At 34.0% G+C, this 218876-nt stretch overlaps 3 protein-coding genes across 12 annotated transcripts; 1 reads left to right on the top strand and 2 right to left on the bottom strand.

Moving 5' to 3' along the window:
* Window positions 1-20275: 20275 nt before the first annotated feature.
* LOC128998980 (uncharacterized) lies at window positions 20276-21428 on the bottom strand. The gene is made up of 2 exons (XM_054425337.1): window positions 21343-21428; window positions 20276-20795 (listed from the first exon to the last, which is right to left on the bottom strand). Exons 1-2 carry the CDS (start codon window positions 21426-21428, stop codon window positions 20276-20278), a joined length of 606 nt encoding a protein of 201 aa, XP_054281312.1.
* A 5704-nt stretch (window positions 21429-27132) lies between these two features.
* Window positions 27133-99546, bottom strand: LOC128998979 (uncharacterized). Its single transcript, XM_054425336.1, has 6 exons — window positions 99452-99546; window positions 65095-65224; window positions 43620-43827; window positions 33720-33886; window positions 33029-33120; window positions 27133-27222 (listed from the first exon to the last, which is right to left on the bottom strand). The coding sequence occupies exons 1-6, from the start codon at window positions 99544-99546 to the stop codon at window positions 27210-27212; spliced, it is 705 nt and encodes a 234-aa protein (XP_054281311.1). The 3' UTR covers window positions 27133-27209.
* Window positions 52900-218057, top strand: LOC128997807 (poly(rC)-binding protein 3-like). Of its 10 annotated transcripts, XM_054423529.1 has the most exons (13): window positions 52900-53030; window positions 53987-54068; window positions 75729-75782; window positions 141872-141931; window positions 186877-186983; window positions 198312-198368; window positions 199291-199407; window positions 200077-200340; window positions 201310-201555; window positions 208289-208379; window positions 210148-210301; window positions 213209-213337; window positions 214196-218057. In XM_054423529.1, exons 5-13 carry the CDS (start codon window positions 186909-186911, stop codon window positions 214278-214280), a joined length of 1218 nt encoding a protein of 405 aa, XP_054279504.1. In that variant the 5' UTR covers window positions 52900-53030; window positions 53987-54068; window positions 75729-75782; window positions 141872-141931; window positions 186877-186908; the 3' UTR covers window positions 214281-218057. The 10 variants fall into 10 exon arrangements, with proteins under 10 accessions (XP_054279504.1, XP_054279509.1, XP_054279506.1 ...); XM_054423534.1 differs by lacking the exons at window positions 52900-53030; window positions 53987-54068; window positions 75729-75782 and adding an exon at window positions 134469-134588 and having other exon boundaries at window positions 201310-201432; XM_054423531.1 differs by lacking the exons at window positions 52900-53030; window positions 53987-54068; window positions 75729-75782 and adding an exon at window positions 134469-134588 and having other exon boundaries at window positions 210151-210301.
* The last annotated feature ends 819 nt before the right edge of the window (window positions 218058-218876 follow it).

Genomic DNA, 218876 nt, shown 5'->3' with positions numbered 1-218876 from the left:
TAAATCTATTTAAATAGCATGAGATTTAATAAGTACCTACAAGTACCTACTTGTAAGTATCCTACTACAGGGAGGGTAATAAAGTGTGTTTTAGCAAAATATTTATAGCTTAATATAAAATAAGTAAGTTTGCCAAGTTTGATCAAAATGTATCCATAAACGAGCAAACTACAATAGTTATCTTAAGCCTGGTTTACATGGGTCGAGTATGACAGACGAGTTATTCGGCCCAGTTACTAGGTCCAGTTGTTGATTTGTTCAACTCGCCCGGTACTTGACTGGACTGTCTACACGCATTCATATTTCAAACAGGGACAGTGTAGGCACAGAGAAGTTATTTTTATTATTTCTCTATGGTGTAGGGTATTCTGTATACCGTAGCATTCGTGTTAATTGTTGTTTGAGTTTAAAATGGCCCTTCAAGAGTTTAATACTGAATCCATACAGTAACTTAATTAAATCACTAAATTAGATTAAGTTATAAGATATAAAACTGAATCACCACTTAAATTCAGAGGTTGCTTAAAAGCTTTTTTGCAAATAACTTTTAAACGGTAAGGAAATAGACCAAAGTGAGAGGTGATATTCTGAAAGAGAATAAGATTTGTTACAAATTACCGGGTGAGGTTCATAATGTCCAAATTTCACAAACTCCAACGTCTAAAATATTAAATAAACAGTGCGTTTCATAACCTCCAAATTTCATAAACTCCAAAACTATAACTTTCAAATAATCACCGATTCACAATGTCCAAATTTCACAAACTCCAACGTTTAAATATCAAATAAACAGAGCGGTTCATAACCTCCAAGTTTCATAAGCTCCAACGGTACAGTCTCTGCCAGAAGTCGCTGCAGTGGTTGCCGTGGTTCGGTATGTAGGCGCTACACGTTCTACTGTTGTAGCGGTGTAACACGAAGTATCATTGTTGCTCCGTAATTGCTTTCTTAAGAGTATAAGTATATTTTAAGAGTTCCCATAGTCCGATCATGCTGGTTCGCGAACTCGTTCGAATAAACGTAGGTTTACACGTTTGTACCAAATTTAATCAAAATCGGATGATTTTTGCTCGAGTTATCGGGCTAACGGACACACATATAAATATATATATATAACTGATGGTGTTTTTGGTCTCTAGGGACCTCAAAACGAAAAAGTAAATCGGTCCCGGGACCAGGTCTTACCATGAGTACTACGGTAATAGCTTATTCCCTATAGGGGAAATTCGCTAAAATGTAAATTTGATTTGCACATTGTGTGCTAACACATATTTGAGTCACACATCTGAGTGTTCTTCAATCATTAAAATGTACGTATAATCAGTAGTTGAGCGATGGCGAACGGTGCCTGCTATCTGACTGTGGCAACCACTAGAGAGACTTCTGGCCCAGACTGTACCGTTGGAGGTTATGAAATTTGGACATTATGAACCGCTCTGTTTATTTAATATTTAAACGTTGGAGTTTGTGAAACTTGGACATTGTGAAACAGTGATTATTTGAATGTTATAGATTTGGAGCTTATGAAATTTGGAGGTTATGAACCGCTCTGTTTATTTAATATTTTAAGCGTTGGAGTTTGTGAAATTTGGAGTTTATGAAACGCTCCCAAATTACCTACTAACTTATACTGCATTTCTTTAAAATAATATGTAAAGGCAGCCAAAAGTTGCCTCCAAATAAAAAATTTGAAAACACTGTTTCCAATGTATTTCTGATAGAACACATTTTTAGGGAGTGAGCTTTCTAACGACCCATTGATAAATAAAATCGGTCCAGTATAACTGTAGATATTAATTAAGTTGTACAACAATTTTGAAAACTGAATTCTATAAGAGTAGATTTACTAGACAATGCAACACAATACTGTTCAACTTGTAAGTTACTTGTACAAAATCACTTGTACTGTTCAAATAAACCATTGAGCATTGAGGGTGAGTAGGCCTACACTACTCACTGAACTACCCTCAATACTGATCGTTGTGTGTGAACGACTCACTCAGCGACCACAAAAAATTAAAAAAAAAATTCTGTGGTCGCTGGACTCACTTGATATCAGTAAACATATGTTTCGCAGGCAAATCATGGTGGTGGGGGTAGCTACTGGGCTGAGCAACTCGGTTTTCAACTAAATCACTTCACTCGCTCTCAACTGACCTATTTTTATCAACTCGCTTGTTGCTCGACTCGCCTGCATGTCTACACCATGTGAGTTAAAGGGCGAGTGGCAACTCGCACACTGACTCGCCCGCTGTACTCGACCCGTGTAAATCAGGCTTTATTCTCCATAAGAATCAAATGGAATTTCACAAAATTTTTAATAGTCTCTGTAGCCAATCAAATTACCCGTACTAAAGTTAGGCGTGCCTAACACTGGGCGCGAACTAACTGGGCTCGAGCTCCCAAACCGCCTCTATGCCCTTTTCGAAAAACAGCCGTAGTGTAAGCATCATATTTATAAATATCCACACGCAATCTTCCACACTGAACAATTATTAACTTTTGGTTGTCATTAGTTTCGTAAGTGGAAATACAGAGGCAATGTTTGATTTTTAAAATCAATGCTAGTCGTGAGTAATTTTTTTGTTTAGGTTTGTTTTTTGTTTTTTACTAATTCTTTCAAATGATTACAGGTACTTGCAATTGTGATCATGCTATATAGTGCACACAACCTATTAGTAATCGCTCTTGTTTTAATTTTTTTTGCATCTTTATGGGTAATGGAAATAATTGACGCTTAGTTATTTTCATTGAAACTTCAGAGGCAAATACCCGGTTGACAGCATAATTTGAAAAGTAGATTTGTGAAGGAAAATTTCAAAACTAATTTAGAATATACATCAAAAGTGAACAAAATATTCAAAGTGAAATTTAAAGTGTTTTTTTTCTCAAGTTTGGTTTTGAATTTTTTAGTTTTAGTTTTGTAAGAAAAGACTTATATTGTATAAAAAACTCTTAGTTGTTATACTTGAAGATTTTTAGTCTAAGTAATTTTTCTTTATTGGTAAGTGTTGGACCACACTATACTTTTTCAAGCAGGCTTGTTAAAATACCAATTCCTTGTTGTTCTTAATATCAGGGGCTTTCAAAAATTATCATCATTTACTTAAGTTCCTTGCTCTTTATTAATCTTGAAACTTGGATTCAGTTATAAAATGTTGTACCTAGTTGGCTAAAGAGTAGGCCTACAATATTTGTCATAAAACTGAAATTTACTGACTACCAGATATTTTAAAAGAACAACATTTAAAATAATAATTGAAAATGCAAACATAAAGTTATTTTTTAAAAGTTAAGTATGCAATTCTAAGGGTAGTGTTCTCGTGTGAGATTTGTAATTTTAGTTGTACTATTTCTAGTCTGTGTTAACAATAAAGACTAAAAACAAGACTGATTTTGCATAATGTAACACTTACTTGTTGACTTTATGGATGGAACAAAAAGCTTTGTCAAGCAAGCATATTAATCCTGATATTGTTGTTCTCAATACTAGGTTTTTGTTAAAATTGTCAACATCATTTACTTTTAGTTCTTTGCTCAAAAAATTAACTAAGTTACTTACATAAAACTGTGTAATACGGTTCAAAGATTCAGATAAAAATAGTAATTTTATAATTTTAAACTTGATAACTTGCTGAGTGTTGTATGGTAGGTTAAAATGTATACATTTTTGTAATTAGGTTAAAATTAAATAATAAAATACACATACTGTAATGAAGCTTAATGTAATCTTTTGAATTTAATTGTTTAATATATATATTAATTTGAATTTTAATGATTTTAAAGGCAATCTGCCTCTTAATTCTGCATTTACGATGTGAACCTTTGCATTTTTGTAGAATATGCAAATCATGTAAATTTAATTGTTTTTTATATTTAATTAATTATGGTGTAGCCTACTTGTTTTTATCACTCTGTATTGTTAGTTATGGAACTGAATGTTGAACAGATCTACGGCAAAATCATCAGTGATAAGTCTCAGCTGTATATTGTTGTTTTTTTTATTAAATTCTTTAAAAATGAATTATTGTTTTGTTATTTGTCTAGACTTGATTTTCAAAATGTTTGAATAATGGGCGTGTTCTTGGAACATGTACCGGTGCACCAGTGCAGATGAACCGGTGACTTAGACATATACATAGACGTAGACATATTTTATTCATGAATTGGGTACAAATTATACAATGCAGATCTAAATCGTCAAATACATTATATGGTCAAGTAGCATTTAAATCAAAAAAAAAAATAATTAGTTAAATCTATTTTATTCTAAAGAAAGATTTAAACAAATAAGTTAAATAAAAATGCCATGTTGAATGATATCAGGCAGGCAGGAATTCTTCGGTACTATAAAACTTGCCTTCCACCAAATAATTTTTCAGCTGTTTCCCAAAACCTTTAGAACCCAGCCTTGAACTGCACTGCTTTACTTCTTCAGGAAGCCTATTAAAGAAAAATGGGCCCGAAAAATTTGCATTCGTTTCAGAAAGGGTCAGACGATGACTTGGAGTACGAAGATCTTCTCCATGCCTAGTGGGGTATCTATGACATTGACCAAACGATGGAATATCCTTCAGATGATTTACTGCAGACATTATTGCTCTGTAGATGAATATAGAAGGCAAAGTTAAAATGTTGTTCTCCCGGAAGACTCCTCTGCATGAATGGAGTGGTGGTAAGCAATTGAGGATACGCACTGCCTTTTTTTGTACGGTAAAGACCTTATCAGCATGGGAAGAACCACCCCAGACTTCAATACCGTAAGTCATGACCGAGAAAAAACAACCATAGTAGACTGCAACTAACATTTCCCCGTCAAGAAGAGGGTGCAGCGCCCTAAGTGCATGGCAGATGCGGCTTGCAACAAAGCTGTGATACATGATTGGACCATGACAGCATTTTATCCACAGTTATACCTAAAAATTTCACAACAGGGCACTCTTCTATCTCGAACTTATTCAACGAGACGGATTCATGGATCTTATTGAGAGTTAGAAATTGCATGAAAACGGACTTATCGGAGTTCAGTCTAAGATTGTTCAGCGATAACCAACTTAAAAGCGAACTAACTGACTCTTCAACTCGGGATTGCAAATTGGAACATGGACCTCCAAACAGTAAGTCAAAGTCAAATCATCTTTATTCACAATATGCACACCATAGTACATGAGAATAGTGTCAAATCAAAACTTCCTAATGAAAATTCCTACACAAACTTCACCTTTATCAACTGATTCAATAATAGATTCAATAAAATATCCACAGCAGCAGTAGTAACTGAAAGCCATGTTGAACACTATCTAGGAGATCGTAGTTTTCCAAATATTCCACAAGCTGATTATAGACAACTTTTTCAAAAATTTTGGAGACTACCGGCAGTAAAGCTATGGGACGAAAATTTGAAGGATCTTTTGTATCATTTTTTTTTTAATAGGTATGACTTTGGAGATTTTTAGCTGATTAGGAAAAATTCCAGAAACAAAAGAAGAGTTTATCAGATGTGCTAATACTTTGCTAAGTTCGAATTTTGCTGCTTTTATTGGATCTCGTAATTGGAATCTCGTCATACCCACTTGATAATCTGTTTGAAAAAGAACTAATTACCTTTTCCACCTCTTCTTGACAAGTGTGTCTAAATCTAAAGCATGGGTTTACATCAAATATTGGGGGTTCTATTTTTACATTATTCCCTATATGCAAATCATCATGACCATTAATACTAACTTCTTGAGCAACATTAATAAAATAATCATTTAAAATATTACAGACCTCTTTTGGGTTAGTACATTTCCGACCTTCAATATCCAATGAGATGTTTTCTCTAATATTGGACGTTTTATTACCTATTTCAGAGTTTATTATTTCCCATACAGTTTTTTGAATGGATTTTGATATTTTTCCATTATAATAAGAAATTTTTGATTTTTTCAACTCATTTTTATACCAATACATTTGTCCTTTTATTAATTTTGATAGATGAGGATCTTTTGTTCTCCTGACAAATTTATTAAGATTAATAAGCTCTTGTCTTTTTTCTCTAAGCTCATTAGTAATCCAGCAGTTTTTTTCTTTTTTTGATTGTAATAGTTTTTTTTTTTTTTTAAAGCTTGATCAAAATGGTATTTAAAGGACATAAAAAAACAGTTGTACTTCTCATCTGATGAGGCCAAAAATACATCCAACCATGTTTCTTTCTGTAATAGGTTTTTAAACAATGTTATATTGTCCTTTGTAAAACTTCTACGTTTACATGTGGAACTAGGGTTATTATATTCTATATTTTTACATAATAACTGCAAAATTTGACCATCATGGTCTGAAAGCATTGTAATTATTCCTTGCACATACACACTATGTCTTAAACAGTTTTTGACAAAAAAACTATCTATTGCAGTTTGACTTCTGACTGTAACTCTTGTTGGAAATGTGACCATGTAACTCATATTTTGACTTTTCAACAAGTTTTTTAAAAGCTTATGATCTTTATTATCTACCATAACATTAATGTTTACATCTCCAGCTACTATAACAGAATCACACTTAGATGAAAGGTAGTCCAAAAGTAGTGACAGTCTGTCCAAAAACTCTTTTGTGTTAGAGGAGGGTGATCTATATAATGCTACTAAAATAAATTTTACTTTGTAATAATTATACATACTGGCACAAAACTCAAACTGTTTGTCATCTAAAATTTGATTTTGAAAGGATTGAGGGATGTTACACTTCAGAGGTTTAATTTCAGTTTTACTAAGAACCATTACTCCTCCTTTGTTAAATACCTTTCTTGAGTAATGGTTATCTACTTTATAGTTTTTTATGTTTAGTCTGCTAACCTCATCATCTTTTACATTATGTTCAGTCAGGATAAAAAAATCAGGATTTATTTCATTTAAAGTGATTTCCAACATATCGATTTTTGAACTCAAATGTTCAATATTCTAGTGAAAAAAACTAATTTTAGCTTCTTTACATAGGTTTGATTTACAAATATTTAAGTTACCGGTATCGGTTTTTTTCCTGAATCATCACTAAAAAATTACAATCTAAACGGGTATTAATGCTATGGTTACAATAGTATTATTTACATTATAACATTACTAAAAAAAGAGTCATTTGTAGTAGTTGAGTTGCTACCTGGTGTAACAGGGGGTGCTTGTAGAGGGGGGAAGTCCACCATTGAGCCAATTGTGACATCATGACCAGAACCAACAGCAGCAAGGGGTGATTGGCAATTAGCAGTCTCTTGAGATTGCAGAGTTGTAGGATTCTATTGTCGCTGGCTGCTCCATCCTACCATCCACTGGAGTTGGCTCTATTGAGCCCAGATTGCAGGTTGAAGTTGTATGATGGGTGTGAATAGTGTTCGGGGAATGTGATAGAGTAGAGGTTGTTGCCATTATACAAGGACCAGGGAAAGAAACAGATTGAAAAGCTCTTCTCGTATACGATTATTAAATTCCTGGTAGCTCAATCCATTTTGCAAAGTTCTACTTGATTCTTCATCATGTATTATTACTGTAACTGGCTTCCCAGTGGTACGATGCAATTCTACTAAGTTTTTCACAAAATTTTGAACACTAATATTATCCCTGACACACCCCATGAGTGAACACACAAGTCTCTTGTATTTCCTTAGCTTGACATCCTCTATTAATTTACTGAAGGCTGTGTTGTAATCAGTTGTCTTTGGCTTCCCATTGTATGTTGCCTTGGTTACAACACCATACCATACAACACCATAGTAAGGTTGTGTCATCCGCATAGAAAATTGATTTAGCTCAATGAAGATGTGCTGATAGATCATTAATATACACGATAATAAGCAATGGTCCGAGAATACTACCCTTAGGAACCCCGAACTTGCATTCAGCGAGATCCGACCAAAATCCTGAAATCTCAACAAATTGCATTCTATTTGAAAGATACGATCGGAACCAAGCTAGGGGATCTCCTCGAACACCATATTTTTCCAGTTTCTCACAAACAATATCTTGATTAACTGTATCAAAAGCTTTCGAAAGATCACAGAATACACTCAGGGCTGGTTTGCGCTGTTCAAGGTTGGATAATACATCCTGAACAAACTCCACAATTGCTTGAGTGGTTGAGCGACCCGCTCTGAAGCCATATTGGTTTTGTATGAGAATGTTATTCATGTCTAGATGATTCATTAACCTGGAATACATAACCTTCTCCATTACCTTTGATAAAGTGCAAAGAAGAGCAACCGGCCAAAATCACATTTGTCACCTTTCTTGAAGACCGGGACAACTTTTGCTGTTTTGTAAATATCGGGGAAAATACCTGATGACATGGAAGCAAATAGATAATCTAAAGGGTCTAAAATGGATGTCCTGCTCTAACCTTCCCAGGTAATTAGCAAACTCTTTTCCTTGGCTGTCAGCTAGTATTGTAATTCTCTTCCTTCTAATTACAGAACTTACAGGTGGATGAGCCTCAAATGTTACTGGCACCGATTCAGGTGTTGCCGGTTTGTGGACCTGAGCTTGGACTTGAACCAGGTGACCACAAGATTCAGATGGCGAGGATTCAGTTGCAAGAGCCGCAAACCTGTTGTTTACAATAGTCGAGTTTAATTGATCCGATAGTTGAGTTTAATTAAAATTTCCACACCCTCGGCGCGTCAAAGGTCCAGTCATTTTCTTAGCTCCTTCGAACTGCTATCGGGCTGTTTGCAGTACAGTTGTGTGTTGCGGGACTGCCTATCTGCATTTGCAGGTGCAACAGTGACCATACACTGAGTTCCAGCGATTGCTGAGAGATGTTGTGAGCGTGTACTTTTGGCGTGTTACAAGCTCCCACAATATTTACCGCAGATTCCCTTGAGCTGTGAACCTGACTCTCTAATGCGCATGCGCGGATTTCAAATTTGAACTCAACGGCAATCTTGCTACAATAATCTTGAAATCTTGTCTAACCTATCATAACAGTCAGAATTATTGCTGATTGATATTATTAATGTCTATTGAGAAAATAAAATTTGGCTAATGTATATCAAGATCTAAAAATAAGTAGCTAATACAGATCGTTGTTTACTCACTAAACTCGTCGTTTAGTAGTAAAATAACTAAAAATTCCTTCAGCACATTAACTAGCAGACTAACATCGGTAGGTCAGGCCTACCACCCCTCCACAATCTTACTTACTCACCGGTATAACCCCGGGGCAGGAGTCTTGGTATCCCAAAATTAGTGATGTGACGAGTCGAGTATTTTCTTGACTCGAGTCAAACTCGACTCACGACTATGTCAACTCGAGTCAGACTCAACTAGGTATATCGTGAAACTTCGGCTTCCATCGGTCGAGTTCGGATCGACTCGCAGCGTAGCCAATAGGGTTATAGTTTGGTGAGTCGGCTCAACTCGCATTCAGCCAATAGCGTTTACGTTTCGCGAGCCAACTCGTTAATTCCCGAGTTCGTAAAGGTTCGGCTTTCTCCGTATGAGTACGGTTTCTTGACTCGCTTTGAGGTTGTGAGCCAATAGCGTTTAAGTTTTGCGAGTTGGACTCGCCACGTTTCGAGTTCGTGTAGCTTCGGCAATCTCCGTACGAGTTCGTACCAACTCGAGTTGTGAATGTGATGACTCGAGTTGATTCGAGTCGGGTCTTGACTCGAGTCAACTCGACTAGCCAAATCAACTCGTCACGTCACTACCCAAAATGGTTGGTCATTGGTTTGCGGTATACAACAACTTGCAATTTACACATCAATTTACTGTTTACTTTATAATATTAAAATCAAACAATCTTACCCTCAATGAAAAAAATTATTCGAAAAATATTCACATATTACGTAATATAACCTCCTCAAAGAATAGATTTTCCACTTATTACGTAATAACCTATCAAACTGATAAACAATTGAATATTATTCGATGGACCCGCCCGCCATCTTGCCATAGCTGCATACTGGTCCAAGAAACTGACCAATCATAGGCCGCCGTACAATTTCTCCAGTGCATGAATTGCACCGGTGGAGGAAAAAAAGGAAAATAGCTGTCTACTAGGTAAACTCACTGGTCTCCCAGAACGACGCTTTTTGTGCACCGATTAGTGTTCCGGTTAGGGCTCATTATTTCAATAAAAAGTTTCTTATTTTTAAACTTTGTTTAGTTACTGTGTTTTCTAGTATATTTTGTAGTATAGTATAGTAGTATAGTATATGCGTCTTAACTTTGTTCAGGGGTTTTTAACAAATATATTCTGCTCCAAGTGTCACAAGATCTAGATACAATCAATTGGACCTTGATAGTTGGGTGGGTCCAATAGTTGTGGGCTTTATCAGAAGGGGGGGGGGGTGTTGTAGGGAAATAATTTGGGTCTAAAATGTTATTTTTGAATAAATAGGCAAACACAATTTCCAGTGAAAACTAAAGAAACTAGATGTTTTGAAATTTGTTGGTTAGTGTAGGTGCTCAAGCACTTCTTGATTTACCAGTCCACCCTGGTCCACATACCAATACATATTCCAAAGGTAGTTAAGCGATTCTAGATGGATCAGCTTGAATAAGCTCACCTTAGTTCACATACAAATATATTGCTCCCAAGGTACTTAAGCACTTTTAGAAGGATTAGCTTGGATCAGCCCACCTTGGTCCACACACCACCAATGCATTGATCCCGATGTACTCAAGCAATTCTAGATGGATGAGCTTGAATCACACCACCCTAGTCCACATACCAATACATTGCTCCCAAGGTAGGCCTACTTGATCACTTTTAGAAGGATTAGCTTGAATCAGCCCACCTTGGTCCACATCCCAATACATGTTGCTCCCAAGATAATTCATCACTTTTGGTCCACACACCAGCAATGCATTTCTCCCAAGGTACTTAAGCAATTCTAGACGGATTAGCTTGAATCAGTCCACCTTGGTCCACATACAATGCATTCGCATTGTTCCTAAGGTACTTATACAGTACAGGGTGCGGCAAAAAAACCGATCTATTTTCTGCAGAGCACTGTTCAGCGACAGGTTGTCCGAGAATGGTGGGAGTAGGCTTGTTGGAAAGCCCACACGATTCTATTTTTGTAGTCATAGAGCAGTGGTCTCCTGAGCTAGTGTGGTTGTTATGGAGTCGTTTTTATAAAATTGTGAATTCATTCATTGCTACTCAGCGGCAGTTTCATGCATTCTTTCAATTAAGGCGACATGGAGAAGTTCCGTTGAGTAGCACAATAATGCGGTGGGTTACTTACTTTAGGACAACGGCTTGTAAAAATTGCATTGTATAGGCTTTCCAACGAGGCTACTCCCACCACCCTCAGATGACCTGTCGCTGAACAGTGCACTGCAGAAAATGGATCTTTTTTTTTGGCCGCACCCTGTATAAGCACTTCTAGATGGATCAGCTTGGATCAGCCCACCCTTGTCCACATATACCGTTGCATTGCTCCCAAGTTACTTATTTATATAAGCACTTCTAGATGTAATAGCTTGAATCAGCCAACCCTGGTCCACCTACCAATGCATTGCTCCCAAGGTACTTATATAAGCACTCTAGAGGGATCAGCTTGAATCAGACCAACCTGGTCTACATACCAATACATAGCTCCCAAGGTACTGAAACAATTCTAGATGGATCAATTTGAATCAGCCCACCTTGGACCATATACCAACATTGCTTCCAAGGTACATAAGCACATTTAGATGTATTAGCTTGAATCAGCCAACCCTGGTCCACACACAAATGCATTGCTCCCAAGTTACTTTAGCACTTCTAAATGGATCAGCTTGAATCAGACCACCCTGGTCCACATACCAATGCATTTCTCCCAAGTTACTTTAGCACTTCTAAATGGATCAGCTTGAATCAGCCTACCCTGGTCCACATACCAATGCATTGCTCCCAAGGTACTTAAGCTCTTTTAAATTCATCAGCTTGAAATAGACCACCTTGGTCCACATGAATGAATGAATGAATATTTATTTATTTCCACATAATATATACAGAAAACAATGACACACTTTTTAATACAAAATAAAATACTTACAAAATAAAACTAAGACGAAGAATAAAAAAGAACATTTCTGTATAAAGTAAATTAAATTGATTGTATGAAATACAGCAGACATAGGCAAGTGCTGCCTGTGCGTCTGCTGGGTTGCTATTTAAATATTTATAGTAACCAAGTTATATGGAATTATGCCTATAAAAGGATGAATAATAGAATTTAGACTGTTGCTTAAAGGTTATTAGTTTAGAAAGGAGATTTATGAATTGTAAAATTGAATATATCTACAATGAATACAGTTTTGAACAGGTGGGGACTAGACTACTAGGATTAATGCTGGATCAGGATAGAGGGGGCAAGGTTCGGGTCAAACGCGCCGGTAATCAGCTGTGATGATAACGTTGACCTCATCTATACCAAGCCTGAAGAGAAATTGTTTGATTCTTAATTTGAAAACATTAATTGATGGTAATTCAAAAAGATTACCATTGGTAAAATATTTACAGATATTTCGATAGAGAACATTAGAAATATAAAAAGAGTTTGTTTTAGAAAAAGTATAGTTTATCTGAAGTGATGAGATACCTACTCGTGAGGAGTAACGGGTACTGTGGGAGTGAGTTATTCCTTGAAAAATATTAGTGTGATTTTTAAAGATGTTTATTAATAGGCTCTTGATGAATAACTGTCGAATAGTGAGAATGGACAATTCCTCAAACAGAGCGTCAGTCGGGTATCGTTTGCATTTACCAAACCCCACTTTCAATATGGTTTTTTGAGCCACATTTAAAGGTTCAAGAATACTTTTATAACATCCACCCCACGCAACAATACCAAATGAAAGCAGCGACTGGACATAAGCAAAGTATGCCATTTTTAATTCTTTTATTGATAATATTTCATTCATCTGTTTGAAAGCAAAAATATATTTCCGAATTTTGTTTCTGAGATAAGTAGTATGAATATTCCATTTCAAACGCTCGTCAAAAAATACACCCAAGTATTTGTACGAGTCTACCTTATCGATGCTTTCGCATAAACAAGTAGTACTTCGATAGTCATTACAGTTATGAATAATTAAATTAGTTAAATTAAATTCAGTACTTTTACTAATAGAAATTGGCATAAATTTGGTCTTAGATACATTTAGCGAAAGTATGTTTTTTTTTGTAACCATCGTTTTACAATCATAAGATCATGCATAGCCTTATCTCGGACCTCGGGCCAAGTCTTTCCCTGAAGGAAAATTAAGGTATCGTCAGCAAATAAAAACATTTTACCAAAAATAGTTAATTTTGAGATGTTATTTATATATAATAAGAATAAAATTGGCCCGAGAGTTGAACCTTGGACCACCCCGTAGTCTACAGGCATTCTACACTGCTATTCACACCACATATAGAAACATACTGTGTTCTGTTAGAAAGATAACTTTTAAACCAGTTAAGAGTGGTGCCTCTTATTCCCAATAATTCCATTTTAATTAATAATTTTGCACGATCAACAGAATCAAAAGCTTTTTTAAGGTTAAGGAATATTAACATTGGGTGATTTTTATCAGAGATAGCGCGATTAAGTTCTTTATTTATATCAAACAAAGCATCTGAAATATTTTTATCTCTACGAAACCCGTACTGACGCTCGCTGAGGATGCCATTTGTTTGAAGATAGGAAACCATTTGATCCTTTACTATTTTTTTCGATTATTTTTGCGAAGACACTAAGCAGAGATAATGGGCGATAATTGTTTTTATTGATGAAATCGTTAGATTTGTGTAAAGGAAATACTTTTGATAGCTTATAGCAATCAGGGAAAACTCCAGAAATGATGCTGTGGTTGACAATATGAAGTAGGGGGTCACATAGTACATTGAAATTGCTTTTCAAGACTTCGGCCGAGACACCATCACAGCCCGGCGCTGACCCTCCCCGTAAACCGTGAACGTAACGTCGCAAGTCAAGTTCATTGATCGGTTGTAAGTCAAATGTGGAGTTCAGTCGAAAGTCATTGTCATTCAAAATTGGGACACCCGAAGCGTCAATTGAATCAGCCAGCTCCTTTCCAACGTTTGCAAAAAATTATTAAAATCCCCAGCCACCTCTTCACATATAGTTGTAGTAAAAACAGAACTGCCAGGAACATCTTTTTCAATTGGAAAGGAATCCTTTTTATTTATTCTACCTGACAACTCATTATATTATTCCCCAGAATCTTTTGGGGTTATTATTATATTCATTTAGTTTGGATCTGTAATAATTGCGTTTTGTACGCTTTAAGTTACTATTAAGAGTTTGTTTAAAATTGATGTAATGATTTACTAACACATTATTAAAAGGCTGTTTTTTTACTCGTTTGCTGAGTTTGTCTCTTATCCTAATCTGTCTAATCAAGTCTGTAGTAATCCACGGTTTGATTTTATTAAGTCTGGACGGGGTATTTCTCGAGGTTTTGGTAGCTGATTTAACACAATTTACAATTATTGTATTGAAGTGGCCGGAGCAGAAATTAACATCTTGATTACAATCAACAACAGGAGCCCAGTTGGAATGTGTGAGAAGGTGTGAGAGTAATTGATGGTCAAGATAAGTATGTGTGGGTGTGGAGCATTGTGACGTATTGGGTTGTGTAGGGGCAACAGTGATCTTAAGTCCAGTGCTGTAGTGATCCGTCACAGCCGTCTGAATCACAGCAGATTTAATTTCACAAACATTGCTGTATTTAACGAAAATGTGATCCAGACAACTTGACGAAACACCAGAAACTCTAGTAGGTTTGTCAATGCACTGAGTGAAACCACACCCAACTAAACAATCTAAGTATTTTTCCCTCATTAAGTCTCTTTTCAGTAAGTCTATGTTAATGTCTCCCAAAAGGATGCATGTAAAGTTTTTATTAATCCCAGTAAAGTACCGTTCAATGTTATCAGTGAAAATGTCTGGATTGCTGTCAAAAGTTCGGTAAATAGCAAGAATGTGAAATGGTTTGTCATTTAAAGTCAAGTTCAATCCAAGTCCGTAAACATCACCAAGTGTAACTTGTGTGGCAGTAGCAGAAAGTCGTTTGTTTATGTAAACAATAACACCGTCATTTTTGTTGCTTTGTGTGTCAGTCTGAAACAGGTCAAAGCCATCCAAACCGGTTCCCACCCCACCCTCCCCGAGCCAGCATTCAGTCAACACAATTACATCTATATCGTGAATAAAAGAGTTTAAGTAGATTAGCAATTTATCAAAATTTTTATTGTAACTACAAATATTTGTTTGAAAAATTGAAAAATGGTTTCCCCCACCAAGATTATTGCTGTAAAAATCTGTGAATTGAGTTAAAGTATGTAGCCTAATTTTAAACAGTTAATATTTGATAAATAATAAGACTCAGCGTCATCACACCGCATCAGCACCTTGCCTGCTGTCTGCCAGTTGCAATATTTACAAAATAAAACATGTGCCAGTAACAATAATAAAACATAATAATATAATTAATAGGAACCTAATTTAATTGGAGCGAAATAAGTTATATTCTCATCTTAAATATAGAAGCAGAACAATTTATGATTATGATTTTGACTTTAAACACATTTAAACAAACAAAATAATACAAAATTACTGATTGATTGCCTCTTGGAAGTTCAGTAATGAATTGGAGCTATTTACTGTGACAAAAATACTTAAAAAACAAATTACAATGTAAGGCATTAAATATGTGTTAAACATGTTGTTACATTTGTTACAATTAAATGAATCAATTCTTAGAATAGTAAAATGCAACAAGAGTATTAATATCAAGATAACATTATTTAAAAAAAAAGTAAAACATTTTTATGTTTATAAATAGATCTGACTGAAACCATCCTATGTATAACTGAATATTTAATAGTTTCAGGAAAGTAGTCTATGTAATTGTACTTAAAACAATTAATGGAGTTACAGATCCTATAAATAAATATACAAATTTACAACGAAAATACTGTAAAATAACTCGTATATACATATACCAACATAAAGTTATTCAGATTATTAAATGTTATAGAAAAACCAAAAAAGTTGAAATATTTAAAAGTGTTAAGTTTAAAATGAAATGAAATGAAATGAAATGAAATGTGCTTTATTGTACAATTTGGAACATTACACAATGATACATACTTATGTGCACACAAAAACAATGGTTAATAAACCGTCTGTTTGGTTGACACATTAATTGTTGTTTTAAATAAATAACCGAAAGTAACTCATTGACAAAAGACTGAAAATAAAATAATAAACTTAACATAAAATACATTTTTTTTTTTTTTAAGATCTATCTATAAACAGAGCTGATAGTAAAAGTCACAAACAAGGAAAAAATCATTTTTGAGATTACTTGCTTTTCCAGTTGTCTAAAAGTTAAACTCCTGTATTAGATCCCATCTTACACTCCAAGCATCTCTTAAAAACCCACCCAAAGCCCGCCAATCCCTTCCATTTAAATAATCAAAGAATTCGTCTTCACTCAAAGAATGTGCTTTTAGCCAAAAATATCTGATATTCTTTAGAATTGGGCATACTGCTACGTAATGAAACACTGATTCAATTTGCCTATTATTGCATAGAGAGCAAATGTAATTTTTATTCTCTATCCAAGGTTGATAATTTAATGACAGTAGCCCTGCTCTGGCCTTAATAATCCAGGATATAAGGGAAATGTCCAAGTTATCAGTGAGCAAGGGTCTGTCGCCGAGCTCAAGGTCAAGAGAGAGATATTGTTGGTGGTACACAGACGTTATCGCTCTCCCCTCGCACTCCCCCTTCCATGCGCGCCGCTCTACCTCTACCAGACCAAACAGCTGTGTCTGGAGTGAGTCTAAATCATCAATATTAAAATCTATCGTCATTCCTCTTTTGCACCCAATCGATTTTAATTGCTTGCACCAGTAAATATTTTTTGAAATAATTTGTTTGGCAAGAATATGTGGGAGTCTATTTTCTGGGAGTAATAAAACTTTTAATATTGTCTTGATATGTAGCGCCAATGTATAAATATGCAATTTCTCGAAACCTGTTTCTAAATATAACACATAATTGGGAGTGTTTCTAGGTAGACGGAATAATTTTTTAAGAAAAAAGTTTTGTGCGTTCTCTATTGTTTTGGATTCCAAAAAGCCCCACACTTGTGCTCCATAACATAAAATCGATCTTAAAACTGCGTTATAACAAACTATTTTTGAGCTTAGCGGAATCTTACTGCCCCTTATGAAACTAGCCCATATTGAATTAATTGCTAGTTTTGTCATAATATTCTTTTGATGGAAATATAAGTTCCACGACAAAGATGGAGTAAAATCGACCCCTAGATATTTATAGCTGTTTACTACCTCTATTGTTTTGCCTTTGTACCACCATTGACAATTTGTTCCAAGCCTCCCTCCTTTCCTAAATACCATGACTTTTGATTTATTTAAATTGAGGTTGAGGTTCCATATTTCACAGTAATTTTCTAGCCTATTTATCATGTGCTGCAGACCTGTAGCTGTCGGAGATATAATCACTATATCGTCTGCATACATCAGCATATTGACCCTCTGACCACCAAAGTTGCACCCACCTTCTAACACTTCTGGCAGATCATTAATGAATAATGAGAAATTAATAGGGCTGATTAGACATCCCTGTCTTAAGCCCATGGAGGTGTTAAAGCTGTTGGTTATTCCTCCAGGAACCCATATTGACGCCGTGGTTCCCGAGTAATAGTTCTTCAATATAGTTAGTAATTTTGTTGATAAGCCTAAACACGATAATTTGAACATAAGGGCATCTCTGTCTATTGTATCAAAAGCTGATGAAAAATCAATAAAAAAACAAAATAGTTTCCCCTTGTTTTCCTCTAATCTTAAGTGTCCCATACAGGTTAGGTTAAAAATATTATCTATTGTTGAATACCCCCTCCTAAACCCAGCCTGAAACTCCGTTAATATATTTTTTTCATGGACCCAATTAGTAAGTCTATTGTTTACTAAACCAATAAAAAGTTTTGCTATACAATCAATAAAAGATAAACCTCGGTAATTTTCAACGCAGTTAATATCCCCCTTCTTATGCAATGGAAACACAATTGAACTTTTAAAGGATTCTGGTATTATTCCCGTTTTATAACAATTATTGTAGATTTTAAGTAGTTTAATTAGTAAAACCTGAGGCGCATTTTTGTAAAATTCATACGGAATTCTATCGCGACCCGGTGCTTTGTTTTGTTTAGCACTGGACAAGACGGTTGTTAACTCAGCGAGAGTGAAATCACTATCAAGGTATGCATCTACGATAAAAGGTTCTGCGTAACTTATCTTATCTACTAGTAAAGGTGGGTTGAGTAGGGTGTGAAAATGTTTAACCCACTCTGACGATGCAATTTTCCCAATCTTCTTCCCTTCCTTTTTTTTAATTACACTGACTGCTTGCCAAAAACTCCTTGAATCTGATGTTTGACTTAAATTTATAACTAAATTATTTTGATACAATTGTTTCTTTTCTCTACAAAGGGATCTAAAAAATTTTTGCTCATGGGAGTACTGTAATTTGATTATTTGGCAGTTTGATTTCCTGTAACGATTTAACATCTTAAAAACCCGTTTTCTTTGAGCCAAACATTCGTTATCGAACCAAGGCTGTTTCTTAATAAAAGTATAAGATTTTTGTTGTGGCTTTAGTTTAAAGGCCGCTGCTTTAACAATTGTCTCTGTTAACTCTGCTATAACTTTCTCGTTGTCCTCTGTATTCGAAAACTGGAGCATGGCTCTTTGAATTTTGTTACTGTAAAATAAATCGTCATTTTTAGTCCATTTTAATTTAGGTAACAGAGGAAGGATAACATTGTCATCCTCACCCTCAATCCCATTCTCGACTAGGACCCTTAAGCTCACTTCAACTGGCATGTGATCAGAACCTGGGCAACTGATAACCTTAAAATCGCTGACTACGCTTAAACAATCTATAGATACTGCAGCTAAATCAATTACTGAGCTTCCCATGCCACCTAGGAAAGTAAACTCTCCATCCTTATCACCTTTTGTCCTACCGTTTAAAACTACTAACCCTAAATTTGTAAATAGATCTAATATTTTCTTACCTCTAGAATTCACTATGGTATCTTTAGACCTTCTGCAACTAACTAACGAGTTATTAAAATTATCTATTGTTCCCTCAGTAAAATTCTGTTCAGCTCCTATTCGTCCATTAAGATCCCCAATCAAAACTAAATTATCTAAAGAACGCAGTTCAGTAAAATATACCAAATTTTGAAACTGTTCCTCCCATTCGCCGTAGTTTAAGTATAGAGGCAAAATTGTAATTTTTTTACCTGAATCTGAACAGAGATTTTTATGACAAAGTTCTATTATAGGAAAATCTTGATAATCTACATAACTTATATTTTTTGCAAACGGTAACTGTAAATTGATTAGAATAACCAAACCTCCCTTGTGTCTACCATAGTGAGCTACTCTACTTGCACTTATAATGTACACAGAATAATTTTTAAACTTAGTGCATAAATACTCTTTATCTTTTTCTGTAGCAAAGGTTTCTAAAAGTAAAATTAAATCATAGTTATTTAACATTTCCAGAAAATATGAATCATCTAGCTTGTTTTTTAATCCACATATATTGTAACTCAAAATTCTCAAAAAATAGTCTTTTACCGGTGTTTTCGAGTTGCTGGTCCGTTGCCCCTCGCCCTCAAAGGTCCTGGGATTAGCGCAGCCTCCTCAGCCTGATGACAGCTCCCCCTCCTCCAAATCCTGATCTCTCGGACTGGTGGTTGTCATGGTGGTTGTATGCTTGGTCGTGTTGCTCTCGGTCTCGTTGTAGGCCACTTTACCACCTGCTGCCTCAGCATACGTCTGCCGGCGATCGCGCTGTTTGCTGTCATGGTTCTTAATCTTCTCCAGGGCCTCCCTAAGGTCGTGTTTGAACATCGCCCGTAGTTTTTCTGCACCGTCGTCCTTGCCTGCCATCAGTTTGTCGTCTTCCCAGCTGAACCTTATGTTGTTTATGTACACATGGTCGTATACCAACGGCATTCGTCGCCACCCTGCGACGCGCTTAACCTCACTTCGCACTGCAGCTAGCCTCGCCCTCTTCACACGTATTTCTTGTTAAGTTTTAAAGTTTCACACCTTGAAAAACATTTTGTAAAAGTTAATAATCAAAATAATCTCGTTTGCTGAGCTATTTTAAATTTTAATTCAGATCTCTATGAAAATAAATGTGGTAGACTAACTATATTTAAGTAGCCTACAATTTACGATGATCAAAATACCTGCAAGTTCACTTTTTGTACTTATCCAGGTCTTCTTTGCACTTTTTGTACTTGTCCAGGTCTTCTTTGCACCAGATTCTGACAGCTTCATCCTTCTCCCCCAACTTGATTAGGATCTTTCCGTTAAAGTATCCGGCAAAGTGAATGGCCCCGTCTCGCTGCATCGCACGTGCCTGGCCCAGGAGTCTTTTGTTGTGCGCAGTCAGGTGTTCGTTAACGTAAACGTTGTTAGGTGTTAGATTCGGAGAGATGTCAGTTGTGTTCAGATTCCTTCTTCTTCTAGCCGCTGAGAGCCACTTTTCCTTAATTGATCTGGAGACGAATTGTACGATTATCGGTGGGAACGTGTGTTTCTCCGAGAAGAGTCGTAGACGATGCGCGATTGACACATCTTCCCTATTAAAGTCGATGTCAATTGCAGCTGCGAGCTTCTTTAGAACATAGTAGACATTTTCACCAGATGTTTCCGGAATGCGGAACTTCGATGTTAGCACAACAAGAGTGTTGGTCCGCGTCGTTGAGGCGATCCTGCAGTGACCGGACTTCCTTGATCAGCGTGGCGTTGTCTTGTTCCAGCGCGTCGCACCGAGACTCTGTAGCCTGCTGTTTAGCTTCCAGGGAATTAAATTTAGCATTTAATGCGTGCATTTCTTCTTTTAAGTTGTCTAACTTTTCCACTAAACACCCCGTTGCTGCATCTGAGTTTTTTATTAGATCGGCCTAGAAGTTACTAAGGGCATCGAGTAGAGTCTTTTTATCCACAATAGCACTATTGGGTTGAGTTCTGCAGACCGAGTGGCGTGCACGTGGAGTGGAACTCATGACTACAGTCCGTGCATTTAGCAACTAAATTCTCTTGCTTAAAGTCCACTTTACACTTAAAACATTTTGCTGGCAACTTACAGTCACCGAACAAAATATATATATATATATATAATTATATTGATTTAAAAGAAACACGACACAAAGTGGTAAAGGCACTGGCAGACAGGTATCAGCACGGAACTAGATAACCGGCGAGCTAACTGATAAGCGGTCCGCTCTCAACGAGGTCTAGATATCAACTGATACATACCAATGCATTGCTCCCAAGGTACTTATATAAGCACTTCTAGATGGATCAGCTTGAATCAGACCACCCTGGTCCACATACCAATGCATTTATCCCAAGGCACTTATCCCTAGGCACTTATGTAAACATTTCTAGATGGATCAGCTTGAATCAGACCACCTGGTCTACATAACAATGCAATTCTCCCAAGGTACTTATGTAAAATCTTCTAGATGGATCAGCTCAAATCAGTCCACCTTGGTCCACATACCAATGCATTTCTCCCAAGGTACTTATGTAAAAACTTCTAGATGGATCAGCTTGAATCAGCCAACCCTGGTCCACATACCAATGCATTTCTCCCAAGGTACTTATGTAAATACTTCTAGATGGATCAGCTTGAATCAGCCAACCCTGGTCCCCATACCAATGCATTTCCCCCAAGGTACTTATGTAAAAACTTCTAGATGGATCAGCTTGAATCAGACCACCCTGGTCCACATACCAATGCATTTCTCCCAAGGTACTTATGTAAAAACTTCTAGATGGATCGGCTTGAATCAAACCACCCTGGTCCACATACCAATGCATTTCTCCCAAGGTACTTATGTAAAAAATTCTAGATGGATCAGCTTGAATCAGACCACCCTGGTCCACATACCAATGCATTTCCCCCAAGGTACTTATGTAAAAACTTCTAGATGGATCAGCTTGAATCAGACCACCTGGTCTACATACCAATGCATTTCTCCCAAGGTACTTATGTAAAAACTTCTAGATGGATCAGCTTGAATCAGTCCACATACCAATGCATTTCTCCCAAGGTACTTATGTAAACACTTCTAGATGGATCAGCTTGAATCAGACCACCTGGTCTACATACCAATGCATTTCTCCCAAGATACTTTATCCAAACGGATTAGCTTGAAACAGCCTATACCTTGGTACATATACCAATACAATACTTGATAACTGTGTACGGCACCATGCTTTATTTCACGGCCATCTTATGTAGGCTACGCCTTAGTAATGTGGGAGGACTCATCAGCAGCAAAGGATATCTTAATTCTCGAGATTATAAGGGTTTTTGTACGGTTATTGGTTACAGAGAAACTGTAAAAAATGAAAATTTAAAATCCCCATGGTAAGGAGAATGTAATCTTTTGTGGTTTTCCTGTAATGGATATTTTGATCAAACTCTGCAAATTAATTCATTTTGTACAAAGGTATTATCGTTTGACTAAAATTGCACTTTAATACACTTTTTGTAGAAGCAAACCTAAGTAACACGGGAGACGGATGGTCTTCATCTGCGTAGTACTGAGAGTGCGGTGGTGCGAGGTGGTCATGATGGGCATAGTTCTGCTCTACCAAGGCCACACTAAAAAAAGGCCGTAATGCTCGTCAAGCATGACGTCACGATAGAAGACGCCATTTCATTAAAACAGTCAGTATGGAATAGTGGGACTTGCAATGTCGATTGTTTGGCTATGGCAGTTTCATGGGAAGTGGTGAGTCTATTACAGCTACACAACGATTGTTTCGTGCACGGTAATATCGGTCGACAATTAGCTGTATCGAGCCGTAACACAAACATCAGATGGATGAAAAACTTCAAATTGACTGGAAACATACTGGATTCAAAATTTGTCTTACAGATTTATGATTAACTCGTAGCTCACTAGCATGATGTCTAGCTGACTGTCCTGGGCTTCTGACTACCTCTTCCTTTACCCTTTCAACATTTTCTGGTGTCGTTACAAAGCGTATTGGGCCAGGATGCTTCTTATCCAGTATGTTTCCAGTCAATTTGAAATTTTTCATCCATCTGAGGATAGTGTTACGGCTCGGAACATCTCATTGTCGACCGACATTAAAAAATGCACACAAAAAATCGCTGTGTAGCTGTAATAGACTTGTCATTTCCCCTGAATCTTCCATAGCCAAGTCCCATTGTTTCATAAGGATTGTTTTAATGAAATGTCGTCTTGTGTAGAGCAGAACTATGCCCGTTTACGACCACCTTCCACCACTGCACTCTCAGTCAGGCCCGTTTTTGACCATGTCAGCGCCCTAGGCACAACTAACAGTGGCGCCCCTTTGCAATATATAACAGGGTGACCACCAACCGGGAAATCCGGGAACTAAGCGTGAATTTTTTTGAACCAGGAATTATGTGTTAATTTTCTATTTCTACCTGGAATTGTCAATTTACAACAGTGACGTTTCCGTGACCACGGGAGACGGGAGGCGATAATATGTCTCCACAAGCCCTCGAGGGATGATCAGAACTTTGCCGCGATCGCATGAGATGATAATAATATTTAAACGACCGCGGGATATGATCATGATTTTACCACGATCGCGCAATACGATAATGAGATCCACAGAGCCGTGAAGGATAATCAGAATATTGCCGCGATCGCATGATACGATGATAATGTCTAAACGACCATGGGATATGATCATGATTTTACCGCGATCGCGCGAGACTATGATAATGACTAAATGACCGCGGGATATGATCATGGTCCACACAACCACGGAAAACAGTCAGAAATTTGCCACGATCGTGGAAGATGATAATGATATCCACATAACTGCGGGATATTATTAACATTTTGCCGTAATCGTGGGAGACAATTACGATCTCTTCACGATCGCGGGAGACGATTACGATGTCTTCACGACCGAGGGAGACGATTATATGATGTCTTCACGACAGCGGGGGACGATTGCGATGTCTACAGGATCGCGGGAGTTACAATAATGATGTCTACTCTACACGGCTGCGAGGGATGATCAGAATTTTACCGCAATCGCGTAAGACGATGATAATGTCCACTCAACCACGGGAAAGATCAGAAATTTGCCTCATTCGTGAAAGACGATGATGATCTCCAAACAACCGCGGGAGATGATTACCATTTGCCGCAATGGCGGGAGAGGATGACAATGCCTCACGACCACCGGAGGCGATGATGTCTTCACGGCTGTGAGGGATTATCAGAATTTTATCGTGATCACGCAAGAAGATGATAATGTCCACACGACCCCGGGAAAAGATTACAATTTTGCCTCATTCGTGGTAGACGGTGATAATCTCATCACGACCGCGGGATGTGTTCATATATCGCCGCGATCAAGGAAGACGATAATAATTATGTCCACACATCCGCTGGAAATAGTCAGAACTTTGACGCGATCGCGGGAGACGGACGATGATGACGTATATACAACCGCGGTAAATAATTAACATCTTGCCGCAATTGTGGGAGACTGTTAAGGTGTCTACACGGCCGCAAGGGATGATTATCAGTTTACCGCGATCGCATGCAAAAACGGCCACAATTTTTTTTATTTTTTCCAATTTTTTGGCGCCCCCCAAAAAAGCCAATTGCCTCGCGCCCTAGGCACGTGCCTACCTTGCCTATTCCGTAAATCGGCCCTGCTCTCAGTACTACTATAGACTAACCAACACAAGTAGACTTCTCATCCCATTGTAAATTTTGAAACACGTTTTTCGTGTCTAGTTCATGTACGTGACACAAAGGCGCTAGTGTCGACAAAACTTTGTTTCTATTATTTTAGGGTTAATTTCTTGATTTGTGCTTTACTGTTTGGTTATATAACTAGGGGACAAGTTATTGTTTATGATTAGATCGTATTATTTGGTTAAACGAGGTTTTAAATGGCTGTAATAATGGGAAACAAATTGTAAACAAAAGACGACCTCTACATAAACCGTACAGAACTAACAATAAAACTGTCTTCAGCTGTTCCATTAGGATGAGAAATCTACTAAGGGAGTATGTTTTATCTATGGTACTACGCAGATGAAAACCGTCCGTCTCCCGTGTGTCACCCTACTAGTTAAACCTAGTGTTATTTAAATAGGGAATAAATAATCTGACATGTCTAAGGAAACATTTAAACAAAACCAAATCAAGCAAATACAAATTTGCTTAGTCTGCAGGTTTACTGTGGGGGGGGGGGGCATAAGACCTTGGCATTCTTACAGTTGTTAGCCTGTATTTACTGAGCATCCTTACGGTTCTGAAAGAGAAGTTCCACCTGTTTGACAGATAAGTACACAACCGCTATGGCACTTGGCAAGCTACACCTTGATATTCCGCTATGTTGTTTCACCCCCACCCGCACTATCTCCCCTATGCCAAACGGCTCTTTAACATCTTGCCGGAGACGGTGCGGCAGATGAATATCAAAGGTGCACCTCTTTCAAAACAGCAGCAATTCAAAACACCCTGTTAAGATGGTCATTGATTTGCTGGAGGAGCTGAGCGAGTCCCTAGAATTCATGCAAGAGCCCAAACCCCTCAAAAGTGTTATTTCCCACTGCAGCCTGGTTAGTAAATGTACTTTGAAACAATCCATTCGACAAGCCAAGTAAGCAAGTAAAGACAAGTAAACAAAACAACAATACATTTCTATATAATTTATTTAAAAAAAAAAACAATATACAGCTGAGACTAATCATTGATGATTTTGTCAAAGATCTGTATAACAACATTCGGTTACTTTACAAACAGTACAGATTGATCAAAACATTAAGGGGAAACAAAAAGTAATTAACTATGAAAAACTATTACATTTTCGGGATTCGCATATTTAACAAATGCAAAGGTTATCTTAAAAGCATTCAAATCAAAATTAATAGGCTATATATAAAAAATTACATTTCAAAAGATTGCATTGACGTTCATTACAGTTTTTAACCTAATTTTAACCTAATTGAAATATTCAGACTGCATAGTTTTCATCATACTCCAGCTTTTTTTATAATAAAAAAAAATCTAAAGTTGTACATTTTATTTTCATGACGAATAATAGGCTATATGAATTTTAGCCTGGATACCATACAACATTTAAGCTGGTATAAAGTTTAAAATCAAATCAAAGATTAGTATTTCTATCCAAATCTTCAACCTTACAGTGAATTACTTTTAGGACAAATTATGTATTATTTATCCAGTTATTACATTTTAAGACAGTATCAAGTTTCAGTTGAATCGAGAGCAAAGACCTAAAGTGAATGATACCTAACAATTTTGACATAAACCTAGTATTGAGGATAGAAATAGCAGGACCAAGCCTGCATGACAAAAGTATGTATAGTTTGTTTCATCCACCCATCAATTAAATACAATTATTTAGACTATAAACCCTAGGTGCAACAATTAAGTGTTCCTTACATTATACAACACATCAGTCTTGTTTTAAGTCTTTACTGTTATCACAGACTAGATATACCAGATCTATAATTATAATTCAAAATCACACATGAGAAAACTACACTAATTCACAAACTACACTTAATTCACTTTATTTTTGTGGGCTATTTTAAATTATTTTTGAAATTTTGTTCTTTAAGAATCACTGGTAATCAGTAAATTACAGTTTTATGACAAATATTGTAGGCATACTCTTTAGCCAACTACAACATTTTAAAACAGAATCAAGTTTCAAGTTAAATAAAAAACAAGGAACTATAGTGAATGATGATAATTTTACCAAATTCCTTATTTTAAGAACAACAATAGAAACAAAGAATTTGTATTTTAACAAGCCTGCTTAGTATAGTATGTTCCAAACACTTAACAACAAAATAAAATTACTTAGACTAAAAGTCTTCAAGTACAAAAATTTAGCATTTCATTAACAATGTCAGTCTTGTCTCACACGGGTCATACAATACTACAACTAAAATTTAAAACTAAACAAGAGTAAAAACACTTTAAATTGCAATTTTAATGTTTTGTGAAGTATGCAAGAAAATGACTAATTCCCTACGTTCATTACCCATAACAATCCAAAAAAAGCTAAAACGACAGCCATTGCTAATCTGTTTGGCGTGCTATACAACATCATCACTATTCCAAGTACCTGTAATCATTTGAAAGAATTAGTAAAAAAAATCATTTAGACTAGTTTTGATTACAAAATCGAACATTGCCTCTGTATTTCCACTTTTATTTTGTAATCCATGAAATTGGTGACAACCAAATGCTAAAAAATTTTCAGTGTAGCAGATTGTTTGTGGATATTTAATTTGTAAATAGGCTGTCTTTTGCAAACCTGAATAGTTATAGCACTACGGCTGTTTCGGAGATCACTCCATCGTTGGGTGAGTAGTCGCACACTAAACTAAAATCACTATTTTTAGCGCACCCGACAATGGAGTGATCTCCAAAAAGGCTGTAGTGTTTTTTTTAGAGTTTGAAAACTGTAAGTAGCCTAAATATATTTACAAAAGTAAATGCAATTCAACGTCAATCAAAGTAGAGGCAGGTATTTGATCTACTACTGTACTGGTGTATACAATGCCTCAGCATAAAGGTTGGGGAAGCTCTACATTTGTAAATTCAACTAAATCGAATAGGAAATTTTAAGTTTCTATTAAAATATTAGTTGTTGAATATCGTTTCTGTGTGGATTGTAAACTGCTTGCATAAAAATCACACTAATAACTTTATTATTATTTTGTGGATGTGTCCAGAGCTACAGACATATATGGTCCGATTTTTATGAAATTAGGTAAGTGGGTACTAATGTAAACGATGGATGTTGCTTTTAAAGAGTCATCAGATTTGCCTTTTGTGTAGAGTAGGATTTCTTAACATTTATTTTAAATTACAAGAGGAAACACTTAACACAAATTTGTATATACAAGGCATTTTACTTAGTGATGTATGCTTAGTTGAATAACCAAAAACATTGACTACTTAGACTACTCAAAAATATAAGTAGTCGTCAGAATGGTTTGAATTTTCATCATGGCAAAGGATGTAATGTAACTTCTTTTAGTTCTGGTATCCTCCCCTCCCACCCCCAGGACCTCCTCTCCCTCTGTCCGGGCCTCCACCTCTCCATCGGTCTCCTCTGCTACCTCCTCATAGCTGTCATAGGTCATAGCTGTCTGGAAACCATCATTGGACTTTCCGTTCCAGTCGCCGGACTGCTGAAGCCTAATGTAAAATCTAGTGTCGTACAACTATTAGGTACAAGAGTAGGCAAGAAATAATAGAGTTGCCATCAACACTCTTTACAAGTTGGAGATTACCAATTTGAAACGACTACAGAGTTTAAGTACTTAAGAATAACCATAGGCCAAGAAAACAAAGAAGAAGTTGATATAAGTGCTGATATTCATGGGGAATAAATGTATTTGGGTATATCACTACTAAAACGTAAACTTTTGCCAAGGAAAACCAAATAATAATTATAACACCGCAAATATTACCCTACTTATAACTACTAAATAACAAATCTAAATCTATAAAGAGTAAACTAAATTGGTACAACAAATCATAGCAGCTTCTCAATTTATAAACAATTATTAAAGAATAACTGTGAAAACTCTCAAAATGTTTATAACATCTACCTGAAATGTAAGAAGGAGTACAATTCTGAACTCAAATTATCCAAAAGAAAAGCTTTTGAAAAACATATTGAACTTGCTTCTAATAGATGTAAAGCTGCACGGGAGGTTATCAATCATGAAAACTCACCAATGTGTACCAAGTCTGTGGACTTAGATGCTGACAAATTAAATGATTATTTTGTTGATTCAGTTAGGGAGCTGGAAAACAGCATTGATGTCGTTAATAAATGTCCATCGGATTTATTAGGTAGCCCTCATGACATTTTGAATTTTAATTGGAGGGAAGTATCATCAGATGATATAGTTAAAATAGTTTCCAAGCTTTCAAACTCAAAAACCATGGATTTTTATTGGCTGTCAAATTATGTTCTAAAACGGGCTATACATTTAATAAGTGAACCACTGGCCTTTTGTGTAAACAAATCCTTAAAGATTGGCAGTTTTCTTGAGTTTCTAAAAATTTCAAAGGTGATACCAGTGTTCAAGAAAGGGAATAAACTTGCCTCAAAATTATAGACCAATATCTATTGTCCCAATCTTCTCAAAAATCATTGAATCGGTGGTTTATGAACAATTAAATGGGCACTTGGTAAACAATAATATATTGACAGATTCGCAATTTGGATTCCGGGAAGGAAAGCCAACTGCTTCTGCAGTTCTAAAAGTCATTAATAAAACAATAAATGCTTTTGAAGACAAAGAAATTGTTTCTCTCACATTGTTTGACCTCACAAACCTTTTGATTGTGTTCCTCATAACATTTTGCTTAGTAAACTCAAATTTTATGGCATTGAGGATGCACAGTTAGGTTTCGTTCATTCGTACTTAAGTAATAGAAAGCAGTATGTTTCAGTTGGTGGGATGCAATCTGGCTTAAGAGATGTGGTCTCTGGTGTTCCACAGGGCTCGGTCCTTGGAATATTTCTATTTATAATATGTATCAATGATTTACCTCGAAATGTTGGGATTTACTCTGTAATATATGCAGACGATACTACCCTAATCGCCACTCATAAAGACATTCATACTCTAAATACAATGACCAATGAAGCCATAAACCTAGCTTCTGTTTGGTTTTCAGCGGGAAGCTTAAATGTAATCAGGATAAAACGCAAAATATTTTAATTGGCTTCTCCAATGAAATTGAAAAACACTCAGTCAAATTGCTGGGTTTTTGTATAGATTCTAAATTGAATTGGAAAGAACAAATAGAAAGCATCTGTAAAAAGATTTCCCGCGTTAAATGCCTAATCTGGAAACTCAAAGATTTTGTTACTTTTGATTATTTAAGAACGGCATACTTTGCTTTTTTCAGTCACATATATACTATGGGCTAATGCTGTGGGAGCATTCGTCTTATTCAGATGAAATTCTTATTTTACAGAAAAAAGTCATTCGGACCATTTGTAGAGCAGGTCCTGTGGATCACTGCAGACCTCTTTTCATCAGGTTTAGAATTATGAAAATAATTAATTTATACATTTATCAAATTATGCAGCATACAAAAATTAACCTACATGAATTTAATATAAGACAAGATTTTCATTCTCATAATACAAGGAATAAACTACAGCTAGACATAACAGCTCATAGACTAAAAAAAAGTAGCAATAGTCATAGACTAAACTGCATTAATTTTTTTAATAAATTGCCTGATTCGGCCAGAACTGTATCCTTCAAGATATTCAAATCTAAATTATGTGAATGGTTGATAAGTAATCCTTTCTATGGCATCCATGAATTTCTAAAAACAAAAGTTGATATTGAATTTTTATGTGTATCTACATGATCCATATTCTCTAGGTGTATTGTATTTTAATGTAAGTATTTTGTAAAACTTTGTATTTTATTTGTTAATTTGGAATGTTTTGTATGTGTTTTGACTATGTCTATTCCTTTGTACAAAGAAAGGTCAATGGCAATAAAACTCTTGATTCTTGATTCTCACTGGTCGGGAACCTGGACATTGATAAAGAACCAATAAAATAAAATAATTCATTTGGAAAATAAAATACTAAGAACTATCTATAGTTTCATCAATGAAAAGAGTGTGTGAAGAATTAGTACAAACAAAATACCAAGGGGAATCTATATACAGACCCAGACCTAATAGCCCAAATAAAAAGTAGGGGACTGAGATGGGATAGTCATGTGAAGAGAAAAGACGAAGATTCAGTGCTAAGAATGGTGTCTGGAAATCTTCCTAGAGGAAGACGACCACTAGGACAACCTTGGCTAAGATGGCAGGATCGGGTGCAAAGAGACGTAGCAAAGCTAAGAGCAGAGGCGGAATGGATTGAAGACAGAGAAAGGTGGCGACTTGTTGGTGAGGCCAAAAACCAACTGAAGTTTGAGTGGCCGGATAGGTGGGTAAGACATTCTGACAGCTGATGACGTGCTCCATTCGCAGCACGAAACAGTATTAGTAGATTTTAAACACCGCAGATCATTTTGACGCCCCCAGAGGGGAGGTAATTGCCCGGTGTTGGAACTGGCACTTCAGGTAGGCCACAGTTATGGACGACTGGACAAGCCAGCCTCTTTGGGTTGTACCCAAAGTGAGAGTACCCAGTGACATTCCTCCATCCAGGATGGTGGGTGTTCAGCTCTGCGAGACTTCGGTCTCCCACCTGCCTGTGGCTGTGGTTCTTTGGGGATTGCCCTGCCTGTAGTGTACGACTGACCCCAGGTCATGACTGGTCATGGCTGAGGTTATGTGAGGCGTAACCTCGGCTCTGGAAGTAGCCTCTTCCTGGGAGGTGAAAAACGGGCAAGCAAAGCCCCCGAAGGGGAGGTAACTGCTCGGTGTTGGAATCGGCAATGCAAGTAGGCCATAGCTATGGACAACTGGACAAACCAGCCCCATAGGGGAGAGTACCCAGTGACATTCCTCCATCCAGGTTGGTGGGATGTTCAGCTCTGCGAGAGGTGGAAGTGCGCCATCAATCTCTCACCTGCCTGTGGCTATGGTTCTATGGGTTTCGGTTGCTGTGTGCGATCAACATTTTGTGTAGCAAATCCTCGACTTTGGAAGTAGCCTTTCCTGGAAGTGAAATCGGGCAAGTACCCGTAAGCTCATGGGGACACTCTAGGGGAACGTAACTTTCCGCAGTGTGAGGGCAACGGCTGGGCGCACTCCATCAGCCAATCCCTGTCTCTGAGCCCGGAAGGTATGGTTATCTAGAGTGTGAGGGGTTCTACCTGGAACCTCAATTGAGTTAAGTTATCATCGGGTAGTGGTGTAAATGGGTGGTTGGGGTTCCCGCTGACGGTCCCTTTCCTCCTGGCTTTGATGGCGGGTTTCGGCCTGTCAGGGATTAGATAGGTCCCGAGTGTTGCTTGCACTGTGTTGCGTTCAGGGCATTTCATTATGGTCCTTCAGGGTTTCGGCCTTGGTGGAACCCATTTGGAGTGTACGTGCGACCAAGTAACCGGTATCCCTGGTTAGGATTGAGGGGTAACCCTCTTTCTGAAGGGTTGCTTCGGCAGCCAGTGAGCTTGATGGCCTTAAGTATACCAACCCTGGTGTGTTCAAGGTTTGTGCGCAAGCTCTAGCCGACACTATGGGACCCGGGTTATGTTTAATCATGGGTACCGGGTAGCCGTTGGGGTACCTTGGCTCCTTCGACAAATAATAATAATAGATCATTTTGACAGTAACCAGGTAATTTAAACCACTTTCAGACAACTTGTTTCCCCAGACATCTCACAACATTAATAACAGGAAGCAAGATAATCGATTAGTTAGGTGACTAATTGAAATGGCCTATTGGGTCTGATGATGATTGAAGTGTCTAATCAAAATCGATCACCACTTACCATCTTTCATATGTATTTACCGTCTTGTGAGTCAACAGTATAAATTTAAATATATTTTTACTAGTGTTATTAGATGTATATATCTTTTTGTTTTTTCAGACTAATTGTAGGCCTACTATACATTTAGTAGCCTACTATAAATTAGTGGTTCAATAGTCTACTTATATTTTTTAGTCTAATTAGTCAATAGTTTTGGTTAGTTAACTGAGTACATCACTAAGTAAAATGGTATAGATGTACAATTTTTCTTTAATGTTTCCTCTCATAATTTAAAATAAACTGTTAAGAAATCCTACTCTACACAATATGCAAATCTGATGATCCTTTAAAAATAACGTATAAAGTGAAGATAATGTTTCATCACAAGGACTAACCATTAGAATCTGTTTGATTACCGGCATTCTGTGGTATGCCGGAGGTATTGCGACTCTTACTACGGTGAAACTAAAAACAGCCAACCAAAAAATGATATGCTTAATCAATCCATACTCTATTATAAATTCAGAAAGGTCGTCCCATAGAAGTTTGTGCCAATAGAGGAAGATGGGGTGAAACTTCAGGAATGCATTCCCCATATCATCCTGAAACAAGTAACAACAGTTGAACATCATAAAAACAAAAACAAAAGAACATGATGACCTTAATATGTAACAAATATTTTTGAACATAAAAAACTTAGAAAGTACCTATGTGTTTGGTTAAAGGTTACATGATGAATATGCTAATGGGTAGTAAATGCTACATTAAATAATTAAAAAGCAAACAATACCGTAGTTAAACTATGATGAAAAAGTGTTTAATATCTTTTGGTTTCCAGCTGACGTTTTCTAATCACCAAATCTAACAGTATCTTTAGAAGTACAAAGAGAGTACCGTGTACACACAGCTGTAAGATCATTTATATTCCAGCAGATCGGAGGAAACCCTACCTTAAAACTTGAGAATTAGCAGAGAGATATGCAGATGTGAGGAGTACTGTACAGTCTTAAGCCTGATTCAGATAACCAAGATCAAGGCTGTTTATGAGAATCCTACAAAAGTTTTAATATAATATGGTGCTTATGATTTACGTTTTAGGTTCATAATTCAATGATAATAAATTGTATATATTGTAAAACAAATTTAAACTAAACAAATAATGTATAATTTTGTAACTGTTGTAGTTTTCTAAGATAAGTACCTGATGAGGATCCGGCGTCAATGAGAGTGACACGTAGAGCATGAGAGGGATAAAAATAAGCCAGGCCCCAAAAAAGATATACTCAATGTCTAACATGAAGTAATCTCGACCATATACAAACAGACACAATCCAAGAAAATAAACCAGTGAGTAATCAGGCATCCCAACTGCAACACAAGAAAAGCACATAATGAATCCCATGTACATGGACAAGTCAGTGTAATTATTGGTGGTCTTAACCCTTCCCGGACGGGCGAAATCATGACATAGGACGGGAAAAAATTAGAGGAAAAAATAAAAATTAATTTTTCATATTTATGTTTTGTTATACATGTATACATAAAATAAACACAGTGGAACACATTATACTGTCAAAATAATTTTTTTACTCGTTTTTAATTATGCGGATATATCCGCTACCCGTCCGCAGATGAGTAGAAATGCAGCGGATATATCCGCCACCCGTCTTTGAAGATATGACCATGACAACGTTAGGCAATGAATAAAGAACAATATGTAAGCAATAAATAAAGACAACGTAATGTTGAGCGCGAAACGTCGAGGGGGGGAGCGTAGGAGTGGTGGTAGGTGCGCGGGAGGGGGTGAGGCGCAGGAGAGGGGTTGGCGCGGGAGAGAGGGGGAGTGCGGGGGAGAGCGCAGTCATGGAAAGAGCAGGAAAGTGGTGCCTTGGTACCGCGAAACTTCTGGTTACTGCTCAAGCACCTGCCAGTCTGTCTGAAGAGAAGGCGGATATAACCGCTTCCCGTCCGGAACATCAAAAACCATATGCGGATATATCCGTCACCCGTCCTTTATCGCCAAAGACTTAGGCGGATATATCCGTCACCCGTCCGCGAAGGGTTAAGATTTACCAACTTTATGAGTAAATAATGCTAATTTATAAATTAATGTTGTACTATTTGTGGAATTTTAACAAGTAAGTGACATTCTGATTCATTTCTTTTAAAATGCAATATAGTATTAAAAAGTAACAGGCATGTTTAATTTATTTAAAGGAATGATGATGGATAAAAGTCTGTTAACCCTTCCCGGACGGGCAAAATCGTGACATAGAACAGGAAAAAATTATAGGAAAAATAAAAATTAATTTTCTTTATATGTGTTTTGTTATACAAGTAAACATAAAATACCCCTGCCGCAGCAAACCTGACGCCTAAGCGAATTTCCATTTGGCTGAATTGATTTTCAATTGATCTATTTAAATAACATTAGGTTTAACGAGTACCTAGGTTTGCTGCTACAAGGAAACTAATAAAGTGTGTGTTTTAAGTAAAATAATTATTGCTTGACGCCTAAGCGAATTTCCATTTGGCTGAATTGATTTTCAATTGATCTATTTAAATAACATTAGGTTTAACGAGTACCTAGGTTTGCTGCTACAAGGAAACTAATAAAGTGTGTGTTTTAAGTAAAATAATTATTGCTTAGTATAAAATGAATATATTTGCCAAGTTTGATCAAAAGATATCCATAAACAAGCAAACTACAACATCTTACAATATTCTCCATAAGAATAACATGGGAATTTTAAATTTACCATTTTTTTAGTTTTCTCCGTAACCAATAACCGTACAAAAACACTTTGATATACTGAATTGTTTGTTTTTTAAGCTCTTTAAGAAGGTTTAGAGAAAAATTGGGAAATTTTGTGTTTTGAGGGTCAAAAGTGAGAAAAACCAATTTTTACCCCGTAAAACCCCCCATAAAACCCTGTTCCCATGGTCCGATCATGCTGGATCGCGAACTCATTCAAGTTTATCCCGCCTTACACCTTCAAACCAAATTTCATCAAAATCGGATAAAAATTACTCAAGTTATCGTGTTCACGGACATATATATATACATATATATATATATATATATATATACATATATAAAAATTTGAACGAGTGGTGTTTTTGGCCTCTGGGGACATCAAAATGAAAAAGTAAATTGGTCCCGGGCCTAAGTCTTACCATGAGACCTACGGTAATAGCTACTTCCCTATAGGGAAATTCGCTAATAAACACAATAGAACACTTCATACTGTCAAAATAATTTTTTACTCGTTTTTAACTTTGCGGATATATCCGCTACCCGTCCGCGGATGAGTAGAAAAGCAGCGGATATATCCGCCACCCGTCTTTGAAGATATGACCATGACAACATTAGGCAATAAATAAAGAACAATATGTAAACAATAAATAAAGATAACGTAGTGTTGAGTGCGAAAGGTCGAGGGGGAACGTAGGAGAGGTGAGGGTGCGCAGGAGAAGGGGAGGCGTGGGAGAGGGGTAGACGTGAAAGAGAGAGAAGGGAGTGCAGGAGAGAGCACAGCCATGGAGAGAGCAGGAAAGTGGCGCTCTGGTACCGCAAAACATCTGGTTACTGCTCAAGCACCTGCCAGTCTGTCTGAAGAGAAGGCGGATATATCTGCTTCCCGTCCGGAACATCAAAAACAATAAGCAGATATATCTCCCACCTGTCCTTTATCGCCAAAGACTTAGGCGGATATACCTGTCACCCGGCCGGGAAGGGTTAAGAAGTTGAATAAGAAGTGCCAAGTGGACAATGAACTATCCTAGCAGTATTACCTAACCTATTGAAGGACCCTGTAACATGTGTTAAGCAAAATTATCAATAACAGTTCACCTAAAAAGATAAAATAAGGTAAATTTTAATTTCAACTATTATAAATAAAAGGGATATTCAGAAGATAAGAAACGTTTCCGCCTGTTGTTGCTGGGAGCACACCAAATGCACACTTTTGAGTACAGATGTGTTCACCTTCTCAAGATAAGATTTCCTCGCTGTCGAAAACAGCAACAATATCCGGCTGCGGGATTGGTATTGTCGTGTATGTCTTTTATGCACTTGAGTTTTGAAATCGGCCACTAGCAAAATGCCTGTACTTGGCTCTCGTGTATTAAGGTTGGTGGGAAAAACAAAGCCAAATTAGACATATGGGGGTTAAAAAGTCCAAACTAACGTTCATGAAAAAAGGGAGTGAACGCCCAACCTGTGACTGATGCAATGATTTTAAGTTGATGAAAATATATGTGAAAACAGCCATTCCACAATAACGGGACTTTCGCTTTGATTCTTACAGGTTTCATGGCCTTGTTGTTTGAAAATATAATGCAAAAAATTTTCTACCACAAACGTTGTGCAGGATGGGTGCCAAAAATGGACTACAATAAAGGTCAGTAAATGTTGGCAGCTTTGATGCTTTTGGACTGTCATCTAGATGACAGTTCCTTATTGGATTCCTTATTGGATCAGATCGCAACTGGTGATGAAACATGTCGATTGCGTAAACATCACACACTTGATCAAAAATGTTTATAAGTTTAAGTTTTGGCCAACAAAACCATATTACAGACCACACCTCACAACTTGCGGTATTTTCAATTGCAGCACACTTTTCAACTTAAATGTGTTAACGATAAGCAGCACAGCACAGATAAGCCGCTGTGACAGCTGCACAATCACTAAGGAGGCAAACTTGAAAAAGAGTGTAGACCAAATGAAACAAGTAGGGTGACAATTAAGTCTTAAAGACAACTTTATAACTTGGAAACGAAAAGGGATATCACAACCAAAGTTGGCACTTCATTACTGGTAATAGTAAGCTACTATTTTTTGTACATGGTGATTGGATGTCACTTATGGAGGACGGCTCATAGGGAGTAAGTTTAAAATGGTAAAGGTAGGCATAGATTGATATATCCACCAAATTAAAGGTCTTTGTTGAACTAAAACTCAAAAATGGCAGCCGATCAATGATATCTTGATTCTGCCACTTTGAATTTTTAAACGGCTGCCATTTCTAAAGGTGGCTTCAGACATGCGCCATTCGCAAAGCACAAAATATTTGACGTTCAACGATCTAGTTGTCTTGATTCATCGATTAACGAGTAGACGCCTACACACATGTGTTTATATTTTCCGAGCATTTGTCAGTTTTTCATTTGTTTCAGGAATAGCAAATATTCGTTTACTTTTATGTGTGCAAAAATACCGACAACGAACGGGAAAACATGAGCACGAATGTTTGCTTTTTGCCAAATAGACAAACACCCATCCACACTACTCGTGATTCTGCGAGTCACAGCTCTGTGCTTGGCGAATGGCGCATGTCTGGAGCCGCCTTTTCTCAGTAGTTCTTCTGAGCTCAAATTTGCGGCATTGTATTATAAATACTTTTAATTTGATGTGATTATTGTGTGAGGAACACGATACCTATCCTCTCTACTCCTTAGGCTATTGTGAACTTACAAATGAGGGCGTAGCTCTGTATGTGCTTCACTAATTTACTGTGTTACTGCATTAGTTTGCTTGTGTTATGAGAAAGGGTTGGTTTCCCCAGAAATAATTATACCAGTTGTATATGTTGTAATAATCAAATCTTTATTTAATTGAGCTCTAAAATAGATATCTACCTTACAAAACTGACACTATAATAATAACAATATGAGAGCTAACTACAGAACCGCTCTGGAGGTAGCGCAATCGCTAAGCTAGTTTCTCTACTCTACTTTAAACCTTTATCAAATGCGAATATTAATATAAATAACGTCTCCCTTTTAACTCATAAACGACTACTAAATTCCCTTTTAACAAAACTCCCAAATTACTCAGATAGATAGAACCAAACTAAACTCTATTTTCCCCAAAATCAAGACTTCACCCTTAAAACCTTTCCCGTCGGAGCTGACCCCAACAATAGCAATAGGACCGGTACGCATCACCTCCTGTGGCTCCCCTCCTGTCCGACGGACCCCATTCTATTGCCACTTAGCCTATTTATCTGATCGCTCTGCTACTGAGTGCAAAGCCCTCAGTGTTTACCTAAACACCTTCAGTTCACTTCCTAGTTGGCAAGGTCTCTCACCTCCTCTCTACAATTCAACTCTAAAACCTCTAATTTACATATATAAATAATATATAAAATCCATCTCTTCCTTACATCCCCCCTACCTTACGAGGGTAACCTTACGAGGGTGACCAAAAATTAACAATCATAGTCCTAATATAACATGTCATCGGTCAAAAATTTCTATTATAATTCTTCCCGCCCCTAATTTCCTATTAATCCTTGCATTTGAATCCAACAGTGTAACTTCAACATCAAACTTGTACAATTTTAGACTTTAATAAATCAAAAGAACCGATAAAATCCCCAACCATACAAAAATCACAATGTATTTAAATGACGTCAGGTCTGTGACACCCCACCATGTTTCTGGCAAAACCACGTCATCCAGCAACGATGGTGGAATGTTCTGGTGGACCACAAAAGACGGAGAAAAAACATTCCTATTCGTATTTAATATCTGAGAAAAATTTCTAAAAACTGCACTAGAATTAAACACAAACGGATCTACTGTAAAGTTTTCCAAAGAGGTCCACGCCGCAGGCAGTAGATGAATAACGGAAGGTGATTCTGTACTTGGCAAACAAGGGTACTGCCTGGTTATTAAAACCACGCCCCCATCAAACAACTCGCAATCGCAACCCACTTTAACCTCAAAACCCCATCAAAGCAAAATCTAGCAAATTTGGCAAATCTAGGGGTAAAACTGATGAAAAATGGGGACAGTATAGGGTGATGTTCGATGATGGATTTGTGACCAGGAAAGAGTCCTCCGCCACCTGTGTCACCAACACGCCACCATGCAAAGGGCTGCATTAGAACGGGCACGACTTCCTCAGCTCTTCAATGGTACGGTGTGCCAACAGCTTCTCCGCACACTCCATCGACAAAGCCGAACCTCACCGCTGTCGTGGTAGCTTGCAGAGTCACAACGCCACAGGCCTGCAGTCATCCCTTTGCAGCCCCAAGATTGTACGAACCGTGGTCCCCGCCAGTGCCCCAAGATTAGGGCTCAGTGCCATAGAACAGGTGAGTCCCTTCCATGCCATTGGTACCGCGTTATATTCATATAATGCCCATCTGTGCCCAATCTGCTGGACAGGCACTGTTATTGTCAAAGCCATCTTCATTGGTGATGTTTTACAACTTGTTATGGGCAAAGCAACACCCCGACGTTTTGTAGAGGCAGAGCAATTTCATATCCATGCCTTGACACGTTCTGCCCTAGCTCCACCAGATCCTTCCGTAATAACTCTTCAGGCACCAGTATCGAAGGTAGAAAATTCTTCTTGCACTCCCCCCGAGCTTTGTCATCCAACTGCCCCACTAGACTCCCATACAGTTGCGCTTGAAAGTGGACAATGTTTCGCAGCATATTCCCATAGATGTTTGAATAATATATAAACACCTACTCTAACAGTATTAACCATTTGTAAAAATCCCCATCTGAAAAGATTTATTACTATTAAATTAAACTTTAAACTCAAATATATTCCTAAAAACAGTACACCATAAAACACTATGAATAATTATCCCTCAAACTACTTCTACAAAATATAATTATATTGATCCATCATTCACTGCATCTACTGCGCATAAAGAGCTGAAACAGACTAATTTTACAGCACATGTTCGCCACATTACTCGCACAATACACACTAGATTGGAAATAGCAAGTATGCAACCACAGAATCACATTAAAAAGAAACTTGAGAACTACAAGATATCAGATTCAATACAAATTAACCAGGCAAATACACTCACTTGTACACAACAAACAACATCTGAAACACACATTACACATGTGAATCCAGCACAGGACAAATAATAACCTTGTGCAGCTAGCACTTAGCATACAGTATAAAAATACCTCGTCCACTCAGCACATAACACAAATTTACCTTGTGATCCCAGCATATAACAAATGCAAACCCTGTGCATCCAGATGTGTACTCAGCACATAACGCAAAAACTCTTGTGCTTCCAAACACGACAGTAAATTCACATGCTACCGGCATATGACACATAACACTCGTGTAACCGAACACAAACCCAAAACACATATCGAACTCACGTGCAACCCACTCATGACAAATAGAACACTCGTGTAACCAAACACGAACACATATCCAACTCACAAACCGCACATGAAATATAAACTTGCACAAAATAACACTGGAAAACTTCACATTTACGACATTCCAGCCCTTCACTGCTATCCCAAAACACACTGAACCCCCTATAAAACTTATTAAAAATTGCACCGAAGTGGTGATTACAAATAATAAAAAAAAGGCATATTAAAAAACCAAAATTTGTAACACTAGTAGAACGCCAAAATTAAGTCCAATTATTTTGCCCAAGAGGTACCAAGATCGAAGTTTTGTAAAAAATTACAAAAACCCTGGTGCTTCCATCACCTGTAATGGTAGGTATTTTTCCCCTTGAATTACCCACTGTTACTTCGGGTAACGTAGCTCAGGAATGAAACTCAGCACTCGCTTACAAAACCCAACTTTATTAATAAATAAAACAACACAATGAACACAAAGATAAATAAATATCAAGCTTAACGGTAAAGTAAACTGGAACTGTATAAATCATTTAGTTACAAACTGAAACCCCAATTTGGAAAAGACTCTAAACCCAAATTTTGAAAACCCTTAACATTGTCTTACCTGTACCCAAGGCCAAAGGGCCATGGGCTCCAGCTCCCCCAGCAGGACTCTGTCCTCCGGTGCACCACACACACCACACCACACAAAACTATCCCCCTGATCTAGTTTACTGGTCTACTTAAAGCAACAGCCTTCAGTAGGTTAGCACAACATGTTACTGTTTAACAACACTCCCAGCCTACTCACAAAACATTGCCAAACACTTCCTGCTTACAATATTTGGCCCCTTCCATTACAATTGACATATGCTTAAGTTTAAAATTTACTTCCGTCTTCTAGCGGGCCTGAAGGTAAATACCTGAAAGGTAATACCTGAGGAGGTAAAAAATTAGCTTACTATTACCAGTAATGATATTCCATTTGGTTGTGATATCTATTTTTGCTTTAAAGTTATTAAGTCGTCCTAAGAATTAAATTGTCACTCTGTATATACAAAGTAATATATATATATATATATATAAATATATATATATATATATATATAACTGCAGCGGTTCCAAAAAACACAAAATATAATGTGACATTTTTGGAACTGGTCAAACTAGTAGTTTGTTATTATATGAAAATGACTAGTGACGTGTCAAAACCGAATCTCAAATCTCAAAAACATTAAAAAAGAGATTTGATTGGCGAGTTTCAAAATTCAAAGTCTCAAACTTGAAAATTTTGTAAGTTTAGGTTTTGTTATTATATGAAAATGACTAGTGACGTGTCAAAACCGAATCTCAAATCACAAAAACATTGAAAAAGAGATTTGATTGGCGAGTTTCAAAATTCAAAGACTCAAACTTGAAAATGTTGTAAGTTTAGGTTTTGAAACTGCTTACAATTTTTGGTGTCATTATTGTTTATTTAACACCGTTTAAGCAGGCCGCAATAATGGAGCAAACAGATAACAGCTAACACAGGTGAAATAAGTACCTAATTTTTTTTCTGAACTACAATAGGTATCATGATACTAATACTGGAACAATGTGCAATACAATTTCATATTGATATTTACTGAACAACACATAATATTGACTTCTAAAGGTTTTAATGGTTTTAGCATAAATAAAACATACTCCCTTAGTAGATTTTCCATCTTTATGGAACAGCTGAAACCAATTTTACTGATAGTTCTGTCCGGTGTACTGTAAAGTCGTGTTTTGTTTACAATTTGTTTCTAAATAATAACGATATTACCTTCTACCGTTCCAGATTGTTGCAGTCTTAAGACTTGTTTCGTCAACACAGTGACATCATCAGGTATCCGCTATCGATTCGTCTTGAATATTAACATAAAACAGTAATTGCACAATTCACAAACACACATTTAATACATTTAAAGACCGATCGGTATTGTTGTCGCGGTGGCCACAACTCGCGTACGCACATGATTAATTCATGATTTCTTTGGATTTAATCATGTGCGTGTGCGAGTTGTGGCCACCCCGATGACAATACCGATCGGTCTTTAAATGTATTAAATGTGTGTTTGTGAATTGTGCAATGACTGTTTTATGTTAATATTCAAGACGAAGCGATAGCGGATACCTGATGATGTCACTGAGTTGACAAAACGCGTCGTAGACTGCAAAAATTTGGAACGGTAGAAGGTAATATCATTATTATTTATTAATAACTGACGGTCCAGTAGTAGGAAATTAATTATAATTTGTTTCTAATATTTTAGGGTTAGTTTCTCATGATTTGTGCCTCACTGTTTGGTTATATAACTAATAGACAATAAGTTATATTGTTTATGATTAGATAGTTTTATTTGGTTAAACGAGGTTTTAGATTACTGAAATAGCAAGAAACAAATTGTAAACAAAACACGACTCTACAGTACACCGGACAGAACTAACAGTAAAATTGGCTTCAGCTGTTCCATAAGAATGGGAAATCTACTAAGGGAGTATTTTTTTTTTATGGTTTTAGTTATTCGTCACATATGATATAATGTCGAGGTTAGGAATAAAAATCTTTCAGTTTTGATTGCATAATAAAAATTATATAATTACCTGTGAAAGTTTTGCTTATGGGTTTTAAGTTTCGAGATTCTATTTTTTGAGTTTTGGTTTTGAGATTGAATATTTCTGATATTTGGTGTTTTGACCAATACTAGAAATGATGTACAACCAGCAACCAGCTGGCAAAAATTAGACAGAGAACAAAAATATGAATTTTTGCTTTCAAGTCCAATATTGTTTTCGAATATTTGTCAACTTTACAAAATAATCCTATATGTAGGCTAGATAAATTCCAACTATAGATAGATGAACGGTAAAAAATTAAATATAAGACAACTCAAACATATTTTATGGTTACACAAGCATACGGTATATGAAAATAGAGACTTACGTTTCTCAGTTACGTTCAATATATAATCCTTGCTGGTTACGATTCCAAAGCATGTTTTCTTGTGTGGATCTATATTGATAATGAATTTAGGCCAATCAAAGATGTAGAATTTAAAAACTGGGTTTTTGTCTGTGAACCTTTTCAACACTTCTCGTTCATTTCCACCCCAGTAAAGTGTGAATTCATCGTAGCGAAGAGATATCACTGCCTACAAACATGAAATTAGTGTTTAGTATAGAATGGTAACATTATTCATAAATACCCAAGTTATATAAACATCAAATTTTTTCTAACAAACTTATTAGGAAAACAGCAGCTTATTACCTGTTCCTTTAAATCAATAATTGGTACTTTCCTATTAAAGGGAACATTCATTATTATCGATGGTTTCTTTATGATACATCGATATTTTGGTTTTCCTTTACAATTCATATTCCATCTGTTTTAATATATTCAAATGAATTTAAATTACATACACACAGACAAACAGACATAGCAATTATGTCAAAGTTATACTTGGTTCAATAACCAAGTTAATAGCATTGAGTTATCATTGACTATAATATACCACTGAGCTATAATAATAACTGGAGTAACCACTCTGTGTTTTAAAAACGTACCACTGTTTTTGCTGGTTTTGTTTCGGAGTTTCGTTTTGTTAGATTGGCCGGGTGATCGGGTTGGTGGGACTTGTCAAATTAGAGGCAAGATCAAGATGGCGTCATCCTGTTTTGTTGATACAGTAGTAAACAAAAATCTGCCAACTCAACATTATGATTGCAATATAAGTTTATTTATTTATTTTACGAGCAAGAGCAACCCATTTTAACAAGATCATAAACCGATGGTCGTTATTTAATCAAATGCCATAGGGCTATTGGCCTAAACCAATATCTCCAAACCAGGAAATTTAACTAGCCTATTTTCACCACATAGCTTGAAAAGAGGTAAATAAGTTAGTATTTATTTACTATCAAACAAAAACAATTTATAACGTTTCAAAATAACTTTAAATACAGAGGTTTTAACGTGCAATAGCTTAAATAAGTTGTTGATACAAGTCCTTGAAATAAGATAACCCCAAATAAATAGTATGGTTAGGTTAGAATGAATTGGAATTATTTCTTGACAGCATCCCACCAACCGATCACACGGCCAACCTAACTAACAACACGAAACACCAAAAACAAACCAGCCAAAACAGTGGCACGTTTTTCTCCAACGTTTAACCAGAGAGTAGTGACTCCAGTTATAATCTATATCTCAATGTAATATACCTACAGAGCTATAACGCTATAACCATTATTGACTATATGTATACCTACTATATATATATTGGTATTGGACTATATGTATTGGTTAATGAATGAATGAATATAGTTTATTCCAAAAAAACATAGGCTACAAGCTGTAATTATAAACTAAATAAAGTATAATAGACAGAGACTTTTGTCACTAAAATATATTATACGAGTTTTAATAAAGCCAAAAATTATAACAATAAAATAAAGGAACTAGGTATATAGTCAATGGATATGGCTCATATTAGAGAGTAGGATTAAGAACTAATCTTGTTTATGAAAAATTAATAGCATATAATTAACATAACTAACCAAACTTCCTGTAGGCTAAGTTACCATTTCAAAATTCTGTTTGATAACAGAAAAGGCATATGGGGAATAGGCTATCAAACAGAATTTTGAAATTTTACAGCAAGTTAGGTTAGCTTAGAACAGTTTCATTTCAATATAATTTTTTTATTGTTTGTTGATTACTGATAACAATATGTATTTATCATAGTTGTCAGCTGATAAGTCTCAATTTGTTAATATCAATATATCGAATAAAAAAATAAAATATCCCGGCGGGATGTAGGCTTTTGCAGGTAATGACAATCAAATTTTTACCAATTAGTACCACGACTTTTTGGTGAATTTACACAACCCCGGACCAAAGGCTTACCCTGCACGTATGTGGACAACACACAAGAAACGACTGGGCAGTTGCTCTGGTTCTGAGCTTGGATGAAGACGCGAGGGATTGTGGGTAATGCAAGTTAGTCTGTGGCCAGCTGATATATGATTTTGTGCGGGGATTTGAATTTGAGGTTCTTTACCTCAAATTTGGTACAAAGAAATCATCGATAATAATGAATGTTCCCTTTAACAGGAAAGTATCCAATAACACTTTGGTTTTTGTCAGCAAAAACTGTTGTGTGATGTAACTATAGGCCTAATGCACAGCTAATCTTAAACATTTGCAAAGGTTTTAACCCTTAACACTTGGACCTGCTAAATATATTGTTGCAAAATTTACATAATTATACTATTTATCCATTATCTAAAGCTACAAGAGTACTATAAAATTACCTGTACACTTGTGATACTCAGTTTCAGTTCATTGCCATGGTAACAGAAAATCGTAGGATTACTCTCGTTCAGTGATTTGTTGCAACATGAGAAAATGGATCCATTTTTGATATTGTTACCTGAAATTGTTAATTATTTTAAACTGAGTAAAAACAATATTTGTACTTATACTAGATAATAGTTTTAAAAGGTTAAACAATTGCTTGGTGAGAACCCAATAGAAAAGTAAACAATAATTACTGTACGAACCCAAGTAGCAGAAAAACGAGAAAAAAATTGTTTTGATATCAATTTAAAACTTATATTAAAACTGTTATTAATATGAGTATAGTTGACAACCGGCAAATCTTACTAATATTATAAATGTGAAAGTTTGTTTGTTTGTTTGTGTGTTTGAAGTTCAATCACGCATAAACCACTGGACGGATTGGGCTGAAATTTGGCATGATGATAGCTTAGGCTACATTCCCGATTAACATATAGGCATATTCTTATCTCAAAACTCCTTTCGGGCTCCGCCCCAGTGGATCTGTAATTCCCCATGTTAACCTTATGAGTATTCATATTTAAAGGGAATTAAAGAATTTAGTCAGCTGTTTCAACTAAAAAAATTGGTTCTATGATATGGAAAGCATTAAAAAGTTATAAGATTTACCAACAGGGTGCAGCACTATATTTTCTTTGCATTTATGAAAACAGCTAATTTGAACTAAGCAGCAACAAAAAACTGTGATTCGCAATGAGAACTGTCAAAGTAGGATTGTTTACAGTTATGTTTATGTTTTTCATTTCATGAATAATTTGTGATATTTTGCGAATTGTTGATAATTTATTTTTCTCTATTGTTTAGGTGAAGTGGTAGAACATTATGGCTATGCTAGATGTGTAATACTATAGAATACTGTAAATTTAAAAAAGCAAATTTTACCAAACTGTGTCCTCCCTTATTGCAAATGCAAAGCTTGAGTATAACTGCAATAAGCATTTTATACTTATATTCCAACCCCGTACGAAGGAAGGGTACTCTGCTAGTTTTAAAATAGTTCAAAAATTGTTTTACAACAATTTAAAAACTGTTTTACAACAATTTTAAAATTGACTTTAAAACAAGTTAAAAATTGTTTTCACATAGGACCAACCATTCCATGGGCATATCCTACATGAACATGAAATAATAAAGATTTTGTATGAAATGCATATATATCAATGGAGTATTTTGATTAAATAGTTCATCAAAACAAATTTTGAGAAAAACTGGAATCAAAATTATCTCCCCCACCGGGTCTTGAACCCGAGACCTCCAGTTTGTGAACCCCATACCTTACCTCTGTGCTATCTACGGCTGTTGATATTTGAAGTTTTCAATCGGTTAAAGAGGAGCTGACAGTTGCAATGGTTGCAATACTTAATATTTTTGATACTATGATTATGTTTAGGCATCAAGTTGTTGAATTGATTTTCTGGGAGTTGAGTAGGTATATAGTAGTATTGATTGACCGGTATATAGATAAATTAATTAACATTGCTAATGTTATTATTATTATTATTGTTATATGATTAATTCATCTCCCCCCCCCTTATTGTTCAACTACTAAAAATTTTCTCAAATAACAGAAAAAAACAACAAAAATATTTGCATTATTCCTATTAGCCTATATGTTAAGCAGGTGTTCTATCACTGTATCTAGTATCACAACTATCACAATTAACGTCATTGGTGACTTATCACAAAAATCGGTAACAACTTATGCATTATGAATTTACCTATTCAAGTAATTCAATATTCATAATGTAATAACTACTACGAAATTATAAAGAATTGTATTATAAAAAAAAATTCTTTATAAGAATTATTTTTAATTGCCATGCTTTACCTGTACAATAAATAGGGTATAATTTTTTACGTATTTTAATAGGTGCTTTTCCAATTACTTCATTTCATTTTTAATTAAAGAATTTAAATATTATAGGCTGTTATTTAAACATGATTGATAAAACCTATTTATCTTGTATATATCAAAATTAAATATAAGCAAATTTCAAAAGGCCAAAAAAGGGATACAACCCATTAATTAAGATTAAACATAAATAATCAAGCAAATTAAACATTTATTTCAAAATTGTTGAAACTTGTATTTTAATAACTACAAAACAATTGTTTAAAAGTTTTGTAAACAATTGAAATATTGTTGAGAAAATTGATTTCAAAATTGTTGAAACTTGTTTTTTTTAAGAACTACACAAGCAATTGTTAAATAGTATTGTAAACAATTTTAACATTGTTTTAAAATTTTTATAAAAAATAAGAATAAAACAATTTTAAAATTGTTGTAAAATAGTTACAACTTGTATTAAAACTATTTTTTTTTACTGCAAAAAATTAATTTTTTAACAATTTTAAAATTGTTGTAAAATAGTTACAACTTGTATTAAAACTTATTTTTTTAACAGCAAAAAAACTTATTGTTAAACAATTTTAAAATTGTTTCAATCTTATATTAAAATAAATTAAAGTAAATTAGTTCCAGGTCAAGGTCTTACCATAAGACCTGGGGTAAATGCGTATTCCTTAATATCTATATGGGAAATTCGCTATAAAGACCCATATACAATTAGGCCTATTAACAGGGCCCGTGAGAGCCAGTAACAGCCGGTAACAGGCCCCCTATTTTCCTGATTTAGTGTCCAGCCACCTCCGTGCCGTTTTGGTACCTCGTATAACAATAGGCTACATACCTAAAATGCATGATGGTTTGAACTGAAATTATTACAGTTGCAACTTTACGGTATTCTATTAAAAAAATACTAAGTAATCTGGAAAACCATGCTAAATTTTGTTACTTTAGCAGATTAGGCTACATGTATAGAAAAGATTTTACATTTGACCGGGCCAGGCCCCCTCCCCAATATAACAAAAGCCTTATCGTTTTTATATTGCAGATGCACGTACAACTCGTAAAATGTATATTTTCATTTTATGATTCAAATCAATGTCGGTGGAGGGGGGAGGGTAAGTACATCTTGGGCTCATAGTACATCACGTTCTAATAACGGGCCTGGTCCTAGGTCTAGGTTTTTAATAACTTACACGTATCCAGTTTAAAGAAAAGTTGGTCAGCAAAACCGAGTGGTTATAAACTTTAGACCTAACTTTAAACTTTATTTTGGTAATACTTGGCCAAGACCAACTGTATAAACTAAGGCTAGGCGCACACGAGCGATTATTTTGAGGCGACTATTTCATCGGCCGATCTGTGCATCATGTATTTGAATGGAAGCGCGCACACAGGCGATCGAGAATTGCGTCGATTTTAAAATCTGGGTTTTGCCACAGATTCGTAGGCGACGCGATTGTCGCCCGGAAATCTGTTACGTACAGGTTGTTATCAGTCCGCGCACACGGTCAACTAAAAATCGGCCAGTCGCTTGTTGTTCTCCACAGGAGTCAGTGAACTTCAGTGTGAGTTGTGTTGTTTTCTTTGCTAAAAAAGGCCACAGCTGTTATAATAAAAACTGAAACTTTCAACAGACATTCTATAGTAATTAAATAACTTTTTACTGTCATCACGTAAAGTGTATAGTTTCTAAAACTGTTGATTTAAAAGTCTCTGACTTACTATCGGATGAACCCAATATTTAAGTTGTCTTCTTTTTTTCTTTGATCTAGTTAGAAGAGCACAAACACAGGTTAATTCAACAAAGTCCATTTTAAACGCACTCAAAAAATCCATTTCTCGACTAAAAAATCGCGACGTGTGCGCCTGGACATAAATCAAGGGCAATTTATTTTTGGTCAATTTTTTAATCGGCCAATCGAAAAATCGACCATGTGCGCCAGGCCTAAACTGATAGGCCTACATATAAAGCATAGCTACAGATTATGGATTCCTGCAATTTTTTAGCAATGGAAACATTAATCTAAATAGATCTCATTAATTCACTAAGGCAAATAAATAAGGGGATTTGAATGACACGAGTTTTAGCGTATAGACCTTGACCTATGACCAGGATAACTAGGCCTCGACCTAGTACGCAACGTAGAACCAATGTCTTAGGGTACTATTTACCTGCACATGAACAAATGCATTTTGCATTTTGATAAACAAGTTTTGATATTAGTATGTACTTAAGTTAGTCAACGTAAAATTACCACACAACTAAGTTTAACATATTATAGAGTCATAGGCCTAACAATAATCATTCTCTGCTAAAGGCTTAGTGATATTCTTGGTTTAGTCTAAGGATTACCTTACGATCCGATTGATTAACTGTGGAGACCTAGGTTTTTACGCTGGAGCGTTATCGTCAGTCCTAGGATAAGCTAAACTTTTTGTTTTTCATCTCTTAACTTAGGCTACTTGAGATACTGTCGGTTGAATAGAATTTTACAAATACAAACACTGAATATACATAAATATTTACAAAGACACAGTGGAGAACTTAGATGCATGGCCATGATCATTTCAATTCTAACCACCAAAGTTAGACGTGATAAGGTTCTGTTCTAGCATGGCTGTTATCACTCCATGGAGTGATCATGGAGTGGTCATGGAGTGATGGCCATGCATCTAAGTTCTCCACTGTCTTTGTAAATATTTATGTATATTCAGTGTTTTTATTTGTAAAAATTATATTCAACCAACAATATCTTGAGTAAGAGATTAAAAACAAAAGGTTTAGCTTAGCCTAGGACTGAAGATAACGCTCCGGCGTAAAAACCTAGGTCTCCACAGTAGGCCTAAATCAATTGGATCGTAAGGTAAGCCTTAGATTATAACAATGCTTAGCGATACCTTAGCTTACCATGTTTTGCGGTAACTTCAACGATGTCTCCCAATTGCTCGATGTCTCCCAATTGCTCGATGTCTCCCAATTGCTCGGCAAACGCTACTGCAAGATATACAAATGTCACAAAGAAACAAAAATTCTTTTTGTCTGCCATTTATTTTTGCAATATTCACTGGTTAAAGGCTAAAACAATAAACTAAGTTAAAGTTTAAAATCAATTGTCCCCACTGTTCCAGCAACCAACTCTAAAATCAACATTTCAACATTAGCGTTAAAATTCAAAAACGAAATGCCAAATTGCCAAGGACAATAAATAGCTGATTGTTGCTTCTTGTTCTCCTCTTTGAATTACCAGCAGATATATTTAATCATGCAGTTTGCTATTGCACTACATAGTACCTAAATCATAGACGATAATATTCCAAAGTGTACTTTAGTATTAAAAGATATTAATCGTCCCATAATTAGAATTAATAATTATCTCACTCAATGACAAAATTAATAATTATAGCCTACAATGATACCTACAAATAAATTATCACACTCTAAACTATATACCCTGCCATATCAAACTTGCAGACTAAGCGAATTTCCATTAACCTGGCTAGATATTTAACAAAATATTCTATTTTAATTGTCTGCTTGGATAAAAATAATAGCCTATATTTATGAGTACTTAGGTTTGCTGCTACAAGGAAAGAAGAATAAGAAAAACATGAAAAATTCTAATTTTACTTTTTTTATTTCCTTCGTAACCTTAAGGCATACAACAACGCTTCAATATACTAAATCATTTCTTTTTTAAGCCCTACAAAAGAAAATGCCAATTTTTATGTTTTTAAAGTATAAAATGGTAAAAAGCGCGCGGCCCAAATCTTGCCATGAAACCTATGGTAATGGGGTATAGCGGAATTGTATTCTCCTGTAATTTTAAACATCTGACCAAACTGATGTCACAACCTAAGGTGTGAAATTCCGGGTGCGAGCTTTTCAGTTGCACATCAGTTTAATAAATTAAAGGTGGAATTTAACGTTTAAGTTATCTTCCAGTTTGTTCATTTAATCAAAACACATCAAATTATAAAACCTAGAGTGTAGGAACAGGCCGGAATTTTACCCCCGCCGGACTTTAATCCCCTTCATAAGGTCAGCTTAAATGTACGATTCTTTTCCCCGTATTTTTCATAGAACTCAACCGTATCACTAAATCTGTCATTAGACATTCAATGACAATAAGGTTGTTTTTACAGGTTGAGGGGCATCTAGGCCTAACTTAAATAGTGCCAACAGTGTTTTGTTTTGCTTACCGTAACATTTTTGTTTGTTTTATAGTTTACATATGAAAAGTAGTAATACTTCTCATCCTACGGAAGGTAAAATCTGAATCCTATTTTGTTTGTTCCATTTTAGTGTTGTTTATCAAGGCCCCACTAGAAAAAAAACAGGCCATGCTGCAGGATCCATGACGTCACACTAGTGGATAGATTTCACTAATAAATTCATTGCCATTGCCATTCTCATATGTTTTAGGTATATAAACAAGCTGGCTGTTTGTAAGATTTTAATGGTAAGAGTTTAGTACAACTATCCACCATTGTGACGTAGTGTTGCGCTGCCCGCGCTGCAGCTCGGCTTGTTTTTCTAGTGGGGCCTTGTGTTTATGCATTAGCGTTGACTTAATATATTTTTAAAATTGTATACATTTTTATGATTTGTGCTGTAGGCCTACACTTTGGTTAAAAAATAATACAGGAAATCTAATGGTTTATAAGTCATAAGTCATTTATTTAACCAGATTTACATTATAAAATAGGTGTTTTATTAGAGTAAAATAGTTTTAAAATATATGTCAAATACAAATATAAAAACACCCTTTACATAAACCCAATAAAAATAATTTTGAAACTTTCTTCAACTGATCCATTAGGATGACAAATTAAAAAGAAAGAGTAGGTCAATGGGTTTATATTTGATATAAAAATGAATAGCTGAAACTCTATGGATTTAGATCTTTCTAAACTTGTTACTCTAGCGGTAGCAGAAATACTGTCTGTTCGTTTTGTTGTTTGACGTTTCATTCTTTGACTTTGACATTCCTCATCCACTGTTCCACCCCACATCTGTTTATCCATTTTGTTTACATAGGCACTTTTAAATTTTAAAGTTTCTGTAACTTATTTATTTATGATAAGTTGAACTATTATACGTGGGTTTTCGGATAAAACATTACTTGTCAAATTGGAAATTTCTGCTTGTAAGTGAATTGGATTATTATGTAAATAGTTAATGAAGTTTTCAAAGTAATAAAACCTTTTGTTGACATTCAGTTTTGATTATTAGGGATCCAACTTAATAAGGAAGGTGGGTAGGCTAATAAGTTAGTTATGCTTTTTTGTTATGGCCCAAATTTGGTTTTTGTCTTATACTTTTAGTTTTTTTTGTTATGGCCCAAATTTGGTTTTTGTCTTATACTTTTAGTTGGCTAACCATAAGAAATGTGCTCATTAGTTGTGTTACACTGCTAGGCCTAAGTTATTAATAATTATAAATTTAAATGCTTAAATAAATGAGATGACAGATTTGTTATTGACTAATATCAGCTGGTTCCTTAGCCAGGATAAAGTTGTTAAAAACCAGCTGTTACATTTGTTAAATTGATCAAGGGCAGCTGGATCCAGTTTCAAACTCTAAAAATCTTTTGACATTTCACAGAGCCCAATTAGCAACATTCTGACTAGGCCTACTTGGCTAGCACTATAAACAACTCAACTCTAGGTATGATAATCAAATGGAAAAATGTTTTATTCTTTGGCAATACGGAGGGGATTCCACATTCGACTAAGGATTTCAATATTACGGGGGGTTTAGTGTTTAACCATCCTCCTCGAAAGTTGTGATGGTAAGGTTAGGTTTGTTTAAAATAGTAGTGTTATTTGTGCTCAAATAACTTAGCCTAATTCATTTCATCCTCATGGTTATCACTTAAGTCTCACTTAAATATTTTAGTGCTAAAGACTGATATAGGCTATCATATCCCGGGAATTCACCAACAGTACCTTAGCACACTGTAAATAGATAATCTGTAAAAATGCTGAACAAAATTGGATCCCAGTCTCATTCCCCACGATCCTTTCAATATATTGTTTACAGTATCTAAAAATTATTGCAATCTTTTATAGGCCTATATAATAATTTATGTATTCTTGACAGGGATCTAACGAAGGTAACATAGTCGCTGAAACAATCGTCATCCACCCTTAAGGAGGTTAAGGAATCACTAGACAAATTCAAGGTAAAATAACCTCTTATAATAGCCCATATATTTAAATAAATCATGACTGTATAAAAATGTAATTTATAGGAATTCTTCATAATGACCCCTTTCTTATAGCTTTAGGCCTACGGCATCCATAGTTACCTAACCATTATACAACACTGGAACATTTTGGTTAACTAGCTCAGTGTTTCTCATTTCTATCTTTGCTGATGTTCTTTACTGCCCAAAGCGGTTCATTCCTCTTTTTAAAAAGTCCATCATTTCATTTCATCTCCACATAGTGGATCCTTTGTCATGCAGATCTCAACTTGACATAAACGCTTGGGTGTGTTGCTAGCCTAGTGGTTAGCGTCTCGGACTTAGTTTGCTGGAGGAACGGGTTTAGTTACCAACACACCCACAAAAACCTTATTACTCACGTTGACCTTATGTGAAGTGCCACTCGTATAGATGTAGAGTTTGATTTCTCCAACATTTTCATATTTAACAGAGTTTTTCAATCTTCCCTAAACTGGATGCTCTTATAGTCAGTTGGACTTTCGAGGAGATAAGAAGTTATCTGAAAACTTGGAAACCTTATGAAATGTATAAAAATAAATATTTCATTACAAATTGTATGAAATATTTTGTATATTTTGTAGGCTACAGCTAATTCTGTATTATCCACTAATTTTTCAAGAGTCTCGTCTGAAATCAAAACTAAGATGTAAAACTTGAAACTCTTAACAGACAACATAACACGTTCAAAGGTGGAACGTTTCTTATTTTCTGCGAAGAGTTTACAGCAGATTATCAGAGCGTAACCCTATTTTTACCCAATAAAACCTTGTTCCCTAGTTGGATTATGCTTGTTCGCTAAATTGTAAGAATAGGCTAACCGTTGGTACACAAGTTTGTAGGTACCAAGTTTCATCAAAATTTGATCATTTTTACTCAAGTTCTCATGCAAACGGACACATATGCCAATATTTATGAGTTTAAGTGGATGGGGGTTTTTGGCCTCTGGAGACCTTAAAACGAAAAAGTAAATCGATCCGAGGCTAGGTCTTGCGATAAAATCTATGGCAATAGCTTATTCTCTATATATGGGAAATTTGCTTATTGTTTCCTAAATAGGAAATTCGCTAAAAAGAACTAGAAAAAGTCCAAGGAAATTTCTTTGTTTGGTTTAGGAGGTTGGGTTTTGGGTGCCAGGAGGTTCTTCGATTGTAATATCTTGACGCAAGCGTTGAGACACTATATTGTGATTTTCACTCAAATTAATAAACTCGTCTATTATCCAGAGCTGGTGGTGAGAACCTAACGATTCCTTCTGACACAAGAACAAAGGCTCTGTTTGCAAGAGCCGCTGTTATAGGGAATAAACTATTACCTCATGGTCTCATAGTATGAGCTAGCCCCGGACCGATTTTTTTTTTTTATTTTGACGTCGCCAGAGGCAAAAAACACATGTATATAGAGTTTTATATTTGGGCGAGTTCGCAAACCAGCGTGATTGGACAATGGGAACTGAGTTGTATGGGTTGAATATTGGGGTTTCCCATTTTTACCCCAAAAACATAGAATTTTGCATTTTTTTTTCAAGTTATTTCGTAGAGCTTTAAAAAAAAACTAAAAATATATACTGTATACTGAAGCATTGTTGAATGCCTATCGGACATGAAGAAAATTCCCAAAAACTGTAAATTTAAAATTCCCATCTTATTCTTATGGAGAACAAAAAAAGTGTTGCAGTTTCCTTATAAAAAATACACTTTATTACCTTCCCTGGATCCCCAAACACCTAAGTACTAATTAAAATTAATGTTCAGACAACTTGTAGGGAATATCCAACTTTGGTGGAGATCATATCCTAAACAAACAGCTAGTTAAATAGAAATTTTGCCTAGCCAGCAGGTTTGCTGCGGCTGGGCTATTTTGTTTTACAGATTCAGATTCAGAAACACTTTATTTAAGATCTACATTATACAAATATAAATGTAGAATAGCGTCAATATTTGTAAATAAATACTATTGTAGTTATTTTTTAAATGTTTTGGTATGTTTTTGATACTTTGATAGACCCTTGGTATTTGTCTTGTTGAATTGTTGTTGTTATTATTATATATTTCCTGATAGCATATATTAGTTTGTAAACAATTTTTATATCCCTGGTTCTGCTTTTTCAGGAATTTTCTATTTTAGGAAAGCAGATCTTGACAGCTCTATTACTTGTAACAAAATGACAAATCATACTAACACATAAACAGTTAGATCTTAGACAATGTTCTCTAGTTCAAATATAATCTATATAAACCAGATACAGTTAAATAATCATTTCCATACTGCAATAATTGGGTTACAGAAATAATTTCAAATATTTACTCTTTAATATGAGCAGTATACTATTCAACCTTACTACCAGTAAACCTAATAAGACTGTAACAGGTTGTTTTGTTGTAAAATAAATGAGACTAATTTATTTTTACTAGGTTTTACCTTTAATCAACTTAGGAGTTGTTTTTACGGCTATTGCTTCTACTTTTATTGCAGTTGGAGGTTGGACGGCTTAAAACAATATCTAAGATTTGAGTGACAGATTGGTAGATGTAGATGGAAGATCTATCACACACCTGAATTCTTACACAAAATCCAGTTAATGAGCAAATAAACTCCGTTTTTCATAGCCGAATGGAAGGCTTCACAACATTTTCCAACCATTCATTGAGACTGTCACAAGAATTTTTTTGAGACTTTTAATTAAACCTACAAAGTTTTCTCAGGGTTTCTTTATGTCTTATTTCTATTTCTTGATGAACGAAAAAAATTATTACAAAGTATTTCCATTTTATTATATTACGAACATCAAAATTTATGCTAAAGTTAAATTAAAGCGTATCTCCGCCAAAAAATCCCTTGAACGCCTACGGCAAAACCCCCATAAAAATAATTGTAGAGCTTCTATCTAACTGTTTCAATTGGTTGATGATTTTAATTACATATACAATAAAAAATCAAATTTAATGAAAAATTCTTGATTTTTTCTGGCAAAGTTAGGGCCATATGGCCCTTTTTTACACTTAACCTGACAATAAATTTGTTTTCATGCAAGAAAAATTTATCACAGTTTAGTGAAATGAGATTAGATTTCCTTGCCTTTAACACATTTTTGTGAGACATTCTGTTGTTGATCGATGATTGATGTTTGAGGTTTAGTTTATCGTTAACTTTGAAAAATCTTTAAAGATTGATAAAGTATTCAATTTATTTACCATTAAAGAATAAAAAAAAAATTGATCTGGCCATGCTTCAAATTATATTCAAGCTGAATTTACTAATATTATAAACGTAAGCTGTGGATTAGTAACAGTTTAGTTTGGACTGATGAGTTTGAGAGGATGGGCTTGCTCGTATATCTACGCCAGTAGTTGAGTAACGTTAGATTGATGAGGACTTCTACGTTAATAGTGGATAGTCTCCAATTTGGCATTGTCTTTTTATCTAACCTTTGCTACATCATTTCTCTTGCCTGATTTGGGAAATTGATTTGCATACAAATTTGTTCTACTGGTAATTTGTCTATTAGACAAATTATTATTCGCTAGTCGTAGTAATATGCAAAAGTCAATTTTTTATTTTATATAAACATCTACTTCAAGACAGCATAGCTGGGTAAACAAGAAAATGCTATGATTTGTATGATTCTTTTATATTTTAAAAATAAATTTTGCTTGTTTACTGTTACTCAAAAATTCTATTCCATACTGTACTTATGAGACAAACAAAGTAAGATAAACTATCATTTTGTTTTAGAGAGATTAGTCTAATATTTTGTAGGATAGGCATTTGAAAGCAGGCAATATTTATTTCATATAAAACATTTGGGTACTTGATTTTGTAACTTACCCTGGTATGTCTAGTTCCCAGACATTTCTCAAACCTAATCCAATGCACAGGTTTTTGTACCCACAGGGCCACAGATCATAATTAAACACAATATTCTGTTAAAATCTTTATATGATCTATTTCCAAGTAACTCTACAATCTAGACCAACAGATCGAGTGATCTCTCTCAAAAATAGTGTAAAATATTGAATTTGAATAACAAGAAAATTGCAATTACTACTCCTTCAACTTATTTGATTTTTTTATTATTTCTCTTATATTTCAAACATGTATAAGAAATCAATAGAAATTTTTTAGGTAAAATTAAGAATTTAAAATATTAAATTTAACACAGACAATTTGTAAATGTAGCCTACCTTTGTGTCAAAATTATTGTCAGGGTAGGAGGACATAAAGGACGAGTTTCTTTGTTGTGAGTTTTGCAATTAAAATGATATGCAGACTTAGAAACAACAGGGTAAGGATGGGTAGAATCAATATCTGTATGAACCATTCATGGTAAGAGAAAGTGGAGTGTTTTGTCCTTTCTTCTTTCATTCCATATTTTTATTTTTCTCCTCTCTGCCCAAAGTCTTCATAATACTTGTAAAACGTAGAAACAATTTACAACTTTTGGGCTTTCAGATTGAGGAATTTGTATTGTGAAATATTTTGGTACCAATGGTTTTTACGATAAAATTATTTTGTAGTGGTTATAGTTTGAAAACATAGCTAATTGTAGGACATGATTAATCATGCCATCAAACAAATTTAATAGCATAATTTTATTTCTTGGGTTTTGGGCTTAAAGAAACTCTTAAAAAAAAAAAAAAACTCAAGTTTAACAAAAAAAGGGCAATCTCTATTATGAACTATTTTTTATTACACTTTTAATTTTCTGAGACTTACAAATTCATAAAATAACAATTTTTTCTATTGTTTAGGCCTATCGTTATTTTATAGCTAGCTCACAAATTGGCTTCTTGTTTTAGTATCCTTATAAATAATACGTGAAGGCGATTTCTACGAAACACTACTCCTCCGTTAATAATGGACGGATCTTTACAAACGACGTGTCAAAATAAAGTATATTTTGTGTAGACGCCCCCTTTCAACAATTCCTGTAATAAAGGTCCTCGGGCTTTGCCCCACAGGCCATCAAAGTTGGAGTTTCTCCCATAAGATTAACATGGGGGAATCTAAATATTTAATCGGAAACTTTATCCCCACTAATTTGAGAGAACGGCTGGGCGTAGAAACTTGGTAGATGTGTCCAAAGAAAGGTATTGGTCCGTAGATGAGTTATCAAAAGGAAAACTAAGCAATATCCCTTAGGACTCTGCCCCAGAAGCGTTTAAAGATCCCTCCACAGAGTTGTTTACATTTTGGCCATGTGAATAATACTTTTTTAAATTGTATTTGAAACAACACATATTTATTGGGAGTTACTGAGTTCTGATTCTACCGAATTAAGTATTTGCAATGTTTTTTTCTGATTTTAAAATTGATTTTCTTCTTTATCATGTCATATGTTTTGCAAAATAAAGTTCCATTGCGAAATCAGTGGAAAATCCTTATTTCTCAGCAGTTCTTAAATTATTTCTTATTGAACTATCTTATATATATTGTACGGATTAGTGTCTGCCTTTTTCACCACTTTTGCATTTTATCATATTATTCTACACATATCAAATATTTATGTAGAAATATCTGCTCTTATCGTGTCTAATAAAATCCAAACATAGAAACATTGCCTAAAATGGTACCCATCTTGACAAATTATTTGCACCTGCCTATATTATGGACTTTGGCGCATTGGGTTGGTAACATTATTGAAAATAACACGACATTTTGGCTGTAAAATATGGTACAAAGAGAAAATACTATTTAGGCAGCTATTGTCATGACAGAACGGTCATATTCCTTTTAAACTAGATCACATAATCCTTTATAAGATACGTTGATTAACAATATGTATACGTCAATATATACGTAACAGCCAATTTACAGTATTTTTGTTTTTGGAAATGTCCCATTGCTATATGTCATTTGCATTATTTGTTGCCAATGAAGCCGCCAAGACCATACGAACTAGGAGGCCCCTAACAGTTCAAGAATAAAAGCCAACTTCACTTCAAGTATTCCACTACACCTAACATTCCGTAGAGAGATTATATTGACAACTTTATGTTATTGATAAGGCTGAGACAACTAACTGACATCCCCCATGTCAAGGAATTCCAGCTTTAACAGTAACCCCACAATCAATTTCTCAAAACTATGCTAGAGGGTTCAGTCATTGGCACAGAAGTACGATATGAACTGACGTGACAAAGGAAAAATCAAACTTACACTGTAACGGATATACCTCCCTTTGAAGTTAGAATATGTCTTCCCAAAAAATATTTTCTTTTCAAATAAAATCATATTACACTGACGAAATCACGGAAGTGTTTAACTACAAAAGATCCACCAATACGATTTTAATACTATTTAAAGGTTCTTTCAAAGGAAGAGATACCATATAACATACTAATAATAACTCTGATGACGTCCAGTATAGGAAATATTTTAATCATTGAATGATCAACCAAATTTGGCAACTAATGCAATTAATATCATTATTGTTTTTACACTTATTACTCTTTAAACAATGCTAGTTTGATAAATGCTCAAAATATTTTCATATTTCACCCAATTAATCGCAGTTAGATGAATCAACGTAAGCCTTAAAAGTAACCGTCTATTTCGACGGGTTTCACCTTGTTATTAATAAATAGCTAATGAATGAATGAATGAATGAATGAATGAATATATAATGATAATACACATATAATTAATATGTAATGCTAATGTTTGAATACACAATTAGAAGCAACAGGCCACCAACACAATAAGACATTCAAATCACATAATTTGTTAATTCATCAATTCCTTAAATATTGATAAAACAACATTTCTTGTAGGAAAATATTCAATTTAAATCGATGATAAGTACTTATAAACTTAAATGGCCATGATGATACATTTACTGATTAGAACTTTAAAATCAACAGCTAAAACTACAAGTTCAAAATAGTGTAACTGATATAATTGACTAGCTGATTTTTCTCTACCTTAGAAAAATAACTACGGTACTTAAAAAAGCCCCTCAACGCATGTATCAAAAATAGTTATTTAGCTGCAATGTAACAATCAATTATTTACAATTTCTTTAAAACTATAGTTGAGGAAAATAAATGTTAGTATATAAATGTGGCTAATATTAATAACACGATATTGTGCTCGTAATTTCTATGTTTAAGTTTAAAATAATTTCCTTATCTGAAAATATACAAATAAATACCCTCACTTCAGCAAGCCTGTATCCTAATCTTATTTTCAGTTCCTTTATTAAATGTTATGTAATTTCTGTTTCAAATAAAAAAAAATGTACTCAGGGTGTTTATTTTAACCAGCAACCCAAATTAAAAGTACTGTGCGACACATTTTAACGGATGAATTATTGCGGATTCGGTTTCATAAATTTGTGTATGTCAATAATAGTTGATTTATTAGGTATAGGAATCACACCTGAAAACATAATTTCATAATTTAATTTCATAACTTTGACCCTCGGCATAAAACCAATGATTTACTTTCTAAGTATTATTCTAACTTTTCGAGATTGGGGAAATGCCATGCTGTGTCTTATTTACAATAAATTCCCAATAACACTAAACCTCATAGATAACTATGCATCAACACATATTAGCTAATTGGCAATGAAGTAAAGAAAACAGGGATACCAAAATGTAAGGTTGTTTTGTCATTAAAATGTGTCTCACAGTACTTTTAATATGGGTTGCAGGTTAAATAAAACACCCTGTATTTTAGACCCATTAAAAACAAATAAAATTATGCTACATGAAGTTAAATGTCAAAAGGTATACTAAATTTATTTTAATGAGTCTTTTACTGTTATGTATGCAGTAAGTCTTTTTCAAGGAATTTTATTTTTCAATGGTTTATCTTGATTGAATGAAAAAAAAAAACTGTATTAAACAACATGAATGATAGACATTTAAATTGTTTGATAAAAATTACATACATCACATGAAAATTATACATAACGTGAACATCTAATTTTTTATGCACTAACTTGGAATCTGGTTTATTATTCCAAATCCTACACTGCCACAGAAATGATTTTCAACGCAACTAATTCAAGTTGATAACTTTCAAAGTTTTAATCAAACTGACAACAAATCTTATACCATTTAATGAAGCTAATGAACACTGAGTTAACTGGATTCCGTAAACTTTAATTGATTGCAAATTATCCTAAACAAGATGATTGAAAACAATATTTATTCATGTTCAGTTGGGTCAGCTTTTTTAATTTTTTTACAGATATTATGTGGGTAGAAATAGTAATTCAAAAAACTAATTTTTTAATTTAGACAAGCTTATTTAGAAGCAGATTCAATAACAAGATTACAAATTATAATCAGCCTGAGGATTGATTATAAGTTCTGTCAACACAACATGCTGAGAAATGGGCATGAGTATTCCAATTATATTACATTTTTGTAACGTTATTTACCACATGACTTACTTTTAAGGTAGAAAACATGATGATGATATTTTCAAAACGATTTTTAACATATTCTCCATTCTGTAGAGTTAAATAAACACTTTAAAATAATTAGAGTAGAATCAAACACCAATTACAATAACACAAATAGTTTATTAGTTTACCTGACATATTATATCTATAAACCAGGCATTACTTTTATTTTGTATTGCTTATTTATCTTGTTAATTTATTTGTTTTAGACTTTCTACAGCTAATGTCACCCAATATATCTGCATATATAAGGTAGTTAATGTATCTATAGGGCATAAGAAAAAAACCCATAAGTCGCCAGATTCATACAGTTTCATTGTTTAAAATAGTTTACGTAAATTTTGAAGTTCTAGTAATTTATATAGGGATTCATAATATCTTGAGCTCTTGGTATTAACTCACTATGCCTGTGTATGGGAGATTGAGATTGTAAAATAGCTCAGCCGCAGCAAACCTGTAGACTAAGCAAATTTTCTGTCTGATTGGATTTTAACTCAAATTTGTCCTTAAACATGTCACATTTATTATTTATTTAAATTGCACTGTTTGTTTGCTGTTACAAGGTGTAAAAAAATTGTTTTCGGTAAAATGTTAATATAAACAGTAAGAAGTAGAAATCCGGTCAAAATAATCAATAAACAAGCAATCTTCAACTATTAACCTTTTCTCTATAAGAATAAAACGGTAATTTTAATTGAAGAGTTTTTTTTAAAATCTAATATCGTACAACAATTCAAAATGAAAAAAAAAATCTTATGGTCTACTCACAATGTACAATTGCTTTAATGGAAATTGGGAATTTCCATGTTTTAAGGGTAAAGATTTGAAAAACAAAATTCTGAAAAGTTTAATACCTTTAACACTCTCATCCCATTACCTGATCTTGTTTTTTTCACAAATTCATTAAAGTGTATCCAGCCCTACACATTCATACCAAATTTGATCAAAATTGGACCAAAATTACTTGAGTTATCAAGTTGGACATCTGTATGCATATGTAAAACTTTTGTATTTGTATATAATATAGACCGCAAATTTCCTGGGTCTAGGTCTTACAGTGCCACTCTTGGTAATTATTCCCTTTATCTGGAATTCGCTAAAATGTAAAAACAATTTGCTACAGCTTGCTCACCAAACAATACATTATTATTAGTTCCAATATTTAAACCTAATATTTTCAGCTCTTATTTTAAGTATAAAACGACTCTATACACTGCAGATATTACAGCAGTGTTTTTAATGTATCTCAGTCTTTTTAAAAAGTCTGAAAGCTCTTATATTCATAATGGGCATGTTTAAAGCAAGCAGAAGTCTGCGAACTCACTAACTCGGAGTCTCCCTAGTTCACAATGGCTTTTGTGTAGTCCTATTCAACGGGCAGCCTTGCTTGAAGCGAGTCATCATAATAAAATCCTATTAAAACTTAGTTTCTGTCAAATCCGGGATGCTCCAAACTTAGAAAAGTACCGGAAGATTTGTTATACATTCTTGAAATATTATATTTTTTAATAATTACCTGAATATGTTTTTGAAATATTTGGTTCAATATTTGTAAGAAAGAAATAGTGTAGAATTAGACCAAATCCTTAAAACAAGAATTATTAAGAATGAAGGATGTTAAACTACAAATGATAAGTTTATAGTACCGGTAGCCTAAAAGTTATGAAATACTTTTTTCTACAAAGAATAAGCTTATGTTTTAATTTTGTAGCATTAATAATTTGTAACTCGTTTTAATACCTTTTATATAGACTATAAGGGAATTAGTAACTAATTAGTTAAAAGTTTTCATTGATCTGGGATGTTTAATTAAGAGAAGTAAAATGTCTAGTAATTTTGATATACAAGTAAATTTCAATGATCACTATTTTGTAGCATTTGATGTTAATAGTTGAATCCCTGAAAACTTCTTGTAAACCTATTTGTCAAAATCAAATTAGACTGTGAAATACAAATTACCTCAATTACAAAAATTGTGACTAATTCATATAATGTACCATATTTAAAAATCAAATGTACTTTACTCACAATATTAAATTCAAATTCAACTTACCCTTTAGTTTCCCCTTGCACCTGCCATATAAATAGATACACTTGAACCTTCTAGTGTAACAGCTTCCTTTAAATTTCCAGTGTAACAACTTCCTTGAAATGTCCAGTGTAAATGCTTCCTTAAAATGTTCAGTGTAACAGCTTCCTTGAAAATTCCAGTGTAACAGCTTCCTTGAAATGTCCATTGAAATAGCTTCCTTGAAAATTCCAGTGTAAAAGATTCCTTGAAATGTCCAGTGTAACAGCTTCCTTGAAATTTCCAGTGTAACAGCTTCCTTGAAATGTCCAGTGAAACAGCTTCCTTGAAATGTCCAGTGAAACAGCTTCCTTGAAATGTCCAGTAAAACGACTTCCCTTAACCTTCCAGTTTAACAGCTTCATTGAATCTTCCAAATTAAAAACTTCATTGAACCTTCCAATGTAACAGCTTCATTGAACCTTCCAGTATAGTAGCTTCCCTAAACCTTCCAGTGTAGTAGCTTCCCTAAACCTTCCAATGTATTAGTTCCCTTGAACCTTCCAGTGTAGTAGCTTCCTTGAACCTTCCAGTGTAGTAGCTTCCTTGAACCTTCCAGTGTAGTAGCTTCCTTGAACCTTCCAGTGTAGTAGCTTCCATAAACCTTTCAATGTAACAGTTCCCTTGAACCTTCCAGTGTAACAACTTCATTGAACTTTCAGTGTAGTAGTTTCCCTAAACCTTCCGGTTTAACAGCTTCCCTGAACCTTCCGGTGTAGTAGGTCCATTAAACCTTCCAATATGATAGCTTTCTTTACACTGGCTTTCAGTGAAATTATCTTTACCAAAGAACCATTTGATGTTAATAAATAACAAATCCAGACAGATCATCCCACTCCGTTCCACACTCACCTTGCTCTCATATTCAGATAAAAATATGCACCTAAGCGAGCAAGCGTTATAACAAGAGCATAGTGATGTCTGCGTGTGTGTCTGTATGTGAGGATGTGTACAGAGCTACAAACTACACCTGTAGTCCGATTTTGATTAAATTTTGGTATGTAGGTAATATTCCATAGCATTTCCAAAAGTGTTGTTCATGTTTTAGACATTTTTATTTTTAATGGTGATTTCCCATAAAAATCAATAAAATATTGGACAAATCGGATTTTATCGAAAATGGCCCGAACGATTTTGATAAAAATTAAAAAAAAATCAAGTAAAGATTATGGTTCAAAAGTAATGGTAAATTATGTTATTATAAAAAAAAAACATAAAATAAGAGAGAAATCGAAAAAAAATGTTTTGATTTAAATTAGCGGTCCTTATAATTCGTAAAAACATAGTGTAACCCTCCATAGCTTTAAAAATTAAAGTTCAATAGTTTTAGTAACTTATGTGTTTTCTTATAACACCCACAGAAAAACGGATTTAAAAAAATAAACCGATTCTGATTGAATTTCGTCTGTGATGGTACCTATAATTCTAAACAAAATAGTGCAATCCCCCATTCCTGTAAAAATTACGGTCCAAAAGTTAATGAAATTTGTGTGACCTATTAAATATCATAGTTACTCTCATCACTTACCCATGATAAAGGTTGTTGACAAGCCAATGGGAGAAAGTACGTGACAGATTGCTGATACCGTTTATATTTCTTAGGCATGAGAGAGTTTCCAAAATCTAGTTCCAAGGGCAAAAATGTCAATGCTTTCTACTTCAGGCATAGTTTGATTAAACAATGTCACAATGCCCGTTTGCAATAACAGTAATATCTGATGACCAACAGAGAGGTCCCCAAACATGTGACAGAGTATTACAGCCTTCAAATAATGGCATGCATTTGATTTTTAAATGTTTTATTTACCAAATATAAACATGACTTATGTTCTCTAAATAAGTTTAAGATTCACTCAAATCATCTTTACGAAAGAGATCCTGAAACATGGTATACTAATAAACAAAACTTAAAAATGAATAAAACATTTTAATATCATATTGTATAGGACTACTTTTAATTAAATTTCTTTTTTGAACAAGGTTTTCGGGAGGGATTATTTTGTGACGCATTTTTCAAGCAATGCTTTGAAAGAGGGAAAAATCAGTATATGCCCATTAAAGCTATGCTTATGGAATAGCTGCTACCATACAATAAATTTGTTTCTCCTTATTACCAAGCGATGAAATAAAAACTAATTTAAAATCGTTGTCATGTACGATTTTGTACCATTTCACTCGTATTTTATTACCAATGCTATTTTAAAAAGACGCCAGTTGAAGTCGTAGAAAAAGTAAATAAACAAAATATTTTGTCTATATCTCAATGTACAACCAGTGTTACAAACCACTCTTAGTACAAACCACTAAATTATTTTTACACTAGACTATTTACATATTATTTTTGTATGAACCAAAATTAATTTATCAAATAAGGATTGTTTTTGACCAGACATAAAATCAGTTTCTTTAAAATTATATTACTTATTATTTCATAACATAATTTATTAAAACGTTATTGTTAACAATTCCGATGGATTTGAAGCCATTGATCTTGAGGAGTTGATCACAGGTTTCGCATCGCTAGTCTGCAGCCCTCCCTCCTATTAAAGTCTTGGTGTTTCAATGATTATCAGTAAGGAGTGGTGTATATTGTTTGTCGCGTGTGTCGTTTTGTCTTCTTGTCTAATCGGGGTCTTGCCAGCCACGAGAATGTGCTATTGTCTCCTAGTAGCTATTTCTGGGGTCTGATCTGGTCAATTGTTTTTATTTGGCGTTTTGTCAAGTCACTCTCTCTTTCTCTCTTTTTTCCTCTTCGTCTCTCTTGTGTTTCATCCTTCCTAGTCTTTCCTAAAAATTTTAGCGATATTTAATATATTGGTAATTCTTTTATGATTGCAATGCTGTTTTACTACTTTGATAGTTCTCTCTCATTTACGCAGTCAGACCAATCAAGAACATGACAAAATTTAGACATTCTAGCATTGACTATACACAGAATAGACTTCCCATGTGATATGAAAGTTTGAAGCCAACAAGAAAATAGATGAAGTTCAGAACCATCTCACCAGAGTTTACTAGTGTATTGGGTTGAATATTAATTAAAACCAATGTAGTATCACAGCAAACAGCTGATTGATTTATCACACAGAATATTGTTATTAGTTAGTGACCATCTCAACAGATATTGCACCACGGTTTTTGGCTTCATAGTTTTTTGGCATAGTCAATGATTCTAGTATCTAGTTCTTAGAACAAATTTGGTTAAAGTACGAGCTTATTAACCGACAGGCTGCTCAGTCAGTCCTAGTAAAAATACCCTCGCCGCAGTAAACCTGCAGAACAAGCGAATTTGATCAAAATATATCTTTAGACAAGTAAACTACAGTACAATAATTTATTTAGCCCCCGTAAGAATGTCACCGGAATTCTAAATTTACAATTTATTGAATTTCCTCCATAGCCAATTACCGTAAGATACTTAATTATTTGAGTTGTAAGCTCTAAAAAATGATTTGAAGAAAAATTGGTGAATTCTATGTTTTAAGGGTCAAAATAGAGAAACCCCTATTTTACCAAATAAAACCCCTCCGTAAAACCCCGTTCCCACGGACCAATCATGGTGATTCGTAAACTCGTTAAATAAATGTACGTTTACATGTTTGTACAAAATTTCATCAAAATCTGATTATTTTTGCTCGAGTTATCGTGAGGATATACAGAGCGACAAAAAAGTCTGGAAACGGATTAATATCTTTTTAACTAAATCTGTTAGAAATTTCAAACCTTTCACATCATATGTATGAAAACTACTTTTTGCAAGCATTGACATTTTTTACCTCTACCCGGAGTAGGAGTGAAGGTGTAGGAGTAGGAGTGAGGAGTAGGTACATAATCTTATATGTAAGCATAGGTTGATGTGCACATCACTTTAAAGGGCTTGTCAAGTGGAGTTCATTGCCGCAAACCGCGCCTCAAAAGGTTCATTCGTTACAGAATGGCGGCTGTTCAAAGTTTTTGCGGAAAATACCTGCACAGGCCTTAGTATTGGTAAATACTCATAGTCAACATTAGCAAGATAGCTGAAACTGACTCCTAACGTTCCGTCCCCCATCGGAGATTGAAATTCAACTTGCTCATAGACTAATATTATTCATTATTCAAAACAAATTAACCGGGTTTCAGCTCTCTAGCTAATGTTAAATGGTAATAAATGGTTAATACAAAATTGTGGTAATGGAAATTGTGTCATTTTTATGTTTTAAATGTAAAAGTGTAAACAGTTCTAAATTTGCAAATTTTAAACCCCCATAACTCCACGTTATCATGACCCGATCTTGCTAGTTCGCTAACACATTCAAGTTAAGGCCAACCCAAACGTTCATGCCAAATTTTATCAAAATATGACTAAAATTACTTGAATTATCGTGTTCATGGGCACAAAAGTATGTCAGTCCCGGGTCTAGGCCTTACCATACGACCTACGGTAATAGCTACTCCCCTTTAGGAAAATTCGTAAAAAATGCACACTAGTTGTGTTATGTTACACGTTTTAAAAATTAAGATTTTTAGGAATCAACATAAGTTGTTTAATCAGTTACCTTAAACAAATTTCAAACCACAAAGGTCGTTCAAAGTTACTAAAAAGTGTACTCCGTCCAAGAAGAATAATGAATGAATGAATAATATCTCAAATTATTAACAAACATTTTACACACATAATGGTGAAAAAACATAAATGTAAAATCAAAAGAATAACTTAAATTGACATTTGCATAACATCTATGTTTAACAAAACGTACATATTTTTAGAGAATAAGCCGACATGGGCAGCGAGCCTGTGCGTCGACTGTAGTTGCGTCCAAACATAATCATTATTTGATAAAAAAAAAATAAATAAATAAAAGAAGATAGGTGAAAGTATGAGCTAAATGGAATTACAAGAACAGATGGTGGAACAAATAACTATGCATAACTATGGTGAAGCAACATAAATTAGATAATCTCACACTTCAAAGTATCATTATCGGTCATAAAATTCACAACAGTTGCAAAACCAAAATCGTAAATATTTTTTTACCATTGTTTTCACCTTTGGGAATATTTTTAGGTAGGTTTTTTGTTTGCAAATTCCAATTGGGCCGACAGCGGAAGGTCATTGTTTTTCATTAACAGTTCAGTGGTAGCGGTGGACTGGCGGGTGCAGGGTTGGGCATTAGCGAGCATTACTCTCCTGCGAACATATATCACTTTGTTCGCTTTTAAACACTGAGTTACCGGGTTTCCTGATTTTGTTAGCTGTTAGGGTTTTCCTATTGTTTATTTTCATAAGTTTAACTTGTGGGTAGACCTAGTGAGTTAAAATAAATTTTTATCGGTATGACTTATTGACAAAACATTTCTCGTTTTGAAATAATGAGTTTATTCCTCCAATACAAAATATTTCAGAATATTAAACTGTGTTAGGTAATGAGAGCACTTCAATTTCCTTTGCTGTCTCCCTCAACTAAACCACACCATTTTAGGAAAAAAATGTGCTATGGAGTCATAAACTCCGTGCTTTTGCTGTTGAAACTTATTTTGAGATTAGTGATTCAGAGGTTGTTTATAACAAATCTCAACGTCAGTGCTTCTGTTCCAGATCGGAAAATGATAAGGAACGGCTTAGCTTATTTAGCTATCTTAAATACACCTTTAGCTAATAAAGAATAGGTGTAAGCCAACAAACTGTAGCAGAATTGAAGCAGATCGATTGATAAGACACTTGTTGAAGGTAGTGTGATCTCTAAATTTCCCCTGACCAGCTCAATGAGCATATTTTATCTGTCTGTGATGTCGTCATATGGGACTGTTAAGGGGAGATATGGGATGTTAGGGGGAGACTGTTATGGGGAGGATGTCATTATGGGAGAGTTCAAGGTTTTACAAGTCGCCCCACGGGTTTGCTCGAAAAAAGCAAACCTAAAAAAATACTGGAACGAGTATTCGGTGGATTTTTCAAGTAACTTGAAAAATGTCAAGTATTTTTTAGACGTCACTTGAAGGACGTTATTTTCAATAAATGAAAAAAAAACCCTATCAAGTCCAAATGGCAGATAAAAAAGGTAAACTTTGTTTCGATGTGCTCTTTATATGTATAGGGCTAATAGTATTCAATGTGAACTGTTTGCGGATTGGGGCGTTCTCATTGCCTCGCCTTGTATATTCTTGCCAAATAAAAAAAAATCCTTAAGTAATACGGTAATAGCGTGTTCCCTATATGGGAAATTCGCTAAAAAAAGTCTGATTAATTTGTAATACTGGTACTAAAACCACTATTTTCAACAATAAATAATGGTTGATAAATCTTTCAATCACAAATAAAGGCTTATGGTCAAAGTTATATGAGATCAATGTTGCAGACGAATTGAGAAAATCTATAAAGCCTTCGATTAATCTGATTAAATCATATGCATATTACCCTGTATTACGGTAAGCATGCCTTTGATGCTCAATAATCCGTAGTGTAGAAACCACATTGGAACTTTAAAACATAAATATATTAATTTTCAGAATTTTAAATTGGCGACATTCGATTCCAAATGTAGTGATCATTTACTGGAAATATAATTTAAATCCTTCCTGAAAATATTTAATAAAAGGCTTTTTCACAACTGTAGCTAGCTACCCATTTATATTTATTTGGTATTCTAATAAGATTATATTATTTTAAACGCCAAACGTATTTTCTGTAAACAATTTTAAGGCTGTACACCTTATTTTACACCTCTTTATCACATAGTGAGAGCTTTTTTAAACAAATGTTGTATTAATTCTTGGAGAGGATTGAATGAAAATATGATTTCCAATGACATATATGTAATAATATCAGCAGATAGGACAGATATATCTTCATGCAAAGACTGGTTGGTGCTTCAGTAATCTTGTGAAACCTGCCAGTTCTAACTCGGCAATCCAATTTTGCTGAGATTATATTTTTCTCTTTGCAAACTAGTCTGTGTCTACTGTGTTAACCCCCTTAGTAAAAGGTGATTTGATATAGATCAAGTCCAAATTAGATTTTAAGCCTGAAATTTATGCAAGCTTTTTTTATTGTGTCTATTTGTTCTGAACCATTATTTCAGTATAAATATTTTAAAATTTGCCCCCCTAAACAGGTAAACGTTCTGGAAAAAATATGTTGTTGAGTACCCAGAAACTGAAAGAAAACATTTTATTTCCAAGATTGTTGCATATGATTTCATATGCAACAATATATTATATTCAAAATTTGTCTTTACATTTAAACATATATTATATGGGTAAATATTAGGCTAGTTTAGATTTAGTTTTTGACTTGAGTAAGTTTAAAAAATGATTTAATATGAAACTCGCTTGTCAATAAAGGTCTTTTTATTTATTTATTTAATGGTTCACAATAATACATGCATATGCTTAAAAAAGCTGTTTATCTTAGTGGTTATGGTGCTCGCTTAGTAATCATAAGGCTGCTGTTTGTTCCTGTGAAAAGACCTAGGCTTTTTGAGGGTTTCACATATTTTTTTCTGGGTATTATCACTTAGATAACATCCATAATTTATTGGTGGTATTTGAACCCGAGACCTCGGGGACTGAAGTCCCGCGCTCTACCACTAGTCCTGCTCGCCCTCCAACAGGAGATATGCCTGAGGGTAATGAATTTGCAGACAGTTATGATGTTTAGTAACTAAACCCAGTTGTTTCTGGTCGTTGGACTTTTAATAAATGATCCTGTCACAAAAACAGCTGATGTTGACAGTAAAGATACACAGGTCATCTTACTCTATTCTGATCTCACCCTGCACCTATATTCAGCTTTACCCACATGTTCGGTGTCTTAAATGATTGATAAATTAAATTGATCAATCTAAGATGTATTGGTGATTGACAGAATTCGAATTCAGGCCTCTATGGCAGAAATGTGCACTCATACCACTTGACTCTATTAGTACTAGATCTTCATTAAACTGGCCAAACCCTACTTTGACTTGTTGATCCTACTTATAGTTAAAGATCCTACTAAAAAAGTCCTTAAAAGTTCTAAATTCGACTTATAAAACCTTTCTTTGGTTTGTCTCCATAAGACCATACGAGTTGCAAATTCAACTGACCAGACCCTATGTTGACTACTAGATGGTAAATTGCCAACGCTTAAGCGCAATGATCCCTAGCAGCTAATCATAGTGCTGATCAAACCGTGCTCACATTAGGTTGTAGTAATAACAGTATCACTCAGCAAATAGAATGGGACGATTGGGTTATTGTACCAATACTGATAGTAACCATTAGGTCTTCCCTTCCCTTTTGTATTGGTAAATTCTAAGATCCATTCTGGAGCTAATGGAGCTTGTGGATATCGCGGAGTAGTTTTACATCGAAAATGTATTTGCAAGTAATTGTTCATTTCAATTTGAATCATCTGAATGGTAGATTTTCATGAACAGAACATTTTCTAGTATAGTATTATTCGCGTACGTTTGAATTGTAAGATAGTATAGCATTGGACGAATTGTTTTGCTGCGTTTTAGCACATTACGGGTTTAAAATTGCGCAAAATATGTCTAGACATTCTAGATGATATGATGAAAAAAACTAAACACATTCCACCAGAGAAATAATGTAAAAGATATGAAGAAGAATACAGAAACGAACTGTACAAATTACAAAATGTTAAACGAAATGAAGTTAGTGATTAATTAGTTTATCTAAAAAATCTATAATCATGAAATCATTTACGTTATGAAGTAGATTTTTAATTATAAGCTTGGTCTAAAACTATTTTAATACTACCGAGGTATGTTAATGTGTATTTGTGTGTATTTTTACGCCGTGATGAAAAGTATCGTTCATTAGGGTCGTTTCACACATATCAGTCCAGTCACAGTTGCATCCACAATTTCTCAGTCAAACCGCCAGTCATTTAGTTTCAGTCACTTTTCCGTTACTTTATTTACAGTGTTGTTACAGTCAAAAATGTTGAATTAAAAACAACATTCTATCAAATTTTCACTGTCCGCCTTGTTGATTGTTACAAACATTACTTAAACTAAAACTTGATCATTTAAATTAAAAAGTGCTATTTTCTAACCTAAAACACGTCCGCCAGGCGTCCGAACAATCCAAAAATATCGTTGTAAAGAATTCTGAAATTGACTGACGGACGTCAACAGAGCGACTGACGTAACTGCAACGGATGAGTGTAGATAGCGCAACAGAAAATCCATTAAAGAATATTTTTGTTAACTGTGACGTGTCTGAAGTGACTGGACTGTGACGTGACGTGTCGTAACTGATAAGTGTGAATCGATCTTAACTCGTATTACATTTTTTCTAAGATTTTATATTTTGTAAAAAAAGTGTATTATAATCAAATTTTGGCTAATACATTTCATATAGTTTTTCATACAAATCACTCTTTCCTTTCCTGTTGCAGCAAACCCAAGTACTAGTAAAACCTACTGTTATTGCAATAGAGAACAAATCTAACAAGGCTAAGGAAATATTTTAGTCAAAATCCATTCAGGAAAATGGAAATTTGCCTACGCTACAGGTTTGCTGCGACGGGGGCACTAGCGAATTTCCCATATAGGGAATAAGCGATTACCGTCTCATGGTAAGACCTATGTGTCCGTTAGCGCGATAACTTGAGCAAAAATGATCCGATTTTGATGAAAATTGGTACAAACGTGTAAACATACGTCTATTCGAACGAGTTGGTGAGCCAGCATAATCGTATGGCAACAGGGGTTTATGGGGTGTTTTATGGGTAAAAATTCGGTTTTCCCATTTTTACTCTAAAAACACAAAATTTCACAATTTCTTTTCCAAACCATTTTGTACAGCTTAAAAAAAGAAATAATGTTGTATATTGGATTGTTGTTGTATGCCTAACGGTAACGGAGATAATAATAATAAAAAAAATCCCATGTCTTTCTTATGGAGAATAAATAAACTGTTCTAGGTGGCTCGTTGGATATATTTTAATCAAATTTGGCTATTTTATTTATTTCATACTAGCTATCAACATTTCAATAAAAAAACACACCTCATAATACCTTCCCTGTAGCAGAAACCCTACTAAGTACTCATTAAAATTCATCTATACTATAATATGAGTAACGTTTGCGCACAATGATTTAAAAAACGGCTCCTATGGTTTCCTCCAAATTGTTAGAAGTATCTTAGTTTTAGGCTAAAACAATATCCATGCTAGGATCTGTTCTGGGAAAATTCGTTTTTCGTTCAAAACTTAAAATACAATTTTTCTATTTTAACATTAGTCTTATGAACTGTGAAGTAGCTATGGCAGTTTTACGAAAATGTAAACAAATGAATTGTAACATATGCTTGTAACAAATAATATACAGTACAGTAGCAAATTACAAAATACAGTACAAAGGAAAAGGACATTCCTATATATGCTATTGAACATTGATTATATAATACATTTGGGGTGTTTGATGCATTACTAACCAAAGGGATAATAATTATGACTGTTCAAAAACGCAAAAGTCTCTTCACGCAAAACATTATACACTAATATTTAACTAAAAGTCTAGTGGAAAGGACAAGGACGCTTTGTAGATTTTCGACGATGCTCCGACGAAATTGAAGCGTTGTTCCACGATCCCGAAATTAGTTGCGACGTTCCGCGAACCCAGTGACGCAATAACGGTCAACAGATGTTACGTATCATGAGTTGTTACATTGAAGTTCATCATAGAAATGTTCAGTATAGATTGCTCGTCCATATGAAATAGTGTATTAGGTAAATTAAGAATGAATGAATGTCTACCGAAAACGAATTGACTTTACAACTTAATTAATCGCAGCAAAACTGAAATTATGTATATGTAGGCTTATAGGTTTTATTTTTTATCCTCTTCAAAAAATCAAACACCTCGAGCAATGCTCGGTCCCCTGGTACTGCTATTTAAATAGGAACTAAATCTGACAATTTTAAGAGAATATTTTAGTAGAAATCCAGCCAGAAATGGAAATTTGCTTAGCCTGCAGGTTTGCTGTGGCGGGGGTATTTTTAAATTCCTCATACTTTAAAGGCGTTAGATATGGAAACACATTGTTTTTTCTATTTGTTATACTTGACCACATTTAGTATACTGTTCATTATTTGATCAGGAACCAGAAATCAATCACAGAAAGACTTTTTTTATTTCAGACCACTTGGAGTAAAGTTTTAAGAAGAAATCAAATCTTGAGGACGGATTCAAATGTAAGTACCTGCACACTAATTATACTGATTAAGCTTAATGTGTAAATTTGCTTTAAACCTAATTAAAAATAAATCCGAATTTTAGTTCAAGAGTGGGTTGAGCATACCGAATCCATATCTTATGTATTACAAAATTTAGTTTTTCTTTTCCGAGTTCGCTTGGCTCTTCTACCAAACCAATTTTCATGATTGATGTCTCAAATTAAAGGTATGCACGTCCAGATTTCACATCATGCATCGGCATATATTTACCCACAGTCCCACTCGGCTTGAGGTCGATTCACACACATCAGTTACGGAACGTCACAGTCCAGTCACTTCAGTCACGTCACAGTTAACAAAAATATCCTTTAATGGATTTTCTATTGCGCTATCTACACATCCGTTGCAGTCCCGTCAGTGGCTCTACCGGCATCCGTCAGTTAATTTCAGATTTCTTTCCACCGATACTTTTGGTTTGTTCGGAAGACTGACGGACCGGTTTAAGGTTAGAAAATAGTGTTATTCTTGTTTAAATGGTTGTGTATATATTTTGAGTACTGTTTGTAACAATCAACAAGATGGACCATGAAAACTTGATAGAATATAGGTTTATAATTTAAAACTTTTGACTGTAAATTACTGTGAATTTTAGAGACGGAAGACTGACTGAAACCAACTGACGGACTATTGACTGAGAAATTGCGGATGCAACTGAGACTGAACTGTTACTGAACTGTTACTGGACTGTAACGGAACTGTGACTGAACTGATATGTGTGAATCGACCTTTATACGTAAACGAAATTTGCTTCCCATGTATTTCTAAAGGAAGTTAAATTTGGCTTTTCTTTTCTGAGTTCGTTTGGCTCTTCTACCCGACCGATGATTTTCATGATTGAGGTCTCAAATTGAAGGTATGCACCCACTTATTTTACATCAAGCATATAATTATTTACTATTTGATTTTTTTTCGAATTGTTACTTCAATTTAAGATGTATTTTACCGGCTTTCATTTAAGCTATTAGTTATTCAAATCGGACGAGTTTCAAGCAATAGCAAGGTGAACAACCAACATAAAAATTATTTTTTATAATGTTTTTCTATGATTAAAAATCAATAGCTCCAGTATTGTCTATGTTTTTTTATATTTGTTAGACTTAAAATAATCAGTAAATTTCCTGGCTTTAATTTGAGCTATTGATCGTTTGAATCAGTTAGTACGTTTTCTGTGGTTATGTTGAAATACTGTAGGGTTATTACTCAATCAAAAATCATAAATTTGATTATTTCTTGGATATGATATTTATTTCAACGCTGCTGAGCAGCATGGGTACTCTAGTACCGAATTAAAGGAATAAAAATGTATATATATATATATATATATATATATATATATATAATCAAAAAGACATAAACCAAGTACAAAACAACATATGTCGATTTCTTAAATTCTATTTTACTTTACAAACTCAAAAGTTTTTCTGTTGTTGGTCAGAAGTACAATGTATGCTATAGGTAAAATCTTTAATTGTTCAGTAATTGCGTTCGGCTAAAACATGGAAATACAAAATAGGATTTTACTATTCATTCAAGATCCAGGCTATCGAACACGGAATAGTCTTTTGCTACCATATAATAGTCTATTTATAAAAAATCGTTGTTCAAACTTGAACTTTTTTGAATTTCGTATTAAATGTATAAATATGTATAAGTCAAAAAGTTGTTTTTACGTTTTAAACATTGTTTTTCCTCCCTAAAAGTATGACTTATTGGGAACCAAATAAAATATGAATATCATATTCTAGAAGGAAACATCATAGAAGGAAATTTAGCATGTGTTTGATCTATTTCAATGTATAAATAAGATTATAAAGGTTTATTTTTAGGAAACATTTTTATCTACTAAGACCTTTCCTATCGAATTGAAAAATATATACAACCTATTCTAAAAGAAAACATTTACCTACCTCTTGTTTTAAACTTTTGAAAAATAATCCTACAAGAGCTGGATTATGAGTCTGGATTTTGATGGGATTCCCAACGTAACCTACTCTTTGATTAGTTAAGGAGATTTATTTAATAAAATCGTGTACAGGACAGGACCAGGTTATTTCTCTCTTGTCTTTTGTTTTACATTATTGGTTATATTACATTCTAGATGACACTGCGGTATCAATCTTTTCATTGTAGTACTAAAATGCAGTATTCACACTAATATGTATGTAAAGGTATTTCTTTATTAAGATTAATGAAATTGTTTATTCATTATTGTTAGTAGTAGTTAATTCACAATAGCAGTTTTATTTTTTGTTATAGATGATTCTAAAAGAAATTCCCTTGTAAAATTGAAATTCAGGTTGAAATACCCTAACATTATTCCTTCAAAGTAAACCATGTACGATTTACCAAATATAGATCGAAATTTAATATCACTGGTTTAAAATTACTGTTAGAAAACTTGTATTTAAACATGTTCGTAACGTAATATTAATTGTTAAGTAACAGATAAGTTTGTTATACCGTATTTGGAACATGTATAAAGTTTGTAGATTATTAAATTATTTTTCATCCTATTTAGTAAACCAGATTATTAGTAAAAAAGTAACATTTTATTCTCATTATATAACAATAAATATAAGTAAGTTATGTGTTATTATATTTTATACAAAATTAGTTACAATCTACTTTCCCCCTAAAGGAAGGTAAACCTAGTAAACTTCTTAAAAATAAACATTGAAAATATGCTATCACAAACTGTCCTTAAAGTAAATTTAAAAAATATTATCTTTAATAATCTACGTAGAAATTGACCAACATTTTTTTAATGCAGTATAAAATATATTTTGAGGGGTATAAAACAGCAAATGGCACAGTTTGTAGGGGTTGGTGGCAGAAGGGAGTGTACTACAGCATAATGACCCTACAAGAGGCAGCCTAGGAAGTGTGATGGGGCTTTTGTCTTGGGCTCAGACTGATCCTAACCCTTATGGAGCTTCCCTCTCCCCTTCCCACCAAAAAAATCACCTCTAAAGCTCAAGTCATAACGAACGCATGAAGAAACTTAAATAAAAACAGGCGAATATTTTTGATTGGCGTTGATATGCTCGTAGCAGTTTTTATTGGGTATACTGTAGTTTACAATTAAAATAATCGCATCAATAGTGTGTTTTATTAGTGTATTCATTAAGTAAATTTTTACTTCAAGAGTTCAAATTTAATAAAAAAAGTAAATCAATGGAACGCACATTTTAATCCATGTAACAAAAAATATAATTCGCCATACAACTGCACCATTCTTTTAGCAAAATAATTCACAAAACGTAAATTTCTTATATTGTTTATACTCGTAAATTATTTCGCTTGATGGTTTCCTTTTTGTTTTGTGTGATGCGCGAACAGCTGTTAACTGCAGGATTTCCCCTCCGCAAACAAAATAAGAGTTCACATTTACTGAAATTCTTTTACATTTACGATTTGTCTAAATGTTGATAATAGTTGTAAATTGTAGTGGAATATACAATGTGATACGATATAAATACAAACAGTCATAATGGCGATTCGATTTTTCGTTACTCTGTACAAGCCATGACAACTGGTATTAAAGGAAATAATTGTTTCTAAAACTCTATTTTAGAGCAAGGGAAAACGATCAGCTGATTTCCCCTTGCTCTCTACGCGTGCTAGTGTTTCTTTAACATTTAGATTCATGATTTTAATCATATGTTTTTTTATTAAGCCATCTAAGCTAGATGTAAAAAGACATAGGCATAAACTAGTTTTGCTGTGTATTTAGATCAGTGCGTGTTTTTATAGTTTTTAAGGTTGGTTATTCTTTGTGTATATATTTTTTGCGTTGTAACGAAAATTATCGTTCATAGTTTGTGCCGAAAGTTATTTTCCGGCATTTACTCCAAATATTCCCGTCCTCGGATTAACCCCGTAATTGAAGTATACTCTCACATGTTCAACGTTGCGTAGCACGTAAAATTTAGTTTTACTGAGTTTAGCTTTGCATCACACATGAAATCTGAGCGCGCACTGGAAAATGCCACTTTCGGTACTAGTAATGAAATATCCTATTGTTAATCGACATAACTTACTTCTGCGAAATAAGCGAAAGATTTAGACTCTGTCTGATTTATTTTCCTCGGAGAGGTTTAATAGCTACTTTTGCCTGAAACGCATCCAAATGAAAATCCGGTTTCACTGTGTTTTCGTCATACTGTATAAAAAACGGCTATTTTGATACGACTATTGCCTACGTTTTGATTTTGATATGACTGTCAAGTACGTCCCCGAGATTACCAAAGGGAAAATTCCTAATTAACAAGCATACTATTGTATTGTCAATAAACTTATTTCTGTTTGTCCTTGGAATACATTGTATAGTTCATTGCATTAAGTACCCTTTTAATGTCATTTAGTAATACTAAATTCATATAAATAGGTAACGGCATAACATTTTTCAATTAAATAGCAAAACTATAAGGAAACAATTTTGAGAGATAATTTTTTAAAGTAATGTAAAAAAGTACGATATTTTGGTTTTGCGAGTTAGTTAAAATGGCTCAGTCTGGCGAAAAACCTGAAACAGACCAAATAAAATGGTCTTTTCGACCTTCTCTTATTTTTAAATTTTGTTTAGGTGATTACTTTAGGAGTTAATTTTAAGTCATGTAATGAAATAAAGTGAAAATATTTTAAAGAAATTAATAAAACTCAAACACATTTACAAAATATAAAAACTCTTATTGTATAACTACTGTAAATAAATATGGATATCAGACAGAAACTAAACAAGAAATTTAAAGTTGTCTTTCTCAATATTGTGTGGGTTCACCTGGTTCAATAACTTGTTTGGAAACCCAATACCCGTAACTTTGAAAACTAAGTTAGGCTAGTGCACCGAAACATCCTCAAATAGCCACTGATGTAATTTCAAACAGTACAAACCCAGTAAATGCAGTTTCAGTTTTTCTAACTGCGCAAATTTGAGATACTCGCAATGAAATTGAGTTTTAAGTTTTAAATCTAATTAGTTTCCGATATTTCAGAATGATTTATTGTTGTTCTCTATACAATACATAATGCTAAACAAATATTTAAACATACTCAGTACATATTTTATAATGTGGTCTATTTTGTTTTTGAGGTAAAAATTAACATTGGTACTATTCTGTCGCATGTGTTGTTATTCTATGTATCCTTTAAACATTTGATTACATTTTGAATTATGTTTCGGGATGGATTTTAAAGCCATAATATTTATTTTAAACCAAAATAACTTTTCTGAAAAAATAGGTCATGTGTTAATGTTTATTGATCTTATTACATATAATAAAAATTTAGCCAGAAGAAACATACATGCATCGGCTGTGCCAGGACATAAAGATATTATAATGAATGATATATTCATGAGTAAAACTAAGCATTATGTTAGTTAAATTAATTGCATTAATATTTTTTCAAATACTGTAAGTGAAATGCTATACTGAAGTTTGTTTGCATTGCCTGTATATTTAACGATCGACCTATACGTCATATAGGCCTACACCTATAGGTCCTATACGACCTATCCATGATTATATTTATTTATTTAAATACAATAATTTGTTATATTTTGTTTTACAGCAACACCAAGGGTACCAATACTAGATTGAGAAACATGACTCACTCAACAATCCAGTAGCGTATTTTACAGACTTATTAATTAACAGATTTGTTTAAAATTGCAATATTTCCATCCTGGTGGTTTAGACTATTTATAGAGTTTAGCAAATTGAAAATGGTTTTTAAATGCAGAGTTGTTCTTCTACCAAGATTTGACAACATGAGGAGACATTTTTGGCATCGGGAGGGGAGAATTGATGTTTGTACCATAACACAATACGTCTTCTGTTCTTTGAAATCCCTCAAGCATAAAGTGACTCGCTTTCAGTATTGCCCCTCAGTAAATCTTTGAGCAGATTTTCATCCCAGAGTTGTTTGTTTATGAATGTTTTTAAAAAAATCGTGTAAATACAGTCTCCAACTTCGACTTATTATTGAACAGCTTATTGCACTTTTTGGACACAGTTTTTAATCTTCACAATAATTTAATTTTGTTTATTGATTCATATAGTTCATTCTCTCAAAATTAAGTGTTGAATGAACAAAAAGATTATCACAAAGCTTAAGACGTTAACCTATTGTCTTGATTCTTTCATACCACAAAGCCTAGGCAATCCACCTGGTGGAGCTGTCAAATAGAAATGATTGACAATTTGATACGCATTTTGATACTATAAAAGATCGTCTGCCATTGCTCATTTTATCATCCAATAGTTAAATCTACCTACCTCAGTATGAAAACAATTGATGTACCTAGAATTTAATGTTCTAAATTTATCAGAAACTCAGCTTTACACCATGAATTTCCCCTAGGATTAGGCTCTAGCCAGGGATCGTTTTTCGCTATGCCTAGAGTCTGCGGCATTATCATTTAGATAAAAATACATTGGTGTTTTGGCAGGATTTGAACCCGGGACCTCAAGGACTGAAGTCCCGTGCTCTACCACTAGACTATCTCTAACCCCCACACTATGCTGTTGAAGAATAGTTTTTTCATATTACAAAAGTAAAAGATTCATTACTGATTTGTTAAGAGTGTTAAAATTAAATATCTCACTCTTTTGCATTTTGGTGTACGGTATACAATTCTGTATTTTATTGGTATTGTTGGATGGGTATTGTTTTATTAATGTTAATTCGTGGTTGTAGAATTCTGAATAATACGTACATATACATATCTGAGATCAGTCTAAGCGTTTGGTTTACCCCTGGCATAAGTGTATATGAGTTACTCTAATACCATTTGATTGGCAGTTGTTAAGCTATCTTACTTTTGTCCTTTTGGAGTGTCAGATTTAGATGTTTTCCAGTAATTCTGTTAGATGTTATAAAACCTTACATACAGGGTGATTGATATAAGTGAGCCAGCCGTTTTATTCGAAAACTATAAGAGATATCACAAGAAATTAAATGGTAAGTGCCTTGGATTTTTTATTTTAAAAAATTGTAGTCAAGTCGAAAAAATTATTTTAGCCGCCATTTTTCAAATTTGGCCGCCAATTTTGACTTTTCTTATGGAACACCCTGCATTTTATGATGTATTCCGGTAGACAATGTAATTTTAAGACGATTTTATTCTTGTATTTTTTTTATAAACCTAACCGTTTCAATGATAATCATGGTGTAAGTTGAGAAATTTTGAATAGTTTTTTTAATAAACAGCTGGCATGCTTGCTTGGGCCTTAATCGAAACTCTTTCTCATGCCGAAATTTCTAAACTTTAACCATTATTATCTTTGAAACGGTTAGGTTTATTTAAAAAAATCTCAAGAATAAAATCGTCTTAAAATTACGTTTTGTATCGGAATACATCATAAAATACAGGGTGTTCCATAAGAAAAATCAATGTTGGTGGTCATATTTAAAAAATGGCGGGTAAAATAATTTTTTGGACTTGACTAAATTTTTTTTAAATGAAAAATCCGAGGCACTTACCAATGAACTTTTTTTATATCTCTTATGGTTTTCGAATAAAACGGCTGGCACACTTATATCAATCACCCTGTATGTTCCCATGAACGTTAGGTTCTTTGCTCCTATACAAGTCACTCAACGTTAAAATTTAGAATGACCGTTGATGCGAAAATCCTTTACTTGTTGCATTTTTCAGTGTCGAATTTAAATAGACGTTTCCCATTCATGATGTTAGGATGTTATAAAATCCTAGGTTTGTTTCCATGAATGTTTAGTTCCTCGCTCCTATACAAGTTACTCAATGTTGACAATTTGATTGGCGATCGCTGAGAGGCGCTTTTACCCCAAACCTAGTTACAAGTGTAACATCGGTGAACAGATTGTGTTAGGGACTCGCCACTTAGATTGTTATTGACGTATCTTCTGTGACAGACCCCTCGCTGCTATCTCCTCTAATAACTTAACGTCAGTTATTTATTGGTTAGCAAAATTTAAAAGTCAATTCAAGCTAGTTTTTGGTTGACCGTTCCTGAAAGAATTTTATAGTTCTGTAAAAAACTAAGCGAGGTAGCTAACTACTTTCACTTTAGTGGATGTTAGTTAACCCATTCAGCATTCCTGTAAGTAGTCGAAGTGGGCGAGGCACAAATACGCACACTGAATTTACATATATGATGTTGACGAGAAGTTCAGGACCATCTGACCAGATTTTACTAGTGTATTGGGTTAAATATTAATTAAAACCAATGCAGTATCATAGCAAACAGCTGATTGATTTATAACTTAACACAGTATATTGTCATTAGTTGGTGACCACCGCAACAGATTGCACCACGCTTTTTTGGCTTCAAATTTTTACACTACATGGGAAGTATATTCTGTGTATAGTCAATGCAAAAACATATTAAAACTGTACTTACCTAGGGCAGGAAAAAGTCAGCTATAGTCGAGGTTAGCAATTTGCCAAATAAAATGCTTGATCAATTATAATACTGTCTCATCGTTCATGAAATTATTTTGTATTTACCACCGTACTGGACTGCATATTTTGCTACAGTAAATATCACTTCGCAAAAACATTTGAGAAATTCGCGTTTATGAAGTTATACCAGTAGAGCCTAACCTCCACCAAACGGTAACGGCTTTCCGTTTATAATTGCAAAATTTTTGGAGCTATGTCTTAAAGATTAAAAACATTATATAATTTTTTGTAAATTGGTTGTCATAAAATGGTGTAGCATGTCGAAAAGGTTCTCAACGCCTAAAGTTTATTTTCGACCCTCGCACATTTTCCGACCTCGGTTCTTGGGTTATTAATCGTCCGTGTCGAAAGGAGCCTATTTAGGCCCTAGAGATTAAGTTTAGGATTTTTACCTTACTAAAGTAATCACATGATTACAATTAGGTACTACCAGTGCACTAACCAGATAGCTGTAAATCAAAACTTACTAAGTAAAGGTAATCTAAACACTGAACAGATGACACCGTTTCATTTGTAATTAATCCAGAAGACAATTCCTCATACGTCTTGCTGCTATACCAGTATGAGGCGAAGTTTATAAACAAACGAGCATGGCCAGACTCAGCTAATTTACTGGGCTGGCGATTTGGCAAAGACACAACTTGAGGATTTACCGTTGTATTCGTCCATGTCGTTAGCTGATGCTCAACGTTCAACGAAGTTGGCTGCGAGAATCGTATTTACAGACTATACTACCAAATGTCAGACCTTTTGGCATTTTCCTCTTTTACTCATTGAAAGGTTCATCGTCTTATACATTAGATGTTCATTTTGTGATGTGTAAAGGAAATATTAGCGGTACCCCATCAGGCCTTATTGGGTACATTAGATTAGTGTCAGATTTTTGGCATCTCCCTTTTTCCTTAACTGAATTGTTCATAGCCTTGCTATTTTAGATAGTAAACTTTACCATTAACTTTGATGAGTGATTCTCGTCCAATTGTAAGATCTGTAGCCTGTGTTTCATGTTAGTGATCTGATATCCTATAGCTCCAATTATTTCAACTCCCTTGCACATTTAATTCTCATAGCTCCGATAGTCTAAACATCAATAGCTTCGAATACTTTTGGATTTATTGACCAATATAAACACGCTATACCATACTTCAGTTAAATGCTTTCATTATATTGTTTTGAAAACACAGGATGTCGCTTTATTTTGCCTTTTGTACATTGAGTATAAACCTAACCTTTTGTAGCTAAAAATCTTACAAGATGTTTTTACCTATGCTCATTTTGTCCCATGTTGTGGCGTCGTCAGGATTATTTATGTATTCTAAGTTATAGAATATCAAAGAGCAATTCAGGACGAAATATGTTCATTAAAATGAAGTACCGTACACATTAAAAATTTGTTTCCACTAAGCATCATCTAAGTAAAGGGTAAAATATTTTACCAATTATTTTTATTAGCAAAAAAACAAAGATTTTTCCATAGGACATACAATTAATCCAACAAAGGTGATCTGCTTGGGATATGTTGAGCAAGTTATTGGTGACAAGCTTTTAAGATGTCAACGATGTCAATCAATACTAGGAAAGTAAAGCTGTTGGAATACTTCTACTGTAGTGTGATCCAGGTATCACTATCAAAACTGAAATCACTAGTGATCTATGATAGGTCATAACTTACCCACTAACCCTTGGCAATAGATTACCTGCTGCTATATGTATACATCACGGCATGTATAATACATGGCTCCGTAAAAATTACTGTGTCCTCAACACCCTCATAAATTTACTCTTCCTACATTTTTCATGAAGGGTTACTCACGTAACGGTAATGCAGCAATTTTTACTTGTTTCTTCATGAAAAGTAAGAACTTTTTTTGTTACTGTATACATATTTTAAACAATTTTTTGTTTATTACCTACCACAAATGTTAGTTGTTTCTACATGACAACTGTAAATACTGTACCGACTTGTAAAGAAATATTTAAAAACGAATTTAACTTGATCATGAAAACGATGTAAAACTTATTTAAATTTGTTGACTTTTAAAAATATAAACGCACTTTCGGCTCATAAAAAAATTGTAAACCAATTTTTCCCCTTGATAACACATTAAGATATGTAAAAGCAGTTGTTACTTGTTCCTGCGTGAATCATTTAACACCTCAATTTTCGCTTCATAGCACACGAAATAATTTATGTTAAAGCTAAGTTAGTGCAATTAACTGTAGGCCAGGTTAGGTTAGGTTGGTTAGGTTAGGTTGGATAGGTTAGGTTACGTTGTTTAGGTTAGGTTGGTTAGGTTAGGTTGGATAGGTTAGGTTACGTTGTTTAGGTTAGGTTGGTTAGGTTAGGTTCGGTTAGGTAGTAATGTTACCGTAACATTCTGTTTCAGGATAAATTGTACACAGCACATGGGACAATATCGGTGCAAACATTTGTGTGAAGTTGGTTAGGTTAGGTTAGGTTAGGTAGTAATGATACTGTAACATTCTGTTTCAGGATAAATTGTACATAGCACATGGGGCAATCTCGGTGCAAACAGTTGTGTGAACTCATTGTTCTTGAATTATTGTGGACGGACTCATCAATTTTGATGTTTATTTGTTTTCACGTCCAGTGCCTTTGGATGACTGAAATCTGTCATCGCATGCTGATTGGTTCCTGGAATCTGGAACCCAATTTCAGCTGTCTCTAGTAGACATTTCTGAATTTCGATATGACTAATCAAAGTCATTTTAAACTTAATTGAGGTATAATTAATAAATATACATAGTCTCTGTGAAAATTTTGAAAAGTAGGGCACTCTTGACATTGTGGATTGCTAAATTCTTCCACTGTCACACAGAGTTTGTAAAAGCGAGTCGAACGCTCGTACTGCCCAGTGAATGCTGGAATCTCGTAATGAACACGTTCCACGCAAATCACATTTACTGTTGTCTCATGGTGGTCTTCGGACCTATCCATGACTGAAGAGACTAAAATAAAGTCGAAACAACAGAGCACACTTCTAATCCTGAAAGATGGATTAGTCGTATTGGACATAGCGCAGGCTCAATCAAATTTCGAATCTACAAACCACACACGAACATGGATCGTACACACCCGAGACGGTACGTGTGACAATCTCAATGCTCAGAGAGGTTGAGATTTTGGTTTTGTAATTTGAAAGAACATTCAAAAGAATGTAATTGAAAATTGGCAAGGGATTCGTCCCATTTACCTTCAAAAAGATTAACCTGTAATGAAGCGCTTGTCTTATCCCCTCACAATAACGCGTAACCGGGTTTTAGACGTAGGGCAGATGCTGATCTTAATTGCAGCTATCAACCACGAAAGCTATATGCTGTGGGAACCCTCACGATCGCCGGATAGGCAGATGCCGCCCACACGAATTGTGTAGAAGAGCCTAAACGTGCTACTGTTTGATGATATCAGTGATTCTAAATTGCAGTCTGATTGAGAAGACTGACCAGCTCCGCTGGATTTGCAACTACATCACCTGTCACAATCACTTTAACCAATTAATAATTTTGAGTGACTTGTAACATTAGTGCAAGTGTTTGGCTTCGCAACCATCTAAAATTCTAAATTAATTTTGCAGGTTAGATGTATTGGTCACGAAACTCGTTCTTGGGGTTATACGTGCGAAAAGACGCCCTAGTGGCGGAATCACTCTTGCAACGTAAAAGGTGCGATTATACGCATAACGATATCATCTGTTTCGGTCTCAGGGCTAGATAGCCCATACCTCATCAGGTGCACACTTTAGTGCACGACAGATTGAATTATAATGTGTTGAGGACGGATTAAATTTTTTATCGTCCAACTGAAATTTTGAATTTTGATGTTTCTAAATTTTGAAAAGATGAAATTGTCAACTTAGAGTTGACCAGGCACACCTGAGTGTTTACTCATTGTTCTTGAATTATTGTGGACGGACTCATCAATTTTGATGTTTATTTGTTTTCACGTCCAGTGCCTTTGGATGACTGAAATCTGTCATCGCATGCTGATTGGTTCCTGGAATCTGGAACCCAATTTCAGCTGTCTCTAGTAGACATTTCTGAATTTCGATATGACTAATCAAAGTCATTTTAAACTTAATTGAGGTATAATTAATAAATATACATAGTCTCTGTGAAAATTTTGAAAAGTAGGGCACTCTTGACATTGTGGATTGCTAAATTCTTCCACTGTCACACAGAGTTTGTAAAAGCGAGTCGAACGCTCGTACTGCCCAGTGAATGCTGGAATCTCCAATGGAATCTCCATCTGCTGGAATGTTACAAGTCACTCAAAATTATTAATTGGTTAAAGTGATTGTGACAGGTGATGTAGTTGCAAATCCAGCGGAGCTGGTCAGTCTTCTCAATCAGACTGCAATTTAGAATCACTGATATCATCAAACAGTAGCACGTTTAGGCTCTTCTACACAATTCGTGTGGGCGGCATCTGCCTATCCGGCGATCGTGAGGGTTCCCACAGCATATAGCTTTCGTGGTTGATAGCTGCAATTAAGATCAGCATCTGCCCTACGTCTAAAACCCGGTTACGCGTTATTGTGAGGGGATAAGACAAGCGCTTCATTACAGGTTAATCTTTTTGAAGGTAAATGGGACGAATCCCTTGCCAATTTTCAATTACATTCTTTTGAATGTTCTTTCAAATTACAAAACCAAAATCTCAACCTCTCTGAGCATTGAGATTGTCACACGTACCGTCTCGGGTGTGTACGATCCATGTTCGTGTGTGGTTTGTAGATTCGAAATTTGATTGAGCCTGCGCTATGTCCAATACGACTAATCCATCTTTCAGGATTAGAAGTGTGCTCTGTTGTTTCGACTTTATTTTAGTCTCTTCAGTCATGGATAGGTCCGAAGACCACCATGAGACAACAGTAAATGTGATTTGCGTGGAACGTGTTCATTACGAGATTCCAGCATTCACTGGGCAGTACGAGCGTTCGACTCGCTTTTACAAACTCTGTGTGACAGTGGAAGAATTTAGCAATCCACAATGTCAAGAGTGCCCTACTTTTCAAAATTTTCACAGAGACTATGTATATTTATTAATTATACCTCAATTAAGTTTAAAATGACTTTGATTAGTCATATCGAAATTCAGAAATGTCTACTAGAGACAGCTGAAATTGGGTTCCAGATTCCAGGAACCAATCAGCATGCGATGACAGATTTCAGTCATCCAAAGGCACTGGACGTGAAAACAAATAAACATCAAAGTTGTGTGAAGTTGGTTAGGTTACGTTGTTTAGGTTAGGTTAGGTAGTAATGCTACTGTAACATACTGTTTCAGGATAAATTGTACATAGCACATGGGACAATAATTTTGGTGAAAGCAGTTGTGTGAAGTTGGAAGAACACGATCTTTTTAGTCACGTTTAGCATTAGTCAATCAAACTCAGAAACCTCTTTTCAATAGACAATTAAGTTCTTCAATCAACACAATTTAGACATGTTTTTTACTGCAAAACCCCTTTAAATCGCATTATTTGGACTTAAAAATGGTTCATGCCGTAGCTTTATTGCGATATGATGAAAACTTTTTAGTATTTTGAACTACGGAAGTTATTCCGATTTAAATGCCATTGATTTAAAATTATACTAAAACCTATCAAAAGCCTTAGTTCAACTGATATTTGTTTAGTAAGTATTCATAGCACTTAAATTGTAATGATAATACTGCAAATGGATTCATCACACCGTGCCTTCTTTAATATAAGTAACAAAGACAAAATGAAACCTACATTTTACGTTCACATCGTAAACTACAAAATAAAAGTTGGACAAGGCAAACGGATGCATATTTTCCACGAATTCCATACATCATTGGAAACAATATTCCCCGGAGAAAAGATAAAAACATAACCAGTCTTTGGATGGACGTATCATGAAAGTTTAAGGGAAGTTTGACACTTGTCCGAAGCAAGATAACAAATGCTATACCGTAGAAAGGTCGCTGTCACATAGCGATGACAAATGTACCAGAGGATGTGTGATTTAACAAATGTCATCAGTCAGTAGCAGCATAGCAACGACATTGTTAATGTACCTGTCTGTTTGCATTAGCTACGCCAGCGTGTAAAATCTTATAGCTCTGGTTCAAATTGGAAAACTGTTTAACAAAACCTTTTTAACCTTTTTTAAAAACTGGTTTTAGCCTAAGGGACATCAAAATGAAAAAAGTATATCGGTCCCGGCTCCAGGTCTTACCGTGCCACCTACGGTAATAGCTACTTCGCTATATAGAAATTACCTAAAAAATGTAATAATGTAACGTAAGTATATTCACTCATAGCAAGTGAATCATAAAAACACTTTCACTTCATGGAAATGATCACATTTCCACACCTGTAAAGTAAGCAAAATTAATTTACGCTATTGGGCGGGAATGGCTCATTCTCGCTCGCTAAATCAACTGATTTCGCAGTTATTTGTCTACATTTCTTGAGCAGGAATAACGTACTTTGGGCACTTACACACGAATAGCTATTAATTACCTAATTTTATGTTATACCACAGGCCGTTGCCGCTACTAGTGGTAGTTTCAAACGTAATGTTAAACTATCATAATTTAAATACTTCGCCTCGTTCCTAAAACTTATAGTGAATGACAACCACTGATACGCCTCTATATAATTTTAATTTGAATTAATATTAATAGGTTTCTTTTATTTTTTTCAAGTGTATTCCATCTCAACGATTTCGTTCATAGCCTGATACACATGAGTGGTTGTTCGGTTAAAATGTGGGAATTGGGTGGCATTTTGCTGTTAATTGTTTTGGCAAATTGAAATGACGATGCAAGTGAGATGACAAGGGATAAATCCCAATTCTGTCCTATATTGGCCAAAACTGAATTGCTTATCATTTTATTGCACCCGGCTTCATTCGGTGATGGTTGACCGACGGCCACGAGCTATAGAACTTTCTAACCTATTTCAGTTAATGGAAATCGGCCTGACGATGGGTGACAATTGTTTAAGTGACAATTTGATTCTCAATTAAATTCTCAATAGTATGAATCTATAACTCAATCAACAGTACTGTTATTCATTAGCGTGAGTATACAACTCGATCAAAATTAGAATTGTTCAATGGTGTGAGTGTACAACTTAAAAAGTACATGTCATCAATAGTATAAATCTATAACCTAATCAACAGTACAAATTATTCTCAATAGTAAGTAAGAATCAATAACTCAATAAATCAATTCATTCTCAAGAATCAACTCAATATCAATGACATTGATTCTCACATATCTGGTGATATTTTCTTATATGCTGATGACACCAACGTTATAGTTCAAAATTCAAATATTCAACAATTGGAAATCTCCATTAAACAGACTATAGAAGAACTGCAAGATTGGTTCACAAAAAACTGTTTACTAATGAATAATTCAAAAACACGTATAATGCATTTTAAAGTAAAAAATTGTAAAAATTCTGACTTTTTATCTGATAATATATTAAACTTAGCGGATACTCATAAAGTTTTAGGCATTCATGTTGATTCAAAATTAAAATGGGACGACCATATACAATTCTTAACAAAAAAGCTCAACTCTTTTCGTTTTGCATTAAGTGTAGTTAATGATACAACATCTACTGATATTGGTAAACTAGTATATTACGCCTACATGGAATCTAGACTCAGATATGGTATTGTTCTTTGGGGATCCAATTCCAAAACGAAAAAACTTCTCAATGCACAGAAATCAGTGGTGAGGACAATGGCAAAAGTTTCCAAAAGAAAAAGCTGTAGATCATTATTTAAAGAATTTGGAATTTTAACAGTAACAGGTTTATATATATTAGAAATTGTCAAGTTACTCTACAATAATCAGGACAGCTTTGATAAGTATAAATTTAACCATAACTATTTCACACGTCACTCAAACTTATTTCAATATCCACACCATAGACTTTCTCTGTATGAAAATAGTCCAAATTACATGGCAATCAAAATTTTTAACAAACTATCAAAAATCATAAGCAAAAATTCATCAAAAAATGTCTTCAAAACCTTACATAAATTATTATTGGAAAAGTCTTACTATAGCATTGAAGAATTTTTTCTTGATAGTTTTGAAGGGTAGGTTGGCCACGGTTTATGAAAGATTGCTGTAGTAGAATTAAATACAGGACAAAAGCCTATATCCTGTTCTGATACAGACCAGACTGGTATTTAGTCTTGTAATTTGAGCTTAGTTTTAGGAATTTACAGATAAATTTTTTCTTTTTGTTCAGTATTACTATTATATTTTTAAAGTGTTAATAATTGTAATTAGTTTTATCAAAAATATAACAGTTTAGTATTAGTTTTATAAATATTGACAAAACTCCTATCTATGTACATTGTACTCCAAAAGATGTTATGAGTTAATAAAGAATTTGAATTTGAATTTGAATTTGAATAAATGGTTTTAATCCTTAATAGTGTGACACATAAATCCGAATAACTAAACCAATCCAAAGGTGTGACATTACAAGTGAACAAGCCATAATCATACTTTGTGGTATTATGTATATCCATCAAATTGACCAATACACAGTCGGTATAAAATCTATAAATCAATAAATTGCACCACTCCTAAACGGTGCGAAATTTACACCTCAATCGACAAATGTGGTTTAGCTAGTTTTAAATGCATACAAGAGGTTCTACCCGCGAATTCACGGGTGTACAGAAGCCACCATTAAATTAATTAAATCAACTTTGACTTTATATTTCATTTAAAGGGCCCAAGTTCGAGAAATTGTCATCTGAAAGGATGTTAAAAGCAGTGGAACCTTCATACCTTACGTCCTAAGGTAGCCGAGGTGGGTACGGTTGTACCTGAACACGCCGCTCTCTTTCAAGACGTCTTTAATACTTTTCAATGAAATGGCGACCTGTTAAAGATCGGTGACAACCTCTTAGAATGCACATGGTTTGTTAATCTCATATTCATCGTGTTTCAAACACCTTTAATTACTCACTTGTATCAAACAGCTAGAAATAGCTTCACTGTCCATTCACCGCACCTCTTTTAAGAACAAAACAGTAAATAATAAAATAATGTAAAAAAACAAACTATAATTTAGTCAATTGCATTGACCAGCGTGTTCACTAAATTACTCGAATAACGTTACCTTCCAAAACATGCCAGGCGTAGCCCTTTGGAAATCAGCCTGTGGGGCAGAGCACTTAGACAGTTCGTCCATATCAATACTTTTCGGCGAATCTACACACTCTAAGCTTCATTTTGATATGCCATATGCCTATATTTTTATTTGGTAAATGGCCTTAACCGTTTACATAAAATTTGATTGTATCACTTTAATAATATAATAGATTTTTTACGTATTACTACACTTAACGTAGTATCAAGTCCTTAAACACTTAAAAATACTACGACTACGATCAGCTGGTGCAGCGTTTCACAGCCTTTGAGTATTGATACTACGACTTAACCTCTTGTTTCGTGTTAACATTCTATTTTCGTTCAACGCTTGGATTTAACTTAGCCTAAAACGTGTTGTTTGTGTTTGAAAGACTTATTAGATATATGCTTTATTGTACCTGTAGGAAAAATATAATGTGTAACGCGAGTGCAAAGTGCTACTTCGCACACTAGTTACACAAATAACTAAAGTAAATAGTTTAAAACTGATCGGTTAGCTATGAAAAACGTATCTTATCTATTGATTTTAATTCAACTTATCCATCCAATGAGCAAACTATTATTTAATTCCAATGAACTCAGTCTTATATTTCGTTCAAATTTTCAATGAAATTATTCACTTAGGTTCGAATTGGGCCTTGTTGTAGATAGTACTAAATGTTAATGCAGTTGACAAACTGAGATTAATAGATTCAATTTAATTTTAAATGGAGGAAAAGCCAATATAAAACAGATTTAAAGGTATAAATTCAAAATAAAGGAATACAAAATTCATCATCAGAATTTAGTCTCCATAATAGTAGTAATTTATATACGAAAAACTAAGTTACAAGTGGGTTTTAATTATAATATATTATTTTTCTTTCACAAGGGCCTTTCAAGTTACTGTAATTAAGACATTAAACCTAGGGTGAAGTATACAATTATTTTCAGTGACAAACATTTTTTAATATTTTCTAATACAGTATTTTTCAAAGCCATCAATAGTAAATATATAATTGGTACGAATACGATAAAATTAAAGAACGATCGATGACAAATCGTGAAAATTCTGATTCAAATGCATATATCAAATAATTGAAAGCAGCCGAATTTTTTTTTAGATTTAACAACTTTGAATGTGGATAGTTTAATAGCATTTGTTTCTGTTTTTTTGTGTGTTGGTAGTTAGAATATGCTAAGAGTGAAATTGTGAGTGAATGCTTTTAATTGAACTGAAATGCATTTTCAAAAAAAGTTTAAAATGAAATCCATTACCAAGATATTATTTTATCAATAAGTTCAATCAAAAAACACATTTAAAATGCAAACTAATAATTAAATTGATACCTCATTTTATGCATCTAAAAACCTTTATAGCTTGTTTTTTTTTTTTACTTCCAGTAAAATGTTATCCACTTGGCGACGTGCGGCAAAGTGTTGTTTTCATGTGGATCACCGATCTCATTAAGGGGCAGTGGGCATTTGGGGGAGAGAGGTGGAATGGGCAATTGATTTACCCCTTGCCCACCTCTCAAATAGCCAGATAAAACAATAACAAACCAGCCTTCATTGAGCTGTAATTTCACTTAGCACTTAAACATTGAATTCGCGGGTTTTGAATCAAATTCAAATATTTTTATTAGCAGTATAACAGGTTTCACAAAGTTAACGAATTTTTACGGGGAGATCCAAATGATACTAAAACCTTTAGAATCCTACATAATAAGCAAATTTCTATTTGTCTGATTTTTCTCGAACATGTAAGATTTATTCACTGTTTAAATAACATTAAGCTTCGTGAGTACCTAGGTTTGTAACCACATGGGATGAAAAAAGTTTTGTTTATACTAATAGCATTGTTTTTAGTAAATACATTTGCAAAATGTGATCAAAATACATTCATAAACAAAGAACGGTAAACTTTTTCTCCATAAGAATAACATTGTGATTTTATACGTAGAGATTTTATTTGATTTTATTCGTCATCTTTAAATGACCAACAACGCTTCAATACGAAAAACTGTTTGTTTTTAAAAACATATTCTTAACTAATTTTAAACGTCAAAGAAGTACTAAAATTGGTTTCAGGGAAAGAATTTGATATTTGTTATTAGTTAGACGAGATCCTATGTGCACATCGTGGTATCAATTCTAGGAAATGTCTGTGAACTTCAATTCGGATACGACGAAAGTTTTGCTGTCAAACACACTCCTTCAGACAGGTGTCTGCCACATACAGCCTTACAATTAGTAGATTTGTGAATTTGTATTTTTTTACGTTATACTTTTTAAATATTATCTACTACCGATTTTTCGTATAGGATAAAGTTGCTACCACAAAATGGACTGTAAAACCTAGAATTTGGGACGATTTACTTTTTCATTTTTACGACCACAGAGGCAAAAAAAGCACCGTTCAAATTCATATAAATTAAACAATGAGAAAAGGGGTTTTTGGCGAATGTTTTAAGGGGTACAAATTTTCCCAATTTTGACCCTCAAAACTTAAAACTTTCTACTTTCTCTAAGCTAATTTAAAGATAAAACTAAAACAAAAAAAAAATAGTATGTTTGTACGCTTATTGGTTATGGAGAAAATTCATACAAATATAAAATTAAAATGTCTATGTTATTTTTGTGGTGAATAAGTAAACTTATATTTTGCTTGTTAATGAATATATTTGAATCAAACTTGGCAAATTTATTTATTTTAAACTAAGCTATTAATATTTTACTAAAAAACACACTTTATAATTTTTCCTATAGCAGCAAACCTAATTCTCCTTAAACCAAATGTTATTTAAATAGATTTAACTGAAAATCAAATCAGGCAAATGGAAATTTGCCTAGTCTGCAAGTTTGCTGCGGCGGGGGTATTATTTTAAAACGCAGTAATAACTGCACTATGTGTGAATAAGGGAAATAATATAAAAATATATAATAATTTTTTTTGTTAAGTGAGAGGAGGGAAAATGCTTTTACGCACAAATTTTGTGCCAGCCAGCCTGTAGTGTGAGACTCCTGAATCTATCACAGACTACTCACTAAAAAACCCCCTCTACTCTGTTGGACACGGACCTGGAATTGTTTGTCACATTACTTCAAGTCAGGCCAACGTGTGACCTAAGCCCTCAGGGCTTTCACCGTTTTGGCATTTTGATACTTTATGACCTACACCGCATTTCGGTCAAGATCGAGCTTCTTGGCGCGGAGAATACCCTAGATGTAATGTGACACACAGGTCCAATTGTCCTCACCCTCCGTCATCATCGGTATGACCGTGCCCACTGATAGCAGTCCTACTAACTGTTGAGCCTCCAGGCGGGGCCTTTCCCAACGCTGCCAGTGGAAAAAGGCATGTTCCACGTCATCGGGAATGCCTGGGCAGTATATGCAATCGGGTGACATTTCTTTGCCCATCCTGAACAGGTACGACCGGAAAAAGCCGTGACCCGTCAGAAATTGGGTGAGGTAGAAGTCCACCTCTCCGCACCGCCGATTAACCCAAGGTTGGACTTTCTGTATCAGTCGCCTGGTCCAGCGTCCCCGAGTCTCCTGTTTCCAGCTCTCCTGCCACAGCTGGTAGGTGCGGGTGCGTTCCTCTGTTCGTGCCTGGTTCTCCCCCCGGCGCTGATAAATTGCCTTTCACTCCGCCACCAAAAGTTTGACGGGGATGACTCCAGCAAACACCAGGACGGCGGGTTCGGACACTGTTCAGTAGGCGGATGCAACTCTTAGTGCTGCCTGACGCTGCACTCGGGCGAGCCGCATCCTTTATACCTCCTTATTGAGAGCGTCTGTCCACACCTCGGCACCGTACAAGAGTACGGACTGGACAGAAGACATTAACAGACTTCTACGGCTAGACCGAGGCCCTCCAAGATTGGTCATCAACCGGCTAAGAGAGGAAACCACCCTAGCGGCCTTGTCCGTCGTACGGAAAATCTGATCCCGCCAGCTAAGCTTGCAGTCCACCATAACTCCCAAGGTACTTGGCAGAACGAACGGTCTGGACTTCGACGGCCCCTACCCTCAACGGCACGATGGTGTCAATCAGTTTTTTTTTTTTTTTGTTAATATCACGATCTCAGTTTTGCTCAAAGCAAGCGAGAGGCCGTGGTCTGCCATCCATGCGTTTATGTTACGCATAACTCGGTTCAGCTTTAGCTGAGCCAACTCAACGCTACGTGCAGCTATCAAAACTGCAACGTCGTCTGCGTACCCAACCAAAACAGTTTCCTCAGGAATTTCAGACCTCAGGAGGTTCTGTAGTGTCATATATGAGGAGGCGGAACCAGAGATAATCCTCTATGATACGCATGAGAACGTGCCGGAACGTGGAAGGTGTTCTCAAGAGCATCCAGCATATCGCACCACCTCGCGGAATTAAATGCGTTTCGCACATCGAGTTGTACGAGCAGCACAACCCTACGAGAGTAGTGGTTAAAATCCTCCGCTCTCATCACGGCTTGCTTCACCTCCTCAACAGCGTCAACCGTAGATCGCCCCATCCTGAATCCATAGCGACTTCGGCTGAATTCAGTCGAGAACGGTTTTTGAGGACTTTACCAGCCGTAACCAGCATACACAGAGGTCTGTAAGAGGATGGCAGGTCTGGGTCTCCCTTACCCTTCCCAACAAGCACAAGCCTAGCTGTTTTCCAGCACGAGGGCAAAACTCCTTCGACTAGGCAGGCGTTGTACATGCGCAAAAGGATCAAGGGGTTGGATAGTCAAAACCTTCTTGACGACTTCGCCGGGTTACCCATCGGGTCCAGGAGCCTTGTTGTTCTTTAGGGATAGGACGGCCGCATCCATCTCTCCAAGACTGAAAAGTAGTACGTCATCCACCCTTCCGAAATCCCGCAGTGGGCGCATCGTGTGAGCCGGGAAAAGGGACTCGACTATCCTCTCCATAGTGGCCACATCCATGACGGAAGGTGGAGAGCGGTTGCCAAGATTCTTGGTTACAAGTTTGTAACCCAGGCCCCACGGATTGGAATCGACATCGTCCCTTAATGTCTCCCACCAACGACGAAGAGACCTCCTTGCCACTCTATAAGCATCCGACTTACGACGTCTGTCTACAGGTTCTCTGGCCCTGGTAGCAAGTCTTCTGGCTCTCAATGCTGACCAACGCAATTCCGCAATCTCGGCAGTCCACCAATACACAGGTTGCTTTTTGCACCGGGATCTCCTGCGAGGCATAGACTCATCGCAAGCCGAGACGATCAGTCCCATCATGGATGTAACTACCGCCTCTGCGTGAGCCACGCTAGTTGCGGGAGGTACCACCGGCGTTCCTCGTAAGATGGCTTCATTGAATTTTGCCACATCCAATTTTTTTTTCCAATTTCATCGAACGGGCACTTGACGAAACGCGGCTACTTGTCTCTGATGACCATCCAGGACATCAAAAATTATGTACTGGTGATCACTGGTCGTGTAATCCTCCAGGACTCTCCAAGGCTCTGATCCTTGGCAAAAGAGACTCAGATGCAAGGGTAATGTCTGGGATCGTTCCCCGCATCCCAGGACGCCGGAAAGTTGGCGTGTTGCCCTCGTTGACGACAACGAGTCCGGCTCTGGCACTAAAGTCCAGAATGTACTTGCTCCGGGAATTTGTGAGGGAAGACTATCAGGGAACCAAAAAGATGGGTCCCTATCACGGTACTGGTACTGTTCGCTGACTAAGAGCGCGTCGACATCGTGTTCTAGGGCAAGCTGAAGAAAGAAGCGCTACAGCCGTCCTGGATCGCTCAAGATTGCACTGAAGGATTCTTATCTTCGTGGGAGGGCTTTCGCTTGTTGTAGTACAGATTTAAATACACTACACTATCCAGATCCAGCTATATGCTTCAAGTGTTGTCAGCGAGCCCATTTTTTTGCAAAGGAAACAGGACTCGACTTGGCAGTCCTTACGGATGTGACCGACCTCCCCGCACCGAAGGCAGTTCTTGCTTCGGTCGGGTCCCTTGCAGTTTCGGGAGGAATGGCCGAAAAGAAGCATTTAAAATACCTCTTAACTTCCACTCTCCGTCTGAGCCTGCAGTTGACCCAGCCGACTCTGAGGTGCTGGAGTGCCAGCACCTTATTGGCATGTGCGTCTGCCATTTCGGCGACTGCCATCCGCTGCTGACTCCTAATATATAAATATAAATAATATTATTATACAACAGGTGGAAATGTTATTATTTTATTTAAAATTGTATAGTTGATAAATTTTCTTCAACGCAGCACTTTAGCTTGGTTAACCTTCCTTAAAAGCTAATTAAAAATTGACAACCTGCAGATTCACTAACAAATTTCAAGCATTAAATGCAATTAATCTTAATGTATATTTTAAAGTAGATCGTTCCTCTTAGAGGAATGAAATATGAGTTGTTAAAAGTTTTGGTAAGTGTTCAACATTAAATTAACCCATCATATACTGATAGTGCTTCTAGGTGTTTTCATGGCCGTTTATTTGATTTAATCTTTAAGAGGCTGTGCAATAAAAGCGTTAACATATACTCCCGCAGTAACAAACCTTTCAGTTGATTTCCATTTGCCTGATTAAATTGTCACTAAAATATTTCTTTACAAATGTAAATTTTATTCACTCTTTAAATACAATTAGGTTTGCTCCTACACGAAATCTAATAATGTGTGTCATTAGTTACATGTCAATATTAGTTTAAAATTAACATATTTTCCAAATTCGACAAGATAAACAAGCAAACTACAGCAGTTTGTAAAGGTGTTTAGTTGAGTAATTTACTGAGATTTGTTATTAATATGAGATTTTAAATTTACATTTTTTCAAACCTTTCTTTCTAATCATTTAGCGTTCAACAGCGCTTCAATGTACTAAATTATTAGTTTATTTAGCTCTACTAAATGGTTTAGAAAGTAATAACAAAGTGTTATGATTGAAGAGTAAAAATGGGAAATTTCCATTTTCATCCCATAACACCCAGTTTCCATAGTCCAATCATGCTGGTTCGCGTACTAAACGTAAGTTTACACGTTTGTACCAAATTTTTTCAAAATCGGATCATTTTTACTCGATATGTACTATGAGACCTACGGTTATAGCTTATTCCCTAGAAAATTCGCTAATAGTTATAAGACTACCAGATAAATAAAAACCTTAAAAGGAGGGTATTATATTGTTGATAGAAACACACTGATCGTCTAGGAAGATAGATGCTGACGGGGACAGCTAATAGAGCAGTAGAAGGATGATTTGTAGGGTTGTCTTGTTGGATGACAGTTTAAAAGTTTCGTGAAGCCGTTTTAGTGATTTACACCATCATAAACTAGACGTTAGTCGCCCAATCATATTTTTACTTACCTAAAATTTCCTTTGTCGCGCAATTTAGTTCATCGAGTTTTAGGTTTAATCAGTGATAAATAAAGGACTTGATTTAAGGTATAGTAATATGTAAGAAATATGTATTTAAAACTAGCTAAACCACGTTTGTCGATTGAGGTGTAAATTTCACGCCGTTTAGGAGTGGATCAATTTATTGATTTATAGATTTTATACCGAATGTGTATTGGTCAATTTTTTGGATATACATAATACCACAAAGTATGATTATTTCAAGCGTACACGTATTGAGTGCCTAATAAAATTACTCAGTTTTGTGTTGTTTGGTTGGAATACTGGAGTCAGGCCAAAAAAATGAGTGCGGAAAAAGAAAGTAAATACAGCAATTAGCTACTTTGCGTGCTATAATCAGTGCAAGGAAAACCACTCTGTCAGGGTACTGTAGGAAAACTTATTTTCTTTTTAGCTTCTAAACAATATGAACGGATTCAGGACACAGATGATTTCATGGCTCAATCTTCCATCTGCCTCAGTCAAGTACTGCTCTCAGTGATACAATTCTTCTCTGTCTCATTTATTAAGAAACTTTCCCATATATTTTTCTTTTCAATGAAACCTTCTGTTGAATATTATAATGTCGAATCTCATTTTAGTCGTTTATTTCCCGAGTCAAGCTCTCTGTCTCAATCTTTTGTCGTTTCTAAGAGGTTTCTCGAAATAATGCAATCAATTAGAGAACGTTATTTGTTAAAACGGCTGAGCGTACGCAGAAAAGTGTATTATTGTACTTCAAAAATGAATTCTATTTATGTTGGAAACGTCCTTACACTTCTTTCTCTAAATTAAGATAAAATGGTTCCCTTGCAAAAGTACTTGTTTTTAGGGCCGTCATGCTAATATTATTATGTTCATAGTTAAAATAGCACCCTTGTCGCAGCAAATCTGCTAAGTGAATTTCCATATACCTGATTGGATTTTCGCTTAAATATTTCCTTAAATGCATCATATTCATTCCCTGTTTAAATAACATCAGGTTATATAAGCACTTAGGATTGCTGTTACAGGGGAGCTGCGTTTTTAGTAAAATTTATCAGCTTAGGCATGAGTAAGTAAATCTGCCAAATTTCATCAGAATATACCCATAAAGTAGCAAACTGCAACAATTTACTTATTCTCCTTGAATAACATGGGAGTAACATTAGAATACAACTCCCATAGTCCAATCATTCTGCTCCGTGATTGTACTAGTCAATATTTATATTTTACCTAGTACAACGCACACTTATTATCATCCAGCTATTATTTTTAACTTTTGCTTTACAATACAATGAAATGTAAGCTTTATTAGAAACAAACGTACGATATGAATGTCGAACATAATTTGTTAAACAAATCGCGCCTCTAAAATAAATAGTTTTCCTAGGTGCCAAAACTTAAATTACTCTACAATACTTAAGAAGTTATTCCATAAGAATAACATAGACATGTTTAATTAACACTTATTTTCATTTTCTCTTTAACTGTTAGGGATACAATAACGCTTCAGTATACTAAATTATTTATTCTTTTAAGCTCTACAAAATGTATAACATCTACAAAATGGTTAGAAAATAAATCACAAAATTTCATGTTTTTAGGTTAGTAAGTATTTTAGAAGGATTTCTGTAATCGTAACATAATAATTATGACTTAGGATTGTTGAACGAAGACAAGCACTGAGATCCATCCATCTCTAATAAGATAAGAAAATCGTAGGTTAACCATAAATTTTATTGAATCTCATTTCCCTTAGCAATAGTTTTTCAGGATTCAAATTCAGGTGGGGATGTAATTTCTTGCCCTGCCCGTAATGCCTTTAGTACCTTTGGCTGTAATAAATAAGCGAACTTTGGAATTGCCTTTTGAATTTATCCGCTCCAAAAAGACTTTATAGATTCATTTGTATTACTTGCGAAACGTTTTATGCTTCATTCCAAATTTATTTTGTATCCTAAGGTACGACTACACATGTAAGATGAACGCACACAATTTTTTATGAAGTGCAGTAGATCAAGAATAGCGAAACGTTTGAAAATTATTTATAAAAAAAATAGCTTTACCAAACATTTTATAAATTTTAAAATACAGTTGCTGTCTCGTAAATTGTACCTATTATATAATATTTGTTAAAATCATGTTGAAAATATGAATAATTAGTTCTATATTATATCATCATCTGTTTAAATATAAAATTAGGTCAAATAAAAAAACACATGTTTTTATGAGAATTTTCATAGGTTCGCACAAAGTATAGGAACATTTTAAGTCCTCTTGCTTATGAACTTTGTTCTTAACTGTTTAATCTTGGTTATAATTTTCCTATTGATTTAAAATTAAAATTCTACGTATTGGATAAGCTATAATTTGACACATGAAACCCCAGTGTTAAACGTTTTCTCGGAACTCATGTAAGGGAACAAGGGTAAACTAAAAGGATCATTTTGCCCGTTTTCTTTTATCTAGGGTTTCGGTTCAAGTAGTACGGTTTTGATTCCTGGAAAATTTAGGTACTCGTATACAAAAACAAAATTGTCGTTGGTAGTTTAAATGTTCGTAAGTTATTAAAATCGAACTCAACACATAAATAATAATACATTTAGTCAGGATGCATCCTGACCTTGACAACGGTGTGCGTGCGTCCTCCCCGTGTATTCTACATAATAGGCCTATTAAAAGTATTTTCGTTTTCGTAATGTTTTCGTCCCGCCTGTGTGTGTGTGTTCGTGTATGTACTTTTAGTAGGAAACAATGACAAGGATTTCACCATCCAACTGCGATGTTTTGACAATGGCCGATTCAAGCCGAAACATGTAAACAACCTTCTTTTCAAAATGAGCTTTTTGTCGGATTTATAAGGTATGTAACCTATTTATTATATTAAAAAGTTCAATTGTAATAAAAATTAGGCCACCGATATTGATGTAATTTCTATATTATATTCTTCAGTTTTTCTCCCACCTAGTCCTGGAGGGGCGTGACATTATCACATAGGTGAATTCCTTTGGTGATTGGCGGGATTTGAACCCGGTACCTCGGGCACTCAAGTCCCGCGCTCTACCACTACAGCAGCTGACTAACCCGCTCCCATTTTGTGCTACAGTAACAACAACTGTTTTAAATACATGTGGTGCAGGGCTAAGAAGTTATTTTCATCCCTAGGGCAAAAACGATTCAACTGGATTCGGAAACATTAACTGTTCACTTTTGAAATCTGATTGTAAATAATCGAATGTATTGAGAACAGTTATCGATTGCTATTATCAGTTGCAGTTGCAGTTGTTGTAGGTTGTATTGTGATTTGTATAATTTGGCTCTGATAAGATAAAATACATGGAAATAACACATTCGTGACACAAAAATAGTATGATATCCCAGCTGTTTATAATAACCAAACAAGATGACAGTGATTTTTTAAGTTATCTGATATAATTACGGTAAACAATATAAACTATTCTCGTTTTTCGCCGTTAGCCTTACAAGGGTCAGTATGTTTAGGCCAGTAGTGCGGAAATATGAAGTTTATCACACGGTGATAGCTATTTGTGTAAGATCGCAAAGTACGTCTTTGCCGATCGAGAACTGTATATGGCCGCGCGAAGCGTTAGCTTAGTTTTTCTCAAAAATGGGATAACAATTTGTACCTCCTTAAAAAAAAACCAAAAAACCTGTTTCTATTGTTTGATTCATATGAATTTGTACGGTTGGCGTTTTTGGCCTCTAAGGACATCAAAACTAAAAAAAGTCAATCGTTACCGGGTCTTCCCAAGAGACCTACGGTAATAGCGTATTCTCTATATAGGAAATTCGCAAGAAAACATCAAAACATATGTTTTATATATTTCGTAATCTGAGCAGCGCTTCTATGACTTCTCAATACAGAATTCCTACCCAGCTCTTGAAAAAACCTACTACTAGAACGATCTTAATTTTACCAGGGAGCTTTCTTAATTACTTCTTGGAACCATCCTGAATTATTATATGTCAATATTGCCTTATTAAAGATGGTCTTCATCTGAAATTTTCGTATCAGGTCATAATACAAAGTTTCACTACAAAAAATGATCACGAAAAAATGATAAATTAATCGCAGCGCATACTTCTTATGCTATTGATAATTCTTTTTAATGTAAACATTGAAAACCCAGAATTACATTACACACATAGTGAAATCGAAAGAAGCCATTTAGTTTGCTGAATATCTCACAGATCTTAGTATTTCCATAAACTGTTCACGCTTCCTCGTATAGAAACTAATGGGTAATAACGATGGAAATCAGAATATTATAATATGCGTTAAAACTTTCGCCGAAGAGTGCAGTTAGAATAGTTGATTAATGATATTGAAACAAGGTTGATGGACATGGATGGTGATTGATTTTATAAACCGAAATTGAAGGGATGAAACCCAAGCTTGAAACCACTCCTCACCCTCTCTGCTTACATGGACACTATTGAGTGGTTAAGCGGTCTCCTGAAATATGTTAACGCCTGTAGTCAATATGCTATGAACACTCAAGCTATTTTTAAACGACCTAGTTATAGATAGTTATGGATAGTAAACACCAGTGCAGCGTGTAAGGTGTTATTTTTGCCTTACTAGCGTAAAACGTCATCATAAGGTAAAGTTATGGTTTAAGATGCGGTTTCCCCGGTTTTAGTGGGAAAAGTTTTCGTGAACGATTGTTTGTGTTTCATAACTTAATAAACGGTATCAGCAATCTAACTCATACTATTTCCCATTAGCTTGTCAACTATCTTTAGCATGGGTAAGCGGTGGGAGTAACTATGTTATTTTATAGGAAAAATCGAAAAGTTGCAATACCTTTTGAACGTAGTTTATACATGAATTTAAAAAATGTTGTACTATCTTGTTTGGAGTTATAAGGACCATAGCATACTAATTTTAATCGAAACAGGTTTTTTTTTATCCGCTTTTCCGTTATTTTATGGGGAAAATAACATAAGTAACAATAACTTTTTAGCCGTAATGTTTACAGAAATGGGGGTTATACCATTTTGTTCAGAAGATAAAGGGCTATAACATACTAAGATTTGATCAAACTCGTTCAGACCATGTTTCTGTTAATGTATGGGTTTTATGGGGAAATCACCATTGAAAATCTACATTTCTAAAAAATGAAAAGCACGCCTGGAGATACCATAGAATACTGCCTAAATACACAATCCCATCAAAATCGGACTACAGGCCCGGTGGTCTGCAGCTCTGAACACATCCACACATACACGTCCACACGCAGACATCACTTCGAAAACCACCTTTTGGGGCCCTTTTTTTTGGGGGGGGGGGGGGGTTTGGTATCCACTCAAACTCGAAAATTTTGACGAAAACAATATTTTCTCCATATACACTATGGATAAAGTAAAAATTTGTATTTATTGGTGAATTGAACAATAATGAATAAAAATTAGTATTCTTTTAGTTTGTACTGTCTATAAATTATACTTGAAATTATTACTAGTCATTTACAAGTTATACTCCATTTAAATCGACCCCGTGTTAAAACAGTTGGTTTCTTCACCGAAACAAACGTGCCAATCAGATCTCTTATGGAATAACAATGATTGAAACTAAATTTACAAGGGCTTCAAATATGATGGCAGCCCTTTGAAATATGACGGATGCGTACTGATTGAGTTCTAGAGAAATTTAATAGCGAAATCGGCAATTTTATTCCTTATATGAATTTAGCCTCGGGTTGAAGATCAGTTTCAAACGAAGGGATTATGATCATGGTAAAATCGTTTGAGGACACCGTTTCGGTCAAAGTTCTTTCTTAAATGATAACTGCAGTAATTTTAATGTCACTGATAAATATGTTTTGTATAAGTAACTGGAGTCTTTAATGTTGTCAGTGATGGATTGAAGTGATGGGGTTTTATTTATACTCTTTGGGTTACTATTGTTGTTACAGATATAAAAATAATAATACCTCATTCACCTGATTAGGACGTTTGCTACCCCAAAAACCCAAATATATTAAAATATTTCCAAATTACGAATTGGCAGCTGTAATTCCTAAAACCGATATAAACTTTACTAATATTAGAGGTAAAAATGTTGAATTCTACTTTAACTATACTTTGAATATTTAAAATAAGTTTATACTTTTTTACTGAGTCATTTATGAATATGGAGGTTGTTAAAAAGTTTCATTTAGTTCAAAAATTGTATTGTGCGACGGAAAGTTTGTTTTGTACTAAGTTGTACTAAGCAACAATATATTTGAATTAATAAGACGAACAAAATGACAAAGTTTAATTGGAGAAGCATGAACTAACTTGGCTGATTATCGAACTGAGAATAAACTTCACTCTTCAATATGCTATTTTAATTGCAAAAAATAATGTATACAAGTTCAGTATCTTGCAAACTGATTTTATTTTGCGCGTTTAACTACCAGACCCAAAACCTTCCGAATATTTCTTTTTATTTCACAAAACTTAAAATGTGTGTTTTGAAAATATATCAGTTATTTGAATTTGTATTCAATTTTTCGTAAGCCACAGATCTCAGCCAAAGTGTGTAAAAATGTAAAAGAGTCTTCAATCAACAGTTTTAAGTGCCGATCCTTTTTGTTTACCCGTGCTTCTTGGTTTTTGTCGAACTTAACGTGGGTTTACCTTTTTAGCATTACAGGGTTAAAAACTGAAATCTACTGATGAAATGAAATATATACAGTGTGTAAATTAAATATTGAAACAAATCTATATTTTTAAACCGAAATGGATAGAAATATCCTTTTTGTGGTATTGGTTTTTAACAAAGGATCCGCAATTTTTTACATCAAAACTATTTTTAACCCCCCTAATAGGGTAGGGGGTGTTATTTTTTTCAAATAGCAACCCCTATTGAGTGACCCCTCATTTTGAAGGGTTTGTAAAGACATAAGCAATGGTGCAAACCTGAAGTCGATATGTCACCCCTAACCATAATGGCAGGTATTAAAAAAATTGATAGGGTGAAAAAGCACCCATTTCGCTAATTCAAAATTTTCACTCAATAGGAGTCACTCTATAGGGGTTGCTATTTGAAAAAAATAAGTCACCCCCTACCAAAACCCTGATAAACATATTTTTGATGTAAAAAATTGCGGATCCATTGTTAAAACCAATGCTACAAACAGAATATTTCTATTTATTTCGGTTTAAAAAAATACAGATTTGTTTCAATACTTAATTTACACTGTATAAAAGAACATGGATAAAATATGCAGAAAGGAAAAAACTTATCATTTAGTTTTTAACAATACATTTCTGAAGAATATGTAACATGATGCCATACGATATATCGCTATTTAACTGATAATATAATACAATGACTAATAATAAAATAATTTTTTATTGGTAGGGCTTGAATATTCAGCACAACACAAACCAATAAAAAATTATTTAAATTACTAAACCTGTTAATAATTGATTTATAAATGTGCATGCAAAACATAGAATATTAAATTGCCTTATTGAACCAGCTTAATGGTGAAATTTAAATTTTAATTGGAAAAGTAAGAGTCGTACCGCATTATCAATTGCAAAACTTAAACAACCCTTTCTCCTCGCATTCTGTTAAAGGTCACTAGACTTTTGAGTAGGCTTTATTGAATTGTTTAAATTATCTTCCTTTTTTTAAAAACCCCCTTTATATATTTCCTATTGCATTTGTAATTAACTCATCAACTTTTTCTTAAGTTGTGAAGGAAAGTTGTATGTTAGTAGGTGAATTAATAACCCAGTCTTTACTTCTCTTTTTTTTAGCGAATTTCTCTATAGGGAAGACGCTTAACATCGTAAGTAAGACCTAAACACGGGACCTATATACCTTTTTTGATTTCGATGTCCCAGTGGCCAAAAGCACCATTCGTTCAATATTTTGTAAATATATATAGATTATTACGTCCGTAATCACGATAGCTTGAGTAATAATTTTTATCCGAATTTGGCCGAACATGTAGGGCGGGATAAACTTGAATTAGTTCGTGAACCAGCATGATTGGACACTGGGAACATGGTTGTATGGGGTAGAAATAGGGATTTCTCATTTTGACCCTCAAAACCTAACATTCACAATATCTATTTAAACTATGTTAAATAGCTTAAAAAACTAATCATTTTGTATATTGTAGTGTTTCTACAATTTTTGTTTATGGAGAAAATAAACAAATAATTCAATTTGAAATTCCCATTTTAGGTTTTATAAGTAAACTGTTTTCTAGTTTGCTTGTTTATGGATGTATTTTAATCAAATTTATTTATTTTATAACAAGCTTATTATTATACTAAAACACTACCCTCACTGTAGCAGCAAACATAGGTACTTGTTAAACCTAGTGTTATTTAAATATATTAAAATAATAATCCGATCAGACAAATGGAAATTCGCTTAGTCTGCAGGTTTGCAGCGGCTGGAGTATTTAATATGAAGTATTTAAAACAGCAATTTATAGTTTACATAATGTCATATCATAATAGTTTTTTACCCATTTGATCCCAAATACAGATAAACCTAAATATTGGTTTATTGATTTTTTGGCTCTAGGTATTTTTGTGAACTAAATAGGAAATCTACTATTTGACTAATTTAAGTAGTGTTTGATTTAAACTCTACTATTCTTTGTTTATACTGCCAAAATGCTTTGAATTTAAATCTATGAATGTTTTCAACCTAATATAGTGACAAAGATAATGTTTCACATTAAGTTTAGTTTCAAATAAATGCATTCCTATAGAACGTCCCTGATGCGTACCATCTACAATTGAGGAATGTGGCTCGATTTACATCTTGTTAACAGTTATCCTCCTAACTGCATCTATTACTACAAAAGGTTGTACCAACTTTTAGGTAGTTGGTTTATAATCTTATTTAGGGCTTCTATTTAATCAATTGGAAGCTAAAGAACACTGTAAAGGATTTATTGATAGTGAGTAACAATGTACCGATCTTGTTCAGATCTAGAATTTGTACAAGAGTACATTAAGTAGCAGTCGGTTGGGAAGAGGGATGGAAGAGATGTTGCAGGTTGACAATGTAGTGGTGTATAGGATTAATAGGATACCATCTGGTGGTATATCTATGAGGGCATTGGGGTAGGGAGAACTTCTCTGACACCTTATGACGAATTTGAGGAGAAAGTAACTCCGGTAAAATATCTATTCAGCTTATAATTAGTATGTGATACAGAACTAGAGAGTTGAGAAATTAAATCCTACAAAATATCAATTCGCTTAGCTCACCCACAACAGTGACTGATCCTACATAAAGTTGTCAGAACCTAGGTAAACCCGAACCGGATATTTATGGGTTCCTAAATACTAGGGTATTTATGACAGGGGGTAATTACAAGGGGTGTTTATTAGCTCGAGCTGGTTATCAGCAGATACTCTTCCCACAAGAGAAATTTCAAGGAAGATGAAGATTAAGAAGATAGCTAACTATTCCATGAAGTAGACAATTCATTATACAGTACTTCCAAACTACTTGAAATTTAAAATAGAGAAAAGATTCGCCTAGCTTTAGACATAACATTTTAGTGACCATGCCAGTTGGAAACTGGAAGGTTTCTTATCTTTAGTCTCAAAAGACACATTCGGAATAGTAAGTGAAGGTGAATGCTGTTTTTGCCAGAACGGGGACGTAAGAGAACTGCAAACGCACATACAAGAAAATGGTTTGCAGTAGTATAAAAAATGATGAAAGGTTTTGGGATACATTTGTCTGAGGCTAGGCTTTTGAGATGGGACTACAGTGGTTAAAAGTATCAGTGCAGGTGATGGTACGTGTCGTGGTCCAGGGGAGGAATGCTGGGTACTGGAAGCTGGATCTTCGTAGTAGGGGGTGTGGTCCAGGGGAGGGATGCTGGGTACTGGGGGCTGTGTAATTACTGTTTGTGGTACAGTATATACAAGTAACGGCGCAAGTGGTATAGTGGTGTAGCAGGTGGTGTAGGTGGTACGTGATGGTAGGTGACGTGGTCCAGGGGAGGGATGCTGGGTACTTGAGGCTGGATCTTCGTAGTAGCTGGTGTGTGTCAGGGCAGGAATGCTGGGTTCTAGAAGCTGGATCGTCGTAGTAGCTGGTGTGATCCAGAAGAGGAATGCTGGGTACTGGAAGCTGGATCTTCGCATGGGTATTAGAACCTGAATATTCGCAGTAGGTGGCGTGGTCCAGGGGAGGGATGCTGGGTACTGGGGGCTGTGTAATTACTGTTTGTGGTACAGTATATACAAGTAACGGCGCAGGTGGTATATTTTTAGGTGTAGCAGGTGGTGTAGGTGGTACGTGATGGTAGGTGACGTGGTCCAGGGGAGGGATGCTGGGTACTGGAGGCTGAGTTCTCTGATCAATACCCCGCTGTAGAACAGAGTGGGGCCATGCTGTCTACCAGCTTGTGCGCTGTTGCCGATTTTCCACCACCCTCTCCCGCCGTGTTGCCAACATCTCGTATTATGCAATACTGTATGCATCGGAATGTCCTGTCATTCCCCCCGTCCTCGTTCTCGTTTGACCTTGTTGTTTTTGAATGCCGATGATAAGTCCTTTCTTTTGATCTGAGAATGTTGGTCACTATTCGGGTTTGTTGTTGTAAAGTGTTTGTTTTTTTTATCCAACTTTTATCGTGTTTAACTTTGCTGGACTATACGTAAAAAGTAAACTATGCCATACAATCGTATGAAAACAATTTAGGCATGTTTAATACAAAGATTAAAAATGTTAAACATTAAAAATTGTTTAGAGATAATATATTTAACACCAATTCGGTTAGGCAGCTTAGAAATTTTATCTTCCATTTTTGCTAACATTCAATTACAGTTGTCCTTGGAAAATTACTTCCCACTCAATTTTTATATAGGTATTGAAAGTTGTACCTTTCAAGATTTCATTTAATAAAAACCTCTTAAGTGCATTTGGCTTGTATTTAAATTACCGCAAAACTCTAATCATCAGTACAAGCTAACTTTGTAAACACGATATTAGTTTTTCAATTGATAAGTAACCTAGAAGGAATTGGCCCACTTAAGATCTACAGCTGGTTTTGCATGAACACACTCCCCTCTTTCGAGATTTTACTTCTCATGCTAATCACGTAGGTTTATCGGATTCGAAGCACTGTTTGGGTACGAACTTTGGGAGGGGAGAGTCAGGTTGAACCCCCTCACGTTATCAATAAGGCATATTGGGCCATGCAAGGATATGGAGCTTCGCATCCATTACACTACAGTACCACATTGATATGTCAATCCATTACAACTGTTCGTATTGTATAAGGACCTGGTATTGCATCAGTCCATAGTGACGATGATTGTAAGAATATCAGAGCATTGTGACATTGTGCATTGTGAGCATTGTAATACATTAGTCCATTGTGACGATGTTTACAAGTACCTTTTAATACATCAGTCCATCAAGACTATGATTATGAGAATATAGGGATACACTAGTCCATTATGATGATGTTAACAAGTATCTGGTAATACATTAGTCCATTACGACCATGATAGTAAGAATATATTGATAACACCAGTCCATTGTGATAATATTTACAAGTATTTGGTGACCGCGTTTCAGCCATGAATAACAGTTTACGAGTAAATATTAACTTCTACGTAATATTCTATGGTTGATATGAAATTTTTATCGCTTCATTGATTTTACACATCCGACGACGGCATCATTTTTGCGAAGAACACCTGAGAGCAAGCCCTCATGGCCATGCATCTTACATCAATGGATTATTTTCCTCGATAACATGTAAAAGCATGAATAACAAACAATAAACTGACATTGTATGATCTAGAAGTTGATATTCAACACGTCAAATGTTAAAATACGGCTCCCCTGAAAAATTGTCAAAAATACAATTTTCAAACAACGTATCATTCGAGCCACGCATATAATAATTCCGTCAAAATAATTCCGTTGCACTAGTGGCACCATTGGCATTCCCATAAGGCTGATATAACGGGTTTTTACATAACCTTTACTTACATACTTACTTCATCCAAGGGGTTCTTTCCAAGTCGGTACTTGGCTTCATCAACACTTTCCAGTAGGTTTTGTCCGCAGTATCCTCCTCGTCAAGTCCCTACTTCTTTATTTACCTCCAAACTTGGTTGTGCCATCTTGATTTGGACCTCCCTGATGGTCTTCTGCCTTCTGGAACGGATCTCAATGTGTTGTTTTTTAGTTCTCCTCAATACTCCCATTGTTCTCATTCCGACGTAACGTACCTAAAAATAACAGTTTTGTAACTGTTAAATTAAACTTTAAAATGACAAACTTAAGATAAAACCTACATATTGCGTTAGTCAGCCAATAGACTAAATACATAGAAGACAAAAAACACATAGTAACAACAGACAACAGACACAGAATCTTTATACGTCTACTACAGATTTCATAATAGTCTGGGATCGAAACTGGAAGACAGTTGCTTCAGACACCGTGATCCGCGCCACGACCACGCGTCTTAATTGCTTCTAGACGCCGTAACATAGTCAGACGTCAGCCGTGTTCCAGCCTGAAGCAGGCAGTTGATAGAAAATACCGAAACGTCCCGAAATACAACCCACCTTAAAAAGACTTAATACCGCCCCAAATTCGCATAACAGCCGACCTACCATCCCAACATGTCTTTTCTGACATCAAAAGAAATTTGTCAATGTTATAAAAGTTTACTTAGGTTAGGTTGGGTTCGGCTCAGTTAACTGTTATAGATACTTTAAAAATTAGGCTACTTTTAAATACCCACATAACCTCCCTAAATGAACATAAAATGTACAAAATAATCGCGTCTTTTGCCGTACCGTTAGGGTTTTCGGCAACCGCGAATTTTGGGGTGAAAACGGCTTTTGCCCCATAAGTGCTTGAGGTAAAACGTGCTTGAAATTGTTTAATTAAGCCAAATAAACAAAAATGTGTTAAAAATTGCTTGAGTAGTTCAAGTTTATAATTACAAAATATTTTTTTTATTTTAAAGAAAATATACAGGAAACGTCACTAAGAAGTATAAACAAATATTGACTCTTAGATCGAGAAGCTTCAGAGGGTAATGAGCAAACTAGAGTTGTTCTAGGACTCGGATCCTCGACAACGCATATTTATTCAATGCCCAAGTGTGTTTTGTCACTGACTAAAATACATGTTGCTGAAACTGGGGTTGATTGTTATACTAATCTTAAACTGTCTTAAAGCATATAAGTAGGTAGCCAATAAAACAGTTTTATCGAGTTGCGTTCGAAAGTTGACGAAATTATGAAATCGTTTACATCCCAAAATAATTATTTAGATACACACCAAAATTTTAGTTTGCTATTGTTTTTTTGTTTTTTTTTACTTTTAAACTGCTGATTTATACATAATATATTTACAATCACCTTGTTACAGTTACAAATACGGATTTGTAAAAATATATAAGACTTGTCTATAAGAAATATACCAAAAAAAAAAAAAAAAAAAAACTGAGCTACGACATATTCATGCATATTTTGTGCATTCTGCATGTGGTCAAAAGCTGTTGACAACAATATTTTAAAGTTATAGAGTTGTGATGGCTGCCACGGTGCGCGTCAGAACGAAAACCATTACTAAAGATCCACGCTAGACTTCTCTTTGGTATAAAAGCTACTTGTAAAGGGTACTGAAAGTGAAACAGTTTACTTATACATCTAAGTACTTAAGCAAGGCAGATTTTATGCTCCGTATTGTTTTTACGGAGGAATAGTTTCTCTTGTAATTATTATTACTTGTTTCGACAAAGACAGTTTTTGCCCCGCAGCAAAAAACACTAAATTGTAAATAGTCTAACTTATTCAATTGTCTCCGTAACCAATAACCGCACACAAACACTCCAATATACTAAATTATTTGTTGTTTTTTTAAGTTCTATGAAATGGTGGAAAGAGAAATCGGGAAATTTTATGTTTTGAGGGTCAACAATGAGAAAAACCTATTTTTACCCCCATAAAACCCCCCAAAACACCCCCTTTCCATAGTCCGATTATGCTGGTTCGCGAAATCATTTAATTTTATCTCGCCTCACATCTTCAAGCCAAATTTTATCAAAATCGGACAAAAATTACTCAAGTTATCGCGTTCACTGACGTATATAATTATACAGGTGTCCCGGAACTCTCTACCAAAATTTTAGAGCATTGTTCCTAAGTTAGAAACATATGTAAATACCATATTTAAATTGTCCGGAAGTCTTTATTTACTTACACAGCCACCATTTTGTTTTTATCACTTATTCATTTTTTTCCAAAGAATGGTTTAACATACGAAATTGAAACTTTGCACAAACATTTATGACAACCAAACAAAGCTAGAAAAAAATTATGAAGATTTTCCAAATTAATAAATAAATCAAAATGGCGGCCATTTAAAAATTTGTTTCTTAAAAAACTCTAAAACCATTGATTTAAGAAAAGTTTTAAATGGCCGCCATTTTGTTTAGGGAAATTCGCTAAAGAATTAGTAGCAGAAAAAACAGTATAATTACATACACGAGAGTCCCTAAATGATAAATTAGTCAAGAAAAATATTCGTTATATTAAGAAAATTAATTTTAAAATCAAGGATATGCTTGCTAAATAGTACACAAAAAGTAATTGACATTCAATAAATCCTTTACATCTTTTATACTCTTAGCGATTTTAAACCATCTTTGTTCAGAAATACGTTTGGTATTTCAAGTCGCATTTATTAATATTTCGTTTGATAATAATGTTTAGGTACCTTTCGATTTTTAAAATCTTTCGAACGTGATCGAACAACAAATCTTGCAGACACTTATTTCATAGTAATTATTTTCATCGGAAAGTTTGTTTAACATTTTTTTTTCATCAAATAGAAGCTAACTAAGATTTTGACCAAAATCATATTCCCCCAAAACATCTTAATAAATTGCACAGCTTTTGCAAGTCATTCCATGATTAAATGTTTTGCTTCTAGATCTATGGTTAGTTGAAATCATACTCAAACAAAACATTTCTTAACAACAGGTAAACGCCGAAAGTTCAAACTTCTACGGTGGATCAAATAAGCGTATCTTTTAGCTTAGACTACATCAAACGTATACGTAGTGTAAAAATGCACAACCTTTTTACGTAGGTTGTGATAAAAGTTCTGTTCAGAGTTTTATGATAGCAAAAAAGAACGTTTCACCACTAGGTCCTAAATTGTCTTTTTGACATGAAGCTTAACTCGATAAAAATTAATTGATAAAGGTAGAAAGGCACTTTCGGGTTCGTTTTATTGACTATTCTCGTCACACTAAACAAATCTTTGAAATTACCAATTCTTGAAACTGAGCCACAAAACAAAAGTTGTGAATATTGTTTTCATTTATAAATTAGCCTTTGAAATTTCTTTCAGCTTGTTTTACAAAAAAGTATAAACCATTTGTTTTTACCGATGTATTCAATATTTGACCGGCTTTAGTAGTTTGGAGAAAGTAAAACGCAATGCGATGTTTATTTATTTATTTATTTATTTTGCTTCCAACGGTCCAAACAAACCAATTTACAATTATTTTTTTATAATGCTTACTCAATGTTCCTATAACTAAGGGTCAAGCCAAACATGCAAAGGGGCCTAAGATTCTACTTAATAGAGAGAACTTCAACAACAAACAACAAGAACAACAAACTAAAATCTGAGCAATGTTGACTAACAATGATAAATCTTTGGTATAATTAACATTGAATAAAAATGTGTAGCCAAAAAAGATAACAAAAATAATAACAACAACAACAACAAATAACAACAGCAGCAAATACAATAGCAACAATAATAAATAACAACAGGAACAAATAATGACAATAATATATAACAATAATAATACTATAATGTTCACTGTACAATGTACTGATGTTGACGAATACTGAGTTCTAGTTTAAATATTTTACAATTCGATTAGTCTAAATATTTATAAAGTAGACTTATTTTATTCAACTATACAATTTAACATGATGATAACACAACACTATTTAAAAAAGTATAAACCATTTGTTTTTACCGATGTATTCAATATTTGACCGGCTTTAGTAGTTTGGAGAAAGTAAAACGCAATGCGATGTTTATTTATTTATTTATTTATTTTGCTTCCAACGGTCCAAACAAACCAATTTACAATTATTTTTTTATAATGCTTACTCAATGTTCCTATAACTAAGGGTCAAGCCAAACATGCAAAGGGGCCTAAGATTCTACTTAATAGAGAGAACTTCAACAACAAACAACAAGAACAACAAACTAAAATCTGAGCAATGTTGACTAACAATGATAAATCTTTGGTATAATTAACATTGAATAAAAACGTGTAGCCAAAAAAGATAACAAAAATAATAACAACAACAACAACAAATAACAACAGCAGCAAATACAATAGCAACAATAATAAATAACAACAGGAACAAATAATGACAATAATATATAACAATAATAATACTATAATGTTCACTGTACAATGTACTGATGTTGACGAATACTGAGTTCTAGTTTAAATATTTTAAAATTCGATTAGTCTAAATATTTATAAAGTAGACTTATTTTATTCAACTATACAATTTAACATGATGATAACACAACACTATTTAAATAATGATTTGATGACAAACATTAAAATCGGATCTTTTCCCCAAATGTCAGCAGAACAATTATAAAAGGAATATGTACAGCTGATTAGCTTTTTTCCGTTGTAACACAATAACTTTGTTTAGCCCGAATGACAATATACATGCATTAGCCAAGTCAAATTTACTAAGACTAACTAATAGGCCTAACTAACTTATTAAATATACAATTTAAATTTGAATTCATTAGGAGTCGAGCAACAATGTGAGCGAGAGACTTTAGCAGCCTTTACCCGCGAGAAATGACTTTAAGTGCCTTTTAGACCATTATACGACTACCGCTTTGTTTTCAGGTAGAAACATTTTGTTATAATTTACAAATAATTTTTAGGTAGATTTTTTAATGTTAGGTTGGGACGGGGAATGTTAGAACAGGGAAATAGCCTTCAATATTCTTATTCGTCTGGTAGAACCACATGTTTCGTGACAACTGCCACATCATCAGGTTCATACTCTTCTACGATTACATTTAAAATATAAAAAAAAAACACAAAACACACGTTGACATGAGACATTTATCAGAAAACTGTATATTAATTAGAATAACCGCCGTGGTTCGTGCACGCATTTGGTCGGGCCGGCGGCGCATTGAGTTGGCATGTACATCGGAAGGTAAACTAGATCACCACAGAGGAAAGTACACTAAATCACCAAAAAGGAAAGTACACTAAATCACCACAAAGGGAGGTACGCTAGATCACCACAAAGGAAAGTCAAAAAGGAAAGTACACTAAATCACCACAAAGGAAAGTACACGAGATCACAAAAAAGCGAATTTACAACAAATAACCACAATTAAAGGTACACTAGTAATCACAACGGAAGGTACACTAGATCACCACAAGAAAATTAAACAACATGGGAGTCCGAGGAGTTGCCTCAAAGTGGTTCTCGCCATTTTTTAAAGGCAGGAAACAATGTGTTGAAATTCAATCCATAGATCACACCGGGCTACAAAGTAGATTTTAAGTCTTCAGAAACTCCTGTAACGAGAGGTGTGCCTCAGGGATCCGTTCTTGGCCCTGTGCTATTCCTCCTGTTCAAAAATGACCCCCCCCCCCTCATGCATAACCCAAGGTAAACTGTGCCTTTTTGCAGATGATACTTCCCTAACATTATCCATCCCTTCCCTAGAGTCACTCGAGCAAATTGTATTCATAGAGGCAAATACCTTACTTCGGTGGTTTGATGATAACCTTCTGAAAACCAACACTGCAAAGACCCAGCTAATCAAATTTCGAGTCTCAAACCAGTCCAACATAGATCCGAATTTGTCTCATCTTCTTGATCAAACCTTCATTCATCCTGTACAGTCTGTTAAATTCGTAGGCATCCACTTAGACGAATGTTTGAACTTCAAATCTCATGTTGATTACGTGATCAAACGTTTAAGTACAGTTATTTTTGTACTACGAACATTGGCCACAACAGTCTCGTCAGAAGTTCTTCTTTCTGTTTACTACGGCTTAATATTTCCATATCTAGTTTATGCTCTGCCTGTTTGGGGATATGAAAACAAGCATACCTCCTTTCTTTTTAAAATGCAAAAAAAGGCTATTTGTGTTATATTTTCTCTTTCCAGAAGACCATCTTGTAAGGAATCATTCAGGTCAGCTGCAATTTTGACTCTTCCCTCACTATACATTATAGAGACCCTTTCATTTGTAAAAAAAAACATCAGTCATTATTTACCTCCTACATTAACTCCTCCTCAACATCCAAAGCTGGAGACTGATTTGCTCAGGTTTAGGAGAAAACTTAAAAACATTTTGGTTGAAAATGCTTGCTACAGAGTCCGCGATTTTTCCACTGACATGTAGTCAGTGATTTCTGTCCTGTTAGATTTACTAGAAGGTCAAATTGTTTTAGTTAGTAGAGTTTTTTTAAATATTATCCTTTGTTAATTGCATTGTAAACTTGACTATTCCAATACAATGTAATTTGTAATTCTGGAATAAAGAACTTATGACTTATGACTTAGCTCAGGTACACCAAATAACCCTAACGGAAGGTACACTAGATCACTAAACAACTACTAAATCACTACTTGTGACAAAATGGCCACTCATTAGGGAAAATGTAACACAATGTATGTATTTTAATTGTAAGAAATTGAAGAATTGTAAGAATTGTAAGAAAGGCAATGTGATGAATACTCGGGAAGAATTCTATAACTACAAGGAACATTTAAAAAATATAAATAACCTCATTAATGAACAAGTGAATTTTGATTCTAGATGCACGTAAAGGAACTCATTGGCCGGCACTTCCGGTAGCCAATAGTATACAAGGGACGCCATTGAGATTCTTGTCATTCGCGTATTGGGTCTGATGATGATTGGAGTGTCCAATCGAAATCGATCACCACTCACATGATCGATTTCGTTTGGAAAAATACAACAAGTGATAGGTAACAAGAATAAACTATTCGAGAGAGACAAAAAAACATAACAAAGGTGTTGCAGTGTGAATAACAAAGTAAACGAACAGTGATCATTGCAAGAAGGTAAAAAAAGGTAAAGGTAAAGAACCAACGCAAAACCACATTAGATAACTCTTAAGTGGCGATAACAAAAGTATAATGGGTACAGTTTCTTAACTGGGCTATGCTAATATCGATTGAAACTATCGAATTGAAAATATTGATTAATAATCGATATTTTTAAATATATTTATTATCAAATTAAACTATCATAACCTAACCTAACCAACCAAACTTGCTGATGGTGAAAAAATCGCACGAAGGTTTACTAATCGAATCGAACCCAGTAATATTAACAAAATAGTTGTATCTATAGTAAAAAATAATAGTTACTCCCACCGCTACTGTTCTTAATCTTGATTGGATTTTGAAAAATAAAAGTATGGTGGTTAAGAAAAAAACATGTTACCTCAATTTAACATGCTGTGACCTAAAGGCCTTACGGATGTCGGATTTGAATTTGCGGTTAGAAGAATTTCAACAGTGGGAGAAGTAGCGAGGCTACGGAAGTTGGAGTTGTTATTGCCAAAAGACAAACAAGACTGAGGTAACTTAGCCAATAACGGGAGTAGAACCCGCTTCTCTGCTATAGTGAGGCAACCAGAACACCCGAGTTTGATTTGGGTGGTCGAATCGTAGAGATGGATTAAAATAGGATTGGAGACGTATGAGTAATCTAAACAGTTCAGTGTTTAAACTGATCAAACACTTGCTTAATGAAGGTTATATCAAGACAAGAATCGTTTCTGTTAATGATTTCGTCATAAACAGTGTCAGCATTATTACACATACATAAATTGGATGTCTACTTCAGGATCATGTAGTCAATGTTATTATTTTATGAGTAAAATCACGAAGCATACTAAACTTTTGACCCATAATATTCACAGCAACGGGAGCTATACCATTCTGTTTAGAGTTAAAAGGATTATAAAATACAAATTTTAATTCAAATCGTTTTGGCAGTGTTTGTGAAAATCTGATTTTTCAGTTATTTTATGGGGTTTTATAAAAAGACTCCATTAAAAAAAGAAGAGAAAAATGTCTCATAGGCTAGATACTTTTAGTACATACATACAAAATTTCATCATAATCTGACCACAGGTGTAGTCATTAGCTCTGGGCACATCTATTCTCTCACACACGTCTTTGAAACCCACTTTTTTGGGTTCAGAGGGACACAAAACGGATATTTGCACCCACAGCTCCAACTAAAAAACGTTGACGAGAACAATAACATACTTTCCCCTCCTTTACATAGTATATTGAAAATGTAAAAAGTAACTATGGAAATTATATATTTAAAAATCAACGCGTGATATGTAAAATATGTTATAAATTTACGTTATTCGAAACACCAAGCTTTTAGTTGTTATAATCCAAGCTATTAATGGAATTTCATTGCCTAATGTCAGGTAAAACAATTAGTTGAAAAATTTGTTTCAAACTATCAGGATCATATTTTCCAATCAAGGAGATTAATTAAATTGGGTTACTTCATAATGATTTTCGTCTGGATCACGGTGTAAACATAAATAAAACGTGACAACACCTCAATACCTTGCGGTCCTGCAAATCCTCACACATTGCATGTTTCCACGCTCTTGTGGTGTTATCAGACTTAGATAAACAAACTTCTTCATAGTTTAAATGTTTACGTTTCAGAGAATTTGACAATAGGGAGTAAGCTACTGTATCACTGTATGTCTCACGGTAGGACTCGGGTCCGATCTACTTTTTGATTTGTATCCCTATAAAAACACACTATTTGTTGGAATTTATACGTATAAATTCGTTTACTAGCATGATAACTCGAATAAAACATATGGTTTTGATGAAATCCGGTGCTAACGTCTAAACCTACATTTATTCGAACGAATTCCCAAACCAGCATGAGCGCACTATGGAACAGGGGCTATATCGGGGTTTTATGGGGTAAAAATTGGTTTCCTCATTCTCAACCCTCAAAATAAAAGATGTGTTAGTTTCTTTCTATACCATTTCGTAGTGATAAAAAAACAAATGATTTAGTATGTCGAAGCGTTGTTGAACGATTAATGTTAACGAAAAAATTCCAAAACAATTTCAAAGTTCTTACGTTAATCTTATGGAGATTACGTAAACTATTGCAGTTTACTTTTTTATGGATGTTTTTTGATCAAATTTTCTACATTTATTTATTTCATACCAAGATATTAACATTTAGATAAAAACACACTTTACCACATTCGTGAAGCAGCAAACCTAAGTGCTGTATTCACTAATTCTATTGTTATTAACATAGGGAACAAATCTAACATGTATAAGGGAATGTTTCAATGGAAATCTATTTAGGCAAATTGATATTGACTTAGCTAGTTGGCTTACCTCAACGGGGGTATTATATTAAATACAAGTACAAAATAATGAAATAAACATTAAGCCTACTAATAGTAAGAACACGATTACATGGACACAGAACAATTGTATGTTGAGACTCAACCCTATTAGGGGTAATTTTAGTTATTCCATTTGGATTTGTATACATTTGTAGTTAAAACACGCATAATCAAACTAAACTTTGTTAAATAAAATGTTCAAATATAATAATTGTATACAATATTTCAGATTGATGGCATACAACTCAAATTATTTCTCTATGAATTTGTTATTTGTTACATTTCATGTTAATCGGAATGATTTCCAATTTAGGGCTGTGATTTATAATATTCCCTTATGTTCGCATGATCTAAGTTGTAATAGATTGATTTATCACGTAGTATTGTACTATCTATTCACCGTAATGGATTAATGTTGTGTCTCACCTGGTGTTGTACTATCTACATACTCTAATGGATTGATGTATCACCAGTGTTGTATTGGATTGCAGCATCACTAGGTGCTGTACATCTATATACTGTAATTAATGTATCACCTAGTATTATAATATGTATTTAATTGTATTGGATTTACTTGCCACCTAGTGCTGAACTATCAATATTGTTGTAATGGGCTGATGCATTCTAGTGTTGTAATTGATTTACTTTCCACCTAGTGCTGAACTATCAATATTGTTGTAATGGGTTGATGCATTCTAGTGTTGTAATGGATTGACTTTCCACCTAGTGCTGAACTATCAATATTGTTGTAATGGGTTGATGCATTCTAGTGTTGTAATGGATTGACTTTCCACCTAGTGCTGAACTATCAATATTGTTTTAATGGGTTGATGCATTCTAGTGCTGTAATGGATTGACTTTCCACCTAGTGCTGAACTATCAATATTGTTTTAATGGGTTGATGCATTCTAGTGCTGTAATGGATTGACTTTCCACCTAGTGCTGAACTATCAATATTGTTTTAATGGGTTGATGCATTCTAGTGCTGTAATGGATTGACTTTCCACCTAGTGCTGAACTATCAATATTGTTTTAATGGGTTGATGCATTCTAATGCTGTAATGGATTGACTTTCCACCTAGTGCTGAACTATCAATATTGTTGTAATGGGTTGATGCATTCTAGTGCTGTAATGGATTGACTTTCCACCTAGTGCTAAACTATCAATATTGTTTTAATGGGTTGATGCATTCTAGTGTTGTAATGGATTTACTTTCCACCTAGTGCTGATCTATCAATATTGTTTTAATGGGTTGATGCATTCTAGTGTTGTAATGGATTGACTTTCCACCTAGTGCTGAACTATCAATATTGTTTTAATGGGTTGATTCATTCTAGTGTTGTAATGGGTTTACTTGCCACCTAGTGCTGAACTATCAATATTGTTGTAATGGGCTGATGCATTCTAGTGTTGTAATGGATTTACTTTCCACCTAGTGCTGATCTATCAATGTTGTTGTAATGGGCTGATGCATTCTAGTGTTGTAATGGATTGACTTTCCACCTAGTGCTGAACTATCAATATTGTTGTAATGGGTTGATGCATTCTAGTGTTGTAATGGATTGACTTTCCACCTAGTGCTCTACAGTATATTGTTGTAATGCATCGACCCTCACATCATCCGATACAGAGAGCAACAAAATGACACATTGTCTTAACCGCTATTAATTGCATAATAATCTCCAACAAATTTAACAAGTACGGAGTATCTGTTGCCCAGAAAACACCATGAGTGGTACGTTCCGTCACAAAATTAAAGATACTTTCTGTTTGAGCCGCCTGGCATTCTCAAAATCCATGTAAATATTGAAACCATCTTTACGTTAAGCAGACAGTAATGGGCTTTTTAAATACCGGAAGCAAAACGATGTTTATTTTTTATGCCTGATGATGACTGCCCAAACTCGATCGTGGTAGTAAAATTGTTTATACATATTTACCGAAAAAATTTGAAGTCAGTATTACACTATTAAAGATAGACGGTCAAGGATGAAGACCTCAAGTATTTTAAGTATAAGTACTCCGTCAATATAGGATAGATTGCGTCAACTCATATGAGTTCTTCAATAAAAACATATATTTACACTATCTACAATATACAGGGTGTTGAAAATGTCTGGAACCAACATTATATCTAGTGAGTGGTTAAAGAAAAACAAATGATAATTTGTGTACGGATATACTATGGTTTTACCTATCTTTTGGTGCCTTATGGAATTTTTACCACTTATAGGGAACGTCCTGTGGAGGATGCAGTAAAAAGTTTTAATGGAAGCCTATGGTAAATGATACATCATTTTAAAGGCCATTTTTTTCTGAGTAAAGAGCCACAAGTTTCATCTCAAAAGGACTACCCTAGCAAAAATGGCGACTGTTTGAAATTTAAAAACCCACTTAAAGGGAACGTCCTGTGGAGGAAGCAGTAAAATGTTTTACTGTAAGCCTATGGTAAATGATACATAATTTTAAAGGCCATTTTTTTCTGAGTAAGGAGCCACAAGTTTCATCTCAAAAGGACCATCCTAGCGAAAATGGCGTTTTACTAAACTTATTTTTAACAGAAATACCAATTAGCTTTAAATTCTTTTCAAAAACTTAAAACAGTCAACATTTTCGCTAGGGTGGTCCTTTTGAGATGAAAATTGTGGCTCCCTACTCAGAAAAAATAGCCTTTAAAATGATGTATCATTTACCATAGGCTTCCATTAAAGCTTTTTACTGCATCCTCCACAGGACGTTCCCTATAAGTGGTAAAAAATGTCATAAGGCACCAAAAGATAGGTAAAACCATAGTATATCCGTACACAAAATATCAGTTGTTTTTCTTTAACCACTCACCAGATATAATGTAGGTTCCAGACATTTTCAACACCCTGTATACAATAATTACATTTTACTGTGCCATGGCGGATATATTTTGGGCTAGGATCTGAAAATAGGCTTCTCAATGAGTTCTCCCAATGAATGTCCCAACGTATGTTTTTGTATCCGTACTATCTAATATAACTAAACCATCTATCTACTGCTACAGGTTTTGAGTAATAACGATATTTTTTACCACTTTTTATCCATCCGATAGAGTATCATCGAGTTTTCCACAAGCTTTGACATTCGCGAGCAAGTGAGGCGGGATAAACCTACGATACCGCGTCGGGTAGAAATTCTCACCTCGCTTTGAACGATGTTCATTTGTGTATAATATACGGGGTATTAGTGCCACTTCGCTGCTTAGCTATTCACCATTGTCTCTTAGAAGCATCGTTTTCATCCATCAAATTTGCTCTAAGATTCTACAGTTGGTAAGTGGAGGTGTATCAACTGGAATACAATATTCGGATTTTGTTGTAATATTGTGTAGTTTCACATAAATATTTGTAACAAAGTACGCCTAGGGGTTTTAAACAATGAATTTGTACCTGTATAATTGTATAGTATATACATGAGTTGGGTCCAATTTGGACTTGTGGCAAATCCTTATATATAATACGTGAAGGCGATTTCTACGAAACACTACTCCCCTGTTAATAATGGACGAATTTTTACAAACATTTTGTCAAAATTAAGTATTTTTTGTGTAGACGCCCCCTTTCACTAATTCCTGTAATAAAAGTCCTCGGGCTTTGCTCCACAGGCAATCAAAACACCAATGTAATTCTTATGAAGAAAAGATTTTGTTTACTTATAGGCCTACAGACGAATAATTTGTATCCATTAATTATAGCTGTTCATAGTAAACACATGATACACTCACGAGAGTTCTTTTTCAGTGTGAGTTCGTTTTCAGATTCGATAACTGGAGTGGAGTGATTGATTACATTATCTTCGTGTTGACCCTTTAAGCATATCGGAAATTATGACTGTTATTCGTTTTGAAATAACACCTTTAATACTTTGCAATTGCTCGAATTCGAGCAACAGGTGCACTAGGGATAAATAATAATTGAAAAGTACTCTAAGTACGAGCACTTCTACTTTATTTATTAAGGGCCCCCAGTGTTAAAATACGATTGAAGGGAGGGTATGGAAATCCTCCCCAATCGGAGTTAATAAGTATACTTAAGATAACTTGAGACGCAACGAAATCTTGTACCATACTACTAGTATTTTATCTAATTCCCCTATTGGGAAGACGCTTATTCCTGCTTCGTTACAACCGTAGGTATCATTAAAGGGCTAATATACGACTAATTTACTTTTTTATTTTATTATCATCTTATTGTGATCTTAAAGGCTTTTTAGATCTTCCATCATCAAAGATTTGCTTTTAAATTTTCATTTTCAAACAGTCATTGCTTCACATAATGCCTTGAAGTCTAACTAATTCAAAATTTGTAGTATTCTCTTATTTTATGTTTCCATTATTTTAAAATTGTTGTATTTTGCAAACCCTGCCGATTTTTGGAATTTGACAGGTCTAAAAACATTCTATTTTACTAAGTTTTATATTCATGATAACTCTGTGATATTAGTCTTGGACCTATTAACCTAAAATGTATTTGTTATAGACTTCAATTTATACACTGTAACATCATTTTCAATTCGACTGCTCTGCAAGCAAAATGTTGTCTCCTTCAACACATTGTAAAATATGTCTACGTAATAAATCTTGGTCATTGATTCTTGATCTTGTGTAGCAGCCAAGGCAGCGTTGTAGGTTCGAACCTGTTGCCACCACTTAACACTTAACATACATGTCGCACATTACACATTAACATTGTTGTTGTTGTGTGTTCGCAGCATGACAACAACATGTTATATTGGTAACCATATCATTCTTGTGGATTACCACTTTTTTTTCTTGACAGACCTGATGTCAATGAGGACGGGGAAATTTAAGGCTGAAAGTGATCATCAAACTCTTAAAACGGGTCGGTTATTAGCTAAAACTATTTTTTTTATTTTTCCACCTCAAAATGTTTGTAAATTAGTTGGTGAGCTGTTTTATTTCTTTCCTGCACTGATTGGCCTTTTTTGTGGTGGTTTGCCTAAAATCAACCTCAGTTTTTATAAGCCTAAAAAATATATTAATACAAAAAAAAATAATAGGATTTTGCTCATTCCACAGTGTCAGTTTTATGTGTTCATCACCGTAGTTTTACACGATATTTTAAAGTAATGACACAAGACAAAAGTTTACCCGTTCTTAGATGACTCGCCTTGCAAATTAGTTCAAATGACTTAACATTAAAGCGCTTCTTGACAGGCTTTTGTCCAAAATTAATTGAATGAGGTCAAAAAGTGTTTTAGTTTTCTGGTCATTATATAAATAAAAGCGAGTCAGGGGCGAGATTTAAAAAGTCGTTTACCGTCGCCGGTGTCTTATTTATTTGGAACGATTCGAAAAGACACGAAATCTGGTGCAATTAATTTTGTAATGTTGGCAATGAGTACGTCATAGCTTTCAAAAGTCTTGCTTTAAGTTCTCTCTCTCTCTCTCTCTCTTTACTCTCTTCCTCTTTACCCTCCTTCAAGTATTGTATGCATGTATGTGTATATATATTACATTACCAGATAAAGTGCAAATTCTTCTTTTCAACTTATATTTGTAAACTATTACTGATAACCTAATTGAATATGTAATAATATTCTTTTACCCAAAATGTGGAATGTATATTGTAGATTTTTACCATTGACCATAAAGGACACAGTACAAATTCAGATTCTAAAAGTGGGATATGTGTTTTCCGTTTTTGATGCTTCAATCTAACAATACTTGGTATTTTTGATAATGATGTTTTAAAACATACATGAGTTAGAATTGCAGAGTGTTTTCCCATATCTTATTCGACTCTTAAGTGATTTGAGAATGATAATCATGTAGTACACAAATGTTCCAGTGATTTGTTTTGAACACTCTACTAATGCTACTGAATCAATTAATATATTGTTTTGGACCAAGTTAATATATACATGTTATACAAATTGAAACAGTTGATATATTTGAAATAGTTATACAAATTGAATGAAATAGAAACGAATCTTTACAACAAGGGTTTAAATAATAGGTGACACATACGTGCTTAAATCTCGCCTAATATTTAAACCCTTGTTGTAAAGATTCGTTTCTATTTTATTAAAATTCTAAATAAGATAAACCTAGAAAGTACATATCAACTTATAAAACTTATAACTTGTAAAAAAAACATCGTGAAATTAGCATTGCTAGTCGGTGGCACGATGCCCTGACAATCCAGGTAAATGTAGGACGTCTTGGAATCGGTTTCCGGCACCCAACCCTTATTATGTTAAGTATGGCCCATCCTCATACTGGACCGACTCACCCATCGCTATGCTTGAAACTTCCTACGTACAGTTCCGAGCTCCATGTGATCGAGCAAATGCAGAGTTAACAATGGCCGTCAACCTATTTTGATAAAAATGCCTCCGCCGCAGCAAACCTGCAGACGCTTGATTACATTTATACACAAATATTTCCTTAATCACGATGTATTAATTCCTTATTTAAATAACATTAGATTTAACATACAGATATAGGTTTGTTGTTATATAGTGTTTTTTTTAACGTGTATAGTTTCGTAGAAAATAAAATGATTTTCGGAATTTGATTAAAATATATTAATAAACAACCTAACTCTAACCTAACCTAACTATGACAGTTTATTTCTACAGAAGAGACATGTAGTGTTTTTGTAATTTTCCCCGTAAATACTAGCGCACAACGCTTCATTTTACCATTAGGTACTATTATTTGTATAAAGCATTACAAAATGGTTTTAATAGAAATTACGAGTAATACGCTTAACCCCGCCGCAGCATACCTGCAGACTAAGCGAATTTCTATTTGCCTAATTGGATTTACACTAAAATGTCTCCTTAAAAATATCACATTTATTCCCTATTTAAATAGCTTTAGTTTGACGAGTACTCTAGGTTTGCTGCAACAGGGAAGTTAAAAAAGCTTTTTGGTAATAAATCGGGCTACTTGACGTCAAGTAGCCCATAAAACCTCGTTCCCATAGTCTGAAATTATGGTTCGCAAACTTCTTTGAATGAAAGTAAGTTTACATTTTTGTACGCATCAAAACTATATTTAAGTAGATTAACATCCAACCTAAAATAACCACCTCTTTAGAGGGATATTTTTAAAAAGTTTTGATTGGATGATTCGATCAGTCTCTCTTTCAACATAATCAACTCGTGTTAACCTGATTTTGACAACATGCGAAGCAGAGTCAATCATATTACGGCCTGGATTACACCCTGATTCTATTCTAATCAACAATTCGATTTCCTCTATAAATTATAATATGATACGATGTAGCAAACATAACATGTATTAAACATGAACTCTGTGGGTTTTCTTTTAATCATTTATTTTACTCAGTGTTGAGGGTATATATGGTACGGTCTTTCGGTACGAATCGCTTTCATTGCTATTTTACTATTCGAAAGTCTTGTATCCCTTGCGAAAATGTTGGAAATAGTTTTCAAACTAAAAGAGAAGCATTTTGTCGATGATAATGATAGTATATATATTTATTATGTATAAGAACCCATCGTCAATGTTTCGACGCAGTATAACCGCGAGGCCGTAAATGTATAAATAATATTTAATAGTTTAAGACAACCATACAAGACACAAAAATAAAAATAAACCTATATAAAGTCAGAAAATAAGAAAATAATGCAATCATAACACAGCTACAACTATAAATTCCCCTGCCGCAACAAACCTGGGGATTACGCGAAATTATATTTACCTGGTTGGATTTCTGGTTGGTTAAATTTCCCTCAGATTTGTTAAATTTATTTGCTATTTAAATAACATTAGATTAATAACTAGGCCTACTTAGGTTTGTTGAAACAGGAAAGGTAATAAGGCGTGTTTAATGGAATATTAATGTGAAATCAACTTTGCCACATTTGATCAAAATATATATACTTAAACAAGCAAGTTATAACAGTTGACTTGCCATCCACAAGAATAACATGAAAAGTTAAAATTTACAGTTTTGGCGAATTTCTCTATAGGGAAGTAGCTATTACCATAGGTAGCACGGGAAGACCTAGGCCCAGTGACCGATTTTCTTTTTAATTTTGATGAGGGCCAAAAACAGTGTACGTTCAAATTGTTATGTGTGTGTACCGTAATGCGATAACTTGAGTAATTTTTGCCCGACTTTTATTAAACTTGGCTTGAAAGTATAGGGCGGGATAAACTTGAGCGAGTTCGCGAACCGTCATGAACGGAACCATGGGAACGGGGGATTTTATAGGGTAAATTTTTTTTTCATTTTTGACTCTCAAAACATGAGATTTTCTCTGAATTTGAATGTCTCTCTAAACTTTTTTGAAGAGCATAAAAAACAAACAATTTAGTATATTGAAGTGTTTTTGTACGGTTATTGGTTACGGAAAAATTGAAAAAAAAAAAAAATTAAAATTCCCAATTTATTCTAAAGGAGAATAAATAAACTGTTCTAGTTTGCTTTGTGTGGATATATTTTGATCAAACTTGGCAACCTTATTTATTTTATACTAAGCTATTGATATTTTTACTAAAACTAACTTTATTACCCACCCTATAGCAGCAAACCTTGGTACTCATTAAACCTAAACCTATTTAAATGGTTATATTTAATTGAAAACCAAACAAGGCTTCCAGCAAATTCGCTTAGTCTGCAGTTTTGCTGCGGCGGGGGAACTTTAAATGCAGTAACGTTAATGCACATAATGTCAAAAGACAATAAGTGTAGTCGATAAGTCGCCCCTGAAATTCTCTGAAGTGACAAATGTCGGGTGGATCAAGGTCCCGTTGTTTAGAAAGACTGAAGATTCATTGACTCACTCCAACTGTGAAATCTCCGGTGATGCGAAGCTTTCAGTCCCGAAAAAGACTCTTGAAAGGGCAAAGCAGACCGAGCCAGATACCAACTCCTGCTGAAAAATGTGCGTCGTGAGTGCTGCCAATATTGTTAAGGTCTAAAAACTCGAATAATTGCTTTCGGTTTAGCTTTTAAGTACTGGATAATTTTGTGGTATTATAACCTTACAAGCAGATTGAAATTAGTGATGTGTTGTATGACACAGAGGGTGAATTTTTGACAAAAACAGTATAGGTATAAATAAAGAGTTAAAAAAAACTGACACATACTTCCACCCATTAGCTCGACAATAACTCTATTAATGGGTAAGTGGTGGCAGTAACTATAATATTTAATGGGTAATTTTGCAAAAAATACAATAATTTGAACCGCATTTACAGTATAGGGGATTAAACTTTTTTGTTTGGATTTAAAGGACTATAAAATATTTAATTGAATTTAAAAAAGTGGTCGAGGTTTATTGAAATACGATCTTTTCGATATTTATCGGGTTTATGTGAATATAACCATTTAAATCAAACTGAAAAATGAAAAATAACCGCCTATAGATTGCCATGAACCCACATACCAAATTTCATCAAAATCGGACCACATGACCATGGTCTGTATCTCTGTACACATCAAGACACGTACATAAAGATATCACTTCGCAACCACTTTTTCAAGTTCAGGGGGCCCAAAACGGATATTTCCTCAAAAAAACTTAAACTCGAATATTTTGGAGAAAATAATAATTTCTCCATATACTTTGTATAGGAGGAGAAAGTCAAAATTAACATCTATGGAGTGGCCAGAACATATAAAGGGTTAAAATTTGTTAAATAAATTGAGTTCATCCCTAAGTTTTTCATCAAAACTCACTTTTTCTCCCATCGAAAATAAAACTGATATTACTCTAGACACGATCCAAAAAGATATAAAAAGAAATCGAGCTACACCAACCTACGTAGAAGCCGATAAAATAATGGTATGTTTGAAACACATCCCAGTATATTAAGAAAATTAAAAGACCTTTTAGGACGTGAGCATTTAACAACAGTAAGGATTTTCGCGAACAGTCATTATAAAAGAGGACCATCCGCAATAATCACCAACGTGGTAAGCCTATTAATGCGTTAATTCAACACACAAGCTTTTCTGTCTAAATTTATTTATTGCACAGTATTAACACAAATTTACTCAAAAACAGACTTAAACTTAAATTAATTCAAACAAAACGAGTTTTTTTCTTGTGGCACCGAATTCTTCTAAACATCATCATATTATCACCTGCCGTTCCAGTTATCTCCATGTCTGGTGTTACAAGGCCTCTCCATCTTCTTCTGTCCCTCCACAATTCATTATTCTTCCTCTGCATACTGCCAATGCACTGCTCTTGCTTCCACATCTCGTCTCACCTCTTCGATCCACCACTAGGTCTTCCTCATGGTCTTCTTCCGTTGAAGCTCACTAACCTTTTGGGATTTTCTACCATTTTCCATTCTTCTTAAGTAGCAGAAACATCTCCATCTCGATTTATCTACTAGTTCTCTAAAAATCTCTTTAACAATTCCTCTTCTCAACTTTTCATTCATAATTCTATCCAATCATGTTATCCCTTTAATACCTCTTATAAACTTCATTTCCTCCGCCTGCACCCTACTCCATTCCCTCTTGGAATACATAGTAATTTAATAATACATTCAACAATAATCAGTAGTATCTTTTGTAATATTCTTTTATACATTGTACCTACTGATGATAAAATAATACTACTGAAGTAAAGTGCTAAATAATACTACAATTCTGCTACTAAAACATTTCGTTGGCAAAGGCTGTTATTTAACTATTCTTTGAAATTATTATCAATATTTTTCTACCACAAAAATTCGTCGGAACATTTTTTTTGAACGTGTATCATAAATGTATTGATTTGGTTGGTGCAATGATGCTAACGAAAAGGGCCTGTTAATAGGAATAGTCGTTGTGTTCATTGAACTGATGACAAGTGATGTGGTGTTTTTATATTTATCCGTTCCAGTATTGTGGAAAAGTGATACTTAATCGTAGTACTTTTGCGTTTTAATAATATTCATTCATGTATGTTTTTCATCCCGGAATCAATAAAGCAATTTTTCAAAAGCTTGATTCCAATTTGTTCTTCGGAGGAAAACAAAGTTGTTAATTGAAAGTCGATTTGTTGTTTACAATTTAGATATTCGTGTATCATTGAATGTCGTTCAGTATTTCTGGCTACAACTAGTTGATGCAACATTTTAACAGTTTTTAAAATCAAGTATACCTCACAACATGTCTAAGGTTATCAAACAACGTAGTCGAACCAAAACACACTTTCAATCGCTGGATGAATTTACATTGAATTAATAATCTTGTAATAATATAGAGGATAAAATCGTTTACAAAAGGTATTACCATCATGATGAGATTTTATAAGTTTTATTGAAAAAAAAAATAGTACCATACAAATATCAATGATATCAAATTAATACGAAGAGGATACCGAAAATGGAACTTTGCGTCAATTATTACTTACTTTGACTTTTTTTTAGAAGGTTATCAGTCTTGCCCACTTATACTTTAATAGCATGTGCGTGAAACCTATCCAAGGGGTGAGCCACTACAGTTAAATAATTAACTGTATCGATACATTTTAAGTGGCAGAAACGGGGAGCGAACCCAAAACATCAGTGCCGAAGTTTCATTCCGCTACTTACCACAAAAATAATATATCAGATAAATATATATGTAGGTAGGTTTTATTTTAAGTTATTTTCAGACGAAGAAGACAAGTAAAATCAATATTATCTGTGTAGTTGAGTGATTTTTCAGAAGAGGACCGCCACTATTTGAACTGTAGAATAACCGCAGTTTAGGTTTGTTTTTTTGATTTTTTGTAATTATTTCTGTTCAGTAAATAAATAAAACGTGTGAGAAAAGCTATAAACTAACCTAACCTAACCAAACCCAACCTAAACTGTGTTTATTTCACAGTTAAAAAAAGTGACGGCCCTCTTCTGAAAAAGACCCAATTCTTCTAACATAAGTACCGTTGCATAAGTGACCAGAGTTCGGTCCGCTCAATAGCATTTAAAAATCACAAAAAATATAAATAAATAATATATAAATGAAGATCATATGATAAATATCACATTTCCCTGTGGTTGGTCAAGAAAAGCACGTCTGGTCTAGGTACGACGACGGTAGAGGCTATTAAATCGCGCCTTGTTCCGATCCTCTATTAAAGCGTCATAAAACACAACGGGAGCTCGCGACGTGGGGGAGGGACAGACTGCGTGGCTGTGGGAAATTTCGTACGGCGGCAATGAGAGGAGGCGGTGGCAACACTGGTTGAGCTCAGTCGTCTATGAGCAGCGCCCTTGGTCGCACGCATATCAATATACTACCCTCTCCGTTCCCCCGGACCTCACCAACCCCCCATCAGTGTATGGTAAGTGCAATTGTGAATGTTAATACTTTTCACAAGCCTGATAGTGAGAACAGTTTATTTTCGTGTTTTTACGCTATTTTCTAAGTAATTTAGACTTTTTCGGAGTTCTTTAAAGTTCTAATATTTAAGATTAAATTTTAAAACTATCAACATTTTTATTTTTAACTAAAAAAAGGGGTTTTGTGAATTATTTAATTATTTTGTCACGTATTTCAAACAATAATTTTTGGCGTAGTTTGCTAAAAAAATTTTACAAAAAGTTCTGAATAATGAAATTTTGCAAATTTCATTATGGGGATATTCTATGAGTTATTTCATAAACTTAGCTATGATATTGTGATTGTTTTTGTATACAAAGTAAATATAACAAATTTTTATTGATTTTATCGTCAGACAGATTTATTCGGGGATTAGTCTCTAGCAACCACTTGTCAATAAAATTAAAGTCACGTATTTTGGGTGGGATTAAATTAAAACTGTAGAATGTGATTCTCAAAAAAATTTTAAATTAAATGTTAAAACATAATCCACAAAGAAACCTTTTAACAGATAATTCATTACACGGACTACCAAGACCTATTAAACGTAATACTAGAGTGTTTTAATGTTAGTAAATAAGTTGTAAAAAAGAGATGTGGCCGATTTTCAAGATAGAAGGTTAACAAAACTAAACAACTACCACCTTCGATTTATTTTTACCATCCTTTACCTATTTTAGTTTTTAGGCAGTGTAAATAGCATCTTTTGCTTATTTACCATGTAACATTTCAAGAAAATAACACAATAACCCAGCATTCAAGAACATGTGGTGATATTACTACTGAGCCTAGCATGTTTCACTAATTAATTTTATGTCATTTGCCAACTCACATCTTGTAGAACTCACATAGGATAGAACTATTGATAGTTTAAGTTTAGAAAGTGACATGCATGACAAATTTTAATCTCCTATTATTTTGATTCGGGCTGCGTATATACAGATATTTCTTATGCGACATGGATCAGCGAAATGTTCGACATAGGCATCGCTTGAATTGTACGGGTCCTATGAGGCACAATTCAAAGCAGAAGCCTGATTAACCTTTGATTCACGCAAAAATTTTGAATTTAGCACATTCATATATTTAAATATATTTAGAGACTGAGCGGATTAACGACAAGATCGTTCGATAATTGCTTGGGAATATACAATATTTGTAACTTAAAAATCGTCCGGAGCAATAAATAATTTGGAGTACCGATACTAAATAAACTAAGTTTTGAGCGCATCGACCTTTCGGTGCAGAGATCATGGGAGACAGCCAATCTACTACCTGTTATAAACATGTTTAATACGACAACAATATAACATTAGAGCTACCGACTTTACACAATTGTACTAAAAATGTGTTGTTGCTTTTGTACTAAAAATGCTGAGCTTTGAACGCATATTGTCAGGTTTTATAAATGATCGAGAACTTTAAATCGTACTTCAGTAACCGCCTTTTTATCCTGCTATTACTCAACCGGACATCACTTTCGTTAATGTTTTAAATCATACTTGTAACCTTCCACTTTTAGAAATACATAGTTATCAAGCGGTCGTGATCGGTCGGAAATGAAACCGATTTTTCTTCAAACTAAACTAAATTCTGCTTACATACTTTTCTGTTCAGTATTAAACGATTTCCAGCCCTTCTAAGGTTTATTAATTATTAATACGTTGACCATTTACCAATATTTTTCAATAAATACTGTTATAAAATGCAAAAAAATATATGCGAAAAAAACATACAATGATGAAGCTAGCATTTGAAGAATGGAAGTTTAACCTATGTTGTTCTATATTGCTTGTAATGAAGTGAAATACTATGTTTGGAGAGTAAAAAATTGATTTGAGATTAAAGGAACCTGCGGAAGCAGACCGTTACAAATTTTCAAAAAAACAGCAAGTGTCTGTGCGATTGAAAGGCAATAGCAACAAATACACATGCGATGCTAATTATTGGGGTTTTTGTTACATTTAAACGTTCACAGTGTTTACCGATATTTGTTATTTTTCGCGTTTTTTAAACTGACACAGTACATAAATTGGTGGTTGGGAAATTGTAATACATAATTTTAATGGATTCTCGAGATTTTGGTTTATCCAGTGAAAACCTTATCCGATCAGGACTCCAGCCTTGAGGATAATGTCTGAGCTTTCGTAAATCACACATTTGTCTAGTTATGGTTATATCTTTAGCTACAATCATATCATAAAAGCAAAAATTGTGAATCCCGAACCAGATGAAACATTGTAACGGTGTCACCCGTAAGCAGAATGGAAGGGGAACTCCCATTTCGTACCTAGGAATATTTACTTTGAAACATAACTGGTGTAATTGTTGTAGAATTCTTGGATATTTAACAGCAAAGCGTACGCGTTTGTGATGAGAATGTTTTGTAACACAATATCACGGGTCTCTCGTATCCTAAACACGGGTACAAATGCCTTTCACATTTCTTTACTTTCCTTTTCAAATTTAGTTAAATGTCTGTTAATAACGTAGCCTACCTTAATCGGTTTATGATAGCGAAATCGGTTTAATTGAGCTTCAATACTTTCTATCGAGTACCGAGTTGCATATAGTTGCTAAATAACTTACTTAAGTACTGTGGCTAAGAAGGAAACCGATTTATGATACTACATAGTTCTAAAGGTGTTTATTTTTTGGTGAGAAGTTTGGAAAAGAAATGCCTACTAAACTAGTTGTACAAAATACAACTTGTATTGATGTTTGTTTGAAAATATACATTGTGTACAGTACAAGGAGCAAAAAATAACCGATTATCTATAATAAAACTTAATGATTGTTTATTTGCAGTACATGTTAAGAAGCGTACCTATTCACGGAGATTTGGTATAAACACTTTATATGGAGGATTATACATCGTTAACACTTTGTAAACCAAGCCTTTTGGAGGCGTTAGTTTGCGATTTTGACCAGGATTGACAGTGAATCACGACCGCATTTTAAGTTTGTTATGGTACATAATTTGATCTTAACCTAACCAAAAAATATACCTCAACACATATATATTTTTAGGGGGGGGGGACACGTTCATGTGCCCCCCCCCCCCCCCCCCGTAAGCTTGCTCGTCCCGTTACAAACTTGCCTGAATTAGAGAGTTGGCGGTATTCCTGCTATTATAAATATTGCTATTATAAATTAACTCAACCTTACCCCTACGCGGTCCCTTACTTGCACCTTATAGCGTGGTCCTTTCAGCCATAAGTAGGTGCACCAACCTGTGGCTCAAATTAGACTGTACCATGGATTAATCATACTTTCTCACCGGCTGAACATTGTAAATTTGGTTCTGTCCGATCGGGTAGATGGTGTTTTATTAAAACTAGTTCCCCTTAGTGAATTTCCCTATAGGGAAGTAGCTATTACCGTAGGTGGCACGGCAAGACCTAGGCCCGAGACCGATTTACTTTTTCATTTTGATGTCCCCAGAGGCCAACAACACCATTCGTTCAAATTTTTATATATGTATTTACATATATATTTATATATATACGTCCGTGAACACGATAACTTAAGCAATTTTTATCCGATTTTGATTATATTTGGTTTGAAGGTTTGATTGGTGGGATAAACTTGAATGAGTTCGCGTCTTCGCGATCCAGCATGATCGGAACCATGGGAACAGGGTTTTATGGGGCAAAAATATCTTTTTCTCATTTTTGACCCTCAAAACATAACATTTCCCAATTTTTCTCTAAACCTTCTTAAAGAGTGAAAAAATTTCAGTATATCAAAGTTTTTTTTGTACGATTATTGGTTACGGAGAAAACTAAACGAATTGTAAATTTAAAGTTTCCATGTTATTCTTATAGAGAATGTTGTAGTGTGCTTGTTTTTAGATATATTTTGATCAACCTTGGCAAATATATTGATTTTATACTTACCTATAATTATCTTACTTAAAAACACACTTTATTAGTTTTTGGGTGAAAACATCCGTTATCGGAAGGACCGTGAACACAAAACAGTGGTTTTCATTTATGTCTGTGTGTACGTGTGAATATGTACAGAGCTAAATACTTGTGGTCCGATTTTGTTCAAATTTGATATGTGAACAATTCATAGTATCTCTAAGGATTTTTGAAAATTTTTTGAAAATTCGATTTTAATGGCGATTTTCCAATGAAAACTGCTCTAACGAGGTATTGTAACTTTTATGAATTTCCCCACAAACTATCTTAATTACTCTTGCCAGGATTAGGGTTGTTGACAATCTAATGGGAGGGAAGTATGTTAGGTTAGCTGATACCGTTTATTTGATTCCAAAAAGCACAATCAAACATCTGTATGTAGGATAAAAACATCTCACATAGTGTGTTTGTTTCAAAATTAGATTTCCTCCCCTAATTTTGAGCCTATTATTGTTGATATAAAAATGTAAGATGCTATACTTCACAATTTGTCTTTTTAGTTTGGATTGCTTCAATCTCTGGAAATACGACAGAAATGAGTGTTTGACAGCAGAAAATTTGTTGGCAGTTTATTACAACTACCTAAGTTTTTGTACCTGGTTAGCTGGTTACACCTTAAATACGGAAAAAAGGTTGTTTACGTCTACACATTACACCGTTTTGCATCATGCCGGGTTAGGCTCATGGAACTCGATAGCCAGCATCCCATACAGTGGACCTGCATTGTTGGGGTGGGTATGTTTACCTGATTGTGGAGTTATTAACCCTCTCAACTCACCCCGTCCACCCTACATATTACCCCTAGCTGTTTCTGGGGTGGGTTACTGCACATTGATGGTTATTGCAGGCCTTCCGATATTGATTAATTGATACTGGCGTTTATTCTGCCCATTGGACCACTTGATTCAGTCAAAACTACAATGTCAGTGACATTTAGTTGGGAGATTGATTGGAACGGTTTAGAAGAATTGTACTTATTTTGAATTATCTATGGAATAATTTCAAAGATAAGAAAATCACATGTATTATTTTGTTTAAAACATGCTTGACAACATACAAAATCATAAACCGGTTGGAACAGTTCAATATATTTCACATAAGAATAACACTATTCACATACCTTAAGAGTCAGAATGTACAGAAATATATTTTAGTATGAAAAAATAATTTTTGTTTACAATTATCCTACAGAGCTGGTACCTTGATACATACGTACAATAAACGTAAATTGCATGTGTAATTAGTTACATAAATTGACTTAAAATATAATTTAAAAGCAACGCAAACAATAGAAAGAAATAAGATATTGTTTTACAAATTGTTGTACAAAGTTAAATTAGTTTATAAACTTCTATCTAATATTCATACGCGACTTTTCAATATTTGATGAATACTCACCAATTTATTCTACTTAATTACAAATAATTATTGAAAGGCCTTAATGTTCGTTTTCCAAAAATGTGATGAAACAAGATACTTGTTTTTGTCTTGGAATGTCGTCTCATCTTCTCGAGAATAAATTTTTTAGCAAACAAATGCTTATTATTATGTAAAACCTTAAAGCTTTCACTGTCGGAAACGAACAAGAAGATCTTTATGATGACTTGTTCTAAACATAAATATTATGGATCGTAAATAAATACAAGCTGGTGATGTTTCAAACATATTTACACTGGTTTAACAGTTATTCATATAATAATATGAAGTAGCAGCATTTACAACCATAATCGTTTTATGCATATACAGTAAAATTAAATGGGGGAGGGGATTCGTAGTGTACGGGTTTTCGTGCTTAGAATATTATTTACTGTGAGATAATATTCTTTTTTTGCCTTTCATAAAGATTCCTTTAAGAACAACTCCTAAACTGGTTGAATGAGTATTGAAATAGGTATATGCCATCTTACTGAGTAAATAGAAGAATTATGCATTTAGTAACCATACGGACCTGTATCAACACAAAATCAACCATTTCTTACTTAGTAAAATATTAGGTAAAACGTTGGTTTAATCGTTTAAAAAAATTGATGAAAGTCTTAAGCCTGCATACACAATTGGTTGGATTGAAATTAATTTTACTAGTTAATTAAAGTCTATACACGCATTTACCTGATATGTAAATAATTATTTCGTTCTTGTATGATTGTCAATGGCGATACTTATAAAAAATATGGAACCGCAAAACGTTACCCTGTTTTTATAGATATACCCTAGTTTGTCTATATAAAGCCTGTAAACAAGGCTTAAACATATAAAACCTGCTTAGGTTACAACATGCAGTTCGATTTCTGAGCTAAAATCCAAGCCAATGTAATGAACGTAATCCGCGGATTTTAAATTTCTATGTACCAATATTTAAAGCCTAAAATCTAATTTTTTAATTGTTCATAAAAAATTTACAAAGGAAGAAATTCTACCAAAGTAGCTTGTGAATCATCAGTATTTAACAATATGAAAATTTTAAAGTTTTCTCTAAGATGTGAAATTGTATAGGAACGCAACAAGAGGGTTGGTAAAGTGTTGGTGAACAGGTGTCGATCCCTTACAGCTCCTCATGTGGATCGTAAACCCTACGCGACGGGAAATACTAAATGAAAATAAAAATACAGTGATCTTCATTGGTTTATTTTTCCAGTCTAATGAAGTAAACTATTTTATTTACTGTTTTTTAAATATTTAAGAGATACGTTGTGCCCCAGATATTTTATGTTGTCTACAAAATCAAATTGGGGAAGGGTCCGTTAAGTACACATTTAAAAGCAAGTTAAGTAAGGTTGCGATATGTTTTATTTCGAGTTAGTTCAATATTTGTATTGGCTGTTTTATTTGCTAATTTTTTATTGCCAACCAAATATTTTGCATATTGCCATTTATATAACATTTTGAATGTCAACTGTATTATAAATGATATTCTGTGATGGAAAGGAAAATATGCATTCCTTATGATTGAAGGAGTTACTAAGCTATGTAATTAAGACAATTATATTATAAATAAATATATTTGAAATTATTTTAGTACTAACTTGTTTACGAATTATTTCTAGAAGTATTTTCAGGCGATATTTCATCATTTCATGTCATCAAGGGAATTTAATGCTTGTAATGTACAAAAGTGGATATCATTTACTAACAACTACATTAGCGTGAAAGTCCAAGTTTTGTTTAAAACGTTGTTTTTTTATGACATGATTATAAAATGAAATTTCAGATGATGTTATTGTATTCAACGTGTAAATAATCATTGTTTTAAGACCTATTTGGTCTTGTAAAACAGGTTGATTGTTTTTCATATAATCTAATACAAAATTATTATTTTCAGGACTCACTGAAACTTCAGAATAACACAGTTTTCTTCAACCGACCAACATCAGCTTAGATTGTGAGTAAATTTAGATAGTTTTTATGTTACCGAAATTACTCTTGATTAACTATGCATGCATGCAGCTATTCGTATGGAATGACATCTCAACGATGGAAATAATGAAATTGTAGAAAATGGATCAACGTGTCGAATATATATACATTTAAGTTTATTACATTTACCTATCTAACTTAATATTTGCTCGGTGTTTAAGCACTTATTTCGAATAGTGAATTTATCGGATATAATCAAACAATCCGTGAATCTCCGATGTGTGGCATTTGTCACTGTTTAAACATAATGTTATTTACGAACATAAAAATACATACTTGATCGTAAAGAGAATGTTGTGGTACTCTATGAATTAGAGGTGTACTCATTCAATAAATTATTCTGTGTGTCTACATAAGAAATCTCTTTCCTACCCTACGGATTAATTAGATGGGTGTTTGTATGGAAACTTTGATGGCCCATACTCCTCTCTTAGGCTTTCTGATCGAATGTGGCGTTATAATACTCAAAACAAAATACCGAAATTTGTAAACTTCATTTTTCAACCGAATGTGGAATTGCGAATTACAAGTAATTCAAGACAATGTGCGACTTCGTTGTATTTGTCTGCAATCACAATTCTATTACTTTTTCAAAATTGTTTTCGTTGTCATACTTCAATCAGCTTTTTTTCAAAGGTGCGTAACCTAAGATGGCAAAGAATAAAACATAGAATCAGCTGTATTAGAAATTCATTGTGCTTCTCTTACATGAACTATAAACAGATATTTGAAATATTTTAATTTTATAAAATATCTTAACTTCGCCAAAATGTGATGGTACAAACACGAAGGCTAGATTACACAAATTGTGCTATGTAGGTTTTTAGTTTACAACTCTGAATGATCAAATCTGAACTCACAAATTTAATGTAAAGCAAATTAATTTATTTGCCATGAACCTTTTGAACCTACGTTTACTTTTTTCTGTATAAATAAGTCACGGTTTATGCATTTAATGGTTTATCTAATACGATTCGGTTTATCTTTACACTTTTACTCGACTTTCGCCGAGAGTCAAGCGTCGACTATTTATTTAAAGGCGCGGGAAAAGCTGGTGTTACTGAACCATGCATAATGAAGTTGCACACTTTACCCGGGACAAACTTTAAATTTCTACATGCATTAATTAAGAGTTCACTCGCCATTTTTTACTCCATAACCTCCTAATAGCATATTTGTGACCGCAATGCCCTTATACAGTCGAATGTTATTATCCTTTTGGTTTTTGACAATGTTTTGAAGGTTACTAGTATAGTTGTGAACTAGTCGAGTAGTTAAACTGCTCGTGTGATAAAATATCAATATTAGTATTTGCTTTTGTAGAAATTTGAAAATTGCAAGTGCGAATAATGATTCAATCTTTAAATATTTCAAAGGGTTTTTTTCTTCCTTGAAAATGAATTTTACCGATTAAATTTTGTTGTTCATAAATATTGAGTATTCCAATTTTGTATTGATTAGGTTTTTGGGGTTTCAGTAAAGATATCTTTTGCTTCCTTTTCTATTTACGGCAAATTTCCTAAATGATTTATATAGTTTACAACCAATGAATATTTTTCATATAGTATTTGGGGTTATCAGTAACGATTTCTTCCACCGTGTACAGTCGTGGCCTAGTTTTAAAGAGCAAGAATAAAAAATCGTGTCAGATAAAAGTCAATGTTTCAAATTATTTTAGGAAATCCCTTTGTGATTGATTAATTGTTTTAGTTTATTGCTCCTTTCCCAGGATCTTATTTTTGAATTTTATAGTTAATAATGTCTTCCACAACTATTGACTTATTAGTTTTAGTATTCATACATGTAACTCTTGATTGTACTCGTCATTGTAAAGGTTTTTGCAGACAACTCCTCCTGCTAAATTATTACATTTAATTGGAAGTACGAAGTTATGTTTGAAATCACAGGATTTCTGGCTAATGAAACCACGTTACCAATACCAGCTGGGGGGGGGGGGGAGGGTAGGAGCAGCTTAATCCCAAGTTCGGGAGATTGAACATGGGAAGTTATTGATATTCGTACTCCTATTAGGAAAAGTTCAATTCTTTTACAATGACGATTCATATATACTTAAGAGATTTCAATTCCATTGGAAAGTTTATCGTTTCCGTAACAGTATGTGTGATCTATTTTATTCGGACACCGCAAAAAATAGAATACTAGTTAAGCATTTATTTGACATTTAAACTATTTTCTAATCCTAAATCTAACCAAATCGGTTAGTATTTTTTTTATTTACCGTTTTATTGGTGAATTCAACCAATTCATTATTATATGGTTATTGACTTAATTTCACTTTGAATACGTTCTGGAACACAGTAGTTCTGGGCTTTAAATCTTTGTCAAATATATTTAATCAAGTTGGATAAAACAATATTGTTGGAAACATTTTTATTCTTTTGGTTTACAAAATGGAATCTCAATCTTAAATTAGCATGGTTTTAATTAAAGTTTTCTATAATGTCATTACGGCAGATAATAACTAAAGTTTCGTATATTTCCTACATGTAACGAAGTCAACTCATAAATGCTCATGATGGTAAGTTTTGAACTACACATAAATAAGCTTATGACCATTAACCATAAAGCCATTAGCCATAAAGGGTAGATAATTGAAAAAAAATGTGTAAAACTAAAATCACCTGTTCCATTTATTTCTCAGTTTTGGTAGGCGTAATGCCAAAATATACGCTTGGTAGAGTTGCATTTAAATTGAACTGGCAGATTGAAGTAAAACAAATATAAACTTAAATTGTTTAGCTGGAATAGTTGTTATTTAATCCTACGTGTTTAACGAAGTAAGAGGAGTAAAGGTAGTTACGTTTTCAATTTTAGATCCTGGAATATTAATTAAAATTGCATTTCTACTAGTACCTGAGTAAATACATTGATGTTTTTCGTTCCTAAACTTTCGTCACATACAACACTATATTGAAAAAAACCTGCCACTTTCCCCCTTTAACAATGCTTTTAAACTTTTTAATTGTTGCTTTCGTAACATAAGTGTTTCTGTTGTTTTATTTCTGAAAACAATCTAAATTAGATCGTACAAAATTTTACCGAGTGTAGAAGACTAGTGTTGCCAAGGAAAGGGTAGATTGTTGTATGTTTCATTTGGCTAGTCTTTAGTTGTCATATTAAACTAATGTGATAATTTGTGAAATCAATCTAAGATTTCAAATGAGTCCATGGATAGTCGGTTGGGTTCAAGTTATACGAGAAAAACTACGCCATAAGAAAACTGGGATATAAGATAAACCCCTATTATGAGTATTTCAAAGCATGAGTTAAATGTGCACAAAGACCAATAAATTAATTAATTAGTAATTTTATTAGTTTCTCTCTTACCAGTCTTACCTAAGGAGGGCTATAAAAATGTCAGATTATTTTCTCAATAAACGAGTTAATCTTGTAAAATGACTGATTACTTTAGTTGGATACGCTACCCAAAATTATAATCAGTTGCTTAGTTGAGGTAAAACACAATACAAATTACAAATCAGAGAACTACTATGGGCCCTTTTTGGCGTTGCAGTTGCCAACTTATAATAAATTTGGGTCCGACGATCAAAGGTCTAAAAGGCTTGATTCCCTCGGTTGTCGTTGGTAGATATGTAGTGGCAGGTGTAAGCCCGGCACATAGTATCAAAATATCGCGACAACGGGCTATTTCCATCCGACTCCGTTGTTCTGTGTGACCGCCGGCTCGCCGCCTCTTCTCCCTAGATCTTCTGATATCGTTTGATCGGGCAAAGAGTTTAATCACACTCTCTAGGTATTATAATGTATGGAGTGAGTCTTATCTTGCTTCTAGATTATTCCGATATAGTCTTTTGGGTGGAATTTCTTATCGCGTTGCTGGTTTAATTGGATAGTAGGTAAAAGGTCTTATCGTATTCATAGGTTATTTGGATATAGTCTTTTGGGTGCAAGTTATCATGGCGTTCATAGATAAGTCCGATATAGTCTTTTGGGTGGAAGATCTTATCGCATCCATAGACTATTCTTATATAGTTTGTTGGGCACAAGTTTTTATGGTGTTCATAGATGAGTATGATATAGTCATTTGGGTGGAAGGTCTTATCGCATTCATGGATTATTCGGATAGTCTTTTGGGCGCAAGTTCTCATGGCGTTTGTAGATCAGTCCGATATATCCTTTTGGGTGGAGCGTCTTATCGCATTCACGGATTGTTCTGATAGATTCTTTATCGGGTGGGACTTAATAGATAAGACATAAATCTTACCACATTTATGGATTAGTTCTATATAGTTTTCAAGGTGAAAGATCTTGTCGCGTTCCTAGATAAGCTCGATAATGTCTAAAGACGATATACCGATAAAGACGATCTACCTTAAAAGGTAGAAGATCTTATCTCGTTCCTGGATTTACCCGATATAATTTATTGCGTTGAGATTTTTTTATGCAAATCTATGCTCCAAATTCGTCTACATCGTGTGATTTGACATTACCTTATCTAACATTTTCAGGTATTTCGATAAATTGAAATAGAGCCGTATAGCACTCAAAATTCCTACCGGTAAACGATTGGTACCGTTAGTACAAATACAAAATTTTAAATTTACAAAAAGTAGGTTTTTGCTTAGTCTTGCACAGCTATTAATGATAATACTTCCTGATTATATGTTTTGTAAACACCTTTATAAATATATTTGAGAAAACTTTTTTAATGAGACAGTTCCATTTTACGTTTCAATGAAAGATGCTCTATATCATATCCCTGAAACTGTTTGATTTTAATTATCATCTTCCCTTTGTTAAAAATAATTGCTATTATTTAAATATAAGGCTGTAAGACTATAAAACAGCCAACAACATATTATGTCAGGTTGATCATTTGAATCACAAATTACCTTTGCTAACCTTTGAACTGTCGATTTTTATTATGTTTAGAGTTTTGCTGTACAACTTCAGCTAATACCAAAAGGACAATACGTTTTCCTGTTTTCAATACCATATGGAAATTGTTTTGAAATGATAGAACCGAATCAATCAATAGTATCGATGTTAGAGCAATTTTAAATGAACTCAGAGTAGCGTGTCGCAGATTAAATTGGCACATCCGCACACGAGTCTTGTTGGGGGAACTGATCCAGCTAGGGTTTGTTGTGTCTCCGATTTACACGTTTTCCATTCCGAAGCTCTGTCGCTTAATCTCTTTACAAGTTGACACTCATGCATTCATGTATCAACATGAAAATTGTAACAGTACAGTGAAGTAACTAATAAAACCGCACTATTTGCAAGACGCCGTGTATTTAATATCATCATATATCTTATCCCCAGATTCTAATTTTTTTTTCGTAAACGCCTAATTGTCACGACGGTCTTAAATCCATGACAGAATAAGATCAAGTAAATGGGAACAAACCCTTTTCGATCTGTTTTATAAACAATATGTTTGCTCCATTGTGTAAACTAGCTGTTCAAAACGACATTTTTCGTTACCTACCTGTCTGATGTAACTTGTAAAATGGCATCCATTTTGTTTTACTAGAACCAAAAAGCCGTTTCCCAAAAACATTAACTATAATTTATATTTGCAATCGATAACTATTCTAATCAATACATAATTTACAATATAAGTTTACCATTAGTATAATTTGATTTTTGGAGGAATTTGAAGCACGAGTTCCTCCAACGTTTTCGGTTTTGCTAGAATCCAAACTGTCACCAATCCTTAAACCATATTGAGTTTTCGGAATTTCGTGACGGTAGGCTGAGTGATGTGTTAGGTTCGTAAATTTTAGAAAGAAAAGCTTGAATAAAACCGATATAGATTATTTGTTGTTTGGTACATACCTCGGTTAGTAGTCGGGCTCTAGGACAGTTTTATAGATCTAAGGCGAAACCTTTTAGACTAGATTAAAATAAAAGTGGTACAGCTAAAGCAGTTAAAAATAAAATAACGTTATAATTTAAAAATTTAACAAAAGGGGTTATACTAGTTTCAGTTTAGAGGATGTCATTAAAAACTATTTAGGTAACACTAGCGTATCTCCCATTACTTATTAAGTATCAAAATAATTTATTACATGTTTTAGTACATACTATTGATTTAAACCTATAATTTTCCCTACTACAGCTCTGAAGGTTACCGATTCAATGAGTTCACATATCACATGGTTTACGTGGGAGTAGGGTAAGTCTGAGCCGATTACGGGAGGAATGGGAGGGGAAGGATTGAGGGAGGTTTGAGTGAAAGGGGATAAAAGGGGATAAATCGTGTCCAGCGTCCCTAGGGAAATAAATGTTCCCGGACTAGGAATATGAATATATTACTGCTGCATCGGAAATCGCATCTCTTTTGCAATATCATTCGTTAATGTTAAATCGAATCTATGATTGTGAAGTTTGAATATCGTACATTACCTGTAGAATCAGAACATGTAATTATTAAAGGTTAAAGGAATTTGTTTTAGCTATTTCCATAGTTTGTGACAATTTTGTCTATTTTATCCGTCACAATCGTTGTACATGTTACTGTAAACAGAAATTAAGAAAATTGTTTAGGAGTAATATATGTTTTGGAAGATACTTGTCATAAACCTGTAGCTGTTGGTCATTAAATGTTACCTATGAATTGCCAATCTCTTGTCATAAATAATCTAATGGTTTATTCTGTTTGATTAATTTGTTAAAGGGGGTAAAATTCGGACACACTAAATACATTTCATTTGGACTTAATTAAAAAATTCCATTTTAATGTATATTGATACAGATTTTCGTTTTCTTTTTTTTATTACTGACATATAAGTTTAGTTCGGATTGTTTAAAGGGAGGTTTTGTCTACTTATCTTTAGAATTTCAATCCAAAATTGGTACGGTAAAATATTACCAATCAAACATAAATATTGGTTAGTGGATCCAATCAAACTAACCTTTAATCGTAAATATAAATACATAATCTGGCTTTTGATAATAAATGATATTAGAAGTGATATAGTGTTATAGGTTACGTGCACCTAATTTTCGTTTCCTTTACGATAAAATTAAATCAACTAAAATTTGTTTTGTGGATTTGATACTTTAAATCAGTGTTTTTTAGCTTTTTACTGTCCTTTTATGGGTATTTCGTAAAACTATTTACTATTTCAACCCCTAAATCTGAGATTAATTCAAATTAATTTACCAACCCCTAAACAAGAAGTACTTTGTTTTACCCAAAGTACTTGGTATGCGAGCCCATACTCCCCATATAGTACTGGCCCGAGCTGGCTACATGTTTTATACATGGATAGCCACCCTTTCTTTCAACTACCCGACCATATACACTGTTTTGTTGCGCTTTGTACCCTTTTAGCTTACCTTGCCCCTCATTGATTCCCCATTTTGTGATCCTTACATCCTTTAAGAATTTAGCTTCCATAAACCTAATTATTTAAAGATTTAAGCTATGTTTACATGTTTTTTATTATTCAGTCTACTTTATAAATGCTAAATAGTAGTGGTATTTTTGTATAGTTTATGTTTCTTTTAAAAGTTTTGTTTGGTTTGGCTTGGCATAAAAAGGTTAAAGTTTCCCAAAATTGTATTTGTAAATTTATATATTCTTATTAGATAACTTTTAATAACATGAGCTAATATATATTTTGTCTGCGTTGAATACAATTAAACGCTCCTCCTAAACTTTTATTAGTTTCACAATACTAAGCTGATTTTAAGTTTTTTCATTATTCTTTAAATACTAAATATTACCGTCAGCAACCGTTACAGAATCTAACGTACAAGGCTAATGTAAACGATAATACCCCCGCCGCAGGTAACCTGCAGTCTAAGCGAATTTCCATTTGCCTGATTGGATTTACACTAATTTTTCCATAGAAATATCACATAAGATTTTTGAAAAGCCTAAGCGTATCCGAGGGAACAGTTCGGTTTAGTTTAGAGAAATATCGTCAGCTTTCATTTTCAACCGATCACGGCCGGTTGAAACTGTTTTATTATAACAGTCGGCGTAAAGGACGTTAAAATTTGTAAAACGACTGGTTAAAACGATGTCCGGTTAAAAAGTAGTCGAATAACAGAGAGGGTACTGTATGTTGTTCGATATTAATTATGGGTGAAAAATATTCGCTCATCTTATGAAACATTACGTACCTTGCTACATAGAACTAACTTGCTAACTTGCTTGATATTTGTAAGTTATTTTATTACACAAATATTTTCGTATAAAACCACACTGAAAAACTAATTGCAGCTTTATAGATATGTTTTCAAAATAATAATGATCCCCGTCACACATGTCGTCAAGATAGGAACGATTTAAAAGCGTAAAACTCAAATATAAATGTTCTGAAAAGAGTTTAGCTCAACAGTTTCTTAAAAGGACTTAGAACGCCAATGGCATGGGACAAGTCGAAAAGATTTCTAAATGAAAGCCGAGTTCGCTGTGAGTTGGGGGGCCACTATTGAATCAAAAAAGGTATTTGTTTGAGATCCGTTTCACAGGCCGTATAATTTTCTGTATTTGGTTTCCCCGTATTTAAAAGGATCTTATTTCCCGGGAACTTTTTATTTGTATTGAAAGGCGCGCCTTTTGATTATTGATGATTAGCGTACATAGACGTAGGGCTTCATACCCTCCTCATTAAAAACTTCAAAAATATAAAAATCGCAATGGAAATAGGTGAAACAATTTTTAAATTTTAGATGGTTTAATAATCCTTAAAATCTTCCTGTCTAAACTTATATATATATTCCAATGAAGAATGTTTTGATTTTACTACAACCCGCCCCGGTAATTATAAAAGCAATTGATCGCCTTGTATAATCTCAACCTTGCTTTAACATACCAATGTGAAATTATTCTTATAGTTATAATAATAATAATATAAGAATAACATAACGGTTATTATGTTAACATTACTGTTATCATAATAACCAAGCAGCTTCAAATACTCATAGTAAATTTGTTTCTCACTCTAGAAAGTAAATTAACAGGCCTATTTAGTATTACATCTACCAAAGTATGTACCATGAGGCACGAGTCACCTTGTACGTACCCGTACAATGATATATGAATATACGAGCCAATTTGGCTTTTCGAACCAGTATCTAGACTGGTTTAGGATTGACTCCATATTAGAATAATACGGCGTAGGCTTCACATTTGGTGCGGTCGAATGGGTTCTACGCTGGGCAAAAGTCGTTCCGTATGGTATGGTCATGGTCCCACGCTGCCCGCCGCCGTTTGTTTGGAGTGTGATAAGTCCGGTTTACATGCTCAAGCTTCGCAACTTGTCTGCACCGATAAGTCACCACATTTTGTCCATACTTTTGCTCCACTATTTCCTGACTCGCAGTTTCGATTATGACGAAGTGGGAACAGAACTACTACGGATATAAGAACATATAACGGACATGGATCATAAACAGAAACAAATGAACTGACTCGTATACTAATATCGTATGAGTTGGACGTTTTTGACAGTTGTATATGTTTATATATTCAAACATGTTTACATTCGAACCCAGTGACGTCATTTGTTTATGTTTATGATCCATATCGTTTTCTGTTCTTATATTTGGGAGAACTACGTCACACGCTCGATGCCTGTCAATATTCCTCTGTTTCTCTTTGTGTCTTAGTTTTTTCAAGTCCACTTTTGTCTTTCTTTTTAGTTACTGTCCATTTCCATCTTCCTTTTCAGATCCCTCTCCCTGTCACATCATCATCATCCTCCTCATCATCATCATCATCATCATCATAATGATCATCATCATCATCATCATCATTTCCTGTCCACATTTCATCATTCTCTCCATTTCCATCTACCTGTCTCCATGCATTTTCTTTTTGACGGGTTTTCTTGTCCACTTTTGCCATTCCGTCTTCTTCCTGTCCTCGTTCATATTCTGTCCTCGTTCATTTCCTGTTCACACCCCTCTTCCTGTCTAAGTTTTGTCCTGTCTAAGTTTTGCCCTGTCCACATTCGTCTTCCTTTTCCTAATCCTGTCCATTTCCATATCCCTTTTCACGTTCCTCTTCCTGTCCAAGTTATTTTCTTCTCCACGTTCATTTCTACTCCACCACAGAAAACATACTAATATTAACACTCCACGTTCCACCTTCCTGTCCTTTTCAACATTCAGGTCCACGTATACTCTCGTTGTCTCTTGTCCATGGAAAATTACTAGTAGTAATCTTCCCTGTTTATCCAATCTAATGGCGTCCTTTAGAGTTCTTCCTGATTCTATTGTTGCCGTTCTTCCTTTTTAAGTTCCAAAATATGGCCAAAGCGTTCCTCAAAGGTCTCCACCTAGACACAATGTGATTTTGGCCTACAAAATTGTTGATATCAGCTGTTACGTCACGTGGTTAGGCCAAGATTGCTCTCCATGCTATAATTATAGGTCAAGATATTTTTACGTGTACGTTAACGGTTGGATATTCCATTTTTTATCCATAGTCAACTGAACATTGACGGCGCGTGCCACTTTATTTTAATAAATTAAGTTGATCTGTCTTACTGTGGAAAGTATGTAGCTGCGAAAAGTTATTAGCTTTTTGTGTGTTCGTAACTAGGACCAGCTGTCCTGATCATTGAGCTTGTAAATGGTTTTTAATCGTCATGATCTTAGTCATTAACACAGCTATACAGATCTCACCATATTCGTCGCCCATCTTGCATTTATGTTCAGCCTAAAATACGCCCTAGCGTTGCCGTCTCAGAAATACGGGGTTATTAAAAAGGAATGGTGCAAAAGTAAATGATTGGTACGTCCGTTTCCGTGATTTCAAACATCTTATTGTTACGCCGATGGAAAGGGCGTCTTTATAAGTTTGTACACTAACAAAACAAATTGCTACTACAAAAAAAAAGAAGCAATTTATATTTTAGAATTTGTTCGTATTAACGCTATTGTTAGTGTTCAGATGAACTTTCAGGCCAAATTTAGGAAGGAGTCCTCATCGGAACTGCATAGCTCGGTGCATTAGGTAAATCAAAACAATTGGAGGATTTTGTACCGGGAAGAGTTTGGGCCGTCCTCAGGAGTTCAGACGCCGTGGAGAGAATCGAAGGTACAGTATTTATTTATTTATTTATTCATACGGTATCCACGGTATTCATACGGTATTGTTCCACGGAGTCCAAAAACCTCGACAGTCAAAGCTGATAAGGAACTTCACTCACGGCAGGCCACGGTTTACGCAAGCGTTTTAGACGAAACCCGTACAATCGACAGTTATTACAAGCATAGAAGCTTACTGAAAAGCCAAAACGCACAAATTGTTGTCATTATAGCTTCGATTGTTGTTAATATTCTTCGATTTTCTTGAAAGGCTTCCAGGTACTCAACTGAGACAAGACATAACCTTATCAAAACAAACTCATAAGCACAACATTTTCATTGGTGTAACAATCGGCTATTTAAAATCACAGAAACAGACGTACCAACATGTTTAGTTTTTCAACATTCTTTTTTAATATCCCTATATTAATTATAGCTAAAACAAAAAGCCGTTTGAAAACAAAACAAAAAAACATGAAAAAAATGCAAACATGAATTTTGAAAAAGCCGTTGCTGCAACACAAAATACATGTTTTATGGTTACTTATTGAATGAATAAGGTAACTCATTTACACAACTGGTATACAAAAGTTATTAAAACTACTAAAATTTGATTAATAATCAAAAAAGCTTTTCAAGGGGATGAGGATGCAATGCCTTGAGTTGTTCTCATAGGTGTTTAGTAAGCAAAGTAGTCAGCGGGAGGTAGCTGTTATTTACGAGGATAGCCCGTGTCATCCAGCGTTGTCTGCGCTATATTTCAACGGATACTAGTGTTTACATTTTGTCTATCAATATTGAGTTGGACGCTAGCCACGAGTCAGTCCACACTTCACACTTCATTTTGAAGCCTCTCAGACCTTGGTTTTGACAAATAACGACCACTTTCGTGCGTTCTGTTGTATCTTGTGACAGGTTGATTTTTAACGCTGGGATCCTAGTTTGAAGGTCTCTATGAAACGTTAATTTTCTACGGATTTCAAGAAACATTCGCAATATGTTCATTTAAAATTTGAATAATAATTATTGTTTCGATCAGCTGTGTGAGAGAATAAAATTAGGTATTTTGAAGAAGATGGCCGCCACTACTTACAATGTGCTGCGGCGGTATGATCACGCTAAATTGGAATTTTTATGTTAAATTGGTTTAACATAATGACAATGACGATAACGTTTACAACATTTACTTTATTCAAAATAAATAAATAAAAAGGGCAATAATACAAATTTACGTTTTTGTAAATTGTTTTTTAACGCATAACACAAGTAAAATATTAAAAATATTACCTTTTTTGTCATTAACAGACAAAACTAAATTAACCAATCCTAACCCAAACCAACCTAATCAAAATCAACCTAAACTAATTCAACCACACCTGATCACCGCAGCGCTCTGTAAAAGAGTTAGACCCTCTTGAAAATACCTTAGCATCAAAAAACTCTTACTCAAGTGTAAACATAAAATATACAGGACATGTTCTTTTAAATATACAGTAAAACATACCTATTTAAGAACCTCAGTAAGATCTCTGCGGGGTTCTTTAACGGCACAGCAAGTGGGCGTCGCAAATTACTGCCTGATAACAGCTGATAAACGAGCGTGGCTGGCGTTTGTCAAAACTCCCCTCCCCTCCTCCTGGCCGGCTCCTGATTGATTTATATATTCACATCGAGAATGCGTTGTAAGATGATGGATGTATTATTGAGCTAATATGTTACTCATCTTTTCCTTTCCACAAACCGTTCTATCATAGGTTTTCGTGAATGCTGAAACTGATCCTCCAAGATTCTATTATTTTGTATTATTTTTTTGCTGAAATTTTCATTTCCAATGTTTTATTTTTATTTTTGCTGTCATTTACATTGTTAAAATGTATTAAAAGCTTCATTATGTTTAGGCTTGCAGTGTGATGTTAAGATTTGTGACGAAGGAAATTGTTGATGTAGATGATTTTACTAGGTTAATGTTATAAGCTATATATATTTTACTTTCTAATTTATTATAAAAAAATGCTCAAAAATTAGAAACATTGAACTAAGTTGCATGATAAATTTGTTAAAAATGATTTAATGTCCTAGACACTCAACTAATATTATTTATACACCCATATCATTGAATAAGTATCTGACAGAAGAATTTTGTAGGTACGTCAAACTGAATGATGCTCTCTCTGCTAGAGGTTGAATGAGTGATTTGATTTATTTGGGAGGTAAACAAACCTGATGGTAGCCTTAAATCCATTTGATTTTTGTTTACGTCTAGAACTAGGTTATCTCAAGCCCTTCGCATTTATTTACACTTTTTATTTTTAAAAGAACCTATAATCCGTTCTCTAGAAAACAATTAAATTGGATTAAAACTAAGGGAAACTTTTTAGGTTTAATGCGATCAACAACGTTTGAATGAGTGATTTATTTAACAGTTGTTTATCACTAAAAGCTTTTAGAAACAATAAGTTTGTTTAAGTAAAACTTTAATTTTTGTTGATTGCATCAACGTTTAATTCCTAATCCTATGAAATATCTCCAAAACTGAAAATTGCAAAAGTTATTTTGTAAATCATCTTGATGCTAACTAATTTTCATAATTGCTTACGGAGATTCTAAGAATCCATATTTCTTACTGAATTACTGTACATAATACTTAAATGGCTTGTTTCAAACGAACTTTGTTGCAATATGTACTCGCGAGCAGACTGTAAAGCAATAAAAGAGCGAAACAAATTCACATCTTTGTAGTACCTTTGTTGTTGTAAGTGCCGTAGTTCAGTATTTGAAGTTGCAACAATTTGCTTTTCTTTTGATTCACCCTTTGTAAATAGTATTTAAAAGAGGAAAAGCAAAAGTTAGAAAAAACTCTTTATAACATTTGTTTTACTTTATTAGGATTCTTAGTATTTTGTTCATTACATTGGACTGAATGAGTTGTGTTGTAATAAGAAGTCAATCAGGAGCAGTTTTTGTAATCAATATATTGATTTTTTTCTTGGACTGATTTTGGGTTTTTCAATCGGTTTCAGATGTTTATATTTTTTAGTTTTTTTTCTATCTAGGTTTCCAATATTAATTTTTAAATAAATACATTACCAACCTCTTAAAAATAGTGCTTGAACTCAAATTCGTGTATATTACGTTACTAGTCCTGAAACTAGGGACGAGTGTGGTCGTTCCCGTGCGAGACGAAGTCGAGTACGGGATTACCATACGAGTCCGGTAAACACATTTTGGACGAGTGACGTACAATATTTTATGCCATACTACTCTAAGCTAACTTAACAATAAAACATGTGTACGAATCCTTATATATTCCCACAGCCTAAAGGACTAACATTCACTACTCATATCCTCTAAAAAGAGGTTATGTTTTTGTTTATAATCACTCATTGCCAAATATAATCTGTTGGTTAGTGTCCGGTAAAAGCTCATTATAGTAATTATAGTACAATAGTACGTAATGAAACCCCATTTGATTAAGCTTTCGACAAACATCTGTTTTCCAGACTAAATCCTTGCATGGAAAGTTCGTTAAAACAGTGTAGTGTAGAGAATTATTTTACGATCAGAAGTTGAAGATTTTTAATACGACATTTATCACGATGTAACGTTCGAGTTTCTTCTAATTCTCTTACAAGAATATTTACGTAAAACGACTGAAAATATACTCATCAAAAATTTAAAATAAATTCTTCAACTAAAATGATTGAATCATGAATCACGAATTAAACGTTTCTTGATCAGCTTTGTCTGTGTTGTTAAATTTGCGGAATGTAATTAAAAATATGTCAAATATCACTTGACACATATATTTACACTCATACTGTTGACTTACAAGACGGTAAATTCATATAAAAGATGTTAAGGGGTGATTGATTTCGATTCGCCTATCGGGTCTGATGATGATTCGAGTTTCCAGCCGAAATCTGGTTGAAATCGATAACCACGTACCATTTTTAAAGTATTTACCGTCTTATCAACATCATGAGTGTAAATATATGTTTAGAGTGTTATTAGACGTATTTTTATATACTTCCTATCACGATTACAGTTCATTACACGTTTTGAAACAAATTTAATGGCAAATATAGATGTAATATCAATAAAAATAAAGTAGAATTTATCACATTAAAAAAATGAGTAGCAAATGAAACATTTTACACTTTTTTAATTGAGCACGAATACCCAAAGAATGGCCAAAGCTCTAAACTGACCTCAAATTGATAACATATCCTCGTTAATCCTCGGTTAAGTGGGAATAGATCGAAGCTGGAGCCAAATGTAGCTTCACTCGTTGACCAGAATTAGTCAGACCTGAACAGCCCAAAGTTGGCCCGGTTCCATAGAAAACATCGCATTTATGGACATTTTTGCCTCATTCTGACCCGTCAGATGATTTGGTTAATGAGTGTACTTTGGCCCAAACCTCACTACACCTTCGTCTTTTGAATCTACCGATCAAATCTTCGTTCGGACAATATTAAACAAAAATCTGTTTGTGTATTTGCATTCACAAAAATCATTGTTCTTAAATTAACCTGGATAAACTATACAGATTATTCTTTACATATTGGACATTTCCAATGTTTATACAGTAATACTCGTTGTGTTGTAGTGTACATTGAGACAATCATGCAAAACTATGGCTGTGTAAAATTTTGTTAAGTAAATCAATCAAACATGCCATCACATTGAAAACTGAAGGCCGGATTACTTCCCTCAATCACCAATGACTTAAAGCTATGAAAAAATTTGACTTGGTGGTCGGGCCCCACCTTCAGGTAAAAGCTTTCTTTTAACGAATACTTGAAGCAATGCAATACTTATCTACCTCATCAACAACTATAACCGTACACTGCTACAAATCACATAATTTACGGAATAAACGTGTTCGAAATACACGCTTAAAGTACATCCTAGAAACCTGTAATCTCTTTTTCCAATTGTGTCTACATATGTAACGTTTGAACAGTGAAAATGAAACTATTGTAATCGAAAAGGCATACGTTAAGATTTTGATAGGTAGAAATAATGTTTTCATGTACATTTTATAAACGAATATAAATACAATACAAGCTTACCTTAGACACTATTTACACGCTTTAAATCAATGCTCGTTTCTAGTAATAAAATGGGTAAGAAAACACACAATGCCGTCAATCCAGCGAATAATAAAGTCGAATCGGTTTGACAGATTTCGTGTTAGCGTAATATTTTCATCTGATTCCGAATGTCGAATGCATCACAATCGATTGATATTGATTTACATCAATCCAACGCCCATGATTTTGTACTCAGAATGCTAGTGTTCATTTAAATGGATTTATTGGTCATAAACGACTGTGTTTGAAATTGATTACTAACGTTCTCGTTTATATCTTTAGTCGACTCAGTTTAAAAAGATTTTGTTTTGCTTTCTCACTGTATACTATGTATAAAAAATTGTATATGGAAACAATATTGTGTTTGTAAAAGTTTTCGAGTTTGAGTTTTTCGTGGATTTTTTTACTGGAATATCCGTTTAGATCCCCCTGAACCCAAACACGTCGTTTTCGAAGTGATGTCTGTGTAGATGTGTACAGAGCCACTGACTACACCTGTAGTCCGATTTTAACGCAACTTGGTATGTGGGTACTAATCCATATCTATCTCCAGACTTTTTTCCATTGTTGTAAACTAAGATTTTAATGGTGATTTTTCCATTAAACTCACAAACAATGGTAAAATCAAATTTAAAGAAAACAAAAAAGAACAAAAAACTACTTGAACAATTTTAACTAAAATTTTGTATATACTATGGTCCTTTTTACTATGATCAAAATGTTTCAACCCCTACTGTAAAAATTACGATCGCAAATTTTGTTATTTCCCCCATAAAACATCATAGTTATTCGCACAGATTGCCTATGATAAGGGTTGTTGACTAGCTAATGAGAGAAAGTATGTGACAAATTGCTGACTTGACTTATTTAACTGTATAAGATGGCTACTCTAATGGATGTCAATTTAGTAAACTTTATAAGTTGGCAAAGATTCCTTACTTGTTCACATTAAGGGTATAGATTAATAGTTCTAAGTTATACAGAGTGTCCCACGAGAGATGTCTCAAATTGATTACGGAAAAACGGCTTAACGTACAAGGATGAAATAAAATTATTTCCCGCTAAATTGACCCCAAGGAACGTAAAAAAACTTTTAACTTTTTTCCAGTAAAGGGTGTGCCAAAAACTGAGGTCACTAGTTCGAATCTTGGAATTTTCAAATGTTAACATATGTCACTATGTATTTAAAAAACATTTTGGCGAAATCGGAAATTAATTATCTTTTCCAATTTAAAAATGGCAGCAGTTTTTTTGAAAAAATCTATATTTTTTTAATACTCTGTGTTTCCTATTCCAATGCATTTAGCCCTTCTCCGGTTGAATTTTCTCACTCGGTATAAATTAGCCTTACTGTGATATGCGACAAGTAACGGTTTTTTGATATAATAAAAATAAAAAAAATAAATTATTTTTGAAAATTTGCAAATGCTCATTGCTCAACATTTTCAAATAGCAACATATGTAAAGTGGCACATAATTTTATAGTTTTTTTTTTAAATTCCTAACAACTTTGTAATTTACACTTACTTCGTATCTCTTTTAGTTTTTGTGTAAATAACAAATAAACTAATTTTCCTATATTAAATGCATGTTATTAGGTTTGAAACTAAAGCCCCTTCCATTTAGTGTTAAACCATGTCAAACCCAAAAACACCGAAAAATTGTTTAACCCCCCCAACTGGGTAGGGGGTGACTTATTTTTGTTCAAACAGCAACACCTATTGAGTGACCCCTCATTTTGAGTGACCCCTAGCCAAAATGGATGCTTTTTAACATAAATCACATTTTAGAATACCTGCCATTTAGGCTAGGGATGAAATAATTACCTCGAGTTTCCGTCATTGTATTTCTTTTGACAAACCCTTCAAAATGAGGGGTCACTCAATAGGGGTTGCTATTTGAAAAGAATAAGTCACCCCCTATCCCCTACCCTGTTAGGGGACTTAAAAAATATTTTAGATGTAAAAAATTACGGAACCTTTGTTAACAATCAACGCCACAAACAGAATATTTCTATCTATTTCGGTTTAAAAAATACAGATTTGTTTCAAGTAATTTACACACTGTATTAAACACCTTTTTCACACTGGCAAGAAAGCTATAAACATTGGGAGTATTTCCGATTTACAAATACTATAGACGACACCGATAAGACTTTTGTCGTATCTGGAAATCCTATCGAGAAAAGGTGCTAACAAAGTGTGTTTACTCTATTCCAACTGAATGATTTCATACAAAAATGTTTTCCTTTTGCGATTCACAAACGCTCGAGTTCATTACCAACCGCATACAATATCAACGCTTTAAATAGTCTGCAATTCAGTGTTATTCCTAATTGTTATCGTGTGCATACATTTTGTCGAGACAAGTTCTTTAGTTTAATTACTTGATTAGCCCGTAATTACTGTGGGCAGTGTTTATTAAAGACTGTGAAAACTTTTGTTGTTGTTGAGGTCTGCTATAAAACATGTCACTGTGTTTAACAAATAGAGATTTGTCTCAGCGATAAAAAACTTGTCATCACATGCTATGCTGCCTTGTCGTTTGGTTAGTGAGCAACGACGGAAGTTAATGTTTGAAATCAATGCATTTATTTTTTCGTATCTTTATTTTTGTGGACTGTTTGCTTTATATCTTATACGTTTTTCTGTTCCAATTGACACATGATAGACTGAGAGATGAGTTAATGCTTTTGAATTTATTATTGGTTGTGAGTTGTATTTGCCTAAATGTATTCGGCCTATTACATCCCTACCTTATTTTTTCTCAATTTAATTTTACTTACCTTTACATCCTTGGCCACTGAAACCTATAAAGGTCTTTGGCCTCTCCAACGATGCATCTCCACTACTCTATAGATCTTCAGCTGCCTCGGGGGTGGTTCCCAATACTGCTAAGTTGCTCAGTACCTGCCTCTTCCATCGAAGCCTCGGCATGCCCAGTGGTCTCATGCCTTCTGGGTTATACTGGTCTTCAGTTGTAATTTATAGACTTATCTTCTCGTCTCCGTACATGTCCTGCCCATCTACTTTTTTAAGTCTTCTACTTTTTACTCTAGCAACGATATCTGGGTATTGATATATGTCCCCGGTTCTTTCGGATTATCCACCATTAATTATCTCTACTGGTCCATATTTCCTTCTCATTATCTCATTTTCAAAAACTATGAGCTGTTTTCACACTGTTTGGTTAGTGAAATTTGGTATTAAGCTAGGACAAATGTCATCGATGATTAATATTAAAATAGACTCGACGGGTCACTTTGTTCACTATCCTTAAAATAACTGCGTAAGGCTTATCAACTAAACAACTATTTTGTTTGGCGGGCCGCCCAATGTATCCTCATGTTTTCAAAGGATATCTGGTAAGCCTATCATTATAGAAACCATTCTCACGTACCGCTCAGGTTACTGCTCACCGCTCGCCGCTCGTTTCGTACCCGAGGCCTTATCATCGCCAGCTTTCATTTCCGATCACGAGTGTTTCAAATGCCTTTTCAAAAGTAGTTTATTTAAATTATGTCCGGTCAAACACTAGCCGGATACCTGAACGCAACTGTAGTAGATTCAAAACTTAATTTTGATTTTAGCGCGTGTTGCATAAGAATCCCCTCTTCGGCACGAGGGGTAGATTCTATCCCCGACGCCAATATTTAAGGGTTTGCACCGATTCCCCTAAGAAATTTCAGTTTCTTCCATAAAAAATGCTACTAACACAACCGCTTAAAGACTCGTAGGTCACGTGCTATTTAGACAATGCGCAAACCAAATGTAATATGTAAGTGTGTGTGTGGGTTACGTCTCTTGTGATCTTGCAGGTCTTGCAGACATGGCACATTGCGAGTTCGCGGTAGACACTAGAAAGCTTGATACATAGTGGTGCCAGCGAGTAAAAATAGCTGTGGCTGGCGACGACGAACGTTCGGAAACAATAAAACCTTCCTATTGTTTAGGAAAACACAGTCCATATAAGATAACACGTTTGATTAAGCTTCCGTGTTTTTTTTTTACTACGCCAAGAAGATTAATGAACTTCAATTAATCACTGGTCAAATCAAGATCCGATTTTTATGATTCACGGAACCTATTTTTTGTTCAACAACCACATGATTTTGCACAGCGTATGTATATTATTGACGTATATTATTATATTATTGACTTTGAAATATACTAAGAATTCGAGTGCATACTAAGTAAAGCGTGACACAGATGAACTTCTCGTCCGCTTATTATTTATATAGGCAACTCTTGTAAAAAAAATATGTTTGTTTTGATGTGTGGTTAACATTGCTAACCTTTGAGCGTATAATGATCTCTAAATCTAACTTAATTTATATTTTTGGATTTGTTAAAAAGAAAATAATTATAGTAAATAAAACAGCATTTCATAAACCGGTGGGACACATACATTTTCTGTCTTTTTTTGTTTACTGTGATTATTAGCTGATCAATTAGCTAAAATTTATTAGAGAGTATTTCCAATCTATGTGGTACTTATAGCTAATGAAATTTCTATATGGATAATTTGCTTTGACGTGCATCACAAACTAGGGGTTTTTACCGATTATCAGTTGACCAGGAAACTCGAGTTAATTTTTATAAAATGTCACAGTGATATAAAATCGATTACCTGCCAAGCAGTAAGACGATCATCATAATTTTACATTTTTTTTATAGAAGAAACTGTTATAGGTGCTTGAATATTGAAAGAACATTGTAAAACGATATTCCAAACAATTTTCAAAGGTTTCACGTACTGTTTGGTTTTAGTTTTGTTTAAAAGTATAAATTTTATTTTTAAGCAAGTGGTTTTAAGGTATACAAATATATGTACGCAGATTTTATTTTACCGTTTGGGCTTTTTGAGTTAGTAATGTTCAATCACAAAAAAACTGTAAAACTTTAATTTCTCAATATATAATTTCGTTACTCGGTTATAAGGTGTAAATTTAATTTGTTCGGAACATTAAACATGACGCACTACTTTACTTGACAGACAATTGACAGCCACACCGTCTCGCCGTAAATCATAAGAGCGACTGCGAACAACGGAGCGTGTTTATACTGCTACTAAAATGTGTTTTAAGTGTTTATACTGCTACTAAAATGTGTTTAGGTGTTTACATTTCTAGAGGTAAACTTGGCCCAGGTAGCATCCCAACTAGACCGGCGCTAGTGTTGCTTATACTGTTTCGTGTTGTTTTGGTATTAATTTCGAAATATTACATTAAACGTATTGGTTATTTAATGTAGTTTACGCAACGATTGCGTAAAGATAGTGTTAACGACAGGAGTAGAAAATTTAAGGTACGAGCCTTGGCGAGTGCACTTCTACGAGTGTCGTTAACACAATTTTTTCCGCGAGTTGCGTACACTACTTTACCTACGACAGTGTTTTAATTACTCAAAATCGCTACTCATATTTTCTAAGAGAGTTTATGTTTTCGTTTATAACCTCTTATTGCCACCGACAGTTATGCAATGAAACATTGTACCAAACACTAATTATTGCACCATTCAACAATTAAATTGGCCTGAACAGCTGATTAGTTGAAGTTCAAATCATTACAATTTTACTTCTTCTCTCTCAATACTTGAACCTCATTGGTCAGTTACCTGTGTTATCTAAGAACCTAAATGAAACGGATACTTTAAAAAACAGTCGTAGGTAAATGTATATTGCCTCCACGTTTTTAAATTTAGGGTTATTATGTTATTGTGAACGTCTATTTAGTATTCCATTTACTAATTATTGATCTAAATCTAGGTCTGAGCTTAGTAGTATTCCCTGAGTGTGATTTTTTATCGTTTAAGAATGGTAAATAAACAATTTATCAATATATTTCTAATACTATAAATTGTAGGACTTCCATTAAATCGTTCCTACATTGCAAGTGCATTATTTCTAATTTGGAACACAATACTTTGTTCATGTTATTTCATATTTGTTTTGCAATTGTATATTTCATTACTACTTCATTCCTCTTTTCGACACGAGCCCAAGTAAAAAAAAGAGTGAGGGAAATTACACCCTTGGTAAGATGACTAATTCACAAAAAGAAATTGTTTACAAGGTTTTATTTTATAACTCAGCTTCCAGAATGGCTTCGAAGTCTTTTTACTGATATAAACCAATAGATGTTGTAAGATACATGTAAATAACATGTAAATACATGTAATAATACATTTGAAAGTTATAAGTAAGAAGTATATTAAGTAGTAAGAAGTACCCGCTAAAGCATTAAACAGTTAAATTACTTCGATACCCTTAATTGTCCATATGTTGATACATTTCAATTGTCCATATTACTTCAATAAATAAATATATATAAATGTCGGTAAATTTGTGATTATATTTGTGAAATAAATAAAGTCCTTGATGTCGACGAAAAACACAAACAAATTGTAATAACGATACTGTAGAGTTGTTGCTAAAACCATTAATTCCGTCAAAATCAGCTGATGAGTTTAAAGTGAAAAAACTGTACAGCTGATGTGCTCATCTCCAGATGATTCTTTTTGTAGTAAATAAAAGTAATGAAACAGCAGCTTTTGCAGCTGTATGACGAAAACAAGTTTTTGCCTTAACACGGTTGAAATTTTAATTAAAAATGTTTTTAACGACAGGAATATTACTTTAAGAACAAAAATTAATTTGTGTTTGGTATTTTTGACAATTTGAATTTTCTGGCAAGTCTGGACATTTCAGCGAATTTACCTTAAGGAAGAAGCTATTACCGTAGATGGAAATGACCGTAGATTTTGATGAGATTTAGCATGACAGTGCACACTAGATACACTTGAATGAGTTCTCGAACAAGAAATAGCGGTTCAAGGGAACGGTTTTATGTAAGGGTTTAAACATTTTCAATAATTGTTTTTTTTCTAATTTTTACCCTCAAAACATACAATGTCCAATTTTAATTATAGCCATCGTGTAGAGCTTTTTAAAAATAGTATTGTATATTAAAGTGTTATGTTATTAAAGGACGAAAATTCCCCCCAAAATCGGTACATTTAAAATTGTTGTGTTATTCTAATGAGAAAAAGTTAAATGTTTTAGTTTGCTTATCAATGATTTTTATCAAATTTGGTAAATGTATTTATTTAACTATATATTATTACATTTTATTAGAAAACGTATCTTTCTTCTCTGGAGTAGCAAACTTAGGAACACATTAAATTAGTTTTAATTCAACAGGGAATAAATCTGATAAGTTAAGGAAATATTTGAGTAAAATTCCAATCAGACAAATGGAAATTCGCGTTGTCTGCAGGATTGCTGCGGCGGTGGTATTTTACTAATGCAGCACTTGATTTATTAAGTTGACCTTTTATTTAGCTATCAAGGATGGAACAATATTTTTTTCCTACAGTTACCTAACAATGTACATGTCTCTCACTGATTTGAGAAAGCAAAGTGGCCAATTCGCTCATCAGTGAGACAATGTTAACATTGTCTCACTCTAATTGCTTTGTCTCACTCACTCCAGATTTGCAAAGTGAAGGCACGAAATAGTGAGCGCGTAACATGCAGACAAGTTCGTATGCGCGCGAAATACGTTGGCAGCACTGGCTGTAAATCAGCTGGTCAGCTGTTGTACTGTTGTATCATTGAATTTCATATTAAAATTTCACGTCTGTGTAAAAATATGTTACGTTTCTTTACCAATTTATTTGTTTTATGGTAACTGTAGGAAAAATATAATGTGCAACTCGAGTGCAAAGTGCAATTGCCTCACTCGAGAAACCATTCCTCACTCGCCTACGGCTCGTGAGTAAGTATTTCTCTCGAGTGAGTCAATTGGTCACTTTGCTCACTAGTTGCACAAATAACTAAACTTCACTGATTTGGGAAAATGACAGCGATCAGCAATGGACAGTTGAAGTAAGGTGACCAATTGTTTAAAGACTGCTAAAATAACTACATACTGTACTATTCTTTACACATATCACCTGTTGACTAATCAACTTTAAAGACGTAGTTCAGAATCGTATTCGCAGGGCGGGCTAGCAAGATAGCCATGTGCCAGCGACGTCTGGCATAACGATTCCAAACAATTTGTGTTGGCGATTATGTAAATGCTCAACACGTTTTGGTAAGCGCTTCCCATCAGTTGTATCGATGCAGTTTTGGTGAATAATGGTGTAGTTTGGTCAAGGAAAGAAGTCGGGTTTCTTTTTTTATTCATTTAGTTCATACTTGGCATTTTTCACTTCGATAAATCTAAAAAAATAATTTAAGTTCGGTCTTTGTTGTTTAGAGTTATACAACTTTATAATTCTCAGATATATAATTATGGGTAGCAGCAAATAAGGCTGGATCTGGTTTGAGACTTGGATCAAATATAAATTGATCAAGAAGTTATTCATATAAATTGATTAAATGAACAACATTCTAGAACACTTTTGTTTAGCATTCAAAATTTCCTATCAAACGATATCAAGTTCAAAAATGTCTAGTAAAAAAATAGCTGAAATATCATGATTTTTAGTTGTAAAATGATGTTGAACAAGGTTAAGCTAGTCAGGTTTGTCTCATTTTACAACTAAACATCGTAATATTTCAGTTATTTTTGATTCGATCTTTTTGAACTTGGTGTCGTTTGATAGGATATTATAAACGCTAAACAAAATTGTTCTAGAAATCTTTTCAAAATATTTGCCATTTATAGCAATTTTAATTTAAATATTAAAATGGCCGACAATTTGAAATTTTCAATTGGATCAAGATAACTTTTTATCTATTGGATCTCGTCTACTACCTCAACATACATACCAATACCAAGTTTCATAATGATCGGATGAATAAATTCAAAATAAAAATGTATGTTTTTGTTACGTATGTTAATAAGATTCACAGATGTTCAGAATTAATTGTTATTATGTTTGTTGAATTGAATGTTTTTGTTTAGTTCAATGTTTACATTATGAAATGATTAAATTAAGTTTTATACACTTCTTGTTAATAATTGTATTTAATAGTTTGAAGTAAACAAAATGACAAAATGATAATGATGTTTGTGTGAATGAATTATGTGTATGTATCTCGTTAACGAAGTGATTTTGGAAAACTGTTATTATTGATTATCTCTTTATTTTGACCCATAGAACCATTCCCGGAGTTTGGCCGCTTAGGCCTAATTACGGGACGACCTTTGGAAAGCAATTTTCCAAGTATTCGCCTGATGACGCCCTACGGTTTCAAATCTCGCCAAGAGTAAATATTTCATTAGTATAAATGCGCGTAATATCAACATCTCATCTCCAATTAATAAGCTTATTTGTAATGAGATAAGAGAAGGTTATTACACTAAAGCGCTTTGGAACTGCTCATTTCGTTGTTACAAGGGAAACATCATAACCAGAGGCTATCGCAGATAGAGCTTTGAGCTGGCGGGAATGAAAACGGTTGTAGCTGTAATAGTATGTCTGTCGCACACACTGTCATCTCTCTCTAACATATACAGTATATACATATACACATACACACTCACACAGGCACCGCAAGCTGGATTAGTGGTGACCATTTCTATTAAGTTTGCGGACAGCGTCATGAATGTTTTACTTGAGACGAATTGATCTTTTATTTTTTTAATTACCGATCTTGCGATTGTAGTCATATAGTGATTATTTAACTATATTGTTATACAAATGTTATGTTTCATTACTCGTACGAAAAGTGGCATTTTCCGTTTGCGTTACTTATTCATCTATGAGAAGGAGCGGAGGTTGGGGGTACTTTAGAGTACAGTATCACTTTCGGAGCAGGTTATGAACGAATTTTCACCACGATGTAAAAACTCCAAGTTTTGTCTAAGTTATTATTGTTAACTATAAATTGGGATTACCAAGATCATGGGAAAAACCAGATTTTTCTCCCCTTTTTCGAAATTAAAAGCTTGAACCGATATGTTTAATTAACATAGTCTGTCATCGAAAACCGCAGCTAATGAAATGCCGTATTTGTTAATGAAATGTGTTGAACTATTAAGTTTTATTTATTTGTATCGAACGTATAATTATGAATTACATGAAAATATGAAGGACAAAGGGTGATTGAAAATGAGAAAACATGTTACAATGCTTTTTACGAATGATGCTTGTTACTTGTATCCTAGCACTCTCGAATCTACTAGTACTAATAGATAAGAACTTTTCTTCGGTTATCACTCACAAAAGCATTCGTCAAACTTAATACATTAAGAATTGTATTTTTGTGGTATAAACTCACTCCTGTATAACAATCTTCCATGTATAAGATGTTAATATAAGATAAGTACGTTGGAAACCACGCGCAGGCTGGGGGGATTTTACCACGATTGTGATAGAATTTTTGGAATCGTTTGCCTGAGATGTGTGTACAAACCGGGATGAAATTTACGAACTAATAATCTATGACAAAAGATTCGTATGAGTTAAAACAACTCTCCGTTATCCTCGGCGAACGGTCGGCGATTTTTCGCATTCTCCCCGGCGTTTTTTCCGCAATGCCATTCTGCCTGTTTATCTACGCCGATCTAATTCCCTTGGTTATTAAATTGATGTGAATCGTCGGCGGTGAAACGCTCTAGATAACCTTACCTTAATCCGCTTGCCAAGAAAAACTAGTTTGAAAATTCGCTAGCGTTAGCAATGATCGTTCCACGCAGCTTGCCGAAATGAAGATTGTTCTAATGAACTTCCAATTCTATAACTAATATTGACTTATGATCTATATACCTACAAGGTATTGAATAAGCTACTGATTTAGCTATTGAATAAGGGGAGCGAGCTGGTCTAGTGGTTAGTGCGCGGGACTTTGGTCCATGAGGTCCCGGGTTCAAATCCCGAAAAATCACCGATGAATGTTATCTAAGTGATATCTCCGCAACCCCTAGGTCTAGCCTGAAGTAATGTGAAAAAAATCCCGGGCTCCTGCCTAGCGAAGACAAAAAAGGCATTGAATAAAGTTTTATAATTTTAAATTTGGTTACACAGTTTAAAGTGCTTCTGTAGCTCCTAGTTGTTTTCAAACAAGAATACACTATTTTAGCTTTTTTATGTAACGGTTGTTATATACAAGATGCAGTCAGACGGTCACAGTATTATTTAATCTGGATTTTCATTAATCCGATAAACTTGGTCTCCAAAGTACACGAGTCTAACATCCACCTGCAAATTTACTTTCTCTGCCAGCTTTATAATTTCAACGTACGATAATGATCCAATTCTTTATGAAATATATCAAGATAAAACTCCTATATTTTGATATGCGAAGAGTATTTCCGAATAAACTCCACTTATCAACCCGATTTATCAGAATTCTGCAGTAGAGTCAAAGATGTCGTCAGCAAATACCAACAGTTATTGAATTCTACTCAATCACTCCGCCGCTGAATTACTAGTTATTGGACGATTCAATACACTTATGTTGTATTCATCGACAGGATCATAATTAACTCTTGTTTACATTCTCTTTGTTCCATTATTACTACTTTGGATTGTTTGTTCTAGTTTAATCTTTGGGATATGAAGCTCGTGTGATTTTATTGAATCCTATTTAAATTACTTTGGAATTAAAACGACTGAAATTAAAATATGTTGAAATCGTTGATGTATTTTGATCTTTTAATTAAATCTGTAATAACTCGGTATTGTGTTGGATTTTATAAAAAAATCATTTACGTTTAATGTATATATTCAATTTAATTCCAATATTGATCCAATTCAAAAGCAGATCCAGTCCGTGTAGTTACGAATATTATTTTTCACAAATCTGAAATTTAAAATTGTAAACGTAGGTATATGTGTCTTACTTTTCACTTAATCCAATTATTTATATCATCAGTGTTTCTCACTTTCCAAAATATCTTGTAATGTACAGGATCCTTCCTCTTATCCGGCTTTTTTCAACCAGTTTAACCGGTCGACATTCTCAACGCCTAAATATCGTGTTTAGCAGGTAGAAGCTAATCATGTTTCTTTAAACTAAAATTAACTCTTTCTCACAAATATGATTTTCCTGTTCACTGCTAAATTCTGTAAATCCTTCTAGGGTTTTCTAGTGTTCAAACGTTTTTAAAATAAGCCTCCAGACTCAAGGGGTCGGATAAGAGGGAGGCTACTGTAATGAGTTGTAAGGAACATCGGTTTATCCGGTCGAATTGCCCAGCCAGGTCTTGTGTCTCGCGATGCCCTCTTAGCTTCTGCAATAGGTCACAAGGTGAATTCCCGGAATCGAAGGGTCGTGAGGGACAGAATGCACTGTTCCAGGAGCCGTGTTTGGTAGGCGGTCGTCGTGTTGGGACGATGGGATGAGAATGAAAGTGTAGGTGTGGGGGTTCCTGGGCGCTGAGCCCATTGATGGTACCTGAGTATCCTAGCAACGGTTGCTAGGTTACGACCATCGATCCCATGACGTAGACTGCTTGCCGCCTCTCCTGGACCCAGCATCCCCCATTCACTACCCACCCCCTGTACCCACTTGTAAATAAATACACGAGTAATATATTAGATATTGAATTCGATGAGACGTACCCGGATTCGCAATGATCTTTATGCTTTGTTCGGTAAGCTGATATTGAGATTAATTTCCCTACTATACCACAATTTAAGATATAAGTGTCTTTCAGAGTTGTAATATAAAATGTATAACTATTATTAATTTTCTGCCCCAACAACTTTATTATTTGTTCGTTCATCTAATCAACTTTAAATTACTTTGTGTACCATTCATATCAAAATGTACTTTGATGTTGTTAAATTTGTGATTTTTAAACCCTTTTTCTACTTTTACAATGAATTTTGCGGCGAATTGGTGGCTTATTGTGTATTAATACAGATTGATTCCTTCTTCTAAAATCCAATCAACTCTTGGAACTGCTCCTCAAAGATACGTCTGATCTTCCTACCTCTACGCTGTGTATTGATCAATAAGCTTATCTTTTGGAGTTTAAGTATGTGATCCAAGTAAAGATTTGTAGGATAAAAAATAATTTTCTATTTTTACTTTCATATATGTAATAGCATGGTTAATTATTATAATTTTACTATCAGTTATCCTCCGAATCTGTCATTAGATATTATTCGGAAATACTTTTTACTGACTTAACAAAGTTTACTATAGCAATACGAGACTAGTTTACGCGTAAATTTATTCATTTCCTCGAGATGATACAGTAATCTATTACAATGTCTAAAATATTTTCGATTCAACAAATAACGTTTTATTTTAGTCACAAATCAGTATAGAATGTTTTCTGGGTTATATCGTCTCGAAATTGATTTATATGTGTATCCGACTCGAAACGCCCTAAATTCAATGATACATCGAGTTCTTCGCGTTTTTCCTTTTGAGAGTAAAATGCAATAATCTTGAGTCATATTCTTTGTATCCAATGAATATAAATATGCTGTATGATCTCTGCATCGACTTTTTACATGATGAAATGTTACATTTGTATTTCCACTTGCCTTGTCATTCTTCAGGATCACAATATATATTGAGTTGTTATACAAATTCTAGTTATTGCTGTGATTATAAAAATGCAAATATACTATTTTTTTTAACCAATTATAAAAAAAACAATTTTAAACTAATTTTAAACTATCTCGTTTTAAAATGAACCCCATTTACATCCCCTATGGTGGTCCCTGTATATTCTATCCTGCACAGGGCCACAAAAGGGGTTGGTAGGCTGGTGTAGTTGAGATAAGCTCACTGTAGGCCGAGTAGATAATTGTTTGACGAAAGATAGATAACAACTGTTCGAAAACTAATTTGCGTCATAATGTGAATTGTGAATAGGGTAGAGTTTATTTAAATTATATGCAGTGTTATTTACATTTATAAACTTTACACATACGCGAAATACTTAAGGAATTGTGTTTTTAGGTACGAAATTCGTAAAAAAATCCCGAACCCAAAGTATTTTTTAAATATTTCTTCTAATAGCTCACAATCTCGTAGATCTTTTTTCAAATTTTAAATCGTTAACGCTATTAATTTCTATTTTTTGCTTAGGGTGGGTAACATTTGACGTTGGTACAGTTTCAGTCATTTATTAAATCAATTACTAGGCTTTAATGTTGTAGGATAAAAAATAAATAAGCCAAACATCGAATGAACATTTAAGAGAAACTAGTTTAATTAATAAGACAAATTGGCACAATTAAATAGGTACGAATTGCGTTTGTACAGTTCTACCACTTAAAAATCCAACAGTCAAAATATAACAGCTGTGTTTAGATCACTCTGAATGTCGACAATACGAATAACCACTTTTCATTCATCCGCTCAGGTTAAAATTATTAAACAAATGTATCAGCTTCAGAAATTATTTCTTTCAAGTATGCATCTATTGCATTTTTTTTTGTAAAAAATAACTAAAATAACTTTTTTTTGCTTTCCACTTAAGCAGGATTTGACGAAAGATCTATTTAATTGGCCTATTACTTAACATCTAAAATTGTAAGAAGGCTGAGAAATTTTACATATATGATTTTGTTAAAAATGTGTATTAACTTCCTTTACTCGCATAAGTCGATGCAATAACACAGGGCTAAGACCCATGTAGACGTTCAATTTCAATATAAAAAGAGGCCAAGCTATGTTTTATAGAGGGTATCCCAAAAATAATGGATCATATCTACAGTTCAATATATGTGTTACCAAGTGTCGTTGAAAAGTCAACTATGGCTAGTTTTAAAGGTTGCATCTTTTAGTTTTTTAGTACCCTTCAATAGTAATTAGCTGTTCCATTGTTTTTAGCACGTTTGAATTTTCAAAACATAAAGTTGCAATATGGATGTAGAGTTGAAAGCACAGTGTATTGAATGGTCTATAGAGACGAAATCTGTGGTGTGATTTTTTTGTCCGGGGGTTTGTGAAGGATATCAAGTGTATCTTTAGCTCGCCGATCTCAAACATAGATGAACTTAAATAAAGCACAAATAAGGCTAGCCTTTGGAAAATATCTTATGAAATACGCCACTATGTGTGGTCAGAGCTGGAACACCGACTTGCCTTTCTTCGAGCAAATAACGGAAAACATGTAGAGGTTAGGCAGTGAAACCATGGTAGGAAAAATAACTTAGGAGGATAAGGAACACATTGTGTTTACAGTTCCCTATTTATCTTAAATAATAAAGTGTTTATGCCAGTTTACGTTTGATCCATTCGTTTTCGGATACCCTGTATAAAAATATCACAACTCATGATGTCTGTTTACATTCCTGAATCAACTGTATTATTTGTTTGGCTATGTAAGACCCATTCTGTAATGAGGGTAGAGCAGTGTTTGTGCCTTGGGACATGGTTGCAGGCCATTGCTGAAGGTTCTCTCGATGTTTACCTATTTACCACAAGAGACGGCAGTTTGTGCTGAGTACGATGGTGTTACCAAGATTATAATTATGCTGAGGGCCCTTAGGCCCAACTCGCTGGCGTCAGCACCTCAGTACCCCTCTCCTCCCACCATCAGCCTACACAGCATCGGGTGTCGAAAATCTGTGATGTTCTACAAATGAGAAATTAGCTGTCGGTTTTCCTTAAGACAACAAACACGAAAAGCTCTTAGTTATGAAATCAGGCTTGGAAATTTGGTGGTTGTTGAAGTATAAAAAATGTATTATATTAGGAAATTTAAAAGTATCTCCAAATTTATTGTCTTGTAAAATTGATGAAAAGTGAAATGATGTTTGGCTTCTCAACATTTGCAGGAATACCAAACAAACATAGACCTAACAACTCAATATGCTATAAAGAAATGTTAAAATTGATTTATCAATTTATGGATTGGAAGGACATGCATGTTTTTTACCTTATTAATGCTACAACTCGTAAAAAATATATATGCGCTTGTGTTTTAAGTTATCTCGGCACTTACGGCATAAAATCACACCAGTCTTCACGAACCGTCAAATGTACAGCAGTAGGTACAATAAACCGGTTATATCTAGATGATTTCGCATACTTGCATAAAAACTCCCGAGACGTCTATCAGTCCAAAGTTACAACGTGAGTTGGTGGGTAGGAGGGATGGGGGCTCAGGATGCGAGATGGGAAACTGGGAATCGATCACGGACGATCATGGGCCTAGGCGCGTGCGAGAGAGGCGCATACCAAAATGTGGCTTGCCCTCCCACAAAACTCTCATTGTTTACTTACAGTCCACTTGTTTTCATCTTACCTTTTTCACGGCACCGATTGTTATTCGTTTTTATAACTTCATATTTTTACACCTATGGAGTTATCGTCCTGATTTAAAATAGGAATTCCACTATTATAAACATTATTTGAGCCTGTCTTAAAGTTTTTTATATGAATAAAATGTTGAAATACCTTTTTACTGTCCAGTGATGATATATACATGTAGCTTTTTTACAACCTTTCGACCACTAGTTTCGAACCAAAGGTAGTGTCAAGCTGGACAACAAGTTATTTGGAATAATAATTTGATTCCTGGAGTTGTGAAGTTCTCATAACATACCACATACACTAACGCAAATAAAGGACACGAAAATGTCTAAAAGAAGTTGACAAAATAATACTAATAATAATGGTAAAAGTGACGTTTCCGGCAGATAAGTCATGATAGTATTACAGGGTTATTTGTTTTTAATTCATTATTGTAATGGTTGTTTGTGATATTTAGATTATTGTGGACTTCTAATTAAAATGGGGTTTGGGATTATCTTGAAATGTTTTAGGCACTTTCACACCTGAGAACGGGATCAGATTTCAGATTCCGAAACGTCCTGAGATTTGTGTGCTACTTGTAATAGAACTTGTTCCAAATAATCTCGTAAATGACTACAAGAATTTTAATATTTATTTATATCAAACTTGTCACGGATTCTAAACAAGTCTAATGTAATTTTGGAGTCGCCAGCTATAATCACATAATATATAGAACATTTTTACTTCCCAAAACAACCGGTATGCAAATAATTACACACTTAACCCCTTTTGTCCTACATTATTTAAAGCGGGAGTGCAAGCGGGGGATGTAACTTGACACTAGGGGTAGGGGATGCTGGAGGGGATGTCCTCTGCATAGATGCAGCTTGCACGTTGCACTTGCACACACACGTGCTTGGACCCAGGGGAGAGGGGAATCACTCACACGCACACGCACACGCACCTACACACACACTCGCGATCATGTTAATTATTAACGCTATCATGATTGCTGCCTACATGGCCTGATCAATATCCCTGTGTTTCATCAAAGCTCTCGTCCCATTATAATGCAAAATAACTTGATATATTATGGTTCAAAGGTCTATAAAATCATTAATTAATACATTTATGCTAATGGGAAAACATAGTTAGTCATTTTGGTTTGACGCGATTTGAGAAATATTTTCATTTAATATCCTAAAGCCCTAAATTGGATTTCATCTTTCGCGATTATTACATAATAGATTTTAATGATTATAAGTCTTCAAACTTCTTCTTGGGCTTAACCTACTTAATTCACTACAAAAGCAGTCGTCAAAAGTTCTGTTTAGTAACATAAAAACGTTGGAATAAATTGAATATTCGATGCTGACGCGTGGTTTTTAAATTTAATAGCGATTTATTTTCTGAATGTGTAACCAATTAAAATAAGTTTACTAGAAATTGAAATTATATTAAATTTTAGATAGATGTTAGGCATCATAAATTAACCTATATTATATATTATATAATATTATATTATTAAAGTAACACATTAATTGGTTTTTTTTAATAAGGATGATAAAGCTTTTGTTTCTATCAATGATTTATATTTAAATTTCGTTTATACAACAATTAATATCCTGAACAATTTTATTTATGTTCAAATAGTTTTAAATTGCCAGTTAACTTAAACAAAGTTCATTTTAACCACGACTAAAAAGTTCTAAAATTAGTCAATGAAACGTAAACAACTCGATAGTTATCGGAGAACAATCAGAGCTCACACAGTTGTTTAAATGTTGGTCGAATAATCAAATACACTGTTTATGGCAGTATTAATTTAGGTTATGAATGACTTTGCAGAGTTGAGGGATTAAGTTGCCCTCCCGGTAACAGATCGTTTCAGATCGTTTGCGCTTAATGATGCGTACTCGATTGAAGGAAGAGTTTTTAGTAATTTTCTAAATAACCGTAATCTTCAAGTATTCATGTCAATATGATAAATTTGCGCTTTAGAGATCTGTTTTCTATATTTTCGTCGTTTAAAGGTAATTATACAAACTTTGATTTCCATTAAAGGATAAAATGCGCAAAAGATTAACTTAATCCTACTTTATTACTTAATCACCTGTTTTTTTCAGGGTCATTCCACGTAATTGTATTTCACTTTGAGTAAAGTTAAATATATAAAATGCGGAACTTGGAAGATGTAACTTTTATGGATTAGCCTTCTCAAAACGGGGAGCTGTTGGCATTACCCACCTGACTTTAATGTCGTTGTTTTATACACGTTTTATAACAGTTTTACGAGTGTTCAACTTCTGAACTTACTTTAAACTTCAACTGTAAAGCGTGTGTTGTCTGGAAATGCAAATTTTTACTGGGATTTACTCGTTTGAAGGATATTTAAATAAAAGAGGTTTATATTGCAAAATTGGACTAAAGCCGAGCTCGTTCATTTTGATTTCACAACACTTTTCACTGATTTCATGTTTTGAAGAATTTTGTCAAATATACGCCGTTTTGCTTTCATGTTTTGACAACGCCCAATTAAAGCTATGTACGGTTGAATTGAAAGGTTGTCGGATAAGGCTGCTACGAGTAAGAAGGATACCAGGACTACAAACTAAACTACGTACTCTATGTTTGTAGTCCTGGAAGGATGCAGCGATCTTAACACCAAGCTTTCACACTTAAAACATCGCATAATATTGACTATTATTTAATCACAACGTTGCAGCTTTATCTGCAAACAAGCTAAAGGATCTGTGCATTATAATTTGTGAGTATTTAGGAAAAAATCAAAAGCTTAAGCGAATTTTCCTATGGAGAAGAAGCTATTAAGACCTAGACCCGGAACCGATTTAATTTTTCATTTTGATGTCCCCAGAGGCCAAAAACACTCGTGAACCAGCAAGATCTGTTGTAGTTTGCTTGTTAATGGATACATTTTGATCCAATTAAGCATATTTATTTACATCATCCTATCCTATCAATATTTTTCAAAATATACATTTCCCTTCACCGTAGCAGTAAACAAAAGTTATTCATACTCATAAAATTAATGTCATGAACATTGGGAATAGATTTTTCTTGTTAATGGAAAAATGTTTGTTAAAATTCAAATGAACATTTCTTCTCCTGTCGTATTATATCTTTAAATCACGTTCCCAAAGCACATAGTAAAGTTTTTTTTTTAATTTTAAATCTTTTTTAATCAAATAGCAAATTGGCTCAGAATTTACAAAAAATCATAATTTTTAACAACTCAAGTCAACGCACAGACTACTGAGGTCTATGTAGACTCCTTTCCATTACATTAGTTATTATTACTAGCCGAAGCAAGCATATTTCAATTAGTAGCCTATTTAAGTTAATACGTTAACGTTTTGAATTTAATTTTACCTTAATTTTACATAAACAATGTATGTAATGCTTCTAGACTAGACTATCTTTGTAATTTATTTTTTTGGAAATTTGTTACTTTGTTCGTATACTTATTGTGGAAATAAAACTTATGCGATTTTATTTAAAAATTTAATCAGACAAATTGAAAGTCCCATAGTCAGCAGGTTTACTGTAGCGGGGGCATGTTGTCCTCTACGTTGTCAAAGTAGCCGTAAGCTGAAGTATTGTTTCGGGCCTTTACATCATAGTCGGCGTTTTCAGACTGCTGAGCTGATTTTAGCAGAAAATTGGGCTCTTAGACATGAAGAGCTCTTTATCCCCACCCTGTGTCTGGTACTTGCCCCCCGTATTGTACTAGGTTTTGTGTGGGTGCTAGGGGAAGTAAGAGGGGGCGGGCTCGAGTGGAGTAAGCAAGACGTGCACGTGTTTTATTTTGAAAATTTCCAGAGTTTTGTTTTGTTTGTGGATCAAATCAATAACTACTCCAAGTTTGGATATTTACAACCCTTTTCAAAGATATTTAAATGTTATGCTTGTATAGTATTTTCAACATTGCTTCTCCTAGTGGATCTACTAAAAAGTGTTTAAACCACAAATTAATCAGGTTACTAAAAAACAGTGAACTAATTATTATTTGCAAAAGCCTGACTTTAGTTTTTCAATCGGCAGAGAATCGATCACTTAACATACACATTTATTTATATTGTTAAAATATATGTACATGCTGTAACTTTTGTGGATAAATATTTAATATGCTCACTCAATATTTTATAATATTGATATATAACATGTTTCAATAGAGTCAATCTTAAATTTCAACATTGTAAATAAATGTATGAGTCAAATCCACAAAAGCATAAAAAATAGTTTTTAAATCGGCAGAAAACTGATCACTTAACACATACATTATATACATTTTGTTATTTAAATAATAAAATATTTCAATAGTGGGAGAATCTTTGAAAATTTTAACATTGTAAATAAACGTATAAGAATAATTCAAAATGTCTCACTTTCCACTGTTTAAAACGTATTATGTGCAAATAAAGCTTGAATTCAAATCAATTTAATCATACAAAATATTAGCAAAAATATTAAATAACGTATTAGAAAATGTAATATAACTTTAAGCAAGTATGAATGGTGAATTTAAGTTTGTGTTTTATAAAGTATGTAATTGATTTCACTAAGCCTGCTATGTAATTAATTCATGTTAATTCGTTAAAAATGCATGTTTTACTCTGACGCCATTGGTAATGCTATTATGCATGAGCCTTTTAACCTCTTCACATGAATAGAGAATATGTTAACTCAATCACAGCGTAATGTCCCTAGTGTATTTTGCATAACGCAATATTATTGCGCACAGCTTTATACCATGCAACTAAACAATGCGCAATAGGTGCATAATGTTAATGTATGTCAAATAGATGTTTGTATAATGTACGGTATTGACTTCTTTCATAATTTCGGATGTTTTTAGGTTAGGGAAATCCTTGATGCTCGAACCTAAGAGGATGTTAAAGAGTTTAAAACCTCATTACCTTTAGCGGCTGCCTGGATAAGCCATGATGTTATGATAATTGTTGGTATATTGGTAAAGTAGTATTATTATTTTTTTTACTTTTTGTTTTCCTGTATAGATGTGTAAACCACACAATGCAATGAATAATTTAAAATCAGGTATTCCCACTCCTGCAATCAAAGGAAGAATACAATTTCGTAACTTAAACGAGTTATATTTTTAATGATCCTCAAGATAAACTCGGCTACAGTTTGATTAGGGAGTAAGCGAGTTAGGCGTAACTCAATGAACGATAAACCAGAAAATAATCCCGAGGGTGATGGAAATAAAACGAAATTAACCAGGAGCGGCCAGGTAGCAGGGAGTAGGTGGTAATAAATAGATTATAGACAGGTTGAGACTTGGTTGATTTTGAGGGGCTTCCTACGTCATAATCCTATTTGATACTTGCCCAGTCCTCCGCCCCCGAGTGTGTGGATACCATCGCTACCCTCAACCCTTCCATAGTGTGAGTACCCCTGCAGAAAATCTGTACAGTGAATAAATTGATTACATGTTGATTACAGTACTGCCAAATAGCAGAAGTCAAAAGTGATTTTCTCCTCGTAAACATAAGTAATTACGTAGGTTTGCAGCTTGAATGAACAGCACAACTTTAGTTGCGTATCTAGTTAGATTCAAAATGTAAATATCTGACTTAAAGCTATATATAAATTTAAAAAGTATAAGGTTATTTAAATCTATTATCAATACATACGGGAAAACCTAAAAGAAAAGAGCGTCAAAATTCCTAAAACCAACTTTTCACCTAGTAAAAAATATTCCAGCTATATATTTTGATGTGGAATTCAATCAGTGCGTATTTTAAAATGTAATACTGATGTTTCTTGTTATGCAATTATGCTATAAATATTTATATGAGGAAAACTGCGCTCTACCGATTAAGGTAACCTAAAGTTTACTAAATATTTCATGGTTTAACTTAATAGCCAATACCTCGATAGAAAGTATACCTTGGTAACCAGAATAATATGTCCCTTGGACACTTTGAGTTTAACTCACACTAATTTTGTTAATTTTCATTTGTAACTTTTTTATACTGTGACAAATTTAACTGCGTTTTATTTTCTAGAAATTAATAAACTTGTTATTCATATGTGTTCCATAGTAAAATATTTAATTTGAATGCAGATATTTGTCATGGATCAAAAATAGTATGCATACACAGTAAATGCTTAGTACAGTAATATTTTTACTAGCTGTGTCAAAATATTAATGTTAAGCTTATTTAATAACCTTCTCGAACGTTTTACGTGTTACAGTGATATGAAAGAAGTTAAATTGAAGATAGATTTCGATTAGTAACGCCAGTCATCATGGTCGAAATCGATCGTAATTGTAACATATTTTATACGCTATATTTTTACCGACTTGTAAATTTCAACTGTATGAATGTAGATGTATCGAAAACAGTTGAGAGACGCATTTCTCTTGATTTTTATTATAATTTTGGTTACGTTGGGTTAGGTCAAAAGTTTTAATATTAAGAATGAAAGTTACAACTTGCAACTTTACATAAACTTATTATTGTCAAATTTTCAACAATGAAGCTATATTAAAACCATTTTAAATTAATTTTTACTTATCAAAAACAGTTTAAGAGTTTATTTGATGTAAGCTATTTGATAATAAACCTTAAATGAAAACTGGTGTTTAGTTCACAATTAATTAGTAGTAGCGAATTGTACTTTTTCCTGTACAAAATAAAAACTAACCTAACTAAACTAAAATAAAAATCATTGTATTTTTCAATGATATAAAATAAAAAGCTCATTAGCGGAAGTTTTAGTAGTATGTAACAGTGTTAAAATCGCTGAGGAAAATCAACAACAGTTTTAGCCTATTTTGAAGGGAAATATTTTTAGTCGTGGATGAAACAGAAAGAGGAGCTTTGTGAAACAAAGTCTTTCAGATTGTTTAAAATATTTAGTACCTGCTCAAGCACCTATTCTAATAAAGAACAAGTTTCAAGTTTTCTTTTGTCTGCTTTAAGTTTTCAGAGAAGCAGAAATGCAATAACTAAGTCTTTTTTTACGCAACATTGTAGCTACTTTATGAGAAATATTGTTTGAATTAAAAAAATATATGTAACTCTTTGTTTTATACATTACAAGATGTTTCACGGTTACTTTTAATTATATTTTTGTACAAATACAAATGGTTTTCTGCATATCTTAAAAATTTTCAACCGATTAATTTATTTTATATTTTAGTGATAAATTAAATATTAAATTAACGTATATAATCATTGATAACATTTACTATAGATCTGGCAAATTGCACTGATATATTAGATACCTTTACGTATAAACGCATAAAACTATCCCTTTTTTCATATAAAAATATTCATTGAACAAAACGGTAAAATGTCGTTTATTAGCAAGCGTTCCTTAATACATTCTGGTTTATAGCACAGTATAGTTCTTGTCAAAACATTTATGCTAGATCTAAACTACCATGACATATTATTAATAATAATTGTAAAATCCTTTTTTTTACACTGAAATGCAATATACATGATCAATGGGGAGCTGGTCTAGTGGCAGAGCGTGTGGCTTCGGTGCCCAGGGTCCCTGGTTCATATCCCGCCAATCACCAATGGATTTTATCTGATAACGCCGCAACCCTCTATGACAAGCCTGAAGTAATGTGTAAAAGGTTTTGGGCTAGAACCTAGCGTCCTAGAATGTGACATGCGTGAGATAAAAAAATAGACATAACTAATATGTTGTATTATTAATAAACAAAATTACTCAGATCATAGGCTTCTCAAAATATTTAACTGTACTTAAAAAAGTGCAGACACTAATTTAAATCCCAATGCCAACTCATTACAATAAACCATATTTTCAACGCTACAATTTTGTTGTCGTTAAACATAAAACAATAAAATATGACTGTATACAACTTTAAGATGTTTGGACACGTATTTCTTAAACCTACCCCTAAGTCTATACAGTTGCTTAAAATAATTACTTAAAATGAATACATAAAATACACTTAATAAAAATCAACACTAAATTAGTGGATCTATGTATATAATACAAATTCATAGTAAATACAATGGAGAGAATTAAATTAATTTAATAACAAGCAGGCCGCTTATAAATTGTTGACAGCGTTGCAAATTCTAACTCAACAGTATCAAAAACGCGTCAATTGAGTATAAATAAATGTAAACCTATTCAGTTAAGAAAATCTAAAAAGTTAAGAAGGTCGCCGGTTCGATCCCGAATGATGTCAGTAGCGTTTTTATAGTTTTAAACTGGACTCAGCTGTCCTTCATCACAGGGCTTTTGAAATCATCGATACAGAAACAGCTGACCTTAGTAACAAAACTGCACATGTCATCTCACTCACCCTGTATTCATCCTCGGTTTAATTACGTACACAAAGAACATGTCTGTGTCGATATATTTGTTAAGTTTTGTTAAGTAATTTGTTGTAATTTGTTAAGTTAGGTTTGAGTTAGTAAATAATTTTTGACTTTTTATAATAATTTTCTCACTATTGCTAGTGGTGTGTATATTTGACTGTTTGTATGGCTATGAAATGAATCGCATATAATACAGGTATTTTAACGCAACCCAAATTCGTACTCCATAAGGCACTTTTTAACGGAAAAACCAGGTCACATGTTGGTATCCCTGTTTGTATACTTCATTGTCAATCAGCTGATATGCATTTTCCATAGTTATCTATGGGGTTTAGTCTTATTGAGAATATATTGTGAATGAAACTCGACATGTGGTTTTTGCAAGCTCAAAGGATATAAACTGCACATTAAAAGTAAATCTTAAGTCGTATGCCAGGATAGGTTTGAAATTAGGTATCCTAATGTGATTTCAGTACAATCAACTATTTATGGAATTGTTATAATTTAGGGAACCGGATCTGTAGAAAAAACCCTAGACCTATAGAGGTTGTGAAAAAAAACATGTTGGGTCTTATTTACAATAAATTATCAATAACACTAATAGTACAATAAAAATATGTTTTGACCCAAAAAAAATTAGCACAGGCGGGGAACTTGGTACAGATGTTGGGTGTACCTTCCTTTTGAACATACTAAAAGTCCCCTAAAATTGAAGCTGTGCTACGGCCGCCATATTGGAAAATGGCGGCAAATTTCTGTATTTTTCGCTATAGTGACTTTATTATTAGAGATACAGGAAAAAGCTAAATATACAAAATGTAGTCCATCTAAAAATACACATTTTTTGTATAAATCATCTTTCTCTAAACCCAACGGTTTTTGAGTTATTTGTGATTAAGTATATTTAGTTTTTTCTATTTATCAAAAATAGGTTAAACACATTGAAATTGACGGTTAATTTCAAGATTTAGGATAATTCATCCCATTTAGTTAAATAGTGTGATACTATAAAATCTTAAAATTTAAATTTATCATATGGGTAAAACAACTCCGCCACAGCAAACCTGCAGACTCAGCAATTTTCCATTTGATTGGATTTTTTATTAAATGTATATAAATAAAATTAGGTTCAACAGGTAACTAGGTTTGCTGCTACAGGTAGGTTATTATAGTGTGTTTTTTTAGTAAAATATCAATGACTTCGTATCAAATAACTAATTTTCCAAGTTTCATCATAATAAAGCTATAAATGAGCAAACCACAACAGTTAACTTATTCATAAGAATAGCATGGCAGTTTTAAATTTACGATTTAAAAATTTGAATATAAAAATTTTTGGTTGTGTTTACTAAAAAGATGGCGATTATTTGTCACGATTCGAATATTAACCGAAGGGGTTTTCAAAAGGAGATGGAGCATTTTATTTAAGAAATATTAATTCGTACCAAGTATCGGAAATATTGAATGCAATCAATTGATACAATCAACCATATTTTGTAAAGTACGCAATAGTCATATTAATATTTTATACTCATTTTTACCCATTTAATAAATTAACATTTTAATATTTTGATGGCACTACCAGCTAGTATCAAACTCTGATATCAACTAAGTGGGATGAATAATTGTCGTAAACCTTGAAAGCAACCGTCGATTGCAAGGGGTTTCACCGAATTTTGATAAATAAAACCAACTATACTAAGTTTTCAAACTATACTATACTACTGTACTACTTAATTAGTCACCAACATGAACTAGACACGAAAAACAACCTTCCAAATTTACAATGGGATGTCAAGTCTAGTTAGTTAGTGTGGTGGTGACATCAAAGTATTAAAATGTTAATTATTAAATGGGTAAAAAATTAGGATAAAATATTAATACGACTATTGCGTACTTTACAAAATATGGTTGATTACCTCACTGCATTCAATATTTTCGATACTTGGTACGAATTAATATTTCTTAAATAGCTTGCTCCATCTCCTTTTGAAAACCCCTTCGGTTAATATTCGAATCGTGACAAATAATCGCAATCTTTTTAGTAAACACAACCAAAAATTTGTATATTCAAATTTGTAAATCGTAAATTTAAAACTGCCATGCTATTCTTATGAATAAGTTAACTGTTGTGGTTTGCTCGTTTATAGCTTTATTATGATGAAACTTGGAAAATTAGTTATTTGATACGAAGTCATTGATATTTTACTAAAAAAACACACTATAATAACCTACCTGTAGCAGCAAACCTAGTTACCTGTTGAACCTAATTTTATTTATATACATTTAATAAAAAATCCAATCAAATGGAAAATTGCTGAGTCTGCAGGTTTGCTGTGGCGGAGTTGTTTTACTCATAAGATAAAGTTAATTTTTAAGATTTTATAGTATCACACTATTTAACTAAATGGGATGAATTATCCTAAATCTTGAAATTAACCGTCAATTTCAATGTGTTTAACCTATTTTTGATAAATAGAAAAAACTAAATATACTTAATCACAAATAACTCAAAAACCGTTGGGTTTAGAGAAAGATGATTTATACAAAAAATGTGTATTTTTAGATGGACTACATTTTGTATATTTAGCTTTTTCCTGCATCTCTAATAATAAAGTCACTATAGCGAAAAATACAGAAATTTGCCGCCATTTTCCAATATGGCGGCCGTAGCACAGCTTCAATTTTAGGGGACTTTTAGTATGTTCAAAAGGAAGGTACACCCAACATCTGTACCAAATTCCCCGGTTGTGCTAATTTTTTTTAGGTTTATGGAATTTTTCTCTTATTTTTACTGCACTATAAGCCTCATGGATATCCATGCAACAATGCATATCAGCTGATCTGTAGTAAAGTAAAGAAAACCGGGATACTATCATATAAGCTGGTTTTGTAGTTAAAAACAGATACTTTGTAGTGACATAATGCATTTAAAAACAAAGATTACCAGCTAACCAAACCTTGTCACATTTTGAAGCCATTAGAAGTTTTTTTAGCTGTGTGTTTTCTATAAAAAGGTGTTCGCGTTATCTAATAAAGGGTGTTTATTATTGCATGTAAGTCGTATCCTCCAATGTCACCACATCTGACAACTACTTTGTGTGGAACACGCTGTCAATATACTATGTGTCGTTTTAACATGAAACCATCCACATCAACTACACGTTAATTGCAATCGTGACAGTTCTAAAATATAAACCTTCGCAAATATCGCGAAGTCCAATTAGTACTTATTTAGAAAAAAAAAACAACAAAAAACTAGCAATTGGCTTGTTCAATATTTATTATGTTTATTTTAGCTATAGGATTAGAAAATTCGAAATGATGAATTTAAGAGTTGTTAGTTCGAGGATTCTAAAATAGGATTGGTCTAAATAACGTTGCTGATTATCAGCTAAGTAGTAACGCAAATATAATTTAAATTACGTTTCAGAGAGGATTAAAGCCGTTTTAAGTTACTAAGCGACATTTTTTCATTGCGGCGGCAAATCTTGTTTTTCAAATCGAAAGATTGTATGACTGATTTAGATTTAAAGAATATAATTCTTACTATTATTGTTTCGTATAATCCTGCTATGCAATTTCAATACTTTCTTTAAAATAAATAAATGGATCATACTATCGCTGTTAAGCGAATTCCTCCTTATAGGGAATAAGCTATTACCTTAGATTTCATGGGAAGACTTAGATCCGGGACCGGTTTGCTTCTTCGTTTGAAGTACCCAGAGGCCAAAAACATCATCCGTTCAAATTCATATATTCAAATCAGATGTATATATTCGTATACCGTAAAATGTATTTGTATGTCCGTTAGCACAATAACTATAGTAGATGCCATCCTATTTTGATAAATTTGTTACAAACGTGTAAACCTACATTTATTCGAACGATTTCCCGAACCTGCATGACTTAGTAATGGGAACGGTTATTTACGAGGTAAAAATTGGTTATATCAATTTTAGACTCCAAAACATATATTTCCTTCTAAAATATTTCGTAAAACTTAAAAATATAGTTTAGTATATTAAAGTGTTGTTGTACACCTAATGGTTACGCAGAAATAACAAAAACCGGTTATTCATAAATGATCATGTAATTCTTTTGTAGAATAAATGAACGGTAGTTTGCTTGCTTAGGGATATATTTTGATCAAATTTGTCAAATCTACGTATTTCATACTCAGCTATTGACACTTCACAACATTTTTCAGGAATATCTATGGAAAGTAAATGTGAAATCTACAACAGTGCTTTTTGTTTCAGCCCAAGTTTCTGAGAAAGAATCCAAGACCAGCATGGACACAGATAAAACATTCCCGTCAGACGATCACAACGTCACTCTTACCATCCGTCTAATCATGCAAGGAAAGGTATGTTGAACGTTTAACAATAATAGCATTAAATGTACCATCGGTTACTGATATGCCTAACCGTGACTATAATAGCTAACCAATACGTAGTTGTTTTCCATTGTTCTTTTAAGTTCAATAGTTTTTCAACCGAGTGATGTGAAGTTTTGGTTCGATTGTAACTAAAGCTGCTACTTGAAAAATCAGACAGGATTGTGGCCAACGCTGCCGTTATATGGTCCCTGTCCATTCATGCGTTAGTTGCGTCAATATATACTTTAAATAAATACAAAATGTTTTATCCTACTTGTCTTAAACTATTTACACTTCCAAGAATTTCATCCCTTTGAAAAGATTACTCATTATGCCCATGACTCCCAGTCAGCAACAAACTCACGGACACGGTAGTAGAATTCAGATACCTTAAACACAAAAAATACAGGTTTTGACTCAGTTTTGGCAAAGATGTTTTGGCAAAGAATTGAGGAGCAGAACTCCGTTATAATATAGATATTTTTGAAAAAATGTCTAAATTCATTGGAGTTGCGGTGTTGTGTCTCAAATGAGTTTGACAATATGTTTAAACCAGCTTTCCACAGTAAATTTTTTACATTTTTTATATTCTAGATCTATTTGTCAATTCCGTGGTATTCCTCAATAGGGGTACACTTCTATATCTGTTGGCACAAACAACCGAATGAGTAATATCAATCGATGTATCGATTATTCGATATATCGTTTGGTTAGTTAGGTAAGGTTAACCTAACCTAACTAACTAAACGATATATCGAATTAATCATTTGAATAATCAATATTACTCATTTTTGTGCAGATTGTTTGTCTGTGTTAGTTCTAGATGGTACTGGTAGGTATTTGGCATTTCAAACTAATTCATTGGAATAATTAACAAATAATAACCTTGAAAACAGGTTAGCCTCACATTATAGTCAACACATTCTCAAACTTGTACGAATTTAGGTGTGCATTGGTTCAAGATGATTTTGTAATTTATTTGGTTGTTAAAAAACACAACGTATAACTCTAACCAATAATACCAAGAAAACTTGGGAAAACTATAACAGAACATGATAGCCTTTACATCATTATTTATGTTTTGCAATTCAAATTAAAAACTCGCAAACTAGCAAATTAGTTGGCTGGATTCTTTATAATTCACTTCCAATATTATTAATAAACAGACTTCGTATCACTATTTACAACATAATTGGTAGTTTTTAATACCTTAAAATTGCACTCAAGTACTTATCATTTGTGTACCAATTTAAATCACATCATATTAATATCACCACTTACAGATTTTAAAAGCAGCATGTCTCTTAAATATAAATAAACTTATAAATTTATCTATGTACTTTGCCGAGAAAACATAAATCAACCTATCTTTAATACGCATAAAATCACAGCGTATTAAAAACCCATTTCAAGATTGATGAAGCTTAAAACTCAATTAACCATATCTTACCTAAATCCTCTTAGTTGATTGTGAAACTTTTGATTGGGATTATAGACTATTCTAAGGAAAGGATTCACTTCTAGTTTTGCTTCTTGTTAATTAATTTTAACTCATTTTGCAGAGCTTCCAATTTATTTTAAAAAGGTTTATTTGTGTATTTGTGTTTTTACGAAACGATGGTACATTGTTATGATATTCAGGATTGATGTTTAGGATGTATTTGCATTGAGCTTTGGAACTCGCTTCAGCCCACACAGTAGTTTTCCTTTTCCAAAGATCATGCCTGAATTTGTCTTCTTTTCAGTAGTTCCTTTGTTATGATTAATTAGTGAAACAAGCAATTGATAGAATTACCTTATCCATGTTGACAGTAAAATTACTCGTTTTCCATCAAACAAAAAATCGCCACGTATACTTTAAATGTAGAGAAAAACACTGTTGCTCCAACAATAGAATCTGTGTCTAATATCAAATTTGCCTTGTATTGTTAACAATATGAAAAGACATTATTTGTGTAAAAACCGTTTAAGTTTACTTATCGCAATGTTTTTACCAAAGAGGCAACTGAATGAACGGATATATCTTTAAATGGTAGGAAAATGATGTAGAATAGGAGAATTTTCATTTATCTGGTTGGATATCCACTACACCATATCTATACCTTACCATATCCATTTTCTATTAATACCATTATTTTCAATGAGTAATAATGTTTGCTGCTACAGGGAAAGTAATAGTGTTTCTATTGACATTTTCGTAGCTTACTATGAAACAAAAAACTTTACCAAATTTAATCCCCTAAACCAGCAAACTACAATATTTTATTTATTTTCCATAAAAAATAGCGTACAAATTTTAAATTTAAAGTTTTTTTTTTTTATTTTATCCGTAAATATTAGGCGTACACCAACGCTTCAATATACTAAATTATTTGACTTTTAAACTCTAAAAATAAGTGTAAAAAGAAATGAAAAATGTTGTGACTCGGGGTCGAAAATAGGAAAAGCCAATCTTTAACTCATAAAACCACAGAATATATACTACTATATTTTCTGTGATAAAACCTAGTTCCTTTAGTACAATCATGCTGGTTCGCAAACTCGTTGGAATAAATTAAATGTGTGTTTACACGTTTGTACTGAATTTCATCAAAATCGTATGATTTTTTTCTAATTATCCTGCAAACTATACATATTATATATGTGAATTTATACTGATGGTGTTTTTGGCCTCCGGGTACTCAAAACTAAAAAGTAAATAGGACCCGGGTCTATGTCTTACCATGTGACCTATGGTAATAGCTAATTCCATAAATGGGAAATTCACTAAAAATAATTTGCCTCATACTAGTTTTATTATTTAAATATTTTTTCTATCATGATATAAAAGACAAACTATTACGGTAAATAAAATGTACACCGGTTGATTATTATCATATTGGTGATTTGGTAGGGCGACGGACTGTGAGATGACGACTGCGATGCCGTGGGTTCGCACCCCGATCCTCCAAATAAAATTTATTAATACATTAATTTTTACCTTATTGGTTTGTTTATTTTCCTTGCTTTGCGTCATACATTTTAAACGCAGGTTCGAAGTACGTGTTGACAAAGTTTAGGAAAGTTTAGGTAAAGAGACATTGTGTTATTTTATATATGCATGTAGGACATTGATTTAAAGAATAATATTACAGATCTTTTTTTACTTTTTCCCCAATGCATATGTAGGAAGAATTGTTTCCGTCAAAATTTTCGAGTTTGAGTTTTGAGTGGGAATATCCGTTTCGGGTCACACCGAAATTTTTTTGCGAAGTGATATGTGTGTGTGTGTCGACGTGTACAGAGCTACAGACTACACCTGTGGCCTGATTTTGACGAAATTTTGTATGTAGGTACTAATCCATGGTATCTCAAGGTGTATTTCAATTTTTGAAATTTTGATTTTTAAATGGCTTTTCCTCATAAAAACCCACAAAACATTTTGATTTTTAAATGGGTATTCCCCATAAAACCCCACAAAACAATGGAAGAATTGGATTTTCACAATAACTGATCGAACGATCTTGATTACAGTTCAGTATATTATGACCCTTTTAAATCTAAACATTGTGGTAAAATCCCCAATTCCATTAAAATTGCAGTTCTAAAGCTATTTCAATTTTTGTAAATTAACCCATAAAATTGGATAGATACTCCTATAGCTTACCCATGATAATTGTTTACAAGCTAATGGGAGAAAATATGTGTCACTTTGTTCATACCGTTTACCATCACTTTACAATCTACCTTTAAATGCTCCGATATATGTTTTTTTAATAGAATTGAATCGAAACATCCAAATGTTATTTACATGCGAATCGAATATAATACATGTATGCTAAGCTGTTTCACGCTACGTGTTGTTCCTAGTTTAGTGACAATTTCACAACGTGCTACACCAGGGTGAACAGTCTGAGAAGTACTTTTTTCAAAAGATTTAAAGACTCCTTACATAAGAGAGGGGTTGGGTACAGAGAATGGTAAATGGGTTCTATGATAACGCCATTGAGAACGTGCTAATGTCCTTGCATAATTAACCATTATCCTTAACAGCCTATTCAAAACTTACAAACTGATATTACCTTTTTAAACAAATGTCTTCGCTTCAATAAAGTAGACGATTATAAATTTACAAATCTTTATATACAACTAAGTAGGTGTACACGTGTGTGTTTAAATTTAGGTGTAGGCATTACTGTAATCATTTTATCTTTCACATTCAGTACCATATTAAAAAAATAACGCATTGAGTTTGCATTTTTGCAAGTAAATCGTGAATTTTTTTCTCTTTAAATTTTTACTATTACCATATACAATCTATGTAGCCTAATTATTAGTAAAATTTAGTTGACCCAAAAAGGGGTGACACTTTTGCATTGCCAGGTTTGGCTATGTATAGTCAATGGTGACAGCCAATAATAATAATCGACGTTAGATATACGTGCTGCCTAGAGAACACTTGTATTGTTATAAAATCAAAGCACATGTTTAACCAAGGCATTTATTAATTAAGTACGCATTGAACGCAATTTATTAAACAAACCTCTCTAAATTTTTGCACATTTAAACTTTTAATTTGCACATGAGCGAAATCGCTTTAAATTTACTTTTTAGTCTAGAAATTCTTTTATTTATGGTTTTTAAAACTACTATTTGGAAACTTTTTCAGAGTAGAACTTAGTTAAGGTAAGAGTTAATGCTCACAAGTTTAGATCGACAAATTTATTTAATAAATAAACATCGACAAACTTCGGAAACTAAATAAATTAACACATTAATTGATGCAGTTTGCATCCATGGCGCCAATCATGTTGGCTAATGATATTTCAAACTCAATCCGTGCCAAGTGGTCCGACTCGCCGGAGTGGTGTGGATTCGTCTTGTCACTTCAAGAGACCCCCCTGTCCCCCCTCGATGCCAATTACAAAGTTGACAACAGCTGTGCTAAAACTCTCTGCCAATCCTAGCTCTCCGAAACTTCTGAAGAATTAATGGTCGTAGATCGTCTAGTAACTTTTATCTAACCCAGTCAGGGATGATTTAGGTATTTTTATCGGTTGAATGCTACGACTAGGAAGGTCGACTTATTTTTGATGTTTTGTTTGTTTTCCCTTGGCTCCAGTTCTAGGTCAGTCTGTTCCAGTTTTGTTAGTTTTGACGTTTTTAAACTTAAAGAGAGATTTATTTTTTATGGATACAGCAATGCTTTTATTCTATTAATAACTAAGAGACTCTTTTGGTTTATTATGGGTCGATTCTAGTTTTGTCCTCCCACTTCAGATTCTCATCAGCTCTTAAATTCAATTTACCGTATAAAACGTACAAAGTGGATTTAATATTTTATATGGGATATTAAATAACGACTCATGTAAAATTCACAGCTACATAAAATAAAACTCGTATATATTGTATTTTGGTTTATTATTTACCTCAATTATTATCGTACCTTTTATTTTATTTCATGCTAGTTCAATGGTTTGATAGAACTATACACGTGCAGCACAACCTATTTAATATATAACAACAGATCAGGGGTCATAACTCCAAACATAAATTACAGAAGCAAAACTTTCCTGTCAATTCTCTACACTCCCAATCCTCACAATTTTCATAAATCCAAAAGGGCTGTTGGTCATTCCCCTTCCCTTATAAAAAAGATTATATATGGCCATATAAAATTTTTTTAACCAGATATGATCATATATGGAATCCCCCATATATGGAAATTTTTAAATAAAAAATATATAAATAAATAAAAAAATAACAATTAAACATATTTGCAAATTAAATGATATAAACTATGCATTAAAATTATAATAAAAATTTTAAATTCAAAAAATTCAAAACAAAATTTTCAATCATCTGACTGGAATTCGAACCCGGGACTCCAGCGTGAGAGTCCACCCCTTTTGCCACTACACCACAACCGCTTCATATTAGTTGGCTTAACAAAACCTATTACGAATGATAGAAGCTGTATTTGGTCTCGTAAAACAAGATGTTTCTTAGACATTTTATGTCATTTGAAGAATGTTATTATTAATATAGCCTAACTACGTGACATTGATATTTGCGGCTGTTTGATAGCAAAGGTACAATTAATTAATTATTAATATAATATTCTCCTTATTTAGGCCTACTACACTTACAATTTTAAAATTATACGTCAGTTTTAAGATTTTGTTGCGTTATAATAAAATTGTACAATAGATGTATGTACAGGATTTTGTCATCCGGGTTCAAATCTGGATACTTTAATTACTTTACTACTAATTACTTTAAAGGAGAAATACCTATATTATCTACTGTACCACATTTCAACTCAATCAGTTCAGTAGTTTGTGCTTGTGAGAACAACAAGAAAATACACAAACTCACAAACTTCAAGATTTATAATATAATAAGAAGTGTTTGGGAGTCCAGTTACATAATCCATATGTGGCAACAATTCCTTATAATAATTCCAGTTATTGTCAAAAACTCATTTATACATGAGCAAAAATGGAAAATTATTATTCCATATATGAGTAATTTAATTCCATACCTGGGAGTCATATATGGCCATATATAGACCATAATTCCATATATGGAGGATATTTATGGCCATATATGGGCAATAATTTCATATATAGAAAACATGTATGGCCATATATGGACAATAGTTTTATATATAGAAAATATGTATGGCCATATATGGCCAATAATTCCATATATAGACTACATATATGACCATATATGGACACCACCATATATGGATACAACCATATCTGGCCATATATGCTTCCATATACGGTCATCAAAAACCATATATGACTTTATAAAAACATATATGGAATTTTGATATGGCCATATATGGCCAGAAATTACTTTTTTATAGGGGTAAATTTTACAAACTAATCAAACAATGCTACATGGTAAAATATTGTCCATATAAAACAAAAAAATTAGACACGTGTAGGTATGCATGGACCAGTAAACATTGCCGTGAAACCCTGTAAGTGACGGGATTATTGCATTAGGCTGCCAGCTCTAGTTACGTACTATACTGTAGTCAGGGGCTTCCCTTTGTGGGGGGGGGGATTCACTTGTCTCCACATATTATGAATATCATTCATATGTAGTAGGAATGTTTAATACCTAATTTATGCTACCGCGTTTTTCTTAACTGGTACTAGCAGATGAGTTGGCTAACAATGTCGATTGTTAAAACATTGTACACTATCTGTTAGAGATCATTCATATAAAACATAGAGTTTATCATAAACTATTACGAAATTATGTTTTAATTATGTGTAACATTTCCATTTGAATTCAATTATCATTACTTGATTATCAAGAAAAGTTTACTGTTAATAAATAGGAACTATCTATTTAGGTAGCCTAACTATAAGTACTAGCTAAATTTTTGCAATGCTATAATAACTAATACCGGTAAATTACTAAGGATACCTGTATATTTTTAAAGTGAATTTTCTAATATTTTATTGTAAAAACAATAATTCTTTAAACATTTTACTGGTTGTGTATTCCTTTTACACTTACAATGGTAGCAACAAATTAGCAAATGTATTTATTAAAATCATTTATTTGCTATGTTGCAGCACATTCATGTCACAGTGGTTTAAGTCCCAATACAACAGCTGGTTTGATTTTATGTCAAAACATAAACTCACTATGACACTTGACACAATACACCAATAAGGTTACCGGGTTGATTATGAGAAAAGTCAGTAGGCCTAGCTTATTTATGGATTGAAACTGGTCCCAGCAATACTTGATGATTGGGTTTTAAATACATTATTCTGCCTAATTAAACAGCTGATCTTCATTAGTACTAAAGCTACTCAGATCATTTCTCTCTATTCTACCCTAATAACAATAATATTGAACTTATTAATCGCTGTATTTAAAATGATGATACAATTTTAAATAGTTTGTTTTGTATATCTCAAAACTCTCACTCTAATACTTGTCACAATACACCAGATTGTTTGATACATGTCAAAACTCTCACTCTAATACTTGCCACAATACACCAGATTGTTTGATACATGTCAGAACTCTCAGTCTAATACTTGTCACAATACACCAGATTGTTTGATACATGTCAGTACTCTCAGACTAATACTTGTCACAATACACCAGATTGTTTGATTCATGTCAGAACTCTCAGTCTAATACTTGTCACAATACACCAGATTGTTTGATACATGTCAGTACTCTCAGTCTAATACTTGTCACAATACACCAGATTGTTTGATACATGTCAGTACTCTCAGTCTAATACTTGTCACAATACACCAGATTGTTTGATACATGTCAGTACTCTCAGTCTAACACTTGTCACAATACACCAGATTGTTTGATACATGTCAGTACTCTCAGTCTAATACTTGTCACAATACGCCAGATTGTTTGATACATGTCAGTACTCTCAGTCTAATACTTGTCACAATACACCAGATTGTTTGGTGTCAGAATTCTCAGTTTAATACTTCTCAGTATAATACTTGTCACAATACACAATATTTTTTATACATGTCAGAACTCTCAGTCTAATACTTGTCTTAATACACAAGATTATTTTATATACGTCAGAACTCTCAGTCTAACACTTGTCAGAAGATACTATTATTGACAGTAACATTTACTGGAATGGTCAGGATTGCTATCACTTGCCAACTATCCTGTCCCACTGCTATATTTAGTTCTGGCAGGACAGTGCACTTGCAATTGGTGCATTTATGTATTATCTCATTCCCTCTATAAGCTAAAGACTATCTGTATTTTGTCTTGAAAGTACAGCCAAGAGAACTAAACATTATTAAGAATAGGAATCATTTTAATGAGGGGGAACAAATGTATTAGAATACCAGTACAAAAAACAGCGTGGTATTTTAGTAAATATTACATGTATCATGTTTTGTGAAATTTACTGACAGTTATTTAGTAACTTTTTTATTTTATTATCTCATAATTTTAGTTGTCCCCATCTAGGGTTATACAAAAGTCGATTAGGCTATATAATTTCTTGTTTATTTTTGCAGTTTTGGTTGACACTGGTAAACATGTTTCATTTAATACAAATAAAAATTAATCTTTGAAATAATAGTTTAGTTAGACCTTTTGTGAAATTAATTTCTGATTATTGTCTTGAAAGATCTAAACAACTGTATTACTTTTTGTCTATTCCTCTGTAGCCTGAACCAAACTTATCTATTGTTCTTCTGCCTTCTTGTATTCTTTTATCAGAGCAAAATATTTATTCAATTTTGACAATCTTTACATGTAAGTTTACACATTTATTATGTATTTGAATAGTACCATATTTGACTTAAAATGTTACACAAAAAAGTAATACAAATGAGAAATGAGATAGCTAGATGAACACGGTTTGTAGAGTTGATATGAAATCATGATAGTGTTTAATAGTCTTTGAATAAATAGGGAATAAATCTTTATCAATCGGATATCCTTAGAAATTGCGATTGGTCAATTTGTAATTTTGTTCACTTTTAAACTTCTTTGGTTTATAAAATGCCCTAGATCGTTGTTGTGTGCCAAATTCATGATTGTGTTTGTTGTAAATTATTTTATTTCGAGTGTGACATTGATAATTTTTTAAATAAATTTATCGCTTTTCTTTGACATATTTGTTCATGAAGTAAAAATAAGAAGTAAAATAAAAAACCCACAGTGAGAATTTAAAAGTGTTTAAAAACTGGCTTTGCAAGATCATGGTTCCAAACGCTCCTTTTGTCAAAAAAGTATGTCGTCTATGTTTTGCTACAAATTAAATATGTGCACACATGTATATATAAACAAAGTGAATGGATAAATAAAATTTATGTTTTCTTATGTTATTAATAGATCCAATAGCTTACATGAGGATGACCAAATCTGTTAACAAGCTTCAGGCTATTGTTGTGTTGTGATTTTTCATGTATCACATTCTCATTATTGCCATCTGCTTTACCTTGGCTCTCGCTCAAAAGTTAATTCAGCTACGCTAATTTCTATTTTTGTTCAACTAGTGAAGTGATGGCTGAGACTGGCCTAGTGTATTATGTTTTGCGTCTTGGCGTTTCGGAAGATTATCTCAGCTGAGCTTTAGTCGGAGTTCAAAAAATTTAAAAACAATCACAGTTTTTTTAATGTAATTTACTTGTTATTGTTAATGCTAACGAATGCTGACCACTCCAAAGTTTGCAGTCACTCACCTACCGTTGATTAAACAAAAATTATATTGTATAACTTAGCTTTACAAAATTATTTTTGGATTAGTACTTAAGTACTTAAGCAGGATAGATTAATAATTTTATCAAAATGTAAATAGAGTAAATGAAACTATTGTGGTTTATAAATTTTTTACCATGAAGGCTAATCTAGATTTATTTCCAAAAGCGCCAACTCAACATTTTAATTACAGGTCATATATCAAATTTTAGGGTCATAAACATGTTTGTCTGTAAGTCTGATTCATAATCTACACTAATAAAAAAAAAATAGTCATGTTGTTTCTGTAGTTTATGAATTCTCTCCAAACAAACACACATGAATACCCCCACCACAGTATACAGTACCTGCAGACTAAGCAAATCTCTATTTATCTGAATGGATTTTCACTAGAATATTCCCTCAAAATTGACAGAATGTTAGTTTTAAGGAGTACTTAGGTTTCTGCCACAGGGTGTGTGATAATATGTGTTTTTACTGAAATGTTAATAGCAACAAATTTCAAATTTGATCAAAATATATCAAAAAAGCAAAATATAAAACAAGCAAATACAACAGTTTATTTCTTCTCAATAAGAACAACAGGAACATTTTTTATTAAGTTTTTTGGAATTTTCTCCGTAACCATTAGCGTACAATAACGCTTTAGATGTAGCCTCTACTAATTTATTTATTTGTATCTAAGGTCTATAAACTGGTTTGGACAGAAATAGCAAAATTTTATGTTTTGGGGTCGAAAATGAGAAAACCCTTGTTTCATCCTACAAACGTTGATCCCTTAGTCTGATCATGCTGGCTCACAAACTCGCTTGAATACACGTAGGTTTATGTTTTCACCAAATTTCATCATAATCGAATGATGTTTATGCAAGTTATCATGCTTAAAATTCATAATTATATGAATCCAAACAGATGGTATTTTTTTCGAAAAAAGTTAAGTAGGCCTAGGTCTTACCAATTACCATGAGACCTACGGTAATAGCTTAATGGGGAATTAGCTAAAACCCACCATTTCTTATTGCACTCCAATACTGCTAAGCATCACTGATTTGATCATGTATCTGTATTTTTACAAACAATACAGTTGGTTTTCTTTTTCAGGAAGTTGGAAGCATTATCGGCAAGAAAGGAGAGATTGTGAAAAGATTCCGGGAAGAGGTAAGATTTTCAAAACAGTATGGTCTAGTTCCTAGTAACTGTACAGTTTGTTGTATAAAATATAAATAAAACATAATAATATAAGTTCTGTAGATATCGCCTATACAACTATATACAAAATACTAGGAGCCTTGATCTAATATTCCAAGGGCTTCAACATTGGTCAAAGCTCTAATTGTGATACTGAACAATTTTGTAAAATAATTTGTGATTTTAAATCCATATTCAATCGATTAAAACAATCTGTACGCAAAATTGCATTTCCTAAAGACAGTAACAATCTCACCTGAATTAAATATATAAGAACATTTAAAAAGAATCTGAGCATTAGTAAACAAAATTTGCACGTTCACCAGCATTTATAGTCTTCTACAAATTCTCATATTCATTTCTCTAACTGCTAAGAAATTATAGGTGATTTGGTGGCTCAGTTGGTAGCGCGACAGACGATGAATCCACAGAAATGTTTTGAGTTTATGCAAATGTATCACTGCAGTTAATTCTTTACTGCATACCACCCTTTGCTTCGCTAGTTAGATTCCACCCTAGCAACCATAGGCACATATGGGCAAATGCAAGCTTAAAAAGAACCCACTTGCTCTTGTATGGATAAAAAGGAAAACTACCTTGTGTAGTCACTAACAGTTTGAAAAAAAGTCAGTAATATAAAAAACTTCAACAGTCATTGTTTGGTAAATTTTATTAAAGTTGAACTATATTGGGGAGCAATTTAGAATTTCTGCAAAAATCACCCAAGTTGATATATCTCTTATAGAACTGAAGCTGAAGATCTGTGTCAACAATGAACAAAATGTACGAGCAAATAGCTTTGTGAAGCCGCACTTAAGATACATGATGTTAAGATCCTTCTTTACTAGTTTTTTGTTTCTAGCTTGTTGATTTGTTTTATTATTTGTTTCAGTCTGGAGCAAAAATAAACATATCTGATGGATCATGCCCGGAGAGAATCGTCACAGTTACTGGACACACAAATGCAATTTTTAAGGCGTTTACTCTCATCTGCAAGAAATTTGAGGAGGTATACATAGTTAATTTTGTATTTCAATCTATTTTGCAGCACTGTTTGATTATCTTATATAATTTACTGTTGTAAAACTTCTGGAAGTTATTGTGAACAAAAAATCCTTGTCAGCAGTTTAAAATAAGCAGGTTGAAACATGTTTCAGTGGAATGCTATTGGAATCCCAATTGGTTCTTTGGCAATTTCAATACCACATACATATTTAACATGCAGTATGTAATAAATGAAATCAACATGATCCATGAGTTCATTTAATTCAATTGATATACTTGTTTCTCTGGAGTGCTGCTCTTTTTCTGCTAACTTAAACTCATATATTAGTCATTATTGTAGGTTCGAAGCTATCATAATAAACTTTAATCCTACAATTTACTTAACACTTACAGATGCAAATATGATCTGAAACAGTTTATTGAATTGAAAAATTGGTCTCGGTTTGAAAAATGTTTTCTACAGAAAAGTTTCTTCAGATGAAAAAGTCCTCTTCAAGCCAACCATTATATTAAGCCCTGTGCTCTGCAAACACCCCTCAAAGTATTTTTTCCTGTAAAATGAACATGTTCACAGCGCAAAATTTTGCTGATTTCAATTAGCTGCCAACTAATATTCTATTCTTTGCAATAATTTCTTCTCTCATTTATCCTTTGTCATTTATCCTTTTTCTAGTTCCAGGAGTTGCAGAATGGTGGGGGAGGTGGAGGGGGCCCCCGACCCCCGATCACTCTGCGACTGATTGTTCCCGCCTCCCAGTGTGGCTCTCTGATTGGCAAAGGAGGTTCCAAGATTAAGGAGATCCGAGAAGTGACTGGAGCCAGCATCCAGGTGGCTTCTGACATGTTGCCGAACAGCACAGAAAGAGCTGTCACTATCACGGGAACTAGCGATGCTATAACCCAATGCATCTTCCACATCTGTTGTGTCATGCTTGAGGTAACCACCTCCTCCTATAGTAGGTGTGGTGGAACCTATATCCTGACCCTTTGTCTACCTAGGACTGACCCAGGCCTTAAACCATTTGCCAGTCCCCAGTTAGACAGGTCAGGAGACAGTTTCCATCATACTGAGGTCATTTTACAAAGTTTTCTCTTAAAACCTTGACTGCTTGGTAAGAGAGGCTGAAAGGAAAATCTGGGGTATTTAAATAGTCACCCTAAAAATTCCAGTGACACATAATAACACTGTCTGTCAGAAAGTTTCTAATTTAACTGATAACTTAGCCCTTTCACTAGACCTGACCTTCGAAGGTAGGTTTTTCTGCGCTCTAGGGTAGGTAGAAACTTTGTATACTCCTTTTTAAGTCCATCTTGGAGTGTGGAGTGTCCATGAATTGTGTATTTTAAATAATATACTCAGCAACTAATTATCTCTAAAGTATCGATACCTGCAGAATACTCTTTAACTTTTTTACTTGTTTCATTCATTATTTTACTACTAAACTAATTTTGTTCATGTGAAAGTCAAAGTCAAAATCATTTAGTCAAAAAAATTCATCCATGAAAAGTATAAAGTTACTAGAATAAGTAAAATGCACACTAGTACTTTCAAGACAGTTGATTTAAAAATAGGGACATATTGATAGATTACGGGTAACTAAACAGGGGTAAGGAGGTCAATTTAAATTAATATTTATTTATTGTGAGGAGATGTATTAGTGTGCGTCCAAGCACCAAGCCGGTCAGTGGGTGAGTATCCTGCAGTGGAGAGGATTTGTCAACTTCATAACGTTAAGAGCAATAGTAACTCTAGCATCACAGATAGTTTTATAAAGCTGAATTAGGTACTTAACGCCAGTAAAGGAAAACACGATCCTTTTTGATCTAATAAACTTTTTTGTAATGAAACCTATTTTAATTCTTTAAGGGTTCGTAAAAGACTTACTCTCACATTTTCTTCTTGCAGTCTCCACCAAAGGGTGCGACCATTCCGTACCGCCCCAAGCCCCCGGTCGCTGGACCCGTGATCCTCGCAGGAGGTCAAGCTTATACCATCCAAGGGAACTACGCAGTACCTGCACACGGGGACGTAAGTAGCCCCTGTCTTCCTCTGGGGCCCCTGTACCCCCCGGCGGGGCTCTGCGACCCTCTGCTCAAGAACGGACACTTGCAGGCCGCTCTGCCTCCGCAGCATCTGGCCGCAGCAGTTGAAGTAAGTTGCACCCCCCTCCCTCCCCCCACCACTACCACTCATGGTTACCTAGAACTTGCGGTAATTTATACAAACAAAGTAGACCTAATGACTTGGACTTCAAATACATTGCAGCCTCATTCACACAAAATTATGTAAGCCTTGGGTTAAACTCGTAGAGTTTCAAAATGATGATTCACTTTCGGCCCTCTCTTGATTCTGCATGCATAAACAGTTTTTTATTTTTGTATTTAAATAATACAACAGATGAGTATTTGTCAATGGAGTTTGTATCACTTATCGTACCAATACTCTGGGTAACTGTGCTACCACCTAGTCACTGCTGTCTTTCTCTCTGTCTTTGTCTATGATCCTCCTTCATTTCTCACTCCCTGGCTACTCAAACGTTTGATACAGGTTTCGGGCATCTTTTCTTCAACTTTAGAATTGAACAAATCATACCGTAGTTTCTATGTCAGTACTTGTTGGGGGGAAACATTGATTTATGTTGCATTATTAAGTCCTTTCGAGTTTGATTGATAATAAATCAGGCCCTCAATGGTGGATAGTGATTATTTATGCCAATTTAACCTAATTTTGAGTTCTTATTCGTTTAAAAAAAGTTTACAAATCACGGTCAAAAGAACTTTGAAAATTTAATTTAAATATCCTAACAATCCATATCAAAGCTAATTCCAATATATGTGTTCTATATTTTGTACGGGCTGAATCTAATAGTAACAAACACACAAGAAGTAAACTTGAAAGTCTCACACATCCTTATCAGGGAAACGTTACTCAAGTATATTCTACTTGAGTATATTCTACTCTACTCAAGTATAAGTTGTTATAACGGTGAGTAGCAAGGGAGTGACTGTAGCTTACATAAGAGCATCTGTTTCCATTCCTTGGTGTCTCAAGTAGTAGTAGATGCTTCTTGCTTACACTACTAACTAATGCTTACAAGAGAAGTAAGAAAGCCTAGCGTTAGATAACCTACTTTACGCTTTTTACCTAAGAGTTGGTTTCATTAACGAGCGCATGATTGAGTAGTCGCTAGGTCTGTAGTTGATTAAATCACATTTCAGATTCAAATTTTGTTTTGAATTGGATGGTAATTAAAACTGTAGCCATTTTAAGAGTGAGGAAAGAAAACAGGGGTGGGTTTTTAAGTAGCCATTTTTGAGGCTGGGCACTTTGGTTGAAAAGTCCTAATATTAAAAATGTATAATTTAAATATAGTATTACAAGGAATTCTTTTGTATTTTAGAATCGGATTAGAGTTAAAACAGCTTTGTTTTTACTTATATTAAATTTTCTTTGATGAGGGGAACGTTTTTAAGTACTGTAATAGAGTATTAGGAGAGTTAAGATGTTTTGCCTACTAAAATACACACTTAACTATTAACTTCACAATGAGGCTTTTGAATATATTAATAAAAAGTAAATGTGTTCTACATTTCACTGCATTTCTTATCAAATGGTGTTTATTTGCTTGTCTCCCTATGTTTGCAACAAGTGTTCTCAAGTAAATTAAAGGTGCTTCTTTCCTCACTTTTTAAGATGATGGATCAAATTTACACTTTAAAGTATACTCCAACAAATGATTCAAAATCATCAAAAGTTTAAAACAAAAATATTTAATTTTTAATTTTTAATTTTTAATGGAATCTAATTTGTAACTTGTGACATTTAAATTGTTACAAGAGTTTTCTTTATTGTGTACAAGCTTAAAACTTGATGAATTCTTTGTTATGTTCACATTTTCAATCGTATACATAAAAAAAAAATATTCTTTACCAATCATAATTTTTGGGTGTAAAAACTAATTTAAATTCAACATACATTTAAATGCTTATTTTGTAGACAACTTAACATAGTTGCTTATTTGAACTGCTTGAGTGAATGGTTTATAGTGTTTAGAGAGCTAGCTGAACTTTAGTATTTTGTCTTTGTGTTTTTTAAGATTTTAAGATTTGAAGACATTCTTTTGTATATGTGAAACAATCTATAAATATGTGCTCTGAATTAATCTTGTAAATGGTTTAAACTTTGTTCTTTGGAATATTCTTAATTGATCTTACTATAAGCTGAGGAAAAAATTTCAAAAAGTTAGAGAAACTCAAGTTTTTGTTATAGCTTTCAAATATACCCATAGATTAATGTTTGGTGATATACCTATCAACAGTGGTAAGTATATATCTATTACAGGGATTTTATGTTTACCGACTTTTACAAATAAAGTTATGAAAAGTAATATTTTGTAAGGGTACTTAAGGGTAATATTTTCAACAAGAATCATTTCATGAATCACATACTGTGTAAGTCATCATTACTCATGCTCATCTAAAATATTATATTTTATCTTAGAATAGTTTTATAAGAACTGGCTGTGGGTAATTTATAATTTTAGCTGCAAAGATGCATGGTTAATGTCTTAGTGACAAACAGACATTTGTCAAAATTTATTATTATAAATTCATTCAAACCCTTTTCCTGGGTATATTTTCATGGTTTTTAACAATCAAACAATAATGCAGATGATTGCACTACAGCATTCAAGTTATTCATCTGGGTTTAAGAGTTTTCACTACAAGTTGTTATAGTTAATAATGACGTAAATGCACAGTCAATAACTTTGCGGAACATTGACCATTCAGTTTTCTTTTTCCTCTTCAATCAATTCACACTTGACCTATATTTTTACTTAAGTCACCTAACTTCTAACCACAATTTGGGACCTTTGCTCCTCAACTCTATTTGTAAAATATCTTACTCAAATGAGTATCCAACTTAAGTAGTAAGTTGAGTTTGGTCATTAACTGGCTCAAATGAGTTTGACTTCAAACCGTGTGTAGGAATCGCTGTAACGTAACTCAAGTTATTGACTTGACCCATTGATTATGTGTATGAGTCACTGATTCCTTTTATTCCTATTATCGTGTGAGATGACTCGCCTGATAATTATAGTATTTGCGTTCTTTTGCTGACTTGAGTATAGTCAAAATTTAATAGTTTGACTTGGAATCATGAGGAAGAGCCATTTTCACTCGACTCAAGTTGAAAATTAACTGACTCGTTCCATCACTAGTTCTTGATGATTGGTGCTCAATGAAAACTTAATTTGACAATTTTAACTTTTTTATGTGGTACCTATATTTTTTGGTTATAAATACTACAGAACTTCAATCACTGATTTCAGTCCCACATTTTATGATTCGGTCATAAAACACTTATCCCCACCAAGAAGCCTGAAATGCATCTTTGTAGCAAATTGTCAATCAGTGTAGCTAGTCTAGAGGGTCTCTTAAGCATGGCTTTTTCCTCTGCTTGCGAAGCCTCATCTTACTTTTTGTTCATTTTATTTGTTTCACACCAATTTTTATGTCCCTTTTTTGTTGATTCCCACATTTTGGAGGGGGGTGCGACTTTGTCGTACGGGGTATTGGGGACCCCAACCCTAGCCTAGCATAGTTTATATTTTTGTTTTACTATTTCTTACAGTTTAAACCCTTTTTATCAGGTTTGGTAAGTTAAATTTCAATTTAATAAGTAGGGTACAGCCTAGTTTATCTAAAAAGTGTTGATAAAAATAAAACAAAAATAATAGTTTAACAATTCAAAAAAATATGTTACACGTCATAACCTGCTTGCTGTGGATATAAAATATTTTATTAGGACTATTTTAATGTAGTTTTTTGTATACAAAATAAACATTCTTACATAGTTAATTGGAAAATCTCACAATTTCAGTTGCATTTGATGAAACATGCCAATAAACTTATTGGGCTAAGCATATGTATAAATTTCCACAATTAAATTAAATTTTCACATTACCTGATACTAAATTTGTAAATTTATAAAACACACAAAATTGAAATATACTACTCTTTGGTTTTACATCTTAAACTTCCCAGCTATTCTTGGCATTAGATATGACATGCCATTTGTATTTGTAAACATTCAAAGCTTTACTGACATGAACTATATGATTTATGAGGCAGTGGAGCTTCGAGCCACTGAGAGTAAATATATTAGGTTTTTGTTCATGTTTAATTCATGTAATTTTGAAGAATTATTAGTAATTAAAACATTTACAAAACTACTTTCTTGCAAACTATCTTTCTAAGATAAACTACATGCATTTTCTTACTCACTAATTTCATGAACACTATGAAAGTCTTTTAGACAAATTAACCGTATCGGCAATGATTGCAAAGATGCAAAGGTTGGTTGAAAAAGTATAAAATTGCAAACCCCAAAACCTTACAATTTAAAATTGTATCTAATATTATAGAAAGAAGGTGTACGGATGTTGCAATCTGCAGAATTCAGTTTTTGTCAGCAAACATTAATAACAAATTTGAGTTAAAGAGGCAGCAGCAGCTTTACAAAATAAAGCTTTAAAATATTATTAATTTAAGGCACTAATCTAGTCTTAGAATACTATATACTATGTAAGACTAGATATGATGTTGATTGTGTCCTTTATTGTTACCTATATTACCTTAGATGTGTTATTTGTTGTGAATATTGTTAACAAGGTTTTTGAGAAAAGACAAAAATGTAACTCTCCCCAGGTGTGCAAGTATACAATGGTATAAATTTTTCTCTGTTGTTTGAACTTAGAAAGTTTAAGTTTAGGGGTGATCATAAATCATGTTTCCTATGATGAATTCTAAAATTTCAAATTAAATTACCCTGATAGAGACAAATTTTATCAATTAATAATTTGTATACTAATTTCAGGTACAAATATTCTAATAATAAAAATTGTGTTTGGTTTCTAGTTCAAAACCCTAAGTGAATAGTTATGTAGGGTAGACCTACTGATGCATACGTTTCATACATATTCAATAAATAAAGCACCATGTTTAATCCTCTGTTGTTTTTAAACTTAATTTGATATTGTTGATTGATTCATAGCTTTAAATTAAAATGTTTGACAAAATCCTTAATAATTTAAATGGCCCAAATGCATACTTGTTATATACCACAGCATCTTCCAAATATATTTGAGTCTTAAAGTTTTATTGCAGAAAAAATTTCATAAAATGCAAATTTCTACAAAAGTATATGCCATTAAAATGTGTATCCTTGTTTTATATTTTTATTGAAAACTCACCAGAACCTAACGGTTTTATTGAATAGACAATCCAATCCGTCTGGATTTTTTTAGAAATCCTAAATGGAAAATGAGGTGATTTGAGTTTCTTTCTAAATATCATGTTCCACTGGTCAAAGATAATTGTAATACAAGTCTCTTTCATTCTATGTCATATTATTAGACTTCAATAGTCATAGATCTTCAAAACTATCTAAAGAGTGAATTCAAATATTATAGATATGCGCTTTTATTCATCTTGAACTGTTTCAATTTTGTGAAAAAATCCTATTCAAAAAAATGTTTATTAGTCTCAAACCAATCACAGTTACATGTACATTAAAATTAACTGACAATTCATTATTCTCTTTTTATGACTAGTATCACACTACAGTATTAAATTAATCAATAGTAAAATAAACATACACAATGTCAAGCCTTTGATGAAAAAGTGTTGTCTGTTAAGGTCTCCATCGTGCTCGCGTCACAGCTAAGCTACCTAGTTCAAATCTGAGACCAAAAATGTTCTCCTTACTTCATATTCTACTATTTAGACAGTTGTTGCTACTCCTATTAAACCATAAGCCTTGTAATATTTGAAAACTTTGTGAAAGAAAATTTACAATCCCAAGTTCACATTGAAGTTTACATTCTGTTATAAGATTTCTGTGGTCAACAAGTCGTAATCGCTATTGAAAACCATTGCTGGTTGATGAATATGAATGGAGTTGAGTGTTTGGAAGGGAGTTTGGAAAAACATATGCTCGATGATTTCCATGGTTTATGTCAACTGTTATCATTCATTAGTCTCATGTGATGCAACAACCAAAGTTAGGAACTTTGCATTCGGATCATGGTGTGACTGAACGAGAGAGATTGTAGAACTAATAGGGGAGTCCATATAAGACTGTCAATGTCTACGGTCAGCCTTAGAGTTCTGAAATACTGGTACGGTAAGCAAAGTTTCCCCAAATTTCATCACTCGATGAAAATGGATGAACACACTTGCTGCCAGCCTTGTTAAGCAAACGTGTAACCTTATGCCAACTCCTTAAACCACTTATGCTGATTTTCTACATCAAAACACTTTTCTGCATACACATCTGTCAACTGGCAACCACAATCAACAGGGATTGACTAACCCCTTCATACAGAAACCTATTTGTAAGATGTGATTCACTTTTGGCAGGATCGTCAACTTTCTTTTACAACACTTCCTTTTTTTCGTTAGTAAACTATAACGAGACTGATCATCCCATAGGGGTGGGAACCGGCTAGTAGAGGACGAAGTAAGTTAGTAGTGGATGACGTTGGTCTTAGATTTGAACTAGCTCACTTGAATGCGATGAGAGCTCGATGAAGATCTTGATTTATGGACAACTCAATCTTCAAATCATGGACAGAGATTGATGAATAATTGTTCTTTTATTTTTTTAACAAAACAATAACTTTCAACTTAATATTTTGTGACATAACCTTAACTACAAGAATCAATTTTATTAGGTTACCTCAAATATAACGCCAGTTGTAAAAAAAGTTACAGTAGAAATAATAACTTTTTGAAAAATCGCAAAGTTGGAATGGATTGACTTGCTCAGCTGGGGGGTAGCTTGCACCGTGGTGGGAGGGGATGACTTGTCACTGTTACAGATTACCAAGATGGGGGGAGGACCATTGGCGGGATTGGCAGCCTTGGGGCTCGGAGGTCTCAACTCTGCAAACACTGGTCTCAACCCTGCAGGTAGCCTTTCAGACTACACTTCTATGTGTGCAATTGTATCTGTATGAGAGGCTTGCAATAACAAAGACGAGGCTTTATGAATTAAGGCATAGAAAAAGAGGTTTGTAGACTCTTTTAATGTTTTTATTCGCCAATATTTGGTTCCTAACCTGTTCATTGAAATTATCGAGCGGAAAATATGCGATAACCTCCTCTATCTTTTTTTTGTCCTAACATAAGCTTATAGCCTTTAAATTGAATGTATTGAGCTGATAATACAGTTTTTAGAAAAATTATGTTAGTTAACTTTTTAAACCTCGATTTTATTGGCCAAGATTGACCTATATTTTGTACATTGTGGAAAACAGAAGCATGAAATTGGTCGAAACTCTTTTATCCTCAATTTTCTTCACATCCTTGCTTTTATCACCAACATATACTCAAGCTTGTCCATTGAAAAATGCAAAGGGGTGATCGAAGCAGTACTGATAACGCAACTGCCATACCGGGAATGTACCCATATTGGTACCTCAGTTACGCAGGTTGTTACTTTTTTCTTTGGTTAATCAATTTGAAGAAGATTGAATACCATTCTAATATAACTATCAATCCACAAAGAAAGCTCTTAACAAAACCTTTTTGTTTGTGTTCTAAAAATTTCAGATTTCTGTTGTACATATAATCTCTCTTTCCTGTATGTTTAATGTGTTGAAATTGCTAACACCTTTTTTCTAATCCCCTGTAAATATAGATTTCTGTTGGTTGTACACATTACCTCTTGAGCTTCGTGGATTTTTCATTTATTTATTTATGCCTTTTCATAAAGATTTCTTCTTTTATTATAGAGACACAAAGATCTAAAAATTGTAAAACAAGTTTTCAATGGACACTCACAGTAATGATAAGTTAATCAATAACAATGATAAGTAAAATTAATAAATAAAAAATTAAATAAAAATAAAATAAAATAAATAAAATAAAATAATAATAAAATAATAATAAAATAAATTAAATAAGAATTAATTAATTATTAATTAAGTAAATTAATGATAAGTAAAATTAGCACATTGTCAGTTTTTGGTGTAGCAGTGTAGCTCACAAAGAATCCATTCAACAAATCAACTTCTACTCAAGCTTTTCACTTTTAGTTTTATTCAGCATTGCCTATACGATTGATTTATGACAAATAAAAAAGGCTTACTTACCTTACGTCGTCAATCATCGTTCAGTCTCGGGCGACTAGTTTCGAAACAGCTCTTTCATATTCGAGCCCTTGTCGTCCAACATTAAATTATATGAACATAATGTCGTTGAAAATATACACAAATATAATATTTAACACACGATACATTAAGTTGAGGAGGAGGAAAGGCTTCTACTTAATGAACATCGTAGAAAGCTATGACATTTACAGACCATGAGTTGCACACCAGACCTGGCCTTGAGGAAATTCTAAACCTCAATCTAGAGTGTTTTCCTGGCCGTAGAGACAATGCCTTATACCACTCAGGCATTGATCAAACCTGGGCTTTAACAACTCTGCTCCATCCATAACCCCAAGTGTAGTTGTTCCAAACTTTACTCCCAGGTTTTAGTAGTCAGGTATATCTTTCAGTTGTTTTGGTGGAGTTATATCCAAATAGATAGTTAAAGATTACATTTTTCCAAATGACCTAGAAGTGTTTAATAAACGTTTGATCATAAAACAAAAACACCCTTTGACGTAATTTATAAGCAGGTTTTACTGTAGGCCTACAGATAATACAAGTGAAAGTTTATTTGGTGTTAGCAGCATTGGCCGCTCTAGCTGGAAGTCAGCTGAGAACCAACAATCCCAACCGGAATCAGCAGAACAGCAACCAGCAGACCCATGAGATGACCGTGCCTAACGACCTCATTGGCTGCATCATTGGCAAGGGAGGCACCAAGATTGCTGAGATCAGGTAATACAGTCTTTGTACAACATTATCTTAACATTAATTTGTATGAATATAGGCCTGCATTCTGATGTAATTGGTGTTTTATTTTTATGTGCAAAGATTATTCTCCTCTTTACTGGAAAACAGATGCCTGTGCAGTAGCTTATTTCAGACTTTGACTTACATTATATTATTTTGAGGTTAAGTTGAAAATCTCATGGAATTTGTTTCCAAAAACAAGCCAGCACAGTAACTGGTGTCGAATTTGTTTTGGTACTGTTAATTCCACCCCTGAGAAGTTCTGAAAGTCATAACCTAGTTTGTGGAGGGCTCTTAAACATTGTAGATTACTCTTGAGAATGAAAACATAATAAAGAGAAAATTTGTCTGGAGTAATTTATGCTAAAGTTACTTTAAATTTCATAGAAAGAAACATTGAAAAATAATCTTGTTTAGAAGTTTTACCTTGTTTGGGTTTAACTTAAATAAACCTTACCAGACATTTAAAACTTAAAAATGGACGAATACAGATACATGCTTAGCCTGTATTCATCCCTTCAAGAACAGATAAATATAAATAAATTGTAAAAGTTGAAATACCAGACAGTCTCTGACTGGATTCATAGGTAATTCCCTCTAATATAATTCACCACTTACATTTTACTCTCTAAGAGTAACTAAATCCTAATATTAAGAATTTAAAAATAATATAGTTCAAGAGACATAATTTTAAACTATTGAAGTTTTACGAGCAACTCCCAAACCTTTCCTATCTTAGATTGTTTTGTTTTCTCAACAATGTACACCTAAATCAACGCAAGTCTCACACTCTTTGTGGTGTAAAATTAACTAAGATCTATTTACTTTCTTAGAGAGTTTAGAGCTGTGAGTGGAACTTAAACACAAGAAAAGGTTGAACGTTTTTAGGACAAGCAGTAAAGTATAGTAAGCACCCAGAATTTATAATTGGAACTTTGTTATCATATCACTTGTAGAATATTTTAGTCATACTCATAATAGTCATAATCATTATCAGCAACTTGAAAAATTGAGCTTAAGCTTCCATAAAGAAAAATACTGGTGGTGGTATACTGTCAGGTTAAAGAATCTAGGGAAGAAAGGATCAAAACTGTTTGGGGCCAGAATGAGGTACACTGAACCTAGTGTATTTCAGGCTGAAGAAAAAGTTCATAGAAAGGTGTGATTATTTCAACCTAAAGAGAAGGTACAAGATAAGAACCATAGCCAAGTGTCTAATAGTAAGGCTGCCATAAAAACTCCTTAAGTTCACTTGAAATTAGTGCTAAGATGGGACGGTACTTATAAAACAGCCTCAATGAGTTGGGAACCGGAATTAGCTTGTCATAGCTGTCTGCACCTAGTTTGACATACATCTTTTGGGTTCTCAGACCCTAGGGTATTGAAAGCAATGATGAGGTAGATAAAGTTGCATGAGTAGGAGTGTCCACTGCCTTCACAGGACCTGAACCAATTTGGGGTGTAGAAGAAGCTTACCTCTTTAGAAGAAAAAAAAGAAAACTTAAGTTTAAGAAATTAGAAGGAAAAGGAGATGGCTGACCATTCTGGGATAGAGGCAGGTTAAGGAACTACTTCACCTTTTGGTGAGTTGGTGGCTCAGTCGGTAGCGCCACTGACTTTGAGCCCAAAGCAGCGATGTCGTGGTTCAGATCCTTGTATCTGCCACTACTTTCACAGTACAGTTCACCCTTGTACTCTACTGGCTCACTCCTTGCTTTGCTGGATACGTTTCACGCACATGTCTCAGTGGCCCATGTGGATGCAGGCCTTGGTTTTCATATGGTGTGTGTGTGCTATGAGCCCGAGATATAATTGCACGCCTCTCCGTCTCCACCTACCTTATGGGGTTGAATTTTTCTCTTCCTCTTCCTTGGATCTATTTATTAAAACGGCCCTGTGTGGACGGGCAAATGCAAGGTAAAAGAGGCCTCCAACTCTTAAAAATAATTAATTAATTAAACTTGCAGACTATATCCGTAAGAGTCGTAATAAGTGATCAAGCTCAACAAATAATCTCACGATTGTGACAGGGACTGGTCACTGTACACCAAGGAGACAACATAAAAATGGGACTTGAGACTACAGATTCTGACAGGAGCGAGAGGGAACAATGGCTCGTCTACAGTCAGAGTGTATCGCATTCATACATTAAAGGGTCAAGTGATTTTTAACGTACTCGCTGTTCCGGAACGTCAGCCGGGCCACAGCGCCAGGAGCAGGAACGTTCCGGAACGTCACCGTTCATTGTTGTTTAACGTTTCCATGGATCAGCCAGCTCGTCATGAGCGTCCTATATTTTAGCAGCTCGTTGGGACGTACTTTTCTGACAATAAAAAATATAGTTTCCTAAAATCACGCTTAGAACAGGGCTTTGTCCCACCTCTTTCCTGTTAAATAGCGACACTACTTTACCGACTGCAACCTGGGTAGTGCTGCTATCTATCAGAATAACTTAGTACTATGTCCAAAGCCAGTTTTATTGCAGAACATTGCTATCCAGTATAACTACTGTTGTTTTTACTGTAATTCAGTGTATCGGCGGCAATGTTACACAGCGGCAAGCGTTAGTTCAGCTCCTGGCGCCCTCCCGGCATCTAGCGGTCAGCAGTGAACGTGTTAAGGTACCAACTAGGACTTGGGAATGTAGGCTACATAGAAATTTCTCCGTTTCAGTTAGAAACTAGAACTGTAGAGGATGCTCTAAGAATCTCTGAGTTGTCGTGTTCTTGGACTCATGTATACAAATTGTAACGAACAGTGTTTTTGACCTCTGGGGACATCAAAATGAAAATAAATATTAAATCGGTCCCGGTAAGACCTAGACCACCTACGGTAGTAGCTTCTTCCCTAATTGGGGAATTTTCTGAAATGAACTGATGATTTGTTTGGCAGGCAAATAAGTGGTGCAATGATTCGTATCAGCAACTGCGAGGAACGAGACGGTGGGGCCACAGACAGAACCATCACAATCACTGGGAATCCAGACGCTGTGGCCCTGGCGCAATACCTCATCAACATGAGGTAAGTAAAATAATTAAATTGACACTTTCTATTCTTTTTTTGTGGATACAGTTAATAGAGTTAAAGCTTGTTTTGACAATATGCCAAGGTGTTCTTATCACCATCGGTGCAGTAATGTTTTCCTTATAGGGTCAACATTCTGATTTAAAACTGGGATACGAGTTAAAAAATGTTAATTTTAATTTATCACTTTAGAGCCATAGTAGTGCCATGTTTAGGGTACTTGAGGCCCTAGGCCAAATTAACCCAAGCGGCCTCCTTCCCATAGGCGGAACTTCCCCGCAAATGCCAAATATTAAGTTTTTTGTTCTTCAAATTGTACAAAACACTGCTGCACTCTTTTGCTTATGGCCCTAGGCCACTGCCTATTCGACCCAGTGGTAAATCCAGCACTTAGCCTAGATTGTAAATTCATTTATAGAACATCTGATGGAAAACAGCTGTAACTGTAATCACTTCAATTACAGAATATATAATTTCACTCATAGGCTTAGTGGCTAAATTAATTTTTATCTAGGTTTATTAAGTCTTAGCGAGGGGCAATCCAAATCTGTTTGACTGGCAAAGTCAGTGTTTGTGGTCAGCCACATTCAACCACATGGCATTCACAATCCCACAGCCACATTCGACATCTGAATCCGGCAACTAGGAACCCCAGCATTAAACTACAGTAGGCCTACTTGATGGTAAAAATTACATTTAGTTTAGAAATATCCTCATAAAATCTTTTTTGTTTGTTATCCCATATAGAATTATAGAAGAAGAATCAAATTTGATTTATCTTTGTTGTTGTTGTCTAAGTTTTTTTAGGTAAGATATTTGTGTCACCAAAATCTTGTATAATGGCGGTTTTTGCAGGATATCGATGGAGACAGCTGGAATGCCGATGCCGGGCTACCACTACATCGCTCCGAACCACATCGTCAAGGCTCCCATCCACTAATGCCATCTACACTTCAGCTCCAGCATTACACAGACCGGATACATGAATCAAAAGAGGGGAGAAAACCAAAGACCTGTTTGTTACTTTTTATATTAAATTATTATAGTTTTGTGTTGGACTATTATTAATATTTATTTTATATTATCGATACATTAATTTCGTTTGTTATTGTATCTGTCATCTATTTTTTATGTAGATTTGTGATTTTTTGTTAGTTATCTAATAGGATATATTATGCAAAGATAATTGTTACGTTGTCTAAATAATTGTGATCCGAAAGAAAAGTTTCAGTATCGATTCGTATGTACTCGTAGAATATGCATTTTCTCTTAAAGAAATTTTCAATGTGCAATAATAACTCGGTTTTCTTCTACGTTGATGTTGGATAGAGTAGTAGCCCTGAGCAATTTATGTTTACCAGAGGGTATATTTATGTAAATAGCAAAGGAATCTGTTAGATTTTTTTGATTGCCATAAAGACATTAATTTAAATTTACATTATTTTGTCTTCCTTTGTAAATAATCGTCCTAAGAACTCATACCGTACGACCGGATTTTTTAAATGGATTTTTGTATATTTAACAAGCGATACAGGGGTGGACGGTTGTACAAAGATACTTCTATACGAGAACGCGGATCGACTGTATAAGAACTTATTTTACTAGTGGTATATCGGTGACCCTAACGGTATCGTAAGAATCTCGGATTAATGGTTAATATACTTGTGATAAAATTGTATTTTAAGTAATACTCCTTAAGTTATATATTCTTAGATATATGCTTCCGATCTAGATAAAATTTAAATACAATAATATATGTGCCAAATTTATTTATGCTGTTTAATCGCGATCTATTTCAATTTTGTAATTCATGTGCCAAATTTTATCCAGAAATTTCGTCAAGATTTGTTAATACTTCGTACTTAATCGTTCTTCTCGCAATTATTTCTGTAAATATTCTTACTGTAACCTTATATATCTGTTATCAAATATTGTAGTCTACCTCCCGTATTTTGTTTTTGAAACCGACAGGAAAGATTTTTTTGATCTCTATAATATCGGTTAGGGAAAAAAGAAAGACTCTTAAGTTTACTTTGAATTAGACAATCAATAGAATTAGAATATCAGTGTTTGTGTTAGAAATTTGTGTAACTTGAAATTCTTAGCGTGTGAGGCACGACAGGATCAATAATATGATGTGATAAACATTTCTTATCACGGGCATTAGTACCGACTGTACTGTACATAGGTTAGCTAGATCTCTCTGCATGTTATATACGCTCGTGCTCAGTGGCTTGGCTGACAAGGCTGTGATGAGGTTGTCTGGTAAACAAACAAATACAGTGTTTTATGTTCAACAACATATCGAGTCAAAGACTTAAACACAGGTGTTTAAGTGAGGGATTCTGAATACCGAAGTATACATTTATTTTTGATAATTGTTGTTTATATTAATAGTTACATGTCATAATTCATCACTTCACGTAGAACAAAGACAATCAGCAACATCTCTATGTGTCAGATAACACATTTTGCGTAGTTTCAAATTCTGAATCGCATTGCTTATGTTCATAAAGTTTCTATTTTTGAAAGTAACTCTCTCAAGGGAAGAGTGAGACTGTTTGTATTTGAAAAATAAATATTCTAGGTTGCATTTGTTAAGCTTAAGGGTAACATGTACAATTCCTGAAACAAAGCCCTGTTTTGTGCAACAAAATAAAAGACACTTATTTCACCATCTAAATCTGCTAACAGTTTAAATACAAGCTTTCTTTCTTAAATGTGTTGGAAATAAAATACGTTGAGAATGACTAAATGTCGACCAAGCCCTGAGCACGCGGCCTTATTCGCACTGTAACGTTGTATATATGTGTTCGCACTACACGTATATATATAAATATTCCCCTCCCCTACCCTGCGAAATGATGGTGCGGCCACGATACCTTTGAGCAAGCTTTAATGTACAATCCTGAGCAGCTATTTTTTGTCATTTTTGCTAAAATGTGAGTTTTTTGACTCGCTTATATTGGAAGTTGATTGATGTAAATTCCTGTTGATAATATTTTTAATTCGACCATCATAGAGTTAAATTTCATGAATCATGTTTACTTATTTCCCGGTTCCTTTTTAATTTTGTAAACAAAAATGTATATTTTAAATAATCAATCAACTTTTGATATGTTGAAAGTTATTCTAAATTACACCACCAACCCAAATCACAACAGAAACACACACCTGACAATGTTCACCAATATCTATCTATCTAGACCAATTTTATCTAGTTTCAAGCAGCTTTCTCTTGAATTACCTCATAATTGAGCTAGTTGTTTTTTGAATGCAAATTAACATTCTTTGTATATTGTTTTTTACGTACTGTATCTTTAGAATACATATGTACGTTTTACTCGATTATTTTGTTTTTATCGATATATATTTTTTTACTGAATTTTTTTAGTAGTTTTTGTAGCACGTCAATGCGGTTCTTTTGCTTCCCGTTACCGTATTTGTACTCGTTTTACTCATATTTTGCTACATGCCTTCTAAACAACAGGGTCTCCAGATGACAAAACATAAGTAATTAGTTATTATATATAAGATCACTAGGACCGTGTCTTTCAACGTCGTTTGTTGCAATTGCTTTGTGCAATAATTTATTATTCGAATAAAAATATGATCGGCACCAGCAGATCAGGTTGGAATAGTAAAGACATTATGACTGATTTATTTGTTATTTATTGAAATTAAATTTTACTAGTCATACTGGGTAAGGTATATATATAAATAGGGGAATATATGGGAGGGGAGAGTTCTATGTAATGCAGTTTATTGTTTTGTTTATTGATGTAGTAATGTGAAGGCTTTCTTTATTAGGTCTGCCAAAAGTTATTCGAGTTAAGTATTGTATCAAGTATTATTGTTAGAAGCTTATTGGTCATGTATTAACAGTCATGGTGTTACAACTGTAGTCTAATGACTTCTATTAGTGTTTCAAATCTGGTCAACTGTTTGAGACAGGTGTCACAGTATTCAAATGAATCAATTGATTTCACATAACATGAATAGAGATGAGATGTTTATATCGTATAACGGTAGTTTCATACTTGGAATTTATTATACAAAACACTTGTTGACCAGATTTGAAAATTCCCAGCCCTTAAACCATATCAGATGATTAACCCGTAACATATCTGCGTCAAGCTCCCTTTATACCATCCCTTACACATATCCTCTACATATCACCCCCCCCCCTCCTCCTAGTTCACCTTAACATATCTCTTAGGCATAAGTTATGTTATGCTTTTATGTAGTATTAAAATACATTATTGTTATTGTTTATATAGTTCATGTGTTAGTGAACTCGATAAGGTTTGTCTTTGAATTATTATTCCTTTGAAAGGAAGTTCTTACTTAACCATATCCTTAGGAATAAGTGTAACACCATGATATCGGAGTCTAAGCCGAAATCCAAAAGAGAATTGAAAATCTTGGGGAACACTCTTAAAGTAATATAGTTTTCGAATTTAAATGTTTATAAATTTGATAATGTTTGTATCAATATGTTTCCCTCGTTAGTTATCCATAATGCAAAGGGGCAATAAGTAAATTTATATGAATATTTAAAAGACAAAGGTTTATTTTGTATTTAATAATTTGTGTATTGTTAGTAGCACAGATATCTCCATAAACTTTAAGTTACGTTAGATTATACTATAATAATACTAAGAAACGATTGTACTGTTTTTTAGCCTTATTTGGTTAAATAAAAGTGTGTATATTTCTTGTGCCTATTAGTTATGCCATGTGTTTTCTACTTAATGATAGTTTTGTTGTGATGTTTTTCTCTAAATTCACTAATAGGCAAATTGTTTTCTTTAGCCATTTCTTTAGTTCATTGTGACTAGAAGACATAATTTTTGTCAACTTATTGAATAACAATATATTTTAAAGTTACCAGGTAGGTTGAGCTTTAACTTTTTTTACAAGGATTATTCCTTAAAACATTAGTCTTATGTTACAAGCTATATGGTGTTTTTTCCTAACTGTTCTTATATATTTTCAGAACCAATTTTAATGGTTTTGTTGAAAGATAGAGTTTAATATAATCGTACGCAAGATTTAATTGTCGAATTTGTTGATTTTGTACTGTGTCTTAAGATCTAATTTGATCTTAAGTTTAGTTTTAAAAATCAATGATTTAAATAAAATCAATTTATTGACACAAAAATAAACGTTACATACATGTTAGGAATATAAATCGAACAGGAATGGTAGAACATCTCCTTAAAGTCTTATTGAATCTCTACTAGAGGAGAGTTGGAATATTAACACTTTAAAACCTAAGCTCAAGTATAGCTTGGGATTTAGACGGGTTACACACATATGCTGATGCATCTTGCACGGTGTGACTAGCATTTTTCTTACTACTAGCTTGCAGCACAAAGACCAACCTGTGTTAATCAAATGGAGCTTACACACATATGGGACTGGCGCTGTGCTACTGGCATCTTGCAGCTCGTATGCAGCGTATGGCTATTTCAAAAACTCTAATGTATCCGTTGTCATTCATATACTACATACTGTGATAAAATAGAGAGTC

This window comes from Macrosteles quadrilineatus, unplaced genomic scaffold (assembly GCF_028750875.1).
Source record: "Macrosteles quadrilineatus isolate MER2022 unplaced genomic scaffold, UCM_ALF_1.0 Scaffold_7__1_contigs__length_78375512, whole genome shotgun sequence".
Classification (NCBI taxonomy): domain Eukaryota; kingdom Metazoa; phylum Arthropoda; class Insecta; order Hemiptera; family Cicadellidae; genus Macrosteles; species Macrosteles quadrilineatus.
Note: the sequence above shows the minus strand (reverse complement) of the source record. Positions and strands in the feature narration are given on the sequence as shown.

What these genes read in the sequence shown, in the direction of transcription:
- LOC128998980 (XM_054425337.1), bottom strand. Translation starts at nt 21,428, where the DNA reads ATGCATTGGTATGTGGACCAGGGTGGTCTGATTCAAGCTGATCCATCT. An exon ending in ACCTTGGGAGCAATGCATTG is followed by an intron (nt 20,796 to 21,342) that starts GTATGTATCAGT and finishes CGGTCACTGCAG; the next exon opens with GATCGCCTCAACGACGCGGA.
- LOC128998979 (XM_054425336.1), bottom strand. Translation starts at nt 99,546, where the DNA reads ATGGCAGACGCACATGCCAATAAGGTGCTGGCACTCCAGCACCTCAGA. An exon ending in CGGAGAGTGGAAGTTAAGAG is followed by an intron (nt 65,225 to 99,451) that starts GTATTTTAAATG and finishes TTACACTGGAAG; the next exon opens with GTTCAAGGGAACTGTTACAT. An exon ending in TGACGCCGGATCCTCATCAG is followed by an intron (nt 33,121 to 33,719) that starts GTACTTATCTTA and finishes TACTTGTTTCAG; the next exon opens with GATGATATGGGGAATGCATT.
- LOC128997807 (XM_054423529.1), top strand. Translation starts at nt 186,909, where the DNA reads ATGGACACAGATAAAACATTCCCGTCAGACGATCACAACGTCACTCTT. An exon ending in TGAAAAGATTCCGGGAAGAG is followed by an intron (nt 198,369 to 199,290) that starts GTAAGATTTTCA and finishes TATTTGTTTCAG; the next exon opens with TCTGGAGCAAAAATAAACAT. An exon ending in ACCAAGATTGCTGAGATCAG is followed by an intron (nt 210,302 to 213,208) that starts GTAATACAGTCT and finishes TTTGTTTGGCAG; the next exon opens with GCAAATAAGTGGTGCAATGA.